Source organism: Lynx canadensis, chromosome C1, assembly GCF_007474595.2.
Source record: "Lynx canadensis isolate LIC74 chromosome C1, mLynCan4.pri.v2, whole genome shotgun sequence".
NCBI classification, from domain to species: domain Eukaryota; kingdom Metazoa; phylum Chordata; class Mammalia; order Carnivora; family Felidae; genus Lynx; species Lynx canadensis.
Genome location: NC_044310.1, coordinates 52,985,779 through 53,274,136, shown reverse-complemented (window position 1 = coordinate 53,274,136; position 288,358 = coordinate 52,985,779). Strand labels below are relative to the sequence as shown.

The window sequence follows — 288,358 nt, the reverse complement described above, 5'->3', positions numbered from 1 at the left end:
ATAAAAGTTTCTGCACAGCGAAGGAAATAATCAGCAAAACTAAAAGGCAACCAACAGAATGGGAGAAGATATTTGCAAACGACATATAGATAAGGGGTTAGTACCCCAAATCTATAGAGAACTTATCAAAGTCAACACCCAAAAAACAAATAATCCAGTGAAGAAGTGGGCAAGAGACAGGAATAGACACTTCTCCAAAGAAGACATCCAGATGGCCAATTGACACATGAAAAAATGCTCAACATCACTCATCATCAGGGAAATACACATCAAAACCACAATGAGATTCTGACTCACACCTGTCTGAGTCTCACACCTGTCAGAATGGCTAACATTGACAACTCAGGCAACAGCAGATGTGGTGAGGATGTGGAGAAAGAGGATCTCTCTTGCACTGCCAGTGGGAATGCAAAGTGGTGGAGCCACTCTGGAAAACAGTATGGAGGTTCCTCAAAATATTAAAAATAGAACTACCCTGCAACCCAGCAATTACACTACTAGCTATTTATCCAAGGGATACAGGTATGCTGTTTCAAAGGGGCACATGCACCCCCATGTTTATAGCAGCACTATCAACAATAGCCAAAGTATGGAAAGAGCCCAAATATCCATTGATGGATGAATGGATAAAGGAGATGTGGTATATATATATATACAATGGAGTATTACTCGGCAATCAAAAAGAATGAAATCTTGCCATTTGCAACCACGTGGATGGAACTGGAGGGTATTATGCTAAGCGAAATTAGTCAGCCAGAGAAAGACAAAATCATATGACTTCACTCATACGAGGACTTTAAGAGACAAAACTGGTGAACATAAGAGAAGGGAAGCAAAAATAATATAAAAACAGGGAGGGGACAAAAGCATAAGAGACTCTTAAATATGGAGAACAAACAGAGGGTTATGGGAGGGGTTGTGGGAGGGGGGATGGGCTAAATGGGTAAGGGGCATTAAGGAATCTAGTTCTGAAATCATTGCTGGACTATATGCTAACTAACTTGGATGTAAATTTAAAAATAAATAAAAGTTAAAAAAGATTTCAATTGTGTTTTGATACTTTTATATAAGTGTATTTAAAATAATTTTAATACTTAAATAATATTTTATATTATTTTATATATAATATATATCTTATATATATATTTATATGTTATCTTTATATTCAATCCAGCATTTTTAGTTGTCAGTTTCTGTAGTCGAGCGTCTGGAGTAAGCTGGTCCCAAGACTGGCCTGTGGACTGGCGTCCACTGAGGTCTCACAGGGGTATCTCTGGTTTTCTGGTGTTATCTGTTACTCAAATCAAAGTGGAGTATTTCATAGGATGGTCATTTTTCTCCACTTGGTCAGGAGTTGGTGGTATACCTCAGCTACCACTGGCCCACCATGGTTCTCATCAGCACCAGCACCAGCACCACAGACTTCTTTGAATCTCTCCAAGTCCTTTACTCATTGTCTTCATTTCTACTTCTGCAATGGGTCACCTTGACCACCCTCATGGCTGAACTAGTGTCTCTCCACTCAGCCATGTTCTATGTCCTCTATAGGAGTTGCAGGAAGCCGCGGTCCCTTCCCCACCACACAGGAACTAATGGAGCTCAAACTGGGCCCTCTTTGTACCCTCTGTTCTGCTCTTTCCTCCTCTGGGCCCACCCCTTGTGCTGCTGGCTCAATGTCATATCCTAGTTCTGTCCGAGAACAGCAAGCTCAATGGTCTAGTCATCATAGGTGCACAGTAGTCTTAACTGTGCTAAAGAAGAAACTCCATGATCTGGTCTGCCAGGTTTAATCCTTGATATATCAATGCTAGGAAAAGGAATGTGGACAATTTCTTCTCTTTCACCTTTTTGTCTGGCTTCCTAATTAACTATTTTGATCAAAAATCCTATTTTGGATGCCAGAAGCTGATTTTTAGCCCTCTTTTATTAATTCCAGCTTTAACAATCCTAATCCCACTCTACACACAGCACTCTCAGGCAAATAGAGTCCTCAGGCCAAGTAAGGAAAACGTCATATGCATGAAAATGTAAAAGAAAAAGGCATATTAGTACATTCCATAAATATCCAAGTTACAGATATATACATATATTATTTTCTAATCAAAAGCATTTGTATTATTTGTATTAATAATTTATTATTATTTAAATTTATTGTTGTGTAATAAGTTATGCCAATATTTAGCGGCTTAAGATAATGAACACTTACTATTTCACCATTTCTATAGGTCATAAATTTTGCAAGTGGCTTATCTTGTGATTCTGCTCAGGGTCTCCTAGGAGGTTAAAGACCATATGAAAGAGGGGGTACAATCACCTGAAGGCTTGACTGAGGCTGAACTTCAAAGTTTACTCCCATATTAGCAGGATGCCTCAGTTCCTCATGACATTGTAACTTGGCTTCCCTCAGACCAAGTAAGCGGGGAGATAAGAGAGTGAGCAGGAAGCCACCATGCCTATTATGTCCTAGTCTCTGAAGTCACACACTGCCACTTTTGATTCATTCTATTCATTAGAAATGAGCCACTAAGTCCAGCTCATAACCAAGGAGAAGAGAATTAGGCTCACCCTCTTAAAGGTAGTGTCAAAGAATTTGTGGACATTTTAAACCACCACAGAATTCAAAATCCTTCATTTCCCCCTTCCTGTGTGCCAATGTGCAAAAACCAACCACAAAACAGATTCCTGCATAATAGAGCTCAGGGTCTGGTGTGGACGTGAACATGAAAATAAGCAATTACACACCAAGATATGGGTCCTAGTTTTCTCCCATGTGACATGGCGGACAATAGATGCTTGGGGGACACAAGTCAATGTATGTGAAAATGCTTTTGTATAAGTGTAGTTTAGCAAAAGTGATCAAGAGCTGAGATTCAGCAGGCAAAATGCCTGCATTCAAATTTCAGTTCTGCCACTTACTATCTCTGTGAGCCTGGACCACTAAATCATCTTCTCTGTGCCCCAGTTTCCTCATCAGTAAGATGAGAGAATAACAGTACCTAACTCACAGGGTCTTTGTGAGGATTAAATGAGTTAGCATATGGAAAGGTTTAAAAGATACCTGGAATTGGGGCACCTGGGTGGCTCAGTCGGTTAAGTGTCTGACTTTGGCTCAGGTCATGATCTCACGGACTGTGAGTTCGAGCCCCACGTCATGTTCTGTGCCGACAGCTCAGAGTCTGAAGCCTGTTTCAGATTCTGTGTTTCCCTCTAGCTCTGCTCCTCCTGTGCTCGCATTCTATCAAAAACAAACAAAAAGTTAAAAAAGAAAAAAAAAGGTACCTGAAACATAGCAAGGGCTGGTTATCACAGTTGTAAACTGTGAGCTGCTTCAGGAATGAAAGGTAATGTTAGGGGTGTCTGGGTGGCTCAGTTGGTTAAGTGTCCCACTTCGGCTCAGGTCACGATCTCATGGTGCATAGGTTTGAGCCCCACATCAGGCTCTGTGCTGACAGGTCAGAGCCTGGAGCCTGCTTCGGATTTTGAGTCTCCCTCCCTCTCTGCCCCTCCCCTGCTCATGCTCTGTCTCTGTCTCTCAAAAATAAATAAACGTTAACAAATTTTTTAAAAAAGGAATTAAAGGTAATATTATTCTACTTTCTGAGTCTAAGTACATATCCTTATGCCTGTCTTATTGCAGATGAAATTAACTTTAAAAAATGTTTAAGGATGTATTTGTACTTTTATCTTTTTAAGCATATGACACGTAGTAAGATGACTGTCACTCTTCATCTCTACCCCACCCACTCATTAATCCCACTTCCTTCCCCAGGGGAAACCACATTAACAGTTTCATGAATGTTCTTTCAGAAATGTTTCTACCTGTTTAAAAGCTGGTTTTTTAAAAATACTTTACTATAAATGGAATTGTATTATACGTATCTGCTACTTGCTTTTTTTCCGTGAATAATTTTACTGTTAATAGTTAATAGGCCTTTTCATGTTAATGACCACAGCTTGACATCATTCCTTTTAGTGACCACAGGAAATTTTGTAGGATAGATACTGTCAGTTCTTTAAACATTCTTCTACTGATGACTATCCATGTTGATTCCAACTTTTTATTATTATAAACAATTTTATAATAAACATGAACATTTAAACGGGCTTTCAAAGACTTCATGAATATACATTTTTAAAAAATTAATTTGTTTATTTTAAGAGAGAGAGAGAGAGAGAGAGTGAAAACAGAGGAGGGGCAGAGAGAGGGGGAGAGAAAGAGAATGCCAAGCAGGCTCCATGCTGTCAGCTTTGAGCTCAATGTGGGGCTCGAACCCATGAAACATGAGATCATGACCTGAGCCAAAATTGAGAGTTGGATGCTTACCAGACTGAGCCACCCAGGTGCCCCAAATATACATGTTTTTTATTAAGACCTGTTATACTCATTGGACCTATAAAGTTCTAATGAAAAAGTCTATAGAAATTTAAACCTTTTAGCTTGACATCCAGGAATTTCTCCAGTGTGATCCCAAATTACTTCTTCGTTTTTGTCACTTGGCACTGCTTTTGCACAAACACCACACCTAGACAAATTGTCTTACATGGTATTACTAGAACACACCATACACATTTTTGCCTTCAGGCCTTTGACTAGGAAAGGTCTCCCTACTCCCCTTGGCTTTTCTGTCCTATTCTTCTGTAGTAGGTGACAACGGGGTGGTCTGTCCATCTCACAGAAGTGGATTCCTGGTTTCCTACTTGATTACAATTATTTGGACCAGGAATTGATACCACACCAAAGCTGTGCCAATCACAGTCTCCCTGAAGAACTTGGAATTGGGACCAAAAGTGAGCATCTGTCCACGTAGCCAGAGTTGGGTCACCATGGGAGCTATGGGATGGTTTTTCTGATCCTTGGGGGCAAGAAATGCAGCCAAAGCAGGCTGGTAGAGGCAGAAGAATGAGATGGACTTACAGAGAGGAGATGAAACACAGTCTGGGTATTTTCCCAAATAGCACATGGATCTTCTTCCATCAAAGTACCCAGTTACACTCCTGCCTTGCATTCTGTCAAAACTGAGTTTACTAAAGCTGGTTTTTCCTATTTACAGTCATAAAAGTGGATCCCATTGTAGATTCCTTGAAGGTTGAGCCCTAGTTACTCTGATCTGTGAGGGCCTGAACCTGCATGCCTTGGCCCACTCACTTAAACCATTCATTTTGGCCACTTTGTTTCAAACTCATGAGTATCCAATATTACTATGCAAAGAGGAATTCTAGATGAGGAAGATAAAGATCAGGACTTTTCTTACTTTTTAAATTTTTAACCATTTTGGATGGATCTTTCTAAGGCAGCTGACAAAATTACCTAGCTTATTAAATTGAGTGTATTATTATTTAGTCATTTCTGGATGATTCAAACTAAACATGAAGATCAAATATCTTATTTTATTTTTATTTTGTTTTAATGTTTATTTATTTTGAGACAGAGCATGAGTGGGGGAGGGGCAGAGAGAGAGGAAGAGAAAGAATCCCAAGCAGGCTCCACACTGCCAGCACAGAGCCCGACACAGGGCTTGAACTCACAAACTATGAGATCATGACCTGAGTGAAAATCAAGAGCCAGACACTTAAACTACTGAACCACCCAGATGCCCTGAAGATCAAACATTTTATATGAAGGCATAATTCAGAGAATCTATAGGTTCATCTCAACTAATGAGCACCAGTTACTAAAACAGAATAAAATAAGCCTCCTCTTTGAAGGGAAAAATGAGATGTCAGATATGAGTCCTCCTTTAAGAATGGAAACTTTTTTTTAAGCTTATTTATTTTGAGGGAGACAGCATGCGAGCAGGGGAGGGGCAGAGAGAGAGGGAGAATCTCAAACAGCTCAGCACTGCCAGCACAGAGCCTGATGTGGGGCCTGACCCATGAAACCATGAGATCATGACCTGAGCCGAAATCAAGAGTTGGACGCTCGACTGACTGAGCCACCCAAGTGCCCCAAGAATGGAAACTGTTTTAATTCAAGAAAAACTATGAAGCAAACCACCTAGACCTAAAGATATTTTCAAATTCAGATGCTAGACTGTAAAAATATTTCAGTCTTTGCAGAAGGGAAAGCTAAGTTTATGATTTAGTGAGCTACTCATGGGGCTTAATGATTTATCAGTTAGGTTACCAAATAAGATTTCAGTTTACCGAGTTCAGTTCTCTCCATGTTAAGGAACACTTTTCTCTGTTGCTTTCTCACACTTGTGTGCAGAGATAAAATCTCTCCTGCCATAAATCCCACACTCATTCTTTACCTCTATGTTGGTATGGACATCAAGGTTGGTGCAACAAATTCAATTGTGGTATGCTCTGAAATGGATGTGGCTGGTGTCAGATCAAAAGAGTTTGTGAATTATACTTACTACTAAACTTGGGATGATCTTATTTTGGTTTAGAACTAAGCCCCTTGTTTCCACGTATAAAACCTCCAGTGTAATTTTTGTTTTGTTTTTGGTTGAATAGTTTTTGTTGAAATTAATCATGCTCACATAAGAATGTAGAAGACATAAGTGTATCATCGGAAGGAAGAATAAAAATAATCTAAGAATTCTCTCTAGCACCCCCCTCAGGTTAAGAAAAGAACATTTTCCTCATCGGAGAAACTTGGGTGGGCCTCCTCAATTGCTCTCCCCTCCCTACACCACTGAAGTAATCAATGTTCTGAATTTTAGGGTAATTATCCTCTTAGTTTTCTTTTCTTTAGTTTTGTGACCTATGTGAATCCCTAAACAAGAGTGTTTAGTTTTGCCTGTTTTAAACTTAGTATAAACAGAGTCATATTGTATATTTTCTTCAGGGTCTTGCTTCTTTCAACACTGTGTTTGCAATATCTATGTTGGTGTGTGCAGCTGTTCATTATATTCATTGCTGTATAATAGTACCTGCATGAATATACTACAGTTGTATATTCAACCTTTGGTGGACATTTGGATGCTTCCAGTTTGTTACTATTATTACGAACAATGCTGCTATAAACATCCATGTATATATTTCCTACTGCCAGAGTTCCTAGTTGAAAGTATACAACTGGGAGAAGAATCATAGGATCTTTACACACTCAGTCTTACTAAGTAATGCCAAACTTTTTTTTTAAGTGCTATTGCAAATTTACGCTCTTATCTGCAATGTGTAAGAGTTCCCATTGTTCCACAGCATTTTCTACATTTGGAATGGCCAGACTTCCTTTCATCAATCTGGTGGAGATGTAAAAATATTTCAGTGTGGTTTTACTTTGCATTTTACTCCTTATTCCTAAGGATGAACATCTTTTCATATGTTTTAATGGCTATTTGAGTTTCTCCTTTTGTGAGATATCTGTTTTTGTCTTTTGTCCATTTTCCTATTTTGTGTTTGTCTCTTATTCATAATTCCCAAGTCTTCTTTGTATATTTTTGATACTACTCTTTTATCACTTAAATCTGTCGCAAATATGCATCTCCTTCTAGTGGATGGTAGGTTATTTTATTACGTTTTTTGATGAATAAATATTCTCAATTTTAATGTAGTCTAATTTACCAACCTTTTGTCTTATGTTTATACATTTTATGTCTTAAGAAAACTTTCCCTGCCCCAGGGTCATGAATATTTTCTCCTATATTATTTTCTAAAATTTTTATGGTTTGCCTTTTACATTAGATTTTAATTCACCTGGAGATTATTTATATGTATAGTATGAAGTAAGGATCCAATTTTATTTTTATAACTAAATACCAGTCATCCCAGCACTATTACTGCAGGCTCCATGATTTCTCCTTTATTCCGCAGTGCCCCTTTTTCTATTATTTGTGGATCTAGTTCTGCCTCTCCAAGTTCATTGATTTATTCTTCTATGCTTGGACCGATACTATACTGTCTTAATTATAATGACTGTATAAATTTTAATATCTTGATGGCAAGTCCCTATCTTCTTCTTCAAGAATGTCTTGGCTCTTTTTGGCCTTTTGACTTTCATATATATTGTAGATCAAGTTGTCAAGTTCCACCAAAAAAGTCTTCTGGGATTTTAACTGTAATTGGAATTAAATCTATAGATCAGTTTGGGGAAGAATTCACATCTTTAAAATGTTAAGTCTTCTAGTACATGAACATAGTGTATCTCCATTTATCTAGGTCCTCTTTAACAACATTCACTAACATTTTTATAATTTTCTTGCATATACTTTGTTAGACTTATTCCTGGGTAATTTTTTAACATATAAATTTGGATGCTACCACAAATGAACTGTTATTTAGAAATCAGTTGCTTTGTAATTGTATTATTCTAAGGCTACTGTAACAAGTTGCTACAAACTTAGTGGTATAAAACAACAGAAATTTATTATCTCACAGTTCTGTAGTTCTGAAGTCCAAAATCAGTTCCACTAGGCCCAAATCAAGATGTTGGAAAGGCTATGTTGCTCTCTAGAGGCTCTAGGGGAGAATCTGTTTCCTTGTCCTTTCCAGTTTCTAGAGCTATCCACATGCCCTGGTTTGTAGCCCCCTTTCTCCATCTTCAAAACCAGTCACAGGTTGGCTGACTTTTATGACACACATTTCAGTTTTAAGGACTCTTGTGATTACATTTGGCTCTCCCAGATAATCCAGGATAATCTTACCATTTTAAATTAATTTAATCATGTCTACAAAGTCATTTTTGACATTTAAGACAAACATGTTCACAGATTTCAGGGATTAAGATCTGGACATCTCTATAGATAAGATGGGCATCATTCTGCCTACCATGGTAATACTGATTTTGTATCCTATAGTCTTGCTAACCTCTTATGAATTATTATCATTTATCTATAGGTTCTTTTAGGTTTCTACATATATAATCAAATCATTTGCAAATAATGACAGTTTTGTTTTGTCCTTTCCAATGAGTGTGTGTGTGTGTGTGTGTGTGTGTGTGTGTGTGTCTTTCTTTCCTACATTTAATGCCAAGGTAAAACACAAAGAATGGCTGGGGAAAACAAACAAACAAATAAAAACCAAAATACTGCTAGGACTTCCAATATAGTGTTAAATAGGAGTGATTATGTAAGGCAATCCTGTTTTGTTTCTAATCTCTAATGGAATACTTTCAGCGTCTCATCATTAAGCATAATATTTGATGCAGGCTTTTTTTCTCCTGAAATTGAGATGATCATATGATTTTTCTCCTCTAATCTGTTTTTTTTTATATATATGAAATTTATTGACAAATTGGTTTCCATACAACACCCAGTGCTCATCCCAAAAGGTGCCCTCCTCAATACCCATCACCCACCCTCCCCTCCCTCCCACCCCCCATCAACCCTCAGTTTGTTCTCAGTTTTTAACAGTCTCTTATGCTTTGGCTCTCTCCCACTCTGACCTCTTTTTTTTTTTTTTCTTCCCCTCCCCCATGGGTTCCTGTTAAGTTTCTCAGGATCCACATAAGAGTGAAACCATATGGTATCTGTCTTTCTCTGTATGGCTTATTTCACTTAGCATTACACTCTCCAGTTCCATCCACGTTGCTACAAAAGGCCATATTTCATTTTTTCTCATTGCCACGTAGTATTCCATTGTGTATATATACCACAATTTCTTTATCCATTCATCAGTTGATGGACATTTAGGCTCTTTCCATCATTTGGCTATTGTTGAGAGTGCTGCTATGAACATTGGGCTACAAGTGCCCCTATGCATCAGTACTCCTGTATCCCTTGGATAAATTCCTAGCAGTGCTATTGCTGGGTCATAGGGTAGGTCTATTTTTAATTTTCTGAGGAACCTCCACACTGCTTTCCAGAGCGGCTGCACCAATTTGCATTCCCACCAACAGTGCAAGAGGGTTCCCGTTTCTCCACATCCTCTCCAGCATCTATAGTCTCCTGATTTGTTCATTTTGGCCACTCTGACTGGCGTGAGGTGATACCTGAGTGTGGTTTTGATTTGTATTTCCCTGATAAGGAGCGACGCTGAACATCTTTTCATGTGCCTGTTGGCCATCTGGATGTCTTCTTTAGAGAAGTGTCTATTCATGTTTTCTGCCCATTTCTTCACTGGGTTATTTGTTTTTCGGGTGTGGAGTTTGGTGAGCTCTTTATAGATTTTAGATACTAGCCCTTTGTCCGATATGTCATTTGCAAATATCTTTTCCCATTCCGTTGGTTGCCTTTTAGTTTTGTTGGTTGTTTCCTTTGCTGTGCAGAAGCTTTTTTATCTTCATAAGGTCCCAGTAATTCACTTTTGCTTTTAATTCCCTTGCCTTTGGGGATGTGTCGAGTAAGAGATTGCTACGGCTGAGGTCAGAGAGGTCTTTTCCTGCTTTCTCCTCTAAGGTTCTGATGGTTTCCTGTCTCACATTTAGGTCCTTTATCCATTTGAGTTTATTTTTGTAAATGGTGTGAGAAAGTGGTCTAGTTTCAACCTTCTGCATGTTGCTGTCCAGTTCTCCCAGCACCATTTGTTAAAGAGGCTGTCTTTTTTCCATTGGATGTTCTTTCCTGCTTTGTCAAAGATGAGTTGGCCATACGTTTGTGGGTCTAGTTCTGGGGTTTCTATTCTATTCCATTGGTCTGTGTGTCTGTTTTTGTGCCATCTCCTCTAATCTGTTAATCACATTAATTACATTAATTGATTTTCTAATGTTAAACCAACCTTCCTTTCTGAGAAAAATCAAACTTGGTCATGCATTTTAGTAGTCATGCTAATGAGTGATTCTGGGCCTTTTATTTTCCTTTGCTTGTATACATTATCATAATCAGGTTATCGCAGCTAGGTTATAACAGCCTCACAAAATTAGTCACAGAGGGTACCTACTTTTTCTATTCTCTGGAATAGTTTGTGTAAGGTTGGAATTCTTTGTTACAGCATTGGTTTTAATAAAATTGCTGAGTTTCTAAACGTAAACTACATTGTGGAGCTTTGTACATTCTTCAACATGTCTGTGTGAAGTGCTTTAAATTTTTTTAATGTCTATTTATTCTTGAGAGAGAGAGGGGGGGGGCAGAGAAAGAGAGAGGGAGACACAGAATCTGAGGCAGGCTCCAGGCTCTGAACTGTCAGCACAGAGCCTGGTGCAGGGCTTGAACCCATGAACTGGGATATCATGACCCTAGCAGAAGTCAGATGGGAATCACCATGAAGTGCCTCATGAAGTGCTTTTACATTTAATTATTCAACCCAGGGAGATTGGAGGTACTATATCTCTCTCTCTCTCTTTTTTTTTCCTGATAGGGAAATTGAAGCTAAACAGATTACATATATGCCTAAAGATCACATAATTCCTAAATGGCCCACCAGGACTTGAATTAAGATTTCTAGGGGTGCCTGGATGGTTCAATCAGTTAAGCATCCGACTTCGGCTCAGGTCATGATCTCAAGGTTTGTGAGTTCAAGCCCAGCATGGAGCTCTCTGTTATTAGCGCAGAGCCTACTTGAGATTCCCTATCTCCCCCTCCCCCTGCCCCTCCTCCACTCTTTTGCTCTCAAAAATAAATAAACATTAAAAAAAAAGACTTCTTGGCTCCAAATCTGTTATACAATACTACATTTTCATTGATACTCTCCAGAAGTATTGATATCTTGGCTGCCATGAGTTCACATTTTTCTAAAAAAAAAAAAAATTTTATGGTGTCTCTGTCTCTTCCTTGGATTTTATTTCTTGCCATCACTTTTCTCCTTGCCCCACTATTGCTTTATTTCTAATATGCTGTGTTCCCACAGACAGAAATAGGTTCCTGTAGTATGCTCTGAGTGTCTGAGGGACATTCCTCAAAGTAAAGAGCATCAGCTTTGGAACACCCATTTCAGATGGGCTAAGAAGATTTTATTATTCTCTTTGTTTCTCTTATATTGCTAGACTGTTAATTCTCTTTATGTTTGTATGTTCTATACTTTGCTACTCAAAGCGTAATCTGTGCAAGTGGCATCTCCTTGGAGCATGTTCGTAGCAAAGCAGTCCCATCCCAGAACCAATAAATCAGAAACTGCATTTTAGTAAGATTTCTAGGTGATTCTTGTGGACATTAAGGTTTGAGAAACATTGGCCTACATCACCAATTAGACTATAAAATCTTTGGGAACTCCTTATACCTTCTTATACTGCCGGTTCCAAACACCATGCCTTATGCAAAACCACACACTCATGAGATGAAGGCTATGATGATAATTTTGTAAAACACATGGCAAATCAGAATCCTCAGTTCTGATTTTGACTGTGTCAGGAACTCCATATATTGTTTAATTTCAATGACCTTTAGTTTCTCCTCTATAAAATGAAGGTGTGTAATTTTTTCTAATGATCTCCTAAATTCCAAAACGCGACACCATGACTGATAAATATCTTATAGTTAAACTAATTAATGTCGATAACAATTGAAATTGTCCTGAGAGGGGCGCCTGGGTGGCGCAGTCGGTTAAGCGTCCGACTTCAGCCAGGTCACGATCTCGCTGTCCGTGAGTTCCAGCCCCGCGTCAGGCTCTGGGCTGATGGCTCGGAGCCTGGAGCCTGTTTCCGATTCTGTGTCTCCCTCTCTCTCTGCCCCTCCCCCGTTCATGCTCTCTCTCTGTCCCAAAAATAAATAAACGTTGAAAAAAAAAATTAAAAAAAAAAAAAAAGAAATTGTCCTGAGGTATTTTCTTTGCAAGAATTCAACATGAATTACACAATGGTGTTGAATGAAATATGTAATATATTTTTAAAATATCACTTGCATCCAAATAGGTTGTTATTCTTAAGATCTCACTTGGAAAAGATGACTTTTGTTTGATCAGATGCCCTTTCTCAAGCGGCAAAGCAGTGTAATAATAAGGGTCAACACTTTGTGTTTCTTTTTTTTTTTTTTAACGTTTATTTATTTTTGGGACAGAGAGAGACAGAGCATGAACCGGGGAGGGACAGAGAGAGAGGGAGACACAGAATCGGAAGCAGGCTCCAGGCTCTGAGCCATCAGCCCAGAGCCTGACACGGGGCTCAAACTCACGGACCGCGAGATTGTGACCTGGCTGAAGTCGGACGCTTAACCGACTGCGCCACCCAGGCGCCCCAACACTTTGTGTTTCTAAAGTTCAGGTTCAGTAGCCTAGTATAATGGCAAACTGGAAACTGCAGTATGGGAGAATATAGGAAGTGATGCTTTGATTTCATGAACATTGTGTAGGACTATCAAACCAGAATTAATATATTCTACCTCAGCTGCCTAGAATTTCAAATTTTTCTAGCAATTTTGTATTTGTTCTCACCTTCAAGATATCAGAGGTAGAGAAGGGGGAGAGACAGCAGTGTTAAAAAAAGATTGCCCCAGGGGCACCTGGAGACTCAGGTGGTTGAACTGAGCATCCAACCCTTGATTTTGGCTCAGCTCCTGATCTCACAGGTTGTGAAATCGAGCCCTGCATCAGGCTGTGCATTGATACCACAGAGCCTGCTTGGGATTCTCTCCCCCCCCCCCCCCCCGCCCCTCCCCCGCTTATTCTCTCTCTCTCTCTCTCTCTCTCTCTCAAATAAATAAACTTAAAAAATAAAGTTTTAGTTCGGAGTGTATCTGGCTAGTTCAGAGTGTATCTGGCTGGCCTAAAAAATGAGACATTTCATAATTGTCTCTTCTGTTCTATCACTGGAAAAAACCTTATCTTCTTGGAGAAGAATTTGTACTTGGGTTGTATTGTTATAACTGTACCATAATCACCATTGTGGAACCATTGTTGACAACCCACAAAAAAATGAAGTTTTTCATGATTGCCACTTATAGTTTTGATTCCTTTGATCTTAACATCTACTTGTTTGGTAATTCTGTTCCCTAAATTAGACATTTGGTATATATAGTTGGTCAGCCTTGAAACTTCAAAGACAACAAGCTGTCCAGCCATCTGCATGACTGCCATTGAAGTCCCTTGTGTTCTCACAGATTGCAGCTTGTCTATTCTGGAAGATGAGCTACACATTTATTCTGAGCCTGAGCAAAACATCTGACCAGTCTCAGAGCAACCCTGCCAGTTATTTATGAGTCTAGCGGTTCCCATGCAAAATACCAAACACTGTACTTAAAACAGCATGGTTAGTGGCAAATGGTATCTTCCATACCACTGTTTTAATGTTTTTTTTTGTTTTTTTGTTTTTTTGGTTTCTTTTTGTGTTTTGTTTTGTTTTGCTTTTTGAGAGAGACACCACAAGCAGGGGAGGGATGGGGGAGGGGGGCAGAGGATCCCATGCCGGCTCTGCCTGACAGCGGGTGAGCCCAATGCCGGCCTGGAACTAATGAACCGGACATCATGATCTGAATTGAAGTTGGATACTCAGTAGACTAAGCCACCCAGTCGCCCCTTCCGTACCATTTTGGAGAAGCACTGTTTTTTTCTTTCCCTTCCTTCCTTCCTTTTTTTCTCCTCCCCCCCCCCCTCCTCCTTGCCTATTTTGCGATTAACTTCTGGGGATAAGAAAAAAAATGCCTTGCAAACATCTTGCTTTGGCATTGTCAAATTTAGCCTATTACGTGCATGTATTGTGTTTGGGAGTTGCTTGGTTTTGTTTCGTTTTATTTATTTATTTTTTTAATTTTTTTAACGTTTATTTATTTTTGAGACAGAGACAGAGCATGAACGGGGGAGGGTCAGAGAGAGAGAGAGAGAGAGAGGGAGACACAGAATCTGAAACAGGCTCCAGGTTCTGAGCTGTCAGAACAGAGCCCGACGTGGGGCTCGAACTCACGAACTGCGAGATCATGACCTGAGCTGAAGTCCGATGCTTAACCGACTGAGCCACCCAGGCGCCCCGGTTTTGTTTTGTTTTAGATGGGTAGGAAGAGAGCATGGAGTAAGGATTTGAAGAGGTTACTGCAGAAGGCGTTTTATTTTCATACAGAGGGAAAAAATACACCCACCTCATAATTACGACGTCTTTCGAGTTGAAACGAGAGGCAAATTCTATTCCTGACGTCCAAATTAATTAGCTGGGTGACCCTGGGGAAGTCACTTAACCTCTAAATTTCCTCATCTGCAAAATGAAAGCATTGGTCTACACACAGCCATTTAAATCCCTCCTTCAATTGTTCATTCATTCAATCTCTATTCAGTACCTGGTATGCGCCATTCATGCTAACAACACCGATTCTTGGAGAGCTTAAAATTGCGTCTTTAAACATCACTTTAACATCAGCTTTAAACATCACTCCTCATCCTCCTTTAAAACCAGTTCCTGATCTCTCTCCCCCGCAATAGATCCAAACACTTTTTCTGTCTGAAAACACACACGGGGACAAGAAACATGTCAGTTGCATTCAACCTGGAGCGGATGTACCAGCGGGCTAGCGAGCTTTTCTTCCCTTGGAAAGGGCGGGCTCTGCATCGTAAAGGGCTGCAAGGCACCCGGGCGCAGAGTGTGTTCCCCAGTCGCTCCTTTCCCGGCGGGGGGAAACCTGGGAAACATTTTTGGGCGCCGTCCGAGTCACGCGGCAATTCCACGGCAGGAATTGTGCAATGAGGCGAGTGGGGCGGCCGGCCGGGGTTGGAAAGACGGCGGGGGAGGCCGCCACAGTGCCAACCCTTCTTCCCTGGGGAACCGTGAGGCGCGACGGCGCGGCCAGGACGCCGGGGATCCGGACGGCCCCGAATCCCAGCCAAGAAAGCTGCAGGGGCGCGGAGGAGAGGAGCGCGTGGGGCCCGTCCCCTCTCCGCGGCAGGGACCGCCCCCGCGCGCTCCCCGGGACTCCACTTGGGGCCGCGAGCCGAGGGGGGGGGGGGGGGAGAGCGGGAACGGCGGCCCCGGCCCCCCACCCCCCACCCCCCTGCGGCCGCGAGGACGCGGCGGGGTGGGAGGGACCGCAGACTCGCCCGGGCGACCGCGGCCGGGAAGTCCGGGCTCGCACTTTCGGTTAGAGCACCGGGGCTTCCAGCGGCGCCGCGCCCCCACCCCCGCCGGCCTGCTCGCGCTTTCTGGCTGTGACGCAGCCGTCCGGGTACGCAGAAGTCTGCGCGGAAGCCCGGAACCTCCCGGGCCGCCGGCGCCGCCCGGCCGCCCCCGCGCCGCCCAGCGTGCCCGCCCAGGCCTCCGCCGGGGTAACCCAGGGAGCCCGGGCGGGACGCGCTCCCCGGGCGCGGGCTCGCAGATCAACCTTTGGTCCCGTTCGCCACTCAGGTCACCGGCCGGTGACGTGCGTACTATTATTAGCGTTAGAGGTGAGGAAGCCGACTCAAAAAATATCCAGTTACGTGCTTGAAGTCAAACAGAAGGAAGAGCTGCGAAGCAATTCCAGCTTTGTCTGGACACAGCTAGGTCATACTTCTCTTGGGTCGGCCTCTTCCAGGCTTTCATCCCAGCGAGCAGCAGACGGGTAACAAGCGGGGCAGGTAAACTGAGAGACGGAGCCCCTCTGTACGGGGCAGCGGGGGCAGTTGGCTTCTGGTTGTTGCACACTCATTTGCCCCAGTGTGCCGTGAAAACCTGTTTTGTCCCTCTGTATCTCGGAGTGGACGAGGTTGGAAAGCATTTCACAGACCTTCTACCTCGAGTTTCAAACCGCATCTTGGGATCAGGGACACCTAACATAAGGGATTTGTTGGAGAATTAAATAAGACGGTGTTTATGTGGTTGCTAGCACCTCGGGGATCTTCAATACGTGTTAATGTTTTTGTTTTTGTTTTTTTGTTTGTTTGTTTTTTTGCAGCGCTCCCGGGGTCATCTGGGCACTCACCCTAACACTGGCGGGGGGACCTAGCCATTTTAGGTCAACACCCTCTCTGACAGATGAAAGATACAATGCACCCCCAATGGGAAAATCACCCCCCCCCCTCCCGCCCCAATCTCCATCTAATTAGTGACAGAAGGCGAGCTAGGGGCCCTGTTTCTTGGGACGGTGCAAGGGCTCTGACCACCTCACCCTCCTTTTCCTCCCAGAAGCTTCAGAAGGGCTCTAAGGCCAGAACGTGACTTCCTCGGGGACCTGATGACGGTGATGTGGGCGGGGACCTCCGGGAAGGAGGAGGAAGTCAAGTCACCGGGTTCGCAGCTGCTCCCCCCACCTCCTAGAGAGGGACCCAGAGTCTCAGACGTGGGGCCAGCCCTGCAGGCTTCGGGCTCTTTGCTGGCTGGGGCTGGGCCCCTAAGATAAAGTGTGTGTGTGTGTGTGTGTGTGTGTGTGTGTGTGTGTGTGGTGTGTCCGGAAGTGCAGTGGGCGGGGGAGCGTCGGGCTGTGGTATATACAAGTAAATGTAGATCAAGGTAGGAAGGAACAGGCTGGCGTTGGGATTTTCTCCTGGATGGGGCACGCTCCTTCCATGGCAAATCATTTCAGGGTCAGCACAGAATTTTGAGAGGAGTTTATTTTGGAAAGTGAAATAGGCTGATGAAAGTTTTATAACATGGCCGCATCTTGGGAACTGTTTGGGTTTTAAAATCACTGCTCACTGGAGTAGCTGGTTTTGCCTTCCAAGCCTCGATTTTATGAAATGAGGCTAAGCTACCTGGGCAGCCCTTACCCTTGGGCATCCTGGAATGACTGGAACAGGAATAGCCTCCAGGTAGAGTTGCAGCTCCGAAGGGAAGCCAGACCGTGAAAGGAAAGGACACTTCTTTGAAAACTAAATCCTTTTTTTTTTTTATCACAAAAATAATTAGTACTCATTGTACACAAGTTAGATTTTTTTCAGAATCAGAAAGAAGATAAAAAATTGAAATCCAACACCTTGGAAACCACTGTTGATAATTTGGTATATAGCGTTAAACGTAAGCAGACTGAACACACTGCCTTTTTCCTTGAACAGCCTTTTTTCCTTGAATAAAATGTCATAACATGCCACTAAATATTTTCCATATATGTTTTGTTCCATGTATGTTTTAAAGTGGTATTTAGTATTCCATTGTGCATTTATTTAACTAAGGTCCAGTTGAAGGATTAAAATTGTGTCAGGATTTTGCTATTGAAATAGCAATGAAGCGTGAGCTTTGTAGCTAAATCTTTGCACACATTCTCAATTATTTATATAGGTTAATTTTCTAGATATGGTATTTCTGGATCCAGAGATAAAGACTGCCCTACATGACCTTTCAAGCTTGATACAGTGACCCCCACACCAGCATTTCCCCAGACTTCCTGTACCCTTTATTCACCGAGAATTTATGGAACATCCATCCCATGCCAGACATGCCTGGATACAGGCAGAGATGAATACTTTGTAGCACAACGTGCCATAAATGTTGTCAGAGCTTTGGGTAGTGAGATGCCCAGTTTGAGGAGGGTCATAAAAGACAAGTTGACTTTTTTGAGACCAAGGGATTTTATGTGAGAGGAAGTTAGTGAGGAGCACTGAAAAAAAAAAGGGAGGAACAACAAAAGGGCCAAGGGGAGTTTTCTGTGCAAAAGCATGGTGGCCTAAAAGCCTGGTATGTGTTCATATATTTGGCAAAACGGTGAGTTGTCTTGTGTGCTTGTAGTAAGCATAGACTTGGGAAGGAGAGTAGTAAGAGAATGCAAAAAAAAAAAACAAAAACAAAATACACTATTATGTCATGCTAAGAAAGTTCTGACCTTATTCACATAGTAAACAGAGAAAGTTATTTATGGAGCCGCCAAGAAACTTCATGTATGATGAAATTGGATCTCACCACTTAACCTACTGAAGGGCACTGTCTTCAGTAGACCCTTGAAATCATTCCTGGGAATAAAGAAACAAAAGATGCAAAAAATTGCAAAGAAAGTATCCCCAAAGAATGTTGAAATGGAAACTGCAGAGAATCGACCAAATTCAGCAGTAGTACCTACCAAGTCTGTCACACTGAAGAATGTGCTATAGTAATCATTAGTAAATTTGGTCATGAGTAACATTCTCTTCTCTAAAGAGAATGGCCTGGATATTGATGCATTTCCATTTCCTATCAGGAAAACAAATCCAGAGTAATAAACCTTAAAACATGTAGCCTAGATTTTAGTATGTGAAAAGCCCTTTGTAAACTGTAAGTAGTGTTCAATGAAAGATATATTTCTGGAAGGTGGTTTAATAAAAACTTTTGCTTATACACAAGGGGTCACAATGTTCAAATGCCTGCTGTGACCAGGTAGATCATAACTTTCAGCAATTCTGGAAAATTCTCAACTATTATCTCTTCGAATGTTTCTTTTCCCTCATTTTTGCTATCTCCTTAAAGAATTCTGATTACATGTGTATTAGACCTTCTAATTCTGTCATCCAAGTCTTGTAATCTCTCATATTTTGTATTTGTACTTGGTTGTTTTTTTAGGATCTGACTTCTAGTGTACTAATTCATTCTTGAATTGTGTCCAATCTCCTTTTGCTCTTGAGTTCTTAATGTCTATCATTTCTTTCTTTCTTAGCAGTTTTGTTGGACAATTCTGTATAGTCTCTTGTCTCTTGCTCATACCTACCAGCTTTCATTTCATGAAAAAAGGTTCAAAAGGAAGCCAGTCTGTCCCCTGGCCTCTAGGCCTTCATCAGCAGGAAAAGAGAGGGATCCTTGGTGTGACTTGACCTTTAGATAAGATCTTTCCTTCCCTACCCCTCCCATAGGAATTGCCAGGAGAGAAGAGGGAAGCATAGGACTCTCTATGCTCTTGAGAAAGGACTCCACCCTCCACAAGGGTCTTACCACCACTATCTGCCACAAGGCCATTGCAATTCCATTTTGCCTACATTCCCGTTTATGTCAAGAAGCCTAGGGGTGCCTGGATGGCTCAGTAGGTTAAGCATTTGACTTCAGCTCAGGTCATGGTCTCCTGGTTCCTGAGTTCGAGCACTGCATCAGGCTTTTTGCTGTCAGCTCAGAGCCCACTTAGGATCCTCTGTCTCCCCCTCTCTGTCTCTCTGCTCCTCCCCCACTCACGCTCTCTCTCTCAAAATAAGCAAAAGAAGCCCAGAACTCTCAGATCATCCTTCATACACAAAGCTAATCCCATGTGGCTCTAAGGACAGAGAGATACCTTCTGCTATAGTATTCTATATCTCTCTCCTAGCTTTTTTCCCCCACCACCTGCCATACTATATATTTTATTAGTCTCCCTCTTCTAAAACCACAACCTCCTTAAGAGTGGGGATATTTGTTTTGTTAACTGCTTTGTCTTCAAAGCTTAGAATATTACCTGAAAAATAAAAGGTATTCAAAAAATATATTTGTCAAGTGAATTAATATTAAACATTCTTATTTTATATTCGGTATCTTGCCATTCCATTTCCAAAGATTTTGCAAGTCTGATTTTTGTTCAGCTGTTGCTGTTAGCTTTTATTTATTTTGCTCTTTTTACTTGTGTGGTTTGTGGATTTTAACTCTCATATTCCTTGGGGGTTTATCTGTAGAAATTCTTTGAGGCATAGATTAAAGTTCATTCATTCACAGATCATTTGTATTTACTTTTACTAGTTGGCTGGGGTAACTCTTTACCCAGGACCAAATTAATATCTCTGCTTGTTTTTGTTTCTGTTTTTTTTTTTTTTTTCAACGTTTATTTATTTTTGGGACAGAGAGAGACAGAGCATGAACGGGGGAGGGGCAGAGAGAGAGGGAGACACAGAATCGGAAACAGGCTCCAGGCTCTGAGCCATCAGCCCAGAGCCTGACGCGGGGCTCGAACTCACGGACCGTGAGATCGTGACCTGGCTGAAGTCGGACGCTTAACCGACTGCGCCACCCAGGCGCCCCTCTGTTGTTTTTTTTTAACTACAAAAGTAGGGTGAGTGGGGTTGCAAACCCATGTGTGTGGATATAAATTATCAAATGACAAATATTTTCTTCAGACAAAACAGAACAATGATATGAGAGTAAGAGGTTCTTACTTGTAAATAGGCTTTACCTGCTAAAAACAGGTCCCTGCTATACAGATTTTTTATAGATAATTTATTTAGCTCTTGCAGTGTGGGGAATAAGCTTAGGAATTCCCTGAGACTGCACTGATGGGTTAACAAGGCATAAAGAATTACAAAGCCATAGGATGCTCACACCCAACTCTTGGCAAACAAGATTATGTGAATAAGGATAGAGAAGAGGGGCAGAGGCCCCCAGCATGAGGGGGCAAAGGCCCCAATACAAAGGTATATGAGGTGAGCAAGATTAGGTATTCAGGGTGAAAACGCCCCCCAATTTAGTACTATAGTAGAAAGCTGCTTTCACAGGAAGGAAGGACCAAATTAGGTAAACAGGTAAATAGGGCTATATACTGCTGCAGGTGAAGTTGCCCAGAGGGGAGCTAATCAACAAAAGAAAGGTGCCTTGTTGACCCTGAGGTTACTTGCTCTGTCTTTCTTGTCCCCTAGACCAGTTTAGGTAAACAGAGGTGGTGCCTCTTGTCTGCTATAAACAACCTCCGGCCCTGCTGCCCCTGTGCCAGGATTTTGTTTTGCATTAACCGAGGCCCCTAACCCTGAATATCTTCAAGACCCCCTTTTCCTCACATCCATGATTTAAAGTTCACAGTTTCATTGTCCCTTTGTGCATGTCCATCACCATGTTTGTAAGCCTTCTGATCCTAATAAAAACGGAGCAACAACCTTCATTTGGGGCTCTTGTCTTTTCCTGGACATTAGCCATCTCTTGCATTTTAATCCTGCATCCGCTCTCTTGTTGGACAAGAAAGAACTTTAGACTCAGAGTCTATGACATTGCAGTCCATCCAAAAAATTTCAATATTTTTTGAATGTCAGGTGCAGACTTTTTGGTTAAGACCTTGCTTTTTAAAAGGCATTAAATATAAATACAGTAATCTTGGAGTGTCTTTAGTTAGTCATTTGGGCCACCATAGAGGAAAAAGAAATTAGATTCGTTTCCTCAGCCTTTCTCCACGCTGTAATATTTTCAGCTTACTATTTGCCTGGTCTCAATAAAAGGTTTCTAATGTCAGATAGGTACTGTTGTGTACGTTGAGTGTTGCATTGGTCTCCCTTTCCGAGGCACGTTTAAGTACATTTCAAGGGATACCGAGCTGTGGTCAGTCTCTCTGCAGGTCATTGCATTTAAAAATAGTCTGGTGACTTTTGCCTCAGATTTCCTAGATAATACTGCAGTAGATGAGAAAATTATTCTCTGTTTCTTTAAATTAGAGTAAAAGATAATTTTCTACTGACTCAGAATTAGAAGGTAGCTTCTAAAATCATTTCCCTTGCTCACCTTCTGAATTCAACCTCATTTTTTTAAAATGAAACTTTTCCTAAAGATGCCCCAGATCTTTGGAGATTAGTTACGAAAACCTTGAAGTTTAATGATTAAATTGCACTGGCCTAGTGCTCTCGGAGTCAATCCCAGCACATTCAGTGTTTGACAGGAAGTGTCTGATGCAAATTCGAAAATTTGCTCCTGAAACTGCTCCTTTTTTCTTTTTGCATTTTTGAACTGGGTGGCTTCTCATGTGTCTAGCTCCAGAGAGGCAAATAAAATTCAGAATGGCATAGCCACGAGGGACCACAGCTTTACGGCATGATTTGTGATGGTGCTTGGGAGTCTCATCCTTCCCCTCGACCTTCCTGTCTCACTTAGAGACCAAGAGGCCAAAGTCCCGTCCGTGCTTTGACTTCTATTCTATTGTGGCTTTGCTCTGCTCTTGACTGAGGTTTATATGAGAGACAGAAAAATATCTGACTTAGAAAGGTGCATTCTTAACTCTGTTTTATTTCTTTAATTCCATAGTATCTTATTTCTATCTGATTCTTTTTATTATTTATAAATCTTGTCTTGAGGATATTGTAAGTTTAGAGATCAGATCCTCACAGACTGAATGCTGCCAGCGATGATGGAGTGACCTTGCAGGGTTATTTTTACCTTGAAGAGGTCATCAGGGTGTGAGCCTCTGCTCCTCAGTCTCAAATTTTTGTCAATACTGAGAACGAACCCATTTCAGAGATGAACTCACATTGTCCAAGCTTATAATATGCATAAGGTGATAGATAAACCGAGAATGCTGATATATTATGTGTGTGATCTTGGAAAATTCCACTAGAAAATAAGTTCCACAAAAGGCAGAGAGTCTGTTCTCTGCCATGTCTCCAGTTCTAGTTCAGTGCACAGTGTGATAGGTGCTCAGCAAATATGTGAATGCATGATTTAATCCCTAATTGCCAGTTTTCTCTGTGTAAATCAAGTACCATGTATCTCATTGATTATTTGAGAACTTTGAGAACTAATTTATAAGCACTTAGCATGGTATTTGCCACAAAGTAAGCATTCAGTAAATTTCTCATCAAAGATTGACACCTATTAAGTTTTTATTTTACTTTTTGCTTATTTTACTTGAAATGAAACATCAATTCTATTTGCTATATATATTTGTTTTACCCCTCACTCATTTTGGGGGAAGTTAGTTTGAAATATGAAAATATATATTGAATGTTCACTGTGTGGGTTACAAATACAATGCTTGTGCCATGTAGGAACCTAATCCAATGAAGGAAATAGACTTACAAAATGACTGTATATAATACAAGACTACATATGGAGCTATAGAAAAAGGCATGGAATAGGGCTGGGGGCATTCTGAGTAAGGGCAGGAGGGTTAAAGGTCTATTTGCTAATAAAACTGTTGCTTATGCTGAATTAGAAAGCAGTAGGAAATATATTCTTGACTCATAAAAGACAAGTGATGGTTTAAAGATCGTACTATTCTTAAAAGGTTATGGTTAATATAAATTTTTTTCATTGTCTCATATTCTAATTCTTTGAAAATTTATAATCTATATAGAGTGTTGCATGGCAATGCAGAATTAATCAGAGTGTTTAATCAGTTGGAATATTCTGTTTTTCAAACTATTTTAGACAAACACATTTGAAACTGTTCTACCAAGAATAATACACTTCTTTTTTTTTAAGTTTATTTATTTTGAGAGAGAGAAAGAGAGAGAGAGAGAGAGAGAGAGAGAGAGAGAGAGAGAGAGAGAGAACAAGCAGGGGAAGGGCAGGGAGAGGGAGAGAGAGTGAATCCCAAGCAGACTCTGCACAGTGTGGAGTCTGACATGGGGCTTGAACTCATGAACCACGAGATCATGACCTGAGCTGAAACCAAGAGTCAGACGCTTAACTTACTGAGCCACCCAGGCACCCAAGAATAATACAGTTCTACCAAGTGACATCCTTTTGTTGTATAAAAACAAAACTAAAAATTAAAAAAGTATACACGTACATATTTATTTTTTGGTAATTTATAATCACAGTATCCTTGGCACTTGGAGGAGGAGATAGAGACAGAGATTGATGTAGATATCTCCCCCATGGTCCAGACAGTCATGTTTCCTTGTTGTCCCTTCCTGTACAGCAGCTGTCTATCCTGTTCATCATTATACTGGCCTCCCTTGAGTTTCCAGTTTTATTAGATTTCCCCATTTGGGGTGGACTTTAGTTCAAGCTGATTTCTAACAACCAGTCTTCTGAGATCATCAGATTTCTCAGGAGTAGCTTGATTTTTTATATGAAATCAGCACTTTTTAAATGTTGCCAATCAATTCCAACTTATTTGTTTTTAAAGTGCTAAACAAAAAAAATTTACCAAGGGCCATACATGGGCCTCAGTGTATTAGCTTATAATCTCTGTTCTAAACAGGCTAAGCCATCAACCCATGTGTGTTTTATATATACAATGTAGAATACGTTTTGCTAGCATGCATCTGTTAGATACAATATCCACAAATTTGGAAAGTAAAGTCCAATTTCAGATTTCTTTTTATTTTTCTTTATAAATGTACATGTGTCTAGATTTTTTTTTGGTTCCGTGAATATGGTCACTATACCTACAATATAAGGAAATGTAGGGCACAGTCCCTGCCCTCAAAGTATTTTTACATCCTGTGCGGTATAGAATGTGAGATGGATTGAAGCATCAAGAGATTTAAAGAAAGAAGAACACCCAGGAATTTACTAGCTCAGTCTGGGTCTGTTTTAAAGGAGCCAGAGGGAGAATGGGTGTGATGGCACTAGAATGAAAGGGGCAGATATCTGATGTTTGCAGGAAGTTGTGACAGGAATTGATAACTGAATAGACGTAGTGTAAGAATAAATGAGAAATTGTATTTGTTCTTCTGTAATTGGAAAATCCCAACCAAGCATCGTGTTGCATGACTATCCAAAGGGGTCCCTTCAGTGAATTTGGAAGGAAATAAAAAAGCTCAATGTCACTTTCTTTTCGGTTTGTTCATTTCTTATAAACCAAAAGCAATGTGGAAGATTTTCTAATTTATAAAAGGCTCAACAGATATAATAATTTACATAATTAAAAGGCAGGAAAAACCCAAGTATTAGGGGAAATGTTTTAGCTGATATATTCATGTATATTATCCTCTTTTATTACCTTCTCATTTTACAGGATTGCCTTTCTTATTTTGAGAGAGAAAGAGAGAGAGAGAGAGAGAGAGAGAGAGAGAGAGAGAGAGAAAATCCTGATGCAGGGCTCCATACCATGACCCTGGGATCCTGACCTGAGCCAAAATCATGAGTCGGACGCTGAACCGACTGAGCCAACCAGGCGCCCTTTCATTTTTAATCAACAAAAAATACATGTCCACAGTTACATCAAGATTTTAAAATATCTGTAGGCTTCTCATGTTGAAAAGCTTCATTGAAATAGACCATCAGTATTCTCCCAAATCAATGCGATTAGTTCCACTAAGGGCATTTCACTGGCATCTGATTGTTTGAAGGGGCTATAGGGAAACTGATGACATTAAGTAAGATAGATTATGGATAACATTCAATTCACATCTCTCCATGGACCTAGCAGGCATAGCTTGCATTATTGCTAATGGGAGTTTTGAGTTTACCATTAAAAGTCTATCAATCTCCTAATCCTTGCAGAACACAAATGGGCTTTAACTTTCGGTATAACTTGTTAATTGGTTGACAACAGCCTCATTGTAAATGATTGACACCCGACAAGTTTTTTTTGTTTTTTTTTAAGGTTTATTTATTTTTGAGAGAGACAGAGACAGAATGCGAGTGGGTTAGGGGCAGAGAGAGAGAGGAGGACACAGAATCCAAAGCAGGCTCCAGGCTGCAAGCTGTCAGTACAGAGCCCGATGCAGGCTCGAACTCACGAGCTGTGAGATCATGACCTGAGCTGAAGTCAGGCGCTCAACCGACTGAGCCACCCAGGTGCCTCCCAACAAGTTTGTTTGTTTGTTTGTTTGTTTTGCCCCTTCTCCTGCCCCTTTCTAGTTCCAGAACCAAAGGACATTTGTCAGCAGCCTAGAATAAAGACAACAGTAGGAGACTGCGGTTGCAGATTCAGGCCAACAGGGAAGACATCAGATAGGGTTATGTTTGCTGCACTTCAGGAATGTCCGGTGTCACATTTGAATGTCAGTGCAATTCTGTCTTGAGAGTAGGTTGTCGTCTTAGACTGGGCAGCTATAACAAAGTACCGTAGCTTGGGTGACTTATACGCAGTAGAAAATTTTATTTCTCACAGTTCTGGAGGCTGAAAATCTGAGATCATGGTGCCAGCCCGGTCAGGTTCCAATGAGCACCCTCTTCTGAGTAGCAGACTGCCAGCTTCTCATTGTGTACTCACATGGCAGAAACAGGGATCCACCCTTGTGACCTAATCACCTCCCTAAAGTCTTCTCTTTTAATACTTTCATGCTGGGGGTTAAGATGTCAACATATGAATTTGGCGGAGGGTGGGGGAGACACAAATGTTCCACTCATTGCAGTTGAACCTACCTAAGACACCCATGTAGAGACTAATTATCCAAGTTGCCTTCAAGTTTCTTGTCCACGGTCACCACACTTGCACATATGGAAATTGGGACTAGAACCTAAATCTTATGGCAACAAGTGCAGTGCTTTTTGCAGGGCCCCAAACTGCTTCTCAGTCCTTCAGTTTAACAAGTGTTTCTTCAGGGCCCGTTTCATCGGGCTCTAAGGATGGCAAGAGAGCTTGCATTGCTGCCTTCTCTCAAAGGACTTAGAGTTTATTTGATCAAAATTTGTGTACATGTGAAATGGCTGCAAGCATCAATTGTATTTTCGTGAAGTGTTTTAGGAATGTAGAGAAAGGAGAAATTGTGGGCTGTTCATTGGGGAAGTTTTCATGGAGGAGGCCTGTGGGCGTTCATGGATGCTCTACAACAAATAAAATAACTAAGAAGCTAACCCTTTTGAGCACCTAGTCTGTGTTGGGCACTGTGTGAGGTACCTCTCATACTTTCCTTCATTTAGGCCCCATTATCCTCTGAGGTTGGTGTTATTACTGTCCATGTTGTTGATGAGAAGATCAGTGTTCAGAGGAGTGGCAGGCACACTTGTCCAAGGCACACGGTAGGAGCAAAGACAATGTTGAACATAGGAGGACACCAGTGTCTCAACTCTTAACCACTATTGTACAGATTTTATAGTAAGTAGATTTAAAAATCTAACTTAACATTTTTTAATTTTATTTATTACAAAATTTTTAAAAAATGTTTCTCATCTTTGAGAGAAGATAGAGTGCAAGCAGGGTAGGGGCAGAGAGAGAGAGGGAGACACAGAATCCGAGGCAGGCTCCAGGCTCTGAGCTGTCAGCACAGAGCCCGATGCCGGGCTCAAACCCACAGACTTTGGGATCATGACCTGTGCCAAAGTTGGATGCTAAGGGGCGCCTGGGTGGCTCAGTCGGTTAGGCATCCGACTTCAGCTCAGGTCATGATCTCATAGTCTGTGGGTTTGAGCCCTGCGTCGGGCTCTGTGCTGACAGCTCGGAGCCTGGGGTCTGCTTCAGATTCTGTGTCTCCCTCTCTCTCTGCCCCTCCCCTGCTCATGCTCTGTCTCTCTCTGGCTCAAAAATAAATAAAAACATTAAAAAAAAAAGTTGGATGCTTAACTGACTGAGCCACACAGGTGCCCCTAATTTTTTTTAATTTTAAAGAGAGAGGTAGATCGGTAGAGAGAGAGAGCACGTGCACACATGATATGGGGAGAGGGGCAGAGGAAGAGAGAGAATCTTAAGCAGTCTCCACACTCAGTGTGGAGCCTGACACAGGGCTTGATCCCACGACCCCAAGAGCATGACCCAAGCTGAAATCAAAAGTTGAACGCTCAACAGACTAAGCCACCCAGATGCCCCCAAAATCTGACTTCTTACAAATATATGTAAAAATGTGTCTAGGTCTCTAAAACAAAAAAGCAATTAGAGTTCCCCTTTCCCTTAACATGTTGGCAGACCTGTGGGATAGAACAGAGAAAGGGGATCTATTATGTTCTAAGCTCTCACTTAATAAAACAAAATTCTGGGGGCACCTGGGTGGCTCAGTTGGTTAAGTGTCTAAAGCTTTTAAAGAGACCCAGGCTTTGTGGCCTAATATTTTGGGGACAATCTGCTTCAGGAAGTTGAGATGACACAGCTTTGTTCTCTAAGCCATTGAGGGAGGTGATCCAGGAGGAGAGCTCATCTCCCTGCATAAGTTTGTAGAGCTATCAAATATGGTTTACCATATTTACTTTCTAGAACTTTTATTCAGTGTACTTTTTATACATACATATTTACAGTACAAAAATGTTTCTGTGCTCATTTTAAAGTGTTTTTTCCCCAATGCCCTATGTCCTATGTCAGCAGTTTCTGTCAGCACGTGGTACTTGGCCAGCATAGTGCTGGTTGGTGCCTCCTTCCCCACTGGAGTTGCCAAGTGTACAACATGGAGGAAAAAGGCTTCAAGCAATTGGTAGAGAAATCGGCAACATTAGGTCACTGGGCTCAAAGGAGGGGATAAGAAGAAGCTGGAAAATTAAGTGGAGGGTCTACAAGAACCGTTTAATTAGTTACTTTTTTTATTGTAATGAAATATGTATAACACAAAATATGCCATTTTAACTATCTTTAAGTGTACAGTTTAGTGACAATAATTATCGAAAAAGTTGTGTAGGGGTGCCTGGGTGGCTCAGTTGGTTACATGTCTGGTTCTTGATTTTGATTTGTGAGATCAAGCCCCATGTCTAGCTCTTCTCTTTCTCTCTTTCAAAAATAAATAAATAAACATAAAAAAAAGAAAGAAAATGTTGTGTAACTACTACCATGATCTATTTCCAAAACTTTTCCATCTCCCCAAACAGAAACTCCATACCTATCAAGCAAAAATTTTCTTATTATGCCTTCCTCCAGCCCCTGATAAACACTAATATACTTTCTGTCTTTATGAATTTGCCTATTCCAGATAGACAATATTCTAGATAGAAATATTCCAGATATTTCATATGCTCATACATTTCATAAAATATTTTTCCTTTTGGGTCTGCCTTATTTCAAAGTTCATCCATATTGTAGCATGTATCAGAACTTCATTCCTTTTTATGGCTGGATTTTCTATTGTACATATATATCACGTTTTGTTTATCCATTTATTTGTGGATGGACACTTGGATTGTTTCTACGTTCCGGCCATCGTGAATAATGTTGCAATGAACACTGGCATACGAATGCCTGTTTGAGTCCCTCTTTTCAATTCTTTTGAGTACATACCAGGAGTGGAATTGCTGGGTCATAGGATAATTCTATGTTTAACTTTTTGAGAAACTGCCGAACTATTTTCCACAGGGACTACACCATTTTACATTCCCAGGGCCCAGCCAACAGAAGGTGAAGCAATGCTCTTTGGAATAGCCCATGGGGTCCAGGTTGGACAGGCAGGCCTACTGGCTCATGGGCAGGAGCAGCAGGGGCTCCACTGCTGGGGGTGGTAGGTGGTCCCATATTTCTCTTATTTGCAAAGTCCTAGCTATAATCCAAGACTTCAGGGGTCTGTCCACCATGTACTAGAGCTTGAGGTAAGTGGAGTGTTCATTCCTTAGTTCCTCCAGCTTTGGCTGCAGCAGGATATCCTTCTTGGTCCAATTGGCAAAGAGCATTTGGCATATGGTGTAGTCATCCAGGTCCTTCATGATGTCACAGATCACCTGCAGCATCCCTCAGATGCTTTGGGATGCCCGTTTCTCCCATAGTCACACCAACAGACTTCACCATCTTGATGACAGGGTTAGATTTATTGTCTGGACAGATGGCCTTTGCCTGGGTAGACTAGCAGCCCATTTGAGCCCTGGAACGTACTCAATGATGTCTTCCATCTTCATGGTTTCCTGGTACTAGGACATCTTTCCTTCTGGGGGAAACTTGGGATTGATGCCTTTACAGAAAATCTTGATGACCAAATGCACTAAGCCCTTGTCATCATGGCCAGAGATGAGTATATAGGGCGAATGACCAGGTTTTGGTGGATTTGAGTCAATAGGTAGATATGCTGGCCAAAGGGGAGACCTAGAATGTGATGGGGTTATAGCAGGATGAAGTAGAACCACTGGGTATCATGGCCAATATTCTCCTTGTTGATGAGCCACAGTGGGTACTTGATATCCAGGCTTTTAAGGTGATATCCAGTAGTGGATAGCTGAGCAGGCTATAGAGGAACCAGTATTCTCAGCTGGGCCTTGTGGTGGTGTCTGCTGTCCAGGCCAAGACAGTTGGACTGCCTCTTTTCACTTCCTTAATAATATCCTTTGATGCACAAAAGTTCTTAGTTTTGATGAAGTTCAATTTATCTATTTTTTTCTTCTGTTTCTCATTTGATGTCTTATCTGAGAACCCATTGCCACAGCCAGAGTCACCAAATTTATCCCTATATGTTCTTCTAAGAGTTCTATGGTTCCATTTCGAGTTAATTTTTGTATATGATGTGAACTAGGGGTTCAACTTCATTCTTTTGCATGTGGAAATCCAGTTGTGCCAGCATTATCTGTGGAAAAGACTAATTTTCCCCTGTTGAATGGACTTGGCGTCTCTGTGGAAAATCAATTGGACATAAATATAGGGGTTTATATCTGGGCTCTCAATTCTTTCCATTGGTCTATATGTCTATCCTTATGCCAATATCACATGGTTTTAATTACTTTAGCTTTGTAGTAAGTTTTGAAACCAGGAGGTGTGAGTCCTCCAACTCTGATCTTTTTTAAGACTATTTTATGTATTCTGGGCCCCCAGCAACCATATGAATTTGAGAATAGGTTTTTCCATAAATCCGATAGACTCCACCAAAAGTCTGCTAGAACTGATACGTGAATTCAGCAAAGTTGCAGGATACAAAATCAATGTACAGAAATCAGTTGCATTCTTATACACTAACAATGAAGCCACAGAAAGACAAATAAAGAAACTGATCCCATTCACAATTGCACCAAGAAGCATAAAATACCTAGGAATAAATCTAACCAAAGATGTAAAGGATCTGTATGCTGAAAACTATAGAAAGCTTATGAAGGTAATTGAAGAAGATTTAAAGAAATGGAAAGACATTCCCTGCTCATGGATTGGAAGAATAAATATTGTCAAAATGTCAATACTACCCAAAGCTATCTACACATTCACTGCAATCCCAATCAAAATTGCACCAGCATTCTTCTCGAAACTAGAACAAGCAATCCTAAAATTCATATGAAACCACAAAAGGCCCCGAATAGCCAAAGTAATTTTGAAGAAGAAGACCAAAGCAGGAGGCATCACAATCCCAGACTTTAGCCTCTACTACAAAGCTGTCATCATCAAGACAGCATGGTATTGGCACAAAAACAGACACACAGACCAATGGAATAGAATAGAAACCCCAGAACTAGACCCACAAACGTATGGCCAACTCATCTTTGACAAAGCAGGAAAGAACATCCAATGGAAAAAAGACAGCCTCTTTAACAAATGGTGCTGGGAGAACTGGACAGCAACATGCAGAAGGTTGAAACTAGACCACTTTCTCACACCATTCACAAAAATAAACTCAAAATGGATAAAGGACCTAAATGTGAGACAGGAAACCATCAAAACATTAGAGGAGAAAGCAGGAAAAGACCTCTCTGACCTCAGCCGTAGCAATCTCTTACTCGACACATCCCCAAAGGCAAGGGAATTAAAAGCAAAAGTGAATTACTGGGACCTTATGAAGATAAAAAGCTTCTGCACAGCAAAGGAAACAACCAACAAAACTAAAAGGCAACCAACGGAATGGGAAAAGATATTTGCAAATGACATATCGGACAAAGGGCTAGTATCTAAAATCTATAAAGAGCTCACCAAACTCCACACCCGAAAAACAAATAACCCAGTGGAGAAATGGGCAGAAAACATGAATAGACACTTCTCTAAAGAAGACATCCAGATGGCCAACAGGCACATGAAAAGATGTTCAGCGTCGCTCCTTATCAGGGAAATACAAATCAAAACCACACTCAGGTATCACCTCACGCCAGTCAGAGTGGCCAAAATGAACAAATCAGGAGACTATAGATGCTGGAGAGGATGTGGAGAAACGGGAACCCTCTTGCACTGTTGGTGGGAATGCAAATTGGTGCAGCCGCTCTGGAAAGCAGTGTGGAGGTTCCTCAGAAAATTAAAAATAGACCTACCCTATGACCCAGCAATAGCACTGCTAGGAATTTATCCAAGGGATACAGGAGTACTGATGCATAGGGGCACTTGTAGCCCAATGTTCATAGCAGCACTCTCAACAATAGCCAAATGATGGAAAGAGCCTAAATGTCCATCAACTGATGAATGGATAAAGAAATTGTGGTATATATACACAATGGAATACTACGTGGCAATGAGAAAAAATGAAATATGGCCTTTTGTAGCAACGTGGATGGAACTGGAGAGTGTAATGCTAAGTGAAATAAGCCATACAGAGAAAGACAGATACCATATGGTTTCACTCTTATGTGGATCCTGAGAAACTTAACAGGAACCCATGGGGGAGGGGAAGGAAAAAAAAAAAAAAGAGGTTAGAGTGGGAGAGAGCCAAAGCATAAGAGACTGTTAAAAACTGAGAACAAACTGAGGGTTGATGGGGGGTGGGAGGGAGGGGAGGGTGGGTGATGGGTATTGAGGAGGGCACCTTTTGAGATGAGCACTGGGTGTTGTATGGAAACCAATTTGTCAATAAATTTCATATATATATAAAATAAATAAATAAATAAATAAATACACGTTAAAAAAAAAAGGAAAAAAGAAAGGCACACACACAAAAAAGAGAATAGGTTTTTCCATTTCTGCAAAAAAGGCTGTTAGAATTTTGGTAAAGATTGTGTTGAATCTCTAAACCACCTTGGGGAATATTGCCATCTTAACAATATTAAGTCTTCCAATCCATGAACATGGATGTCTTTCCATTCATAGCCATATCTTGGAAATATTGTGGTTTTGGTTCCAGACCACCACAATAAAGCAAATATCACAATAAAGCAAGTCAAATGAATTTTTTGGTTTTGCAGTGCATATAAAAGTTATGTTTACACTAGACTGTAGTCTATTAAGTGTGCAATAACATTATGCCTAAAAAACCCAATGTATATACCTTAATTAAAATATACTGTATTGCTATAACTGACTAAGCCACCCAGGCGCCTCTGATTTTCTTTTTTTTAAAGGCTTTACATGTTTTTATTTACTTTTGAGAGAGAGAGAGAGAGAGAGAGAGAAAGATCAAGCTACCACAATCATGGCAAGGGCAGAAAGAGAGGGAGACACAGAATCTGAAGTAGGCTCTGAGCTGTCAGCACAGAGCTTGATGCGGGGGTCGAACTCATGAACCGTGAGATCATGACCTGAGCCGAAGTCTGATGCTTAAATACACCGAGCCCCCCCCAGGTGCCTACATTGATTGATTTTCTTAATGTTAAACTACTCTTGCATTCCTGAGAAAAATCCCACCTGGTCATGGGGTATAATCCTTTTAATATGCTGTTAGATTTGGTTTCCAAGTATTTTGTTGAGGCTTTTTGCATTCATGAGGGATATTGGCCTATAATTTTCTTTTCTTGTGATGTCTTTATCTGCCTTTGGTATCGGAGTAATGCTGGTCTTATAGAATGAATTAGGAAGTGTTCTCTCCATCATGATTAAGTGCATCAACTTTGGAGGCAGGTGGTGTAAATTTTAATTCTTCCTCTGCTACCAAAAAGTTTGTAGCAAGTTATTTTGTCATTTACCTTCTCTAAACTTAATTTTCCCTTCTGTAAAATGGGAGTATTAGGAGAATTCATTGGGATCATTCATTGTAAAGCCAGTGGTGTGCTGGTAAATGTTTAACAACCAGCTCTCAGAGGATGTGGAGGTGGAAAACCCTGATTTGGAATGTTTGCCAATTTCCATGTGGTAACTACTCCTGCCATTACTGGTTTTAAGGTGCAAATAGAGTTAAAGAGACATGCACACAGTCTGTTCTCACATGCCAGTGGGAGCTGACTCCAGCACATTGGTTTTGTTTTTTAAGTGTGAAGTACACAATAGGTTATCAATCGATAAATATCATTTTCAGTTGCCTTTAACAAAAATAAAATAAATGAAAATAGGATGATTCCTGCAAAGCAAGATATATAAGCTCCCTCTCTATTGCCTTCTGTTCTAAAATATGCTATATTTAATGTTATCCTCGGATAGTCTGTCCTCTGTGGAAATCACATTTTATACCCATTTTCTAATTTTAGATCTTGTTATCATTGTTTATACTGAACATAATCACAGGGAGGATGGTCCTTGCCCATAAGTCTGTTTGCCCTGCTGGCAACTGGCCGCACCTGGAGGGACTTGTTGCTCCTAACTGCTTAACATACTAACCTTGATGGCTGCAGGGAAACTTAGAAGCATCATTCTGCCTTGGCTCCCTGGTTGCTAAGGTCTTCTGCTTGATATTGGCCCTGGCAGGAATCACCAGCCAGTCCTGCTTTCCCTGGAAGGCACACATAGATTGCCCAACCGCCACCATTGGGCAAATGATTCAGCAAATGTCATGCCCTCTACACTTTTTCTCAGACCTGGTCTTAAGAAAATTTATGAAGGAAACAAAGACTATCTTACCCTGTCTCCTGGGCACCTAGTCTTAAACCCTTGACTAACTAAGTCACTGTGTTGTCCCATGTTCTTTATCCATCCATCCATCTATCCATCCATCCATCCATCCATGACTTACAGAATGCTTGTGGCTGCATATATGAAGATGCTAGATGGGCGTAGTGTCCATAAACTCACAGCTTGGGATGGGGCCAGGTGGTGTGGAGATAGAGATGCAAATGAATAGTGAGAATAAGGTATGATAAGAAAAAGCACGAACGTATATGCAAAGTATTATGGGAAACTAAAGGATGAATTCTGTTTGCCTGGAGGAGCTATGGAGGTTTTTGCAGGGTGTGTGCAGGTAACCAAAGGGTGAAGCAGAGGTTTGGGCCAGATTATGACAGACTTTCTATGCTCAACGTGCCATTAAACTTGATCCTCCAGCAACAGGGAGTCTTTCTTTCCTTTCCTCTTCCATTGCCCTGTATCTTAGGACTTCAAGGCCCTGGTCCCTGCTAATAAAATAGTAACCAACTTTTTTAGGGCTTACAGTGTGCCAGATACTGTACTAGGTGCTTTAAATTCATTATTTAACTATCTTCACAACAACCTTAGAAGACAGAAAATATCATCATCCTCGTTTTACAGAAATGTTTTACATAAAACATTTTACAGTTTTATGAGAAAACTGAGATTTAAAACTCCAGGTCACACAACTGGGAATAGGCAGAGCTATAACCCACTTCTGATTCACAGCCAAGCCTGTGCTCCTAGAAACATGAGCCAGTAGGACTTGGTATCGTTGAGGCATCGGGAAGAGTGGTTCCATCTCCCCAAACCCGCCTCCAAAACTTCCCGACGTTTTATGATGCTCATACCTCAAACCCTCTTACCTCCTACCTGGGCTGATAACAACCATCTGAAAGCACCTTGTTTAGGAGACATTCATAGTAATTGGGGAGAAGGGCTTCGGAGGATGTTGATGGCAGTGTCAACTTACCCTCAAGGACTGTGGTTGCTTCTGGGTGATGTTGAATTAACGATTCATCTGCTCATGCATAAGTCACCTAATGCCCCTCCCAAATAATGTAATGTGTTAGCCCAGTTAAAAACACCCACCCAGCTAAACGGACCGTCAGTTCTGTCAACTCCCATTGTACACTCTCTGCAAAAGGAAGCAGGAATTCTCTTTAACCTTGCCAGGCAGAGTTAAATTTATATATGAAATTAACTTTATATTAAATATGCATATATTTATAGGCATACTTTAACTCTAAAATTGTGTGTACAAATGAGTAACCTGAAGTTCAGAAAGATGAAACCACTTGTTCAAGGTCATAGAATCGGTTTTCTTCCTACTATTGAAGGACTCTAACATTGGGGTGGTCTTTAGTCTGTATCCTAGCGAATAACTGCCCTTCTTTTTAATAATGAGACTTGGAATGTCCCTGAAGGAGTGTTATTTTAGAGATGTGGTGTAGTGAAAAGAGCAAGGGCTCTGAAACCAGGTATTCCTGCATTAAGATTCTAGCGCCTACTCTGTAGTGGTGTGACCTTTGGCAAATCACCTCACATCACCTGAAAGGCTGACTGTGGGAATTGCAGCAGATGACTGGCCCCTGGGGTACCTCAGTACAGGTTAGTCCTTTCCAGCTCTCCTCAGTGTAACACGAATGGACATCTCCAGCCATCTCAAGCAAATTGGTTACATACACAATACATTCTTAGAGGTATGTTAACTCATTTTAATCAAAATAAATTCCTGACATGTGGTATTTTGAAGGGCAATTTGGGGAAGGTATTGTGAAACTAGGCAAGTTATACAGCTCCCGCAAGGTGGGACTCAGCAGACCAATCAGGGAGACCCGTGACCCGTGAGACTTTTGGGGAGGAAAGAGAAACGCTGCTGTATTGGGGACACAAAATATCTGGTCACATAACACAGGGATAGATGGAAGGAGAAATCGTAATAGAAGGCATCAGAGGACAGATTTCCAGAGAATGATGCCCATAGTACATGCTGTGTGAATGTGGGGAGAGAGACCAGTAGCAAGGGGCCAAGGAACCCACCATGATGCCCCTCCTGCATTCTCTCCTGCTTTTGTCCCCTCATAGCACTTTGGGTTTCTCTTAGAGTCACCAGTGCACTTACCTCTTTGTAACAAGGTGGAGAAAATGTCACTATCTTTTTTTTTTTTTTAAGTTTATTTATTTTATTGAGAGAGAGAAAGAGAGAGCGAGCAAGGAAGGGGCAGAGAGAGAGAGGGAGAGAGAGAATCCCAAGCTGGCTCCGTGCTGTCAGTGCAGAGCCTGGTGTGGGGCTTGAACCCACGAACTGTGAGATCGTGACCTGGGCCAAAATCAAGAGTTGGACACTCAACTGACTGAGCCACACAGGCACCCCCAGAAAATATCACTATCTCTTAATAACTGGTGCCAAAATTCCTCTTGGAGCTAGAAGCATCTAGGTTTGGAAAGCTGGGTAGAACAGAATCATTTGGAGAGCTTGAGGCAGAGCGTTGAGACTCGAGGACTTGGGTGTTAGAGGAGGGGCCACTTGTTGTGCGTACTACAGGGAGAATGTGCAATCCTTGGGGGCAATCTGGGATGGAGAGCATGAGGAAAAGAGAGGAGGGAGGGCAGGGGGAAAAGGGAGAGAGCGGCTAGCAGTGCACCCGAGCTGTGATTCCTCCCTACCCTTCCCTACGTCTCCAGTGATGACCACCAAACCCAGGCACCTTCATCAAAGGTGAGTGCCTTTGATGAAAAAACTGGAAAGGGGCAGAGTTTCATTGCAACATTGTGCAGGACAGATTAGATGTGAGGAAGTGGAAGTGTCCCTTCGGATGTTATTCATCTCTTGGAAGGGCTGTATACTTGCAGAGGCCAATGAGGGGTTGGGGTCTCAAACGAAGTTTACCCAGATCTTTGAGAGGCAAAGGGGCCTCAGCTGACTTCTGAGTTATATCTCTAATTTCTTTCTCTTTCCTTCTTTACCTTTCCCTCCCCTCCAAAGCTTACCCAGTACAGCACCTGACATATAGTAGGCACTCTGTAAATATTTGTTGTGCTGAATCATGTAAATATTATGTATGGTTTCTGCTGTCGTGGTACCTAAAATTGAGTAAAGACAACACACATGTATTTCACACATAAAAATAAACCGAATTCTAAAAATTCTGGGAAGGAAATAAATACTATCTAAACAGGTTTAATACTTTCCCACCTCTTTGTTTTTTTAGTATCCTTCAAGTTCAACTCATATCTCACCCTCCAGGAAGTCTATCTGGACTTTCAGTGATGTTTCCTGTCTCTGAGATCTTATGCCATTTCCTGTCTGTGTCAGCCATTTGACACTTGATCATTTATTTTTCAAATGGATGTTTTGCCTTTTCCTCTAGATACTGCAGTCTCTGAGGACCACCCTTGCTAAGGGCCTAGTATAGTATCCTGTACACATAGTTGTTCAATTGATTGTTACTGATCGTATGTATCTTGCATCAGACTCTCAGAAACTGAAGAATTTATTATGTACTTAGCACATCCTGGTACTGAATAAATATTGTTGAATTGAGTTGAATTGTTGGCTGCCACAGACCTCTGAGAATCTCTGATTCCTAGATCTCACCCTCCTGCCAGAATAAGAGAAGATTAGAACTTGGGAAGAGATCAAATCTAATTCTCGTTAAGCTATAATTTATTTTCCTATTGCTTTGGGGCATGTAATTTAGGCTTTGTACTCCAAATGAAAATATGATTTATTGGCCAATCACTTTCACATGGATGCTATGAGGTTAAAAAAATAAAGATGCACAGAATTTTGATGCTGACAGATGTTATCAACTCAGAAGTATGAGCTCAGAGAGGTCAAACAGACTGCCTTATGTTTCCTCGGTTTGTTGCAGAGCTCACTGAGCATTTGGGTCCCAGGCTTTCTGGTTCGTTGGCTTTCCAGGCTCTATTCTTGGTTGTCAGAATAGCATTTCTTCATAATGTTTTCATTATTAATGCAGCATACTAAGTCCTTGGGGTGGAATAAACCTCATTATTAGAGCTAGTAAGTCAGGCCAAGGCAATCTGATATTCTTATAAAATCGAATAGATTTTGAATTAAAGAATCCTTGAGCTCACTACCTTCCAAGGGGGCCATCATCTCATTTATCCTACCTATATATAACATCATATATATACACCCTGTAAGTGGACACTTCTGCGTGGACATTCATTATAACAGTTTTATTGATTCTGTTGTACTGCTGTTAATTACATGAACCACAAAAACCTTCAGTTAAATTAAGCCATAATAAATAAGATTAATAACTCTGCTCTGTATATTGAGTGTTTTTACAAGAAACAATGTTCATCTTTTCAGAAATTACTACATTGACGCCTCGTAAAATAATTATATCAGATATGTGGACTTTTTTTTTAGTAAAAAAGCTTTTGCGTGTCTTCTAATAACTAATGGTGTGAACTACGATTAATTATCCTCATGATAACCCTATGAAGTGGACATTTTGATCTTCCTCACTTACAGGCGAAGAAAATCAAAGCTTATGGAAATTTGGTATCTTGCCCAAGATTCCACAGTAGGGGAGGCCGAGACTGAATGCGATAAGATATATGTACTTAGCACAGTGCTGGGCAGATAGTGTGTTGAATAAACGCAATTGGAAAAGTCAGCATGAAGTGAAAATCAGTGAAAAGGAAGACAAAAGCTGTTTTGAAGGTGGTACATAAAGTATATACTAAAAGTTCCTGTATATAAGAATGCCTGGATGGCTCAGTCGGTTAAGCGTCCGATTTTGGCTCTGGTCACGATCTCACAGTTCGTGAATTTGAGCCCCGTGTTGGGCTCTGTGCTGACAGCTCAGAGCCTGGAGCCTGTTTCAAATTTTGTCTCCCTGTCTCTCTGCCCTTCACCTGCTTGTGCTCTGTCTCTCTCTCTCAAAAATAAATAAATATTTAAAAATAAAAAAAAAAGAAGTTCCTGTATATAAAACATGTATGACTAAAATTTGATTCTGAGCTTCCTAACAATCAGCAGGACAAATACAATCAGTTATATGAGTGGTAAGTAACCTTGCCCAAGAGAAGTATAGATATCTGGAGCTCAGACCTAAAGGCCTTTTTTTTTTTTCAATATATGAAGTTTATTGTCAAATTGGTTTCCATACAACACCCAGTGCTCATCCCAAAAGGTGCCCTCCTCAATACCCATCACCCACCCTCCCCTCCCTCTCACCCCCCATCAACCCTCAGTTTGTTCTCAGTTTTTTGTTTTTTGTTTTTTTTAATATATGAAATTTATTGTCAAATTGGTTTCCATACAACACCCAGTGCTCATCCCAAAAGGTGCCCTCCTCAATACCCATCACCCACCCTCCCCTCCCTCCCACCCCCCATCAACCCTCAGTTTGTTCTCAGTTTTTAAGAGTCTCTGATGCTTTGGCTCTCTCCCACTCTAACCTCTTTTTTTTTTTCCTTCCCCTCCCCCATGGGTTTCTGTTAAGTTTCTCAGGATCCATATAAGAGTGAAACCATATGGTATCTGTCTTTCTCTGTATGGCTTATTTCACTTAGCATAACACTCTCCAGTTCCATCCATGTTGCTACAAAGGGTAAGGGCCTTTTTTTCAAGACACAGCATTTAACCTCCTAGCGAGAACCTTGGAGGATGAGGCAAACTCACCGTGGAATAGATGGGATGGCTGTTAGAAGCCTGGAAAAAGTACCAGCCAAACCTGAGTGAGGTGGAGATGCCTGAGTTGCCCTGGCAGAAGGCAGAAGAAGGATTAAGAGCTTGAGGGAAAGGGCATGCTAGAGTGGAAAGGCCAGAGGCCCACGAGAGGATTGTTTCATGGGAGACCCAAAGGATACACCATTCACCAAGACGGTTAAGAATGTACTGCAGAGAGGTACCGGTGTTACTAAGAAGTCACTTCTGAAGACCTGGGCTTAAGGTAGGAGAATAGTCCCAGAGCTGGGCTCCTTAATGGCCATGGGCATAATGGGGCTCCCTCTAAGAAATAGAGACCAATTGGAAGCATTTACCTATCAGAAGCCATGAGGCCACAGTACCATAATAACCAGTAGAGTCAGAGGGCCAGCCAAGGGTGTGGTCTGCAGGAATTACAGAGAGGGTAAACAGCTCATAGTGTCCCAAGGGACAAATGTGTAGAGAACAAAAGTACTACATAAAATCTAAAAAAGAGAGGGCCTATGATCACGTGGTCCTGTGGTCATATATACCACATATGGCACCACATAAAGCAGCAGACCTTGTAGAGTGCTGGCAGGCCTTGCAAAGGCACATCTGAAGTGACAGATCAGAAACAACCCTCTGAGAGACTGGGTTGTCTTCCTGTAGGATATGCTTTAAATCAGAGACCTCTGTATGACAGTGTGTCCACACCTAGAAGAATGAATGGATCCAGGAACCAAGGAATCAGAGTAGGAGTGGTACCATTTACCATCACTCCTAATGACTCACTGGGGAACTTTGTCCACATTCTGGTCTCTTCAAGTGTTAGGGGTCTTGGACCCTAAACATGGTGTACTCTTGTCAGGGGATGTAACAAGAGTCCCATGGAATTATGAATCATAGCTGTCACCAGGGCCCTTTGGATTCCTCGTCTCCAGGGACCAGCAGGGGAAAAGAGTCACCATCATGGCAGGGAGAATCCATCCTCATCAGTAGGAGGAAGTAGAGTTCCTTTTACACATGTAGCTAGGGAAGAACGTGTGTGGTGCCTAGGAGAACACAAGGTCCTGGCACTCTGTTTCTCCACTGGAACTGTGATTGGAAGTGGATAGCACTCCTGGCCTGAGGAGGGTGTGACTGCAAAGGGCTCAGCCCTCTCGAGGGTGAGATTTGGGTCATGTCACCAGGTAAGCCACCAGGACCTGCCAAAGTAATAGTTAAGAATGAGGGGGAATTTAGAATAGAACAGAAAACAAACAAACAAACAAACAGAATGGACAGAAGAGGGAGAGGATGTGAATCAGCTGTGGCTCTGAGACCAACGGCAGTGACCTGGCCATAGTTTGCCTCATTAACCCCCCTTTTCTAAATTTCCCTGCAGACAGACAGAGCCACAGACCTGTGGAGGTCCTGCTCCCTGAACCTGCTATAGAAGTTGGCCTGAGCAGTGCAGTGGGTAGAATGTAGCCTTTATGAAAGTGCACTGCCCAGATCTCCTCCTATGGGCGGCATGACTGACCGAGAGTTCCAGCTTTTCCCCTATGCATCCATTGCTATGTTTGTGTAGGGACTAGGCTTCCCATGCCAATGACTGAGCATGGCACGCATACTAAGGCAGGCTAGTTCCAGTGAACAACGGCCACTTTGGCTTGAAGACTCCCAAGTGGCTTACCCAAGGTTTTCTTGGAAATGCGTTCTTTCTATCCCAACTTCCCTTTCCTCCTCTTTTCTTCCACAGATATCGGAGCTGCATCATGGTCTGGAGTTGAATCTTCCCTCGCCTTCTTTTGCTTCCTCCCCAGTAAATCTCTTGCTTATCTAATCCTGTCTTACTTGCTTCTTTCTTCTTTTAAATGTTTACTGTGGGGAGAGAGAGAGAGAGAGAGAGAGAGAGAGAGAGAGAGAGAGAGAACATGAGCAGGGGAGGGGCAGAGAGAGAGAGAGAGGGACGGAGAGAGAATCCCAACCGGGCTCCATGCTGTTAGTGCATAGCCTGACATGGAGCTTGACCTCACAAACTGTGAGATCATGACCTGAGCTGAAATCAAGAGTTGGACACTTAATCCACTGAGCCACCCAGGTGCCCCCTTACTTGCTTCTTGAAGGACCTAAACTAATGTGTGCTCTCCAGTTAATGACTGGCTAATTTAGTACAGTCCGTACACCTTAATGGAGTTAAACCATGAGTTTGTATATACCCGCTTACTTAGTCTTCATAAACATTTACTGAGGTAAATGGGCTGGGTAGTATTATTCAGATTTTACATTTGAGGAAACTGAGTATTAATTTAGGAACTTTCCTGGGGTACCCAGCTAGTAAGTGGCAGGGCTGAGCTGAAATTCAAACTTAGATCTATCTCACTCCAAAGTCACCTTTGCTACTCAGCCATTGGACAGTTGGGCTAAGGGCAGAGTTGATAGCTTAAGAGAATCGAAGTTTCTAAGGAAGATGAACCTCATGTTTTAACAGGAGCAAGCTGAGGTAGTTCTCCAAATCAGGACCAAGGTATATCTCCAGAAATAATTTTAGGGTAGTACTAATGCTGTTATCAAATACATGATAGAAGCATCAATGTTCTGGAAAGTAATCCCTCAAAAATTTTAGCCTGGAAAGGTTTTAAGGTGGGTGCTCACAATCATACATATATGATTCACTGGCTTTTATCTTTTTTCTTTCTCTGAATTATACTTTTATAACAAATATCTACTGAACTTTTATGGCATGCATGATTCCTCCCAGGCAAAAATTACATACATTCCTTTTCCTTCCCCATTACATTTAATCAGGCTCTTTTTTCTTACTTTCAGTGTGTCATTATCAGTATTATTTTTTTTTTAGTGTTTATCTTATTATTTATTTTGAGAGAGACAGAGAGAGCATGTGCAGGGGAGGGGCAGAGAAAGAAGGAAAGAATCCCAAGTGCCTGAGTATTATTGATGGCCTACTGTTTTCATGGTACTAAGAAATGAGAAAGGATCTCTTTCCTGTAAGTGTAATAATTTCCCCACCTTAGAAGGAGACTAATTCAATGGATTAGAGACCATATAGGAAAAGAATTGTCCAGTTACCATCTTAGTTTAGAGGGAAAAGACCTAACATTTTATTTTAGTTTTTCTTTCTTTTTTTTTTTTTTTTTGGAGGGTGGGATGAAGGAAAGGGAGAGATTATTAAATAAAAGCCATTTATTGAATAATATAGTTTCAATATAAATAACAAAAAGTTTCAGACACTTTGGAGCATCCATTGAAAATTCAGGTGGATTAAATATTGGATATTTAAAGCACTGAGCTGTATAAAACCTAGAGTAATATGGAAAAAACATTTGAGTCATCCTCCCTCATTCTGTCTCTTAAATCTTTTTTCCTCCTTAGCATCTATCACTATCTGACATTATTCTAATTAATTACTCATTTACTTGTTTTCAACTATCCTCACCAACTAGGAGGATATTCTGCTGTATTCACAGTGCAGAATAGTGACAACTATCCTCACCAACCAGGAGGATATTCTGCTATATTCACAGTGCAGAATAGTGACAGGCACATAATTTGGTATTCAAGAAATATTTGTTGTATTCGTTTGTCTAACCTAGGGAAAGAGGATGGTTTCCTAGAGAATCACGGATGACAGCATAATGCAAACAAACAACCCACAGTAATCAATATACTTCACTATAAGAAAATGGAAAATTTTTACAAGCATATTTTTTTAGAGTAAATAGTATGCTGGAAAAATATATATCAAAAGTAGGACAGAAACGTATTGCTATCTTTATTAGAGATATCATTATTACAAACTGCTAGAAGATACTATGATCCCTGTAGATATCAGGTAAAGAATGAAAACAGAATTTCTCCTGCCTACTCTATAGAATTTCTCCTGCCTACTCCATAGACACACATTGATAAACTAAAAGAAAAATGAAAAATAGAAACTAGTGAGAAAGCGCATGGAAAATTATTAATCTCTTTAATGATCATGGAGATTCATGGGTACCTGGGTGGCTCAGTCAGTTAAGTGTCTGACTTTGGCTCAGGTCATGATCTCGTGGTCTCTGAGTTCGAGCCCCATGTGGGGCTCTGTGTTGACAGCTCAGCCTGGAGCCTGCTTTGGATTCTGTGTCTCCCTCTCTCTCTGCCCCTCACCCGCTCATGCTCTGTTTCCTTCTCTTTCAAAAAATGAATGAACATTAAGAAAAAAAAAAGCTGGGGCGCCTGGGTGGCGCAGTCGGTTAAGCGTCCGACTTCAGCCAGGTCACGATCTCGCGGTCCGTGGGTTCGAGCCCCGCGTCGGGCTCTGGGCTGATGGCTCGGAGCCTGGAGCCTGTTTCCGATTCTGTGTCTCCCTCTCTCTCTGCCCCTCGCCCATTCATGCTCTGTCTCTCTCTGTCCCAAGAATGGATAAACGTTGAAAAAAAAAAATTTAAAAAAAAAAAAAAAAAAAAAAAGAAAAAAAAAAAAAAAAAAAAAAAAAAAAAAAAAAAAAAAAAAAGGAAATTAAAAATTAAAATTGAAAAAAATTAAACATTAAAGATGTAAATATTTATTTACTTATTTTATTTTATTTTAAAGTAAGCTCTGCACGCAATATGGGGCTCAAATTCACAACCCTGAGATTAAGAGTTGTATGCTTTACTGACTGAGCCAGCCAGGCACCCCAAAGATGTAAATCATTTTAAAATGATAATGTTCATTCTTGCAGAACTTGACATTGTGTTATGTTTTTTAGGACAGTGTAAATTTGTGGAAACTTCCTGGAAAGTGACTTGCCAATATGAATCTATGATCAGGAATCTAAAAATATGCAGTCCATTTAACTCAATAATTCCATTTCTGTGAATCTCTCCTAATGGCCTAAATAGTATATATTTAATTATTATTTAAGTTATTTGCATGAGGAAATCTATTAGTTATGAAGACTTCAGTAGTAACAGAAAAATGCTCATATATTGAAATAAATTTAAGGAACAATTTATAAAATTACATGCACACCGTGATTATACTTACATTAAAAATATGGCTAGTGAAAAAAATAACTGGAAGAAAATATATAATATGGTAAGCATATTTATATTAGGGCTGCAAAATTACAGAGATTTTATCTGTCTTCTCTAATTTCCAAGTTTTTGTAATTGAATTTCATCATCTGTACAATGGCATTTTAGTTTTGTTTAGTACAACCTTTTAAAGGCAAACCTTATTGTTTGAATCTATTTTCCCATTGTAATCTAATCTTTTCCAGAGACATAGACTGGTGAGCAAACACTCTTAATGAAGATTTACGTGTGAAACCCATGTGTATGATTGCTGATTGGATGGAGTGGTTTTTTTTGAGAATTTCCCAATAAGAGGGTTAGTTCAATTTAGATGAATGTTTGTAGCGGCCTTGCAGATTTCATGCCACATGTTACCTATTAGAAGCGGATGTGTGTAGTCCTCCTTCTATACTGTTCTCTGCTTCATACGTTCCTTATAGGGTAACTGTACAATTTTTTTTTCTATTTTCAAACATAAGATTGAATTCCTCATCCAATTTAGTTGGTGTTCTTGGTCAACCTGTCAACTAATTTGGAAAATTTAGGAGTCACGTGCCGTTCTTCCTTTTGCCTCAGCACCCACATCTAATCAGTCACCGCACAGTCTATTATATCTCCTCAGGCTTTTGACACTTTCATGCTTATCCATCCTTAGTCTACTGCTTTAATATTGTTCTTATCACTGGTAGTTTGCGGCTCTACAATGCTGTGGAGATTAATCTTGTCCTCCAATCCATCATCCACCTTATCTTCACATTAGTGGTTCTCAATAGGGGTGGTTTTTGTCCCCCAGGGAACATTTGGAAATGTCTGAAGACATTTTTGGTTGTCATAACTGGACGAGGAGATGGGTGGGTGGGGGGTGGAGGGCATGGAGGAGAAGCGAGGGGGATTGCTACTGGCATCTAGTGGTTAGAGGACAGAGATGCTGATGAACATCCTGCAATACACAGGACAGCACCACATAACAAAGAATATTCTAGCCCGAAATGTCAATAGTGCTGAGGCTGAGAAACCCTGCCCTAGGGTAATTCTTGTAAAATGTAAACCTGCTTAAATACCTAAAGAACACACTATGTTTTTCAGGCAAGATTTTTGCATGACTCTTATCTTATTCCCCAGCCACACAAGCATATATGTATTACTGTCTGAATATGCCACGATCCCTCTGGGGCTCCTGTGATTTATCTACTGCTTATAGCATCTTCTTCCTGACTTCTTCAGGCTAGGTTGGGTAATTCTCCTCTATGACCAGTTTTAGAAGAGCATGAATCACACTGAACGGTCACCCGTCAGTTATCCACTCCAGTGTGAGAACCAGAGGTCAGGAGCTGGGTGTTTTCCCCCAGAATCCTCAGCACTTAGTGCAATGCCCAGTATGGGGAAATACACTCAGCCAAGGCCCTCTCTCCTTATTCCATGTCATGAGTCTTTCATAGCAGTCAGATTCATTCTTGAGTACAATGGGGTCATTGCTGCTGTCCTGACTGGCCTTTATCTTTACTTTTCGCCTTCCCTGAAATGTGGCTCTTTCATGTTTCTGTTTCCATTCATTCACTCCCACCTGTTCTTTAAGGCCCAGCTCAATAAAAATGACTTACCGAGCCCACCACTGTGCCAGACCTGCATTATCTTCTTTATAAAATGTTTATATATTTTTTGGGGGGGGGGGCTCAGTGAGAGAGGGAGACACAGAATCCAAAGCAGGCTCCAAGATCTGAGTTGTCAGCACAGAGCCTGACCTGGGGCTTGAACCTGCAAACTGTGAGATCATAACCTGAACCGAAGTCAGATGCTTAACCTACTGAGGAACCTGAGGAACCCAGGCACCCTGGGGCTGCATTATCTTAGTTCACCTTCAGCATAATCCCTGTAAGGAAGGTATATCCCAATTTAACAGGTGAGGAATGTGATGTGAACAGCCCTGAGTTGCAGGTGAGGCAATACATGCACACAAACACCCACAAATGGAGACAGCTGGGGCCACGACCCTCCCTGCTTGATTCTCCTGTCCTCTCTGTTAACTCTTCTATCTCCTTCCAGAAGGCAGTTTGGAGATCTTTTAGTCTGCCCCTCAACTTTTATGAGTAACCTGTAACTTGTTTAGGGTATCACAGGTGGCTAATGGTGGGAGCCAGACCTAAAATCTAGAACTCTAGAATCAAGTGCTCTTTTCACTCACCAGGAACCACACTGGCACTTCTTGCTCAGTATGAGGTACGTCTTAGTAGTCCCCCAAGTTATCAGGAACCCTCCAGCAGGATTAGCTGGGCAGGTGGGGCAGTCTTAGTCCACAGTGACTGAGCTGCAGAAGCCTGACCTCATGCCTAGGAGGATTTTCCTGGGGAAGGCACTGGATTGTTTCAAGCTTGGGAGTGGAACAGACTTGAAATTTTAAAAGCTCACTGTAGAAAATTAAATAGAGACTGTAGTCTCTTCTATTCTCTAACTGTTGGAACAGTTAGAGAAGTGAAAGGACTAGAGATTCCTTGGAAGTAAAATTGTCAGGATCTGACTGTAGACTGCCTACGGGATATGAATCCTGGCTGTAGTGTGACTTTAAGATACATAAACCTCAATTTGTTTTCTCATAGCTAAAACGAGGATAATACCTACTTTGAGAGATTATTAGTAAAAAATGAAAAGTGCTGAATACATGAATACATTAGGTATCAACAAATGTTCTTTTTTTTTTTAATTTAAAAGAGCTCTTTAAATAGGGCATGGGTTGGATCTGAAGTACCTTGTCTATGTCAAATAAAATTTGTTCTTAAGTTCCTGCTTAAGAACATCTCTTATTCTGTCGCGACGAGGGGCAGAGGACTGTGATCAAAGCATCGCGGTGCAGGAGCACATCAAACTTGGGAGGTGTCAACCTATGGCCAAAACCTCACAACAATTTTACTTTTTGCCCTCTCAGACCTCTCCTCCCTAGACTGGTGTTTCTAGAAGACGCGGTGTAAAGAAGCGAGTGAGGGGGAGGGAAGTATGAACGACGCCGAGTGGGAACCGGACGGGAACACTACTAGCGCTGGTTCTTGCGCTGTAGCTGAGCCCACCACTGGTCTGCAGCCTCCGCCCCCTGTTTCTTAGGCTGTAGTTCGTGACGTCACGAGGAGGCGGGACCGACTTCGGCCTGGGAGGCGGAGCCAGCGGCGGGGCGGGGCGGGGCGGGAGCGTCGCGAGGGCAGGCCGCGGCGGCCGCGGAGTAGCTAGCAGCCGCTTCCAGAGCTGGCCTGCGCCCCAGCCCTGATTTCCCCTCCCGCGCCCCCTCCTCAGCCCCGGGCGCGCGCTCGCCGGGGCCCTGCGGGGCTGGCCGCTGAGCTAGCAGGCCGCCGGACCTGCGCAGCGACCCGGAGCACCCTCCGGCCCAGGCGCACACGGAAGTGGTGAGTGTCACGGAGGGGAGGTGGAGAAGCCTGTGGTGGCCGCCGACGGCCGGGCGAGGGGCGCGGAGCCGGGCGCCGGCGGCCGACGCGGCCGCTGCTCTCTGTTCCCGGGAGTCGCGCACCCCCGGCCGCCCAGCAAGCGAGGCGGTGGACCCGGGGCCCGGGCGGGCTGGGGGCGTGTGGGTGCGGGCGAGGAAGCGGGGGATTTCCAGCCAAGCGGAGTCTGCTGGCGGCGGGGAGGTTGGGGGGCGGGAGCCCCACGCCAGGATGGGGGGGATGGTTAAGGCTCGCCGCCCCCTCCCCCAGAGCACACACCAAATTTTCATAAACAAGTCTGGAACGCGCTGACATCCTGTTTATACCACCCTGAGATACAGGCGCGGGCTTGAGGTCTGACGTTCCTCGCCCTTGCACCGAGAACTTGACCGCCAGCACTCTGGCATAATTGCTGTTGGGGTAGGGGCGGGAGGAGGTTTTCTCTGGCCTCAGGACGGAGGCCGAGGGTCTTCGCCGTTGTCCTCCTTTGCCATCTCAGCGAGGGAAAGTTTGTGAGATTTGGGGGCATGTCTGGGGCAAGGAGGGGGCATCTGTGGACTCAGGAAACGCCCCCTCCCCCTTTAGGGTCTTTTGGGACCGTGGCCTAGCAGCCAGCGAGGAGGGGGAAAGACACATCTTGGGCGAGAGGGCCTGGGAAGAGGAACAGTGAGAGAGAGCCACTGGGGGAAGTGCGAATCCTTCTGTAATGGGACTGAATAACTGAAACTAGGGCTGGTCTCTGGCCTCCTGTCTTACTCCTCAGACCCCATCCGCGCGTGGTCGCTAAGCATCAAAGGGAGATGTCGCTTTAGCAGGACTGGTAAACACCCCTTTCAAGTCACATCCCAAGGTTCTAGGGATGTGGGCTCCTTGGATGTGTGTTCATCACGGAACTTCTTTAGGGAGAATAGATAAAAGGTGTGATTATTGGCAGGTGTTCACATTTTTAAAACATTGTGTATCCTCTGAATTCCTGTGTGTCCGTTGGGGAAAGGAGCGAGCCACTTCTCTGATACGTGGCTGTGAGCCGTCCGTCTTTAAGCCCAGGGTAAATACATGCTATTAACCTTTCTTTTCTTTCTTCCTTTTCTTTCTTTCAGAGTCAGAGTTTTTCTTTCAGTGGCAGGAGTTCACAGCGGTATAAAATTGTCATTGCTTCTTTCAGGGAGGAATGCATTAAAAACCTTGGACAGTTAAGTGAGGAGTAGAATGCAGAAACAATTAGATTTGACTGTGGAGTCTTTGTTGGCAATTTTTAAAGGAAAGGATCATGGGCATATACACGGTGCAAAAAAATTTTTCGGATGAGCATTTTATATTGATTAAATCCTTGTTCTTCCTTTTCCAAAACCCCATTTTGTGCTGTTTCTCGCTTTTGCTTTTGGTGGCTCTGTTTTCTAAGACCAGGGAGTCGTTCTCACTGAAGGATCAATGTGTTCTTTTTTGTACTTTGTGGTGAAGGTTAATGGAGACCATAAGGGTACCAGACACTTGGGGTACAATATGCTGTGTATTATGGAGAAAATGTCTCCTGTATATATAGATCCAGATCACGTTTAAAGTACATCATACCTGAGTGATTGTGGACATTATGAATAGGAATAATCACCACCTTAATAATTCTACTTATCATATTAACTGAGCACTTTCACTGTATCTTGATTTCTCTAAATAGCTACAAAAATGCATTTTTAAATCCAGAGATTGCAGTGTGATATTCTGCATTGAATAAAAGCCAGTTTAGTTTCCCCATTCCATGATATACTAATTACAGTTATTAGGAAATGATGATGGAGGGTAAATAAATTGTACATATATAGATAAAATAATTCACTTTCCAAAATATAACATATAACTACTTGCAAATTGCTATAATTTAAGCAGTCTTAGTGTCTGTTTAATACTGTACTTGTGACTATCTTTCTGGTCATTTGGTATCCACCCTTAGTACAGATTAAGATGAATTATGTTGCAAAATTTTTTCAATTCAGGAATTTGCTAAGAAGCTGCTAAAAATAAGGAATTTTGAGGGTGGAGTTGCTTTTGCAGGAATAGGGATTTGGATGAAATGGCATGAAGAAACTTAAATTGAGTGCTTTTAAATCAGATTGTTAGGTCTACCAGTTTAGATTCTGGGTTCACAAACACTAGTGGTTTCAACTGCAGACCACAAATTCTAGTAATGTTTTAAGGTTATCAGTCAATTTCTTCTGAAAAGCTTTAGGTCATACATATATTTGGACAGAAACCCAACTGAAGCAAGTATTGAGAGCGTGTGTAGGTTTATATTCACTTTTCTAGAGGGAACACTAGTGTATAACTGCGTTAATAAGGTTCATTAGCAAAGACCAAGATCTGTGTTTTCTAACTCTTCTGATAAGTGTTTTCCCCCCTAAACCCATGTGTATCATTTTATATTTTTTATTACGTGTGTCCTTGTTGTGTTCTATGAGGTAATTTATGCTTTTCAGAAAATTTATCATCTGAGATGTAACTATTCGTACAAGGACATTTTTCTTGTTCATTTCCACATTTAAAGTTTTTTTTAAGTGAATGGGGAATTGGTTAATTAACTCAATGTCCCCAAACAAGCAGCATCTGATGCTTTGTGATTTCTTGTGGCTTAGTGGTATATGGAGCCTTGTCATAAAGTAGAGATGCCAAAAAGAACCTCTCAGATACTTTTAGACCAGTATTTCTCAGCTGGGTATGATTTTGTGCCCGAAGGGATGTTTGCATTTTCCAGAGACATTTTTGGTTATTACAACTTCGGGGGTGGTATGGGAGGGGGCAGTGTTGTTGGCATCTAATGGAAAGAGGTCAAGGATGTTCCTAAACATCCTATAATGCATGAGGCAGCCCCACAGAACAAAGAATTATCTGGCTCAAAATGTCAGTAGCGCTGGGGTTGAGAAATTCTCTTTCGAAATGCCAGGTAGGAAACAAGAAGATGTGGGCTTCTGTCTTGGCAAATAGCTTCCCTTCAGTTCCCAATTTTCCTCATCTGTAGAATGGAAGTAAAAGTGTTCACCATTTCAAAAAGTTGTTGGGGGAAAATCAGTTAAATAATGCATGGAAACTATGAAGTGCCACACAAATATAATTGTTAGGAAGACATGATTTTTAAATTTTTTTTTTTTAACGTTTATTTTATTTTGGGACAGAGAGAGACAGAGCATAAATGGGGGAGGGGCAGAGAGAGAGGGAGACACAGAATCGGAAACAGGCTCCAGGCTCCAAGCCATCAGCCCAGAGCCTGACGCGGGGCTCGAACTCACGGACTGCGAGATCGTGACCTGGCTGAAGTCGGACGCTTAACCGACTGCGCCACCCAGGCGCCCCAGGAAGACATGATTTTTAAAAAAAATTTTTTTTAACATTTATTTATTTTTGAGACAGCATGAACAGGGGAGGCTCAGAGGGAGACACAGAATCTGAAACAGGCTCCAGGAGCTGAGCTGTCAGCACAGAGCCCGACGTGGGGCCCGAACCCACGAACCGTGAGATCATGACCTGAGCCGAAGTCGGACGCTTAACCGACTGAGCCACCCAGGAGCCCCAAGACATGATTTTTTAAATTGTTAGATATATTAGTAGTTGACGAGCAAAGAGGTTAAGGTTATGGAGTGAAAAGATTGGATGGTTTGGTATTATTGAATTGTTACTAATTTTGGGGGGAAAAGGATTTATTTAATGTAGTTTTCTTATAACATAAACTTCAAAGCTCTATAATTTCTTTAAACCTGAGGATTATTTTTTCATCATAGCAAGAGGGAACACTCATTGTAGAATAATTAGAAAATTGAGGAAAGTGGAGGAGAATAGTCATCCATGGTCTACTCCTTTTCCCGTTTAAAGACCATTGAGTTCTTATCAATTTCTGGAAGAGTCCTTAAAATTGGAAGAAGAGCTAACGATGAGAAAAGGGGGAGCAGTGAAGGTGCTATTGACCATAGAAGGTACTATTTGTTTCTAAGCCCTTCATTTTCTCTTTTTTGGTAATTACCACATACAGGTAAAATGCATTATAGGAGACATTAGAAAAATTGGTTCATTGTTTTCATACTTTGTGGGCTAACCTCCAAGCCATGTTCTCACTCGGCATGTTGTTTCCTCTCTGCTTCTTGCTCTCCCCTGTACTCAGCTAGGTGTGCCACCATTGCTTCCTGTCTCGAAAACCCAGCGGTAACGTGGGGTTTTAAGCAGCTGCCATGTTGAAATGACTGGGTTTCAGGGGCAGGAAGCTACTTCCTATGAGTATTCTTCCCTCTGAAGTGCACCAGGTTTTTTGGTATTTTGGGGCAACAAGCAAGCATAAAACATGAAGTTCATTTCCATGATATATTTACTTCTAAGATTTTATGATCTGTGATTCTTAGCAGCTGGCAGCGGGTACACATTTTTCCTTGGTGCTCTGTGAATAAATTGCCCAGTCTGGAGGCGAGACTTGCATTAGAAGAAAAACGAAAATTTCTTTAAGTCTGCTCTAGCCAGAAGACAGAGCTGGTCTTTGTTGGGATATTTTTAATCTGTGGTAACTGAATTTATTTAACAGTAATATTCACACAACACTTTGTTCATTCCTTTATTCATTCAGTAAATACTTGTTGAGCCTGTGCTATGAATCTCAGGGAGTGAATAAACAGAAAAAAGCATGCAAAAATCCTTGCCTTACAGACTTTACAGTCTCGTGGAAGAAACTTGGAGTTGTTCATTCAGGGTTTCTCAGTTGTAGATTTTACACATGCAAAAAAGTAAATCCTTTTTTGTAAATGTAGCCGGGCTGCTTGTTTTGATCCGAGCTGTGACAATGTGGGCAACTTCAGCTTGTCTCCTTATCAGTAAAAAGAAATAAAGATGGTACCTACCTCTAAGCTTGTTGGGAGAATTGAATGACTATGCCTGAAGAGTTTGGAATGGTGCCAGGCACAAGGTATAAGCTAAACATCTGTGTTTTTATTTTTTTATTGGTGAGTGCTTTGGGTTAAAAACAAAGTGAAGAGCTTAAATCGTGTCCAGAATGCTTTAAGATGGTAGGGAGGGGCGCTTGGGTAGCTCAGTCATTTAAGCTTCCGACTCTTGGTTTCAGCTCAGGTCATGATCTCATGGTTCATGGGTGCAAGCCCTGTATTGGGCTTGGTGCTGACATTACAGAGCCTGCTTGGGATTCTCGCTCTCGCTCCCTCCCTCTCCCCGCCCCCCCCTTCTCTCTGCCCCTCTCTACTTTCTCTCAAAATAAATAAACTTAAAAAAAAAAGATGGCAGGGAAGTGTGACCCATTAAATACAAAACAGAGTGGCTAATACATTCTATATTAGAAAGGCTTCGATTAGAAACGGATAAACCAAAAAGTTTAGGCACTTAAAGTATGCAGTTTCTGAAATCTAGAGGAATTTGTTATGTAGACAGCACCAAAGATGATAACACATTAGGTGTTGTATTTTTAAGGAAAATGAGAAACAAAGGTGCCTTTAATTTAACTTTAAAGGTCATGCAAAGTATATAATTTGGTAGGAATGTATTAGACTTTCTGGGCAAGTCAATATAAAGGTACGGTGTTGCTCTCACTGATTCAGTTTACTTAGGAAGTGGCAGAAACATAGGCATACCCTTTTGTAAAATGGTGTTTTCAGAGTTGTGTGCAAGTTAAAAATCTTACAAGTCAGATGATGTGTTAGGGAATTTCACTCTTTAAGCAATTATAAGAGTTTAAAGGAACTCTGAAGTATATATTCAGTTTCTCCTGAATTTTGTCTTACCAGTTTCTATTTCAGATATGTGCTTTCCAGAAGCAAGGTTTACCCAAAATACAAATTGCACAAGAAAGTTAGCCCTTCCTCCTAATCATATTTTAAATATACCTTTAGTTTCTTCTCAGTATTCTTTATATTGCATTTATATTCTCAAGAATAACAGTTGCCACGTGGTTGGAGAAGAGCTCTTGACATTTTCATCCCATGTTCTTTGATAACAAAGGTGTTAGTTGTATCTTTTCCTTGTCTTCTGGTAAAATTCTCTGATTTAACTTTGTGGAGGGGCAGCTCAAATGGTGAACAGGTTGGCCTGTAGGTAGTTAAAAAATAAATTTAGGTTGATTATTTTCAGGTGCATTGGGTAACTCAGGCAAGTTTGCATATTTAAAGAAGAAATAGGTAAGAACATTTTGTAATTAACACAGCTCTTGTTTTTAATGGTGATTTGAAGGGCTTACGGCTATTAGAACTGACAACAGTTCATTCAATGAAGCACAATTATATCTGCAGACTTATTTGCAGTTAATTTGCTCAAGCTGTAGCAAGGCTGTAATTTTAGCAGTTTTTTTCAATAAGTAGAATTTAAAATCTTTATTGTAAGAGAAAAGACAAAAAAAAAATGAGAAAACAATCTGCCAAATGTATATTTTCCCAGTAAAAAATTTTGTTATTGAACAAGATTGTACACAGGGAGGCAGACACTGCCCCCCCCCAGCCCCGTTAAAGCCATTGTGTAAAACTAGGTAAGTGTGCTAATCACCGTATATGAGTTTTCTAATTGGAAAAATCATTTCATGTATTGTGGCATCTCCAAAGAATCCCATCTTTATACCTGTTTAGAATGACCATTCATGCATGTTGGTTAGAGACTGCTGGATGAGCCTGAATATAAATTATAAGCCCACTTGATGTGGATTTAGGAAGTGGGCTACTAGAGATGTACAAACTGGCTGATATAGAAATGCTTTCAGGTTTTCATGTTTATTCCTTTATTTAACTATTATCTGTAAATGTGTTATTATGTGAGAGCAAGATAGGCCTGATTTCTGCCCTCAGGAAGCTTCCTTGCTAACGGAAAACACAATAATTCAACAATTCTACAACCTGTGTTACAACTATGCGAAGTACCAGTACTAGTTTGCTGTAGAGGTTGAAGGCAGTAAGAACAGGGGGTCTCTATGGTATATTTTTAAATTTTTAAATATTTAAATTTGAAGGGTGAAAGAGTTAGCCAGGCTAAGAGGATGAGGAGGTTTTTCCAGCTAAAGGAGACAGCATGTGCAAAGGACCTGAGGTGGAACCAACACTGCAGCTGGAGCAGAGGGGACAAAGATGCAGGCTGATAAGGTTGGCAGGAACCTGATCAAGCAGGGTGCTTCTGGGCCATATTACCTTGGCCTTGTAACATAGCAGGGGAAATTGAAGGCTTTAAAACAGGGCATCAAGTGACATGATGGGACTTGAATCCTGTGTGAAAAAAAGAAAGAAGGATTCCCCGATTGCTACCACCCCTGGGAACATCTCTCTTCTCTCTCTGCCCTCTCTGCCAAATGCCTTGAAAGCCTTCATTTCCTTTCACTCAATCATGCTTTAATTCTTTGCAATCTGACTGCCACCTCCACACTCTTGAGACTTCTTCTTTGAGGTCACTGGTGACCTTCTTGCTGTCACATTTTGACACCTTTCTTCTGCTCTTGTTATCTAAAACATTTGATGCTGTTAACCCCTTCCTGAAAGCTGTCCCACAGCTCCACTGCTGTCTGGCTTCTGAAGCACAGTACCTCTCTCCTTCCTTTCTTTGTCTTTGCTCTCTTCTCTTTGGTGTCTTCTCCTCTTCTCATCTCTCCCTTTCCCCCAGTGAAGACTTTTCCCCAAGCTTCTGTGAATGGCAAGTCTCTTTTGTTACTGCAACTGTGTGGATGGCTTGCTTTCACCTGAGTTCCAGTTGTTGAGCACCCCTAAGTGCTATTCAAGGCACTGGGGATGCTCTAGGCAACAAGAGGAAAGGCCTCTCCTTAAAGAGCCACACTCCAAGATGTTAAATGTATCCATAAATAAACAAGATAATGTCAGGTGGTGATAAATGCAATAAAGAAAATAAGATAATGAGTAGAGAATGCTTAAGTGGGTGGGAGAGGGACTTCCCCCTGGGAAGTGACATTTGAGTTCAGGCCTGAGTAATAAGTGGGACCTGGGCCATGCCAGGATCTAGAGGAACATCCAGGCAGGGGGAACAGCAGAGGCCTAGGCCCCATTAGGAATGGTCTTTCCATTTCATGATGTGCTCTCTTATCTGGATGTCTTACTGACACCTCTTATTTGACTGCTTCAAACTTGGTATCTCTCTTTCTGGTCCCGCCTTACCAATGGATGATTTCTCTGTTCCTCGTAATACCGTCTCTGTCTGCTACCCTCAAAACCTTAGACCAGCGGTCAGAAAACTTTTTCTGTGAAGGAAAAGGCAGTAGATATTTTTAGCTTTGAGGACCATGCTGCTTTTGTCACAGCTACACAATTCTGTTGTAGAACTGAAGCAAATATAGACAGTATATAAACCAATGAGTGTGGCTATGTTCCAATAAAATTTTATGTATGGACCCTGAAATTTGAATTTTCACTTGTCACAAAATGTTTTTTCCCAACCACTTAAAAATGTAAAATTTATACAGTTTCTTAGCTGTCCAGAACAAGTGGCAGGCGGGATTTGGTGCGTGGGCCAAAGTTTGCTGCCCTTAGTGCTCCCTTCCAGTATTTGCACCTTTCACTGCTCAGTGGTCCCTGCCTTGAGCTAACTTTCTTCTGCCTGGTGATCCCAGCAATCTCTAATGTAGCCTCCCTGCCTGCAGCCCTTTCCCTCCAGTTTGTCCTCCACACAGATATTGAATAATCTTCTTGCAGCTGGATTCAGGTCATAGAATTTCCCTGACCACAAGCCTTTGGAAGCCCCTACTGCGTACAGAAAATAGTCTAAACTCCACCTTGCTGTGGCATTCAAGGCTTCTTATGATAAGACCTCAACTTTTCAGCTTCTCCAATTTCTCTTCCTCTGCACTGTGCCAAAATAGATTATTTACTGTATTGCATTCAGCCTTAAACATTTCTTCTGTTTTTCTGCAGTCTTCTTTTTTTAAAATTGTTTTATTTATTTGTTTATTTACTTATTCATAGTGTGCATGCGTGGATTGGGGGAAGGAGCAGAGAGAGAGAGAGAGGAGAGAGACAATCCCAAGCAGGCTCCACACTGTCAGTGCAGAGCCCAACACGGGGCTCAATCTCACAAACCCATGAGACCATGACCTGAGCTGAAATGAAGAGTTGGGGACAATCAACCGACTGAGCTACCCAGGTGCCCCTGCAGTCTTCTTTTTTAATGTACTTTGCCTATGCCTTCTGCTCTCTCTGTCTGCCACATTTCTTTCACAGCCTTTCACGGCCCCTTCAAATGTCCCTACTCCCTCCCCCTCATCCCAGACAAGAAGTTTGTATACATGTAGCACTTCAGTGGTGTGCAATCCTTTTTTCGAGGGCATCGTGTTCTGCCTTGTGCCTCAGTTCTTTTGTAGACTGGCTTCTACTGTACAGTCTCAAGGTCTTGGAGGCCAGGAACAGTCTCATTCACTGTAATATGGCCTTTCACAGTAGGCACGTGGGTGTTTATTGAATAAATGCTAAGTCCTGTGTAGATATATACAATATGTAGATGTTGTAAATGAGAATGTTTTGCTGATGGGAATTTGGTCAGATTAAATCCTTGAGTCTTATATAAAGAGGTACAGTTTTGTGAAAGATTAGGTGTTTTGGAAGACATTAGTTGTATTCTTGGTCCTGTCAATATTGTGCTTAGATAAATACATTCAGGCAAATTACTGATGTTCCTCTTTAGGAATTGTTGTTTCCTTTTATAAAGAAAAGAGTGCTCTTTAATTCATAATGTTTCCTTGCCTGAAAGCTCAGGGCCGAGTTATTTGCTTGTTTTAGCTTGCTGTTTTTTCTGACAATAATCTCCTTGCCTCAGTCTCCCATCAGATCACTTGTCACATATGTTAAGTCCTTCCTTTAATGAGTGGTTCTGTCGTATGTGGCTTTTATATTCATGTAGGTAGCCTCAACGTCTTTTTTTGGTGATAGGATTATAAATAATAAATAGTAGCTCCTTAGTGTAACCATCCTGAAGTGACACCAAGATGGTAGAAGAGAAGTAACTGAGAAGAAACAGACAAAAAGGCTCTGGGGCAACATGGGAAACATGATGTGGGTTTGGTGGAAAATGAGAAAACGACTTTATAAGTGTCTTGTAATCTTTTGATTAACATGTGCTTGGGGCAGGTTGTCTCCCAGGTTTGTGGGTGTGTAGCACATCTTTATCGATAGGAAGGGAGAGGGAGCAAGAGGATGAAACTCAAGATTAGTGAACTTTTATGCCTGCTGTTGTATGTGCTTTGTATTTGGTATTTAATCTTTTCATAGAGAGTTGGATCTTAACAGCAGCATTTTCCAGATGGAGCAAACAAAGCTAATAAATAGCAGACCCAAAATTCAGATTTGAAGCCCTCTGGCATTAAAACAGATAAACACCCTTTCTACTCTTTCTACTCTATCCCCAGCTTTACTGAGATATAATTGGAAAACGCTTCTCTTAGAAGAACCCTTTGTACTGTCTGGTCATTTGTCTCTTTGTTTTGTGTGTATGTTTTGTTTTGTTTTTTTGTTTTTGCTGTTTTGGCATTTAAACCAATCGAACTTGCTTCTGTCCCATTTTATAGCTTACTGCTTCTGAAGCAGTTTTTGCCTCTCCAAAAAGTGCCTCTCCGCACCTGTATTGTGTTTGGTATTGTTAGATGCTAAGTAATAAAGAGGATCTGAGAGGATTTTACCGTGAGGGGATGGGGGTGAAATAGGCAACTGGGTTCATTTAGCTGTCCTAAACAGAGTTTTCAGTACTTTCGTGTGAAATCTTTTTGACAGTGTAAATCAAACTTGATTTACTGTTATTTTTTATTACCTGATTATTATATAGTATGTTCCATGTTTACAGGTTTGGGTCTAGATGTGTTGTGAAAACCAGGCTGGACTTGGAACCAGCAAGAACTGGGTCTGAGGCTGTCCTCTGCCACAGCTAGGTCTGTGACTTTGGGTTCATAATTGACCCTCAGTTTTTCTCAGCTGTAAAATGGATTTACTAGTGCCTATCACAAAGGTAGTTTTGTGAAGGTTAAATGAGGTAGAACACATGAAATAACTTCAGACGGCACCTGGGATTCAGCAGCATTTAATAAATGTTAGTTTCCCACTCCAACTGAAAATTGCCAGGGAATGTGTAAATGATTGTAATGTTTGCATGTTTATAAATGGGAACTTGATCGATAGATCATACTCAAGTTATGAACTTGTGACGCAGGAAACCTCCTAATGTAAATGGCTGGGTTCCCACTGCTACAAAAACATCAGTATAACATAGTGGCTCAGACTTCCAAATCTGGAACTAGAATCTGTGGGTTTGAATTCTGCTTTATTTTACTAGCTTTTCGATCCTGGGCAAGTTACTCAAACTCTTTGTGTCTTGGTTTCCTCCTGTGTAAAATGGGGATAATGATAGCACCTAGTTTTTAGGTTGTAAGGATTACATGAGCATATGCATGAGCATGTGTGTGTACGTGTACCAATACTCCATAAGGGTTTGTCACTACTATTTACTATCACTCCTGTCTTTTCCTCATTGTGTAGACAGACCATAAATCACTGGAAAATCCTTGTAATTCCCTGCCATGTCTTCTCTTATCAGGGGAATCCTCTGTGCATTATAGATCTATCTTTTCCCTCTATCTTCAGTCCCTTTTTAGCTACTTCATTTTAACTGAGGCTGTCGTTTTCTCATATGCTCTTCCTTGTACATTTCTTGTCTAGACGCTTAAAAAAAATGGCTTTGTTTTATGTGGAAACTGAAAATTTTCTAATAATGATAAACCCAGCTATGTGTTAAGGATACTTTTATGCCAGGGAAGATGAAAGCCATAAAGTCTCAAGCAGATTTAAAAAAAGTGTATAAACTACTTTATTGTGTATTGAATGCTTACTCTGTGCCAGACATTAAGTTCAGTACACTGAGGCTAAGAATGACCAAATATGTTTAAAGACACCCAGGTTTTTTTTTTTTTTTAATGTTTATATTTGAGAGAGGTGGAGGAGCAGAGAGAGAGGAGAGGGGAACAGGATCTGAAGCGCGCTCTGTGCTGACAGCAGAGAGACCAACGCGGGGCTGGAACTCACAAAGTGCGAGGTCATGGCCTGAGCTGAAGTGGGACGCTCAACGGACTGAGTCATCCAGGTGCCCCTAAAGGCACCCAGTTGTTTTTTTTTTAATTTTTTTTTTAACGTTTATTTATTTTTGAGACAGAGAGAGGCAGAACATGAACGGGGGAGGGGCAGAGAGAGAGGGAGACACAGAATCGGAAGCAGGCTCCAGGCTCCGAGCCATCAGCCCAGAGCCCGACGCGGGGCCGAACTGACGGACCGCGAGATCGTGACCTGAGCTGAAGTCGGACGCTTAACCGACTGAGCCACCCAGGCGCCCCTAAAGGCACCCAGTTTTTAAGTGGGTGAACCTAGATTTGATTGAAGTGAGGCCTCCCTGACCCTTGGTTTCAAAATTCCTGAGGTGAGTTGCCTTAAAGCCGACAGCCACCTCCTCCCCACTCCGTCTGCACCCTTTATTAACCTACTCTCTGCTTGCCCTTAAGCTCCAGCTTTCAAGGTGATAAGATCACTCACAGTTCTCTGGCTGCAGTAATGTTTCCTGCTCCTTTTGCAAGGCAGATGTATAGTATTTCAGTTGCTGTATGTGTTAAATTGGTCTTTTGTGTGTTGGCTTGGAAACCTAGCCACATTTATAGCAGTGCGTGTTGGGGGAAAATGTGCTTTAAATTTCAGACAGCCAACTGGGAGCAAATTTTCAAAAAGGCAAAACCATTTATAAACTAGAGGGACCAATATATTTGAGTATACATTACCTGCATTGATACACTTGAAAGGCTTATATGTCATGCCTGAACTAGGCACGTTCTGGAATTTATACACATTATTACACTTCTGCTTAGCTGTCTGTTCTCATCTGTGCCTGACCTTTGTATCCCCAACCACCACCATTGTGTTTGGCACATACTAGGACCCTATGAAGAGACCTATTTAGTCCTCTTTAAAAATCGATGGCTTTTTATACTTTTTTGTATGTTCGATATAGTTCAATAAAAAAAAAAATCAATGCAATAAGGGTCAGGCAACATAGAAGGAGGGATGTTGCCATGCAGTTACTGATTAGATGAAAATACTGCTTATGCTAGACCGAGTTGAAGCATTGAAAGGTATTTGGGAGCCAGACACTTAGACAATATTGCTTTGATTATTGGAAGGCAAGGAAAGCAGTCAAACGAGTTCTTTCTTGGCTTGGAGTCTTGTTTACTTTTCTCAGGTTGAAGTGATAGCTCTAATGGTTTTAAGGAATCAGGGAGACAGGTCTGCCATGAACCCAGCATATTGGGTTCTAAGTTTATAAACATTTTCTAGTTGGTGTTGTTTAAAGGTTTGTAGTACACAGTGATCATAAAATCTTATAATAATTTTAAGAGTTGGAAGAAATTGAAGTCACCCAGAGATACTTCCCCAGTTTTATAAGAGAAAACTAGGAATAAGAGCATTTGTGTGGCTTGCTCAAGACCTCGGTGGGCCACCACTTCTTTGTTTTATTTATTTACTTATTCATTCGTTCAACTGTTTATTTTTGAAGTAGAGAGAGCGCGAGTGGGGAAGGGGGAGAGAGAGAGAGAGAGAGGGAGGGAGGGAGGGAGGGAGGGAGGGAAGATCCGAAGTGGGCTCTGCACTGACAGCAAAGAGCCCGATGTGGGGCTCAAACTCATAGAACCACGCGGTCATGACCTGAGCTGAAGTCAGATGCTTAACTGACTGAGCCACCCAGGCGCCCCTTTGTGTTACTTTTAAAATACGACCTCATGCAGAATTTGTGACTGAGTGGTAAAATGATATAGAAAGTACTGACATGTAGAACTTAAGAAACTAAATGCCCATTTGTTGAAATAGTTCTGAGAAGTTTAAGATGTATTTGTGGGTGAAAGATTTAGAGATTATTTAAGAGCAGTGGGGGTTATGTAGGGTCCAGCCATTGGACAGTGGACATTGTGAAGTGCAGTGTCTTGTGGGAGAAGAGCGATCATGCTGCTCTCTTTGGTTCTTGCCATATTGGAAGTTACAGAGGTTAGGGACCAAGTCTCTCTTGATTATCCATTAGTCCCAGTCAAGACCTATCCCTGCTGCCAAGCAGACAGTCAGTAAGTATTACTGAACACGTGAATGCCAATTATAAGATGCTAAGTATGGGTTTGTGTTCTGTAAGTTTGATTGTTTTGGCTGGCATTTCTTTTTTATGTTCCTTTTATCAGGAGAAAAGCCACTTTACCAAGCATTTCCAGCCTGTTAGACCTTAATGGAGGTAACAGTTAATATTAAGAGCAGCAAAAACAAAGTATTGTGAGGTCAGGGAGATAAAAAGGTGTTCGGTATAACTTTCATTTGAGACTTAAGGCAGCTGAGATTCAGAGGAGTGAAGCAGTTATGAGCTAGCCTGGAGCCCTGTACTCTCCCATTGTGCCCCAGGGCTGCACTTGACTGCTCGTGACTGGTTTGGGGGGACAGCACAAACTGTGATGCCTTCTTCTGTTGCAATCCGCTCAAGCTCATCTGCTCACCCACTGGCTCCTCTGTCCACCTGGCTCCACAGAGCCTCCCAGAGGCTTAGAATTTATGCCTGCTGTCTTCTGGTCACACTCAAGGCCCTAATCACATAGCTGAGTCAGAATGACCTGTCCTTGACATCTTGCAATGAGGCCTGCTCTTACCATATTCTCACTGTGGGAATGAAGCCTCAGGAAGTAATTCAGTCCAGGTATTTATGGCTGAAATAGGTGCCTTAAAGCAAGATAGTCTGCTCACCTTGACTTGGGACTCTGAGGAGAGAGGTTTTTACTTCCTCTTTTGACCTTTACCTTAAGTCATTTAAAAGCTATAGCCTACAAATGCAAAATAATCGTAACTGTTCGATTTTCTAGAAGTAAGATACATATGCTGTAGAGTCTTTTGTATTATGTTTAATTTCTTTTTCACAGTATAATGCCATTTATTTTACAAACTAGTTACCCAAACTATATATTCTTTATGTACACGTATATGTAACAGATACATAGAAAACTAATGATGGCAACTGAAACTATTATTTTATTTGAATATTTTGAAGGTACATGAGAATACATTTATTTAATGTTTCTATAATTACAATATTTACTTTTAAAGAGATTATAATGATTATAAATATAGGAATTTAAAAATGGTATATTAATATGAAGCTGTCAGGGCCGTCTTAAAAATGCCATAAAATGAAATGAAATAATGAAATAAAACTATTTCTACTCAAAGATGGCTTTTATTGTATCAATAATTAGAATTCTTTTTACTATTAACACTATTTAGATGATATGTCAACTGCTAACACCTCTTATTTTCCATTTAAGCTTTATTTTTACAATACTTCTCACACTATGAAATTAAATACTCTATGGAAGTCTATACTGGCTCATCACTGTCACCATTAAAGTAAAGATCTTCTGCACACACTATATAAAAAAGTATATGTTTTTTTTTTTAATTTTCTTTTTTTTTGAACGTTTATTTATTTTTGGGACAGAGAGAGACAGAGCATGAATGGGGGAGGGGCAGAGAGAGAGGGAGACACAGAATCGGAAACAGGCTCCAGGCTCTGAGCCATCAGCCCAGAGCCTGACGCGGGGCTCGAACTCACAGACCGCGAGATCGTGACCTGGCTGAAGTCGGACGCTTAACCAACTGCGCCACCCAGGCGCCCCAAAAAGTATATGCTTTTATATACTCTTCAAGGCATCCACTAATTTTATTTTATTTTATTTTTAAAATTTACATCCACATTAGCATATAGTGCAACTATGCTTTCAGGAGTTGATTCCTACCCCTTACCCATTTAGCCCATCCCCCCTCCCACAACTCCTCCAGTAACCCTCAGTTTTTTCTCCATCTTTAAGAGTCTCTTATATTTTGTCCCTCTCCCTGTTTTTATATTATTTTTGCTTCCCTTCCCTTGTGTGCATCTGTTCTGTGTCTTCAAGTCCTCATATGAGTGAAGTCATATGATATTTGTCTTTCTCTGGCTAATTTCACTTAGCATAATACCCTCTAGTTCCATCCATGTAGTTGCAAAGGGCAAGATTTCATTCTAATTGCTGTGTAATACTCCATTGCATATATGTGTGTGTGTGTGTGTGTGTGTGTGTGTGTATGGGTGAGGGGCACATCGTTATTCATCCATCAATGGACATTTGGGCTGTTTCCATACTTTGGCTATTGTTGATAGTGCTGTTATAAACATGGGGGTGCATGTGTCCCTTTGAAACAGCACACCTGTATCCTGTGGATAAATGCCTAGTAGGGCAATTGCTGGGTCGTAGGGTAGTTCTATTTTTAATTTTTTGAGGAACCTTCACACTGTTTTCCAGAGTGGCTGCACCAGTTTGCATTCCCACCAGCAGCGCAAAAGAGATCCTCTTTCTCCGCATCCTCGCCAACATCTGTTGTTGCCCGGATTGTTAATGTTAGCAGTTCTGAGAGGTGTGAGGTGGTATCTCATTGTGGTTTGGATTTGTATTTCCCTGATGATGAGTGATGTGGAGCATTTTTTCATGTGTCAGTGGCCATCTGGATGTCTTCTTTGGAGAAGTGTCTATTCCTGTCTTTTGCCCATTTTTTCACTGGATTATTTGTGATAAATTCTCTATAGATTTTGAATACTAACCCTTTTTCTATGTCATTCGCAAATATCTTCTCCCATTCTGTTGGTTGCCTTTTAGTTTTGCTGATTGTTTCCTTTGCTTTGCAGAAGCTTTTTATTTTGATGAGGTCCCAGTAGTTCATTTTTGTTTTTGTTTCCCTGGCCTCTGGAGATGTGTTGAGTAAGAAGTTCCTGCAGCAAAGATCAAAGAGGTTTTTGCCTGCTTTTGCCTCGAGGATTTTGATGGCTTCCTGTCTTACATTTAGGTCTTTCATCCATTTTGAGTTTATTTTTGTGTATGGAGTAAGAAAGGGTTCAGGTTGATTCTTCTGCATGTCGCTGTCCAGTTTTCCCAGGACCACTTGCTGAAGGGAGTGTCTTTATTCCATTGGTTATTCTTTCCTGCTTTGTCCAAGATTAGTTGGCCCTACGTTTGTGGGTCCATTTCTGAGTTCTCGATTCTGTTTCATTGATCTGAATGACTGTTTTTGTGCCATATGTTTAGTTTCTATAGACACTAGGTAGGCACTTGCATTTTTAGTTGTTTATCTAAAGAGTTTTTTTTTTTTTTTAAATTTTAGATACTTTGTTTAGCCGGTCTATTATGTTCAACAAGTAGTTACAGTTTCATCTGGAATACTGTTAGCCATTCTTTTATTTACTTGCAGAGAAGTCAGGATGTCAGCCTAAATTGGTGCTTCCTAGGCAATCACTTGAAACTTGCTATAGTACCTGAATTCTTCTTTTAAAATTTTATTTAGCATTTTAAAGAAATTAAGACAAATACTATACATGAATTTTAGAAAAATTAAATGAAAATTATTTTTACCTGACCTATCACTCAGATAAACATTTTTGTTATTATTTTAGTGTTTATTATGTCAGACTTTGTTTCATGCATAATGGACCTATAAATTTAAAAAAAAAAATCAAGGAGATCGTAGAACATAATGCTGTTTTGTAATCTGGTTTTTTTCACCAAGTGGTTCCTCACAATTTTATCCCCATATGGTAATAATTTTGGTTAGGGTGACCTAATGTTTTATGGTACATAGTTTTCCTTCTAAAGTGCAACATGCATTGTTTGTTTTTCCTACTGTAAATAATCCTATTGAAAACATCTTTGTGCCTCCATTTTTGTGTACTTTTCTGATTGTTTCCTTAGGAGGCTGTGAATGGTATTGCTTTGTGAAATTTTTTCACATTTTAAGATTTTGGATACTTATTTATGTCATGGTTTAAAAAGCATCTGCTGTGCTCTAATGGAAACGTCATAAATCTGCCCAGTTGGTGTTGTATAATAGGTTGCATAGGTTCTTTGGTGAATGTATGGTTGTGGGGATTTTGGATTCCTGAGCAGTGTTTCTAATGGTTAGATTTCCTCGGAGTACCATAAACATTCTGGGCTGCCAGATTCCAAGATTTACTTTGAAGCTGTGAGGTGGAAGCCACCTTAAATACTTAAATAGTGGGAAGATAATCTGTGGAAGAGACAGGCTTTATCATTGTGTGTTTACCAGGTGTGTTGTAGTGAACCTTGGAAAGTCTTCCAAGTAAAATAGGGACTTCTTTTTCCCCCTTATGATTAAAATACTTTCTGCTAATCTTTCATGACAAAGAGAGACACCCAAAAGCAATTTCAGAAGACAGATCTTTTACTGATCAGTGGTTATCAAGATTTCACATGGATAGTATTCTCAGTGTTCTCAAGTTACCAGTCAGGTCTGTTTCAGTGAAATAAGCAAGGCTAGTTTATCTTTGCAAAGGCTTGCTACAACAAGCTCATAACTGTATTCCCTGGGGAGCAAAAAATACTTTTAAGATTTTGCTTTAGGCATCTCTGTGCAGCCTTATGCTATGAGCCTTTCAGATTCTATATGTGAAACTGGTGTGACATTAATTCTAGCATGACAGCTTTTCAGATAGTCTTTTTGCTTAAGTCAAAGTCTGCAGCGCTAACACCATGCTGGGTACATTAATTTCTTTTCTCTTTATTTGCTCCTTTCTCCTTGCCTCCTGATTTATACAAGAGAGTCATTATACCTAATTGGTCCTACAATTTTTTGATTAGATTTATATTTGATAAAATTAAACTGTGTCAATAATTAATGAAAACCAAACCAAGGGAACCTATGTTAATGGAGCATTGAGTTGAAGACCTGGTAGAGGGCAAAGGTCTTAGAGCACAGATGAGAGATCCTATCTGTGTATTATCTTCCTGTTCTTTGACTTCAGTGTTCACGTGTTCCTTCCAAAGCCTCCGTTTCAGGGTAATAAAATAGGCACTCTTTTCTATGTTATACTTCAGGTAATTTAGAAACATTGATACTTCTAATTCAGTCTATTTCGGTATGAGCCTTTAATGCTTTGTAAGTCTCTCCTTCTATATATAATCTAGTGTAGTTATAGTTCAGCAGTATTAAGTACATTCACATTGTTGTGCAGCCTGGCTCCAGAACTCTCTTCATCTTGCAAAACTAAAACTATATTCCCAGTTAAATGTACTGCCCAGCCTCCATTCTCCCCCTCTTCCATCCCCTGGCAACCACCATTCTACTTTCTATGATTTTAACTACTCTAGCTACCTCATATGAGTGAAATCACACTGTAGAGGTGGAAAATTTTTCCTTTCTTCTAGGTTCATTGGCTGGTCTAATAATTAAATTGGCATCAGATAGATCAACAGGAGAAAAACATTTAATTTTATACATATGAAAGCTCATAAAAATATGAGACACGAAGTGACAAAGCAGGCAACTTTTTATACCTTAAACAATAAATTTGTGAAGAATTGGCAAGACAGAGAAGTTTGGGCTTGGGATAGCAAATTAACGAAGAAGTAACATGTTTATATAGCCTTTTCCACCCTGGATTTGCTGTTTCTAGCAGTAAGGGTGCTTTCTACCCTGTAGGTGCAAGGAGGGTACCTTTCACATGGGGGAATTTATGCCCTGCTTTCAGGGGTACAGGGGAGGGTCAGAGTATCCTTCTTGTACTGGCTATTTTTAAAGTAACTTTAATTCAAAATAACCAGTATGTCAGAGTGGCACATTTTAGGGCAGTCTGCCTGGAACTCCCTCAATACGGTATTTGTCCTTTTGTGATTGGCTTACTTCACTTAGCATAATGTCCTCAAGATTCATCCATGTTGTAGGATATTTCAGAATTTTTCTCCTTTTTAAAACTAAATATTCTGTTGAATGTGTATACCACATTTTGTTTATCCATTCATCTGTCAGTGGACACTTGGGTTGCCTTATACCTTTAGGTGATTGTATATAATGCTATGAACGTGGATGTACAGATATCTCTTTGAGACCCTGGTTTCACGAAACTGGCAGTTTTTAGACAATTCTAACTCAAACAGGACCAAAATGAAGTTCATCTTTTCCCTTAAAAACTTTCCTATATCTTAACCTCCCTTTCCTGTCACCTCCACTGGTCACCTAAGCCCAATCCTGGGGCTTTTTTATCTCCTTTCTCGTGGACTATTAGTCACCAAGTTGGATGATTTTTAATGTTTAAACATCCTTTTAATCCAGTGCATCTCTGAGTATGTTTGTTCTGAAGGTGTTCTTTGAATAAAAAATTTCATGATCTGGTAAGTTTGGGAATTAGATGTTGTTTATCCTTTTCTTGGAGAACCAAAATGTATGTTAACATTCTAAAGTCTCAAGAAGTCTTGCAGTAAAGTAACTCTTGAATGTTACTGAGTTAACTGTTTTCCAGGTACACTTGATTATGGAATCAGTGTTTCACTTAACACTTTACTCATATGGATTTGAGTAAGAAACACAGCTCTCATCTCTCCTTTGTATCTCCACTCCTACTGCCTGCCTTCCTTTAGTTTTTATCTCTTGCTTGGACTATAGCCTAAACCTCTGAAATCAGGAGTTTTAAATCTTTTTTTAAATCTCATCGATCCATTTGGCAGTCAGTTGAAGCCTCCTTCTCTTGGAATAAGAGAGCATATACAATTAAATACATAGGATTACAGATCATTCACTGATTTGCTAGAGAAGCTATCATCTGGTTCATCATCAGTTACTGCAGACTGGAAATGCTTTGTGGGGAGAGTATTGTATGGTGGGGAATAGTGTAGGCAGTACAGTTAGGACAGTCTCTGTGGGCAAGTTATTGAATTTCTCTGTCTCAGTTTACTCATCTATAAAACTAAGATAGTAATAGTACCTACTTCATAGGATTGTTCTGAGAATTAAGTGAGTCCTTATATTTAAAGCACTTATAATGGTGACTGATATATAAAAGTGCCCAGTAGCTGTTAGTTGCTATTTCTTTCCTCCCTTCCTCTGTGGTAGCATTATTTTGATCACATTGCAAAAGATGATTTATGGTTCCTGTGAGGTTCATTACTTGCAGATTTTGCATGCGTTTCCATAGTTCATCCCCAATGAAGGAAAAATGCATCTGATAACATTACCTGTAACTAACTTTTTTGGTGCTCAGTAAGTGGAAAATAAAGAACATCCTTTAGTGTAGAACGTTTGCTTTATTTATTTATTCATTTATTTATTTTAAGATAAATTCGTAAGAAATCTTTCCACCCAGTGTGGAACCCCAAGATCAGGAGTCATACACTCCACTGACTGAGCCAGCCAGGCACCCCGAATATCTGCTTTATTTAACAAACACTTATTCTCAAAACCTAGAAAACAGAATATTAGAGGAAACACGTGGAAGGAAGTATGGTTACGGGTGAATGGCTGACAGTTATTTTTACTGAGACCTAAATTTTCCCTTTGAAAGTTTCAGCAGGTAAAAGCATGAATTCCAGTCATAGCCCTGTGACTTTGGGCAAGTTACCTAATGCCTTGCCATTTACTTATTTACCACCATTTGCTTATTTGCAGGAATGGGGCTGGTTATTCCTCTGAGGGTTAATTTGAATATTAAATGAGATGACTTACACAGAAAACACAGCCCCTGGTAGATGGTCTGTAAATGGTTTCCTCTCTCCTTGGAGGGAAGTGGAAGAGTATCCCTGTGTGATTGATTGCTCAGCTCCAGTGTTCTTCGCTGTGGGTGGCAAATGTCCCTCTTAGGCTCTCTTGGCAAGCGTTTTAAACAACAACAACATCATCATCATTGGTGGTAGTGTTGATGTTTTGTTTGGCATGGGTGCTATATGGTTCAGAAACCCAAGCACTATATAACAAGGTACACATTGAGAAAGCTCCTTTCCATCCTTGTGTCTGGCAACTTCCTTCCCTGCCTACATAAGTATCCTCCTTTATTAATTTCTTGTGTTCAGATACAGTTAATACAAGTATATATTTTGCCTCTCTATATACTGTTCTGCACTTTGCTTTTTTCTTCTTACAGTATATCCTTCTCACTTTTTTTATTAGGACATAGAGTATTTCCTTATTTACATGCATGCATGCAAGTATGTATGTGCATGTGTGTATATTTGTATATGTATTAGAGCTCCAGAGTTTTCCAGTGTGTGAATGTACCATGGTTTACTTAACTAGTTCCCGTATTCATGTATATTTGGTTTCTTTCTACATTTTTGCTGTTGCAAACAGTGCTTCTTCATATAACCTCATATGTACATGGTTGGACAAATTCCCAGATGGTACTGTTGGATTAAAAGATAAGCATGTTATCATTTTTATTAATATCGAAAATTGCTTTCCATGAGGTTTGCGCTATTTTGCATACATTGGTATGCATTTATTTTTATTTTGCATTGCAGATAGTTCTTACCTCTCTTCCCTCCTGGCCCCCCATACCTTTTTTGAGCTGCCATCTTGTTACTGTAGAAGGTATTGTACAAATGGAGGTGATCCCTTCCGGTGTTTCCTAAGTGGTACTGGGCTGTTCAAATCCAGTGTTTTCCAAGCCAGATACTAGGGCACAGGGTTATAGTGTGGTGTGAGACAAGGCTTTCTGCCCATTCTTATCTACTCTTGTCCCTGTCTTGGGATCTGAGGATGGAATGGGTGGGTGTATTGTGTGCCTGAGGCACCAGGTAGGTATGGGGAGATAGTCAATTGCCCTGCACATAAAATATTATTGGCTACAGTCTCCCATCCTTGGAAGTTGTTTATATTTTAAGGAATTATGTTCACTGCTTTTTGCAAAAGTTATTTCTGTTTATTGAAGGTTTAGAATAAGAGAAAAGAATAAAAAACACTTGGAATCTCATAACCATTGTTAATATTTTAACAAATATCCTCTCAATCTTATGGATGTATCTTGATCATAAATGGTAATCATGTACTGCATGATGTTTTATAACCTTTCATTTATTAGTGCATTAGGAATATCATTCTATCTTTCAGTAATCATACACATGCGAACATGTATGTATATATATATGTGTGTGTTTGTGTAGAATTCTGCTGGGTGGCTTCACTACAATTCTGTGTTCCTGGATGGATGAACATTTTAAGATTGTTTTGTTAGTCATTTTAAACAGCCTTATGATGAAGATCCTTGTAGCATAATCTTATGTATCATTGTTATTTTCTTAGAAGAAATTCCTAGAAGTAGAACTGCTGGGTCAAAGCACATGTGCAGTTGCTCAGTTCTACTGAGTGCTCAGGCATTCCTGAGACACTATAACCATAGTTAAAACTAGTAACCCAACATAATAAAAGGTTACATTTTGGGTTTTGAAGGAATTAGGAAAAAAAAACCAACAAAACAGCTTCTCTGGCTTTAATTTCTCATTAGCCAAATAGAACCCAATCACTAAACCAAAAATAAGCATGTTATAATTATTTTAAAAATCTTTACCGGAATTAAATGTAGTAATTAATGATTAATAAATATAGGAAAATATAACAATTTAATGATTAAAAATAGAAAACAAATGTAATGCTGCATTTAGCTTTTCATATGATGTTATTTTTCATTTGGTCTTTTTCTTTCTTTTTAAAAAATTAAGACAGTTCCTTTATTTTGAACAAGAAAGTTGTGTAAGCAATTGAAAATATGCCCCATTATAAGAGAGGTTCTTCCCCCATTCTACAGCATACCCCAACATATAATTTTGGAAGGAAAAATACCAGATTTAGTTAATTATGTTACTTACTTTTATTCCTTCTTCTAGGGCAGGTGTGGCATTGACTGATATCTGGCTTAAAGTCTAAAAATGATGCCCAGGTAGAGCATGCTAAATTGTTACATTTGGGGAGATTAACCTTTCATTTGGGTTAAAGTTGAATGCATGTACTAACACAGCGCAACTGAGCCACTATTCTTGATTTAATTAAAGAAAATAAATGTGCTTTATCCACATTTTTGCAGTTTGTTTCATTACAAATCCATTGTTTCTTTCACTTAAAAATATTCTAATGAAATAATCTTGCAAAGGAAAGCTATCCTAGCTGCGAGTCCACAATAAAAAAGCAAAGAGTAAATGTTTAATTTTCTGTTCAGTTGTGTTTAGGACCTTTACAAATAAAGGAGCACCACTGTGCTGCCTCTGCCAAAAATTTCACATTCTCTCCTTGAGCCTCAAAGTGGTAACATTGGTTCTGCAGCAAACAGCCAGAACAACAATACTCTTTTCATCCACTGTGAAGTCGTGATAAATTCCTGCAGGAAATAGCAGGTCTTCTTTCTCCATGAAGCTCTGGAGCCACTGTCGTCTTTATCTCTGATATCAAAATCTCCACTCTCATCTGAGATAGATCAAATTCCATCATTAAATATTCCTCCTAAAACATCTTATTTTTTCCTTCTAATTTGGAAGTTTATCTTTGCATATTTTTTCTTCTAACTTGGAACTTTATCTTCACATACGGTTGTTAGGTTCATCCAGGAGTAGTTTTTCTCCTTTTGGATTTTATCTAATTCTAGATTGTTCTCAAGGTCGTCAGCAACCTGTTCCCAGTGACAGATACCAAGCTGATGCGATTGCTGCAGGCTGACTGGACTTCAGTAGAGGTTCCTCTGGCCTGTATCCCACGCTTCCAGCATCTCCTCTCCCTCGCCTGAGTATCGCCTGCAAATCCTGGGGGGCACTGATGGGACACAGCCGACCTCAGGCTCTTCATTTGGTCTTTAGATTCAGACATTTCCTCTGAACTTACACAGTCAGGTGGCTCGAGTTGTGTGGGGATCTGATAATAACTGACTTTCAGACCATAGTTAAGTCATTTCATGCTACTGAGCTTTGGTGTATTCATCTGTAACACGAAGCTCCTTTGTAGGCATTTGAATGTAATGTCCCAGCTCTGAGGTCCCCTTTGCAGCCCCAGTTTCACTGATAGGAGGGACAGTTTTTTTGCATTCTAACCGTGGGAAATTTGAAATGTTGACTTCACTTCATTTTTATGTCCCTAAAATAGAAGAAAACGATCATTTTACCTTTGATTCCTGATTATTATCAGGGTAATGAGCAGGTAAGCTTCAATGAAAGCCCCAAATGAAGGAATTTCCAGTATTGTTATTGTAGTCTATATTTAAAAGTGTTTCCATAGAGGGGTGCCTAGGTGGCTCAGTTGGTTAAGCGTCCAACTTTGGCTCAGGTCATGATCTCGCAGTTTGTCAGTTCGAGCCCTGCCTCGGGCTCTGTGCTGACAGCTCAGAGCCTGGAGCCTGCTTCGGGGTTCTGTGTCTCCCTCACCCTCTGCCCCTCCTCTGCTCACTCCCCCACTTCCAAAAATAAACACATATTAAACAAAAAGTATTTCCATAGAGTTAAGGAATGAATTTTTTTTTTCACATGTAGATGCAAAGTTACAGTGCAAGTTACTTGCAGTGTGCATGCAAGTTAAATTCTTGACTCTTTTCAGACCCTTAGGGATGAATCTTTTTGGGATAGCCAAGTTTTCTAGATGGATGAGAGTTTATTCTTATGACCATATTTTAAAAACTTTAATCACTTTGATGAAAAAGTTCAAAAATATATTTATTATGTCTTTGCACTGAGGTAACTAGAGCCAATTTATTTGTCTCTATTAATCAGGTTCAGTTATGAATGTAAGTTGTTATGCTGAGCCTTGTGCTTATAGGGGCATAGCATGGCCTGGAGTAAAAAGACCTGGGCTTAAATTTACATTTTACTACTATTTGTTTGCTCAGCAAACCCCTCCTAACTTCACTTTCCTCATCTTTTAAGAAATTGAGATTGAAAATCTTTGTATATGATAGATCTTCCGTAAGTGATAGCTGTTATGATTGGGATGATAAATGGAGGGATGTCCTCCATTGTCTATTGAATTGTGTGTATACACACTCTTTCTGTCTCACACACACAACATATATACACACAGTGTATTTGTTTCATACTGACTAGCTTTGGACTAGAATTCTTGTGCTTTCTATAGTTTTTCTATCAACCTCTCTGTTTTCACTTCCTGAAGTGATCAGTGTGCCTATGTATAGAGCCTTATCCCATAGGATTTACAGGCTTTTTGGCATCTAGTCACTTTTATGCACAACTCTACATGAGAAGGCCTGGCAGCATATAATGTTCATGAATATTTGTGTGAAATTTCTGTAGCATTTCCTTTGGTGAACTCCTATTTCATGTGTGTTCGAAAACAATGAAGCTTAGCATTATTCAAACATAAGAGTGTATTTGCACACTGGTCTTTATTTACAGAGGAATAGTATTGAGCCACCCACTGGGGAGACACATAGTCTAAGTGGTTCTTTTATTTCCTCTCCCCTTTTTATTGACAGTGTGGCACACATACACCAATAGTGGTATAATACATCTGAGTTTCAAAACACAGATTGAAACCATGTGGTTTTGTTTTTTTAAGCCTTGTATAGGGATTATGTCTAGGACCTTGACCTTAAAAGTTACACATCTATCGTATGCCCAACCTTTGTGCACTGGATGATATCCCCACTTAAAGATGAGGGAGCCAAGATTTGCAGAAATTAAGTACCTCGTTTTGTAAATGAGTAACTCCTGTCTGACTTCAAAGTTCTTGCTTTTTACCACAAACCATGCTATATGTTAGCTCCAAACTGAAGCTCTTGTGAACTTGGGTGGATGTATTGGAGTGATGAGCAATAAGCTGCCATCTGCTATCTCAACTACATGGTCACTTTCAGAGGCGTGTGTTGTGCTCATATGTATACATTTATGCAAAGATAAACTGCTCACAGAACCATCCCACATCTTCCTGCCTCCAGAAAAGATGGCTGGTGGCAGCCAGAACAGTGTGCCACGGCAAAGACATCTTTAGGGGAAAACATGTTATCAGCTCTCAGATAGCAGGGCTCTAAGCACACATGAGCCAACAGAGTCTCCATGAAAAGAATGCTAGATGGATCTTCAGTTTTGTTCTGTTAATTTAATTATTAAATATTAAGTTAATTATAACCTTATAAAGACTGCCAGGGGAAGGCAGATGACATCATGATTCTGTTCTGGGGCACTACTGAGATCGTGTGATGCTACTGTCTGCCCCTGCCTCCATCACATCCTTGTGTAAACATAAAATGTGTATTAAGATGAGAGACTCCACGAGGAAACAGTAGTTTTTCAGTTTCTTTTGCAATAAACTCTTAATTTTAGATGAGATACATGGAACCAGCGGGTCTTGTATTGATAAAAGTGTTTACTTGGGTAGTTTCATTTAGAGCTAATATTGTTTTGGGTTTTATAAATGGTTATATTGAGGGAAGGAGAGAAGATAAATAGTGCTGGCATTGATGGAAATGGAACAATAACATCAAGATAAAACGTCACTAAGCCCAAATTAATCAGATCATCTGTGAGTCTTCAAATAAGGCTGAATCAAGGATTCAGACAGGTACAAGTGCTTCTGGATTTTTTTTTTTCTAACCAGGCTTAGTTTATGGACGAAAGAAAGGTTCTGCTGCCATTCCATTATTACTGGGCCAATAGTTGAAAAAAGTCTGTCTGTCATTAATGGAAAAAAAGGCAAAATCATACAGTGCATCCAAAATTTGTGATTAAAGTTGTTCTTTATTAAAGGGCCATTTCTTATGTCTTTATATAATTGAATTTAAAACACTTTTTATTTTGGAGTAATTACAGGTAGTTACAAAGATAGTACAGAGAGGGCCTGTATTGTTTAATTGACCTTTAGCACAAGCAATAATGCTTTTCTTTCTAGTTTTTAAAGATTTTAAAGGTAAAAGATGCCCAGTGTTGGGTCTTTGAAACTTGTTTTGAACTAGTTTTCTGAATGACTCTAGGTACACCTGGAATAATGGCTGAAATCCACATGGCGCTGGTCAGGAGTGTGACTGTGTCACAAAAGGGAAGTGGTTTCCCTGGAAGCCAGAAGCACCATTAGAAGGCGAAGAGTTCTCTGGTCACTATAGCTTGGGCCTCTTGAGCCTTTGAGCTGCCTGTAGATGCCGGGGTTTTGTAACAGGTCCTAGTAGCCCTAAAGCTGCAGTTGTCAAAGCAACAGGTGGTAGCTGGAAGCCAGCTTGGCAGCCAGTCAGCTCTGCAAATAGCCAAGGTTGCTCAACCTTCACAAGGTCCTGCAGACCAAACTGGGGGTGTAAGGATCAGCCGATCAGCCCCACACAGATATTTGATTCTTTTTTTTTTTTTTTTTAACAATCATTTGAAGTCAATCGCTTTGTGTTTTCTTTCATACCTATTTGATTTAACCATATGAAATGGCCACTTTTGTGAGTTAAAAAAAAATGGTCAAATGTTGGAAGTTTAATATGGTTCAGCCTAATGCTTTCTCCTGTCACATTGAAAACTCTTATGAGTGTGGAATAGCATATTTTCAAGGAGACCTTGGCTCTGCCTCTTTCTTTATGGAGGAAATTTAGCATTCCCCATTTTAAGTAGATTAACTTAATCCTCTTAAAAATCGTGAGGTAGGTCCTGATATTTTCCCTCTGTTTAAGATCACAGGTAGTGAGTGGTAGAGCTGGGTTCACACCCAGGCAGTCTAGTCATGGAGCTGACTGCTTCTCAGCACTTCTCTTTGGCCCCACCTCTCCAGTCATGTTTGTGAAAGTCCTGGGTGTCTGGCCACCTGATGGGCAATGATGTAGGTGTTTATTTTGACTTCATGGGAAGAAGAACTTAATTTCCCCCTAAAAATGAATTCTGCAATACAAGAGTTTTGCAGACTTAACACTCTTGCAGTCTTTGGGCCTCTAGAATTGAGGGTAAGAATAGAGACTTGTTGGCCCTAATAATGAAAGTATAGATGGTTGCTGCCTTAGAAGAGGAGGGTGAATGTTTATCTGTCCATTCCAACCATGAAATCCTGTGGTTCTCTAATAAATCTCTGCCTCTCATCTGTGTTGCTTAATCTCTTTGATCTTGAGCATGAGCATGGAAGGAAAGGAAGCAACACAGCCCACGAGGGAGCTTTATTTGGAAATTGCTCATGGTCTCTTGCTTGCTGAGTCCCATATTGATATTGGTGGAGTGAGGCAGAGGGCTAGGAGCCTATGCTCCCTGGGAGCTTTGTGAAGTGGGGAGAAGAGGGGTGTGTCCTTGGGTCATGTGTTTCTGGGGCAGCTGTCCTAGGTATTGAGACACACACAGATCTATTCTAGAACAGTCCTACTGGAGCCTGTCACCTCACACTCTAGCCTTTCCTGATTTATTTATACATCAGTTATGGCTCTGATGTCCATTGAACAAAATTGTAAAGGCTCACATAGTGCCTTTCCAGGGACTTTCCCTCTTTCTCTCCCTTAGCATCAGAGATGAGCCATCATGGTTGTAGGCAGTTTTGTCATCAGCATCTTAGGTATTCTGTCACAGCAGGAAAGGGTGGACAAACAGTGAGTGACTGCCAGAGACCCAGATGACTTCCCACTCAGGCTGAGTAGGAGGAAAGGACAGGTTGTTAGAGACTTGGTTTAAAGTGAAGTACGATCATTCTTTCTGGTTGTATCCTCTTATAGGCAGAGGAGGGAAAAGGTCAGAAAACTGTTTTGAAAGTATTTTTCAGTACCCTCCAAGTCTGATGCGTTAGTTTGGTCACAGTGGATGTGAGGTTGAAAGCCGGTTTGATTTGTTTGGCAGTGACAGGGATGTCAGCTGCAATTTGCGTTATCATTTCTAGAGGGCAATCAAGGAAAAGCTCCCTCATTCCTATGTTAGAGAAAGTAAGGAGGGGAGTGATGCATATCTGTATGGCTAGGATTCAGTTGGTCTTCAAGTGAGTTGGTTTCATAAGTTGAACGTGAATCTTCCTGCAGAATGCCATGACCTTTGGAACTCTGGATGGTCATGAGTTTATCCATTCATTCATCCATTCAGTACCTACTATGTTAGAAGCCCTGACTCTGAGAAATAAGAATGAGTAAAGCACAGCCTCAGGCGCTCCTGTGGCCTGGTGGGTTATATTTACAGAGCAAAGCAAGCTTAGGTTATAATTCCTGTGTTTAATAAAGTGCTTTTGAGGCATAGACAAGAGAATGACTGCATTTGTCTGGGGAAGCCAGGAAGACTTAACAGGGTGGGGGAAGCATTTGAGCTGGACTTTTAGAGAATAAGATAGAATTCCTCAGGTCCAATAGATGGGAAAACTTTCAGAAAAATCTCAGGAGGACAGAGCCTTGGGAATAGTCAGGGTTGAGGGACCACTCATACAGGTCTGTGACCTGAGGTCCTTACCCATCTCATTTTGTAAGTAGAATGCCAGGCTCTCCCTTTAATGTGTTTTTCTTCATTTTCCTGTGGATTCATCATGATGAGTCACTGCAGTTTCTGTTTGCAGTGATACCAGGTACAGCTGCTGAGAAAAGGACACAGCTCTTCACTACCTGGGTCCCCTGGTTGTGGCTTCCCCCACCCTTCACTCTCCCCTTCTCAGAAACAGCCTCACATGTTGTGCCCTCATGTCGTTTATTGAGCATATTTCTCAGGACCGGTCTGGAGGACATTTGCATGATGCCTCTTGGGATTTCCCTGAAACCTTTCCTCACTGATCTCAGTTGGTGACCAGGGACACAGGCTGCTTTTGGTCCTTTGCCATGTCTCCATGTGTTTTCTGACATCTTGAGATACTTCTGTCCTTCCTGGGTGTGGGCCAGCATTTCTCTTTCCTCCTGTGGACTCCTGGTAGTGTCTGCGTCACTGTGTGCCAACTCCCTAGTTCCAGAGGTGGACCTGAGGTAGGCCCTTGGCCGTATGTCTCGTTAGTGTGTTTGCATTACTTGAGGGTCTCCGTGTTTATATAATAATTTTGTACTCTGTAGTGCCTGAAAATCCTGAAGGCCAAGGCTGGTTTGAATGATTCAAAGTTAGTCACTTTGGTATGAAGCAAAGTGAGTCTAAGGCAAACGAAGAATTCTTTGAAAGCAAAAACTTTTGTTTAGAGCAGCGTGTTTGATGAAGCAAATAGATTGATTTTGTGGTGCCAGAAATATGCTGTTCTTTTTTTTATACTGTTCCTCCTGCCGGTGGTCAGAGACATGAGGATCCTTTGGAGTGAATTCTAGCCGCACAGTTCTGGGGAGAGCATCAGGGCGATAGTGCAGCACGGAATGAAGGCCGTCCAGTCTGTTGAAGAGTGAGCGTCACTCAGCCCGTTGTCCGTGTGGATCGTGAGGGGAGGACGCAGGTGGGAGGTGGGTAATGTGCGGGGACACTGTGAAGACACGTGTGAAAAGCCCTTTGGAATCTGCTTCTAGGCAGTGTTGTGCAAGTCCCCCCGAAGTTTCCTCACTTCCCCAGAAACATGTACAGAGAGCGATATATCACTGGTATGTGAAGATTACTCAGGGTCTGAAAAATGCTGCACTCGCAAACAGTTTTGCTGAGCTGAACATTGGTCAGTTCTGATGTTTGGATGGTGGCCACGGTTATTAAAAATAACTTCCTGAGTCCGGGAATCTAGGAATTTACAAGTTCAAAGCAGAGGGGTGGGAGCCCTGTGTTCTCCCTCTTCCCAGGCAAGGGAAGTGTTTTACTAGCTGTAGAACTTTCAGTAAAGCTTAACTTCTTTGCTCTTGGGTTTACTCATCTGTAAAGTGGGGGTAATAGGGATACCCACCTTATGGTATGGTTCAGGATTAAATGAGTAAGTATAGGTAAAAGTCTTGGCTGATGCCTGATACATATAGCTAACACTGATGTAGTGCTTATTTCTATTTATTTTCCTCCTTCTTTCTTATTTGAGATTTCCCTGAGATTCTATACCCATTTAAAAAACATAACTCTTTCTATGGTTTTAGGCTCCATCAGCAGTGGCTTAAGAATGCTTCCTAGGAGGGACTTTTGGTTTGTGGTAGGCTTCTTTATTCCCTTCCTTTGCCCTTGGGGTGGTGCAGGGGAGGGGTGGTGCAGGTTCAGAAGCCAGTGGGGAACAGAGGTGTGTGGTCGCAGGCAGAGGCACCAGCCGGAGCTACTCCCTGCCTCATAGTTGGGCCCTTGTATTTGTTTGAAGGTGGAATGAATGGTTATTCCATTTTGCCAAAAAAGCCATAGCTTCAGTGGCAGGAGAAGCTGAACAAAGGCATGTAGGACTCTCTCAGTTATCTTTGCAGATCTTCTGTAAATCTAAAATTAATCCAAAATAAGAAGTTTTTGAAAATCAAGGGGAATGAACAGTTGCTCATGGTTATAGAGTTTGAGTCATGCAAGATGAAAACAGCTGTGTGCATATAGTTAACAATACCATGATGTACACTTAAAAATTGTTAGGAGGTAAATTTATATTACGTGTTTTTACCACAGTAAGAAAAAGAAAAAAGTAAAAAAAAAGTTGAAAAGCTCCAATGACAAAACTGGCAAGTAGTACCATGCCCGGCACATTAGTAAATACTTAAGAAATGCTTCTGTTGGCTATGGGAGTGAGTGAGCTAGGTTTGAACCTGACCTTGGCGCTTACTAGACAGGCAACCTTGGGCTGAATTGTTTCTTCTGTGAATCTGCTTATTTATAAAGCGCAGTCATATCTACCTCATAGAGTTGGTGTGAGCATTAAATGAGGTTAAAGAACTTTATCAGAGGATCCAGTGTTAGTAAGCACTCTAAAATGTGGGGATTGTTACTATTAATTATAGAATTGATATACTCTTGTTTGGATATCCCATTTTTAAAATCTATCCTTTTTTTGGTACATTGAGGTTGCTTTCAGATTTTTGCTATTGTGAACAGTGCTGTGATTAATAGCCTTACAGTTAAATCTGTGTGCATACATTGTTTTCTTAGTATATATTTCAGAGAGTTGCATGGTTCCTAATTTTTAGGTCTTCTTATTCCAGTATCACACTGTTTCCAGATAGTTTGTAACAATTTGCTATTCTCCACAGCAGTGTGGAGAACAGACTTTTGATAGGCAGAGATGGGGGCCGGAGGGGGAATGGACCCTATACAAGTGAGGTGCTCTCTTCACAGTAACGTTAAATGTTGAGGGCCCCTCTGAATGTCGACCTGAGCACGAGAAGTCAGCCTCGTGCCAAATACCTGAGCACCCACCACATGGCTAGGGTGAGCTAAATGGCTTTCAGCCTGTGGCTGTGGGGACTGTGTGGCTGGCATATGCAGGGTGGGCAGCTGCCCCAGGTGTACAGAACCCTACTGCTGACAGATCAGGGAGCAGAAAGGGAGAATTTTTGCTTAGGCCTTCCTTCCCCATGGCAGCTGTAGTGTGGGTAAGCAGGGTGGGCAGGTAATACAGACCTAATTAGAACTCGCCTTCCCCTCTGAATATTAGAGCCTGAAGAGGACTTTGATGGTATCTGGTATAGTGCTTTTTGACTCTTTGGAAGCCAGGGATCTCTATTTCAGATTTAATCCCACATGGAACCTCAGCATACTGAAGAGACTAATTTTATAAATTCAGACACAATACCATGACTTACAAGTATTATAATAATTATGATAAAGTGAACAGAACAGTGAATCTGATTATGGGCACTGAATTTTGAGTTGGGTTCAGAGTGGAGTGGCAGTCCCAATCATTTGCCAGTTCTATTACCCAATTTACTTCTGAATTTAGTTTTGGTTGCAGTATGGAAAAATCTGATTCACATAAATAATAATTACAGATAGTTTACTAATAACTTACCTTGCAGTTTCAGGATACTCTTCACTTGGCCCAGAAGCCTGAAAGAATAGGGGGAACTTTTATCACAGAGTAGATAAAACTATCACCACTATCTAACGAATGCTTTATTTTCTACACATAGCGCAAGACTGATGCTAGGTGCTTACTCTTTATTCCAGTGCAGGCTGCTATGAATTTATTTGTTATCGCATAACTGACGATGCCCCTGTGAGTCTGAACCCAGCGGATGTGCTGGAGATTTGCCCGGCATTCAGTTGAACATGCTGCAAGTATGCTCTAGTAGTTTGTATATTTGTTTGAGCAGTTTTCAGGGAGCACGTCAGTAGAAGTCTGAGTTTAAAAAATAGAGTTCCAGCTTCCTTTATAAGATGTTGAAATATAAGCTCAGAATTGACAAGAGAAGCTTTATTCTGATGTCTTCGGAAAGAGAATGTGAACACATTGGTCATCTTCAGTGGGTTAAAAGTTACTATAAAATTGAGTTTGTGGGGCGCCTGGGTGGCGCAGTTGGTTAAGCGTCCGACTTCAGCCAGGTCACGATCTCGCGGTCCGTGAGTTCGAGCCCCGCGTCAGGCTCTGGGCTGATGGCTCAGAGCCTGGAGCCTGTTTCTGATTCTGTGTCTCCCTCTCTCTCTGCCCCTCCCCCCGTTCATGCTCTGTCTCTCTCTGTCTCAAAAATAAATAAACGTTAAAAAAATTTAAAAAAAAATAAAATTGAGTTTGTGAGGGTTCATTATAATTTCAAAAATTGTTAAAATAAGGCTGAAAAGTGAAATTTGAATGTATTTTCCCCCCAGAATTTTGGAGCACTCCAAACATTTGGTTACTTAGAACATAGCTTGAAAATCCTTATCTCGAATATAGTACAGCTTCACTTATTTTGTAACATGATAAAATTGAGGTCTCAGGAGGGGAGGTGACTTTCCAAGGGTCACTCTGAAAGTTACTGGGAAAGCTGAGAAGAGGGATCCTTGGGTCTCTAGATGCTTCTGTCTCTCTTTTTAAAGTTTATTTTATTTATTTTGAGAGAGAGAGAGAGAGAGCAAGGGGTGGGGTGGGGAGAGAGAATCCCAGCCAGGCTTTGCACCGTCAGCACAGAACCTGATGCACGGCTCGATCCCACGAACTGCAAGATGATGACCTGAGTCAAAATAGAGTTGGATGCTTAACTAACTGAGCCACCCAGGTGCCCCTCCCGATATTTTTTTATGTGTTTTTTTTTTCTGCTGAATCGTGAGGACTTCCCAACGGGGCGGGAAGCTGGGAAACATGTGTAGGCACGTGCATGGACTCCCATATACTCACCCACATGCTATATACCCTGACAGCTAGCTTCAGGTAAGGGGGGGAAGTGTGTGAAGTTTGGAGTCCCCAGACTGAGCTGCCCTTCCTGGCAGTATTGCTTGTTGTGAATCTCTCCTGAGAGACCTTTTGCTGCATGAAAACTTAATCTTCTCAGGACTCTACTTTCTGGCTGCTTTGCTCGGACAAGTAAAAGTAGCTAATCTGATAAACTTGTCTAATTTAAAAGGTGGGAGTGAACTGACTGGCTGCCCCTCCCTGTTTTTGTATTATCATAAGCATCTCCTGGAATACAATGCTTTCACCCTGACTGGCTGTTTCAGGGGCACTGTGCGGGTGTGTGTGTGTGTGGGGGGGTGTTCTTAATAGTGTCTCATTTGCTCTTAAAATAAGACTGACCCTCCTCAGGGCTGCTGCCAATCTGCTGCCTTTGCGGGAGTTAGAAAACAGCTCTGCACTGGGAGTGCAGCCTGGCCAGTAGAAAGAAGGCAGCCATCGCGATTTTTTCACCTCAGTTGGGCACTCTTGACAGGACTGTAGTCCTGATCCTGCTTGTTGTCTGTCTTCCAACCAAATACAATGACTTATTGTTTTGCATTATACAGAGAACATACAGATTTGCTCCTTGTGGGTGCTTAATAGATGTTCCGGTTCACTGATAATTCAGAGTTGACCAAATACAGAAAATGGCACCTCGCAGGATGACACCTGCTCTCATAGCAGCAGTGACCATTCAGCATTACCTTTAGGATTCCATAGTTTATATATTTATTTATTTATTTATTTATTTATTTATTTATTTATTTTTAATGTTTATTTTTGAGAGAGAAAGAGAGAGTGAGAGTGTGCAGGGGAGGGGCAGAGAGAGAGAGAGGGAGGGAGACATAGACTCTGAAGCAGGCTCCAGGCTCTGAGCAGTCAGCACAGAGCCTGATGCGGGGCTTGAACCCACAAACTGTGAGATCATGACCCGAGCCCAAGTCGGACGCTTAACTGACCGAGCCACCCAGGTGTCCCTTAATTTTTTAAAAATCATACATTTATTAATTCAGTAGACACTTCTTGAGCACTTACTGTGTAGAACCAGGCTCCGGGTAGACGTAGTTTGTTCTCTCATCTCTAGTCAGGACGATGGACCCCAAACAAATACACAGACCAAGTTATCATAAATAACAGATTTCTAGGTTGTGATAAGTGCTCTAAGGACAATAAACAAGGGTGTGGTAAGGGGTGGATAGGAGTGGCGGAGGGAAGAAGAGGGCACTGGAGGCAGGGCCGAGATGACCAGGATCTTCTTGATCTGGGTTGTCAGGGAACATCCCTCTCTGAGAGAAGCACATAATCAGACCCAAAGAATGGAAAGGAGCTGGTGTGCAAAGAGCAGTCAAGGAAGCTTGGATAGAGGTGAGTAATAGTTTGGTATACTTGAGGCCCTCAGAGTATGGACTTGGAGCATAATATGAGACAAGGTTGGAGGCAGCACGGATAGTAACAGTCGCGAACACTGAGTCTATATAGTATGTGCCGGCGCTGAGTGCTTCCCGTATATTAACTCTTCAAAGGCTGAGAATGATCCTATGAGGTATGTAATAATACATACTTATTATTTTACAGATGAGGAGCCGAGGCACAGAAGCTAAATAACTTACCTGAGATTTCACAGCTGGTAATTGGTAGAGCAGGGATTCAAACACAGGCAGCCCGACTCCACACTGTGCTGGTATCTACTATGGTGTAATGCCAGTGGAAGCTGAATAATGCCAGGTCTCAGTTTCCTCATCAGCAGAATGGAACTGGTCTATAGATTAAAGGAGATAATATCTGCAAAGTGACTGGCACATGGGTAGGCACTCATTAAGTGGACTTTCTGTCTAATGGTGGTGGTGGGGGTAGTGTTGGTGTTGTGGGAGGGGGGGGGGGCGGAGAGGAAACAAGGAACTAAAGCTCTAGGGAAGGGACGTGTATACCGACTGCTGTGATGCAGGAGAGTGCTGTGAAGGCTCTGAAGTAGGTTGGTTCCTTCCAGCTGGAGAATGCAGACAGTCTTAGTGGTAGGGGAGGGTAACCTTACTGTAGACCTTGAAAGATGGGCAGAAATCAGATATGCAGAGCAGGTAGGAGGGGAGAGCTAGTATTTGCTCAGAGGCTGGGAAGTAGGGCCTGGGGGCAACAGTACTGGCCCTCCCGAGGGGAGAAGCAGGATCCAGATATAGGCCAAGTGATGATAGGTTGGAGCCAAAACCCAGCAGGGCTTGATGCCATCCTGAAGCTTTGAGTCTTCACGTATCAGGGAACGTGGTGTCCTGGTGTCCAAAGCTTGGTTTAAAGATCCAATTTGGGCTCCTCCCAAGTCTCAGATTGGGCCTCTGGCTGAGTCAGTGAGAGAGAGGAATTTTTTTATTTTGTCTTTTGACATGGCATCTGGCTGTCCAGTAGAGGTGTCTGCCCACCTTCTGGGTCCACGCAGAGAAGCACTGCTCTCTAGTAGAAAGCTCTATTACCCTGCCCCTTCAGACAAGTTTTATAGGTAGTTGCAGACAAATAACTAGCACAGGCTTTGGAGCCAGATAGCTGGGCAGGAATCTGGGCTTTGATTCTAGCTTTTGATCTTTGGGACTTGTGTTTGGGCCTCATTTAGTTTCTGTGAAGTAGAGATTTCTACCACCTCATGTTGTTGTAGGAGGGTCAAGTAAGCATTTAGCACTAGGTACCTAAAGCACATAGTAAGTGCTCAGATGACAGTGGTTGAAGTTACTAGATTGCATGGTGTGGAAAGCTCTAAATACCCAGGGGAAGTTTTTTGAGCCTACTAATTGCCTTCTCCCGTATTTCTGAGGTTAGGAAGCCTAAACAGTTGGCGGGACTCACTGGAGCCATGTTGAGATGGATTTTAAAGCCATTCCCAGGCTCAGTGGGACATCATGCCGCAATGTGTATTTGCTGTCCTAGTCTTAGGCTGTCATTTTAGAATAGGAACAGTAGCATCTTTTGAAGTGTTTCTGATTGTGAGTGAAGTGTCAGCAGTTTTACATTCCAGTCCGGTAGACCAGTAGATGTCATTTTCATATTGACTGAAAATATTGCCTCTGCTTTTCTGCTACCTAAGAATGAATTTTTATTTTTTTTAAAGTTTATGTATTTATCTTGAGAGAGAGAGCACGCATGTGCACATGCATGGGGGAGGGACAGAGAGAGGGAAAGAGAGAATCCCAAGCAGGCTCTGGGCTGATGTGGAGCCCAACACGGGACTTGATCCCACGAACATGACGTCATGACCTGAGCCTAAATCAAGAGTTGGACGCTTAACTGACTGAGCCACCCAGGTGCCCCTGAGGCACCTAATAAAGAATTTTGGAAGAAATATCACCCAATTCCGCAGACCCTTTGAACATCTGCTTAGGAGCCAAGTATAGCTCTAAGGTCAGTACTGGAAAACACAAAGACAGTAAGACTCCACTTGCGCTCAAAGCTGCATTCTTCATCTCAGCTGGTTCAGTGACTTGCGGTGAGATGTTGTTGTTTGATGGCGTGTGGGTATCTTTGGCATTTCGAGGGAATGGCCGGGAATAATAATTATCCTGTAATGTGCTTAGGGATAGTCCTGTGCAAAAAAATATTTTTCAATAATCTGCATGACTTCCGAATGTCTCTCCAGACATTCTTGTGGGGGAAAAAAACGTGTTTGTAATTTTATGAGCCTAGAACCTAATTTTATTTTACATAATTTTTGCATCATTTTGATATAACCTGAATTTCCCAGGAATGCAACTACTGTATAAATTGATATATTGTACTATAGAAACCTAATAGTATTTTATTTTGGTTGGAACTTTACCAGAAGCTGTTCACCATTTTTATAAATTGTGCTACCAATGTTAGGGTGCTTGTATTTGTGTCCCCAAGAAGAACCTGCCGGTATCTGTCTCTATTTGTAGTTACTGCATTCATGGCTGCTCTGCTGTTGGTGCAAGACGTAGACTATTTCATTATGTCTTCTAATGTACTTTTGACAGGAATTACATGTTGAAATACAGATTCTTATAAACTTCTTTGAGTGACCCTTTATTTATACTTTGGACGTCATTTGATTATTTTGAAATTTTGCATATGAATAGTTTTTATTTTTGATTTTCATTTCAGGGTAGTAAGGGGAGCGTTACAAAATATGTGTTTAAGAAAGGGGGGAGGAGAATGTTTAGAACTACTGGTCTGGTGCACGGGTTCCATATCAATTATACCTGCTGATGTGCGGAGAAGACTGTAGGGAGAGTTACACCTCCAGTTTGTTTTAAGTTCTGGTATGTGTAGCCTTGATTCTAAACTCATTTGCATCAAGAGTTGTTTTTAGCTGATGGTTTTGCAGTTCTAGAAAACGGGTATATCTGAGTGGATGTGAAGTGGTTACAGTGGTTTTGTCCACAGCACCCTGCGCCTGAGAATCTTAGCTGGAGGGATTCTAACTTGTGTTCTAGTCACCACAGCCAGCAAATGGGAGTGTCCCCATGTGAGCTGAACCAAAGTGGTTTTAGAGAAGGTCAGAACGCTCATTGCAAATGTTAACGTTATCTCTTAGTGTTCAAGAGTGATTTTGAAGTTTTCGTAATTCTCACTAAATGGCATTGTGTAATCGCTTGTGGTCTCAGTGTAGTTTATAATCATCAAGAGTAATGAAAGGGTAATGAGACTGGAAGTTAGAGAAACACAGAGAACTCTTTCCCTGAAGGTCTTCAATGGATAGGTGTCGGGGCTGGCCTAGGCATAATCCTGGAAAAATAATAAAATGTTAAGGGCTGATTGTGTTATATGTCAGTCATTGTAGGCCAGAGTTCATGGAGACAGGTAGTGGAAGAGGAGGTTGGATCAGGGTGGACCCCAAAGGGAGGAGCGTAGAGTATAAAAAAAGCTATATTTGTTTCCTACCCTGAATTTCCATGCTATTATTACCCCAGCAATCACGCTGGCTTGTACTCTGAATTTACAGTCATAGGAATTAGTGGATATCTTTTATTTAGTACCTAATGTATGATTTCCTTTGTGCTTGGTTTTTGGCAACAGTTAGATGAGAGGGACTTGGAATTGAGCTCAGAGACATAAGTGCCCAGGGCCACATAGCTCATAAGTGGTAGGGTCAGAATTTGAACTCAGGTTCGAGTGATGCCGGAACCTCTCCTTAAGCATTTCCATATCTTCACTGTGGAGGAGGTGATCAGGATTAGCTTTTTTGCTCACTGTTTTGTACCCAGATTGTAAAGCAGATTTCATTTGGCCTAATTATGGCGATTTAAGTTTTCGACATATAATCTCTGATTGTATTTAAATTAGGGATGGTTAGAAAGTTCCAGCCCAGTTAGTAATTTAGCAACTTAAAGCATTTGACTATCATGGTTAACCAAAAACCTAAATCATACTAACTGTTTGAAGTGGCAAAGAGTAAGGGAGCTTTTTATATGGTTACTAGTCTGCTTTTTAAAATGTGTTTGTAAACGGAGAATCCTAGGTGATCAGTATTTGTATAGTGATGTTAGATGGGCTTTGGAAATTCCCTCACTGTGACTTCTTGAAAACTTGGCTGAATAAACTGACAAAGGATTCCAGTCCTTGTTGTGTAATTGAAGGTAAGGATATAGAGTGAGTTTCTGTGCCCCCAGCTATCATCAAGTTAGTTGCAGCTGCCAATGAAACTGTCAGGTTAACAAAAAAAAAAAAATCTTACTATTTTTTTTAATGTTTATTTATTTTTGAGAGTGAGAGAGACAGAGTGTGAGTGCGGGAGGGGCAGAGAGAGGGGGAGACATAGAATCGGAAGCAGGCTCCAGGCTCTGAGCTGTCAGCACAGACCCCGACTAAGGGGCTCGAACCCACAGACCACGAGATCATGACCTGAGCCAAAGTCGGACGCTTAACCAACTGAGCCACCCAGGCACCCCTAAAAAAAATCTTATTTTTTAATGGTGCTGGTATGGCTAGCTCTCCTCCACTAGGGAGTATGTTTAATAGTGGATTTGGTTTTTGTTTTTTTGTTTGTTTTCTGAAAGACAATCTAGTGAGGAACCTAAGGGCACCTTTGGCTGCTGACACTGAACGGACTATTGAAAACTGTGATTTTTGGGAAGGATTGCCACATGTCTTAATGTCTGTGTGGAGAGAGAGGGTTGAAGGCCCAGTGTTGCTCTGTGATTTGAGGCCCGTTACTTAATCCCTTTCTGCCTCCATTGACTCAAGCCATGCTGTAACTAGCAGCTTCTGTTCTGAGGGTAGATCTCAGGAGTTGTCTTCTCAGTTGGGAATGGAAGACGGGGCACATCTCGGGTCCAGCCCAACTAGGTAGGCTGCCTCAGTTCCCGTCCTGACTGGCCCCTCTCCCCTGGCCCTTCTGGAATTTCTACCTTGGCCTCCCCGTCCTCTGCCCTCCTCTTCTGAGACTGTTCTGACCCACTTTGTGAGGGACAAGAAACAAAAGTGATGGGGACAAACTGGGGTGCACTTAGCCATGGAACTGTCACTAGGCCTGGTTCTAATTTTGGCCCTGTCACTTCTTTGTTCTTTTTGGAAATAGATGGAATTCACTCACTGGTGATGTTGGGCATTGGGACAAGTGAGCGGTACTAGCTTTTTATGTACTGACTTTTTCTAGCTGGCCCTTTCTCAGTGCAAGGGGACTAAAGAAAGGGAGAAGGAAGGTTAAGAATCTTTTTGTTGTTGTTGTTGTTGTTTACAGTGTTCACAAAATATTGAACTCTCATAAGTAAAGTTTACAAAAGAATGAACTAGTAAGTAAAATCACAAGAGTTTCCAACAGGCTTCAATTCCGTCACTTGTTTTCTTATCCTAGATCACAAAGCACTTTGGTGAGAAGAGGCCAGGTTTTGGTTTTGGATAACCTGGGTACAAGTCCCAGCTCCACCACTTGCTAGCCGGATACCCTTAGGCAAGTCACTTAAATTTTCTGAACCCCTGTTTCTTCACCTGTTAAAATGGGCACAGAAACGTTTGCCATAAGCACTCTACTGGGTCCCTGGAAATCAGCTAAGTTCATAGATGTGGAAGTGCTTTGTAAACTGAAAAGGGCCATATAAGCCTGAAGGACAATTGTTGCTATGGTTTCAGGTATCAAAAATGGCCGTGCATTGAGAGGTGAGGGAAGTCATATTGTGGGCGTCTGACTGGAGGTCCTATATTCCAAAGCCCAGAAATCCTCCCTGGAGTTTTGTCCTAATGCAGTAGTCCTGTGGTGGTAGTTTTTGGAGTGTGGCCAGAAGCACATGCTACACTTATTAAAGGGTTTTGGCACTCTGTAATGTGGGATTACTAGCACCGGAAGATGAAATGATAAAGGAACATCGCATTATATTCAGATGTGTGAGTCATGCACATTTATGAGTTACTTTAAAAAATGGAATCATAATAGAAATGGGCATGGGTTCAACTTACGTTCCTTGGCTTTAGAAGTTTTCAGGTTAAAAGTCACTGCATTTAACTGTCTTAAAGTACAGCTTTTATAAAAAGCTTTTAGAACTTAAACTCTGTGTAAATGAACCTGAATTCAAAACTGTCTTTTAATTTTCCTGCCCGTAAGATATTAGAGACATTTTGCATTGTGCATGTGTGTGTGTCCTGCTCTGACTCTTACTGAATCAGAAGCAGGAATATATGATTCCTACAACCCTGGTGGCCTTCAGAGAGCTTCATGGTCTTATATTCTGCCCACTCGTTCTGCGGTGAGGAACCCCTGCGGACCTGAGGGGTTGCCGGATTTGTCAAGGCCCAGAGCTGGATTATGGCAGAGGCAGGATTAGAACTCAGTCCACATGGCACTGCCAACAGGGAGATAGACTCCGGGAAAATTTAGTCACGGTGTTAGGTGAGAAGTCCCCCTCCACTCCCACCCCCCGCCCCAGTTCACTCTATCTAAAGATCATGGTTTGTTTAGTTTAACCTACTTGCTCCTGGTTTAATTCTTTTCAGAATTGGAAATAATTTTCAAGGATTATCCTTTATGTCATACTACCTCTTTATGCTTAAGATTTTTGCTTGATTCATTTAACCAGGAACAATTACAGAGACTTTTCCTTTTCTATAAGGGGCGACTTTTCCATTAATCAGCTTAGTCATATTTGTCACTCTACTTAGAACTTTTTTCTTCAGATTTCATTTATTATATATCAACAGACATTTGAGTTCTTACTCTGTGCCAGTTCCCTGTGCTAGGTAGATGCTGTGAGTAGGAAGGCATTGAGTAACAGAACGAAGGACCTCATCTAAGATCTTGACTTTCTCCTGAGAGGATCTAGTGTGCCTGTCAGCCCCCCCCCCCCCATCATTGTGTTTTATGGTAGAGAATGGAAGGCAGAAAGAGAAAATCATTAGCCAAAGTAATGATTTTTCTAAAAATGTCTGTTCTCAACCTAGCTAAGTAGACATATTACCAGTCAATAATGACATAAACTGGCAATAAAAGTCAAGGGGATTCTTGCATAGCCAGGGTTTCAGAAGATTGCTGCCACTTGAGATAGTCTTTAAAGCAGCTCAGGATTTGGATACCTGCAGGGAATAAGGTAGGTAATTGATAATGAATATCTGATAAAGATCTCTTGCTGTGTTTGGAGCTTTAAATATTTTTTAATGTTTATTTATCTTTGAGAGAGAGATAGTGACAGAGTGTGAGTGGGGGAGAGGCCGAGAGAGACAGAGACAGAGACAGAATCTGAGGCAGGCTCCAGGCTCTGAGCTGTCAGAACAGAGCCTGACATGGGGCTCGAACTCACGAACCACGAGATCATGACCCGAGCCGAAGTCAGATGCCTAATCAACTGAGCCACCCAGGCACCCCATGAGCTTTAAATATATTAGCTCATCTAACCATTTGGGGAGGGATTTTTTTTCAATTGAAAAAATGTATTAAACAGATGAAAGAGGAGGTGCCTAGGTGGCTCAGTTGGTTAAATGTCTGACTCTTGATTTCAGTTCAGGTCTTGATCTCAGGGTTGTGGGATTGAGCCCCATATCGGGCTCCCAGCTGAGCATGTTCAAGATTCTCTCTCCCTCTCCTTCTCCCCTGCTCACGTGTGTGCACATGTGTTCTTTCTCTCTCTCTCAAATTAAAAAAAAAAAACACATTCAGGTAGGGATCTGGCATTCTGTCCCTTGATGTGGTCTGAGGATCTTGATGATGACAGCCCTAAGCATATCCATTTCTTGGGTCTCACTGCCCAAGTGTGGACAGGTTGTCCTCAAAGTCTGGCTATATCTTTCATCCTGAGATCTCTGTTCTGTCCTCCTAGAAATTCCCTTTGCCTCCTCTGTGTTTAATCTTTATTTCTCGTTTTGGAGCTTCTCTTTTAGTCACCCTTTAAGGAAAGGTAGCAGGTAAATTATTTAAGATCTTGAATATCTAAGTATGCCTTTATTACTCCTTCAGACTTTACTGATACTTGGCAGGTTATAGATTTTTAGGTTGCTACTGTTTCCCTTCAAAATTTTGAAGGCATTTGTCAGTTGTCACGTTGCTTCATGCAGCTGTTAAAAAGCTACCCAATTACTTTTTTTTTTTTAAGCATTTATTGATTTTTGAGAGACAGAGACAGAGCATGAGTCAGGAAGGAACACAGAGGGAGAACAGAATCTGAAGGAGGCTCCAGGCTCTGAGCTGTCAGCACAGAGCCGGATGCAGGACTTGAACTCATGAACAGCGAGATGATGACCCGAGCCCAAGTTGGACCCTTAACTAAGCCACCCAGGAGCCCCAAAAGCTACCCAATTATGGAAAAAAAAAAAACACCTGTTTTTTGATCTTTTGGATGTGGTTGGTTATATTCTCTTTTGGGCATGTATGGATTCTTCTGCTGTTGTTTCTAGTGTTCCCAGTAATACTTACAGTGAGTTTTTTCATCCATTGTATTTTTAGGCCTTTTCAATTTGGCAACTGGTGACCATCACTTCTGCAAAATCTTTCTTCAATGATCTTGCTGATGATGGTTTTCTTCTTCCATTTTCTTCTGTTTCCCTTAGGAACTCCTTTTACTCAGATGTGTGATTTTCTGCATTGGTCCTCTTAATGTTCTCATGTTTTCTCTCTTATTTTCAAACTATTATTTGCTAAGCAATTTCCCCAACTTTATCCTCAAACCTTGCTATTGAGCTTTAAAAAATAAATACATATTGTATGTAAGTTTACATACAGTAAAGTGCACCATTCTAAGTGTTTATTTCACTTAGTTTTGACAGTCGTATCCACATATGCAACCACTACCCAAAACAGAGTATATAGAACATGTCCGTCAACCTAGAAATTTCTGGAGGGCCCTTTTCCAGTTGTGTTTTTTTCATTTCTGTGGCCGTCTTTTTAATAATCAAGAGCCCTATTTTTTTTTTTAACATTTATTTATTTTTGAAAGAGACAGAGTATGAGTAGGGGAAGGGCAGAGAGAGAGGGAGACACAGAATCTGAAGCAGGCTCCGGGCTCTGAGCTGTCAGCACAGAGACCGAAGCAGGGTTAGAGCCCACGAACCGCAAGATCATGACCTGAGCCGAAGTCGGACGCTTAACTGACTGAGCCACTCAGGCGCCCCTTTTTTCATTGAAATGTTACTTAAAAAAAATCTTATTCTTGCTTTGTAGATAAAATATATTTGTTTATCAACCTGAAGACATTATTTACTTTTTAAGGTTTTTTCATCTCTATAAATAATCTTTGTTTATTCTGAGTTGCTTTTTTTTCCTGTCTGCATTAAGGGCTTTCCTCAGACATTGGTTTATCTTGGATGTCTGTTCATTATTAAAAATGAGAAGGAGCATGAGCATGGGACTTAATAGACTTTGAACTTCACTAAAGAGTGACTTGAATGGGCCATCAATTAGGGAACCCCCAGTATTAGTATCTTTAGGTGTGTTCTCGTGGGATGGTAACATTCCTCAGAAAAGATTATTTCACTTTCTTGCCGGGAGGGTCAAGGAGTGTCTGCCAGCATTTCTGGAGCCATGTGGGGAAGAGGGTGGAAGTTGCAGCATCCCAGGCCTCAGCATTCAGTGTGTGTGCAGACACAGCCCCCCTGTGTGCTGTAAGCGCCCTGTGCTTTGCCTGGCATCTCCAGTCCTAGGATCCTCCGGCTTATCCTCTCCAGAAAATAAACCTCTAGACCCATGCTACCCTAAAATGCAATAGCCACTAGCCACGTTGAGCCATTTAAATTTAAATTAATAGGGGCGCCTGGGTGGCGCAGTCGGTTAAGCGTCCGACTTCAGCCAGGTCACGATCTCGCGGTCCGTGAGTTCGAGCCCCGTGTCAGGCTCTGGGCTGATGGCTCAGAGCCTGGAGCCTGTTTCCGATTCTGTGTCTCCCTCTCTCTCTGCCCCTCCCCCGTTCATGCTCTGTCTCTCTCTGTCTCAAAAATAAATAAACGTTGAAAAAAAAATTTAAAAAAAATTTAAATTAATAAACAAATAAAAATTTAAACATTAAATAAAAACTTAAAACTTGCCCTAATCACATTTTAAGCTCTCCATAGCCTCATGTGACTAGTGGCTGCCATACTGGGTAGAACAGATAGAGAACATTTCCATTGTTGCAGAGAATTCCGGTGGACAGTGCTAGTCTAGACTTTGGCTGGGTGGAGGAGTGGGCAAGGGAATTCGATTTCTCAGATGTCTCTCCCCAGCCTTCCTTGTTTACCCCAGGTGCTGGTGCTTCCAATTCCTGTGACTTTTTGAGGCTTCTGTGGTATACATTTATTTGGTTCTCAGCTTTTGCCACTGTCCATGTGGGATTCAGTTTTCATGGATCATCTGTCATTTTGCTATACATCTGTCTAATTACCAGCTTCCAAAATTATTTGCAGTTTTCTCCTCTCCTATTCCCCTGCCATAGTTGTGATTGTGGTCTTAAAACAAAAAGGCCTTACTGTATCTGTGTTATACACACACACACACACACACACACACACACACATACACACACACATTTTAGTTGGGTTTCAGTAGGGAATGAAGTTGGACAGTTGTGTTCACTCAGCCGTTTTGACCAGGAATCCTAATTCATTCTCATTTTACAGTGAAGAGAGGCAGGTAAAATAATTGGCTGAAGGTCATATAGCCACTTAGTGGGTTTTAAACTTGGGTCAGATTTAGAAATCTGGTATCTTTCTCATTGAACAGTATTATGCCTCATCTTGTTGTGCTCAGGAGGGATTCTCTCCTCACACATACCCCAAGTTTTAATATTTTATAGTTGTGTTTTAAATCTATTATTCCAGATATTTCTCAGTTATCCTTAAACCTATTTAAAAAAAGAGGTCAACTTTGAGTACTTCTGCCTCAGAAATGTTTTCTCCCCCTGCTCTTCATTTCTACTTTTTTTTGAGGACTTCATGACTTCTAAACTTTGTGTTAGCATTCTCTTCAGCAATTCTTGAAGAGTTTAGAAAAAAGTATTTAGAAAAACATTCTGTTGTTTAATTTAAACATTGTATTCAAACTATCTATATATCATTCTCATATAAAATTGTCCCTGTATCTGTCTTCAGTTGGACCCCACTTTCCATAAGACAGTAATTCTGTTTGTCTTCGAATCCCTTGTCTGAGGTACAGGATTCATGAATGTTTATCACTCTTTGGCTCGACTTTTCTTTTCTTTTCTTTTCTTTTCTTTTCTTTTCTTTTCTTTTCTTTTCTTTTCTTTTCTTTTCTTTTCTTTTCTTTTAGATTTTATTTGTTTATTTTAAGTAACCTCTATACCCAGTGTGGGACTTGAACTTGCAACCCTGAGATCAAGAGTCACATGTTGTTCCAACTGAGCCAGCCAGGCGCTCCTCGACATCATTTCTTATTTGGGCCATTGCATTGCCTCCTAACTGCAGGTGTCTCTGCCTTCTGTCTTCATGGTTGCCCAAGATGACCTATACAGATTGGTCCTTCTCAAATGCAACATGCATTGGCCTCCTCTAACCTTCACTATAAATTCCTGGCTCCTCAGCATTGCATTGAGGGTCGACCACGGTCTGCCTTTCCTACCACTTTAGCCCCACTTTTGGGCACCCACTGTAACATGTACTGTCCCCACCCTGCCTTTCAAGGAAGGAAAGACCTGTATGGTCTTGAATCTGTGCCCTTTATATGTGCATTTATCTCTGAGATGTGCTCTGTTCCCATCTGTTTCTTCTCCTTTTTAATATCTACTATTTTTCTGCAAATCTCAGCTCCAGGATACTCTCCCTGTGAAACCATGCCTGAATGAACCACCCTTACATAGACTTAGAGGATTCTGCTTTTTGCTCCCACAGCACCACATTTCAGTATACTTCATCTGTCCATCCATCCAGATGGAATCCTGTCGTACACACTATTCTGCAGCTGGCTTTTTTATGTTGTAACTGTCACATGACTAGTCAGTTCTCCCTCTGGTTGCAATTTTATTTTCATATACCAGTTTCTAGCATAGAGGCTGGCATGTAGTAGGCACACAGATTATTTTGTATTGAGCCAAACTGAGACCTAGTGTTCAATGAGTTTATGGCAAGTGATTTCTCCTTTGTTGTCTTTGAATTCTGCCATCAGTGTGACCATAAATTACACTTACATCTATTTTCCCAGGATAATTATGAATAGCACCCCACTTTAACTCTTAAAATCTTCCAGTTTGGACAGTAAACTGTATGTCCACCTGCCAATCAAACACATCCAGGTTGAAACCCATTTTTTATTTATTTTTCTTTAGTGGAGCAACTAAAGAGAAAGAAATACTTGGGGTGTGAGATTGCATTTGGAATATTGAATTCTATATCTCTCCAAGCAGCCAGAAAGGAAATCCTCAAATTACACAATGGAAGCGTCACCTTTGAGGTACCTTTCAAAGTCTAAACATTTCATTTTCCAGAAGGACTGCTGATTCCTTCCAGAAGTACTTTTATAAAGAGCAGTTTATATTTCAGAAATACACCTTTGTCTCCCTTTCCTGACACTAATATTTAGATTTCAGTTTGTCTACTAGAAAATCCAAGAGCTTTTTGGATTCTTTTTCCATTGAGACCCCGGGGGGTCCTGGGTTGTGATGCACAGCCTGCGTGGAAGCTAGCTGTCCTGAAGGCAAGGGAGACTCAGAATAGCTTTAGGTTAATTGGTGGGTATGTTGAGAAGAGCTTGGGATTTAGGTTTGAGTCCTTGCTCTGCCACTTCCTAGCAGTATCACTTTGGGAAAGCTATTTTAACCTCTTTAGTAATGTGAAGTGGGGATGGGAATAATCCCACTTTGCAGGGTTAATGTGGAGATTAAGATCATGCATGCAGAGCAGTTAGCACAGCTAGTGGCATAGCAGGTGCTTAGCAAATATAATTTTTTGTATTGTTATGATTAGGACAGTTATCTTTTGCATAGGCTAAAACATTTGAAGATGTTCATGATGATGTTGGGAGAAGAATGAATAGGATCTACCCCACAGCTTTATGCCTGCACTGTGCTTGTCCTCTCCGGCTCATCAGTGCTGCATTGCAGAGTGGAAGAAAGAAAATCAATAGAAAGAAATCATGTGGATTGTGGAGGAGAGAGTAGAATGACATATCTGTGGTTGTGGGCAGGTGGAGTATTACTTGTGTCTACCTTCGAAGTCTTGTGTTGTTGGATTGGGATTAGAAGGGCTGGATCTCAGAATCACCTGAACAGTTTAAAATTTTTTCTTCTCTGGATTCCTGATCTAGAGAAGTTCGGGAATATACTATTTCATACTATACCTTGGATAGTATGGTGCAGTATATTTTTAAAAAGCTGTCGGGTGATTCTGATGTACAGCCGGGTTTGAGAATAACTAGATTAGGTGACTATTTCTTACCCAATAATACCATAAAACATTTTCTAACCATTTGTTACTTAATGTAGGTCAGGTGATGGCACAGTAATACTCATTTTTGGGGTCAGAGAACAGAGATTGTTGTGGTTTTTTTTTAATGTTTATTTATTTTTGAGACAGAGACAGAGCATGAATGGGGGAGGGTCAGAGAGAGAAGGAGACACAGAATCTGAAGGAGGCTCCAGGCTCTGAGCTGTCAGCATAGAGCCTGACGTGGGGCTCGAACTCAACAGACCGTAAGATCATGACCTGAGCCGAAGTCGGAAGCTCAACCGACTGAGCCACCCAGGCGCCCCAGAGATTATTGTTAATGTAGTAAAATGGAGAGCCCGACTTAACTGAGTTCAACTGAATTAAATTTTATAACAGTTTTGAATTTAAGCTTGTCATGCATCTGTGTTGTATTTATCCAGGATATTTGCCTGTATTTAGATTATTTGAAATGAAGTAACAAGGAAATTGTGATATCAGGAACCATAAAAAAAATTCTATTAGCAATATAAAATACTCAAAATCCAGGTAGGTGTGCATTTCAAGCAAAAAGGAAAATATTTCTCCCTGTATTTGGAAATGTCTTCAACTTTTATTACTGATACTGGAAAAGAGAACTTGAATAGGTCCACATCCTTGATATCCGGCTGTTCTGGGTCATTATGTAGTGGAAGGGTATTGGGGTAGGAGTCAGTAGACCTGGTTGAGTCTCTGCTCTGACATTCCTCTCTGTAAACTTGAATTAGTTACTTGTCTAATCACTTGGGCATGTGCTTTCTTTATCTGTAAAATGAAGGTAATATTATTGGCCTTCTCTGTCCTATATGGTGTCGTTGGGGGTATCATGAGGAAATACATTCAGTAGGAATGTAAGGCTGTGATGAGCTCACAGTGTGACCATATATATGGTCCTGTTTAGCTGGGATGGCCCTGGTTTATGACTATTGTTGGGTGTGATTATTAATAGCACCCTATTTAACTCTCAGGTGTTCCAGTCTGGATGATAAATTATTTGGTCACCCTGTTCTCCTAACACCCATCCATTGTTGACTCCTAGTCTGCACAGTAGGAGGGTTTTCTGACCCTATTCCTATAGCCCTAAAAATCTCTCACCAGATAATCTAGCATTTCTTTGATGCTTACTGGTAATTTTCTTCACTTTTAGGTCAGTCTCATCTCTCTGGCTAGATTGATCAGTGGATAAACATGGTTTGTTTTTCTACTCCTGAATAATTTTCTAGATTTATCATAGATTTAGCATTTTAGACACTCTAATTGCCTACTTTGATTGATGTGTCCTAAGGAAGTAATATCTAAGTGTGAGGAGAAGACAGAGAAATCATACACAGAGCAGGAAATGGCTTTGTGGAAAAATACTGAAAAACAAAGAGAAATACAGTTTTTAGGTTGGTGTCCTGATTTGATTTTTTTGAAATATAAATGCCCTGTGTTGATATTTCCAAGTGCAGCATAAATCTCTAAGTAATTGGAAGAACAACAGAAGCTTCGTGAGATCAAATTTCAAATGCTCCCTACCCCCTCAGGAGAATTTGGTTTTAGAACTAAGACTAGAAAAAATTTTTTTCATTTCTCAAATAACGGGTGCATTTTCTTTGCCCCTTTTGACAATGAATATAATGTATTTGGTTGTTTCCCTTTTCTTTTTGACCTCTAGGAAACTAGGAGCCAAATCCATGGCTCATCTGTTTGGAAGGCTGTGGCTTACAGATAAGTTTCCCTTAATCTTGAATTGTTGGCCCTTTGTTATAATTTCCCTGGATCTGGGTTTTTTATTTTTGACATATTTCTGTTCTATTAAATATATTCTTATAAACTCGTTTGGAATCTTGTGGGTTAAATCAGAGGTTAAATAAATAACCAATGTAAAGACAGCATATAGTTTCAACATTCTTTTCATGGAACTGTTTGGAGTTTAGAAGGCCAGAGCTTTTGAGACCTGTATTACCTCAGAATAATAACGAGTATGATTGATGTGCCATCCTGCTGAAGAAGTCACCTCCCTCCCGCAAGAATAAGGGCTGAGTAGAGTAAGTCACCTTGCATATGTTAGCTCTTGGACAAAGAATCAGTAAAACTAGTGTAGCGCAGCATTAACTGAGGATAAGGACTGAATTTTCAGCAATTCAGTCTGGATTAGAATATGCATTTTCTTTTGTCTCAGTGCTTCTCATGATCGTGTCTCTCCTCACCTCCCCCTCCATCTCTTTTGGTTTCTCTTTTAGTTTTCTCAGCCTCACTCTTCCCTATCCACTGTTCCTTCCTGGTCTGTCTTCTCCCTGCCTTCCAGTTCTAAAACCTTGAGGTGTTTTGTTTTTGATCATTAGCCAGTTTCTCTTCCACTTCATCTGTTCCACTCTGTGAAGCACACTGTACCCCCCACCTGCTTTCAACCCTTCTGCCTCCAGGACCCTTTCTTCCTCATGTCACCTCAGACCAAGTGGTATGCATGTGCCAGCTTGCCTGTCAGGCAGCTCCTCTGTGGAGCAACCCCCTACTAACCAGCTACCCTCAAACTAGGAAGAGAAATACACCAAGATGTGATTCAGGAAAAATAAAAGAAAACATTTAATTTGATGGGAATACTTACACTGCACTTCAATAGGTTAGTAATAGGAAGGAGAACTAAAAACGTGGCATAATGCTAGACAGCAGTGAAGCAGTTCTTGTGTCTTTTGTTCATTTATTCACTGGTACATTCATTCACTGGTTCACTGAGCAGCCACTTGTTCTGTGTCTGTTGCATTGCCAGTTATGTTTCAGTGGTCTGAGCTTTTGATGACTGGAGCTTGGTGAAGCCTGTTAACCTCATCAGGGAGTTTAGTACTTGATGGATTTTTGTTCTGGAGAAAGGCCACCTCTACTTACACACTTCACCTAAACATAGAGGTTTGCGTTAGTCTGTTGGACTGCTGTAACAAAATACCAGAGACTTAAGGGGCTTATAAACAATGGAGATTTATTTCTCATAGTTCTACAGACTGGATGTCCAAGATCAGAGTGCCAGCACGGTCATGTGAGGGCCCTCTTCAGGGCCGCAGATTTCTCATTGTGTCCTCATGTTGCAGAAAGGGCTAGAGAGCTTTGAGGTATCTCTTTTATGAGAGCAGTAATACTGTTCATAAGGGCTCCACCCTCATGGCCTAATCCCCTCCCAGAAGCTCCACCTCCTGACACATCACCTTGGGTGTCAGCATTCCAACATGAGTTTTGGTGGGGGACACAAACATTCAGACCTGACAAAGTTATGTACACTGAATGCTTGCTCTATTTAAACAAGGTGTGTGTGTATGTATGCCATATATTATATTCTGAAGACTGTTGGCATATGCTTCCATTTTAGCAAGCTTGGAATGAAGTGTAGCAATTTGAATGTCTGATGAAGATTGTTTAAATGTGGGGTGCCTGGGTGGCTCCGTTGGTTGGCTGACTCTTGACTTCAGCTCAGGTCATGATCCCAGGGTACGATTGAGCCCCATATCCGGCTCCACACTGAGCGTGGAGCCAACTTAAGATTCTCTCTCTTCTCTCCCTCTGCCCCTCTTCCCTGCTCACACACTCTTTCTAAAAAAACAAAAACAAAAAAATCCATGAGTAGTTAAGTGAGTTCAAAAAGCATCATTAAACACAAAGATTATTTAAATGGGGTTTTGCTACTAAAAATAGTGAAAACATTAATACTGGGAAAGATAGGAGTCTTAACTACCTGCTTCTACAATGAGGTCTTTGGGACCTTCTCCTTAATGCACTAATTTAAGCAAAACATAATTAATATTTTAATTTTTAATCTGCATAGTAAAACTTTTACTAATTGGAACAAGTGGGAAGAATACTTGCTTGAATATGTTGAAAGCTTGAATAGGGGAATATAGAGTACCTGCAAATGGTAGCTGAGGAGAAAGACCCTGATCGTGTTAAAAATTAATAAGGATATGGGGCACCTGGGTGGATCAGTAGGTTAAGCATCCAACTTCGGCTCAGGTTATGATCTCGTAGTCTGTGAGTTCGAGCCCCGTGTCGGGCTCTGTGCTGACAGCTCAGAGCCTGGAGCCTGCTTTGGATTCTGTGTCTCCCTCTCTGCCCCTCCCCCACTTGTGCTCGCACTCTCTCTCTGTCTCTCTGTCTCTCAAAAATAAACATTAAAAACTTTTTTGGGGTGCCTGGGTGGCTCAGTCAGTTGAGCGTCCGACTTCAGCTCAGGTCACGATCTCACGGTCCGTGAGTTTGAGCCCTGCGTCGGGCTCTGGGCTGATGGCTCAGATCCTGGAGCCTGCTTCAGGTTCTATGTCTTCCTCTCTCTCTGCCCCTCCCCCACTCATGCTCTGTCTCTTCTGTCTCTCAAAAATAAGTAAAAACATTAAAAACATTTTTTAAAGTTTTTTAAAAATTAATAAGATATAGCTCAATATGCATGTCATTTTGAGAGGATCACCACCATAAGAGTAAGGACTGAAAAACTAGCCTTCTGTGTGACTTTATGTTTAAGGATTTGATAAAAACTTTGTGATCACAGTGTATAATGTTTTAACCTGAGCAGTGCTGACTTGACTCCAATTTACATTAGCAATACTTTTTGGAGATGAATGGACCTTTTTAGAGTAGCTGAAATGTTCTGATAAAGAGGTCAGTGGTCTCCTTTATCAGTATTCTTTTTCTTTAGTTTCATTTTGGACAGCTAGTATGGTGCTAAATGCTTTTATTTTTATTTTTTAAGAGAGAGCGTACATGCATGGGCATGCAGGGGAGGGGCAAAGGGAGCGGGAGAGAAGCTCAGGCAGGCTCCATGTCCAACACGGAGCCCGACGTGGGGGCTTGATCTCACAACCCTCACAACCATGAGATCATGACCTGAGCCAAAATCTAGAGTTGGACTGAGCCAACCAGGTGCCCCAGTGCTAAATACTTTTGAAAATGTCTCAAGACCCAAACTGGGAAAATCTGATTTAGAACGATGTAGGCTAATGGGAATAGCAGAGTAAGGATCATAATTATATTTCAGTCAGCAGATAGAATTTTGGTGTGAGCTGAGTCTCCCTAACTTTTTTGTAGTCTTTACGGTCTGGTAATAAAGGAGCGTGTGCATTTCACTAGTATGTTGTATTGCACATGGCGGTAGCTCCTGTGTTTTCTCAGGGGCCCAGTTTCATAAGATTAGGGGAATCCTGCAAGCACCTTCCTAACGTATCTTATTTGTATGTCCTTGTACCTGAAGAACCTGAGTCTCCTAGAGGTAAAGAGATACATTATAGCAGAACCTGTGTGGGTCTGGCCTCTTTATAAATTCCACTCTGCTGCAGGTCTGACAGTGGCCCAGAGAGGTTTGTTATGCTAGAAGAGTTATTTTTCCTTTCAGAGCCCAACCTTTTTGTTTTCTAATAGCTATTCTTTAAGGGCACCAATCAGAATATGTAAGTGCATTTAGATAAAATGTATGCATTATATCAGTTTACATCATAGAAGTACCCCCATGCCCAACCTATGTCCTGGTATTTTCAGTTCAGACTGGGGTTAGGCTACAGTGGCACCTGAACTGGTTCCATCCTCCATCATCATTATTACTCTTTAAAACTGGTTACATTGTTTTACCAAACAGACTTCATTTTATTTTACTATTTTTTTGAGAGAGAAAGGGAGTGAGTGTGCCTCCGGACTCCATTTTAAAGATGTTACTGAAAAGTTTACTGTACTTTGGATCCTCGAACATTTCTCTCCTTTGTGTGCATTTCCTCACTGCTTAGACTAGAGGTTTGTTGGAAAAGAAGTTTTGAGTATGTGCATTTGAGAAAGAAGAGTGAAAGGAAAAAGAAAAACAAGCACAAGGATGAGAGACATCCTACAGATGTGGAGCCTGGGTTTTGTTGTTACTCTGTGAGTCCTGTCACTTCTCAGAGCCAGTATTCATTTACTCGTTAACTATTGAGCATTTTTTGCGTGTCGAAACATTGCAGATACAATGCAGATTGTATAGAGAAAACTAACACAGCCTCTGCCTTCTTGGTTGTTTATGTTAAGAAGAAGGTGCTGACTGAGCAGCAGAGGTGGTGAGAAATGGTTGGATGTGTGACATACTTTGAAGCTAAAGCTGATAGAATTGGTGATGGTTTGGATGCGGGGTGTGAGAGATATGTCAAGGCCAACCTCTGGGGTTTCTACTCAGACGACGTGTTGAATAGTGGTGGCATTTACTGAGATGTTGAACACTGGGGAGGAGGGTGATGGTGTGTGGTGTCACAGGAATCCAGTGTTGCTCTTTCTATGAGCTTTAAATGCTTATTAGACTAAACAGAGATGTTGAAGAAGTAATTAAGATGGGAGTCAAAGAGAGAAGTTTGGAAATTGTCAGCATGTAAACCACACAGCTGGTTGTGATTGCTTTGGCTGTGAGTGTGGAAAGAGAAAAGGTCAAGATCTGAGACCTGGGGCCCACCAACAATTTGGAAATAGGGAAATGGAGGCGGCTCCAACGTCTGAAAATGAGGACGCTAGAACCTGACCTCTCTCTCTCTCTCTCAAAATTGTTACAGAAATTGTGTAAGATAATACGAATGAACACGCACTGAAAATTATTTGCTCCTTAACCACATAAATAAATATAGGAGTTGGGGGAGTTAGGTAGGAAAATCATTTTCCCACTTGACTTTTCTTCTGAAAATCTGTTTGTATGGGATTGGGTGAGGTGTGTGTGAATCTGTATACAGCAGAGGATTGCAGTGTGTAGGTTATGTAACTGAGGGAATGGGGATGGGGGTGTGGAGGCTGTTTGGGAAAGTTTACAAGAGGCTTACCACAAGATGCATACTTGGAATATAGTCATTTCTGTTTTTTGTCAGTTCAAAAAAAAAATAAATACACAGCCAAAGGATCATGAACTATTTACTGTTAACGGGGTTCTAATAGTAAAAAAAATTAATGCTGATATTGACATATGTAGAGATACATGCATACAAACAATGCATGTGCGCTAAATATGAATTGGATACAGTTGGAGTTGTCTATTTTGTGAACTGATTCTGCTTGAGTTCCGGTCTTAGTAGGCTGTTTGAACTTGGCATCATCTCACTCTCTGCCCCTCCCTTCTCTTCATTTTCCCTTCAGTGGGAATGAGGCAGAGTTTCCTGAAAAGTGGGCTCTCTTCTGGGAAGACTCTGTGGCCATTTGCCAGTGTGTCATAGAACTTATCCAGTCACATGGTGAAAGAGAAGACTTGCAAAAAGATGGGGGATAAAAACAGGAAAAACCAAGTGGGTCAGAGGAGAAAGAAGCAAGACCGAAGCAAATACAGGCAGAGGTTCATTTGGAACGGAGTTGGGGATAGGCACCTTCACTGTTCACTCAGTGACCGTTTTTCTCCTCTCTCCTTGGGTTATTTTCTTTGTGCCCACCTGCTGTTATCAGAATTGCAAGGGCTTTCCCCAGGTGTTTGGGTTATTGAGTAATAGAGAAGTGTAATTTTACCCAGGCATTACCTTCCAGAATGCCTGCTTGAGATGACATTGCAAAATTGCCCCTGGCTCCGTAGGTTAAGTATCCAGCTTTGGCTCAGGTCATGATCTTGCAGTTCATGAGTTCAAGCCCCGCATCAGGCTCTGCGCTGGTGGTGGGGAGTCTAGTTGGGATTCTCTCTCCCTCTCTGTCTCTCTGCCCCTTCCCCATTTGTGCTCTCTGTCTTTCTAAATAAATAAATAAACTTAAAATAATTTTTAAAAATGCCACATTCTTCCCCATTTTTATGAGTACCTCTTTCATCTGATGTGATTAAACTGTAATCTTGGATTTTATTCCTATACTTGTGCCTATCTGATTTTAGGATGTGAGAGAGGACATATGTGAGAGACAGGGGTAGAGAATGTAAGTGATTGAATGATGGATGGATGGATGGATGAATGAATGCCTTTCTGAAGAATTTTGTGTATTAAATTATCTGCCCAGGAAAGAAGGCTTTCTGAGATGGATACTCTTAGATATATTTATAGAATTTGATAAGTGAAAGAACATGGAGATCATCTGATTTAGACTTTTCCATATATATATAAAAGCCCCTAGATGGAATAATTTTGCAAAAGTTGGAGACTTATTACACTTATTAACACATTGAAGGCCAAGTATTCTTATTATTAAAGATCCTGTTTAACTTTGCTTAAGTAGTATTTCCCCAATTTATTTCACTATGCGCCTCCACTTTTCTTCTTCCCACTTTCTGAGCAATAACTGTATATAGAACTTTTCTTCTTCCCACTTTCTGAGCAATAACTGTATATAGAACAGTTATTATCATTGCACAGAAATACAAGGTTTCAGAAAGCAGTTTGGGAATGCTGATTTAGTCTAATCCTTACATTTATTTTGAGCTTGCCACTTCTCTGGTCTTTGCCCACGTGTATAATACAAGAGTGGGTTGAATGAATTAGTTAGTGATGTGATGCTGTTCCTGGCTGTGACACTTCCTGGTTCAGGTAGATTCATTAACAAAATCAACATTTAAAAAATTATATCTGCTTCTGTATTAAGAAGGTTGTCGGGGCACCTGAGTGGCTCAGTTGGTTAAGCGTCCAGCTCTTGATTTCGGCTTAGGTTATGATCTCACGGTTTGTGAGATTGAGCCCTGAGTCAGGCTCTGTGCTGACAGTGGAGACTGCTTGAGATTCTCTCTCTCCCTCTCCCTCTGCCCCTCTCCACTTTCTCTCTTTCTTAAAATAAATAAACATTTAAAAAAAAGTTGTCTTCCTTGTTCTTCACTATAGCCTTGGTATCTACTACAGTGCCTGATACATAGCAGCATTTCAGTAAGTATTATTGAACAGACATATATCTTTCAGTTTCAGAGCACTGTGTCAGCTATGCCTTGAGGCTTAGAGAAGAGAAGATCTTGTTTTTGCCCTCAAGGAACTTGTAGTCAAGTTGATGACTTTTCTAAGAGTGTGGGATCTGCCAAGGAGAGAACCCAAGTTAGATTTTGATTGTGATCATCTGTAGGTTGTGGATATATTGGACACGATTTCTGAACCTGAGTCAGATGTGTGGACTAGAACATAAGTGGGTGTGTTATCATAACTTTCATGAGAAAAAGTGTCTTTTAGAGTTGTGGTCATGGTAGCAACCACAGAGTTCTTTTATCCCTGACAAGGATTTCATGATACTACCAGCACTAGGAGATAAGAGCTAGTATTGTTCCCATTTTATTTTTGAATTCTTGCAAATTTGTATTCTCTTTTTCACATTTTTTTCTTTTAATGTATTTCTAATATGGTGCTTATACTTCTAGTCTCCATCAGGTCAACAGACGTTATTCATTCATCTATTTATTCCTTTATCTGTTCCTTTATTTAGGTATAATTGGCAAATAACATTGCATTCATTTTAGGTGTACAGCATAATGATTTGAGATAGATAGGTAGATAGTTAAGTGATCACCCACACTAAGTTTAGTTTTAATATCCATCACCACACATAGTTATAAACTTTTTTCTTAAAATGAGAACTTTTAAGATTTATTTTCTTAACTTTTAAATATATAATACAGTATTGTTAACTATAGTCACAACACTGTATATTACATCCCCAGGAGTTACTTACCTTATAACTGGAAGTTTGTACCTTTTGGCCACCTTCAGTCCTTTTGCCTACCCCTCCTGCTTCTGACAGCCACCAAAAGCATCAATCTGTTGTTCTCTGAGTCTATGAGTTCAGTTTCTGTTTTCGTTATTGTTTTTAGATTCCACATATAAGTGAGATCACATAGTATTTGTCTTTCTCTGTCTGACATATTTCACTTAACATGATTTGCTCAGGGAACATTCACGTTGTCACAAGTGACAGAATTCCCTTCTTTCGTATGACTGAATAATGTCTCGCTGTATGTATGTGTATAAATATGTATATATCACATTTTTTTATCCATTAATTGATGGACACTTAGGTGGTTTCCATATCTTGGCTGTGGCAAATAATGCTGCAGCGAACATGTGGGGTTCATGTATCTTTTTGAGTTAATGTTTTTGTTTCCATCTGATAAGAATCCAGAAGTGGACAGGGCACCTGGGTGGCTCAGCTGGTTAAGTGGCTGACTCTTGATTTCGGCTCAGGTCATGATCTCACAGTCTGTGAGATTGAGCCCTGTGTTGGGCTCTGTGTTGACGATGTGGAGTCTGCTTGGGATTCTCTCTCTCCCCGCCTCTGTCTCTATCCCTCTCCCACTTGCTCTCTCTGTCTCAAAATAAATAAATAAACATTTAAAAATTTTTAATAAAAGAACCCAGAAGCAGAATTGCTGGATCGTATGGTAGTTTTATTTTTAATTTTTCAAGGAACCTTCATACTGTCTTCCATAGTGGCTGCACCACTTTACATTCCCATCAACAGTGTACAAGGATTCCTTTTTTTCCACATCCTCATCAACACAGATTTCTCATCTCTTTGATAATTGCCATCCTCACAGGTGTGAAGTGATATCCCATTGTGGTTTTGATTTGCATTTCTCTGATTAGTGATATTTAGTACCTTTTCATACCGTTTGACCATCTGTATGTCTTGTTTGGGAAAATGTCTATTCAGATCCTCCGCCCACTTTGTAATTAGATTGTTTGGATTTTGGGTTTTTTGTTGTTTTGTTTTGTTTTGTTTTGCTTTGCTTTTCGCTATTGAGTTGTATGAGTTCTTTGTATATTTTGGATATTAATCTCTTATTAGATACACAATTTGCAAATATTTTCTTCTATTCAGTAAATTGCCTTTTCATTTTGTTGGTTTCCATTGCTGTCCAAGCCATTTAGTTTGATGTAGTCCCAGTTGTTTATTTTTGCTTTTGTTGCCTTTGCTTTTGGTGTCAGATTTTAAAAAATCATCTCCAAGACTGATGTCACAGAGCTTACTGCCTTTGTTTCTTTCTAGGAGTTTTATGGTTTCAGGTCTTCTGTTCAAGTATTTAATCCACTTTGAGTTGTTTTTTGTGTGTGGTGTAAGTGTGGTCCAGTTTCATTCTTTTTACATGTGGCTGTCTGGTTTTCCCAGCACCATTTATTGGGCCTATTTTATAAATAAAGGAATTGGGGCTCAGAGATTTAGGAACATGTGTAAATTGACATATCCTGAGTGAAGAGCCAGAATTAGGACCAGGTGTGTGATTTTAAATTTTGTATCCTTAACCACTTCCTATCTTCCCATTCAGTCTTGGTCTCTTTCATTATCCCATTCATATTAGAAGCTCTGAACCTTATTTAGGTTCAGAAGATGTGCACGTTTCCAGAAAGGGTTAAGAAAAAGGTGCAAAATTCATATGCTCGCCTTTTGGGAAGAAGCTTCTACACAGCACTTTGTTCATACCCCGTTGGCCAGAACTTACACGGTTTCATCCTGCGGTAAAGAGAGGTCATCAGGTTTAGTCTTCGTTTTGAGTACCCATGTGCACAGCTGAGAATTATTGAAGAAAGGGAGAAAGGATAGGGGCATACAAGTAGCAGTTTCTGCCACCCCCTCTTCCCTGGGGGATCTGTTGCCCATCTCCTCCCATCTTTGACCGTTGGTCAGTAGATCATCCTTTTCCCCTCTCACACCTTAACCTTCATCCTTTTAATCCTTTTCTCCTCATTATCATTTCAATGTTCTGAAGTCTCTCTTAACATGATATGACACAAAACAGCAACCAGTCTGTGAATAAAGGCACTTTGTCCCCCACCCCCAGTGTTCATGTTTTATCCCTAGATCCTCGTACAGGGCATAGTGCATAGGAGTTTTTCCAATAGTTGAGAAACTAAATGAATGAGTGAGGAGCTGAAACTTTGTTCTTAGCCTTTATCAGCCAGTGAACAGGGAAATGCTGGTCAGTTTTTCTGTGGCAAAAATAGTAGGACTGATTTTACTGATGAAAGTGCCAAGACGGTAAAACATATTGGCTCTTCTGATTTTGCCATTTACTGGCTACACTGACATTTGGCAAATCATGTAGTCTCTATGAGCCTCAGTTTCCTCACTCACCTGAAGAAATGAAGGCTCCCTGACCTCCCTCACAAGGTTGTTGCTATGATTAAATGAGAAAACTGCAGTAGAGAATGTATCTTAATACTATTTTCACTTTCTGTGTTGATTTTTAAGATCAAGGAACATCTTTACTTTTTTTTTTTATTTCTCTAGAGTGATTTGTAATTTTTAAATGCCTTCACATAGTGGAATATTATTCAGCCATAAAAATGAATGAAGTATTAGTACATGATACAACATGGATGAACCTTGAAAACATGTTAGGTGTGGGGCACCTGGGTGGCTCAGTCGGTTAAGCGCCTGACTTCGGCTCAGGTCATGATCTTGCAGCTCGTGGGTTTGAGCCTTGTGTTGGGCTCTGTGCTGACAGCTCGGAGCCTGGAGCCTACTTCTGATTCTGTCTCCTTTTCTCTCTGCTCCTCCCCCTCCCCTACTCATGCGCGTGCTCTCTCTCTCTCTCTCTCTCTCGCTCTCGCTGTCGCTCTCTCTCTCTCTCTCAAATAAATAAACATTAAAAATTAAAAAAAAGAAAAGAAAATATGTTAGGTGAAGTAAGACAGTATTAAATCACGTATTGTGTGATTTCATTTATATGAAATGTTCAGAATAGACAGATTAATGATTCCCAGAGGACGTGATAGGGAGAGTGGAGAGTAGCCACTAATGGGAATGGGGTTGTTTTGGGGGGTGATGAAAACGGTCTAGAATTAGGTATTAGGGATGGTTGTAAAACTTCATGAATATACTAAAAACCTTTGAATTGTACACTTTAAAACAATAAATAAAAATATTTAAATGCTTTCACAAGGCAATATAAGTAAGAGAATATTTTAAAACTTTGTAGTTTCGTTTCACAGTTTATCACTAATTCTTCTATAACAGAAATCAACATTTGGTTCATACCTACTATGAACTTGTGTTTTTTCACTTGCTGGCCTAATTGAATTGATTTGATATACTACATTTGATTATATTATTTCCATCTTAAGCAACTTCCAGCACACTGAGAAATCTCAGAGTATGTTTTTCCTTATGAGAAAGAAGAATTAGCTGTGGGCTCCTTCATGGGTACCGTGGTGGGGGGAAGATATAAGAATACAAAGCTTAATTATTTTTCACAATTCAGTTAGGCATATAACTTCGCATTTAATGTTATAAACATTTTATTTTATTTTATTTTATTTTATTTTATTTTATTTTATTTTATTTTATTTTATTTTATAAACATTTTTTAAATGCAAAGTGGTAGGGATGGCTAGCTGGCTTAGTTGGAATAGCCTGTGACTCTTGACGTTGGGGTCATGGGTTTCGAGCATCATGTTGGGTGTAAAGGTTACTTAAATAAATAAAACAAAGTTTAAATGCAAACTGGTATACTGTGTTCACATAGACTGGGTGAGTACTTCTGGAGGGAAGTGCGGATGGTCAGGGAAGGCATCCTGAAAAAGGAAGTGTTTAAGCATTCCTTCCACAAGCAATGATTGACTGCTGTACCCTAAGCATTGTTGTTTGGTGCTACATATAGCTTGATAGCAGCTACAGTCCCTGCTCTCAGGGAGCTCAAGGACAGTGGAGAAGACACAGTTCTGTAGATAATTTCAAAGCAGGATCATAAAGCCTGCTGTAAAAGTAAGCACAGGATGCTGTGATGCCTAGACTTGGCAGATGGATCATGTCAGGGAAGCTGCCTGCATCTGCATAACTCAGCACATTTGGAGTCCAGGTACAAACGGTGTTAAGCCACGAAAGGTTAGATCACAAGTAGCCTTGAAGTCCGTCTTTCCTAAGAGAGTAGGAAGAAGAAAGCATTTTAGATTTGTAGTTTAGAAATCTGACTGGCTGCATTGTGGAGACAAGAATAGAGGAAATGAGAAGGAAGATGAGAACTTTTCAGGAGACTGTTGCCCTAATTTGAGAAAGAAATCAGAATGATGGGGAGAAGTGGAGGAAGACAAAGCAGTTACAGTGATTGGGGCTTACCAGTTGGACATGTGAGCCGTCTGTGACTCCCAGTGTCCTCTGTACACCACACTGTTGTCCCATCCATCTCGGTCTAAACCCCGCCTACCTCCATGGTCTTGTCTCCTGCCTCTCTGCATGAATATGTGCAAGTCTCCTGCTGCCTGTCCCTGAAGCAGGCCTGCTGATACTCTGCCTGCTGCCTGTGATCACACTTTTATCTTCACCTTGAATGGAGTTCCCCTCTCTTTACCTGTCCAGATCTCTGGCTTAGAAAGCCTGTGAAATCATTCTGTGTTAGGATGGTCTCTTCCTCCTCTGAAGTCATAATACTTAGTATCTCTATCACTCATAGCAAATAATTGCATTTTGCCTTGTCACATCTCTTAATTGCTTTTAGTCGTTAGTAACTCCTGAAGCGTTTTAAAATTACAGCAGGCAAAAAGAAACAAATAAATAAGATTACAGCAGGCAGAATGACATATTGACATGAAGACTTAAATAGTGGAATAGGAATCAGCTCTCCTGAATCCCAGTCTGAACCTCAACTCCCTGTGTAACCTGGGGGAATTACTCCCCCCCCCATTAGAGTAGTAACACATAGTTATCAGAGAACACTTGGAAAATCTGAAAAGGCTTGCAGGACGAACTAATCCCTAATCCACAAGCACCTAAAATAATCACTGTTAACACAGGTAATTTTTCTTACTGTGTCCTTCCCATTCTGCATTTTTTTTCTTTTTCTAGGATTATATGCATGTGTCTGTGCAACATAGCTGGGGCATCCTCTACGTGCTACTTTGTAACCTGCTTTTTTTTATTACTGTATTGCAGGGTTGCTGAATCCAAACACAAGGATTTTTAAATACAAGTTGACACGTGGGGCCAAATTGTCCTCAAGGAAGGTTGCACCAAAAGCAGAATAGTGGTTATCTCTGAGGAGTAGGGAGAAGAACTCTTGCTTTTCAGTATATCGGTCTGTATACTGAATATGTATTTTTATTAACATGAGTCTAAATAACTTTTATAGTTTGAACATGACAGTAATTTATACCTCTACTTAATTCAGGCTTGAATCTACATTTAAAAACTACATAACCTTTACTGATCAGATGGATTAAAAAATGGCATCCTGTTATTTTATTTTGAGTATTGGTGAAATGTGACCTTTTCACCATGATCATTTGTCATTTTTTCTTTAGACCTTTCATGAGTCACTTAGTATCTTTAGGCCTTAGTTTGCTTATGAGTAAAAATAAGAGGAACGATATTTAAAATTATTATGAGGATTAATGGAAACCATGTATTGAAGATGCTTTGTAAGCTATAAAAAGTATATAATTGTATTTATCGTTTGTGTGTGTGTATTGATTTTGTATTGACTTTGATTACTTAATGATTATGAACAGTTAGGCCGGCTTTGCTTTTTTGCATTCATTTGGAGAAAGTGTAATATTTATTTTCATGCAATGTACAATTCATGACATGTGGCATCTGAGGACTTGGTCTGTGCTATAGCTCTGCTATTTATTAGCTATGTGTACAGATGTCATAGTGCATGGACACACACAGTTCTTTTGGCCAAGATCAGCAATGTTCAGGGAACACCTAGCTGGACACACATCAGAGAGTTCTGTGAGCTGATAAAACATTCATGCAAGCTCTTGAAGATTATCTGTTTAAATGGATGATAGTACAAGGGACCTTGTTTGTGCAAATTCCACTAACTGGATTATCTCCCGCCCTATTCCACCCTGCATGGTTTTGTGAAATGAAAATTGGTCAAAATCATAATCCTAAGGCCTGGGAAGTATCAAAGGCAGATAAATTTCCATACGACATGATTTTTGTGAATTCTATATATAGCTCTCTGGAAACATGGGTACCTTATGTCTTTCATTTATCCAAAACACTGAATTCTGGATAATAGGGAAACAGGGCTGTGTAAACAACTCCACTGAGTAATAGATGACCTCCCCACCTCCTATTTCTGACTGTTTCCTTTTATCCAAGGACAAGATGTTACAAAAATAATTCAGAGTGACTCCCGAGGGTAGCCCTGCGAACTCCTCCCTCGGACTGTACTCGCAGAGGAGGGTGAATCACCACAGCAGAATGTTGATTCCCCCAGTGCTGTTAGTAAATGTCCCAGCCAGTCTCTTAAACTGTGAGGACAGAAGCAATGGGAAAGTTTTTTCTGACTCATTCACAGTGTAATTCGCAGAAGAAACCCTCTAGCTTCTCATTTTATTTTTTAAAGTGTGTGTGTGTGTGTGTGTGTGTGTGTGTGTGTGCGCGCGCGTTTAGTAAGGTGAGGTTAAAGTATGGATCTCCCAAATGAATATTCAAACTAGCTCTTACCAGCAGCAATATTTGGGGCTATTTTGTCAGTTTTTGTGGTCCTGGATGTTCACACTGGGGGAAGACGGATGGAGAACCTCAGTGTCCAGAGCCTGTCTATCCATGAAAGACCAGTTGATTCATTCAAAGTATTTTAGGGGCTCCTGGGTGGCTCAGTGGGGTAAGTGTCCGACTCTTGATTTCAACTCGGGTCATGATCTTATGGTTTGTGGGTTCGAGCCCCATATTGGGCTCTGTGTTGACAGCATGGAGCCTGCTTTGGATATTCTCTCTCTCTCTCTCTCTCTCTCTCTGCCCCTCTCCCCTGCTTGTGTGCACTTTCTATCTAAAAAATAAATAATAATAATAAAAGTATTTTAAAACAATATTTTCCACAGTGACCTTCAGGTGTCCCCATGCCTTTTTTCATCACTCCTTCTGTCTGAGACCCCACTCCCGATAGAACAACACATTCATGTACCAGGGGACTTTCTTGCTTCAGAGGAATTCATCTGAGTCTGGGGATTCATGGGCAGTGTCTCCTCAGAGGAAAGTCCAGATTTTAGTTGGCATTTGTGGTCCACTGTAAATTGACCTCAGCTTTCTCTCTTTCCTCATTTCTTTTTGATTTACACAGACCTTCTCTTTACCCTCCAAAGGGGGACTCCCCCTTTCCTTCTGTTGCTGTTTCTTCTTGTTTCTGTTATTTGGAGTGTTCCCTTTAGTCAGCTTCCATTCTCTTCCTGTTTGCAGCTTCCCCATCCCTAAAGGCCCAGTTCAAATCCCACCTCTGCCATAATGGTCATACTATTACATGACTACTGTGGGCCAGCTGTTCTACTAGGCCTATATATATTATTTTTCACAGAGTTTAAAACAATCCTGAGAAATAATTACTATTATCCTTATTTACAAATGAGGAAACAATCACAGAAAGGTAAAAAGTGACCTGAACCAAGCTACTAAGTGGCAGGGCCAATGTTCTGACTCAGGTCTTCTTCTTCTTTCTTCTTTCTTCTTTCTTCTTTCTTCTTCCTTCTTCCTTCTTCCTTCTTCCTTCTTCCTTCTTCCTTCTTCCTTCTTCCTTCTTCCTTCTTCCTTCTTCCTTTTTTCTTCTTCTTCTTCCTTCTTCTTCTTCCTTCTTCTTCTTCCTTCTTCCTTCTTTCCTTCTTCCTTCTGCCGCTCTTCCTTCATTCCTTCTTCCTTCTGCCGCTCTTCCTTCATTCCTTCTTCCTTCTTCCTTCTTCCTTCTTCCTTCTTCCTTCTTCCTTCTTCCTTCTTCCTTCTTCCTTCTTCCTTCTTCTTCCTCCCCCCTCCTCCTCCCCCCTCCTCCTCCCCCCTCCTCCTCCGGATTGGACTAACTACACCAGCTCCCACCTCACACCTTCTCTGAACATGCTCTTTTGCCTTGGTTGGGTGTGTCTTGTGTTTGGCAATCAATCATGTGTTATTTCCTTGTCACAGTCTTGGGTTGCTAGCTCTTCTTTAATGATGCATCTTTTCTTGCATTCTTTGCGTCCCACAGAGCTGTGGTTCATAGGCTTTTCGTGATGAATTTTGCTTGTTTATAATAACTTAATGAATGATGTCTAGGAGTGAGTTACTCCTCCTAGTTGCTAACGTTTACATTTTTCTAGTTTAATTAGTCGTCAGCATCCTACCATAATATTTACAGTAGTCTTAGTGTATTATCTTACCCTCCTGTCTTTCTACATGTTTATTCTCTTGAAAGGAGGGACAGAAGAAGCTCCATAGCTGGAGTATGTACTACTCCTCCACCTTTCCTGCAGGAAAATTAAATGTAATGAATGAAGACCAGGCATTCCATTGAATTTGCAGTGAGATGGATAACAGTTTGGTTAAATTCAATTGTTGTCTGTTAGGCAAGGGCTTTTTGATAAAAGAATTATGGGTCTAGAATCATGCTGTGGATGTATTTGGGACAAGAGTGCAAAAAAGTGCTTCACCGAGGTTCTGCCTTCTTAGGTGCCAAGTATGAAGTGAGCATTTATCTTGAGGAAAGAGAGCTGTATCTGTTTACCTTTTTCGGTTCGTTGGTAGAAAACTATAATTAAAGTTGATACAAAGGAGTCCTAACCTAATCCATGGAATATACCATCTGTCATCTAAACCTGCAAAACCTGCCTGGCTCCCCCTCCCCAGAAATTCTCATTGGTGGCTATACACTGAATTCTTCTGTCCATCCACAATGGTTATCAACATGAAATACATTGAAAAATTTTGCACAGATGAGAAGTAAACAATGGATTTTGAATTCCTTAGGCTCCTGCAAGGCATCACTTTACTGTGATTGTGAAGTTAGAAACTGGGGACTGTGGGAATAAGTTATGAGTTTATGAATAAATCATGGGTTTTAAGAAGAGTGGTTATTGGCAGAATTGAAAGCATGGATCTTCTGTGCTCTGTGGGTTTAGTTTCTGTGTTTTCTCAATCTCCGGCATCATTGTGGAGATTTAGAAGGTAACCTGACTGAAGAGCTTCCTGGGAGAAGAAACTATTGTGAAAGGAAGACTCTGAGTGGATTGCACAGTGGATCTCAGTGTAGCTGTCTGGGTTGAAACTTCATAGGCTGAACACTGTGGGAAAAGAGGAGCGATCTTCTGGTAGTCAGAGGAATTTCAGAGAAGTACATTTCAGTGTTTTAATGTCAACTAGGGAAGGAAGGTATACACATTGAATATAAGCAGTGAATATAAAATACATTTTATGGAGCACCTGGGTGGCTCAGTTGGTGAAGCGTCTGACTTCAGCTCAGGTCATGATCTCACAGCTTATTATTATTATTAATTATTGTTAATTTTATTATTTAATTTTCTTATTGGTAATCTTGTTGAGTCCTTTAAACAAGTGTTTTTCAGACTGGTTTGTTATTCATTAGTGGACTGTGAAATTTATTTTGAGGGTCTTGTTTAGCATTTAAAAAATGTATTAAATGAAGAAAATAGCATAGAATAGAAAATAGGACGAATTGCATACAGTAAGGTATCCTTCTGTGAAACTAATTTTTTGTCACACACACACATACACACACATATACTGTAAAATATATTTTTTACTATGCATCATGGTCAAAAAGGTTTGGAAAGATGTTGGAAAGCATGGCTGTTGGCACAGGTTCCTAGGATATCAGATAGTGAGGTATAACCCTTCTGTATACTCAACTGGGGCAGACCAGGGAGTTGAATGAGAGGTGGCTTAGTGCTCTGCAGTGTTGACCTAGTGATCAAGTCTGCTGCCTTGATGAGGACAAAGTACACTACTCATTGTACAAATATGGTCCACTGAGGAGCTCTGCCTGTCATTTCAGACTTGGTCGCAGACTGTTTCAAAACTAAACATAAAAATTGGTTCTAGTTTCTTGGTTGGGGAGAGGTGTATGGGACCATTTTTCTTGAGATTTCTTTTTATTTTTCTCCCCTGACTTCCCCTAGCTGAGTTCACTGGGAGTATAGACCGGAGTGGACACTTGCTGTTTGGGGGATTGTCTAGCATCTGAACTCTCTTTGTTTCTAGAGTGATCATCTGTTGTTGCTGTCGAAGTTGAAGGAAATGCAGACACATGACTGGATGAACTTGGTTCACCTCTTGGATCCCTGTGTCCCAGGATATTGAATCTGGAGGGGACAGTACGGACACATAGGGGTGGCTTGAGTTCACCTCTTGGATCCCTGTGTTCCAGGACGTTGAATGTGGAGGGGATGGTACAGACACATAGGGGCAGCTTAAGATCATTCAAGAGAGCAGCAGAGCTAGGAGTCCAGTTGTGCTAATGTCTGATGAACAGTGGTAGCTGTCCTAGAATGGTGTCCTTATCAGACTTCTCTGTGCTCTTAATTCATTTTTATCTTTCTCATAATTCATTTTTATCCTAAGGTAAGCATAACTGGTTTCTGTTGTTTGCATCCAAGAATGCTGAGTGGTTAAAGAATTACAGGAGAAAATGTTAGATGGTTTTTTGCCCTGAAAGAGCTTAGTACATAACAGGGGTGGGGGGTGGGGAGGGTAGGTTAACACGCAGTGACACACAAATAAATTAGTAAAAATTAGCGAGGGGTGGGGGGATTCACTCTTGTTTCCTGTGTACTCCATTAAATTATGGTTTCCTGCAAGCTTTGTCAGATGCCATCATCAACAAAAGGTTGTTGAAGCATGTCATCTTGGAAATACAAATCAATGAAAAATTAGCTGTGTTAGGGTGTGGCGTAATATGCTTTCAAACATTCTGTTCTTTAAGGAACCGTAGAGGTCATCTAATATTTTTTTTTATTACACACTATTTGAGCTCAGAAAGCTTTAGAGGCTTAAGACCAGGCAGGTTCTGGCAGAACTAGGCTGGAACTAGGGCCTCCTTCTCTGGGGGGTTTCTCTTGTTGCCCGAGTGAGGAAGCTGGCACACAGACTGTCCTCAAACGGACCCTCCTCCACCTTTCCACGCTGTCTACCTCCTTCCTATCTGCCCCTCCCGGTCTGCATATTCCTTCTTACACACCCGCCCTCATGATTTGCCTTGCTCCTGGTCCTTTTCCAGAAGAACTGCATACTTCCTTTCTATCTTTGAAAATCTCCTGTCTTCCTCAAGGCTGGGAACAGATTCCACTCTCCCTGATTACGTCACAGCCCTCTCTTCTTGACTCCTGTTGTTCCTACTGTCTGTATCTCAGCATCCCCTCCACGTCTGCTTTCTTGAGGTCCCCGGGTGTCTTTTTCTCTTGCCAGCTATTAACAGACCAAGGTTTTGGTGAGCTTAGATTTTAATCCTAGTACTTCTTTAGATTCCACCAAAGCCCCATGCCTTGACCAAGGAAATGTGGCACAGTGAGAAAGGGCAGTGAAGCTGGAGGCCGAGAAATGAGTGTGAGCCCCGTCTGGCCATGCACTGGCTTCTCGAACGTGGGAACGTCTGAAGCTGAATCTTCTCATTTGCGAAAGGGGCTGTGAGCCTCAAATGTGGTTATAGATGTGAAAGCCATTTTAAAATATAAAGTACCGTATAAATGCAAGGTTTTATTGCGATGGTACAAGTGCTTAATATGTATTTTAGGCATGAGTGGTTGAACAGCACGTAAGGTGAAGACAGGCCATTCTTCCCACCATGTTTGGAGTGTCCACTTCTGCCACCATAGTCCTGACCCTGAGATTCTGTGTTCTCTAATAACATTATAGATGTATTAGTGGAAAAAGAAGAAAGAGTAGCAAAGCATCTTGATACTGTGTGGCTTTTAGGAAAATACTTATTGACGTTAATTAGGCCAAGTACTGTATTTACTTTGATCAGAAATTGTCTCTCAGGGAAAGCAGGCTTGTTGGGAGCAGTGCAGAGAGCCCTGACCCATTGAGTTGGCATTGATTGTTTGATCATCCCTGGAAGTTTATTGTAAATGAAGCAGCACTTACGGTTCTGGGGTATTCCTGGAAATGCTATAGTTAGAAGTGAGTTATTCTGTGTGGCAGGAATGGCATATAGAAAAGCCATCATTCTGACTTGCTGACAGGAAAAAATAGCAGGTTTTGTATTTATATTGTGTCGTCCTTTTGGCTGGAATCCATCAGCTCTGCACAGTATCTTGTGATGCTTTCATCAGACAGTTGTTCTGGGTCTCGGCAAGGCAGGGGGTACCGGGTGCACCCGATACAAGTCCCTTCCAAAGTTCTTGTGTGTGTGTGTGCAGAGTTCCTAGTGGGGAACTCTGGAAGGGAAGCAGAGATGCTCTCCCTGCCTCTGTGTGTGTCTTAGGCCTCAAGGAGGTTCTGTGCATGTGTGAGCTGGGCCCTAGTTAGCAGCCACCAGAACTTTCCTCTCCACACCTGAGGTAGTGGTGCTGGAGCAGTGTTTAGCTGTGGGCTTCGGTGCAGCAAGGCCTGAGCACTTGGCTGGTTTTTTCAGTGACCATTTCTTCAGTCTCTGGAGGGAAAGCCCTAGAATGAGTTCAGTCTCCCAGGTGGATGTTAAGCTGTGAGAAATACTGAAAAGCCAGAGAAGACCATGGTGTTGGTGATAGGGGGCATTTTAAAGCAGGCTCCGTCATTCCCCCTGCCGCCCTGTGGAAAGAGCAGGGTTCTTGGAATCAGGAGTCCTGTGTTTGACTTCCGGCACTCCCACTGACTGGCCTCAAACCTCTCCTGCTTTTTATGAGAATTAAGTGCAAGTGCCATTGATGCAGGAGTTGTTGCAGAGGCTCAGTGTATATTGGAGTTCCCTCTCCTCGACTAGAACTGTGTTCCATCAATATGTAATCAGTTTAGCAGGAATTATGGCCAAAATATGAATGCTTGCTGCCTGCTAAACTCTGCCTGAGGCAGAGTTTATATGCATTAACTTATATAACCCTTAACAGCTCTATGAGACACATGCCATTCCCTGCCTCCCGCCATAACTGAGAACATTGAGGTTTAGGGATGTTAAGTAGCTTGCCTAAGGTTACAATAGCTAGTAGGTGGGGAAGGCAGGATTTGGACTCAGGTAGGGATGATCCAGCTCACTCTCCTAACTGCTCTGCTAGATTTGTGAAATGGAACTTGATTAATGATAAGGCTTTTGTTCAGAATGCCTATTTATTCTGTTGTCCTTCTCGCAAGCTCACAACTCACTTGAGTCCTTTGCCATAAAGCCTACATTGCATTGTTTTACCACTTAACACCTTTCTGAGCACTTTCACATCAACAACTGCACTTGAAAAAGGTGTTATAGGAGCTTGATGAAGACTTTTTCTTTGTTTTTTAATTTTTTTTTTAACGTTTATTTATTTTTTTGGGGACAGAGAGAGACAAGACAGAGCGTGAACGGGGGAGGGGCAGAGAGAGAGGGAGACACAGAATCAGAAGCAGTCTCCAGGCTCCGAGCCATCAGCCCAGAGCCCGACGCGGGGCTCGAACTCACGGACCGCGAGATCGTGACCTGAGCTGAAGTCGGACGCTCAACCGACTGAGCCACCCAGGCGCCCCTGATGAAGACTTTTTCAAAAATTTTTCTGATTCTTTAGGCGGGATGTTTCCTCTAAGGTTAGCGGATGAGGAAACTAGGCTCAGAGTTAGTTAAAATGGTTTGTTCAGGATCACACTTGCTAGTTGTGTATGGATTCAGTAATGTTGTTACTTTGTTACCCTCATTTCATGTAACAACTGCAGTTGACCCTTGAACGACAGGAGCTTGAATTGCATGGATCCACTTATACACTTCCTTTTTTTAATAAAAAGTCCAGTGCTGTAAATGTATTTGCTCTCCCTTACGATTTTCTTTCTTTTTTTTTTTTTTTTAATTTTTTTTTTCAACGTTTATTTATTTTTTTTGGGACAGAGAGAGACAGAGCATGAACGGGGGAGGGGCAGAGAGAGAGGGAGACACAGAATCGGAAACAGGCTCCAGGCTCTGAGCCATCAGCCCAGAGCCCGACGCGGGGCTCGAACTCACGGACCACGAGATCGTGACCTGGCTGAAGTCGGACGCTTAACCGACTGCGCCACCCAGGCGCCCCTCCCTTACGATTTTCTTGATAACATTTTCTTTTCTTTAGTTTACTTTGTTATAGAAATACAGTATGTAATATGTATAATGTGGAAAATATGTGTTAACTATTTGTGTTATTGGTAATTTGGATGGAGTCAAAAGTTATGCACTAATTTTTGATGGCACGGGAGTTTAGACCCCTGACCCTTATGCTGTTCAAGATTCAACTGTATTTAACTAATAGCACCTAATATGTGCTGGTGATCAGCGCTTACGGGACAATGATCCTTGCCCTCCTGGAGCTTGTATTTTGATGTTAGGTTTCATTGCCGAACTTAAGGCAGGTGCCTGCTGAAATAGTTTAAGGTCTAGAAACTTTAGTCTTAAAGTTTCTTAAGCAGCTGATTTCAGGAAATACTTCTAAATTACGTATTTTTCTTCTCAGTTTTTCTAGGTTCATACTTTAACTTATCAACATTTTTTATTTTCTACTTCAGAAATCAAAAGCTTTGATTCCTTTAAGATGGACATAAAGTAACCCTGTGTGTGTGTGTGTGTGTGTGTGTGTGTGTGTGTGTGTGTGTGATGGTTTCTTTAATAAAAATAACCAGCTACCTACCCAAAGTGTTGTATTCTGACTCTTGTCATTGATTTTAACTATCATCCAGTCTATTTTTATCATGTAAATCTGGCAGTGGCCTTTGGCCAGAAGCAGTCATATTCTGATCATACTTGTGAATTTTAACATGGTCTATTTTTATGTCTCTTCACTATTCAAAGTTTAATTGTATATTCTTCCCTTATACAGATACTTGTACTTTAAAGGGTGTCCTTGACAATTTAAGAGGATTTCAGCATCTTCAGACATAGATTTCTAGGAGTTTGCATCTTGGAAAATAGTTATGATATGCCTCTATTGCAGCTAGGCCCTGTTCAGACTCGCAAGTTGTCTCTTGTTTTGTTATATTTTCCTCGTTCAGGAAGCATCAGCTATACTTGGATCAGACTTTTATAAACTAAAGAACTGTGAGATTCTACAAAATGTCCCCCCTCCCTTTTTTTAATGCAAAGTAGCATCTAACAAGATCGAGCCACAGAAGCAATCCTCTAACCATAGAAAGAGAGGCAGGTTTTTTTTTTTTTATTCAAAAACTTGAAATTTTGTAAGTAAATTAGTATGGAAGAATTCAGTGCTGTCCTCAAAGAGCTTTTGATTATTCACTTTTATTCTTCCCATTTTCTGAGCTTCTTTGTGTTCATTTGCATTGGGAATGGAACCCAGTGAATCATATTCTTTTGAAAGGGTGTTGCGCGATTCTTACCGGTCAGGTTTCGAGCATTTAAGATTTTCTTTTTGTATTTGTAATGAAAACTTGAATTGATTGCCTGGAATTATCTGTAGTATTTATAAACTTGATCTTGGTCTTTTCCTATCTGTTCTTAAAATAAATAGAGAACAAACTGAGGGATGCTGAAAGGGGGGGTAAGGGTGGGGAGTGGTGTTGGCTAGATGGATGATGGGCATTAAGGAAGGCACTTTTCGGGATGAGCATATGTAAGAGATGAATCACTGGGCTCTATTCCTGAAGCCAAGACTACACTGTAAACTAACTTGAATTAAATAAATAAATAGCATTTTGTTTGGTTTATATGGAAAGAAATGCTACCTGAATGAAGCCTTTACACAGACTCTGTACCAACAAAAGACTCTTCTCATCCTGAATGAGAACAGATGTCATTTCATACAAAGTCGATCAGCAATCCTAGATTTAAGTGCTTAGGACGGTGCCTATCCTGTCTTTTAAGTGCTTTATGGGTGTTTTTACATTTTTATCATTAGGATGTCAGTTTTTTGAGATTCTGTTGTTATTGAATCAGCATATAAAAATATCATAGTAAATACATATGGTCTAGCAGTTCTGTTGCTGATTCTGTCTTCCCTGTGAGTTTGATCTCTATGCTAAGCATCACAATACCATTTTATTGTCCTATCCAATAATATGGGAGGTCAGTTTGAAAATTAGGTGTACTATGACTTCAGTATAGTGTGGCTTGCAATAGGGAAGGAACACTGGAAAAACCAAACTCTGTTTTATTATAGGTTTTCATAGAATCCAATCCTAGAAAAATGTTAGTAATTTTAGGCTGACCCTCGAATCTTACATGAGGCTCCGAGCAACCCTGTGACTCCTGAATGCAAGTAGTAGGTGATCTGATGGTACACTTAAAAATCCTTTGTGAATTCTGAAAGGTTTTATGCTGTAGTCTTTGTTAAATTGGGTCTGTTGGAACCTACAGGTCTCTTCCTGATCTGAAAGGCTCAAAGTATGTTCCTTTTGGGGCAGGCTTCTTAATTCTCCAGACATAGGGCTCATTTGGGCCCATCGGTTTTCATTCATCCTTGGCAGCAGCATATAATGGCATGCTTCCAGGAAACCTCAGGTAGGCCCCAGACATGCTATTAGCAAATACTGCTGATGAACCAACTAGGGCTGTTCTTTGCCCAGGTATAAAGGAATATTGGAGGGATTTCCCCATTTATGAAGCTGGAGAGATGAGACTAGCTCCTTCCCTCTACCAGGCCTTTGCATATGCCAGTCCTTTACCCAGCCTGCCTTCTCTCCACCTCCCTAGATATCCGTTATATCTCAGCTCAATATTAATTCCCTCTTGAGTCCCATGCTAGATGATATTCCTTTTATTTTACCTCTCTCTTTTTCCTCCATGGCATTTTAAGCTCTTTATAATTACCTCTTTATGTGCATCTTTGTTTGATTGCACTACAGACTGTAAGCTCCATGTGAACAGGGGCCATATTGCTCCAGTTCTTTATTGTGGCCTCCTGATGTAGGTCAGTTTCAGGCACGAAGAACTGCTCAAAAATAATGAATCTCCTAAATGTGACATTTGAAACTCTGCTCCTGAGCCAAAGCAAGGCATTATAGCATGTAGCTAATTTCAGATTGCTGTTTTGATGTGGGGTGGGGTATCTATTCTCATAATTAAAACAATGGATTACATTAGATTTTTAAAAGCTGAAAGTATAATGGTTTGTTCTTTGAATCTTGATAAAGTTGTCCATGTCAGAATAGCCAAGTCAAGGGGCGCCTGGGTGGCTCAGTCGGTTAAGCGTCCGACTTCAGCTCAGGTCACGATCTCACGGTCCGTGAGTTTGAGCCCTGCGTCGGGCTCTGGGCTGATGGCTCAGATCCTGGAGCCTGTTTCTGATTCTGTGTCTCCCTCTCTCTCTGCCCCTCCCCCGTTCATGCTCTGTCTCTCTCTGTCTCAAAAATAAATAAACATAAAAAAAAATTAAAAAAAGAATAGCCAAGTCAAAGTTGTCATATCAAAATTCATACTTATATCCTCTGCCTGGCTTCCCGAAGGTGACATTGTGACACACTCTTCTGGTTTAAGAATTTTTTTTAATGTTTGTTTATTTTTGAGAGAGAGAGAGACAGAGACGGACAGAGAGTGGAGGGGGGTGGGGGCAGAGAGAGAAGGAGACGCAGAATCTGAAGGAGGCTCCAGGCTCTGAGCTGTCAGCACAGAGCCTGATGTGGGGCTTGACCTCACAGACTGCGAGATCATGACCTGAGCCGAAGTCAGATGCTCAACCGACTGAGCCACCCAGGCGCCCCACACTCTTTTGGTTTTAGATTGCGTGTATGTTTTCATTTGTGCCATCCCCCCCTTCGATTGTAAGATCCTGTGGGAATGCTAGCCTGTAGCCTCATTTCCATCACCCCACTCCCTTTCTACTTCTGCTGTGTAATGCTTGGGAAAGTAGAATTCTGATAAAGTGTATTAAATGACCAACAGAAAACAGACAGTGATCCATATTAACTTGGAAACCACTTTCACACCACTAAGGGTGGTTGCTCCTGATTTGCAAAAATAATTAGATTCTACTATTAAAAAGAATTTGTGAGAGGCACCCAGAAAGTTGTTAAAACAATGCAGAACACTGTGTGTGTTGGGCGGTTGGTGGTGGTTGGTGATGAAGATGATAGGATCAGTGCTTTAATTCTAGAGAATCAAACTGGCTTTCTTATGTAGTAGAAGTTTGAAGTGAGGTCAGGGAGTTGGAAGGAGGCTTTTTTGCTACCTAAGTTTTCAAATATGAATGGCTCAAAAAACATTTGGTGAACTAAAAGCATTTTTCACTGGATTTATTTCTCGGCGCTCCCCCTTTCACCATATCATATGATGTATCACCATTAAATGAGGCCAAGGGCAGACCGGGTTGGGAGGAGGGTAATTCTAAAGGAAATGGAAATGGGAAATAAAAGTGCATAAGTTTGGGGGTCCTGAACTATTGTTCATGGCCTCAGGGGAGAGGTTGTTGACGGAAAAGGCGCATGGTCTTCATTTGCATTGGACCGGGCACTCTATGCCAGGAAGCAAAAGTCCCTGGCTTCCTCTGTTGAAGTGGTAAAAATAATATCTTCTTTGATATTCATACCCTACGATGCCTCTCTGTCCTCTCAGTGTCCTCATCAATTTTTTTCCCTTCTTCCTCCCAAATGCTTTTTCCTGTCCACTTATGGTTTGGGCTGCTTCCTTAATAAGAATGTCCTCTTATTCTCTGATGCAATTACATCTGCAGCTGATTTATTTATTTATCCTTGTCTCTATCCCAGCTCTGAACGGACTTTGGAAAGTAGAGAAGAAAATCCAGTCTGCTTTTGGAGGACATTGGACAGCCGAATAAATGCAGGTATGTACCTTTGCATATCTTTAAAAAAGGACCAAAAGGAAAATAACTTTTAAAAAGAATAATGAAACTGATCTTGAACTTGTAAGGATAACCTGTACTTCTATCCTTTCATTTTTCAGTATTGGTATTTTAATTTTTTTTTTCATTTCCAAATGTTGAATGTGCTGGTTTAAAAATAAATCTCAAGAGTATAAAAGTATAGGAAGTCCAGAGTAAAAGATAAAGCTCCCTTATAGTCCTTCCTGGATATTCACCACTTTAGCAGTTTATCACATGTTTTTCCAGATTGTGCATATAGGCATGATCAAAAGGGTCATGATATACATATTATGCCTTTTTTCACATTGTAATATGTCATATATATTTTTCAGTGTTGATTCACATAGCTTTGTGTCATCTTTTTAACAGCTGTATAGTATTCTTTTGTGTTGATATTTCTTATTTTGTTAGCCTTCTATTGTCACTTGTATTTTTTTCCTATTATAAATGGTGCCACACTGTATACGTATATAATCACGTATACTTGCCTGATTATTTCCTTAGAGTGAAAGCGTGTAACACCATCTCTCAATTCTTCCCATGCCATGCCTGTATAGGGCCTCAAGGACAAAGGTGTATCTTACATTATAAAGCAGACTGCAGCTTGTTTGTTTTCCGTTTCTGTTTCTCGTTGTAGGGTGGAGTTGGATGCTCAGTGTTGGGTTTTAAACCTTTCTTGCTCAGGGAGCCTGGGTGGTTCAGTCAGTTAAGCGTTCAACTCTTAATTTCAGCTCAGATTATGATCTTGTGGTTTGTGAGTTCGAGCCCCACATCAGGCTCTGCACTGATAGCACAAAGAGATTTTCTCTCCTTCTCCCCCTCCCCTACTCACTCTCTCTCTCAAAATATAGAAACAAACTTAAAACTTTCTTGCTTGACAGTTGATCTGAACCCTTAAGGTAAGTTATGAACTTAGTCTTTCAGCCTGATTTCTGAAAGCTTCTGGTTTTCAGATTTATTTTGGAGATGAAACAAGTAAAATTGAGTGCCTCTTAGTTTGTAGCATTGAGGCGTATCTGGTTCATGTCTCTCCTGTAAGTATCTCACCTTTACCAGGGCGGCTAATAAACGAGCTCATGAGTCTGGTGAAGAGAACTATGTGACTTGTTTTGAGGAGCTTCCTTGGGCCATTCTGCAAGCACCCTTTAAATGTAAGGCTCTGTGCTAGGTACTGGGGAAAAAGTTGAATGACACAGTCCTTACCCTTAAGGAACTCCCAGCATAAACCATTGAGAGAGAGAAAGACAGACACATGAATAAGATGGTCATAATCCAGTGTGGTTAGTGCAGCGAGGTGAGTTTGGGAGAGGGCATCTAACTTAGGGGATGGGATGGAAGTTCAGAGGCATTTCCTGGAGGAGGTGATGTCCAAGCCGAGTTCTAAAGAAAATTACAGTTTTTCATGGAAAAGATGAGGTGGGAAGATATTCCTGATAGAGAAATGAGTATGACCAAAGGCAGGAAGGTGAGAAAAGCAGAATGGCGTGGGGCGGGGGGGGGGGGGGGGGCAGTAGGAGTAACCAGAACAATGGCAACTTTGTAGGTTTCCGGCATGAAGTAAGAGGCTAGGAGTGATGGAAGATGGGGCTGAGAGGCTAGCTGGCAGCTGATGGAGGACCTCTGTGAGGAGTTTGAGACTGCTCTTATAGACTAATGGGGGCTTTTGGAGGACCTGATAGGTGTTACAGAGATACTACTTTGAGGGCTAAGCAAAGGTTGGCTTGGCAGGCAGTAGGAAATTAGGAACCTGGGGTCAGGGAAATTAGTTTGTAGGCCACTGGTGTTGGAGTGAGGGGAAGAAAGGTGTTCCTTTTCCTTCCTGGCCTTGTCTAAGCTAAGTTGCTGGGGCTGGCTCTTTGATCCTAGTTGCCCTGCCTTTAGAGGCTCAGGTGAAGGACTTTTGCAAGTTTCTCACCAGCAGGTTCTGGCCTCTTCAGAGCAAGGCTTCCAGCCCTCATTCTGCTGCCACACAGTGCTGCCCATCTGCCTGCCTGCCAGTGGAGTGATGAGGACTTGGCCCCATTCAGTAATTTTCGAGACCCTTCCATATGGCTCATGAACATGAATTGGTGGTCACTTGGTGTGTACTATCTGAGAGCCAGCCCTGGGCTAGGCTCTGGAGGCAGGAAGATAGATAAGACGCGGTTCATGCCCTCCCTGAGCTTGCAGTTTAGTGGGAGATAGACAAAGTTAAAAGACAATGTGATTCGTGCCCTAGGTGGGCTCAGAAGTGAGATGATTCCAGTAGAGGTGGCAGCATGAGTAACATTAACGTGAGCGCTTCCATAACGAGCCACGTTTTTCAACTACAACTTATGTGCAAATAGAGAAAATAAATCTAGGCCATGTCCAGAATTATTCTGATTTTTGAGAATATGGTCTGGTCATAATGAATTAGAGTGTATAATTGATTATCCTCATAACTATAATGGATAGTTTGACCTCTCGTAAGTTCGGATGCATTTGATTTTCAGAGAGGGAAGGGTCAGTAGGAAATTACCTGCTTTAGAGGTATTTATGCTTACTTACCTTCCCAGCATTCTCTTTTACCACTTGACCTTCTAGCACATAGAATGACCACGTGGTCTCGCTTTCCTTCCACTACAGTATCTAAATATAAAAGAGGACTGCAATGCCATGGCTTTCTGTGCTAAAATGAGGAGCTCCAAGAAGACGGAGGTGAATCTGGAGGCCCCCGAACCAGGGGTGGAAGTGCTCTTCTATCTGTCCGATAGGGAGCCGCTCCGGCTGGGCAGCGGGGAGTACACGGCAGAGGAGCTGTGCATCAGGGCGGCGCAGGAATGCTGTGAGTATGGGCTGCTGCCCGCTGGCCCGGTCGTGTGTGGTGTCCCTGAGCCTCGCAGCTCTGCTCCGTGTGGGCACGCGTGGGCTCTGGCCTGCCTCTGCCGCTCACGTGCGTTTCACCTTGGGCCAGTGGTTTGAATTCTGAGGGTGTCACTTTTCACTGTCTTCATGGTAAAGTGACTTATTCCTGCTCTGTCACTAATGAGCTTGGGGTCCCAAGGAATGAGGCTTGCCTTCTGTGGAGGCACAGTTTTTATTTCCCCTACAATCTGGAAAATTGGAATACTATCAGCACTAAATGAGTAAAAACATCTGGCACAAAGTTGCAAGCTATTCAATAAGGGGCATCTCTCAAGATCTGAAAGGCTGTTCAAAACTTCTTTGGAAGGGTGGAATCCATCCTTTGGCCGCTGTAACCTGCTTCCCCTTTGTGATGCTGACTTGAAGTGAGAACTCGAGTGTCACTTTGTGGCTTGGTCAGACTGCCAGGTTGTAAAAAGGGCAGTGAGGCTGTGAACAACATGGTCTTTTTCTTTTTCTTTTTTTTTTTCAAGTGAGCCTGTCTTTCTTGAGTTAGCCTGTTGCCAAATAGAAGGTGAGAAACCAAACTGAGTAACAAAATGAAGCTCCTTTAAACCTTGGGGTCAGTGACAGTTTTTGTCTACCTACTTTTAAATGACAAGTAAAGTTAAATTATAGAAACTTAAAGATCTAATCCACTGGAGTTGTGGCAGCAATTGTATCAATGTAAATATACTAAAATTCATTAATTGTACACTTAAAATGGGTAGACTTTGATATGTAAATTACATCTCAATAACGCTGTGTTGTTTTTTTTTTTTTTAAATCAACTTATGATGATTAACTATGATGGCAGACCATGTGATCCATGCTTAATTTATATCATCTTTAGCCCTCAGGACAACTCTGTTGGGATACTATGGACATTTCAAGAGTTACCTACCTAGTTTGTGATAACAGCTTGTCTAGAAACCCCTTTTTCTTTCTGATATATATCTTTCTGTTTCCAATGCTTTAAACACCAGAGTTCCAATAAAAGGGGAGAGGTTGGTGCTACAGGGAATAAAATTGGCTGAGCTGTATAGATTATGAGGTTCATGCCCTTATATTAATATTTTAAAGTTATTTTGACTAGATAGCAAAGTATAAAAGGAAGCATCTTTAGACATGAGCTTTAAAAGTATTTGTAATTAGCAAAACAGCTAGATGTAAATTGATGCTTCTAAAGTATTTTTTTAAGGTGTTGTGTTTTTTCTCCTTTCCCTTAAGGTTTGGTTTTTATAGTGTTTCTTCTGTTGACCCAGTTTCTTACCATCATATTTGTACAGAATTGTTGGGCTGCAGTTAATGAGAGATCAAGGGGCTGCTGCTAAAGGAGACGAGGAGAGAGCCTGAGCCCGCAGGCAGACGCAGCCACGGAGTCTGCTGTAGCTCTGGGCTCAGGGCCAGGCAGTGTGGGGCAGCAGTTTCTAAGCCCAGTCTGTAGAGAATGAGGGAGCTCTTTTATAACTGACTCAGGGGAATGTTGCAAACATTTATTAATTTTAAAAGTACATGAATACAGAATGCCACATATTATTAGAACTCTCATTATTATTATAGTAAGTGATATTGGGAGGCAGTATGGTTTTCTTCCCTGTTGTCCAAAAGTGTATGGTCCATTTTTGTTCTTTCAGCTCTCATTCTTTCACCTCCTCAGTAGCTCTATCTTGGTTTGAATCTCAACTCTGCCTTTTACTGAGTAGCCCTGAATCAGACTAAATCTCGGGAGGCCACAGTTTCTTCACCTGTAAAATGGCAAAAATATTAATTACGTCATTAAGTGTTAGGATGAAAAGATAATAAATGTAGAGCGTGCCAGCCTGATGCCTGACACTTAACCCTCAGCAAATGTTAGTGTTGTTGTTACCATTATTCTGTACTTTTGTATAAAAAGCTTTGATCTTTTATCTTTGATCTTCCTGTTTTAAGTACTAAAATTTTAGAATCAGACCTGTGATAGAATACACACAGATTCATGATCACAAATAAGTTATGCTTCACTATGTATGTGTCAGTGCCCATTCAAGTATGAGTATGTATAAAGAAAGTCTTGGCTTCCAGGCCAGCCCACAAAGGCCAATTCACGGATGGAAAACTATAGTATACCCAAAACATAGTCCTAACAGTACTGGATCTAAAACTCATTTGCTCTTGTTCCCAAGAGATGATGCCCTTTGAAGTTTACTCCCTCTTCTCTGTTACAAGGAGGAATAACCTCTGGAGGGGTTACCCCAGATATCTTGAGAGGCAGGAATCAAGGAGTTCAACGAGATGTCAGCATGCCGAGGCATCTGTCTCTTTTTCACTCGGTGTGTGCATTGGAGAGAGTTTGTGCCTGGACGGGCCGAGCCTGGGAAGATCCCTGTCAGTGTCAGTTGTGCTCCAGATATCTGATTTGGGAAACTCCTATTACCTCATATTTTCATATATTTTTTGGTTAGGTTGCCTGTATCTTAGTTTGAGGCCTGGTCACAGATGAAAGTATCAGTAGTAATTATTTGCAATCACCTTCTCTGCTTCCCCCATGCTTTTAGATTACAGGTCTGTGTAATTTTAATTATGGGCTCAGAAGTGAGTGGAAAGGTGCTTTCCTGGCTTTATAACCTCCTTTATCTCTCTAGTTCTTCTTGTGTCAAAGGAGGCAGTTGGTGGGGCAGGGAGGCAAGGGAGCACTATTGAACTACTTATGTTAAGCATATATCTTCTTGTGAGTTGGCTACTAATAAAAAATATGATAACTATACAGAGTACTTACAAGGTGTATCTATTAATGGTAACGGATTTTTATCACTGACAAAAATCACTTTGGTTATTTATTCCAACACATGATTTTGTGTGCCACTGCCAGAAACGCCTTTGCATGTAATACATAATCACAGTGTTAGAATTGTTTAAACATTTTCTGTAGGAGACGGATTGGGGGTTTCCCGAACTCCAAGGATGTTTCTGACTGTGATTAGCAAGGTGTGCTTCAGGTGGGATCTGGGAACCTCTCAGCTCGCGTATTTTTTCTTTTAAGTAGGATTTGTTAAGACTGTCATAGACACCGTGATGAGAAACATTGTTAGACTTTTGTTGTAAAATGTTTTTAATCTAGTTTGTCAGGAGCTATAGTATATATTCCTGGGGAGCCATAGTTGTTAATTATCATGATTAAAACTGCCTGACTGAATATGGTTGGAAGTCATATTTACCCTAAGAGGATACAAAATGTGACCTAAATTCTTTGGATAAGAGAATTTCTTGTCTTTGTGTATATCATGCTTTGGAAGCAGATGGCCTAATGTATCTATCTTTAATTTTCTGATACGTGTTTTACTTTTTCCCCAGGTATCTCTCCTCTGTGTCACAACCTTTTTGCCCTGTATGATGAGAACACCAAGCTTTGGTACGCTCCGAATCGCACGATCACAGTTGACGACAAGACATCACTCCGGCTCCACTACCGGATGAGGTATGGGCGCCTGCTTGGCTTCCTCTTGCAGGGGGAGGATGACAGTTAGCTTGGAGGCCTGAGTCACTTACTAAGAAGATTTGTAGTCATTTTGTAATTGATAAGTTTTATATTTGCTTGGTATGAGAAAGGACTTCTTCAGTATTTGGAATGCAATTCAAGATGAATTTGACCATTTGCCACATTGTAGAAAAGAAATCGTTATGATGCAGAGGGTATTTTGAAAAGAATTAGTGTACTATGGCAGAGTTTTTCAAGTGATGAGTCATGGTTATGAGTTTAATTTCATGAGTTGTGACCAGAATGTTTTTGGAAAAAGAAACAGGCAAGAATAAGTAATATCAGCATATATACATATCCCAAGAATATTGTTTTAAAACTTCTGTTTGAGATATGCAAGTGTATATACCAGCTCATGATACAATAAAATATTTCTTCTTAAGAGTTGCAGCTAAAGAGTTTGAGAAGCACCGCCTGAAGTGGTTCCCTATAAATTCCAGGTTGCTGTTGCTCTCAAGGGGTAGATGTTTTGATTGACTCCCTGAGAATTTTTGCCTAGTGGGTGGGACTCTCATTTTACTTCTGATGGGTATTGCCTTTTCTCTTGTATTGTAGACTTCCTTAAATGTCACATAGTCTCCCAAGGTGTCATAGGCAGTCACTACTTCACTGTAGTGTCTTGAGTTTATAAACATTTTTGCTCTGTTACCTAGAATTGAAAATGTTTGTTAGATACTAGTTAAGCACAACTGAGTGTGCTTTTAGCAAAGGAGCTTATAAACAGGGTGAATACTTTTTGAAAAGGATCTTGACTTACATAGATGTGATGAAACCGGCAGATTGGCTCAGTTGCTGATGGAAGGTAGGGAGTTGCTGGAAACACCCTCGGGGATCTCAGAGCCTCTCCATGGTAGCTTAGATGCTGCTTCTTCGGGAAGTTGGTGGAGTTGCTAACATTCCAGAATGGTCTGGATGTTTTTCTCAGCAGCAGTTGAACCAGATCTGCTTTCTTTGATAATCATTCTAGGGCTGACTATTTTTTTCTTTTTGTACTCACCCAAGGTCTCACCTTAAGAGGAGAGGTGTGTACCATGTGAGATTTCTCGCCCCAGATTTAGGGAAACATTCACCCCACCCAACTGAGCCTTCTGACTATATTTGGATTGTTTTTCAAAGTGTAATCTTGCTTTCTGTGGCCTGGGGGTTGTCTGTGTGAACCAGCATTGAAACGTGTTATTTGTAGCTGACAGTCTAGGAAGGGGGCATGTCACCGAATTCTAGTTCTTTCCCTCTAGGTTTGTCTACTTGGCTCAGAGTTTGGAATGGTAGAACTTGGGACTTGGATAAGACCTGAATTTACCTAGTTCAACTATTGTTCATTGTTTAGGGGCGAACTGATGTCCACAGTGGAGAAGTGAGTTACACAAAGTCACACACCTAGTGAATCCTCTTGTCCGCCCCAGAACCCTCCTTGAGGCACTTGTCTTTGTGGATTGTGCGAATACCTCACTATTAGGGGCTGTCTTTGCCTCCTCCCTGTTCTGTTAGCTGCCAGGAAGTGCACAACTACTTCATTTTTGGCACCTTGACTTTGTACCTGACATCGAGCTTCAACAGGATATTGCTTTGTTACCACAGGCTCTTTGAACTTGGAAAAAAAGATCCCACCCTAAGCTAAAACATTTGCATTACAACAAACTACAAAAACTTTGAAACCTCCTAATCTCACCACTGTAGAAGGTGTCATATGAAAACAAATGTTAGGGACTATTTCAGTGGAATCCCAGCTCTATTTTGGGAAACACTCTGTGCTTCAATTATAAGATTCTGTTTTTAGATCATGATTTTTAATGGTTATTATTTTATAATGTGTCTTAGTATAAAATAAGCATATTCTTTTTTATGAAAAAGAATATTTCCTTTTTCATTCAAATGAATTTCACTATCTGTTAGTAGAGTTCTGTAGAAACCTAAGGAGAATTCCTTGTGTATAATATCTAAACATAAACTTAGAATATGCAGTCATCTGTAGTATAATTTTCTCAAAGACTTGCAAGGAAGTCGTATCTCCTTGATAGGTCTGTCTACCTCTCTCCCCCTCCCTCTTGCTTCCTCTGTCATTCCTCCATGCCATTCTGAAAAGGAATCTACACAGCTATCATACTATATTTATTTATGCTATTCTTTATTTTTTCCCATTAGCATGTTCCAATCCTAGGAATTTGTGTGTGGCCCCAGTTTGATGAACATCTTGGTGATTAATTTTAAAAAGGAACGTAGAGCATCTTTCCATGTGTCTGTCGGCCATCTGTATTTCTTCTTGGAAAAATGTCTTTTCATGTCTTCTGCCCAGTTTTTAATTGAGTTATTTGTTTTTTGGTTATTTGTGTAAATTCTTTATTTTGGATCTTAATCCCTTATTGGATATATAATTTGCAATTATCTTCTCCCATTTGGTAGGTTGTCTTTTTGTTCTGTTGAGGGTTTTCCTTCCCTGTGCAAAAGCCTTTTATTTTGGTGTAGTCTCAATAGTTAAATTTGTTTTTGTTTGCCTTGCTAACGGAGAAAAAGGTTTCTGTGGCCGATGTCAAAGAGGTTACTGCCTGTATTTTCTTCCAGGAATGTTACAGAATTGTTGAATCATTGTACACCTGAAACTAACAGAACACTGTATGTTAATTATACTTGAATTTTAAAAACGTAGAGTGTCTGTCTTCAGTGTACCTTCTAGTTTTGTCTTATTAGGGTAAAATTAGGAAGGTGTTGATTTTGGTAGTCACTGATTTAAAGGCTTTTGTTTTTTGTTTTGTCATCTTATTAAATAGAAAGCTGTCAGCCTTTGACTATGGGCAATTTCTAGAGATCCAGCCTTGTCTTAGGCTCCTTTCAACCTTTACGGAAGTGATGGAGCCACAAGGTAGTTTGATCTCCTCAGCCTTATCTTGTCTGAACATCTTGCCAAAAGATTTCCAAACTGAAGCTGGTCTCACAGGGCTCAGATAACAGCCTGGAAGAATGTTTTTGTTCAGACCCGACTGGAGATTGTGTTTTGCCCAAAGGGAGTATGTTGGGCCCTTGATTTGCCAGATCCAAGGACTCTTTCTCATACTCAGTGGGATGTGGCAGAAGAGGACCATGCCTTGGACCGGTTCAGGGAAAATCTGTCTTCATGGCTTCTCTTTCAAACAACCTCCTGCATCCTAGAGACTCTTTTACTTTTCCCAGGTACCCTTCCATGTTGCACATAATTCTCATCTTCTCTCTGCCTTCCTCCACTACCAAAAGGAATGTACCTGTCGGCCTGCCCTTCCGGGAGAGCCCTGCTTTGTTTGTTTGTATAAAGAGTACCTGGCACAGGGTAAGTGTTCGCAAGCCCTTAGTTACTGTCTTCATTGTCCTGTTCGTTGCCTTTTCACCTGTCTCCTTCTAGACAGATCCCGAAAACTTCTAATAGATATCTGGTTATTGTGTGAATGATGAGAACTCTCCATTTTGGACTTGACTCAGTAGCCAGAGGAATTGGCTGTGTCCTCGTCAATTTTTTTTCTGCCCCAATGTCAGATTTTCCTGTATTTGCTCAGTGGGTAGAGCCAGTTCACCCTTACTTCCTGCCTATCTTGGATCGCTGATCCTGGCTGAGTCCTCCCATCCTGTGCTCCATCTGTCCTTGAAAAGTAGATTCTTCAGTCTAGGGATAGAAGTGCCAGCCTCTTCATCAGCAGATAGCTGTGGGCACCCGATCCCCTCTCACATAGGAGAGTGAGAGGACAATCCCACAGCTGTGGTTTATGCTGCACGTGGGCTCCTGGATATGTGTTCTTTCTGTGTGTGAGTGAGAGCTACCAAAACCCACAGTCAAATTCTCAGTCACTTTCATAAGTCATAGGGAAGATGAGGTGTATAGAATCCCTGAAAGTTCTAAAATACTGATTTTACTTTTATACTAACTTCTGTATCCATCCTTCCCTCGCCATGTTAATTGCTACTCCCTGAATTTGTTCATTCATTTCTTGTTTATTCATCTGACAATGATGTGTTAAGCAACTGTTATATGCCCGGAGATTCAGTGCTGAGCAAGACCACTGAGGCATCTGCCTCCACAGAGCTCATAGCATTGTCCAGACTATTTCCATAGGCATCTGATTTGGTCTCTGTCATTTCAGTCCATCTTCCATGGGGCTTTCTTCCGGGGCATCCTGCCTGACGTGATCTTGCCTTGCCGTCTCCTCTGCCTGCTGTGTCTGGTCCAGGCTCTAAAGCCTGGCATTTATTTATTCTGGCCCCAACTTCCCTTCCCAACCCTTTCTCCCTTCCCCTGGCAGTAGAGGATGGTTTTTCCCTTGTTTGGCACCTCATCAAAGACTCCCTTATGTCCAGGGACATCTTATCTATTGGGCACAGTGCCTAGGGCTCATAATATTTTTAAAGACTCAGAAAAGTGTTTTAATTTCATTAAAACCAGAAAAAAAATCCAAGCTGGATTATATTTATCTTTATATCAACGTGGTTGCAAAATACAACTTTTAATATTTTTTTATGAAGGAAGGAAAAACTGGGCTCCATGAAAGTCACATTCTAGTCCCGCTTATGAGACATGCCCCTTGTATGTTTCTTTATTGTTATTGTTGGATTTGACTGGTTGCCATGTAGACATATAGACAAGGAACTCACAAGAGTATGGAGACCAGGCCCTTTGAATCCCAGCCTGGTAAAAGGGCCTGCCACGTGTAGGCGTTGCAAATACAGCTCAGTGACAGATGTCTGAGTTTAGTGGCAGCACTTCTTTGGGAGGAAATTTTATTTGTTGCTTCTTTATGCCACGGTGGTTTTGCCAGCACACGGGCACGTCAAGGGAGAAAGACCCAGGTACCAGTTGAATCTGTAACCTATAGATGGCCTGCGCCAGCTTGGCTCAGTCACTTTCACACACTCAAGAACTCACTGCATTTCCCCTACAGGTGGCAGAGGCTTGTAGTAGTTAAGAGAAGCGGCTTGGGGTCAGTTCACCTCACCTTTTGGAACCTCTGTTTTCCTTGGCTGTAAAATAGGAACAGTGAAACCTACCTTGAGCAGTTGCTGTAAGGATTAAATGGCATAAAGTGCTTATTAATTTTATTCACAGCACTGCAAGCTGCCGCTTGTAAGTAGTGCTCATGTATTTCTTCTATTTGTAACTCTATTCATTGTAAGATAAGCCATCAATTAAATAACAGCAGTCTGGGAAATAGGAAGCACTGCCACATTAATTGTGCATCTTGATTAGACAACGAAACTACATTTTCTTGAATAGAAATGTTAAAATGTCAATTAAATAGGTCTTGGATTCAAGGCAGGATAGCATTATTAAAGGTAAAGGGAGTTGCTGGGCCAGCTCTTGCATCTAGTCCGCATGTTTTCCTATTTAGGAAGACGTAGTGGAAAGTCACTTTATCTCCTTGAGTCACAGACAGGTTCTGGCAGGATGCTGTTCACAGAGTGCTTGTAAGAGCGAAAAGAAAAAGGACCTTCTAACCAGTGACGTGCTATACAGCGGAAAAGCAAGCAAACGCTTGCTTTCCAGGGAAATTTAGCTTCCGGCATTGAGCACTCTGGGTACAACAAGGACACCTCTCCCATGCATTCGAATGTCCCCTTCCCCAAATTGACACTTATCTTCCTGCCTTCTAGGTTCTATTTCACCAACTGGCATGGGACCAATGATAATGAGCAGTCTGTATGGCGACATTCTCCGAAGAAGCAGAAAAATGGCTATGAGAAAAAAAAAGTTCCAGATGCAACCCCTCTCCTTGACGCCAGCTCCCTGGAGTATCTGTTTGCTCAGGTGAGAAGTCTGGGCCCGGGAGAAGCTGGAGGGCCTGGGATGGCTGAGGCATCACAGGTTCAGACTGCCTGGTGTGGCTGGACTCATTGGTGGCTAGGATGTTTTATGGCCTCCTCTCCTGCTCTGCTCTGTCTTATGGCTGTCCTTGCTGCCCTAGGACTTGCCCAGAACGAGGAGGGGAGAGGCAGCAGTTCGGCGTCACAAGGGGCTGGTTGTCCCACTTGGGGATTTTCGAGGCATCGCTTCTTCCCTGGTTCCTTTCTTTTTCCCTTACCTCCTATCATTTCACTTCTCATCTGCACTGCCTCCCGTGGAGAGAGCAGAGGGAAGCTGCAGGTGAGGGAGGGTGTAGTTCAGTGGGGTGAATGGGGACATCTCAGCAGTCAGAGTAACGTTTGGGAAGGCAGGAGGTGTCCGCTCTGAGTCACAGCGGTAGTGGGGTGGGAAGATTAGACACTAGATAAAAGCCAGAAGAGAAGTTAGAGTCCCTGAATTGCATTCCCCAGAGATAACCAGCGTTTTTGGTGATCTGCTTCCTGATGTTACCATGCAGGTGTATATTGTGTACCGTGTAGTTTTTTGAAAATACCCTATCATTTTTGTAAACTGCTTTTTGTCCATTCTATTGATGATCTTTCAGATGTCAGTTAAAAATATAAATCTATGCTGTTTTAATGGCTTCATAATCATTCATTCATTCAACAAATATTTACTCCTGTGTACTGTTTGCTGAGGCACTGCAGATACTATGGTGAACAAGACAGATGTGGTCTCTGCAAGCAGCAGATACAAAATCAAGCTGGGCAAACAGAAAACAAGTAAAATGATACATATGGAACACATAAGAATGGTCAGAAGTGCTATGAAGGAGAAAGCTTTTGTGAAAGAGAATATAGGGAGGGGGTTTGATTGGGAAAGTCTGATTTAAATCGTGTGATGGGAGAAGGTCTCTAAGGAGGTGACACTTCTATGAATCTGGAAGAAGGAGGAGTCTGCAGTTCTAAGGAAGGAGAGGGGAAAATATTTCTTCTCCGTTAGAGCAGTTTCTCAACAGCACTGCTGACATTGTGGGCTGGATGGTTTTTTGCTCTGAGGGACTGCCCTGTGTGTTGTATGACATTTACCCACATTCCTGGCCTCCGCTCATTAGATGCCATCCCACCAATTGTGACAATCAAAACTGTCTCCAGACATTGCCAGATCTCCCCTATGGGGCAAAATCTCCCTGGTTGAAAGCATCTGATAGAGAGGGAACAGAATGTGGGAAGACTGTGAGGCAGGTGGGAGCTGAGAAGAGAGTCAGTGTGGCTGGAGGAGAGGAGGGTGATGGGAAGGAGTGTTACTGGTGGGGCCAGCGAGGAGCAGATCATGTGCCACGTTGGTCCACGTGAGACAAGATGCTGGTTTGGCTTAGTGGTGGTGGCAGTAGAGTTTGGAGAAAAATGGGGGACCTACAATTAATTCTGGAGGGAGAATTGATAGGATTTGCTGATCAGTTGGCTGTGCAAGGGGAGAGAATCCAAAGTATCAAAGGTGATTTTGAGGTTTCCATTTTGGGCCTTGTTTGATAAATAATGGAGTCGTTCCCTAAGTAGAGAAGGCAGGGAGGAGCAGGTTGGAGAAGGGTTGGGAATGAGGCATTCTCATTTGGAGATGCCTATGGAGAGATTTCAGGTAGGAAGTGAGTTTATAGAAGTGTTTATAGATGTGTTCTATTTCTTTAAGATATACTTTCACGTGTGATTTTTATGTCCCAGTTATATTCCATTGCACAGCTTTAGTTTCTGGCCAGAAAACTGGCCATTTTCAGATCGATCGTTTTTTATTCAACCTCCCAGCTTTATATATTCAAAGGAATAGCGTACCATACTTCAAGAGTAAGTATTGCATTAGAATCTGACCTCTCAGAGGTTCAGGAATGAGTTACTTGAGGTGGTTGTACAGTGATATTTACAGAAAATCACAGCCAATCAAAATAGTTTCAGATTTTGTTCTGCTTCTTCACACGTTGCCGGCAGAAATGATTCTTGTTGGTCCTTAGTAGTTTGTGGAGGTTGACGGTGTCCTGTTCTTACCGGAGAGAAATAAATCCTATCTGGGAAAGAAAAACAGCCGCAGTGAGAACCCTCCATCCAGAAACCACTAAACTAAAGTCCCTTCAGAGAAAGTGAGTGTCTCACTTATGTGGAACAGCACCCCTAGATTTCACACTACCTCTGTTCCACCGAGAGAAAGGCTAAAGATTTCAGTGTGCTTGACATTAGTAAAGTTGAGTGGCTGCAGCACAGTGTTGATGAACCATAGCCCTGGAGTCACATCTAGGTTTGACTTTCCCCCACCACTTCCTGGGTCCCAGCTCCCACGGCATTCTGTCCTTGACTTTGTTCTTTATAACTATATTATATTATATAGTTCTATATTAAAGAACTATATTAAATAACTATATATTAAAGTTCTATCTATATTAAAGAACTATTCTCATAACTATAACTATATTGATGTTCTATATTCCTGTTTGTTTATTCTTTCTTCTCAACATGGAATCTCCCTGAGGTCAGGAACACAGTTTGGCTTACTGCTATGTATACCCCTGGCCCCTAGAATAACATCTGGCCCATAATTGGTTCCCAGTAATCAATAATTACCACATGGGTGAGTGCAGTGATGTAACTTTTGGGTGCCTTAAATTCCTCATCTGTTAGGTAGAGGTGATGGATGATGTCAGCACCTACGTCATAGGGTTGTTGGGAGGATTGAATGAAACAGTAAATAAAGGGAACCTAGCCCACAGTCTGGCACTGGGGCTAGGGTTTCACAAAGGGGAGGTAGCACTGGCATCATCATTACTCTGTACAAGACAGGTGGTGTACTTGTACTCTGTAGAAGACAGGGACTGCTCTTTAGCTTTTTTGTTTTTGAAGCCCTCACTGGGTCTTGGAATGCTGTGCACCTCCAATGGGAGGGGGTATATTTTGGTGATATGTTTCACTACTAGAAACTTAACCAGCAGGTGTCGAAAAACTCCTGTGTGGCAATGATTCACTTGCCCTTTCTCTAACTCACCATCAGAATGAGATGTGATGTGCTGTCAGTTATACAGCCAGTGCCTACGCTAGGATATCTCAGTATATGTTTGTGGAATTAATGAGCCAACCCCAGCCAGGTGTCACCCTCCCTTGCCCTGGTGCTGTCCAAGCCCAGAACATGCTGCCGGCCACGGTCATTTATAGGATAAGTCCTGCGAAAGGGCTCCACGTGTTTGTGCTATTCATCAGCAGCTCGCATGGTGCTCGGTAAACATTTGTTAAATAAATGAAATTTATTCCTGGGGAGAACATTTCCTGAGCCCCCTCGTGCCCAACTTTTGAGAAGGAGCTTTGGTGCCAGAGAATCTATAAACCTCGTTCGTGTCATCGCTACTTTTCTGGGTGGCACCTCCCTGTGTGGGGAACCTTTCTATTAAGACTAGAGACACAGAAAATCTGGTGGTTCATTTCTTTTCACCTCTGCTCCTAAGGGACAATATGATTTGGTCAAATGCCTGGCTCCCATTCGAGACCCCAAGACCGAGCAGGATGGACACGATATTGAGAACGAGTGTCTGGGAATGGCTGTTCTGGCCATCTCCCACTACGCCATGATGAAGAAGATGCAATTGCCAGAACTGCCCAAGGACATCAGGTAAATCTTCCTGCTGGCTGAAGAGTTGATCGTGGGGACAGTGTTATTTTTATACGTTCCCTGACATCTCAGTTTAACCCCTGCCAGTTTTTGGCTGACCACTGCTCTCTGCAGCGCCTAGATCTTTTTTAGAACATTTATAAAAGGTAGCACAATTACAGTCGTGTCTTGATTTTGAACATGGACTCATGACCTCAGAAATTTGCACTCTGGTGAAAGTTCTGGATGAGCGATACCAATCAACTTGGTGGCCCACATGCCTGCCCTTTGCCTGTCTTCCCGTGGTGGGCATTGCTATCTGTCACGGCGTTTTTTCCTTTTGTGCCGGAGCTGTCCTGAAATCCTGAGTGTTGTTCTACAGGCAGCTACTGTCATCCACAGCCTGAACTGGAGTTCACTAGAGAGCTGTTTATCTGATGTGAAGGATAGTACCTCAAGAAAATGGCATTTATTTAAAATAGCATTCACGATCAAGTCTTTGTGAAGGTGTCGTCAAACTGCATAATTTCTATCCATCTGTATAATATTTGTATGTATGTATTTACCAAGGAGTTGCTGTGAATGTCGTAAAAGAAGACAGATTCATTTTGAAGAACAAGTTAATATAGCTCTTTTATTTGAGATAGGCAGCATGCACCTTCCCATAAGCTTCCTTCTTGTATCTTGCCCTTGAGCAGAGTCTGGAGCAGGTGCCGGGCTGCCCCTCAGTGATGCAGGGCTGGTTAGATAGATGCTGTACTGCTGCTTTCTCTTTTTTCCATGACTTTTGCTCCGGGTACCTCCTCTTTACTTTTTCATGAGACAAAGGTAAAAAATGACAGCTCTCCTCTGATCTTCCTCTCTATTGCATTAATCTGAAATGTCACAATATCTGTTGGGGATAAATTCTAAACTTGACAATTTTCCACTGTCATGAAACCATTCGTGCAGCAGGGATTACCCAGGGCCAGATGCTGTCTCAGGTCTGAGAGTATTAGGCAGACTGGTCTCTCCACTGGTTTGGTTTCCAGTTTGTTCTTTCTTTCATGGGTGTTCATACTGTTCTTAAAACCGGCTCCTTCCAGCAGTCTGTCAGTTTGTCAAGACTCTTGTTAGTCATAGATACTTTCCTATTAGCACCTGCATAAGTAATTGATCGTTCAGTTTCCTTGCCAATCCATTTAATTCTTCTGGGACACTTCCACATGGCAGACACGAGGTCTTTTATATTTAATTGGATTTTATGTGTTTTTCCCATTTCTTGTAAAAGCAATATGTGATCTTTATAGAAAAATTATAAAACCTAAAAGTAGAGCCTACAGAGCCTCTATAATCACTCTTGCCTCCTCTCACACCACCTTCTAACTGATGCTGAATCTTAATAACTGTTCATGTGAGTACTTAATGTGCACAGGAACAGTGACGCTGGCAAGCAAAAACACAGATAAGTCCATTTTGCTGCCTCCCTTTGCAACCCAGAAAATTGGATGATACTTGTAGGAATTCCCATCTCAGTACAGTCTGTGAACATGTGCTTTTCTTTCTCTTTCAGTCCCTGTTCACCTCCATCTCCTTATGATTTTCAGCCTAGTGCTTACTCCATCTAAGACCCTCTGGGAGCAGGTCCTCCTTTCCTATGGGGCAGTACATGGAAGGAAGATTTCTAGACTAGGTTGGTTTCTGTACTATTCTATGCTGGCCTGTGCATGACATACAGACATATTTTCCTACTTTGTTTTAGCTACAAGCGATATATCCCAGAAACATTGAATAAGTCCATCAGGCAGAGGAATCTTCTCACCAGGATGCGGATAAATAACGTTTTCAAGGATTTTCTAAAGGAATTTAACAACAAGACCATCTGTGACAGCAGTGTATCTACTCATGACCTGAAGGTGAAATACCTGGCGACCTTGGAGACTTTGACAAAACATTATGGTGCTGAAATATTTGAGACTTCCATGTTACTGATTTCGTCAGAAAATGAGATGAATTGGTTTCATCCAGATGACAGTGGAAACATTCTCTATGAAGTGATGGTAACTGGAAATCTTGGAATCCAGTGGAGACAGAAACCAAATGTAAGTGGTGGTAGGTGGCTGGTGGAAGAGACCATCCTGTGTCACATACCTATTCTGTTTATCCTGTTGGGATTACCCATTTGCATGTCCATCACCCCTGTCAGACAAGTGTCTTCAGGTTAGAGACCATGTATCATTCATCTTTTATTGTCTTCACGAATATTTATTTATCCTAAATAAATATTTATTGAGTTCTGTAGGGAAATAGAGAAATGTAACAATAGCATATATAATATTAATAATAATGGCAGATATTTATTGAGCACTTACCATGTACTAAGTACTTTTCTAAGCATTTTACATGTATTACTCATTTATTCCTTAAAAAAAAAAAAAAAACGAAAAAAAAACAGAAGAAGAAGAAAGCCTTGAGGGGAGTCCTATCGTTGTCTCTATTCTATAGATGAACACAAAGAGGCCCAGAGAAGTTAAGAAACTTGCCCAAGGTCATAACTAACTAATAAACGATAGTGCCAAGAGTTGAATTTAGACTTCTGGCTCCGTGAGATAGGGTAATTGATTTTGCGATTTAAAGCTGCTTTTTTAAGTGTTTGTTGGATGAGGCAAGGGGGCAGAGTGGTTTAAAAGCATGGGTTTTAAACCTAAATAGTCCTGGTTCAGGTCCTAGCTCCACTATTTGTAGTTCTGTAGCTTTGGGCATTCCTTCCCCTATATCAGCTACATATTACTCATCTGTAAAATGGAGGTACTTAATGTATCTGCCTCATGGAGTTGTTGAGAGAACTGAATGTCAGTCAGCACAAAGCCCAGCATGTAATAAATGTTTGAAAACTATTATAGCTGCCATCATCATCGTTATAATTATCAATCATAATGTTAAAGCCAAGGCTATTTTTATTTTCTCCTGGTTTATTCATGCTAAAATAACAATGCCTAAAACTTAACCAAGTGCTTTTTATATAGTAGATACACTGTTAATGAGAACTAATCCTCAAAGAACCTGGTGAAATATAAGATCTGTTCTATGGACGGGGAATTGGAGGCTCAAATTGACCTAACTAGTTAATAACTGGCAAATTATTCAAGCATGGGATTCATATCTTCTTTTGAAAGTTTCATCTTGGATATTGTTAGAATGTTAAAAATAATCTGTGTTAGATTCTAAAAGGAGAAAGCTCATGTTCTGTGCAGCCACATTTGGGAAGAACATGTTCTCTGCCTGTGTTGAAATATCCATCAGTCCGGAAGTGAGAGGACCTGAGGGTGGATGCCTGTCTAGTGGGCAGTTATTTCCCTTTCTGACTTGACTGGTACAATAGAGATGATTTAAAGAGTTTAGTCAGAGTGCTCATTAAGGTCCCTGCCAGGTATAAAATCCCAAGATTCCCTGATGGGACACTAAACTGCCATCCTAAGCCCACATGTGCCACCTGTTCTAATTCCTGTGTAGATCCAGGCAGGCTGGCTTTCTTCTCCTTGAATGTAGCCTCTGTTTTAGTTTTCCAGAAGCGTTGACCTTTTTTGCCAATAGGAAATGAGAAAGCAACTTAACTCTGGCACTTTAATGCATCTTATCAGGTTGTACCTGTTGAAAAGGAAAAAAACAAACTGAAATGGAAAAAGCTGGAAAATAAACACAAGAAGGATGAGGAGAAAAACAAAATCCGGGAAGAGTGGAACAATTTTTCTTACTTCCCTGAAATCACTCACATTGTAATAAAGGAGTGTGTGGTCAGCATCAATAAGCAGGACAATAAAAAAATGGTAAGTTTGCTCTGGAGGCAATTCTGTTTGGATCCAGTGATAAGAGGCAGACTTTGCTGAGGACAGTTAGGCAGCACATGCTTGCAGAGCTCCTGTCCCAAGGAGAAAATCTGATGATTTTCTTTCTTACTTCAGCCAGAAATCCCTCTTGCTGACATTGGCATTATCCATGTTGGTTTTTGAGTTATACTGGTACGTTCTGGAGCCTTTCTTTGGTCTTGCCAATGTGTATCTACTTTTCAGGATTTGCTGCTCTCCCAAAGACATTTTAGCATAAATACTTAGTTCACAAAAGTTAGTGGATTTGAAGGAAAACAAGATGGGTGAATGTTAGCATTTCCTCCCAAGGGCCCTGTGCAGCCTCTCCGCTGAGTTGGGGGAGCCTTCTGGGAAGAAGTCTCCAGGAAACCCCGCTTTGCACTTCAGGAGCCTGTCAGGCTGGTGGCTGTGCCCACAGTGGCAGTCCCCGTTACGGTGTCAGGCACACCCAAGTGACTCCGGACAGAGGAAGGGGTGTTCAATCTCACTTCCTCTTTTTTGGTATCACTTGAGGACATGATCTAGACAAGCAGGCCGCTTTTGGCAGGGGAAGTAGGAGCGCTGCCAAAATAAACATGTTTGTGTTGGGGAAGTCATGGCCAACAGCACGTGGAGAGCACAGGCAGTTGAGGTGGGCACTCGTGGGGCGAAGGTAGTCAGCACTAGGGAAATACCACGCTTTGCCTTAAATGTGGCAAATACTCTGTCAAGAGGGTGACATAACACTCAGTGTTGGGAACGAATCTGGTGATAGGGTTGAGAACAGATGGTCACTGTTTTATAGCTGGGGTAACTTGCCTTCTTGTTACACCTTTTAGATAGCAGTTTGGCAACATGTGCTAAAAGCCTTGAAAATATTTATATATACCTCTATTTGGGAACTTAGTGCTGTTTTCCAGAAACAGAGATGAAGCCAGTGGTCTGTGCATGAGAATGTACCCGAACAGAATTTACAGAGTAAAATCACTGAAAATTACCCCAATCTACAATAATAGGAGAAGAGGAAAAATTCATCACAATTCACCTGAGTAGTAAAATACTATATAAACAAATTGTTATTTTTTTTAGTAATATGGAAAAATGCTTTGTAAATGGAAAAAAGGAGAATATTAAACTATCTACAGAATGGTACCAATTTTGTTCAAAACATTTTTAAAAGAAATGCATATATGTATATACACACACATGCTCTTAGAAAAATAAAGTATTAACAGCTATTAGGGTCCCTGGATGGTTAAGCACCTGACTCTTGATGTCAACTCAGGTCATGATCCTATGGGCTCATGAGATTGAGCCCCGAGTGGGGCTCCAAGCACAGTGTGGAGTGGAGTTTCTCTCTCTCTCTCTCTCTCTTTCTGTCCCTCTCCCCACTCATGCTTGCACTCTCTCTCTTAAATAAATATTTTAAAATATATTAACAGCTGTTATTTATGGTGGGATTATGAATAATTTAAATATTTTTATTCTCATCTCCCCCCCTTTTAAACAATAAACATAAGTTAATTTCATCAGGAAACTAGTGAAAAATAAAGTGAAGGGAGAAGCAGTAGAGTCCAGATAGATGTTAGTGGGAAGATGGAGAATGTAGGGAGGAAGAAGATAAAAATGAGTGCCATTTATTCAGCATATCATAGCTATAAGCCTGGATTCTGTGCTGTGTCTATACTATTTTATTTAGTCCTTACAAGGATCTTAGATGTAGGAATTTTGGCTCTGTTTCTGGGCGGGGGGGAGGGGAGGTCTAGACTGTGGAGAGGTGTGGAAACTCGTGCAGGGTCACGGAGTAAGAATGTGCAGCTCCAGCTCCAAAGCGTTCTTTTCCCCAGAGACTGCAGGGAGGAAGAGCTTGGCACAGCCGTGGTCGGGCTCTTCACCTCGGTCAGACCCTGAAGATGCATGTAGCAGAGGGGAGAAGCCACCGCCAGCTGGTACCGTGTCTGTGAGCCCGCCCCATCCTATCCTGGCTGACAGAGTCACGTCGGGCACTGCAGTCAGCGCCCGCTCGGACCACAGGGGCTGGCGAGTCTGTGGCAGCTGCAGGAGGAAGGCGGGGAGAAATAAATACTTCATCTCCTCGTTACTGCATTTTCCTCTACAAATACTAGCTCTTACTACATGCCAGACACTTCCTGTTGTAAATGCTTTGTGAATGTGAATTCTTTCCATTTTCACCGACCTTATAGGTAGGTGTATTATTGTCCCTATTTTACAGAGGAGGAAACTGAGGCACAAAAAGCTTAGGTACCTTGCCCAAGGTCACAGAGGTCTAAGATTAAACCATTTGAAATTGCCAATATTTGACAGTTTTTGACCTGTAAAAATGACGATTGCATGTGCTTAACCATAATAGCAAGTTGGAGATACTAAGATGTGAACCCACGTAAACGGACTCCAGAACCTGTGGGTTAACACTGTGTGATGCTTTCTCTTCTTTATCTCCTTCCCCTGTCCCTTGCCAGCCATGGGATTTCCAAGCCCTTTGACCAGGCAGTACTTTGGCTGCTGGTCTTTCAGGAAAGCATGATGCTAGCATGTTATCAAACTATATCTTGATTTATCTCTTCTCTCTGCCTCTTCTTGACGTCTCCCATTTCCTCAGACTTCTCTCAGGGAAGTGCTTATGTGGTCTCGGTCTTTTAGGTGATTGGGGGAAGGGCTGCCCGATTCAGACCATTTGCTCTGAATTTGCTCTTTGGGGATCTGCAGGTCAATGCCAGGTAACGTGAAAGGAAGCACACTTAGCACAGAGTCTCCTTACTGAATAACCATCTCTGTGGTGGCCTTAGCCTCCTTGGCTCACAAGTCTAGAGCTGACCCTTCCTTTGGCAAGGTAGCTGTCATTAGCCCCACTTGCCTCCATCCTTTCTAGTTGCTTCTGTCCACCCCTTTCTCTTTCACTGATTTGTCTCCTTTGTCTGTTTTTCTTTGCCACCAGCCTGTCCTTTCTCCAGTACTATGGACAGAGTCTTATACTCACATGCCATTCTGCCCTCAGAAGACTCAGGTGCTTTTTAATATTCTTGTGAGTCAAAGCTCTAAATGGCTTTCCATTCCCCCCTCCGTCAGGAGATGTTCCTGGTTGAGCCCATGGCTTCTCTCAGATAGTCAGTTTTTGTTCAGGGCTATATGACCAAGACAGAAAAAAAATTCACCTGTCTTTATCTCCAGGCATTTTTTTTTTTTTTGAAAACCTTCTTTCTGTGGATATCCCCTCTCTCATCTCCATTTTTGCCTTTGTTCTCCCACTTTGAGTAAGACTCTCTGCCGCCTCCAAACCCTCAGAGGTCTCTGGACTTAGTCTAGCAACCTCATCATTGTCTGGGACCATTCCTGGATTAAGACTTCGGAGTTTCACCTTCTAGACCAACTCCATATGAGATGAAGCATCTGTGCCTATGTTTCCTTTTCTGTAAAATGGGTGCTGAGTCAGTCATTGCTTAGTGCCAAGACCAGAGTACCACTTCCACATGCTCTGCTGCTCCTCCCTCCACTTCTTTTTTTTGTTTGTTTGTTTTTTTTGTTTTTGTTTTTTAAGCTCTCTGTACTTTTATACCTGAGGCAGGCTTGTTCCTCCATCTAGACCCCTGTGGCAGCCTCTCCATAGGTCTTCTGCCTGCCATAGCTGCCCGTTTTGCCCTTCCTCCCATGCAAACACACCATACCTCATCTGGTAGTTTGAAGACACTAGATGAGAAAGTATGGAGAGTCAAAATCCTGTATAAATGCAAGGGGTACAGTTATTATCGGCAAAAAGTGCTTCCTTTTGAGGTCATGCCTCATCCATTGTGTTTTAAATATCTTTTCACTCTGTACCTCCCCATAAAGTCAGCTGCTTGAGGTAGTAGGCACATGATGTAACCACGGGCATGTCTTCTCTCTCATCAGGAACTGAAGCTTTCGTCCCACGAGGAGGCCTTGTCCTTTGTGTCCCTGGTAGACGGCTACTTCCGGCTCACAGCAGATGCCCATCATTACCTCTGCACTGATGTGGCTCCCCCACTGATTGTCCACAACATACAGAATGGTTGTCACGGTCCCATCTGGTTGGTTCTGGAAACTTTTCAGTTCCCTTTGGTGTGAACGGAACCATATTTTAGTGATGGGATGTGTGGTGTCATCAGTTGATTAGGTTGGGGCCAGTTGAGCATGTTGTTTAGGACTTTTTTGGTGCCCTCTTTTCCATCCCTCCCTGCTGTCTACTGGTCAGGCCTTCCTGCATCACCTTTGTGGGGGGAATAGCTTCTGTCAAGCTGGAGACCACATGTGTAGGGAAGTCAGGGTCAAGCTGGGCTCAGTGCCTTAGATGGCAGACGAGTCCTCTTTCTAGACCTTGGAGACTTGATACATGTTGAGGCTCCTTGGCATCTCAGCTTGCCTCATGTGTCCTCTCAGACAGGACTTCAGGCCCCAGGTTGGGTAATGGGATGGGCGCATAGGACTTGAGCCAGTTTGGGAAAGTGGCTACTCCAAGGGATTTAGAGTGCTGTCATCGGTATGAGCTCTTTCTCCCTTTCCCTTTCTCTCCCTCTAGCACAGAATATGCCATCAATAAGTTGCGGCAAGAAGGAAGTGAGGAGGGAATGTATGTGCTGAGGTGGAGCTGTACCGACTTTGACAATATCCTCATGACTGTCACCTGCTTTGAAAAATCTGAGGTCAGTCAGGCCGAGTCATATTGGCCGCATGTGTTCAGTGCAGCCAGCCTAGGAGCTGCTGCAGAGAGGACCACCTGGGGGGAGGGCTGGGGTAGGGGTAAAAAAGCCCGGGGAGATAGACACTCAGAGAAATGCAGAGCAGGATGTTGAGCATTATAATTTTCTGAGAAAATCCCTGGCAGTTCTGACTGGAACAACCCCAGTCTTCAAAAGGAGACTTCCTGAGCAGCCAAACCCCGAAACTTTCCTCCTTGTGGCCCTTTCTTTCTTCCCTCAAGAGACCCATGTCAGGGATCCACGGCGGCTCTGGAAGGTAGAACGTGGCCAGAAAACCAGTTCAGACCAAACATTTGTCATTTAGTGCATTTGTTCGGTGACAGAATCTCAGACACAGAGCCACGTCTGTCTGTGGCACTCACAGGTACCAACCAGTGCCAGGAAGGCCAGCTTGGCAGCCTGGCCTAACACAGCTTTCCCTGGATGGTAGCTTCAGACATTTTAACGGACGACTTGCCGTGCCGTGGTTTGACAAGTGGAGATGACTCTACTTAGTGACTCTGCAGTAGCTGGAAGCTAGCAACGATGTGAGAGATACCCAGAAAGCAAAGATAGAAACCAGAATTGTTGACCATATCCCACTAGACTATAATACTCCCTTTGTCATTCATGCAATCTTAAATAGAGGAAATGGAATATTTTAAAAGACCATGAGTTTTACAGAATTAGTCCAGACAGATACACTAGTGTTGACTGGGTTAGCACGAACTGGGAGAACTGGGATGGCAGGGGGTGGGGCTGCAAGGTGGAAGTGAGCACATTAGTGCACCATAGCCCTCAGACACTGGAAGGAAAAGTACTGGGGAAGCCCTGGGGACTAGACTCTGTTCAGAGGGGGAAGAGGAAATGGCAGAAGGAACCCAGGGCTGTCAAGTGTCTGGGTACCACTGCCTACCTGGGAGCCTTCCTATACAGCAAGGCCTCGTGGCTGATATGGCCACAGTGGGTCAGAACTTGTCAGCTTTGTTGTTTGGGCAGCATGCCTGTCTTCTACATTCATCAGTCTGTGAAGGGAGTATAATGTTGTTAATATGGATGGGCGCACGAGACAGCCTAACTGCCTTCTGAGGTGGAATCGGCTTGTGCTGGACCAGGAATGTCGATGACTCAGGAGTGTGGTCCGCCTGGTGTCAGATTACCTGGGGAAAACAGGATCATAGATACGATTACTGGCGCAGTTCATTTTAGCTCACCAGACTCTGTGCTGACCACTTTACATGTCCTCATTTAAACCTTATACTGACCCTGTGAGATTGACCCTGGCATTATCCCCATTGTACAGATGAATAAAACCCAAGGCTTTGCGATCTTAAACATCTTATCCTAGTATATACCATAAGTAGATCTTTCCGACCTTCATCCTTAATGACTAAAATATTTATCTTTGTACAAAAAGTGCCCGTGAAGGAAAGCTGCTTATACTTCCTCTCTGTGGTACTACAGGATCTGGAAACGGACCAGACCATTGACCACCACCTCCCAGAGGGGTTCTCCTCAAATAGATGCATGGCCTGGAAGGGCTCAGTTTGAGAGACTTCCTGGATAAATGTAGTTATAGTAATGATTATTTCATGCATAATAATATTTGCAAACCTTTACGAAGCACCTTCTAAGTTTTTTACTTTGTCATGCAGTCACAGCAACGTTCCTGTGAGGTTGGTTTTTCATTGAACTCCATCTTACAGGTTTAAAACGGGGTGATGCTATTGTAGAAGTCCTGCTCTGTTAGGCTTTCTCTCTAGTGTTAACTCTCTTTGATCATTGTCTTCTTCTGGACTTATTTATTGTTTACTTGTTTGTAATAAATATTTATTTTTGAATAATTATAGATCTACAGAAATGTTACAGAGATAGTACATAGTTCCATATATCCTTATTCAGCTTCTCCTGTTGTTGATACATTTGCCTGAGCCTTTTCTTGAATGGCAGGTGGTGGGTAGCCTGAAACAGTTCAAGAACTTTCAGATCGAGGTGCAGAAGGGCCGTTACAGCCTGCATGGCTCGGACCGCAGCTTCCCCAGCCTGGGGGACCTCATGAACCACCTCAAGAAACAGATCCTGCGGACGGACAACATCAGCTTCGTGCTGAAACGCTGCTGCCAGCCCAAGCCCCGAGGTCGGTCTCCCCTGGCCAGAGCTGGGCCCTGTCCCTTCGCTGATCCCCTTTGCCCCTTGCTGATGCTCTAAGACACGGATCAAGCAGAAGCTGCTGGTTGGTTTGAAGAAAGTGGCCCCTCCCCACAGTTTCTAGGTGTCCTTCATTTAGTTTTGTTACAAGTCTGTCCTGAACTTCAATCCTGGGCCTCAGGTGTCAGCATTGTCTATAGATAAAAACATACACCTTTTCTTAGCATCTCAGGCTTCGGAAAGAGCACGTTTAGGATTAGTAAACAGAAGCTTGCCACTTTCCTCTTTAAGGTAAAATGTTCCCCTGTGAGTGGTTTATTTTCTGAGAAATGTTCCTAGTATATCCTCTGTGGGTCAAGAACTGTGGTAAATGCAGAGAATCAAATGCCTGACACTCAAGCCCCTCTCTCCAAGGGTTTCCAGTCTAACATAGAAAATGTTTCAGGTAAACAAGGCCACCGCACTACGTGATGGCTGTTTTCATCAACACCTACATATCAGACCTCAGCCTCGCAAAGAAGCGCATGGTCAGAATCCCTGAGTCGTGGACTGGAAAGCTGCACAGAGGTGGATCTTGAGCCTCGTGTTGGACAGTTAGCCTGGCCACTAGATAAGGGCTTTTCCAACAAAGCATGTGTAGGGGCAGTGTGGTAGGCCAAAGCAGGAGCTGCAGAAGAACAGGGGCTGAAGGGCTAATGCATTCAGTGAAGTTAGAAAGAAGAGGTAGGATGGTATGCCTGGGCAGCTCAACTGGTTGAACATTCAGCTCTTGATTTGGGCTCAGGTCATGATCCCGGGGTCATGGGATCGAGCCCTGCGTTGGGCTCGATGCTGAGCATGGAGCCTGCTTAAGATTCTCTCTCTCTCCCCAACCTGTGCTCTCTTTCTCTAAAATAAAATAGAGTAGGGTAGAATAGAATAAAATAAAAAGAAGGGGCTGATGAGACTGGGAGAGGGCAGATTTGGGTCCTAGGAGGCCTTGGATGCCATGCCAGGGAGCTGAGCGGGGAACCATAGGAGAGTCAGGGAATAAAGTGGATGGGGGGATGACGGACTCAGCTATTCTTTTTGAAGCCCCATGGTTAGTGTCACTGATATCCTGCAGGTGAATTCATCACCTCTTAGAATGTGAGAACTGGAAGGACAGTTAGGCATCACCTAGTCAAGTGCCCCATTTTAGAGGTGAGAAAATTGAGTCCTGTAGAAATGAAGTGAGTCTCACTGAAGGTCAGGTCAAAGAGGGGTTTGAGTGCCAGGCTACTCCAGATAGTTTTTTTGACATTCCCATAGTGTGAGGTGCTGCCCTACATGTGTCACATCCTTCCCTCAGAAGGGGTCAGGCCTCAAAGGGCAGGCAGCACATTTGGGACGGGCAGGCCCCAGTAAGTGCGGTCGAAGATACTCTGAGGAGTCTCTGTATCTGACACATCTTGTTCTTTTAAGGGAATTTGCCCGTGAGCCTTTATGTCAGGGGTGGGCAGAGGATGCAACACCGGGACAGAAAGGGTCCTGGGTTCTTGATGTTTGAATCACTGTTTGGTCTCCCAGCCGCGGGGCTGCCACTGCACTCAGGGAAAGAGGAAGGTCTTGTGTTCTTGTTGATCAGATAGGGTTTCCTGCCAGCTTCGGGGGTAACTGCAGCCTTTGTTTTCATGCTTGAAGATGTTCCGCGAGGGTAAAAACACATCTGCCACTTGGCCCTGAGACCTTGGCCTCAGAGGGAGGTAAAATCTTAAAGCCCAACTACCCTATTTACTTACATAATCTCTCTTCCAGGTAGTACAGGCAGATTGGTGGTCTCCGGGTAAGGTTAGGGGGATGGAGGGCAGCAGCCACACATAGTGAGAAGTGGCAGATGGGAGGCTGGGACAGGATTTCTTCCCTGGAATGAGCTGGGTAGGTCTCTGGTGTAGATTCCTGCTCCTCCCAGTCCAGACCAGGGAGCCAGTAGCCATGGCAGGAAAAGCACAGGAATGCATTGAATCCCTCTCTCATGGCTTCCCTTGGGGCCCCTGGAACTCCACACTGAATGTCCCTCCCACTTGAATATGAACTATTCAGACAGGCTCTGGGTCTATCTTACCACGCTGTGACTCGTAGGGTGGGTACACAGCACCTGGCACAGAATCCACGTTCGCTGATGTCTGATAATTACGGCAGTAGCTACCATACTGCTGGGTACTTAACTAATTTCAAATGCTTTACGTGCATATTTGCATTTATTCCATCTGTACAATAGCTCTTTGTAGCTGTTACAGAGATGCGGAAATTGAAGCCCAGAGAAGCTCAGTGCCTTGCTAGTGGTGTCAGTACTAGTTATGATAAAAGTAGCAGCAAGTTATGATGACGATGGTGATGGTGATGGGTATTGTCATGTGCCAGGCCCTGTCATTTAATCTTCCAAACAACCCGGAGTATGTTGTAATCGCCATTGTGCTTGCCCAGGTAGTTCGAGCAGGAGTGGGGAATTGAACTCAAGTCCTCTGACCCACCTCAGATGGTCTTTTCCCTACATCACACTCTGCAAATGCACAGGGGCAGCCATTAACCCATGGCTGTGGGGCAGGGGCCAGTTCTCCTGACCTGGGGGAGAGGAGGGACTGACGGGGGGGCTTAGGGAGAAAGGAAGAACAAGCTCTGAGGATGAGGCTGGCTTCTGTGTGCCCTCAGAAGCCCTCTGTCTTCCCTCTACCACCTGCAAATTAGAGAAGTGAGGAAATCATGACTATTAAAGAAGGTCGTTTTGGGTTCCTGAATGCCTCTGCCCTCGTAACTCTAAGGCTCTGATAGCCAGACTCTGACCTGGGTTTCTTACTTGAAAATGCAGCTGAGAAGCTCCTCATGGAATCAGTGAAAAGCAGGCAGCCCTCAGAGTGGATGTGACAGCAAAGCAAATCCACATCTCTGTGTCTGGTCCAGCCCCACCACCCCTCTCTAGGCCTGAGGGCGGCCATGTCAAGAAGGGGATAGGGACCCAGCAGGACTCACTGGCCTAGTCATCACTGACCCACATCCTCATCTGTGGAGTCACGCTGGGTGTTTGATTTCTGCAGCCTTTCGCTCTGACGCTGAAAGCTTCTGCAGGCCGTTGCCAACCAGCTGGTACAAGGATGGTGACGCTGACCAGGATGTAATGTTGGTCTTAACCACAATAGCTACCAGTTTTAGAGTGCTCCCTAGATGCCAGGCGCTGAAGTGAGCCCCCCCCCCCCGTGTGCATTCTCATTTATCCCTCACAGCAACCTCACAAGGGGCACAACTGTGTCTCCCATTTTTCCAGTGAGAAACCAGGCTTGTGGGGGTTTAGCGGCTTTCCCCACTCACATGGTTGACTTCAGTGCCACATTCCCCGTAGCAGCCATGCAGATCATCATCCCGTAAATGGTTCCTCTTTTCCTTCTCCTCTCTCAGTCCCAAAGCAGCTCTATTGCCCTGACTCTTCCCTGGGGACACTTTTCAAGTGGCCCTTTTTGATGTCTTTTCTCCACCAGGGCAGTCCTGAGTTGGCCTGTTTGAATCTGATTTTATCCAGGTGATTGCATGGAGTCAGGGTAACAGAATGGGGGAGAATAGACTCTGGAGAAAGGGTACCCAGAATGTGATCACAAGGGGAACCTGTGTCTGAACCTAGTTTCTGGCTCCCAGAACCTCCTCTGAGGTTGGTGTTATTACCATCCATGTTGCTGATGAGAAGATCAGTGTTCAGAGGAGTGGAAGGCACACTTGTCCAAGGCACACGGTAGGAGCAAAGACAATTTGAACATAGGAGGACACCAGTTCTCAACTCTTAACCACTATTGTACAGATTTTATAGTAAGTAGATTTAAAAATCTAACTTAGATTTTTTTTATTACAAAATTAAAAAAAAATTTTTTTAACGTTTATTTATTTTTGAGACAGAGAGAGACAGAGCATGAATGGGGGAGAGTCAGAGAGAGAGGGAGACACAGAATCTGAAACAGGCTCCAGGCTCTGAGCAGTCAGCACAGAGCCTGACGCGGGGCTTGAACTCACGGACCGCGAGATCGTGACCTGAGCCAAAGTCGGATGTTTAAGCGACTGAGCCACCCAGGCGCCCCTATTACAAAATTTTTTAAGAATTTTTTTCGTCTTTGAGAGAGACAGTGCAAGCGGGGTAGGGGCAGAGAGAGAGAGAGAGGGAGACATAGATTCCGAAGCAGGCTCCAGGCTCTGAGCTGTCAGCACAGAGCCCAATGCCAGGCTCAAACCCACAGACTTTGGGATCGTGACCTGAGCCAAAGTTGGATGCTTAGGGGCGCCTGGGTGGCTCAGTCGGTTAAGTGTCCAACTTCAGCTCAGGTCATGATCTGATGGTTTGCGAGTTTGAGCCCTGTGTCGGGCTCTGTGCTGACAGCTCGGAGCCTGGAGCCTGCTTCGGATTCTGTGTCTCCCTCTCTCTCTGCCCCTCCTCTGCTCATGCTCTGTCTCTCACTCTCTCAAAAATAAGTGAACATTAAAAAAAATTAAAAACAAAACAAAAAACAAAAAAAAGGAAAACAAACGTGCCCTGCAAGGAAGTGAGGACTTGAGAGACCATGTTTGAGTTACTTGGCCTAATGTAGGGACCTAGTACTTAGTGCTCATGGGTGGAGTTCTTCCAGGGTTCCAGAACCCTCTCACTGCCAGTCTGAATCTGGAAGGTGCTCTCTTTCCCCACAGTGACATAGCTCAAAGTGGCTCCATGGTGGGAAGTCTCCTTCTGTGGGTTATAAATTCCATCAGCCTCCTGTGCTCACCCTTGCCCAGCAGATTTTGTGAAGTGTTCAGTTTGCTGTTTGAATTAGTGGTATTTGGGGATGGTCTGCTCATAATCTGTACATTTAGATAGCACCTCCTTGGAGTCAGGCACTGCTGGGAGCCCAGAAAGGTTCAGGCACAACCTTCTCTCTGGATTACTTGTCCTGTTTTTTTACACAAAACCAGTGTTTTTTTACCTTCCTAACTCAGTTCCCGTCACTCCCTAGGCCCAACGTACTGCTTCTTCCTCCCTCTTCAGCTCTCATCCTTCATCCTGATTATTCATTCACACATTTAACAGATACTTACTGAGTACCTACTATATGTACCAGGCTGTGGAGGTAGAGCAGGAAATAAGATAGACAGTGGCCCCTGCCTTCGGGGAGTTTCTGTTCTCAGATTTTAAAATTTCACTTCCTTAGGCAAACCTTCCCTGAGTTCTTCTGCCAGAACAGACCCTGCTCTCGCAACCTTGAGAGCAGCTGCACAAGTGGGAGCTTTCCTTTCGATTGGTTGATTACTCGATTAGCTTAGGCTCTGTTATTTGCCTTAGCAGCTCCTGGAGGGCAGGAATCAGGTACTTAATAAATATTTGTTGAATGACTGAAGCAACAAATGTACAAATGTTGTGTTCAGCAAGCTCCATGGTTCGGCAGACGTTGGCCAACTGGGATCTTGGACCTTCGCTGCCCTGCTCAGTCTTCTTCGTTCTCTCCCGCAGAGATCTCCAATTTGCTGGTGGCTACTAAGAAAGCCCAGGAGTGGCAGCCTGTCTACTCTATGAGCCAGCTGAGTTTTGACCGGATCCTCAAGAAAGATATCGTGCAAGTGAGTCATTGCTAAGGTTCCTGGGTCCACCTTGGTCCTGCCTCCCCATGGCAAGCAGTCTGAGGATTTGGGGGACTGAAGTCTGGGTTTGGGGAAATCCTATTGGAAAAAACAAAAACAAAAAAACCGAGACTTTTCTTCTGTAGTTAAAGCTGTTCAGCCAGCACCCTGCCATTCTACCCAGCTTTGCTCATGTTCCCAAGAGACACTTTGTCTTTGAAGGAAATGGATTAGTCAGGCTTTGTGGGGTTATCTAGGGTTACAGGACCTTCCGGGGAGTGGTCTTCTGCAGATAGAAGGAGTTGGAGAACTTGGTGGGAATGCTGACAAGGCAAGAGTAGGGTGTCCATGGGGGGAGTCTGGGCTGATGACCCTCGTTAACCCACCACATGCTGTGACAGAGCACTTCTAAAGTTCAACCCTGGGCTTTCAGATGATGATTCCAAAGGGAGCAAAGCTGGCGGAATACAGAATACAGTAAGGAGGCAGGAGAACTGCCTTGAGAGATAGGTCCCTTGGACCATTGTCCCAGCTTGGGAGGCCTCTTGCCCAGAGTCTGCAGCTGTAGGCAGGCCCAGTTTCCCTTGTAGCTACCCTCGGGCTAAGGGTGTGAGGCCCAGGGCAAACCCCATGTTCTCTTTCATGCCCCTGCCCCAGTGGAGCATGGTGTGGAGCCACACACCAGGGAGGCCAAGGAGACAGCCTGCCAGCAGCCTTGGAGGGAAGGAACGTTTACTGCCTGGGAGAAACTGTGACACTTTGGAGGTGTTGGAGAATGAATTGTGGGCTCACGTCTACTAGGGAGCCTAGTGGAAGGTGGCAGGCTTGGGGTTGGTTTGCTAGTATACTTTCTTAGGTTAATCCCTGAAACTGTTGGGCAGGGTTTCAGGGCATAGAGGTCCGCAGCTGCAGCTGCCTCTCACTTCCCTTGATAAATCCTTCACTGAGGGCCAGATTGTGTTGTGTTCTGTCCTTCTGGTGGAGTTGGAGCTGTGGCCAGAGATTGAAATCACCAGAATGGCAGTACCCTGGGTTTTTTTTCCTGCCTAAATTTGGTCCTGTACTTGGGCCCTTCCTTCTTTCCTTGCCTTTGAACCTCTGCACAGATCATAGCCACCCTCCGTGCCCCCGGCACTCATCTAGCCAACAGTGAGCACTTTCACGTGTCACGCATGATGGCGACCCTTGGCGGGTGCACGGTGCGCTGGAAGAGCCAACTCGAATCTTAAGTAGATAATCTCGTTACCAAGACACAAGTCCTAAGTAGGGAAATACAGCAGGATGTGGGACTGTCAGATGGGACCATGCCGCTTAGCCTCGGGAGGACAGAAATGGCTTCCTGGGAAAGCGGCATCCAAGCGGAGTCCCAGAGGATACACAGCAAGCACCAGACAAAGGCAGAGGGAGCAGCACGGAAGGAAGCCAATGTGTAACACGCAGGACCCTCCGTGGGGCGCTGTGGAGGCCTGTTGCCATGGCTTGGCTGCTGGGATAAGCAACCCTTCTGGGGAAGAGTAATTATTCTGCAAGCATATGGCTTTTACGGGATGTTCTGGGAACACAACTTCCCATAATCTTGATGAACCGCTTCATGACAGATGCAGCTTTAATGAATAGTCACAGGACCTCGCCAGGATATGGGAGACAGGGCAGATGCATCGCCACTGTGCTATGACAGATGACAAATGGTGGCATTTGTGCAAATTAATATACCCGATTAACGATTGTATACATTCCTGTAGGGGCAGGCTGATTCCAAGGGAATCCATTTTCTGCATTTACAGAACGTGCTGGCATAGTAGAATAATAGCACCATAACTTAACAGACTTTGTGAGGTTAATGTCAGTAGCTTGAGAGTGCCTGAGTTTTATGAATCGCATTTTGGTTTCCCAATATTAAGAATGTTTAACTCAGAATTATTAAAGCTTGAACTGGGAGACTCCTTAGAGACAGATGATTATGTGCTAAGGGCTTTTTGCTTTTTGGGTATGAGGCTTTGAGTCCTCATACCGGTTATTTCCCCCGCTGTGGGATTGTGAGGGCAAGTCCACATGTAAATGCATCACAAATTTTAAAGCTTAGCACGCATGTGCATATACAGACACACACACTGGGTAGATAGCTGAAAAACGAACAAGTGCCTGGTCTAGAGGGCAATCAAACAGAACATATCAGCCAGCAGATCGTTTCTGCCATGATGTGCCAGACTCTGTACCTGGAGCCTTTATACCTGCCTCTTCACTTGATTCTAACACAGCCCTGGGAGGCAGGTACGATTGTTATCCCTGTTCACAGAAAGGGGTTAAGGAAAGAATGTCTCAAGTTAAATGGCCAGTGAGCAGTAGCATGATCACTAATAAGCCCCTTTTCTTTGTACCCTAGCCTGTAGTAGAGGAGCCCCCGTGGGGTCCTCTCTGAGTCCACTTTGGAGGTGAGGGTGGGGCTGCTGTCACTGGAGACTATTGGTGGCGCTACTAGAAGTTTTATGATTGGTCAGGATTATGTTTTAGCCACAGGTTGTTTCCTGGAAGTAGAAGGGAAGGAACCGTTTGGGACTGTAACTGTCTCCTGGGGCCCAGGAAGTGCCACATCTGTGTTTGGTTAAATAGCTTTGTATTTCTTTTGGAGGCCTGACGGGGACAAGACATGGGGAGACTGTGATCTTTGGAGGCTCTTTTGCCTTTGCCCCACCCCTGCTGGTATTCTGTGTTCCCATTAAGTCCTCAGTGCAGCCCCAGAGAGGGGTCATCACCCCAACCTCCTGCTTCCTTCTTCAGGGCGAGCACCTTGGGAGAGGCACGCGGACGCATATCTACTCTGGAACCCTTCTGGATTACAAAGATGACGAAGGAACTTCCGAAGAAAAGAGAATAAAAGTGATCCTCAAAGTCTTAGACCCCAGCCACAGGGACATTTCTCTGGTAAGTGTCTCCTTCATAACCCCGTCCCCTCTTCTCCCCCAGTTCTGGAGCCAGTGGAGCACAGTGAGCTTGGAAGAACCTTTGTCTTTAGTTTGGTCTTGTGGTTTCCAGACTCCTCATCTAGTCTGGATGCCTTTCTTCGAGTACAATCTGAGATAAAGCCGGCGTGGAAAATAAGTGAAGGAGGATTGAAGATGAAGTGGGTTGAGCAGCCTGTCCCTTCCTGGCCCTCCCACTGTCCTCCTGTTTCCTATCTAGAGGTCCTTGTGGTGGAGCCCAGGACTCTACATAGTCCCTGGTGTATCACTTCACAGTCTACAGAATTAAAGCCCAGACGAGTAAAAGGACTTACCCAAGATCCCACAAACTGTTAGAGTGATAAAGCCAAGTCTTGACTGAGATCTGCCTGGTTTTTTGTTTATTCTAACACAGTGCCAAACATTGTTATTTCTCAAAGTTTAATGGAGAGAAAGTGGTAGATGTGCGTATCTAATGGGGAAATTGTCAGCTAGCCTCTCCTTCCAGCCTGGCTCTGTATCCTATTAGGTTGTCTAAATATATCCCGTATGCCAGCCGGCTTAGCAATGCCTCTGGACAGGCAAGGCCAGGGGAGCAGTTTCAGGGCCTGGGATGACAGTGATGAGTTTTCCTGGGACCCGTTGACTTTCCTCTCAGCAGAGCCCCTTTGGCATCAGAGCAGTGGAGTCTGACCCTTAGCATTCCTTGTCCTCTTCTCCCACAGGCCTTCTTTGAGGCAGCCAGCATGATGAGGCAGGTCTCCCACAAACACATCGTGTACCTCTATGGCGTCTGTGTCCGAGATGTGGAAAGTAAGTGTATTCGCTGTGGAAGCGGAGGTTGCCCTGGCTGGGAGCGTTGGCGCTGTGGGGATGACTCGGGGCTGATGCCACCTTTACCTTGCCTGGGCTTCTTGCCTCTTGCAGCAGTTCTTGTGCTTAATAGTGGATGTGGAATTAAGCCCCATTTGTTTTTTTCACTCATTTCTCGAACGTTTACTGTTGCCAGCCCTGACTGCACACTGTGCTAGACCCGGGAGGGTGGGGTGAGCACGCTGAGAGAGAAGAAGGCGTCTGGGCGGGGGCAGAGGTGTAAGCGCTCATTCTGCTGTTTGCACCTCACAAGGATGGTTGTGTCCTCCCAAGCCGAGGACCAGTCAGTAAAGTGGGCTCCCCTCAGGGGGTGAGGGAAGATACTGTCCCTACTGTGGCTACTTTTGTGCCTGTAGATATCATGGTGGAGGAGTTTGTGGAGGGGGGGCCCCTGGATCTCTTCATGCACCGGAAAAGCGATGTCCTCACCACACCGTGGAAGTTTAAAGTTGCCAAACAACTGGCTAGTGCCTTGAGTTACTTGGTAAGTATGTTTTGGAGTCTGTGGTGGCCCCCATCAGGAACCAGAATGCCCGAGTGGGTGGTGGCAGGAAGGGACTCTGGCGAGGTGGGCTGGAGGGGCCTGGTCTCTGTGGTTAAACACAGGTGTGCCTGGTGCTTAGTGGCCTCGACCTTGGTCATTTGGGGCTGTTCGTGTGCTTGTGTACGAATCCTGTTTTGATGGAAATTGTATCATGTCAGAGGACTGACTTCTGTACTGCACTGTAGGTAAGAGTGGAAATAGTGCGATTCTTGTCACACGAATGAGTGAAACCGCCAGCGTCAGTAGTGCTTACCGTGGGTCAGCCGTTCAGGGGTCCTACACGTTCTCCTTGGTGTCATTCTCAGAGAAGCCCTATGAGGCCCACTCTGCCATTATCCCCGTTTTACTGGTGAGGGGACCAGGGCGCAGGGCCATGGTGTAATACACCCAAGTCACACAGATGACTGGGGAGAGAGCTAGGCTGCCCGGGCATGGCTGTCGCTGGGGAATATGGAGAGATGATGTGAGGAGCCAGGCTTGGAAACGGAGTGAAGGAAGGAGGGAAGACGGGCAGCCCCATGGGCAGCTTGACTGAGTTCACCCTTCTCACTCTGCAGGAGGATAAAGACCTGGTCCACGGAAATGTGTGCACTAAAAACCTCCTCTTGGCCCGTGAGGGCATCGACAGTGAGTTCGGCCCGTTCATCAAGCTCAGTGACCCCGGCATCCCCATCACCGTGCTGTCCAGGCAAGGTGGGTCTCCCCTTTCCTCCCACCCCAGTTCCCATCTGTGCCCTTCACCCTTCCGCCCTCCCTGTCCCCACCTGAATTAAGGTCAGGCCAGCAGGGAGAAGGGGGCTAGGGCTCTGGTGTGTTTCCTTTTAAGAAGGACACTTTAGCAGACAGGCATCTGGTGCTGCTGCTGTGCCCCGGGGGCCGAGGGAGATGTGGAGGGTAAGGAGGGCCAGTCCCTGCCCTCTGGGAGCTGTGTGGTAGGAGAAACTCACCCAAGGCACGTGTGGTCCTGACGATAAAAGAGCTGTGTTTGAGGTGCTGGGGTAGCACAGAGGGAGGCTGCTGGGCCCAGGGATGGTCACAGAGGTGTCGAGAGGAGCTGGGTCTCCTGGCCCTCCACTGTAGTTGGTGAGCTGTTGGGGGAGGCCCCCAAGTGATAGCTGTGCTCTTGTGGCCTTTGAATGAGGTCATCGTGAACTATAGGGCTGTGAAGGAAAAGACAGGCCCAGGAGCCAAGACACTGCAACCAGCACTGCCCAAGTAGTACTCTGCCTCTTAGCCTTCGAGGCCGTGTGTGGGATCTCATCGTGGCCCTGGCCTGTGACGGCCAGCCGCCAAGCACAGTGCTGGGCTCTTAGAGTTTTGTTCAGTGGGTCAAAGAATGGGCTAAGTTTGGAAGGGAACCAGGATGAAAACAGGCCTTACAAATACAACTGAAATCATTCACTCCTTAGCAGGGAAATGGGAAGCATTCTTTAGTGCCTATGTAGTGCCCCTCACCCGCCCATCTCCCACCAGTCAGCAAAGATTCAGCCCTGAATCTGTCCCGGGACCTGTCCTCAGAAAGCACCTGGGGCGCAGACACTGGTGACTCCAGAACTAGTAGAGGAGCCTGGGTATCCCCAAGAGGTGCCGGTAAAATGCTATGGGCATTCAGAGACAGCGATATCACCTAGCTGGGGACAGGTGATTCAGGGATGCAGTGGGATTTCATCTGGGCCTTGTGGGTCAGTGAGGTGGGCCTGACTATGACTGCCTCTGTTTCCAGCAGGAGCCAGGAGGCTGTTGCTGGAGGCCACAGTGCTTGTTGAGGGACACAGCAGGGGTGTCTACTCAGATCACTAGCCTTGGCAGGAAGCCAGAACAGGGCTGCAGAAGTAGCCAGGTGCAAGAGATGTATGACAGCCTCACCTCAGGCTTTCATTCCCTTGTTCTTTCCCACACGAAGCAAACACACAATTGCAGGGTGATTGTGCAGAATGCATGAGTGAGGTGAGCCCATGCCTGCTCTGCATGTATGGGCCTCTTGTCTTTCCCTGCCTTTTCTTCTTTTTTTTTTAATGTTTATTTATTTATTTTGAGAAAGAGAGCACACACACAGGCAAGTGGGGAAGGGGCAGACAGAGAGGAAGAGAGAGAATCCCAAGCAGGCTTTGCCTGTCAGTGCAGAGTCCGATGTGGGTCTTGATCTCACAAACTGTGACCTGAGCCGAAATCAGGAGTGGGATGCTTAACCGACTGAGCCACCTAGGTGCCCCTCTGCCTTTTCTTTCTTAAGCCTTTGTTCTCCTTCCCCGGGGTGTTGGCCTTCCCCAGGGTGCTTTGCTGTCATCTGAGGCCAGAGCTTTGGAAGCCTGGCCCTATGTGACCCTCCTGGGGGCTTGTGATAAATGGACACATCTGCTGGCCCTAAGACTGCTGCATGGTGGAGGACGTGCCCGGGCGGAGAGGCCTGGAAAGTGGCACCCTTCACAAACTCCCCCCGGTCCCATGTTTGGAAAGCACTGCTTAAAATAGTTTCTTTGTTAGCTCACAGTTTCTGCTGCAATGACAGTGATTTACAACCCTGGCATTTCCAGAAACTGATCTGGAAATCTCTCTGGTCTTTTTCCAGAGTGCATAGAACGAATCCCGTGGATTGCTCCCGAGTGTGTTGAAGACTCCAAGAACCTGAGTGTGGCCGCTGACAAATGGAGCTTTGGAACCACACTCTGGGAAATCTGCTACAATGGCGAGATCCCTCTGAAAGACAAGACACTGATTGAGGTGGGCAGTTGCTTTCGGGGTGAGAGCTGAGTGAGGACTCCTTGAGCCCTCGTGAACGTCTCAGCAGTTGTCAGGGAGCCTCATGTTGTGGGAAGAGATGGAGGCGGCTTTGACTGTCCTCCACAGGCTTCCTGGCTGTGTGACCTCGAAAGTGTCACTTAACTTCCCTGTCAGTTTCATCATCTGTAAAATGGGGATAAATACTACCTATTTTGCAGGGCTGTTGTGAAGATTAAGTAAATAATGAAATAATGCATGCACAATGCCAGGCACACGATATGTGCTCAGTAGTACATTATGGTAGTGTTTATCTCAGATTTGAAGTACCTGTTAGCAACATTAACACAGATACTTGTTGAGTTTCTACTGCGAGGCATTGTTCGAAGTAAAAGCTGGAGGCTCACTATAAAATAGACACAGGCCTTGGCTTTCCTTGAGGACCTTAGGGTGTGGTTAGGAGAGTTCGCCTATAATAGCAAGAACGAGGATTCTTCACATAATATGTGAAACCAGCGGCCTAAGAATCCTGCAACTTAGATACAGCAGTGCCATCACCTTCATTTCACAGTTCAGGTAACGGAGACTCGGGGAGCCTCAGCACATGCCTGGGTCCTTCAGCTACAGTGCAAAACCAGAAAGGTCTGACCCACTCTTAAATTTACTGGTAGAAAGTGTGAAGACTGTAACTCTAAAGGGATAAAGTAGTAAAATGACAATCAAGGACCACTGATCCTGACTTAGTGGTTCAATTATTGGAATGTGTCTCGTGTATTTATGGGGGCAGCAGCATCACTTTGAGCTGGGAGGGATTGATCAAAATCCAGGGGAAGGTGGCATTTCAGTTGTCCGTGGGAAGCAATGAGTGGTTTCGTTTGCCTCAAGCATGGAGAGGAATGACAGGTGGTAAGGTGGGAAAGGTTATTTGGGTCAGATTATTGGAAGCCCTAAATTCCAGGCTACAGAATTGTACTTAGGGGTGATGTGGGACACTGATGAGTTTGCGTGGAGAAGTGAGGAGCTTAGAGGTCAGCATGGGGACGGGTCTTCTAGACACCGTGGTTGGGATGGACAGGCTAAGGAGTGACCACACGCTCTGAGGCTCTCAGTGGTGAGGACAGAGACAGGAAGTGGCAATGGAAATCCAGAGTGGAGGGTGCACCTGTAGGAGATCCTGAAGAGGTAGAATGTTTAACCAGTTAACTTTGGCCAGGTAAACATAGTACAGGGCTTGGGAAAGCGGAGTTAAGTCAAAACCAGCAGGGAAGCCCTCAGATCTATAACTCTGCTATTTGGGATTTTCATTCTAGGGTTTTTGGAGAAAAGTCAGTATCTATTCAGCACCTGCTGTGTACTCAGGGCTAAGCAGCATGCAGGAATGGTGTAAGGAAGGGCCTGTACCTTTGATAAAAGAGGGCTCCTTCTCTCCTCCCAAGTACCCTTGATGGGTTTGGATGGCCTTTCCACCTGGCTGCACCAGAGCGGGGAAGTGAGCGTGACACTGAGAGGCGAGAGCAGCTCCCAGCTCAGTTCCAGCTCCTCCTCTTCCTCATCCTCTGAGGTCTCCCCACTTCCACCAAGGATCCCCAGGGACAGAGGAGAAACCAGTACTCATGAGATTCACTAGAAACTGGAGGGTAGGGGTGCCAGGGTGGCTCAGTCGATTAAGTGTCCGACTTCGGCTCAGGGAATGATCTCTTAGTTTGTGGGTTCAAGCCCTGCATTGGGCTCTGTGCTGACAGCTCAGAGCCTGGAGCCCGCTTTGGATTCTCTCCCTCTCTCTCGGCCTGTCTCCCACTTGTGCTGTCTCTGTGTCTCTCAAAAATAAATAAACTTTTTTTTTTTTTTTTTTAACTGGAGGGTCATGGTTTCACTTAATTTTTATTTTTATTTATTTATTTATTTATTTTTTTTTTCGGAATTTTTTTTAATGTTTATTTATTTTTGACAGAGAGAGAGACAGAGCATGAGCGGGGGAGGGGCAGAGAGAGAGGGAGACACAGAATCTGAAATAGGCTCCAGGCTCTGAGCTGTCTGCACAGAGCCCGACGCGGGGCTCGAACTCACGGACCGCAAGATCATGACCTGAGCTGAAGTCGGACGCTTAACCGACTGAGCCACCCAGGTGCCCCTTAATTTTTAAAAGTAGTATCAATTATTTGTTTTAGAATTTTGAAGTAATAAACAGTTGAAAATTGGAAAATATAGAAAACTATGAAAAAGAAAAAACAGCAGTCATCATATTCCAGTCGCTCCTCACCACTAGTTAGCCCTTTGGTATTTTGTCTTTCAGTCTGTTTCTGTCTGTCTTGTTTAAACACAACTGAGACCATGCTAGATATAGTTATATAGGCTCTACTTCTTAATTTAATTTTGGGAGTACTTTCCTGCATAAATATGTCTTACAATTTTACAAATTTAATGTAAGAGTTGTTTCATTAAACTCAAATTTACTTAACTAATTTTATATTTGGCATTTAGGTTGTTTTTAAATTTGTAATGTGCTAATTCTGCAGGGAGTATCTTTGAACATAAATCTTTGTTTATATCTGACTTCTGAGTCATTTTATAGTTGGAATTAATGAGTCAAAGGATTTGAAGAGTCTGCCAAGTTGTATTCCAGGAAGGCTGCGTGACTGCACTAGAATGCAGCAGGTTCAGGCCTGGGTCTACCGCCCATCTGACTTGAATTTGGATTTTAGTATGGGGACTAACATTTCCCCAGGCCGGAATAAGGCAATAGTAACACAGGTTTGTGAAACCTGCCTTTATGCAGAGCTATCGGGGAAATAAATTAGGGATGGTAACTGGTGCTGAAGGGTTAGTGAGTGGTACCTTTGGTTTCTCCCATGTGGTTTTCTTCTTTACAGAAAGAGCGATTCTATGAAAGCCGGTGCCGGCCAGTGACACCATCTTGTAAGGAGCTGGCTGACCTCATGACCCGCTGCATGAACTATGACCCCAACCAGAGACCCTTCTTCCGAGCCATCATGAGAGACATCAATAAACTGGAGGAGCAGAGTAAGACCCTGCCGTGCAGTGTTTGCATGAGACCAGCCAGTTCCCCGGGGAAGCAGCAGAGTAACTAGGAGCCTGTGGACAGCAGTCACTCCTTTTTAACATGGTTTCTTTCCTCCTCTCCTAGATCCAGACATTGTTTCGGAACGAAAGCCGGCAACCGAAGTGGATCCCACACATTTTGAAAAGCGGTTCTTGAAGAGAATCCGTGACTTGGGAGAGGCAAGTTAGGCTGGAGTCCCCTGCTGACCGTCTGACCTCTTCTGCATCTAAAACCACTCTCCATTCTCTCTGTTTCTGGGCCAAGATTTATGAAGAGAAGGCATCTCACTGGGTTTTCCCTGGGCCACTGGAATTACAGGGGAGTCTCCGCTTGGCACACAGCAGCAGTGTGCATATACCTGCCTGCCCAGGTGGCTGGATATGCACACAGGATGTTGGTCTGCTCCCTCCAGACTCGATTTTTCTCCAAGGGGTGGAAGAGAATGGAAAGAGAGAGATACGGGGGAGTAGGTTTAGATGTGGTAGAAACAGAAAAGTCCCTATCTTGGACTTTGCTGTGTGGCTGCTTAAATAAGGGATATTTACTACACAGAAGGCCACATAGAATGTCAGTTTTCCCTTGGACCTCGAATGGGAGTTTCCTAACGGTTAAGGTGACCAGAAAAGCTACTGGGATTTGTGTCTAAATACAGATTTTCAATAGTTGAGTTAAGCGAACACAGACTGTGTCCTGTGTGGAGTGTCTTCTGTGTGCCCAGGCCGTGTGCTGGACACATAACAGTGTCCTTAGTGCCTCACAACACCCTGAGGGTCTGTGCACATCAAGTGCCTCTGGAGCCAGCTCAGAAGACTAGGTCACTGGGCCTTCCCTGTCCAGTGGCTCAGGAGAAGTCTGACCCCACGTCTCCTGAACACCCATCGCGCAGTGCCCTTTTCAGCCACGTCGTGGTGCCTGCCCCGCTGCTTGGGCCCGTGGCTGTCAGAGAATGCCATAGTCATCCTGCAGGTCCAGAAATAACCTTCCTTGTGGGCTATGTTTTCACGGAAACTGGGATCGATGTGTTGGTTCAATAGTCCCCTGATACTTCCGTGTCTTAGCTCAGTAATAGAGGGAATGGCATGTGGGACCAAGAGAGGAGGGGCTGTGGTGGGTGGGGAAGGGTGGCGGGGGGACAGTTCGCCGCCTGTAAGGTCGGACTGTGCTGTGTACCCCTGGCCTTCGTGGGAACAGCACGAGGAGCAAGCGTCATCTTCTGAATGTTCCTGCTGGCCCGGGGTGGGGGCTTTTCTCATCAGGCACGTGCATCTTTCCTTCCAGGGCCACTTTGGGAAGGTTGAGCTCTGCAGATACGACCCTGAGGGTGACAATACCGGGGAGCAGGTGGCTGTCAAATCCCTGAAGCCTGAGAGTGGAGGTAACCACATAGCTGATCTGAAGAAGGAAATTGAAATCTTAAGGAACCTCTATCATGAGAACATTGTGAAGTACAAAGGCATCTGTACAGAAGACGGTATGTTGTGCAAAGTGGGGTTGGTGTGAAAACTAAGGGAGCTTCTGGGGTTATACAGCCAGTGCCACCAATCAAGGTGGCAAGTGGTATTTACTAATATCTTTTTTTACAAGCCAATATAACACCCACATATTATACTCTAAAACTGGTAATGAAATGATGTGGCTCATAAGTTTTAAAAATCAGTCATCTGTGGTTGTTCGCAGAGCACTGTTAGCTCAGGGGGTGCTGATGACTGGGTTCTGTACACACGTGTCACTATCTCTGTTCACTGCTGAGGATCCTGAGGTTCAGGGGCTTAAAGAGGTTAAGTAGCTTGCCTGGGATTCGGGGTGGGGAGTGACACTGAAATCAGTTCGGGGCCTGTGTCTCCTGATCCTGCACCCTCTACTCCCCCACAGTTCCTTCATCTGGCAGCCTTGTCCTGATGGGTGTTCTTTTCTTGACAGGAGGAAATGGTATTAAGCTCATCATGGAGTTTCTACCTTCAGGAAGCCTTAAGGAATATCTTCCAAAGAATAAGAACAAAATTAACCTCAAACAACAGTTAAAATATGCTGTTCAGATTTGTAAGGTAAAAAAAAAAAAAAAGCATGTTAAAGATTAAAAAATCAGGCACTCTGTCCTGGGTAATTGGTTTGTAATTAGACTGCAGGGGGAAGCTTTCCAGTAATTGTACCTGAGTTCATATTGCTCTGCATGATTGGATGAAAATTAGCCAGTACTGACAAAATGAGCTGAGTTGTTAATATGGGTGATTTAATATGTATTTCTTTGAATTGGGTTGGTTTTACTTTCATTAAAGTAAAAACAACAACAACAGAAATGCATGACAGGTAAATGAAACGGCATTTGTGCTTTCCTGAGATGCAGTGATGGATACAAAACACGGCCTGAACTGACCATTAGCAAATGACTCTACATTGACTTCTCTCCCTCAGGGGATGGACTACTTGGGGTCTCGGCAGTACGTTCACCGGGACTTAGCAGCAAGAAATGTCCTCGTTGAGAGTGAGCACCAAGTGAAAATTGGAGACTTCGGTTTAACCAAAGCCATTGAAACCGACAAAGAGTACTACACAGTCAAGGATGATCGGGACAGCCCTGTGTTTTGGTAACTGAATCTAATGTTATGTTAATGTCTTTTATTCCTCCTGCCTAAGTCAAGGTTAGAAAGAACTTAGAACATTTGGGATTGATTGAGCTTTGCCTTCAAGAATCCTCTTTTAGACTGTTTCCCTAAAAGCAACCCGCACAGAAATGCCTGAGGTTTATACGATACCATCTTCCAAGGAGTGGAGGACATGAGCCACCCAGTCAGCATCTCCAGCTTCCCAGGAGAGAGCATTCACTGACACAGTCCTTGCCCCCGTCAGTCGTTGCAGGGGTCACGTGCTCACACAGAATGGGAAGGAGGTGATGAAGTAGGCTCTGACCAGTGCAGGGAGGTCCCAGACAGAGCAGAGCACAGCACGCCCAGTACACAACTTGGCTGTCTGCTTACAGATCACCGGGGTATCTTGGTCAGGAGGCTGCAGCCTGACTGACCCCTTGCAGCCTGGAGCACCATCCAGGGGAGAGGCTGTTGAAGCCCCTACTCCATGGCTCCTACGGAACAGAGCGGTTCCTCTGAGGTGCATCCTGCATAGACACAAACCTAGATCTCTCCCACCTGTGGAGCCTAAGCCTTATTCAGAATTCATCAGTGTGTATCAGGGTCCTGCTTTGTGTTGGGTACTAGAGATATGTGGTGAACAAGCAGACTGGGTTGAGAATTTAATGGATGGGACAGCCAATATCATAGTATCATTAGCATAGAAGGGTTCAGGCTTGGTTTTCTGGAAGTCTTGTAAATGTAAGATTTTAAAAAGATCCATGGGGGTTAGAAGGATGGTTCGAAGGCGGCATGTGTGACTAGCAAGAATGAGATGAGAGCAGTGACTGTCCCAGGACCTGAATCAGCTCGGTGTGGCTGGATCACGAAGTGGGAGGTCTCAAGGACTTGCTAAGGCAGAGCACTGGAAGCCGAGTCACAGAGCTAGCACTCCCTCTACCCCAAGAGTTTTGGGATACCATGAGAGGGTTTAAGAATGGCAGCTTTTGTTTAAAAAAAAAAAAAATCACTGTGGGGGCACCGGGGTGGCTCAGTCGGTTAAGCGTCTGATTCTTGACTTAGGCTCAGGTCATGATCTCACAGTTGTGAGATCGAGCCGTGTCTGGCTCTGCACTGAGTATGGAGCCTGCTCGGGATTCTGTGTCTCTCTGCTCCTCCCCGGCAGGGGGGGTAGGGGTGGGGGTGGGGGTGGAGAATCTAAAAAGATCACTGTGGATGGGAGGGGAACAAGACTAGAGCCAGGGAGTCTGATGCCGCCAGAACTCATAAGGGTGTGAACTGGGACAGTGACATTGGGGCTTAAGAGGAGTAGGTTTGAAAAGTATTTAGAAAACTAGATATGGGCGGGGTGGGGGGCTCCATTTCTGTCTTGGGCAGTTGGGTATCATCTACTGGAACGGTTGACCTTGGAAGAGGGCTGGGCAGCGAGGTCATTGCTAATTTTGAACTTGAAAGAAAACCTGGGGCCTTCTGTCCTCTGCCACCTCCTCCTCGTGGACAACACGTGCTCCGTGAAATGAGCGCAAACTAATATTTTAAAGTAACTCTGTGCTACAGAGAGCCTGTAACAGTATTGTTGGACATGTCAGGTGTGTACTTAAGCATATGTGTGGTTAATGTATTAAACACCAAGAAAAACCAGAGAGGTGATTTTTCAGAATTACTCTATAATGTTTATTGAAATATCCTTCCCCGAAAAATGAAGTTTCATGTTCTGCATTCTTTCAGGTATGCTCCAGAATGTTTAATTCAGTGTAAATTTTATATCGCCTCTGACGTCTGGTCGTTTGGAGTGACTCTGCATGAGCTGCTCACTTACTGTGACTCCGATTCTAGCCCCATGGCAGTAAGTCTTCCTTGTCCCTTCATCTGAACCTCACACCCAGTTAAAATGTGTAAATTTTGTTCTTGCATAGACTCTAGTCAGTGTGTTATAATGGAAAGTGTCACTTTTCCATTTGACGTGGTTGCCACTTGACACTTATTTGTGGCTCTCTCAAGTCCTGTTTCACTACGAGCCGAAGTTCTAGAAAACAACACCAGTTTTCAAGGATCTTACCTGTGTGAGGAGTCCAGGGACAGTTTCCTGGGAAAATGGGGGAGCAGCGCGTAGGACCTTGGTTGAGCCTCATGTGTTCGTAAATGAGATCATTGTCACTGGGGCAGGCCCTTCAACCAGGGGAGGGAATGGTTGGTAGAGTCTGAGAGCTAGATTATAGACTAACCATTGAGAGTGAATCAAGATTTTGAACTCTCATTTACAGTTGGTAAGGAGAAGAGTCTGTTTATTAATTTCCAGTTAATTCTAGGAATTTTACCTTAACCTGGTGTTACATAAATATGTGCTAAAATATTTTCTTTGGTTTTACTTTACATAGTTGTTCCTGAAAATGATAGGCCCAACGCATGGCCAGATGACAGTCACAAGACTTGTGAACACGTTAAAAGAAGGAAAACGTTTGCCCTGTCCACCTAACTGCCCAGATGAGGTATTTGTGGGCCATTTTACAGTACTAAACTCAATTTGTATTATGTTTTCAGGGCTTGAACTCCTTGAGCAAGGGTTTGGGGGTAGAGGTGGAGGAGTGGAAAGTAGTAGAAAAGTAGTTTTTAAAGTAATTTTCTAAAGCTGGATCTCAGACGTCTGAAAAATCATCTTTGGGGCAGATGACAGCTATGCTGAAAGTAAGGATTCCCTCCAGAAGTAGGCTCACCTCAGCGAGCACCCTAAAGGAGCATATTCTGGTGTAGCTGGATTGTGACAAGTATGGGTACAGTTAACCCCTTGACCTTCGTGGCATTGGGGGCGCTGACCTCCTACAGCTGAAAATCTGAATGTAACTTTAGTGTTGACTGGAAGCCTTCCTGATAACAAGTAGCACGGTTCTGCAAATGTTTTTTATAGCGCTGTATTATATTTAGTCGAACAGCTCCGGGGATAACTGGACCCGCACAGCTCAAATCCGTGTTGTTCACAGGGCAACTGTAACTGTCCTGGAGTCCGTAGCATTTATGACACTTACTCGGTTTTCTGTATTCTCAAGTGAATTGAGCTTTTAAGACTTTCACTCGTACGTATTCTTCAGTGCATCTCAAAGGTCTAAGAACAACCAGTGAGGAAATGGGAGTCTATACTGAGATATAATGACGTGGATTTTTTGGAAGGTCAATTCATGAGCTTCTCAAATGTTAAGATGTAGGAAATGTGACAACTATAGTTCATAAATAATACTTTCAGTTAACAAGAGTAATGGAGTAATAAGGAAAGTCATCTACCTTTTTTTTCCCTTCTTACAGGTTTATCAACTCATGAGAAAGTGCTGGGAATTCCAACCAACTAATAGGACAACTTTTCAGAACCTAATTAAAGGATTTGAAGCACTTTTAGAAGCACTTTTAAAATAAGAAGCATGAATAGCCTTTAAACTCCTGTGTATCAAGTCCTCCTTCCCCTACCAATACCGAGCCATTTTAAAAAGAAATTTTAATGGAAAAAATTTGTATTTGGGCGTGTACAAGGCACACTGCGGTGCTCCTTATGTGTAAGTACTTCCCTCTTTAAATTTGGCACCAGTAACAAATGATGGCAACCACAACAACAGAAAGCACTTAAGCACTTCTCCTTTTGGAAAGAATACGTACCACCATTTTGTTTGGCTAGTTTACCATCACAGTTGCACAAGAGAAAACAAGAGGAGCTGACCCCAGCACTTGTTCCCAGCTGCCAGTTGATCTGAAACGCTTTTCCGGCAGATAAATTGAAGATAAAGATTGATGGACTTAGTACTCTAACCTGCCCTCGAATTTCAGTATCTATACAGTGATAGGCCAAGCATTCTTGAAATATTAGATACCAGTTAGTAGATCATTGTTTCTATACAAAGATGAGTGTATTCCTGTCACCACTAGGACTTAAAGTTTGAGTTGTTTCTTCAGTGGCTTAGCTCCTGCCCCCTCGGGTGACCAAGTACTGATTTTTGAGAGAATGGCTCATACCCAGGGGGACGGCTGTGGAATAGATACTTTGCTGCATGTTCATTCTTGAGAACCAAGCCTGTGCCAGTGCTTTCCTAAACAGTGTATCTTTAATCAGAACTGACTCCAAGACCCTGGATACTGTCCTACATGCTTTTCAGAGATGCCCACGTAGATCCTTTTAGAACTCAACCTCTTTGGGGTAAGCTGTTCCAGCACTGGTTTTGGATGCAACCAGTCAATGTTTTAGTACCTAACTGTCTACGAGAGTTCAGGATCTACTAGACCGTTTTCAGTTTGCTTGGATGTAGCTGGGTAATCAAAAATGTCTCATCTGATTCAGTGTGAACTGTAAGACCTTTATGACCAAGAATGAAAAACTCTGTCAATGCTGTCTATCTGATGTCATTACTTTTCACCTTTTGAGCCTGAAAGAGTTCTGGATTGATGCAATGGCAACAATAAACTTGCCATTTAAATTTGTTCAATAACCCTACATCACCAAGGTCTCTGTCTGTATCAAACCTGTGGCCATTCTATATGCACTTTTGTTTACTCTTTATACAAATAAATATACTAGAGACTTCACATGCATATGCCTTTTAATATTAAGATTTCACTTTCAAAGCATTCAGACAGTTTGTTTACATAGAAAAATAACAGTATAGACTTTGCAGGGGGTGGGGGAGTTTGGTAATGGTCCTCATTGCAAACACCTACCACTTGATTTATCTGTTACGTCCAATGATGACAGGGCACAGGCCAGTACAGATGGCAGATCCTCATGTGCTCTAATCCAGAATCTCTTTCCGTTCCTTCAACCTCTTTGTGCTTTCATTTTGCAGCTCTGATTTACGTTTACTGTGGGAGAGGTGTGACTAAGCACTGAAAATGCTTAATGCAGTGGGACATGGGAAGGTGAAGTACAGAATGTGGAGAAACCATTATTCATCTGCTGAGTTAAAAACTGGTTACTTAGAGGCAGTTTACTTCTCAGACATTAGCTTTGTAGCTGTCATTTTCGAATAGAAGTTAATACGTGAAATGAATTAGACCGAGTAAATTTTTTTTTACAAGTCCTACAATATGTGTACCAATTTTAAACTTCATAATTAAAATAGGGTACCTTATAGTCAAAACTTGTCTCCCAACCGAATTACTATTTAATCTGATTTCAGAAAGACTAGGATCATTGAGACGCCTAAACTCCATATCCTCAATTACAGTCTCATAACAAGGAACAAACGTGGAAATTCCTAGACAGCAAAGGGTTTTTCAACACCAAAGTCTTCAGGAAATGGTGAAAGTTATATGCAATAAACACAATTCTTACAGAAGTAAATTGAATTAACTTTTCAGCCTAACACTACAAAAGGGTAAGAGACAAAGCAGAAAGTGAGGTACAACTCGCTAACTCAAAATCGTTACACTCTTACTCCATAGTACTCCTTCAGAAAGAGCAGTACTGAGTGTGGAAACAGGGCATTTGAGGATCAAAATAGACCTTGTTGTAGCAATTAGATCATTACTAGTTTATGCCATGAAATCAGATGCAGAAACTATATTGCTTGCTGCTTACAAGCCTGTTGCAAAAGTTAAAGGATTAGGGAATTCGTGCTATTAGATCAAGGGTTAGCACACTTTCCCCACAAAAGGTCCAGACAATATTTTAGGTTTTGCAGACCATATGATGTCTGTCACAGCTACTCAGCACTGCCACGAGAGCACAAAAGTAGCCACAGACAGTATGTAAATGAACAGATTTGTGTTCCAATAAAATTTTATATAGACACTGAAATTTGAACTTCAAGAATTCAAATCTTTTCTACTTCACTTAAAAATATAAACATCACTCTCAGCTTGCAGACGATATAAAAACCGGGATGACTGAACTTGACCCCAGGGTGTAGGCTGCCAACCCCTGAAATAACTTCACCAAAGCTACTTTTTTAAAAAATACCTTGTTTTTCACAAAAGGTATAAATGGTACATAACATTAAAAGTAAAGCATCCGTAGTTGTGTATAACTTGGATATCACTATCACTCTGGGTTTTATACTGCAGGGCTGGCGTGGGGTGGGGATAATTAGCTTGCATTACCACCACTGCATTTTTGTACTTGCAATCTTATAGTTCTAGGAAAAAGTCCTAAAAATCTATAAATGAGTTATTTCTAGGGAAAGTCAACTGAAATGCACACTGGCATATAAGAAACTCATTCTTCTAAGGCTCAGGAAACAAGACTGTTTCCCATTTATTGCTTCACACTTTTATATCTGGTGTCAAAATTATTCCCGGTCCTAGACAAGGGATTCCTAGACAAGGAATACCGGAACATTGTTAAATTCTTCAATGGACTGTAAGTTAATACCACATTAAGATGCATCTAATTCTAATGGAAAATGTCCTCAATTGTCTTGTCTTATTGCTACTTATTTTTTATTTGGCAATTCTGCTTGCTGCACTATACAGTTCCTTCTGGGAAATTAGAAACCCGTATTTAAAGGATATGGCTAGTCTGAATGTAGTTAAGGCAGCGATGAACAGCAGAGATACTGCAAAAAACCTTAGGAGGCTCTAAGGAGAAAACTTAACTCAGTATACACGCTTCTTTTTTAAGTAGGTTTCCATGTAATATGCTCCTGTGCCCTGAAGATGCTGGCCAACAAATTCCATGGAACCGCCTTCTGGGGCAGAGAGGAGAGATGATGAACTTCGTTTTTCATTTCTTAAAGAGGACACCTAGGAGAAAAAAGCACAATTGATGTAAATACCTAAATTAAAAATTGGTTTATTCCTTAAGGATGTTTGTAAGAAAGGCAATTCTTCTGATTTGGTGTAAAAACAAAATAGGATAAATAACAAAGCTATCAAAAAATTACACAAACTCCTTTAGGAAAACAAATTAGGATTTCTAATTCAAAATCACTTGAGGGACTGTTTGAAAAATATGAACCAGCCTCTGAGTGTTCTCTCAACACTTTGGGGAAAGAAAAAAAGCCACTGCCGTTGCCTCTGCTCCCCCCACCTGGCTAAAGCACACTGAATCAGAATGGCAATGCTAGATGCCAGTATTCCTCTGAGAAAGGCGACTGGCTAAGAAACTGAACTGCATATCAGATTAGAGGATGGGTCTGTCTGGATATTTAAAAAGTGGTAACAAACTAGTAGGTGGAAAAGCACAATGGTTCCAGACCCCAGCGGAACAGAGGTGTGCACAGGGGATTCGGAACAGCTTCCAGGGCTTGGAGGGAGATGGCGCAACAGGAAGATCCCGGGCCCACCTCGTCCCACAGAGGCAACAACTACATCTATGCAACTGCCTCTGAGGACGGCCTGAAGACTGACACAACGGAGTCTCCACAGCTAATCGTACAGAGAAGGCTACGTTGCAAAGGGTAGGAGAAGCAGAAATGCAGTCTGGAACCAAAGCCCTGGCACAACTGCCCACAAACGGGAGGGACGTCATCAGCATAGAGGAGCAAGGGGATCAGCGCACACACCGAGCACCCTCAGGACCTGCACCGGGAAGGGGAGTTTCCATACGTGTGGCTTTCAAAATCAGCAAGGTTTAACTCCAGGAGAGATGGAAGGCTGTAAGAAACGGAGTCCCCACCCTTGAAGAGCTAGTAAGCTAAAAACGGCCCAAGATACAGCATAAAAGACACCGTCTGAAAAGCACCTGGGCCTATACGTGGAGATTTACTGACTAGTTTTAGGATATGTGCCAGTGGGGCAGGCATCTGCAGGGGCTTTCTCTGGAAATCAAAGTGCTGACAGGTGCCATTTTTGTTGCCCCTCCTCAGCCTAGATAGCCAGAGGCTTTCAGGACTCGGTTCTAGCACTCTTTACCCTGCTAGCACCACCTGCCCCCGGTGTCATTCCTCTGTGGACCTGCCCTGGGCAGGGGAGGGAAGCAGACCCACCCAACCAGCACACCTGCAGCAGTCACGGCGGCTCACTACCTCGCAGATAGCCGAGCCGAGCACCCACCCTGCCCACCAGCGAGCCCCCGGTCAGGCCCCCAAGCCAGCAGCACAGGAGGCAGACCCTGCCCACCGGCACACCCATGGTAGCTGCAACCAGGCCTCACCGGGAACGAGCCCTGCGTACCAGTGCACCTGCAGTGGTCACAGCTCAGCCACAACAGGAAGGCACATGTAGCCACACAGAGGACGTTCCTGGAGTCCTCGGTTCTAGTGACTAGGGATTCCTCTACAGTTTACAACAGGACCCCACCACTTTCAAGATCAGGAGACATAGCTGACCTACTTAACACATAGACACAAGCACAGAGTTGGACAAAGTGACAGAGGAATATGTCCCAAATGAAAGAAGACAAAAATAAAACAGAGGTAAGCAATATGCCTGATGAAGAGTTCAAAGTAATGGTCATATACTCACCAGACTTCAGAGAAGAGTGGATGAACTCAGAACTTCAACAGAGAGAGAGAAAATATAAAAACCAATCAGAGGTGAAGAATACAATAGCTGAAATGAGAAATACACTAGTGGGAATCAACAGATTACAGGATGCAAAAGAATGCATCAGGGATCTAGAAGACAGGGCAAGGAAGCAACCAAGCTGAAGAGCAAAAAGAATAAATAATGGCAGGTTAAGAGACCTCTGCAACATCATCAGTATAATAAAATTCACATTATAGGGATCCTAGAAGGAGAAGACAGAAGGAGGCACAACTTATTTGAAGAAATAACACCTGAAAACTTCCCTAATTTGGGAAAGGAAATAGACATTCAGGTCCAGGAAGCACAGAGAACCCCAAATAAGATGAACCCAAGGATGTCCACACCAAGACTCATAATAATTAAACTGCAAGAATTAAAGATGAAGAGAGAATCTTAAAAACAAGAGATAAACAGTCACAAGGGAAACCCCATAATTATGGCTATCATCTGATTTTTCAGCAGAAACTTTACAGTCCAGAGGAAAGGGCAGGATATATGCGAAGTGCTGAGGGGATAAAACCTACAACCAAGAACACTATATTTGGCCTTATAAGAAATATTAAGGGGAATTCTTTAACTACAAGAAAAGTATGAAAGGAAAACTCTTACTGGTAAAAATAAACAGAGCGGGTCACCTGGGTGGCTCAGTCACTTAAGCATCTGACTTCAGCTCCGGTCATGATCTCACGGTTCATGAATTTGAGCCCCGCATTGGGCTGACAGCTCAGAGCCTAGAGCCTGCTTCAGATTCTGTATCTCTTTCTCTCTCCACCCCTCCCCTGCTCATGCTCTCTCTGTCTCAAAAATAAACATATAGTAAACATAGTAGATCAATCACAAAACTAGTAAGGAGATTACAATGCAGAAGTAGTAAAATCAATTATATGCATAAAAATTAGTCAAGGGATACACAAAATAAAAAGATACAGAATATCAAATATATAAAATGTGGAGGAAGGAGTAAAAATGTCATGCTTTTATAATATGTTTGAATGTAAGTGACCATCAACTCAATATAGACTGCTACATACACATAGGATGTTACATATGAACCCAATGGTAACTAAAAACCTGCAACAGACAAAAAGAGAAAAGAATCTAAGCATAACACTAGAGAAAGCCATCAAACCATAAGGGAAGAGAGCAAGAGAAAAAAGAAACAGAACTACAAAAAATAAGTAAAATGACAATGAATACATACCAATCAATAACTTTTACGTTTATTTTGTGGGGTGCCTGTGTGGCTCAGTCAGTTGGGCATCAGACTTTGGCTCAGGTCATGATTTCACAGTTCATGGGTTTGAGACCCATGTTGGGCTCTGTGCTGACAGCTCAAAGCCTGGAGCCTGCTTCGGATTCTGTGTCTCCCTCTCTCTCTGACCTTTCCCACTCGCACTGTGTGTCTTTCTCCCTTTTTTTCTGTCTCTCAAAAATAGACGTTAAAAAAAAAAAGTTTATTTATCTTGAAAGAGAGAGCAAGCAGGGGAGGGGTAAAGAGTAAGAATCCCAAGCAGGCTTTGCACTATCTGTGCAGAGCCCGACTGGAGGGTTCGATTCCATGAACCATGAGATCATGACCTGAGCTGAAATCAAGAGTCAGACGCTTAACTGAGCCACCCAGGTGCTCCTCCATCATTCTTTAAATGTAAGTGGACTAAATGTGCCAATCAAAAGACATAGAATGGATGAAAAGAACAAGACCCATCTATATGCTGCCTACAGAAGACTCACTTTAGATCTAAAGACATATACAGACTAAAATGAAGAGACAGAAAAAAGCTAGTCCATGTAAATGGAAGCTAACAAACAAAAACCAAACACACAGCTGGGGTATCAATACTCAGATAAAATAGACTTTATGTATCTTTTTTGAGGAGTGGGGGAGGGCATGGTGAGCGACGGACAGAGAGAGAGAGAATCCCACGAGGGAAAGAGAAGTGGGCCTCAACCAAAGTGGGGATCATGCTCACCTCAAGCAGGGCACAAGCTCACCCAATAAGGAACTTGAACTTACAAACCATGAGATTATGACCTGAGCTGAAATCAGATGGTTAATCAACTAAGCCACCAGGCATCCTCAGATAAAATAGACTTTAAAACAAAGACTTTCACAAGAGAAAAAAAAGGTCATTACATATTGATAAAGGAATCAATCCGAGAAGACATAACAATTGTAAATATTTATGTGCCCAACTTAGGAATACCTAAATATATAAAGCAAATATTAACAGGCATATAGGGAAAAACTGGCAGTAATACAATAAGAGTGGGGGATGTTAAAACACTACTAAAAAAATAAAAACAAAAAAACATTACTTACATCAATGGATAGGTCATTCAGACAGAAAAATGAATAAGTAGCTTTGAATAAAACTTTAGACCAGATAGACCTAACAGATGTATACAAAACATTCCACTCCAAAAGAGCAGAATACACATTCTTTTCAAGGGTACATGGAACATTCTCCAAGACAGATTTTATGATAGGCCACAAAACAAGTCTCAATAAATTTAAGAAGACCAATATAAGGAGCATCTAGCTGGCTCAGTCGGAAGAGCATGCAACTCTTGATCTGGGGGTCGTGAGTTCAAGCCCCAAGTGGGGTGTAGAGATTACTTAAATAAACAAAATTTAAAAAAAAATAGAAGATATTATATCAAGTATCTTTCCTGATCAGTACAGTATAAAACTAGAAATCAATTAGAAGAAAAAAAAACGGGAAAAAACACAAACACATGTAGACTAAATAACATGTTACTAAACATCCAGTAAGTCAATGAAGAAATCAAAGAAGATACCAAAAAAAAATATCTAGACACAAATGAAAATGGAGACACTACAGTTCAAAATCTTTAGGATACAGCTAAAGCAGTGCTAAGAAGGAAGTTTACAGTAATACGGGGAAAATGGGTGATGGGCATTAAGGAGGGCATTTGTTGGGATGAGCACTAGCTGTTATGTATAAATGATGAATCAGGGGCGCCTGGGTGGCGCAGTCGGTTAAGCGTCCGACTTCAGCCAGGTCACGATCTCGCGGTCCGTGAGTTCGAGCCCCGCGTCGGGCTCTGGGCTGACGGCTCAGAGCCTGGAGCCTGTTTCCGATTCTGTGTCTCCCTCTCTCTCTGCCCCTCCCCCGTTCATGCTCTGTCTCTCTCTGTCCCAAAAAAATAAATAAACATTGAAAAAAAAAATGATGGATCATTGGAATCTACTCCTGCAGTCAAGACTACACTGTATATGAGCTAACTTGAGAATAAAAACAAAGAGAAAAAAAAACAAGAAAAACCTCAAATCGACAATCTAACATTATGCTTAAAGGAACTAGAATAAGAAGAACAAAGCCCAAAGTTAGAAGGAAAGAAATAATAAAGATCAGGATGGAAAGAAATGAAATACGTACTCGAAAAACAACAGGAAAGATCACTGAGACTAAGAACTTGTTCTCTAAAAAGATAAAATTGATACACCGTTAGTCAACTAATCAATTAAAACTCAAAATTGAAAACAAAAGAGAAGTTATAACTGATATCACAGAAATACAAAAAAATTATAATTACTACAGAAAATTATGTCAACAAATTGGATAAACTAAATAAATTCCTTGAAACATATAATCTTCCAAGACTGAATCAGAAAGAAATAGAAAATCTGAGCAGACCAATTATTGGTAACAAAATTGAATTAATAATCAAAAGATTCCCAATAAAAAAGTCTAAGAGCAAATGCCTTACAGGTGAATTCTACCCAACAGTTAAAGTGGTGTTAACACCTATTCTCAAACTATGCCAAAAAATAGGAAGGAATTAGGAAGGAATGCTTCCAAATTTCATTCTATGTGGCCAGCATTAACATGATAGCAAAAAAGCATACAAAGATACTACCAAAAAACAAAATTACAGGTCAATATCCTTCATGAACATAGTTGCAAAAATCCTCAGCAACATATTAGCAAACCAAATGTAAAAATACATTAAAAGAACAGTACACCACGATCAAGTGAGATTTATTCCAGGAATGCAAGGATGGTTCAATACGTAAAATCAATCAGAATGATATACCACATTTACAAAGGGAAGGATTAAAATCATATGATTATCTCAACAGATGCAGAAAAAGCATTTGACAAAATTCAAGATGAATTCATGATAAAACTCAACAGAGTGGGTGTAGAGGGAACATAGCTTAAAAAAGGCCATATATGACAAACCCACAGCTAACATCATACTAAATGGTGAAAAACATAACTTTTCTTCTAAGATCAGGAACAAGACAAGGATGTCCACTCTTGCCACTTTTATTCAACGTACTATTGGAAGTCCTAGCCATAGCAATCAGACAAGATAAAGAAATTAAAGACATCCAAAACAATAAGAAAGAAATTAAAATGTCACTATTTGCAGATAATAGGCTACTATACGTAGAAAACCCTAGAGACTCCACAAAAAACTATCAAAATTAATACATGAATTCAGGAAGGCTGTGTAATACAAAATCAATATGCAGAGATATGTTGCATTTCTATACACTAATAATGAAAGAGGAAGAAAGGGAAATGAAGAAAATTCCCATTTACAATTGCATCAAAAAGAATCAAATATCTAGGAATAAATCTAATCAAGGAGGTAAAGACCTATCTTCTGAAAACCATAAGACACTGATGACAGAACTCAAAGGTGACAGAAGTACATGGAAAGAGATATAATTTTCATGGGTTGGAAGAATACTGTTAAAATGTCCACACTACCCAGATCAATCTATCAAAATACCAACAGTATTTTTCACAGAGCTATAGCAAAATAAACAAATCCAAAAATTTTTACAGAACCACGAAAGATTCCAGATAACCACAACAACCTTGAGAAAGAAGAACAAAGCTGGAGGGATCACAATCCCAGATTTCAAATTATATTAAAAAGCTGTAATAATCAAAACAGCATGATATTAGCATAAAAATAGATACATAGATCAATGGAATAGAATTGAGAGCCCAGAAATAAACCCATGTTGATATGGTCAATTGATCTAGAACAAAGAAGGCAAAAATGTACAATCAAGCAAAGATAGTCTCTTCAATAAATGATGCTGAGAAAACTGTGCAACTACATGCAAAGCAATGAAACTGGATCACCTTCTTACACAATACACAAAATAAATTCAAAATAGATTAAAGGGGCACCTGAATGGCTCAGTCGGTTGGGTGTCCAACTCTTGATTCTGGCTCGGGTCATGATCTCATGGGTTCATAAGTTTGAGCCCTGCATCAGTTTCCTTGTGCTGACAGTGTGGAACCTGCTTGGGATTCTCTCACTCTCCCTCTCTCTCTGCCCCTCCTGTGCACACTCTCTCGCTCTCTTTCAAAATACATAAATAGGGGCGCCTGGGTGGCGCAGTCGGTTAAGCGTCCGACTTCAGCCAGGTCACGATCTCGCGGTCCGTGAGTTCGAGCCCCGCGTCGGGCTCTGGGCTGATGGCTCAGAGCCTGGAGCCTGTTTCCGATTCTGTGTCTCCCTCTCTCTCTGCCCCTCGCCCGTTCATGCTCTGTCTCTCTCTGTCCCAAAAATAAATAAATGTTGAAAAAAAAAAATTAAAAAAAAAAATACATAAATAAACTTAAAACAAAATGGATTAAAGACCTAAATGTGAGACCTGAAACCACAAAACTCCTAAAAGGAAGCATAGGCAGTAATCTCTTCGATATCAAACTTGGCAATATTTTTCTGGATATGTCTCTGCCAAGGAAAATAAAAGCAAAAAACCCCAACACAAACAAACAAAAAGCACAATTGGGATTATATCAAACTAAAGAGCTTTTTGCACAGTGAAGGAAACCATCAACAAACAAAAACCAAACCCACCTTCTCTTCCAGCCCACTCCAAGTCACTAGTATCTCCCTAGAAGAAGTTTTTACACATGTCTGTGCCCCAGCTTTTCTAGCTGCTATTCAAGGTATGGTCCCTGGATTGCCTGATTCTGATAGCCAACAAGACACAATATTCATGAGTCCCACAGCACTGTAGCAAACAGAAAACAATTTCTTAATGGATGCAGGGATATCCTCTCTACTCCCCACCTATGACTATACACCTGGGCCCAGCACAGAGGAAAGAGGCAAAAACTTCCATTTATATTTCTCCCTGGAAGAAGTTTAACTACATACTTTCTCAGCTGCTGCCTGAATGTCCAGAATCTAATCAGCCTGCATCTAGGTGCTAACTGAAATTCATCCTTTTGGGATACTGACAAGTCTTAGCACAATCTCAACTACAGGGAGTCATAAGAACAAGGAAGAAAACTTGGTCAATCACAAACGTTTGAGGGACAACTAAGAGCTCAGGCCAGGCTCATCCCCTATACGAGACCATTCTAGCAAGACTGGGAGAGGTGGCTGTTTTATCTAATGTGCAAAAACAGAGAGAGACGGAGAGTCAAGGAAAATGAAGAAACAGAAAAATGTGTTGCAGACAAAAGATCAAGATAAAGATCCAGAAACAGATTGTAATTAAAAAGAGGTAAGTGGTTTACCTGAAAGGAGTTCAAAATAACAGTCAAAAATAATGCATGAACAAAGTGAGAATTTCAACAGAGACAGAAAAAATTTTAAAAGTACAAACAGAAAATTCAGAGCTGAAGAATACAACTCAACTGAAAAAAAATTCAATAGAAACTTTCAACAGCAGATTCGATCACCCAGAAAAAAAGCATTAATGATCCTGAAGACAGATCAGTGGAATTAATCCAATCAGAGATGGAAAAAAAAAGAACGAAGAGAGCTTAAGAGACATATGAATCACCATCAAGTAGATCAATATAAGAAGGGAAGGAGAGAACAAAAGGGGCAGAAGACTTTTTCAAAGAATTAATGGATGAAAATTTCCCTGCCCTGAGGAAAGAGACATCAAGATCTATAACACCCAAAGAGTACCATACAAGATGAATTAAAAGAGACATACACTGAGACATATTATAATTAAATTATGAGACATTAAAGACAAGGAGAGACTCTTAAAAACAGCAAGGGAAAAGCATGTTTTTAATGAAAGGAACCCCATAAGCAGATTTTTCAGCAAACCTGAAACAGTAAAACTCCTACAAGAAAACAGGTGGTGAGCTCCTTGGCATCAGTCTTGGTGATGATTTTGGGGTTTAACACCAAAAGGAAAGGAAACAAAAGTAAAAACAGAGAAATGGGAGCTCAAGAAACCAAAAAGCTTCTGCCCAGCACAGGAAAACTATCAACAAAATGAACAACCTACTAAAGGAGAAAATATGTGCAAATCATATATCTAATAATGGGTTAATGTCCAAAATATATAAAGTACTCACACAACTCAACAGCAAAAAACAAAACAAAACAAAAAAAACCCAACTCTACTATAAAATGGACAGAAGATATGAATAGACAACTGTCCAAAGAAGACATAAGATGGCCACTAGGTACATGAAAAGATGTTCAATGGCAGGAACACAGGAGCATGTGATGGGACATATCAGCTGGTCCAGGGAAGACAGCAGCAAACAAAGTTAGAAAGACATGCTGGCCTCAACCATGGAAGGAGTGAAAATGAGATATCACCTCACACTTATTAGAATGGCTATTATCAAAAACACAGAAGATATTAATTATATTGGAATTAAAAAGCTTAACAAAAAAAAAGACAAGATAACAAGCATTGGTGAAGATGTGCAGAAAAGGGAGCATTTAGGCACTACTGGGAATATAAATTGGTGCAGCCACTATGAACAAAACTATGGAGGTTCCTCAAAAAATTAATCTACCATTTGATCCAGTAATTCTACTTTTGAGTATTTATCTGAAGGAAATGAAAACATTAACTCACAAGTGATATCTGGGCCCCCATGTTCATTGCAGCATTATTTACAATAACCAAGACATGAGTTGGGGCACGTGGGTGGCTCAACCAGTTAAGCATCCGACTTCAGCTCAGGTCATGATCTCAAGGTTTTTGAGTTCAAGCTCTGCATCGCACTCTGTGCTAACAGCTTGGAGCCTGGATCCTGCTTGGGATTCTGCGTCTCCCTCTCTGCTCCTCCCCCACTCATGCTCTGCCTCTCTCTCAAAAATGAACAAACATTAAAAAAAAAAAGACATGAAAGCAACCTAAGTGTCCATCAATGGATGAACGGGTACAGAGAATCTCTCTCTCTCTCTCTCTCTGTCTCTCTCTCTCTCTCATACACACACACACACACACACACACAAGAAGGGAGGGGGAGAAAAAGAGAAAGGGAGAAAAAGAAATATCAGCCATAAAAAAGGAGAAAATCTTGTCATTCGTGACAACATAGGTGGACCTTGAGGGCATTATGATAAATAAGTCAGACACAGAAGGGCAAATACTGTATGACCTCACTTATATGTGGAATCTAAAAAACAAGCAGAACAAAGCTAATTAAACTATAGATACAGAACACAGATAGGTGGTTGCCAGAGATGGTGGGGGATGGGGAGTGGGGATGAGTGAAATGGGTAAAGGTGGTTAAAAGGTACAAACTTCCAGTTAACAGATAAATAAGTCCTGGAGACGTCATGTACAACATGGCGACTAATACCGTATTGCATATTTAAAGGTTGCAAGAGTAGACTGTAAATGTTCTCATCACAAGAAAAAAAGAAATTTGTAACTATGTGTGGTGATGGATGTTAAACTAGACTTACTGTAGTGAACATTTCACAATATATGCAAGTATCATGTTGTAAACCCAAAATCAATATAATGTTATATATCAACTGTATCTCAATTAAAAAAAAAAGAGAGATTCCACCCTAGATAAAGATTGCCTGCAACAAAATTGCGTACTGAGACTGGGATTCCTCCAATATCAAGCCTCTAATTATTCTCTTCATCTGCCTTTTGCTGGAGTCCCTCTGTTGGTGACCTTCCTGCGTGTCAGACTGTGCACAGTATCACTGTCAGACCCTTAGCTTCAGGTATAAAGAACTCTTTTTCTTATTAGTGTTCTTCCTCTAATAAATGGTTAGTCCATTAAATTAAATTTTGAAAAGCTACTTATTTGACAGCCCAATTCATTTTTCAAAGATGACAGGGAGAGAAATAATACCTCACTCCGGGGTCTAGAAATCATACACTTTGAATTCCTTTCCCTTGAATCTTCCTGCTATGAAGTAATCCATGTTTCATGTCTTAGTATAAAGCAAATCAATACTTTGAATTTTTCTCTCTTTCTTTATACTATCTTTATTCTCAGAAGCCAGGTAGGAAATTATGTGCTTCCACCGAAAGGACTTCCCAGTTGTGTACCGTGTATGTGTGTGTGTGTGTGTGTGTGTGTGTATACATATATATATATATATATATATATATATATATATATATAGTATACTTCAGTGGTATATATATATATATATAGTATACTTCAGTGGTATATATATATATCTCAATGGTATATATATTCTTACTTCAATGGTGTGTATGTATATATATACACACACCATTGATTCTTACTTCAATGGTGTGTATGTATATATATACACACACTATTGAAGTAAGAATCAAGTGAGATGTAGATCAGCAAAACACTCCACTGAGCAGCACAAGAATTAGCAGTAAGAAGAGGAAATGAAAATGGACATCATTATCACCCATATGATACTGGGAGCAAACGAAATTTTTCTGATACATTCTATCAAAGATATCTAATTTTTAGTGAAAGGATTGTTGGGTACAATGGGAGGTGATGATAATTAAGATTTTTGAAACAAAGCTCAGTGTTCTAGGAGAAGTAATCTGGATCAGAAAGGGGGGGGGGACCACAAAAGAGGGGAAGAGTATATGTAAAACAGGCAAATACTCTTCCCTCTATTTCATATTCGTAGGTCACAGACACCCATTTCTTTGTGGACAACTATTGAGGTCACTGGGCTGTGTGCTATACAGTTACCTAGAAAAATGAAGTTTGGACTGTGCCCTCTAACAGCTCATATCATAGGGGAAGTAAGAAAAGTACAAAACATATTTCTAAAAGGAGAACACCACCATGCCAAAAGAGAAATAGAGGCAAAGTGCTCAAGCGTTTTCATAGAAGGGAAAATGGGAGAGGAAGGTTTGAGAGGTGAAGTTTCACGGATGAGAAGGCATCAGAATTTGGATTTGGAGATGATACTGGGTATGGACATGAGGAGACCGGGAATGACTGTTCTAGCAGAGAGGAAATGCCTGAGCAAGGCAGGTAGTAAGAACTCACGGGCCTGTGATGGGGCAGAGCGGCTGGTCCGTGGAAGAGCGTAGCAGCAAATGAGGTTGGAAAGGCAAGCTGGCCTCAGTCATGGAGGGGCTGGAATGCCAGGCTAAGATTATAAGCAGAATAATCTATTTGATCTTGGAATCTAGCAAAATTAATAAGCAGCTCTATTACAAATATGGTAATCAGAGATAGGCACTAGATATATGCATGTGGGCAAACACACGGATTATATGTGACTTAAAACCTTGATTAAAATTTTACAAGAAAGAAAGTGATATAGTCTGAAAATCTGAAAAAACAATTTGATGGGCATTTATGCACTGGAGACACTAAAGAAAGGTCCTGAGTAGAAGAGAATGTCTACTATTCAGGTGGGGATCAAATTAGCAAAATATCCAAACCATAATACACCTGAAAGACAAACTGACAAAATTTAATTATGATGATAGTCTACACTGTATCACCGACATCGGCCCTGTGCAGTAAGCAAAAAAGGAACGATCTCCAGTGAATAGGTGTGAAAACAGAAGCTTGGATAACTTACGGGACTTGCCTGAAATCACAAGGTTATTAAATGTTAGAGCCATGAATCCAACTCATTTTTTCTCATGTTGGTGTCCTTTACATTATTCCAATCTTCCTTATTTTTAAAAATGCATTTTTTTTCTTTGCACACAATTACTGTGAGGCCCATTCTGTACTTATGCAATTGCTATTTTATTTTTGCGTTTGAAGAAATATTTTCTTCCTTTAATTAAAGTATTTTTATCTTCACGTAAATGGAGACTAATTTTATTTCCATGTGAATTTGGAATATCACGGTTTCTTTTTGACAGGCAAAGTTGTATATTTAAGATGTGTCTTAAGCTCAATATTTAGGTTCACTTCAGGAACAGAACTTAAGGCTAGTTTTTAAAAGCTCACAGAAGGGGCGCCTGGGTGGCGCAGTCGGTTAAGCGTCCGACTTCAGCCAGGTCACGATCTCGCGGTCCGTGAGTTTGAGCCCCGCGTCAGACTCTGGGCTGATGGCTCAGAGCCTGGAGCCTGCTTCCGATTCTGTGTCTCCCTCTCTCTCTGCCCCTCCCCCGTTCATGCTCTGTCTCTCTCTGTCCCAAAAATAAATAAACGTTGAAAAAAAAAAATTAAAAAAAAAAAAAATAAATAAAAGCTCACGGAAGAATTCATGAAAACAGCATCTTGAATATCCCTCAGTGAGATTCCTTTGGGCTCTTTTTTTTTTTTTTAAGTCTATTTATTTATTTATTTAGAGAGAGAGCACATGCACAAGTGGGGAAGGAGCAGAGAGAGGGGAGGAGAGACAGAAGCCCAAGCAGGCTCTGCACCACCATGCAGAGCCCAATGCGGGGCTCCATCTCGTGAACCACAAGGCCATGACCTGAGGTGAAGTCGGACACTTAATTGACTAACTGAGCCACCCGGGCGTCCCACTTTGGGGCACTTTATAGTGAATCTGATTCAGCTCCTCGGCTACTGGTCCAAATTCACAACGTTTATCACTCGGGCTCTTCCGAAAGGAATGCAACGACTTCGTGTCCTCTAAATATACAAATTGTTTTTTGGAAAATTCTGCCTCCACTTAGGGCTCCTCAGCCTCACCTTAACCTTTAGCCCCACTTTACTTCTCCAAGTCTTGTCTTATTAGAGAAGTCAGAGGAGATGGAAAGCCGAAAATGAACAACTGCACAGGTTCTTCTAGAATCTGAATCAAACCCTTAATATTCCTTTCTTATGGTTTCAAGTCCAGCTTTTTGGACTTTATACCTAAACAAACATGAATTCATTCCTCTTTTCTGCATTAAGCATAAAATTTTATTTAAGTACAGTTTTTCTCTTTTCCGCAGTTAAAAATGTTTTAAAACCCACTTTCCTTTATTTTCTGACATTCAGGATACAACGTCTCTTCCTTACATATATGCATAGATGTTTTCAATTTTCACATTAATTTTTGCTTCTCAGCTACTTGCGTTTCTTCATGAGTAACATTACGTCTTAACTTTGAATTGAAGGACTGATCCTCCAAAAGTATTGTAGCACGTTCCAAAAAATAAAAGTAAAATTTCAGTGCCCCACTAGTTTCAGCGTACCAAGGTATACAAATTCTATACCTTAGGTTTAAGTATGTTTTTTTAAAAAAAAAATTTAGTGAGAGTGTGCACGCACGTGTGCGAGAGAAAAGTGAGCGAGCGTGACAGAAAATTGTAAGCAGGCTCCACACTCATCGCAGAGCCTGACATGGGCCTTGATCTCACCACTGTGAGATCACGACCTGAACTGAAATCAAGAGTTGGACAAGTAACCAAGTGAACCACCCAGGCGCCCCTAAGAATGCTTAATAAGCACTCTCAAAATATCAAAATACACACATTAAAATCCTTTGAAAAATTAGACTAACAAGTCAGAGTAGCAATTCAAAACTAGCTTTAAATTGCACACTCATTTTATTGATTTTTTTAACGTTTAAAAAACTGATTTGGTTTATAAACAAAAGATTTTAAAGCAGTGAGGGTAACTAAATCAATTCCAAATTATTGTTTTCCTTTAATTACAGTTTTTAGCAAAAATCATTTTTAAAGTATTTTCTAAATTATTGGCTAGAGTTAATATAATCTGTGATTTCATAATTATTGTTTCAAGTAGACTTAGGTTTTTAAGAACATTCTATATGTTCGTGTTTGTCACGAGATTCCTTTTGTCACAAAAATCTTTTTGGCAGGTCTCCCTGTACTATTTTCCCACTAGGTGGCAGCATTGGGCTCCATGTTAAAGGACTGAACGCCAAGCGGACCTTTTTGTTCATTTTTTAGTTTTATTTCCTATTTCCTCATCACACAGTCTTAGCACACATTCTGTGGTGGATTCCCTGAAACAGGCAATCGGCTTCCTTGCAGGAAACACCCCGGTAACCAAGGGCAACACAAGAGTATAACAGGCAGGTAAATCGTGTTCTCTTAACCTGAGACATACCAGACGGCAAGTGTCCCGTGAAAATCCCAAATCACAATTTTAACAGTCCTATGACACAGCAGAAATAATTCTTATTATTCTTTACATAATTAAAACTAATTACTAAGTCAAACTGAAAAGATACTTAAGTGAAATTTTGATCTATTTTACCTACTTTAAAAGTGGGGAGGAAGGAATGTCTTGTTTTTGACAGATTTTAATTAGATGTTAGGTATAGGCATTTAATAAAAACTTAATAAATTGGCTCAAAGCCTTTTCCCTTAAGGTAGGCTTCTCCCAACCATCTGACATAGATGTACCTCCCTCAGAACCTGACATTTCAAAATCCATCCATCCATTCAAATTAATAGGATTATATAGCTGACTATCATGATACTATCATTGCCAGTTATCATAGATTTTTAAATAACTACATCTATTTTTTATTTAAATTTTCTCAATAAAAGAATTTTTAAGGGCAGCCTGGGTGGTGTAGCCAGTTAAGCATCTGACTCTTGATTTCAGCTCAGGTCATGATCTCAGTTCAAGGGTTGTTGAAGCCCTGCATCAGGCTCTGCAATGGCAGGGCAGAGCCTGCTTGGGATTCTCTCTCCCTCCCTCTCTCTCTGCCCCTCCCGGGCTCACATTCATTCTCTCTCTCTCTCTCTCTCTCCCCCTCCCTCCCTCAAAATAAATAAATAAAAACTTTAAAAAATTTATTTAAAAACGTTTAAAAAGAATATTTAAGAAGTACACTTTTTGAGAAAATAACTTCGGCTCAATAGCAGTACTCAAATATTATAATCGACTAGAGAAATAGGATGTATAGCCCATTTTAAATTGTTTTCTAATTAGAACTAGATGTGTAATTAACTTGTTTTCTTATCATTACTTTCAGGATCTCTAAAACACTGTGTGAAAATGCCACCCTCTGTTTAGTACAGTTAGGCTTTTTTTTTTTTTGAGTACATTTGTTGATGTTCACAAGGCTGTGTAGCCATGACCACAATCTAATTCCAGACCATTTTCATCACTCCAAAAGGACACCCTGTACCTGACCTATTTCCCTGACCCCTAGTAACTGTTTACTTTCTCTAAGAGTTTGCCTATTCTGGGTATTTCATATAAACAGAATCATGTAATATGTGACCTTTCATATCTGGCTCAGCATAATGATTTCAAGGTTCAGCCGTGTAGTGACAAGGATCAGTATTCCATCTCTTTTATAGCTACATAATATTTCATTGTATGGATATGCCACATTTTGTTTATTCACTCATCAACTGACGGACATGTGCATCATTTCCATTTTGGTTATGATGAATAATGCTGCTATGAAAATTAGTGTCCAGGACACCTGGATGGCTCAGTCGGTTAAGCATCCGACTTCAGCTTAGGTCACGATCTGGCAGTTCTCTTGAGTTGGAGCCCCCATGTCAGGTTCTGTGCTGACAGCTCAGAGCCTGGAGCCTGCTTCAGATTCTGTGTCTCCCTCTCTCTCTGCCCCTCCCCTGCTTGCACTCTGTCTCTCAAAATTAAACATTAAATAAAGTTAATGTCCAATTTTGTATGTGGACATTGTATTTTCAATTCTCTTGGGTATGTGATTCCTAGGTCATATGGTAAGCGTGTTTAACATTTTGAAGAACTGCTAAATTTTTCTAAAACAGCTGCGCCATTTTATACTCCCTCCCGGCAATGTCCGAGAGTACCAATTTCTCCACATCATTGCCAACCCTTTTTACGGTTCATTTTTCTTCATTGTCTTTCTATCGTTTAGGCTGGATACTCTCAATTGACTTATCTTCCTAACATGTTGGGTTTTTTGCCTGTTCAAATCTGCTATGCATGGTACATTTTTCATTTCAGTTATTGTACTTGAATCTAGAACTTCTGTTTGGTCCTTTCCTAATAATTATTTCCAGTTTTATTGATGTTGTTTTTTTTTTTTTTTCAGGAGAGAACACTTAGAGCTTTTTATTGTGCCCTTTTTTTTGTTGATATCCATTTGGCCTGGATATTCCATTTAGGCCTATAATACACTGCAGATTAATTTTAGAGTACGGTTTGAGGCAAGGGTCAGGGTTCACGATTTCAAATATGGATAATCAGTTGTTCTAACATTTCTATTCTTCACCTATTGAATTGTTTTGGCATCTCTTTCAAAAAGCAGTTTGCCATTTAAGCATGGGCATATTCTGTTCTAGTGATCTATTTGCCCGTCATTATGCCAAAACCCCAATGCTCGATAGGACTTTATAGTAAATCTTGAAGTCATATAGAGGAAGTCCTCCAAATTTGTTCTTTCGTAAGACTGTTTGGGTATTTCAGCTCCTTTGCATTTTAATACAAACTTTTAAAATTGGCTTGTCAATTTCTATTTAAGAAAAACGCTGCTGAAAAACTAGTTGGGGTAACACTGAATCTATAGATAGTCTGGGGAGAACTGATATATTACCAATATTAAGTCTTCCAATTCACTGACATGATATAACTTTCCATTCACAGGCATCTCGTTTAATTTCTCTCAGCAGTGTCTTGTAGTTTTCATTGTTCTTACAAATCTTGTTAATTTATTGCTATGTATTCCATGTCTGATGCTGTTGTAAATGGAAATTAAAAAAAAAAACCTTTATTTTCCAATTGTTTGCTGCTTGTACACAGAAATACAACTAATTTTTGCATTCTGCCCTTCTATCATGTGACTTTGCAAAGTTTGTTAGTTTTATCGGTTGCTTTTCAGACTCTTAAGGGTTTTTCATGCAAAGTCATCATATGCAAAGAGAGACATTTTTACTTTTCCTTCCCATTTCACATTCCCTTTAAAAAACATTGCTGCAGTGATTGAAACTTCCAGCAAAATGTTGAATAGAAGCGGTGAAAGTATATAGTCAAAGCTTGCTCTGGAAACCTTTTTTTTTTTTCAACGTTTATTTATTTTGGGGACAGAGAGAGACAGAGCATGAACGGGGGAGGGGCAGAGAGAGAGGGAGACACAGAATCGGAAACGGGCTCCAGGCTCTGAGCCATCAGCCCAGAGCCCGACGCGGGGCTCGAACTCACGGACAGCGAGATCGTGACCTGGCTGAAGTCGGACGCTTAACCGACTGCGCCACCCAGGCGCCCCTGGAAACCTCTTTAATTGGAGCTTGTACTCTATTTTAACTATTCTTATCATTCAGTTTAGGTTTCCTGCCTAGCTATTTGTTTTCTATTCATCCTGGGTTTTTTCCCCCCTTTCCTGATATTTTTTGGCTTAATCAAATGTTCTTAGAATTCCATTAAATTATTGACACTTTATGTGTACTGTTTTGTATTTTTTTTTTAATGGTTGCTCTATGGGTTATAATGCGTTCCATAACTTATCACAGTCTACTCAGTGTTACTGTTCTACTTCATATAAAATGCAATAATCCCACAACTATACTTTCATTCACCCCATACTATACTGTCCTTTGTACAATTACCAAATATGTTGTATCTATGCACATTACAAACCCCACACCACAATGTTATAGTTTTGCTTTTAAATAGAGAAAATATATAGTATTTTATTTACCCACATATTACAGTTGTTTTAACACGGTCGTTCTCAATGAGGAGCAATCTAAGGGGTAGAAGAAAGATACTGCTAAATATCTTCCAATGCACAGGATAGTCTCCCCACCCTCTACCCAGCCCAGAATGTCAACAATACCAAGGCTGAGAAACTGTGCCTTAGGAATAATGTGCGTTGTTTTTATCTAGTTGCTTTCAAGATGCTCTCTTTATAACTTTGGTTTTCATCATATTAACTAATATGTCTAGGTAAGTTGTTCTTTTTATTTATCCTGCTTTGCAGGGGAGATGTCTGAGCCTGTTAGGTCTGTAGGGTTTTTACACCCAATTTAGAATATTTTTACTAACACTTTTTCAAATATTTCATGTGGCGTTACCTGTCTTCTTCTGGAACACCAATTACACTTATTTTAGACTACTTGATATTGTCCCTCCGGTCTTGAGGATCTGTTCACTGATTTTCATTCTCATTTCTGTTTTTCAGATTATTTTTTTGTCTTTATGTTAATCATAACTTTTTTCCAGTTTTCTCCAATATTTTGCTAAGCCCATCCACTGTATTTTTGTTTCCAGATACTATACTTTTCGATTGTAGAGTTGCTATACTTCTTTTTTAGTGTATATTTCTTGCTGAAAATCCCCACCTATTCACTATGACTTTATTTTCCTTAAGTTCTTGAACATATAATCGCTGCTTTAAATAAGACCTTATCTACTAAGACCAACATCTGGGTCATCTTGGGGTCAGTTTCTATTAGTTTTCTTCTTTTTAAAAACATTTTTTAATGTTTATTTTTGAGAGAGAGGGACAGACAGAGCGGGAGTAGGGGAGGGACAGAGAGAGGGGAAGACATAGAATCCCAGGCAGGCTACAGGCCCTGAGGTATCAGCACAGAGCCCGACGCGGGGCTATAACTCATGAAATGTGAGATCGTGACCTGAGCCAAAGTCAGACACGCAACTGACTGAGCCACCCAGGTGCCCCGAATTACTTTTCTTCTTAATTGTGGGTCACATTTCTTGTTTCTTCAGTTATCTAGTAATGTTTATTTACTGAACATTATACATGGTACATCATAATGACTATACATGTGTAATCTTCCTCTGGTGATTACTGATTTTTTTTTTTATAAGAAGGAGATAACTTTGCTGAACTCAAACTCCAAAACTCTGTCTCTTCTGTGCAGGGGAGGAATCGAATCTGTTCTCAGTTCTTATCTTCTAGCTATTATTTTCCACCAGGACCCGGAATCTCCCTTACAAACATATTTCAGAGGGTCAATTAAGTGTATTTCACCTGAGTTTACACAGAGATTTTGAGGCTCCTGCCTAAGCAACCCCTTTTTCAGCGACTTCATGCTTACTTTTCAGCCTTGCTAATGGTTCTGAACTCGGTGCTCGGACCCCACCAGCCAGTAAATGTATGGACTACAGGTGGTGTTAGGCAAACAGCCACACAAAGACAGATCTCATCCAGTGCTGTTTCTATCTTTCAAGGACTAATTCCCCTTCGGGTTCTGCTTGCTTTTGATCATGTCCCAAGCCTTTGGATAGTTGTTTTTCTTTCATACTTAGTCCAGTTTTAATAATGGTTATCTGCAGGAGAAATAATGTGATACAGGCAACTTCACCAATATTGGAATACGAGTTAAGGATTATTATATCCATCTGGACCTCGACACATCCATCTCTTCTAATTCTTATGCATAGCAGCTAACACAAAAGAAACAAACAAACAAACAAAAAAACGTTTTTATGAGACCCTACTTCCATGCCCGAAGAAACTTGTCCATGGTATAATGAAAATAATGTGGACTCTGTTATCACAGAAATTGTCTGCTAACTGCATGAACTTACAACGATTAACTTCTTTTCCACTTGTATTAGGGAGGCAGTCTCACAGTGTTATCAGAAAAGGTTAAATGCTCACATCACAAAGCATACAGCGAGTGTTAAAAACAAAACAAAAACTGGGCGCCTGGGTGGCGCAGTCGGTTAAGCGTCCGACTTCAGCCAGGTCACGATCTCGCGGTCCGTGAGTTCGAGCCCCGCGTCAGGCTCTGGGCTGATGGCTCAGAGCCTGGAGCCTGTTTCCGATTCTGTGTCTCCCTCTGTCTCTGCCCCTCCCCCGTTCATGCTCTCTCTCTGTCCCAAAAATAAAATAAATAAACGTTGAAAAAAAACAAAAACAAAAACAATGTTGTTTTCCTTAGACCTCTCCCTCCATTCCAGCAATAGAAATAAAAGGAATTCCTAAAACACAACCACTTTTTTTTCTAGTTACTTCATTCCATAAGTAACATCTAATCGAGTTCACTTCACAAAGATGAAAACACAAGACTGAGAACAAAACTCACTTGATGAACAAACACAAGGCAGAAACAGAGACTGTTGAAGGGGACGATGAATCTTAATCCAGGGAAGATTCCCACATCCACAGTGTCTCTGCGTAAGCAAGTATGGAGGCAGGAGGAAGACTGGTGATGTAAAAGGCTTCTTTATCACAGAATTTCTCCACGAGTGAATAGAGAAGTGTCTTTCTGAGGCTATGAGAAGTATACAATGAACCACAGTAATCTAATAAGCAAAACTGCTATTGAAAAAAAAAAGAACAAATTTCAAAAGTGAAATGAATGCAAAGGTAAGGAAAAAAATTAACTTGAAAAAATTAAATCATATATGTCAGCTGGGCAGAAGGTGGAGTAGGTCAACCCTACAATTGCCTTGTTCTATGGATACAAGTACCTAACACTCCTCTCAGTGTAAGTAACCTAGAAAATGACCCAAAGACCAGCAGAACAAACTCCACAACTAAAGGCAGGCAAGAGGCTATAATAAAGAAGGTAGGAAGGGTGATGACATGGTATGAGAGTGAAACAGACCATGGTGTCCATGGTGGGGAGGGAGCCAGTGGTACAGAAAAGAGTGGAAAACAGATTTTCACACTGGGGAGCTCATGAATGGGGAGGACAAATCTCCACAATATTTGCTTTTGAACGTGAGAGGGGCCAAATTTTGTGAGTTCTTAAAACCAGCAGGACTTAAAGGCTGGAATTTTAAAAAACAGCAGGCTGAGCTCTGGGAGAGCCTGAATGGCAGTAGGAAGCAGAGCCCCCAACCTTAAAGAAACAGCACAATAAACAGCTTGTGCAGATACAGTGTAGACCAGCAGTTTGAAAACGCGGGGGTAGATAGGAAGGAGTGGGATTTGCTCATCTCAGAGCATGGCCTGGAGACACAGGGATCACAGGGAGACTCCTCCAGGAACAATGGAGCTGCCAGGCACCACTGCCCTCCCTACCGCACAGCATAAACAACGGCCATCTGTGGGAACCGGCATGGCACCAACTCTCCTTACCTAACTTGCTTACTCCAAGCCCCCAGCCCCAGTCTTCAGCAGATCTGCCCTTCCCAGTCATACATGCCCTAGGCTTGGCACTGTGAACCCGTCCCCGAGAAGACCAGATCACATCTCCTGTACCTTTTGTGAGACCTCAGTTCTGGCAGTAACAGGGGCAGGTCTCATTTAGCAAGCAGACCGTTGCACACCTTGCTAGAGAGCCTCTGCAGACAACTGGACTGAAGGAAAATCAGGCCAAGACTCAACAGAACGGTACATGCAACACACACAGGAGACACTGAAGTTCCAGGCCCTGGGTGACAGGGGATACTGCCCTGTGGGATACTAGAGGATCTATTCTTCATAAGGCTATTATCATTAAGAGCATGAAAAGTAGCTGACTTTCCTAACACACAGAAACAGACAAAGGAAGTCAGAGAAAATGAGGAGACAGAAACACATTCCAAAAGATGGGCCAAACCACAGCAAGAGACAAAAGTGAAAGGAGAGAAGTAATATGCCAACCATAAATATACTCCCTGAACTGGAGAAAAGTATAGACGACATCAGTGAGACACAACACAGAGATTTAAAAAAAAAAAAAAAATCAGAGATCAAGAACACAATAAAATTTACTTAAAAATACACTTGATGGAATGAGCTTGATGAAACAGAGGAACAAATTAATAACTTGGAACACAGAGAAATGGAAAGTAACCAAACTGAGCAAAGGAAAGAAATTATGCAAATTGAGAATAGTCTTAGGGAACTCACTGATTTCATCAAGCATAATAACATTCATATTATAGGGATCTCAGAAGAAGAAAGAAATAAGAGGGCAAAAAATTATTTAAGGAAATAATCTGGGAAAGTAAGTAGACATCCAGATCAGGAGGCACAGAGACCCCTCTAAAACTCAACTCAAGGAGGTCCATACCAAGACACATAGTAATTAAAATGGCAAAAAGTAGCAAAAAAGAAAAAGTTTTAAAAGCAGCAAGAGAAGACAATTATACACGAGAGAAACCCCATAAGGTTATCAGGATTTTTCAGTAGAAACTTTGCAGGCCAGAAGGGAATGGCATGATATATTCAAAGTGCTGAAAGAAAAAAACATGCAACCAAGAACACTCTATCCAGCAAGGTTATCATTCTGAATAGAAGGAGCGTAAAGAGTTTCTCAGACAACAAAAACTAAAGGAGTTCATGACCCCTAAACCAGTCCTACAAGAAATATTAAAGAGGACTCTTTGAGTGGAAAGGAAGACCATAAGTGAGAGTATGAAAAGTAAACACAAAAGCAGTAAAAATAAAAATATTTCTGTAAAAATCAGTCAATGGACGCATAAAGTAAAATGATGTAAAATATGACATCATATACCTAAAATATTGGGGGAGAGGAGTAAAGAATGGGTTTAAACTTAAACAACCTATATGCCAACAAACTGGACAACTTAGAAGAAACAGATAAATTCCTAGAAACAAATAACCTATCAAAACTAGGGCAGAGGAAAAACAGAAAATTTGAACTGACCAATCACCAGCAATGAAACTGAATCAGAAATCAAAAAAATTTCCCCAAACCAAAACTCCAGGACAAGATGGTTTCACAGGCAAATTCTACCAAACATTTAAAAAAGAGTTAATACCCACTCTTCTCAAACTGTTCCAAAAAAATAGAAGAGGAAGGAAAATTTCAAAATTCTATGAGGCCAGTATCACCCTGATACCAAAACCAGATACAGACACACACCCCTGTCTCCACCACACACAAAGAGAAGTACAGGCCAAGATCTCTCGTGAATATAGATGCAAAAATCCTCAATACTCTACAATTAAGTGGAATTTTTTCCCCCAGGACACAAGAATGGTTCAATATTCACAAAACAATCAACATGATACATCACATCAGTAAGAGAAAGGATAAAAATTGTGTGATCATTTCAAAAGGTGCAGAAAAAGCATTTGACAAAGTATGATGTCCACTCATGATAAAACCTCTCTGCAAAGTACGTCTAGAGGAAACATATATCAACATAATAAAGGCCTTATTTGAAAAACTCACAGTGAACATTATACTCTGTGGGGAAAAACTGAGAGTTTTCCCCTTAAGGTCAGGAACAAGACAAGGATGTCCACTCTCACCACTTTTATTCAACACAGTACTGCAAGTCCTAGGCACAGCATTTAGACAACCTAAAGAAATAAAAGACATCTAAATTGGTAAAGAAGAAATAAAATTCAGTATTTCTGGATGACACAATACCATCCATAGAAAACCCTAAAGACTCCACCAAAAAACCACTAGAAGTGATAAATGAATTCAGTAAAGCCACAAGATCTAGAATCAATGTACAAAAGTCTGTTGCATTCCTATACACTAATAATAAAAATACAATCTTGAGGCGCCTGTGTGGCTCAGTTGGTTGAGCATCTGACTCTTGATTTCAGCTCAGGTCATGTTCTCAGGGTTCATGAGATGGAGCCTCATGAAGGGCTCTGTGCTGACAATGTGGAGCCTGACTGGGATTCTTTCTCCTTCTCTCTGCCCCTTGCCCATTTGTGCTGTCTCTCTCAAAATAAAGCATAAAAAAAATAAAAATACAATCCCATTTATAATTTTACCAAATACATTAAATATGTAGGAATAAACTTAACCAAAGGGATAAAAGACCTATACTCTGAAAACTACAAAACATTGATGAAAGAAATTCAAGATGATGCAAAGAAATGACAAGACATTGATGCTCATGAATTGGAAAAACCAACATTATTAAAATGTCTACCCTACCCAAAGCAATCTACAGATTTAATGCGATCCCTATTAAAGTACCAACAGCATTTTTTACAGAACTAGAAAAAACAATCCTAAAATTTGTATGGAACCACAAAGGATCTCAAGTAGCCAAAGCAATCTTGAAAAAAGAAAAAATAAAACTGGAGGTGTCACAATTCCAGATTTCAAGTTACATTACAAAGTGGTAGTAATTAAAACAGAATACTACTGGCATAAAAACAGACACATAGATCAGTGGAATAGAACAGAAAGCCCAGAAATAAATCCACAATCACATGGTCAATTAATCTTCAACAAAGGAAGAATCAATATCCAATGTGAAAAAGACTGTCTCTTCAACCAGTGGTGCTGGAGTAACTGGAGAGCAACATACAGAAGAATAAAAGTGAACCACTTTCTTTCACCATACACAAAAATAAACCAAAAATGGATTAAAGACCTAAATGTGAGGACTGAAACCATAAAAATCCTTGAAGAGAGCAGAGGCAGCAATCTCTCGGACACTGGCCATAGCAACACTTTTCTAGAGGTCTCCTGAGGCAAGGGAAATAAAAGCAAAAATAAACTACTGGGACTACATCAAAATAAAAAGCTTCTGCACAGCAAAGGGAACCATCAACGAGAATAAAAGGCAATCTACTGAATGGGAGAAGATACTTGGCAAATGACATATCTGATAAAGGGTTAGTATCCAAAATATACAACTCAACACCCAAAAAAATGAACAATCCATTTAAAAAATGGGCAGAAGACACAAATAGATATTTCTCCAAAGAAGACACATAGATGGCCAAAAGACACATGAAAAGATGCTCAACATCACTCATCATCAGGGAAATGCAAATCAAAACTATAATGAGATATTCCCTCATACCTGTCAGAATGGCTAAAATAAAAAATTTTAAAAACAAGTGTTGGCAAGGATGGGGAGAAAAAGGAACCTTCTTGCACTGTTGATGAGAATGCAAACTGGTGCAGCCACTTTGGAAGACAGGATCAAAATTCTTCAAAATATTAAAAATAGAACTACTATGGGGTGCCTGGGTGGCTCAGTTGGTTAAGCATCCGACTTCGGCTCAGTTCATGATCTCGCAGTTTGTGAGTTTGAGCCCCGCATCAGGCTGTGCGCTGACAGCTCGGAGCTTAGAGCCTGCTTCAGATTCTGTGTCTCCTTCTCTCTCCGCCCCTGCTCTGCTCATGCTCTATCTCTCAATAATAAATAAAGGTTAAAAAAATTTTTTTTTAAAATAGAACTACTGTATGATCCAGGAATAGTAGCGTTGGGCATTTACCCAAAACATACAAAAACATTAATTCAAAAGGATACCTGCACCCCTATGTTTATTGCAGAATTACTTACAATAGCCAGTATATGGAAGCAGCCCAAGTGTCCGCTGACGAATGGACAAAGATGTGGTATATATTTGTAATGCAATGTTACTCAGCCATAAAAAAAAAAAGAAAAAAAAAGAAATCTTGCCATTTGCAACAACATAGGTGGAGCTAGAGAGTATTATGCTGAGCAACAGAAATCAGAGAAAGACAAATACCATATGATCTCACTCATATTTGGAATTTAAGAAACAAAACAAACAAGCAAAGGGAAAATAGAGACAAACCAAGAAACAGACTCAAAGTGATGGTTACAGAGAGGAGGTGGTAGGGGGAATGGGGGAAGGGATTAAAGAGCACATGTATCATGATAAAATTAAGTGATAAAAAAAAAAGTTACATAAAAATTAAATCATACATGTTTAAATAAATTTTTAAAAGTTTATTGTGCTTCCTCCTGTTTATAAAGTGAATTTTGTTCCTTGTAAAGAAGATAAAATTGTATAGGACTATATAAATTTTAAAAATTAACAAGAGATGATGAAACATTTACCATGAATTTACATGGTGTTTTACATGATTTTTAATATTTGCATTGTATATCTGGGATAAATATGACATGATTTGTTTACGTAGTCTTATAAATTGTTGGAAATTTAGGCTGTTTCTAATTTACAGAACTATAAACTATTTATAAATGATTTCACACATCTCTGATAATTTCCTTGGCTTTTGTCACCTGTAAATATAATTGGCATACAATTAATGTCCCTATCTCAATTACTACTTAAAATATTAATAAAGGAACAAAAATGGAATCTTAAGAAACATATAAGAGAATGCTTTCCAAGTTGTATCTGTATTAATTCATGATTACTATTCCTTAGATATAGGTCTGTTGCCACCTACTTACATCATCTTTCAATCTGTTTTCTCCATCTTTTCCACGGGTAGGTAAGAGACTTTATTATACAGTATTCGAATATTCAACTGCACCATTTTTACAGAAACTATTACACTTGTGTTTCTAGTATCCTATCATTAAAGCATAATGAGGCATCAGTTGTTCCAAGTGAATTCACACAGGTTTTCTTTTCTAAGGTTTTAGAGACAGATGAGACAAACACAGTTGCTCCAAGGAAATCAAAGTGGAAGCATTGCTCACACAGCTAGGACAGAGCTGAGAAGCTGATAGGCTGAGAAATTAGAAAGAATCAGAATGGTTAATTATAAGACTCTCACGATTATATAATCCTATACTGCTAACATATACACTCTCTGCTTAAGCCACTGAAAATAACCTGAAGGAGAAAAGGCCAAAGTAAAATTGACTTATTTAAATAATAGCACAATATACCTTTTGAATATAATACTTTTTATGTTATTGATTGATTGGTTTAAATGTCAGAATAATGCCTGCAATAATGATCATGTTTCTGTATCAGTAAGCAGGGGTGAAGAACAGAGGCATTTCCTTGGGTTCCTTAGTCAGATGTACATTGATAAAAACCAGAAGTCAGCAGAGTTTTTCTGTAAAGAGCCAGAGAGTAAATATTTAATCTTGTGGGTCCTATAGTCTTTGTTTAACTCTACCATTGTGGCACAACACAACCACAGACGATATGTAAATGAATGAATGTGGTGGTATTCCAATACAACTTCATTTACAAAACAGGTGGGGGGGGGTGGCACCTGGGTGGCTCAGTCGGTTGGGCTCAGATCATGATATCACAGTCCGTGGGTTTGAGACGGAGCTCAGAGCCCGGAGCCTGCTTTGGATTCTGTGTCTCCCTCTGTCTCTGCCCCTCCCCCATTCATGCTCTGTCTCTCTCTGTCTCAAAAATAAATAAACATTAAAAAAAATTAATAAAAAAAAAAACAGGTAGTGGGCTGGATTTGGTCTATAGTTTGTTGGCCACTAGTCAACAAACACTGAGTAAACACTGAGAGGGAAATATCTAGTAAAATGCTAGTTAATTTCTTGAACATGGCCTAAAACTCCAAATGAACAAGGAATATTGTATAGATGAATGCAATTTTACTTTCCTATGATATTTCCTATAATATTACAGGAATCACAATTTCAATTATAGGAGTCACAATCACAATTATAGGAATATGAGCTCAATATATAGTTGAACCAATTTTTCTAGATATCAATACCTGAGAATCATTTACCTGTGCATAATCACCAAAAGGTTGAGAATAAGAAATGCACTTTTCCAATGTGTGTTGTGATTCATTTCCCTGAGAGATTGCATCCAGAATGTTGCTTGCAATTCCAGTCTTCTGTAGAGTGGTTTTACTTGCAGGGGCTAAAGGCAAAATCAATCATATTTTCAGCTAAAAGTTGTTTTATTGTAAGTTATAAGCAAAATACAAAACTTGTATTCCCAAAAAGAACACAAATTTTCATTAGCCAGTATATGTCTATATTTATTATGCCCAGGGGAAAAATATGTAGTATATGATGTTGTCTTGTTCATTTAAAGCAACTGAAAGTGGAAGTTTGCCCTATAGATAAATAATTTTGATGGAAACATTTTTTAGATTTATATCTAATCTCTAAAAGAAGGCAAACAAGGGGCGCCTGGGTGGCTGAGTCGGTTAAGTGCCAGACTTCGGCTCAGGTCATGATCTCACGGTTCTTGAGTTTGAACCCCACTCAGGTCATGATCTCACGTTTCATGAGTTTGGGCCTCGTGTAGGGCTCTGTGCTGACAGCACGGCGCCTGGAGCCTGGAGCCTGCTTGGAGTTCTGTGTCTCTCCCTCTCACTCTGACCCTCCCCCACCCCTGCTCATACTCTGTCTCTCCCTCTCACTTTCTCTCTCTCTAAAATATAAATAAGTTAAAAAAATGTTTTTAAAGAAGGCAAACCAAATGTAAACTAACTGTTCTTCTTAATGCAATAGTTGTAACCATCCATTTTTAGACGAGGTAAAAATGTGACATGGGAGAAGCACATTAAATTTTTTTCTGGCTCTTTAAAAAAATTACAAATCAATGTCTACATTTAAGAGGATACTTTATAAAATACAAAGAATGTATATTAAAACCTTTAATCTCCTTCATTCAGTCCTATTCTTTTTCCCAGAGGTAACAGTTTAGAATTTATTTTCCAAAATTTACTGTATGCATTTATACATTAAATATGCACACATAAGAATATACAGCTTTAAACAAACATGAATGGAATCTCTTTGTTCCTACATTGACTTTTTTCACTTAATTTGCTTTAGAGATAATTTCATATTAGTACGTGTACCTCTTCCTCAATTACCAAAAAAATTATACTGTATTCTATTTTATGATGAACTAATTTTTATTTAACCACTCCACTACTGAAGAACATTAAGGTACTTTTCAGTTATACCAATTGACAGCCAACATTGTAGTGATTATCCCAGTACCCAGAGCATATACCACATTTGTGATTTTCCTTTAAATTATAACTTATTCTAACTGAAGACCTGAGAAGGCCTTTCAAGAGAGTAAACAAGAGTTCAACCTCTGCCAATTATCATTAGCTCAGATATTTTGGGGTAGTTTGCAAATATTCTGGATAGTAGATTACTTACATAGGCTCTTTTTTAAAAATACGGTTCTGTATGTATTGCAAAGCATTATAGTATTGTCAATAATTCCTTTGCTCAATTATTTTCTATTATGATTCAATAATTCAATAAATTAATTATATTCTTAATAAAATATTACAAAAGATATTTTCCTTAAATAATCAGAATGCATTTTAAGTGTCTTAATTTTAGTTACTCTTTCAATTTAAAGGCTGGTCATAACTTAAGCTTTAATTAGTCAATAAGCATTATTTGCTTTCATTAAATTAAAAATTAAAGTAAAACTGATTATAGAAAATATTCAATACAACTCCAAAATATTAATACTGAGCTCTCACTTACATGATAAGCACACACTGGGCAACACACTTGCCAAGTTCAAGTATGGATTTTTACTGAGCCGTATTTCTTTTGGTGGTTCTCCCAATAGTGAAGTCTGATTCTTAGAAGCAGCCTATTTATCAAAAACAAAAGAGTAGGTGCTTACTAGGAGGTACAAGAAAATAAAGATACATAAAGAGTAATGCCAATTCTTCAATAAATCCAGTCCAGTGTAATAAAAATCTGTGGAACCTAATATTTGAACATATTAAGTTATGGGATATTTCTGGATATTGATTAAAATTATCACATTCCACTTGCTATTTTTGTCAATTAGTTGTTGTTTTTTTTTTTAACTATTCTAGAACCATAAAACTTCAGAACTGAAAGAAAATTAAAGGCCTTCATATAAATCCTTCTCATTTGAATTAGGAGAGAATTCATCTTCATAAGAAAAGACAAATCCCATACCTTTTTTCCAGAAGTATTGTTATCCACATTTTCTTATTAAGATTTCTATTTTATATTGTACAGCTACAGCCAAATGATAAAGGAAAGCTTATTTATCTTTGGTTCTAAGAATAATACCAAACAAAATCAGTGGACTTAACAAGATCCAAATACACATTTAGATGATAACCCTAGAAACATTTCTTGAAAAGATATGCTATCAATATAATTTTATATAACAAGGTATAAGGGTATTTCTTTATTTCTAATATTTCTTTAATACTATTTCTAGTATTTGTAGTATTTCTTTAAACGGAAAGGGCTGATTCTTCAGATCATTTCAATTTCTTCCAACAAAATTTTGTGCTTTTCGTTCCCTGTTGGTAAAAATTTTTAAAGACAACAATTCAGATTACTATAATAAAGTTAAAGCTAGCAGCTAAGTTTTCATTTCCAAATTAATTTTTATTTTGTTCTCCGAACAGAATGAAGAAAGTATAATCTCAAGTGCTTATTTCTATATTTGAGAGCCAGAGCTCCTTTTATTTGTTCCTTATCTGGCCAACATTACTGTATTTGGATTGAGAAATCTATCTTGCATCTCTTCATAAGCCCCAAAGTAGGGCTTGTGATATGTAAATCACAGATGTAAATGTATTCATCCATTCACATATATTTACTGAATGTTCACTATGCTTCAGGCACTGTGGTATTGATAACCCCAAAATGAGTAAGACAGGAATACTACCCTTAAGAAATTCACAGTCAAGCAGATACAATAGCTCAAAAGAAGTCTGAGGTGGAACCCTAAGATTCTAGGTGGGAGCTAAAACCATTAGATGTTTGCCAAAAGAAAGCATATAGCACCAGAAAAGACAATGCCTTAGAATTCAGTAACTGAGTAAAGGTAGCCAGCAAAGTACTCTCAGATTTTGTTTCTAAAGTACTTACATGGCCAAGGAAATCAGATTCTATCCTATCAGGGGTTCTCTAGCTATGAAAGAGAATCAATCATAAAATTTTAAAACGTACAGAGTCTGCCGACAAAGAAAAGCCCTGGACCAAATGGCTTCAATGGATAATTCAATAAGACATTTAAAGAGGAATTAAAACCAATTCTTCTTAAACTCTTCCACAAAACTGACGAAGTGAAAATACTTCTTAACGTATTCTATGAGACCAGCATCGCCCTAGTACCAAGGCCAGACAGACACTACAAAAAAGAAACTACAGACCGATATCGAATATCACTATCTGTGCTAAAATCACCAACAAAACACAAGCAAGTCAAATTCAGTGGATTATTAAAAGGGTTATATGCCATAACCAACTGGGATTTATTCACAGAACACAAGGACAATTCAACATACAAAAATCATTCAATGTAATACACTACATTAACAGAATGGAGAAAAAACCCCACATGATGCAGAAAAAACCTCAAATGATGCAGAAAAAGCATCTAACAAAATTCAGCACACTTTCATGATTAAAATTCAACAGGCTAAACATATTAGGAATAGAGGGAAACTACCTTAATACAACAAAAGTTATATATGAAACATTACACTCAATGGTGAAACACTGAAATATTTCCCTCTAACATCAAGAACAAGACAAAGTTGTCTGCTTTCACCACTTCTGTTCAACATAATATTAGAAGTTCTAGCCAGAGCAATTAGGCAGGAAAAAGAAATAAAAGGCATCCAAACTAGAGTGGAAGAAGTAAAATGGTCTCTGCTTGCAGATGACATGAAAACCCTAAGTAGCACACACACACAGACACAAACTGTTGGAGTAAATGAATTCAGCAAAGTTGCAGGATATAAAATCAACATGCAGAAATCAGTTACATTTCTACACACTGATAATGAACAATCCAAAAAGAAAGTTAAGAAAACAGTTCCACTTACAACATAATCAAAAAGCATAAAATATAAGATTAACCAAACCAAGAAAGAAAAATACCTGTCTACTAAAAACTACACAACATGGCTAAAAGTGATACTTGAGCAGAAATCTCAATAAAGTGAGAGATTAAGCCATGAAAACATCTAAGACTGCACTGTCTGACATGGTAGCCACTATCTACACATGAATACTCAGCATACAAAATGTGAACAGTTTAAACTGAGCTGTTTGTGAAATGTAAGATATATACTAAATCGCAAAGAATTAGTACCAAAGAAAGAATGCAAAGTATCTTAGTAGTTCAGTATATATTACATTTGGTAATAGTATTTTGAATATGCTGAGTTAAATATTAAAATATCAAAAAACATTGCTGAAATAAAAGACATAAATAAATGGAAAGATATCCTTTGTTCATGGGTTAGACGACATAATGTTGTTAAAATGTCAATATTAACCAGAGTGACCTCCAGATTCAATACAATCCCTATCAAAATTCTAACTTTTCTTTGCAGAAGAAGAAAAATCTATCCTAAAATTCATATGGAATTTCAAGGGACCCCCAAAATAGTAAAAACCATGTTGAAAAGGTGAAAAATAAGAACAAGAATAGAGGGCTCATACTTTGTGATTTCAAACTTACTACAAAGCAACAGTAATCATAACACTATAGTATTGGCATAAAGACACACAGACAAATGGAATAGAATAGAAAGCCCAGAAATAAGTCCCTGCATATATAGTTAAATGATTTTTGACAATAGTCAATGGGGACAGGACAGTTTTTTCAACAAAAGTGCTGGGAAATCTGGGTATCACATGTAAAAGAATAAAGTGGATCCTTACCCTACACCACATACAAAAATAAACTCAAAAATCAAAGACCAAAATTAAGAACTAAAATTACAGAATTCTTAAAAGCTTAGGTGGAAGGCTTCATGATATTCAATTTGCCCATGAATTTTTGGGTCTGACACCAAAAGCAGAAGCAAAAAAAAAAACACAGGAAAGAAAGAAAAGAAAGAAAAGAAAGAAAAGAAAGAAAAGAAAGAAAGAAAGAAAGAAAGAAAGGGAAAAGGAAGGAAGGAGGGAAGGAAGAAGAAAAGAGAAGGAAAGGAAAGAAAGAAAAGGAGGGAGTGGGGGAGAGAAAGGAAGGAAGGATGGAGGATCACGTGTTGGGTCACAAAATAAGTCTGAACAAACTTAAGAATACTGAAATCATATTGAGTACTGTTCTGACCACAGTGGTATGAAACCAGAAATCAAAAACAGGAGAGAAACTGGAAAATTTATATACGAATAAATTAAACAACACATACCTGAACAACCAATAGGTCAAAGAAGAAATCAAAAGAGAAGTCAAAAAGGATCTTGACACCAATGAAAATGGAAATATAACATACCAAAACTTATGGATGCAGCAAAAGCAGTTCCAAGAAAGAAGTTTATAGTAATGCGTACATGAAGAAAAAAGATCTCAAACAACCTAACATTATACATCAAGGAACCAGAAAAAGAAACAAACTAAGCCCAAAATTAGCAGAAAGAAGAACACAGTAATGATTAAAGCATAAATAAATGAAATACAGACTAGAAAGATCCATGAAACTAAGTGTTGGCATCTTGAAGAGATAAACACAACGGATAGACCCTGACTAGACTAACCAAGAGAACAAGAGAGGACTCCAATAGTTACAAATGAAAGAGGAGACATTAAAACTGATACCACAGAAATACAAGGGATTGTAAGAAACTATTACCAAGAAATATTTGCCAACAAATTGGATAACCTACAAAGAAATGGATAAATTCCTGGAAACCTATACCCTATCAAGACCAAATCATTACAAAAATAGAAAATCTTATCAGACCAATAATGAAGTAAGGAGTAGTCAAAAACCTCCCAACAATGAAAATAACAGGACTAGATGGCTTCACTGGTAAACTGTACCAGACATTTAACGAAAAATTAATGCCATTTCTTCTGAAACTCTTCCAAAATGTTCAAGAGGAGAGAATACTTTCCTAATTTATTTAATGAGGCCAGCATTACCTTCATACCAAAGCAAGAACACTGCAAGAAAATAAAATTACAGACCAATATCCCTGATAAACACAGATGCAAAACTCAACAAAATACTAGCAACCCAAATTCAGCAATACATTAAAAAGATTGTACATCATTATCAAGTAAGATAGACAACTCAGAAATAAACCCACACATATGTGGTCAATCTTTGACAAGGGAGCCAAGAATTCACAATGGAAAAAAGGACATCTCTTTAATAAATGGTGCTGGGGAAATTGGACATCCACATGCTAAAGAATGAGAATGGACCCTGATCTTACACCACACACAAAAATCCACTCAAACTGGATTAAAGACTTAAATATAGGATCAGAAGGCATAAAACCCCTAGGAGAAAATATAGGAAAAAAACTCCTTGACATTAGTCTTGGCAGGGACTTTTTGGATATGACACCAAAAGCAAAGGCAACAAAAGTAAAAATAAACAAGTGGAACTACATCAAACTAAAAAGTTTCTGTACAGCAAATGAAAACACAATCTACTGAATGGGAGAAAAGCAATATGACCATAATGAGAAACAGTATAGAAGTTCCTAAAAAAAATAAACAATTACCGTATGATCCAGCAGTCCCATTTCTGGGTATATATTCACAGGACATGAAATCCCTGTCTCAAGTGTCATCTGCACTCCCATGTTCACTGAAGCACTATCCCCAACAGACAAGATATGAAAACAACAGAACTGCTCTTTGATGGGTGAATAAAAAAGTGTGTATATATTCAGTCTTAAATAGGAAAGAAATCTTGCTATTTGTGATAATGAGGATGGACCTTGAGGGCATTATGCTAAATGAAAAAAGTCAGAGAAAAAAGAATACTGTATGATCTTACTTACACGCAGAATAAAAAAAAAAAAAAAGAAAAGAAAAAACAAGCTTATAGATACAGAAACCAGATGGGTGCTTATCAGAGACAGAGGTGAGCAAAACAGGTGAAAAAAGTCAAAAGGTACAAACTTCCAGTTATGAAATAAATAAGTGATGGGGATGTGATGTACAGGATGGTGACTATAGTTAATAAAACCATGTTGCATATTTGAAAGTTGCTAAGAGAACAAATCTTAAAAGTTCCCATTATACACAAAAAAATTATAATATATGTATGTATGGTAATGAATATTAACTAGACTTACTGGGGTGGTCATTTTGTAATATGTGTGATATGTATCAAATCCTCATATTGTATATCAGAAACTAATATAATGCTGTATGTCAATTATACCTTAACAAAAAAATTTCTTAAAAACGTAAGTCTAAAAATCTAAAGTTGAATGAAACCAATTATGTTTAACAAAATCAAATTTCTTGCTTCATTCTTGGAAAACACACTTTGAAATTACCTGGCCCAAACCCCTACTGTCAAAAGAGGAATCACTTTACAGCAATCTGTACCAATGCTCATTTCATGTCTACTTAATTGTTTTCTTTTTTTTTTTAATTTTTTTTTTCAACGTTTATTTATTTTTGGGACAGAGAGAGACAGAGCATGAACGGGCGAGGGGCAGAGAGAGAGGGAGACACAGAATCGGAAACAGGCTCCAGGCTCTGAGCCATCAGCCCAGAGCCTGACGCGGGGCTCGAACTCACGGACCACGAGATCGTGACCTGGCTGAAGTCGGACGCTTAACCGACTGCGCCACCCAGGCGCCCCTCTACTTAATTTTCAGTGACAGGACAGTCACATCTTAGTGAAAGAATCAAGCTTTTTGTTTGTGTGAAAGCTTCAACTGCTCTTTGTTGTATTAAGCCTAATACAGTATTTTGTTGTATAAAGCCTAATGCTTTACTGTAGCTCATAGTTACTGGACTAGTTCTGCCTACTGGTGAAACACAAAATACCCTGTGACTAGTCTGAGAATATATTTTTTTAATAGATATCCAGCTTGTCTTCTCTTTCAGGGTTACATGTCTCCATTTCCCTCAATTTTTTTCACAGAACCTGTTTTCCTGGCCCTGCACCACTTTGGCTGTTTTCCTCCTGATAGACTCTGCCCATTATGTGAATCACCTCAAATCAAGCTTTTCTAAAGAGCTGGCGCTTTCTGTGCAAAAAGATATAGCATATTCATATATGAGTTCCAATTGTTTAATTTCCCTCAAAAACCCCCAAAATTAATACTGCAGATAAATTTTTAAAATTCATTCTACAAGATCTGCCTTAGCTTTCTCAATGAACAATTGTAGGGCATCCCATCCATATCTGCTGCTATGACTAGTTGACAATAAAACCACCTCCAGATTAATCTAATTATTTTGACATTTCAGTACAGCCAACTACATGAATTTTTTCCCCTCACATGCTGCTTATAACCTGAGTTTTATACTACTTACAAACCAAAGGGTACTTCAGGGTATGAATATAAATAAAATGTACTTTATTCTACCTACCAAGTTTAACATTTACAAATGTCGCTGGTCTAAGAACAAATAAAATAATTGGGTAAAACTTCCAGAATTAAAACAGAGATTAGATTCTTTTGAGCAGACCAGAGTTTAATAACTGACTTCGACATCTTTCAGATAAAATAAAATTGGTTTTGCCTTTACATATTAAACTAATACCTAGTTACAGAGTATAAATTTAAAGTAGAAAAAATTAACATTTTGAAAAGCGTTGGGGCGCCTGGGTGGCTCAGTCGGTTAAGCGTCCGACTTCGGCTCAGGTCATGATCTCGCAGTTCGTGAGTTCGAGCCCTGCATCAGGCTCTGTGCTGACAGCTCAGAGTCTGGAGCCTATTTCAGATTCTGTGTCTCTCTCTCTCTCTCTCTGACCCTCCCCCGTTCATGCTCTGTCTCTCTCTGTCTCAAAAATAAATAAACATTAAAAAAAATTTTTTTTTAAAAAGCGTTATTATTTCATTAGCCTCATAAATAACATCATATCATTAGATAAGTATTAATGATACTCTTAAGCTTTTCCAAACTACAAATTTTGAACTTGGTTTATATTTCATTTCTAAAATATCAAGCATTTGTGAATATTAGAATTCTGGATTCTAATTGAAATACTGAATTTTAGAAAAGTATCTATAAGAATAAAGAATCCATATTTAAGTTATTTTACAGACTTAAAAAACTCATTTTCTTGAAATTGAAATTATTTTATTTACAAACTGGTAAGTAATTAAGCATAGTCACAAACATCAGCTGGCATAACTTATCAAAAGATGGGCTGTTTGCTTATAATAACAGTTTTATGAGTGCAATATTTTCTTCTATTTTGAGAAGTAAATGCACACTATGAAAAAGTCATCATGTCATTGATATATCAATCACCTAGTTTGTAATCCACATTTCTATACTTTAAGTATATTATTAACTTTCTTTGGAATTTAAAAATACTGAAGATACTTTATGACACTTCATAAATTACATTACCTGTAAAATAAGCCCCAAATTAGAATCCTGTAGAATTAGAATTTAAAAAATTTTAAAAGAATAGACATATATATTCCTGCGTATTATCTACATACATGTAGTATACACATGTATATGTGTGTACTTGTGTGTTTGTGTGTGTGTATGTATGCATAAACATAATTTTCTTACCCCTGAACTTATCTCCGAACCTCTTGGCTGACTCTGCTGTTGCTTATGGTGTCCTGTCAGCAAGCCTCCTGCAGTAAGGTTTGGAAAGCTCTGAAGATAAGCTTGTGACCCTGAGAAATTTCCTTCTGCCTTCCCCACCGAGGCTGGCTGTTTCTCCTGAGTATTCCCGTGCCCTGGCCCAGCTTGTCCAGCAATGTGCTGATTTGGAAAGAATGGTAACATGCCCATTCCAGCTGTTATAGTTGTTTGAGTTGGAATCAGATTAGATGCTGTAGTAAACCACAAATGCAAAAAGGTTTGATTAGACAAGAGTTCTTCACAACAGTCCTTTGGATTTTTGTTAAGTTATGGGCAAAATGTGGAAAAAACTATTTTGTGCCCGTTAGAGAAGAGTTATATTTAAAACGTGAAGTTAGTGGTTGTAAAGTAGCAGGTTTCCATATGGGGGTAATAAAAACAAACCCTATAACAGTAATCATGCTTTCCTTATTTTCAACAACTTCCAGGACAATCTCAAGGATATTTTTTAACTCCAAGTTTTAGCTGTCTATTGTAAAATATGAGAGCAAAATGTGTATACTTTTTGGCACTTAAGTTACATCAGGTGCCTTTGTTTTAATGCCCAATCACTGTAATTTGCCTGCTTCCATAAATAATTAAGTCTTCAGCTGAAAAATTCTCTGACACCTAAAAATAAAGTTAAATCAAATCCAACAATGGTTTTGGTCAGCCAACTTGTACCAGTTCGTAACAGCTGACTATGGGTATCTTTTCCCAGCTCCTGAATTCAATGTCTTCATGTGGGTAGTGTGCAATTGGCCATGACTTGTAGTGCTTACACGTAGACCTCTACAAATGCTATGAAAATCAAGACTTTTTTTTAGACCTAGAGAGCTGGTTTTTAAACATCAGCATAACCCTGGTTTAAAAAACAGTAATATTTGTGAATAGATAGGCACCAATTTAACACATGAAAGCTTTACATTTTTATTTACAGGAACTACCAAGAAATTCTGGAAGAGATGACAATTTTAATAGGAAAATTTTGAACCATTCCACTTTTTAAAAAATCTATGGCTCACAATTAGAAGAAAAGAGCTAATTTTGATAAGTACGTTAAGTCAAATTTATATTTTACAAATTCACTGAACAAATTTCTTAAGTTATTTCTAGTACTAAATAGAGGTGGATACTTCCTCTAGCAATGTATTTATTTGGACATTTTGAATTTTAAATGTTCTTAAAGCAGTTTATGCAAAAGCAAATAGCTTATTATTTAACCCAACACAAATAATAAACATCTGCATGAAGGGTGGGTGGCTCTCGGTTAAGCATTCAACTTCGGCTCAGGTCGTGATCTCACGGATAGTGGGTTTGAGCCCCACATGGAGCTCTGTGCTGAAAGGTCAGAGCCTAGAGCCTGCTTTGGATTCTGTGTCTCCCTCTCTCTCTCTCTGCCCCTCCCCTGTTCGTTCTCTGTTGCTCTCTTTTAAAAATAAATAAACGTTAAAAAAATTTTTTAAACATCTGCATGAGCTTTTAGTGATATAAAATTTAATTTTTGGAAAAGGCTCCATCATACCATAAAAATTTCTACACCTGTCTGTATACTAGTTTAACTTTCACCCAGTCAATTTAAACAATCAGAATTGATGGATTTATTTGATCATTTGACTTGCTGGCTTCCTGCAAAGGCAAAATATACTACCCTATATTTAATTGACTTCTTTTTTTAAATTACTTGTGGCCCTTCTCTTTTCCCAGCATAATTACTTAAGACAAATTTCAATTACACTTCAAACTGAAAGTTCCTTTCAAATCGCATTCCAATAAGAAATCTTGGTATACCAGATGCTTTTGTTTTTCTAAAAAATAATTGTTTTGTTTAAATTTGTCATCTTTTCAGGGGCACCTGGGTGGCTCGGTTGGTTAAGTGTCCGACTTCGGCTCAGGTCATGATCTCACAATTGTGGATTTGAGCCCCGCATCGGGCTCTGTGCTAACAGCTCAGAGCCTGGAGCCTGTTTCAGATTCTGTGTCTCCCCTCTGTCTGCCCCTCCCCCACTCGCGCTGTCTCCCTCTGTCTCAAAAATAAATAAACATTTAAAAAAATGTTTAAATTTGTCATCTTTTCAGAAACACAGAGTACACATGTTGTTATTTTTCTTCGACTACTAGTTTGGAGATCACATTTAAAAAATAATACAAATAAATCATCAAAGTTTACCAAAATACCACGTATTTCTTTAAAAGCTAAGGGTTTCTTATTCAGGCAAAAATTAAATGGATATCTATGTAATATGTTGTCAGCCCAGTGGGCAGCACGTCACTCTCAAAGGGATCTATGTCTTTGCCTCATGCTGCTGTGAACATTCATCAAATATTAAAGCATATCCAACAGGGAAAATGTGATCTTGGCATGGAAGCAAGTCCATCAATAACTTATCAATAGTTTTCTTATATGAAAAATAGAAAAGCCAAGAGGGCTCTTAAAATTTTAAATGACTGAATAAAACTCAAATTTAACCTTTCTGTAAATAAAAGCAGAATATAGGTAAACCATCTTTAAATCTCAAATCTGACTGCTTCCAGACTTCTCAGTAAATGCATGTCATTTACTTTTATGTGCTTCTCCATGATGACCCAACTCTGTTTTCAAAGGAAGTGCTGACCCCATCCCTACTGTGGTTTGAAGTATCATGGCTGGGGGATCTCCAAGTAAGCCCGGTTTCTGCAAAAGAAGAAAAGAAAATAAGACTTCTGCTCATGGCAGCAGGATATCACCAAATGAAAAGGCTACACATGTGAATGTTCATAAACAATCTGACAGCCTGAATACAGAAAAGGAATGAACTCAATTCCAAAGAAAAAAACAATGCCATACTTACATTATTAGGAATATTCTCAAACTTCATTAATTGTTGCTGTGCCAATGGTACATGAGAAAGATTCTGAAGGAATAAATTAGAAGTATTACCCATAACTGTGCTCTGTGAAAATGATAAAGCATCGAGTTAGTTTAATTTTGAAAAGCTACTTTTCACAGAACCCAATTCATTTTAAAGTTCAATTCTCCAGTTGATCTGAGCAAAAGCCAATAGCTTCTTAATATCCTACTTTCCTACTTCAGGCAATGCTAATTAATTCTTTTAATAATATACAAGATGTGATTATGTGGTCATAGAACTAACTCCAGATCTTCTTTTTTTCTTTCATCCTTCTTCCTCCCCCCACCCCCTTTTGGCTTTATGTCACTGTCATTCAATCATTTATTTATTCATTTAATCATCCAACACATATTTACTGAGCACTTACTGTGTGCCAGGTACAGTGCTACATAATGAGAAATACAAAATACAATCTGCCCTCACAGATCTTAGAGGTTCCTGAGGGAGGGAGACATTAATATTAAAAACATATAATTACAAATGGTGATGAGTATGTGAAAGAAAAATACAGGAGCTATGAGAATAGTTGGGGATTTGATTTAGGTTGGTGAATTCAAGGAAATTTTCCCTGAGGAACCAACTCTTGCACAGAGATCTGAAGGCTGTGGAGAAAGAACTAGGTGAAGTCTGGGGGACTTAGGTGGTATTGAGGTGGGGAGCATTCCAGGTAGAAGCAGCAGCAGGACCAAAGAATGAAGAAGAGAGCAAAGTCCTTCGAGGACCAAAAGCAGGCCATTATTGCTGGGACAGTGATACCCAATGAACAGGAGAGGCAGCAGAGGCCAGCTGGGCAAAATTAAGCATTCTTGTCTTAATTCTAAAATAAAGAGAATATCATCAGTACTCTGAACTCCCCTCTCATGTCACTCTTCACAACTTATTAGAATTAACATTTGTTTTCTATATTTGTTGAAATTCTTCAAGAACAAAGGACTATGAATGTTTTTGTTCAATGCTATAGCCTCAATGACCAGCACAGTGTCCAGTACATGTTAGATTCTCAATATGTTGACTAAATGAATGAATAAAGACCCTCTAATGTACAAGGTCCTACGTTAGATTCCAAAAATGAAAAATAAAAGATAAACTTTTTCTTCAAAACCTCAGTTTAGGACTACTCCTTCATTAAGCTACATTAATCATCTATCATACATTAGGTTGGATTTGTAATTAGGCTTTTATATAGACACAGCAGTACCAGAAATTAATGAGTAGTATTTATCTCCAATATTATGTTTACATACAAATACGTTTTAAAATACTTATCTGAAGGTAATAAACACATTTTTATTCTTGTATGAATTATTTTCATATAGACTAAAATTTAAAAATTAAGAGTTCACATTCATTTTTTTCTTTCTGTGAATACTTTGAGTTAAGACCACATAAGACTTGTTTTTACTACTTATTTCTAGAAAAACATGCCACAAAATACACCTCTCTTCCCTTAATGCCCTATAAACAGAACTATACTGCTTTGATCAGCTTAATTTGATCTGATGTCCTGTGTTTTCATATAGCCATAGTTATTACTAAGAATTTTTTTTTAGAGATGAAATACTCATTTAACTTCTCAAGAATTTTAAATGTTAAGAGCAAACAAATGAGTCACTCCAAATGTTTGATACTTCAGTACTCAATGCCATTTATATACCTGATGTGCTTTATTCAGATGTAAAAATGCAGGGGAGATGGATGGATTCATCAGATGTGGCAAGCTGTGAGGTGTTCCAAGAACTGCTTTTAAGAAAATAAAATATTTAACTTCATGACATACATGGGATTCAAAAACAAATAAACTCCAAAAAGGGTAAATAAATATAGTTTTTAAAACTTTTAACAAGTTTATTGAAAGGTCAATTATATACTGACCTTGTCACACAAGAAGTAACAAGCTCCCTTCCCCGTGATTCAAAATCAGAATTTGATTTCAAATCCCAACACCTTCTTGTCAAGATAATAAAACACCAACCCTAGGCTTTCTCTTCTCTAGTTCTTAGAGCAACAAAACTAACTCCATGTATTAGAGTAAGTATAATACTAATTGAACCCCTGTCATTTGCTCCATATTTGTGTTAGATTTTTGGGGTATGTTGGCAGGGAGTAGGGTGGGTGGGAAAGCCAAGAACATACAGCCTTTTCCTTTGAAGAGCTTACAACCCATTTAAGAAGACAATATATGTACATAAAAATATTTATATAATAAAAACAAAAGAAACAATACATAGTTGATAAATGGAATAAATAGCCACACTTTTTACCAAGTTTGCCTGACGACAAATACCAGAGTATATATTAAAAGAGATGTTTTCAAAATAAATAATAGACAGAAACATGAGATAGAAAATATGTGAAGTAATTTCATCTAATTATTACAAAGCAACTAGGAATGGTCAGGCATAGAAAGTGCTTCAAAAAGCATTTCATCTTAGGGAGCCTGGCTGGCTTGGTTGGTAGAACGTGTGACTCATGTGGCTCTTGATCTGTGCGTCATGAGTTTAAGCCTGACATTGGATGGAGAGCTTACTTTAAAAAAATAAAGAATTGTGTTGTCTTATTTATAAAAAAAAGAAAGGGAAAAAAATAAGTGCCTTAAAAAAAAAGCATTTAATCTAACGATCAAAAATATTTGAAATTCACATATAACATGTCTACAAGTTTATCCCATGTTTTAAAAAGCACAAGTTTTTATTACTTGCTAAACTAGTCCATCTTTGGAAAACTGTTCAAAAGTGTTTTCTTTGGGGGCACCTGGGTAGCTCAGTTGGTTGATCTTCCAACTTCGGCTCAGGTCATGATCTCATCATCCATGAGTTCGAGCCCTGCTGACAGCTCAGAGCCTGAAGCCTGCTTCAGATTCTGTGCCTCTTTCTGTCCCTCCCCAACTCATGCGCGCGCACACTTGCTCTCTCTCTCTCTCTCTCTCTCTTGCTCCCTCTCTCTCTCAAAAATAAAATAAGAGCAAATTGTTTTCTTTAGAAGGATCCTGTTTCACAACAGGTGGTAGGAAGATTAGGTCATTAGCTAAGTTGTTTATAAAGACAGATTGTTTATTAGGAAAGAGGGATAAAACGGTCATTTCATAACAATAAAGGGGTCATCAGGAGGATACAACAATCTTAAATGTGCCTCAAATAACAAAGCTTCAAAATACAGAAGGCAAATATTTCTAGAACTAAAAAAGTAGACAAATCCACAATTATGGTTAGAGATTTCAACACCAAGTCCTCTCTTTTTTTCAGTTAGTCACTGTATTTTGTTATAAAACATTAAAAAATATTTTTTCACAGCTTTTAATGAATACAGTATTTCCCAGTTTAAAACAACCACCACCAGAATCAAAACACTCTGGAAATGTCTACAGTCTCACATATAACTGCCTTTATCCTTAACTTCTTCCATTGTGCCCCATCCTCCCCTCAAGAAGTCTTGAACAACACTGTCAATCAACAATATGTACAAAGGACTATAATACATCATGACCAAATGAGGTTTACCCTTGTAATAAAAGGTTGGTTTAACATTCAAAAATTAATGTAATTCATCATGCTAGCAGACCAAACAAAAACAAAAAACACATATGATGATCTCAATTAATGCATAAAAGCACTGGATAAATTCTAGCAATTATCACAAAATTTCTCTGCAATATAGAAATAGAAGGCAAATTTCTCAGCTTGAAAAAGCAAATCTGTGAAAAAGCTATAGCTAATATGACAGTAAAAGAATGAATGTTCTCTCCTCAAGATCAGAAACAAGGCAAAGATGTGCATTCTTACCAGTTCAATGCACAAATTATGCTGAATTTCTGTATATTGCAATAAAGCAAGAAAAAGAAGTAAAAGTCACACATATTGGAAAGGAAGAAGTGAAAATGTGTTTATTAGTGGATTACATGATTGTGTATATAGAAAATCCTAAGAACAAAACCTACAGGAAATAATAAGCTAGGTTGCAAGATACAATATATACAAAATCAAGTGTACTTTCATATGCTAGAAATAAGAAATTCGAAATTTAAATTTAAAGGCAATTCTATTTAAAACAGTATCAAGAAATGTAAAATACTATGAATAACTGACAAAATATGTGAATATTTGTACCTTGAAATTTACAAATTATTTCTGAGAAAAATTAATAAGACCTTAATTGAGAAATATACCATATGTATGGCTCAACCTCAACACTGTTGTCAATTCTATCCAAATTAGTATAGATTTAACACAATCCCAATTAAATTACTGACATTTTTTCATGGAGATTGACAGTCTAGTTCCAAAATTTATATATTAATACAAAGGACAGAGAATAGGCCAAACAAAACGAAGGATTTACACTCACTGATTTCAGGGCTTGTTATAAAGCTACATTTATCAAGACAATGCAGTACTGGGAAAAAGACAAATGTTTAGATCAATGGAATGGAATGGAGAATCCAGAGATAGAGACATACATACATACAGAGTGAACTGATCTTTGAAAAAAGGCGTCAAGCAATTCAATGGAAAAGGATAATCTTTTTTAACAAACGATGGTGGAACAACGGTAAAAAATTAACCTGCACCTTTACTTAGCTTCACACCATAAACAAAAATTAACATAAACCAGAAATCTAAATATAAAAAATTATAAAACTTCTCAAAGAAAATATATGAGAGCATCTTAATGACCTAAAATTTGGCAAAGATTTTTTTTAAGATTTCTTAAATATGACAAAAGATGTACAAATTTTAACAAAAAACAAATTGGACTTTGCCAAAATAATAAATTTTGCTCTTCAAAGGACACTGTTAAGAAAATAAAGGAAAACTTGCAGAGTGAAAGAAAATATGTGCAAACCCATACATACAACAGTGGACTTGTACCTCTAATAAAGAACACTTACTACTTAATAAGAAAAAGATAACTTAATAAAAAAAGATAATACTTAATAAGAAAAAGGCATAAAATATTTAAAATGATATAACAAAAAAGATATAAAGAGTACTAATTAGCATTTTAAAAGATGTTCAAAATCATTGAAAGGAATAGTCAAAATCACTGTGAGAAACCCAATAGAAAGGCTAAAATTAAAGGAGGAACATAACAAGTGTTGGTGAGAATATGAAGCAAACTGGAGCCCTAGATATTGATGACTGAGAATGCAAAGTGGTTTAACCACAATGGAAAACAGATGGGAGAGTTTCTTATAACTCAAACCTACACCTACCACATGCCCTGGCCATTCCACAACTAGATATTTAGCAGGGAGAAATAAAAGCATAAGTCTGCAGAAAGACTAACACACAAATGTTCGCAGAAATTTTATTTGTAACGATCCCAAACTAGAGATAACCTAAATGTTCATCAACAATTCAATAGATATGCAAACCGTGGAATGCAATACGGCTCCATTAAAAAAAAAAAAAAAAAAAAACTACTGATACATGAAACATGAATGAGTCTCAAAATAGTAATTTTATTTTATTCCATTTATATAAATTTCAGGATGATTCCATTTATATAAATTTTAGAGAAGACAAACTATAGTGACAGAAGTCAAATCAGTAGTTTCCTAGGGATGGAGGAGAGGGAGATTATAAGAAGACAAAATGAAACTTCTGAGAGTTATAAATATGTTCATTATTTTGATTATGGCAATATACATATGGGTATATACTTATATATAAAAATTATGTACACAATGGTTTTATACATATGTCAACTTATAAATTTTTACAGTCTAAATGTGTAGATTAATATGCAAATATAACTCAATAAAGCTGTTAAAAATATAACTTAGACTATAAGTAATTGCATACTAGTTAAAATTTAAAAGGGACACACACACATACATATAAAGAAACAAGTCTAGAATATTTACATTGTATTTTGAAGTTGGTTAAAAGGTCTGGATTGAAGAGAAAAGATCAGTATGGTCAGAGTAACATAACCAAACTGGGTCTGAGAGGAAAATCAAGCTGATGGAAGTGTACAGATTAGACAGAAAAGGCAGAGTAGCTGAGAATTTGTAGAACAGACCATATGTGAGTAACAAGGTATGTATAAGCTGTGGAACAGAGATACAGAGGAAGAAGATTGATCTGTAAATAACTAAGTTCCTTTCATTATAATTAACAGTTGCTTTAGGTGCAGGAGATGAACAAGACATAATCTTTGTAGTTATGGAACTTACATTCTAGTGGGAGAGGCAAACTAAAAACAGGTAAATAAGTGTGAGTTATTTGAGAAATGAAACGAGAAGGCAGAAGAGCGAGGGTATAAATATAAATATCTATACTACTTAATATAAACATAATTATAATGAATTATAATTCTTAGGTTGCTCAGAGCCCTCTGTGAGGAGCTCAAAATACAGTAAGGGATAGAGTTAGATACAGTAAAGGACAGAGGCGCCTGGTGGCTCAGTCGGTTGAGCGTCTGACTTTGGCTCAGGTCATGATCCTGCAGTCCGTGAGTTCGAGCCCCACGTCAGGCTCTGTGCTGACAGCTCAGAGCCTGGAGCCTGCCTCAGATTCTGTGTCTCCCTCACTCTCTGCCCCTCCGCGACTCATGCTCTGTCTCTCTCTCAAAAATGAATAAACATTAAAAAATTTTTTTAAAAAGATAAAGGAAATACAGGTGGCATTTACTGATTAACAAGACTCTTAGTCTTTCCTAACCACCAAGAAACTGTCATTACATCCTCCAGAAGCTTTGCATGTGTTCACGTTAAGGAGATTTAATCTTCCTCCCTTGCCACTCCACACAAAGGAAGAAAGCAAGCTTGGTGAAATAATTTCTCCATCAGTGTAATATTGAGACATCCTATTTAAAATTGTGAAACTATCCCTAAAATAAGCATAACTTATTTCTTGGCCATACATCAATCTGAGTAGAAAAGCAGAGTAGAGAATATATATTCTCAGATGAAAAGACAAAAACTAATATTGGACAGGAGTTACTAAAGAGAGCCCAGAGTCCAAAGATGTGGACAATACTTTCTAAAAGACCCAAGAGCATGAAATACTTCCCTCAAACACTAATACAATCTTGGACTGCATGAACAGCAACAGAATGATCACAGGAGGGAAATCCCACCACATTCTATGCTGATCAAAACCCATTTACAGGATATGTTCATGTCTGTGTATACCCTATTTCTGGACAAATCAGAAAACCTAGGCTGTTATCTACAAGAGGACAACCAGTTGGGGAGGCCTGAGAGCGTATCTTGGGACATATTATGGAAAGCCAAATACAAAACGGTAGTCTTCAAAGAAGTTAACGAGATGTAGAAAAAAAATACTAGAATTCTTGTTCATATTAACTTTCATCCTTAAATAAAAAATATTAAGTTTTATTATTTCTTAATATACAGGTCGACAAGGGTGCATTTATATAACTGACATATAATTGATACATATACTGTATACACTGGGGCTCTGCTCAAAATTTATTTTACTGATATGGCTGCATATTCAAAAAATAAATAAATTTTAAGAAGATCACTGACCTGGAGAATATAAGACAGGGAAAACCAAAAATGACTAAGGTCTCATGGTAGCTGTCTTTTCAAATATTATTAGAAGTCTTTTCTTATGGAAGAAGGAATAGATTTATTCTGTGTTTCTTCAGAGGAAGAACTAGAATAAATAGCTAAAATTATAGGGATTACCATCTAATATTTAAAAAAAACTCTAGTAAATAAATTTGTCTAATTAGGGAATAGGTTGCCTTGGGAAATAATGAGCTTCTCATGCTTTAAGTAATCAAGACGTAAAAAACTATCTCTATACCATTAAAATTGTAGAAGAGATATCTGATTATGTAACAGGCTGAACCAGAAAACTTCTAAAGCTGCTTCTTACACACAAATAATTGATGATTATGGGACATATTTATTACTATGACTATTGTTGTATAATACAAAATTTAACTGGTCTTTGTCCCTGGTTCCTAGAAGGAATACTAGATCCTTACAATTTTCTGAGTGCTACAAGTATCTTTGTTATGCTAATGAGGTGACTCAAGGTGGGCCTTTATTGGGGGTACTGCTCTTGCCAGAAACACCAGCTATGTGATTAGGGGGCTGGAGCTTTGGGCCACGTGGTATCAGCAGGACCTCCTGATCTCCAGAGAGAAGAGTGAAACTGGAGATTGAGTTCAATAACAGGTCGTCATTGCTTACATAACAAAACTTCAATAAAAACTCTGAATGCCAAATTTAATTCAGTAGACATCTCTAGCTGGCGAACACAGAGATGTGCTCTGACTCCATGGGAAAAGATCACCAAAGCTCTGCATTCAGGGCCCTCCTAGACCTAGCTCTAAGAGTATTTTCTTTTGGTTGTTTCTGAGTTGTAGCCTTTATAATCAAACGGTAATCATAAGTATAGGGCTTTCCTAAGCCCTATGAACTGTTCTAGTAAATCATCAAACCTGGGGTGGTCATTGGAATACCTGAATTTGTAGCCAGGGGTCAGAAGTACAGGTGGCTTGGGGCCCCCCTGAATTGACAACTGGTGCGTAAAGAGAGGCAGACCTGTTGGTGACTAAGCCCTTAACTTCTGGGGTCTGGGCTAACCCTGGGTAGTTAGTGCTAGAACTGAATTGCAGTCCACTAGCTGGTGTTAGACCAGTCAGCGTTGAAACAAACATAAAATGTATTTAAACATTTTTATTCTAAACTTTAATGTTGAATATAAAAATTCACTTCATAATGCTAAAGTATACATTTTATGTACATATAGTTGTACATTTCAAAAGGTAGGCTCTTATCAGAGAAGGAATACTAAATAGATATTTAATATATACCAATATTATAAAGATTTCCATAATGCTTTTGTCATTTTCTACAAAGTAAAACTATTTTTCAACAAAAAAGAGCAAAAAGGAAACATAACTTTAGCATTTTTGAACAAAGTAATTCTGCTAAAAATATTACTTAGAAAAGTATCATGTTGTCTGTTGATACAGTCCATAACAATGTAGTGTATTAATTATCTGGTCTTTAAATTCCTGTCATTTAATTATGAGCTAAACTGGTGTTAAAAAGGTAAAAGAAATCAGGAAACATATAAGAAGATTGTATCTACCAAAAACAGGCAAAACATATTATCACCTCAGACCATTAATTAAAATTCATGACAAGTCCTAGAAAAATATTTTTGGACTAATTTAAATGTGTTTTTCATATAAAACAGCACAAACTGACTTCATGCCAACCTTCTATATTTAATCAGTGCCATGGTGCTTACCTGGTTTAACAGCTCGTCCACAAAGCTGGGGTTGTAGAAGGACTTGTAACAGGGCAGGGTTGTTCAAACTTTTCATAATTTGTACAGGATTTGGCTCTGGAAGTAAGCCTTTTTGATTACTGTGCATCTTTAATAAATACAGAAATAGGAAACACTATAACAAGGATAAGTACAAAAGATGAAATTTTAAAGGTTTTCTTTCAGAAATTCTCATTCATCTGATCTTTTAATGATACAAGCAAATTGCTTTCTATGATACATTTTTTTATATATTCTACAATTTCTAATTATGTTAAGATATATACTATAAATACTGTATAGCATATACTGAAATCATCATAAAATGTCTCAGTGAAATACAAATTGCCTCTAAGAGGACTAACGATTTAGTAAGATAAAAACAAAAACAATTTAGGTAGCTAAATCTCTTCATACAAGTAGAAAGATGCCAAGGGTATCTGAATATATTAACAGGGAGATAATCTGTCGACGCAGTATGAATATCTTATACTACAGAAGAGCCTTACTATATAATGTGGGTTGCCTTACGAATAAATTTTCTTTTAATAAAGGTCTTTATTAAGTTAATCTTCTGATACAAAGCTGAACTGGACTCACACACATGTAATTAGGAGCTTCCTAAAATTCTGAAATTGTGTTCAGTTTTAAAAACCAACCTGATAGATGAGAATACTAACGTACGGTTATAAAAAAACTATAAACTTCTAGCCATGAAAAAATGGAGAACTGACAATGCACCTGGAATCCCACTCTAAACCCAGATACTATGAAGATAGAGGGACAGGGTGACAAATCTGAGAATGGGACACAAAACCTGTGAGAAATCCCTGGAGAGATAGAAGGCAGCAGGTCCCAGTGCAGAGGCAGACATCAAGGAGCATGAGAGAGCCTGGACCTACAGCCAGTTTGGGGAAGGGCTTTTTACTTGTGCAACTATGTTGCTGCCTCCACACTGCCCTCTAGAGATGAGGACTTTCCTGGCCAGCACAAGAAGGGAAAACAGCAGCATCAATCTAGTGACAGCCACAGGACCAATGAATTAAGGGTTTCTCAAAGGTGCGGGATTGCCTGGTTGAGGTGGGAAAAGGGTTGCAGCCAAGGACAAACAGTAAAGGCAGAGGTACTCTGCTTCGCTCCTCACCCGCCTTCCCTAAACCCCAGCTAAGATGAGTAGGCTTTAGCTCTCCCCTGTCCAGCCTCTACTCCCTCAACCTCTAAACATTCACACACAGGGAAGCTGATATCCTCCCAGGGAAATATGTATTCACAGAACACAACAACTAGACATGTGGAGAGAATGGAGCCCCTTAACTGTAAGAGATACCTGTAAGAGGCAAACCAGAATTAATGGACAGGAAATAAGAATGCTGCATAGTAACAGACATAATAAATATCCTTTAAAAAAAACATTTTTATCAGTAATGTGAATCAAGGAGTAGAAGTTACAAAGAATAACTAATTTGAAATAGTGGGCATGAAAAACATAAATGTTAAAAAAAGAGAAAAACAGCCCTCATTTACCACATACTTGGCATTGTTCTAAGCACTTTACGTGGATTGTATCACTTAGTTTTCCAAAACAACTCAACAGGGTTGATACTATTATCACCACTCTGTCCACTAGGAAACTGAAGAAATTCATACAGAGCAATACACTATCCTCTATCCTGTGCTTGAACAGATAGGTTAAACAGAATATGTGTTGCTGAAAAACAGAACAGTGACTGGAAATATCAGTTCAAAGAAAGTTCCCAGAAGATATCAGAAAAGGATAAATGGAAAATGCAAATAAACAAAACAAAACATGGAAATAAGAAATGCAAACAAAACAAAAGAGAATAAGCAAGGCAATGAAGAGGTTAGAAGTGTCAACCTGTACAAAACAAGAGTCCCTGAAGGAGAAGAAAAAAAGAACAGGGTCTTTGAAGAAATAACAGCTGAGAATTGCTCATCATTAAAGAAAACTTAAAAAGCACAGAATGAAAGGGATTCACAGTGTTCCAGATATGATGTATAAGGACAAAAACACACCTAGTCACATTTTTGGGTATGAAATTTAAGAATATCAAAGACAAATATGCTAACAGCTTCCAGTGAGAAAGAATGTATTTCCAAAGGGAACAGGAAATGATTATCATCTCCCTCCAAGCATCAACAATGGATTTAAGAAGGCAACAAATTAATATTTTCAAAGGGCCAAAGGAAGAACTTTGAATATAGATTTTTATAATTTTATATTCATCTAAGCTATTACCTAAATATGTGAAAAGAAATTAAAATACTTCCAACTATACAAATTCTCAAAAGTTTTTATTTACCACATTAATACCATCTCTGAAAATCACATGAGATGCAGTAAATACAAGACATGTTACATGATACGTGCAAATAAACACATGTAAGATCAGAGTTAATTTCAATCTTGCATACAAAACCTAGTACCATGGGGGGAAATATTTAAGGCAACTGTAAAATAAAAATGTAGATACCAACATGGTGGTAGGTGGGATAGGAAGAAGGAAGTAAGATGGAGATAAGAATGAGTTAAGTGGCTCTCCACTGTTATTCAACATAGTATTGGAAGACTTAGCCTTGGCAACCAGACAACACAAAGAAATAAAAGGCATCCAAATCGGCCAGGAGGAGGTCAAACTTTCACTCTTCACAGATGACATACTGTATATAGAAAACCCAAAAGATTCCACCAAAAAACTGCTAGAACTGATCCATGAATACGACAAAGTCACACAATATAAAATCAATGCACAGAAATCAGTTGCATTTGTATACACCAATAATGAAACAACAAAAAGAGAAATCAAGGAATAGATCCCATTTATAATTACACCAAAAACCATAAAATACCTAGGAATAAATCTAACCAAAGAGGTGAAAAATCTATACACTGAAAACTATAGAAAGCTTATGAAAAAAATTGAAGGAGATGCACCAAAAAAAAAAAAAAAAAGGAAAAATATTCCATGCTCCTGGATAGGAAGAACAAATATTGTTAAAATGTCGATACTACCCAAAGCGATCTACATATTCAATGCAATCCCTATCAAAATAACACCAGCATTCTTCACAGAGCTAGAATAAACAATCCTAAAATTTGTATGGAACCACAAAAGACCCCGAATAGGCAAAGCAATCTTGAAAAAGAAAAGCAAAACTGGAGGCATCACAACCCAGACTTTAAGCTGTATTACAAAGCTGTAATCAAGACAGCATGGTAATGGCACAAGAACAGAAACTCAGATCAATGGAACAGAATAGAGAACCCTGAAATGGACCCGCAAACATATGGCCAACTAATCTTTGACAAAGCAGGAAAGAATGTCCAATGGAATAAAGACAGTCTCTTCAGCAAGTGGTGCTGGGAAAACTGGACAGCGACATGCAGAACAATGAACCTGGACCACTTTCTTACAGCACACAAAAATAAACTTAAAACGGATGAAAGACCTAGATGTAAGATAAGAAGCCATCAAAATCCTCAAGGAGAAAACAGGCAGCAACCTCTTTGACCTTGGCCACAGCAACTTCTTACTCAACACATCTCCAGACGCAAGGGAAACAAAAGCAAAAATGAACTATTGGGGCCTCATCAAAATAAAAAGTTTCTGCACAGTGAAGGAAACGATCAGCAAAACTAAAAGGCAACAGACAGAATGGGAGAAGATATTTGCAAACGACATATCAGATAGAGGGTTAGTATCCAAAACCTATAGAGAACTTATCAAACTCAACACCCAAAAACAATCCAGTGAAGAAATGGGGAAAAGACATGAATAGACACTTCTCCAAAGAAGACATCCAGATGGCCAACTGACACATGAAAAAATGCTCAACATCACTCATCATCAGGGAAATACAAATCAAACCACAATGAGATACCACCTCACACCTGTCAGAATGGCTAACATTAATTAACAACTTAGGCAACAACAGATGTTGGCAAGGATGCAGATAAAGAGGATCTCTTTTGCACTTTTAGTGGGAATGCAAACTGGTGCAGCCACTCTGGAAAACAGTATGGAGATTCCTCAAAAAATTAAAAGTAGAACTACCCTACAACCCAGCAATTATACCACTAGGTATATATCCAAGGAATACAGGTGTGCTGTTTCAAAGGGGCACATGCACCCCAATGTTTACAGCAGCACTATCAACAATAGCTAAAGTATGGAAAGAGCCCAAATGTCCATCGACTGATGAATGGATAAAGAAGATGTGGTATATATATAAATGGAGTATTACTCGGCAATCAAAAGGAATGAAATCTTGCCATTTGCAACTATGTGGATGGAACTGGAGGGTATTATGCTAAGCGAAATTAGTCACAAAAAGACAAGTATCATATGACTTCTCTCATATGAGGAATTTAAGATACAAAACAGATGAACATAAGGGAAGGGAAGCAAAAATAATAGAAAAACCAGGAGGGGGACAAAACACAAGAGACTCTTAAATATAAAGAACAAACAGAGGGTTGCTGGAGGGGTTGTGGGAGAGGGGATGGACTAAATGGGTAAGGGGCATTAAGGAATCTACTCCTGAAATTATTGTTGCACCATATGCTAATTTGGATGTAAATTAAAAAACAAATTTTTTTAAAATGCAAAAAAAAAAAAAGTGGGAAGAAAGAGATACTAATAAATCTAGGGATGTAAATAAGTTAGGGACAATCACCAAGAGGATGAAGATAGAGAATATTACTCTCAAACAAGAGGAAGAAAATTCTTATTCATCCAACAGTAGATGGGAAATGAAAATAAAGGGAAAAAGTATAGGGTGCCTGGGCGGCTCAGTCAGTTAAGCATCCAACTTCGGCTCAGGTTATGACCTCAAGGTTCAGGGTTTCAAGCCCCACATCAGGCTCTGTGCTGACACCTCAGAGCCTGGAGCCTGTTTCAGATTCTGTCTCCCTCTCTCTCTGCCTCTCCCCTGCTCATGCTCTGTCTCTCTCTCTCAAAAAAAAACTAAACTAAAAACATTAAAAAACGGGGGGTGGAAACGTGATATAAAAGAATAATCATTACTACATATTCAAGCAGTTTAAATATACCAACTAAAGACATACTTTTTTAATTTGATTTTTAAACACATGTTTTTAGAGCAACATGTTAGCTATAAGACACATACCTAAAACAAAATGTAAAGAAAGGTTAGTAATAAAGGGACGGCAAATATAAACTAAAAGAAAGCTGAAGTAGCAATTCTAACATCAGAAGAACATATATACTGGTAAAATGATCAATATGACTACAAACAAATGTGTACCTAATTAATAATACCTATACCTATCTATGTATCTATGGAGAAACAACTAACAGACTAAGGAGAAAAAAGAAAACCCAACAATTACACAGATAAATTCTAATACATTTCTCTCAATGACAGATCAAACAGACAAAAAAATAAGATATTGAAGATCTGAGTCATAATTAATAAACTCAAGCTAATATTTATACATACATATATGCACATATAACTTTATAACCCACAAACATAGAGTCTGGATTGTTTCCGAGCACACATGGCTCATTCACAGAAAGTAACCATGTACCATAAATTACAAATCTATGTCAGAAGAACAGTTTTTGAAAATTTGTAAGTGGACATAAAACAAAAACAAAAGCTTTGAGTATAAAAGGAAATAAAATAATTTTAAACATTTATAACCTGAAATTTATGACATTGTTTAGAATTGTGGAATCACTATATTGTATACCTGAAACTAAAATAACACTCCGTGTTATAAAATTATTAAAAACACTGTAAATTATAAAAACTTAAAGCCAAAATAAAATTTATGACACATAGGTATAGCATTAGTTAAAAAGAAACTTGCTTTAAATATATTCATCAGAAAACAACCTAGACTGAAAATAAAGGTGCTAAGTACTAATATCAATAAAGACAGAGGAGAAAGAGTAAACCTGAAAAAGAAAAAAAACAAGGATATCATAAAGATAAGGCCAGACACTGTGGAAAACAGTACAGAGTCTCCTCAAAAAAATTAAAAATAGTATTACCATATGATCCAGAAATTTCTCAATTGGATATTTACTCAAAGAATATAAAAACACTAATTTAAAAAGATACAGGCACCCCTATGTTTACTGCAGCATGATTTACAACGGCCAAGATGTGGAAGCAGTCCAAGTGTCCACTGATAGATGAATGGATACAGCAGAGGTGATACAAACACACACACACACACACACAGAAAATGGAATAGTTCTCAGCCAAAAAAAGACTGAAATCTTGCCATTTGCAACAACATGGATGGATCTAAGTGAAATAAATCAGAGAAAGGCAAATACCTTATAATTTCATTCACATGTAGAATTTAAGACACAAAACAAAGAGAAAGACAAACTGAGAAACAGACTCTTAACTGTAGAGAACAGATGGTTCCCAGAGGGGAAGTGGGTGGAGGGAGGGGCGAAATAGGTGAAGGGGATTAAGAGTACATTTATCATGATGAGCACTGAGTAATGTACAAAATGACTGAATCACTATACTGTACACCTGACACTAATATAACACTATGTTACCTATACTGGAATTAAAATTTAAAAAGAAGGGCAGAAATATGCAAAAGGTAGAAATAAACACAAGAAAACTGTTTCTCTGAAAAGATAAAATGGGGAAATCTTTTGCAACACTGATCAAAGAGAAAAAAATAAAATAAAATACACAATGAAAATGAGAACAGTAGGAGCACCTAAGTGGCTCATTCGGTTAAGTATCTGACTCTTGATTTTTGTCCAGGTTATGATCTCACTGTTCCTGAGATCAAGCCCTGCACTGGGCCCTGTGGTGACAGTGTGGAGCCTGCTTGGGATTTATTTTCTTTCTTTCTTTCTTTCTTTCTTTCTTCTTTCTTTCTTTCTTTCTTTCTTTCCTTTCTTTCTTTCTTTCTTTCTTTCTTTTCTTTCTTTCTTTCTTTCTTTCTTTTCTTTTCTTTCTTTTCTTTCTTTTCTTTCTGTTCTCTCTCTCTTCTCTTTCACTCTCCTTCCCTCTTTGTCCCTCCCTAGCTCATGTGCTCTTCTGTCTCTCAAAATACATAAATAAAATTTTAAAAAATGAGAACAGACAAAATAAATTTTAAAAATATTATAAATGACTATGTGCCAATAAATTTGAAAAATTAACCAAAATGGATGATGAATCTGTGGAATATAATCAAATGCCAAATATGGCATAGAGACAAAAACAAAAGTAAAATGTCTAAACATCTATAGGAGAAACTTAAATGGTAACCAGTGATTTTCCTCTGTATGAGTTTCCAGGACTAGGTCTACATGATTTCATGGACAAGATTTCTCTAATTTTCAAAGAATGGGCAAGCCCTATTTTATATGAATTGATCCATGAAGTAGCAAGAAAAGGGGAGCAGGAGAAAAAACAGTTAAATCAGTTAATGAGGTATTTCCCTTGATTCCAAAATAAATGATGGTACAAAAAATTTTAAGCATTTTTCACTTATGAGGACACGTACACATATGCACAATAAAATATCTAATCAAATCACACAATGCATTGGAAAAAATATTATCAATTACAGTTTATAATGCAAGGATGGTTTAACATGAGAAAATCAGTGTGATTCAGCACATTAAAGAATTTAGGGAGAAATCACAGGATTATCTCAAGTTGCAGAAATGCTCTGATAAATTTTAGTACCTATTTATGACTTTTTAAAATTTTTACTAAAAAATTTTTTTAATGTTTATTTATTTTTGGGGGGGTGGGGAAGGGCAGGGAGAGGGAGACACAGAATCTGAAACAGGCTCCAGGCTCTGAGCTGTCAGCACAGAGCCTGACTTAGAGCTCAAACTCATGGACTGTGAGATCATGACCTGAGCTAAAGTCGGATGCTTAACTGACTGTACCCAGGCGCCCCATGATTTTCTTTTTTTTTTTTTTTTAAATTTTTTTTTCAACGTTTATTTATTTTTGGGACAGAGAGAGACAGAGCATGAACGGGGGAGGGGCAGAGAGAGGGAGACACAGAATCGGAAACAGGCTCAAGGCTCTGAGCCGTCAGCCCAGAGCCAGAGCTTGACGCAGGGCTCGAACTCACGGACCACGAGATCGTGACCTGGCTGAAGTCGGACGCTTAACCGACTGCGCCACCCAGGCGCCCCATGATTTTCTTTTTTAATCTCAGAAAATTTGATAAAGTATATGTACCAGGAACCTGTAGAAAGCATCAATGCAAATGCATTACTTTTAAGATCAAGAAACATTTAAGATTTCTCATTATCACTGATATATGATCATGAAGGGCTCTGCATGGCATGCAAAGGAATCTGAATTTATTCAGACATTAAAGAATATTAAGTAAGTAAATGACATAATCCGATTTGAAGATGGAAAAGATCACTCCTGAGGTCCTGTGGAAGATGGATTACAGTGGTGACCACACAGAGGGTTATTCTCAACACCAAGGTGAGAAAAGATGAGATCCTGAGCAAAGTAACAAAGATGTTGACAAGTCTCAAGGATTTAAGAAATGTTGGGACATACAACTGAAAGGATTTACTAATATTTTTGACATCTGGATTTGGGCAGCAGGTGAGGGAAACCAATCATGATTAACTGAGTTTTTGGTTCAGATAATTTTAGTTTGGGTGAACTTGTGCCACATACCTAACACAGAATCATACATGTATGTCACATATTTATAGTGGCATCAAGCCACCTAGGTGTTTGTTTTTCTCTAAGGGAACACAGTGTGCTGGTGCAAGTAGGTGACTGGATGGATTCAGAGTTGTAACCTCAGCAAATCCAATATTACATTATAGAACACAGAAAAACAAATTCCAGAGAAAAGATACTTTTCTTTTGAAAATGTTGAAATTTAACTACTTATATGAAGGAAGAATGTTTAATAATCATTTGGAAATCCATATTTAGTGCTGAGGGCAAACTGGTTCAAAAATATAAGCTTGTAAGTCATTACTGATAGGCAATAACTGGGGCTATTGGAATATACAAGAAGTAAGTGAAAAAGCCAAAGGCAGAAGTCTGATACCAGCCCTTAGGGAAAAAGAAGAAAGGGCATGAATAGTTAGGCAGAAAAAGAATAGTGGGTAGAATTCAAGATGGTGGAGACTTTTTTAAAGACACCAAGCAATAAAATGCTGAATAGTGCCTACTCAACTTCAATACTAAGAAATCTCTATTAATCTAAATGGGAACAGATTCACTTGAATAGCTGAGGTAGAAACCACAGTGTATCAGGCTGAGGCGGAATGGGAAATGAAGAAACGGGAATGAAGCAAGTGGGGGCTAATTGTTCAAGAGGCTCCAGTTGTGAAGGAAGAGCAATATAAAAGCCAATTTCTATTTTTTTAAATATGAAATTTATTGTTGGGGCGCCTGGGTGGCTCAGGTCACAATCTCACAGTTTGTGAGTTCGAGCCCCGCATCAGGCTCTGTGCTGACAGTTCAGAGCCTGGAGCCTGCTTCGGATTCTGTGTCTCCCTCTTTCTCTGCCCCTCCCCCACTCGTGTTCTGTCTCTGTCTCAGAAATAAACATAAAAAAAATTTTTTTTAAATACGAAATTTATTGTCCAATTGGTTTCCATACAACACCCAGTGCTCATCCCAACAGGTGCCCTCCTCATTGCCCATCACCCACCTCCCCCACCCCCCATTGACCCTCAGTTTATTCTCAGTTTTTAAGAGTCTCTTATGGTTTGGCTCTCTCCCTCTCAAACTTTTTTTTTCCTTCCCCTCCCCCCATGGTCTTCTGTTAAGTTTCTCAGGACCCACATTAAGAGTGAAAACATATGGTATCTGTCTTTCTCTGTATGATTTATCTCACTTAGCATAGCACTCTCCAGTTCCATCCATGTTGCTACAAAAGGCCTTATTTCATTCTTTCTCATTCCCAAGTAGTATTCCATTGTGTGTATAAACTACAATTTCTTTCTCCATTCATCAGTTGATGGACATTTAGGCTCTTTCCATAATTTGGCTATTGTTGAGAGTGCTGCTATAAACATTGGGGTACAAGTGCCCCTGTGCATCAGCACTCCTGTATCCCTTGGGTCAATTCCTAGCAGTGCTATTGCTGGGTCATAGGGTAGATCTATTTTTAATTTTTTGAGGAACCTCCACACTGTTTTCCAGAGCAGCTGCACCAGTTTGCATTCCCACCAGCAGTGCAAGAGGGTTCCCGTTTCTCCACATCCTCTCCAGCATCTATAGTCTCCTGATTTGTTCATTTTAGCCACTCTGACTTAAAAGCCAATTTCTAGAAAGAATTTTTAAAGGAAAGGATCTGAACATGTTTATGAGAAGATGGGATGGAGCTAGCAGAGCAACCAATGAAAAAACGTTGAAAGGTAAGGATCACGATCCTTGAAGATGGGAGACACAGTCATGAGCCGCTGTGTTGGCTGGACGAGGTACAACTCTTCCTCCAAGAGAGCAGGGATCTTTGTCCATGGATGAAGCATGACCATCTGATACAAAGGACGAAGGCAGAAGAGAGATTAAGGCTTAAGGTAATTGCTGTAGAAAATGGAGAAGAGCGGCTGATGAGAGATGTGAAGCTAAAGTTTTTCAGGGGACCAGCCATAAATGCAGGACACACACATGTAGTAGCATCAAGTCACACAAGTGTTCGTTTTTCTTCAAGAGGACACAGTGCCCTGGCTGCAGAAGTAGGTGACTGGATGAATTCAGAATTGTAAACTCAGCAACTCTGATCCAACAGAGGCATGACATTGACAGTCAAAGAATAGCTGAGGCTGTGACTTAGAACAGGAGAATGACAGGAGAGCTTAAGAAGGAAAAGGCAAACAAAAGAAGGGAGAAGGGATCAAGGACCAGACATGAAGTGCAAGAACAGGAAGAGGAGGGCAAGTGATGTGAGACCAAGAGCAATCTCCTATCCTTTTCTCCCTCCCCTGTTCATCCATGAGCCACTTTCAGACTAATCTCTTGATGGCTTCACTCTGATCCCATCACTACCTTGTTTATATACCTCATAAGCTCCCCTCTGCTTATCAAATTCAGTCTAAATCCTTCCAGTGCTTGATGGTCCTCTGATTTGGCATCAACCTACCATCTCATCCCTTTCTATACTCCTCCACCTCCACCACTCACCACTCTGGAAGCATGCAAATTTCACCTCATCCTACTGCTTGAAAAGTTTTATTCAATTCCTTCTACCTCATTATGGTTGCCAGATTTAATTGGTAATACCCAGATGGGTTTCAGATAATCAATGAATAATTTTTTCAATGTAAGTATGTCCCATGCAAAATTTGTATTTATCTAGCAATTCTATCCTCCATTCCCAACAATACATTTCAAAATCATACTTTAACGTCACATTCAAATGTCATACTATGCTAACATGCCTCGAGTAAAAACTGAACAAGAAATAGTGTCTATCTGCATGGAACTTCCATACTACAGAGGTACAGAGAAAAATAAGCAGGCAGTCAACAATAAAGAAGTAGTTACAATGAACCATGTGGGCAAAAAGGAAGCACACACCTTCCTGTATTTGCACTATGCATACTTATGAACACCTTGTAAAAAGAGACATTACACTCAAAGTTTAGAACAGAACATTCCTTCAAAAAACTTCTTCAGATGGATACACTTTACTTAATGCAATTTTTTTCTTTTGTAATGACTCCTGGCTTGATTTGACAGAGATACCATTTAGCCAATTTTTACAAAGGAAGAATGTCTTTGTGTAATGGAAATGTAATGAAGGTCCAATGAATGGTCAACTGGTTTGGATAGATTAAGATAGCATTAGCATTCTTCTATATCCTCATAAAGAACAATAAACTTACCACACGTTGAGCTGCTATCAATGCTGCTAATGTACTTCGCCCAGGTGCTCCTGGGGCACAGAAGGAAACGTGGACTTTGCTTCCCTTGATCGTCATACCATCAGCGGCTTGCTGAACCTCTTCAGCATGCTCTGCAGTGTTATATTCCACCACTGCAAAGCCGCCAACATAACTACCTTCATCCTGTGCAAGCTGATTTAACACAGTTTGTTAAAAGGAGAATCCTAATATCTGGTTAGAAATATTTATTTTCAGTATGTAATTTTCATTTTCAAAAACAAATGTATCAGAGCATATACTGGTGAAAATAATGTATTCTCTCTCTCGAAAATTAAAAGTTTCCTAGTTGTGGGATGCCTGGCTGGCTCAGTTGGAAGAGCATGCGATCCCTGATCTTGGGGTCATGAGTTCGAGCCCCACACTGGACATATAGGTACATTAATAAATAAACAAATATATAAATAACGAATGTTCACTAGTTGCTTAGATGCAGTCCTGAAGATAGGATGATAAACAAGACTCTGTCCAATTTCTTTTCAATTCTTTGATTTTCTAATTTACTTTAAAACTCAAAGCTCAAATGACAATATTCCCTCTATATTAAGAAAGATGTGTAACTGATAATTTATAGAAAAATGTAGAAACACAATAAATAACACTTTCTTTAAAATATATTTACCAGATACACGGACAAAGAAAGATACTGAACAATTATCTGACCACATATCTATGTAAATTAAAGTTTATATTATCAAGAGAAGAAAGGTAGGAGGAACCATATTCAACTTTTAATTCAGTATTTCAGGAAGATCTCAGGAATTTGGTCAAGTATTCCAAAGCAAACCTTATGTGGGAAAATTGTGCCCTGGGTTTGTTAAAATACCATATGCAACACACAAGCTTTATTTCTGAATGTGCCCTAAACAAACTCCTGCAATGCAGAACTAGATTTATTTCCAGTCACCCACCTGTAAGAGTGTAAAGGAAGATACTAAAGTCCTGGATCTGTAAAGACTGGTACAAAGAGCAAAAATAAGAACAAAATAAGACACTAAAAAGTTTCTAAGTTTTGAACATGTCTGAATTATCTTAAACACATTCACTCTATAAAGTGGTAAATGTGATAAAATTCAGCATGGTATGTCTTTAAGAAGACACATCTATGATACTTGTTTGGATTTGGCATCTCATAGGTTAATATTACAATTAAATCATTTCTTAGTCCTTTTTAGTTTCTTTTCTCTTATTTTTGAAGTTTTACTTTCTAACTATACAGTGAGACCAAATTTCTATCTTTCCTTCACATTCTTCCTTCCTTTTAAAAATTTTTTTTTTCAACGTTTATTTATTTTTGGGACAGAGAGAGACAGAGCATGAACGGGGGAGGGGCAGAGAGAGAGGGAGACACAGAATCGGAAACAGGCTCCAGGCTCTGAGCAGTCAGCACAGAGCCCGACGCGGGGCTCGAACTCACGGACCGCGAGATCGTGACCTGGCTGAAGTCGGACGCTTAACCAACTGCGCCACCCAGGCGCCCCTCTTCCTTCCTTTTAAAACTTTCCTCATGAAACTTCTTCCATGAAACTTTTTCCAATTACATGGGAGAAAGGGAAAACATATACCTCTTCTAAACATCTCTCCTACAACCCCGTTCCTCTTGTAATCCAAACCAGATATTAAAATCAAGATTTGTAAAAGCCGTCACTGTCTTTGGTGTCCCTTGATTACAAAGTAAGAGACTATGTTCAACGTAGTCCATGTCTACCTACCAAGCAAGAATCTGAACATCACAGATCCACTGCTAAAGGCATCATAAAGTTATTTTATCAATCTTTTGAAAACGTTTCAAATACTTATTATTCCTGGTTCATTATGGTAACTTTCATGCCTATATAAATTATAATACCATTTTAATTCTTCCAAAAGACAAAATCGTCTAAGTCCACAGCATCAGTAGTTTTAAAGAGTTTTTTTTAGTTCAATAGGAGAGCCACTCAAACATGTATTAGTCTGACTCCCCATCTAGTTAATTTTCCATTATTTTGAAGTATTTTAACAGAAGCTAAATGGCCACTTGCAAATAGTGTAACAAACGCTTTTCTACCAATGGCAAGCTGGATTAAAGAACCTCTCAGGTACCTTCCAATTCTGGGATTCATAATTCAAATACAATTTGTGATAAACAGCTTTCCCCCTCACATTTGCCTCAAAGGCCTCAACGACAGCTACAAAGAATTATATATGACCTTAGAATATCACTATACAATTTTTAGTATTCAAAAATAGTATATGGATTAGAGAAATCACTTTTCAATAACTGAGCAAAGACTGACAAAAGCTTTGTCACAAAACTTTCTAATTTTATGAAGCTCTTGGATGGTTTCTTTGATGTTTATATTGGGATTGGAGGGGTAGAAATGAAAAAATAAGGTAGGCATTTATATATATATAATATATAATACATATATATATTATATACATATATATTATATATAATATATATAATATATACACAGATATATAATTATAATTATAGATATATATAGTTATGTAGTTAGCTATATATATTATTTAAATATACTATGGTTATGTATATGTATGTGTGTGTGTGTGTGAGTGACCATAACTCCTAGTCTCCCACTGTAACAGTAGAGACTCAACAAATATATGATTAAAGAAAACCAGTGGGGTGGTGGGGGTGGAGAACAGGGGTTAAGAAGAAAAGAAGCATGAGAGAGAAGGAGAGAAGAGAGAGAAGGAAGAAATTAAGAAAAGCAAGAGAGAAAAAGAGTTCATTAGTTGCTATCAAACACCTATAAGGGAAGGATCTTATAGTTCATATCTATGTTTAGTAGAATATATTTAATCTTACTGATATATTACATGAAAATTCATACCAGTGTTGTCAGTTTTCAAGATCTTCTCTAAATGTCTCACCATGATCCCATTAGGACAGAATTATACATTCTTTTTAAACCTCATAATACTTTTCTATCTTCCAATAATTACATCACTCTTTATACAGGATTTATCATTATTTGCTTGTCAGTACCTTCTGCAAAATTGTAAGGTATTGAGAGAGTACGTTTCTATTCTATTTCTAACTTTTAGCAATATAGTGTCTGGTGCGGAGAAGATAATAAGTAAAACTTGGATAGATGAATGGATCAATGAATGAAAGGCTAGACACATGGATGGAATGAGGTGAATGAGCAAGTGATGGGTTTGTTAAGACATACTTAACTATATAATACTATAGGTTGACCCACACACAATGGGAATTGATTTAAAATTTACCATGAACTTAAAGTCTTCATTATAGACTAAAGAAGAATTAGATTATCCACTGTGATATTCACATATGCATAATAAATTTGTGAGTGCATATACAATAGATACAGAGGCAGATATTTTCAAATATTTCAAATGATACCTGAAAAATACATACCTGGCAAAACACAGGTTTATGTATACTGGAAAAAAATTGCAACAGCTCCTCTGAATCCCTGTAGTCACTAGGGAGTTTATCTATACAAAGGCACTTAGAATGAATTAGCTCTGCAGCCAATAGATTAACATCCATCCATTGTGCAAACAGAGCTGATGCTCCCAATTGTTTACCCAATAACTCCAATCTAGCCTTTGCAGCAAAGTCCTTTTTCATGTATTCCACAAATCCATAGCCTTTGGAATGGCCAGTAACCTCACTGTAGACTAGAAAACATCTCTCGATATTTCCATAAGCACGAACAAGTTCTTCAAACTCTTCTAATGTAAAAGAAGTGGGTAAGTTGGTAATACACAGCAAAGCATCTGTTGGCTGGAGCTGAACAATTAAGTCCTTTCCTCGAAAAGAATATTGATGGAACATCTGAATTGCATTCTGGGCTTGTTCCCCATTCAGTAAGGTAACAAAAGCTAGAAGATAACAAAATGAATTAAAGTTTTGTCTAAGCCAGTGTTTGCAAACTTTTTTGACTATGACCCACAGTAAGGAATATATTTTTGGTCTGTGACTCAATAAATACACACACACACTTCAAATATTTCTGAAACAAAAGTATTAGTAACTGAAACTCCTGCCCTATGCAAGGCACTCTGATATTTTCTATTCTATTTCATTGTGTTTTTTTAGGCTGATACCAACCACTAACCTAATTTCATGACCAGTGACTCAAATCAAAGTACAGGAATTATATCAGGAGTTCCACTGTAAGATACTACAATGTTCTGTTTTGTTTTTGATTTTCATACAGACTTTATTTTTTCCAACTATGTCTAATGCAAAATTTTATAAAGTCTTAAAAATTTTCTTTCATATTGAAGCACCTAAATACATAAAGCAAATATTGACAGAAAGCAAGAAATTGACAGTAATACAATAATAGTAGGGGACTTTAACACCCCATTTACATCAATGAATAGATCATTCAGGCAGAAAATCAATCATGAAACAGTGTCTTTGAACGACATATTAGGGCAGATGGACTTAACAGATATATACAGAATATTCCACTCCAAATCAATAGAACACACATTCTTTTCAAGTTCACAAGGAACATTCTCCAGGATAATCATATGACAGGATACGGACAAGTTTCAATAAATTTAATAAAATTTAAATCCTGTATCTTTTCTGATCACAATGGTATAAAACTAGAAATCAATCACAAGAAAAAAAAGTGGAAAAAAACACAAAGGTGGAAGCTAAACCACATGCTACTAAACAGCCACTGGATTTCTTCAATGAAGAAATTAAAGATGAAATGAAAAATACTTGAAGACAAATGAAAATAAAAACACAATGTTCCAAAATCTCTGGGACACAGCAAAAGCAGTTCTAAGAGGGAAATTTATAGGGATACAGGCCTACCTCAAGAAACAAGAAAAATCTCCAACAGTCTAACCTAACACCTAAAGGAATTAGAAAAGGAAGAAGAAACAAAGCCCAAAGCCAGGAAAGGAAGAAGATATTAAGATCAGAGCCAAAATAAATTAGAGAGTAAAAAAAAAACAACAGAAAAGATCAATGAAACCAAGAGATAAAAGATCAACAAAATTGATAAACCTTTAGCCAGACTCATCAAGAAAAAAAGAGAGGATACAAATAAATATCAGAGATAAAAGCGGAATTAACAACTGACACCACAGAAATACAAAAGATTGTAAGAGAATACCACAAAAAATTTTGTCAATAGACAGAACAACCTAGAAAAAATGGGTAAATTTCTAGAAACATACCATCTTCCAAAACTGAATCAGGAAGAGATAGAAAATCTGAACAGACCAATTACTAGTAACAAAGTTGAACTGATAATGAAAAACTTCACACAAACAGAAGTCCAGGACCAGATTGCCTCACAAGTGAATTCTACCTTTCATTTAAGCAAAAATACTGATTCTCCTGAAACTATTCCAAAAATAGAAGAGGAAGGAAAGCTTCCAAATACATTCTATGAGGCCAGTATTACCCTGATTAAAAAAAAAAACAAAAAACAACAACAACAAAAAAAAAAAAACAGAGACACTACAAAAAAAAGAAAATCACAGACAAATATTCCTGGTGAACAGATGCAAAAATCCTCAACAAAATATTAGCAAGCTGCATTCGGCAATACATTGAAAGGATCATTCACTTGGATCAAGTGGGATTTATTCCAAAGAGACAAGCAGGTTCACATATTCACAAATCAATCAACAAGGATAAACCACATTAACAAAACAAAGAAGTCATACAATCATCTCAATAGATGCAGAAAAAGCATTTGACAAAATTCAACATGAATTGATGATAAGCTCTCTCAACAAAGTGTGTTTAGGGGATACATACCTTAACCTAAATAAAGATCATTCATGAAAAACACACAGCTAACATCATACTCAATGGTAAAAAACTGAAAGCTTTTTATCTAAGACCAGAAACAAGACAAGGATGTCCACTCTTATTTAACATAGTATAGAAGACCTAGCCACAGAAATTAAATAAGAAGTAAACATCATCCAAATTGGTAAGGAAGAAGTTAAACTGTCACTATTTGTAGATGGTATGATACTATACGTAGAAAACCTGAAAGATTTGACCAAAAACTATTAGAATAAATGAACGCAGCAAAGCTGCAGGATACAAAATTAATACACAGAAAATAGTTGCCTTTCTGGACACTAATAATTAAATAGCAGAAAGAGAAAGTAAGAAAACAATCTCATTTATAATTGTACTAAAAAGAATAAAATGCCTAGGAATAAATTTAACCAAGGAGGTAAAAGACCTGTACTCTGAAAGCTATGACATTGATGAAATAAATTGAAGATAACACAAACAAATGGAAAGATATTCCATGCTCCTGTATTGGAAGAGCCAATACTGTCAAAATGTCTACACTACTCAAAGCAATCTACAGATTTAATGCAATCTCTAACAAAATACCAACAACATTTTTCACAGAACCTGAACAAATAATCCTAAAATTTATATGGAACCACAAAGAACCTCAAGAAGCCAAAGCAATCTTGAGAAAGAAGAATCAAGCTCAAAGTGTTACAATCCTAGCTTTCAAGATCTACTACAAAGCTGTAGTAATCAAAACAGGATGGTACTGGCAGAAAAACAGACACATAGATCAATGAAACAGAGGGCCCACAAATAAGCCCATACCTATATGGTCAATTAATCTATAACAAAGTAGGCAAGAATATACAATGGGGAAGACAGTCTTTTCAATAAATGGTGCTGGGAAAATTGTACAGCCACATTCAAAAGAATGAAACTGCACCTTCTTACACCATACACAAAATAAACTTACAATGAACTAAAGACTTAAATGTGAGACCTGAAACTGTAAAACTCCTAATGGTTGCAAAAAAAAGGCAGTGATCTCTTGGTCATCACCCTTAACAACATATTTATGGGTATGTTTCCTTAGGCAAAGGAAACAAAAACAAAAATAAACTATTGAGACTACACTAATTTGCTTGGCCAAGGAAATCATCAACAGAACAAAAAGACAACCTAATGATTGTAAGAAGATATTTGCAAATGATGTATCTGACAAAGGACTGATACCCAAAACATATAAACATATACAAATCAACACCAAAAAATAATGTGATTAAAAAATGGGCAGTAATGGGCAGTGCCTGGGTGGTTCAGTTGGTTAAGCATTTGATTCTTGATTTCAGCTCAGGTCATGACCTCACAGTTTGTGAGATCAAGCCCTGTGGCAGGCTCTGTGCTGATAGCATGGAGTCTGCTTGGCATTCTCTCTCTCTGCCTACCTGGCATTCTCTCTCTCCTACTCTCACTCTCAAAATAAATAAACAAACATTTCTTAAAAATGGGCGAAGGGCCTGAATAGACATTTTTCCAAAGAAGACATACAGATGGCCAACAGATACATGAAAAGATGCTCAACATCACTCATCAGCAGAGAAATGCAAATCAAAATCATGAGATATTACCTCACACCAGTCGCCATGGTTAGTATCAAAACGACAAGAACTAAAAGTGTTGATGAGCATGAGGAGAAAAGGGAACCCTTGTGCACTGTTAATAGGAATGTAAATTAGTGCAGCCACTGTGGATAGTAGTATGGGGGTTCCTCAAAACATTGAAAATAGAAATACCATATGATTCAGTAATTCCACCACTGGGTATTTACCCAAAAAAAATGAAAACATTAATTTGAAAAGATACATGTTTGCTGCAACATTATTTACAACAAAGATATGGAAGCAATCCAAATGTCCATTAATAGATGAATGCATAGAGAAGATACGGTGTGTGTATATATATACATATATATGCACACACACATGTATATATACACACATATAACAGAATATTACTCAGCCATAAAAAAGAATGAGATCTTGTCATTTGCAACCACATGAACAGACCTAGAGGGTATATTGCTAAGTGAAACAAATCAGAGACAGAAAGATAAATACCAAATGATTTCACTAATATGTGGAATCTAAAAAAACAAATGAATAAACAAAAACAAATGGGGGGGCACCTGAATGGCTCAGGTGATGGAGCATGCAACTTGGTATCAGGGTCATGAGTTTGAGCCCCATGTTGTGCACTGAATGTGCTTTAATAAAAAAAAAAACAAACTCTTAAATACAGGGAACAAACTGGTGGTTGCCTGAGGGGACGTGGGGGAGTGGTGAGTGAAATATATAAAGGGAATTAAGAGGTACAAACTTCTAGCTATGAAATAAGTGACGGAGATGAAAAGTACAGCATAGGGAACACGGTCCATAATACTGTAATCATGTATGGTTACAGATGGTGACTACACTTACTGTGGTAATCACTGAGTAATGTATAGAATTGTGGAATCAATATGTCGTACACCTAAAAAAAAAATATGTTGTACATCTGAAACTAATATAACATTGCATGTTAATTATACTGCAATTAAAAAATAAACAATACAAAGCCTACAAAAATTTACTATAACATCACAACGTATTAGGACATTCTTTATAAAAATGAATGTTTCTAGTAAGATACATAGATACATTAATAATGCCCACATTTAGAATCAAAGTGAAACCAGATGCTTAAAAGTGAAATCTTACCTGTTCTCTTATTTCTGTCCACATAACAATACTTTAACTCATAGTCTTGTAATAAATCATGAACTTCCTGAAAGAGACAAAACACGAGTTCAAATAAACACATGAATGCAGTTAGTGGATAATCCAGCTGTATTAGCCAATCATTACTACCACCACCATCTGCCATGTACAACACCTTCCACGGATCTCCATTATTTAAATTAAAGGCATTCCAGGCCCACCAAATATAACATCAACCTACCTCTCCAACTGTATCTCCCAGTACAGGATCTGCACACAGATCCTGTTTCTGCTCTATGAGCACGATCTCATGAGGATGCCATGCACAGCCCTCATTCTGAATCTCTGCTCATGTGGATACCTTGACCTTGCATGGGACAAAGATATCAATACTTGTAAACTTCATCTGAAACCACATGCATCCTTTGAAATCCCAGTTCAAATATTCTTTCATGAAGTTTTCTCCAATTCTTTCCCACAGGACATGACTTCTCTCACCTCTACACTAACAATGATCATACTTTTTTAATGCCTGTCTTATAGAAATAATATTAAACATTTCTCTTTGTATATCACATACTGAGTTTTTAACAAGTAATACACTTATAGATGCTGTAGTACCAGCCTAGAGAATAAATACAGTTAGACTGCAAACCTAGCGATCCCTGGGTATGAAACAATAACCACCACAAGGTACACGTGTGGTTCAATTTATTTCCACTTGGCTCCCCAAGATGTTGAAACTGGCTTTCCAGTTCATTCTGTTTCCATTATCAATCCAGTCTGAACTTGCTTCTTCTGGTATGACTTTCACCCAGCTGGGGTCCTGAAAAAGCAAATTTATATTCCCAATCCTCCTGTTAAATTGATAATACTTGAGTATGGGAACTGTATTTCATAGATTTGTATAGCACCTGTACTGCTTTGCATACGCTAGGCAGTCAAACATACACTAAACTGAAAATAATTATTTTGTCATTGAATTGATATTTGGCCTTGAAAGTTTACTAATAATATACAACAGATGCAATTATTATTTTTTAAAGGAACTGGACTATCATGTAGGTGGACATTCTGATCCTGGATGGAGGGTTACAGCCAACCTGCTCTATATTGCACATAAATAAATTAAACATACACAAGTGCTGGTATGTTGAGTTCACAATAGAAGCAAATTTACTCAATGATAATAATTCTTATTATTGCCATTATTATAGCTAATATTCATTTAGCTTTTACTTAGGTACCAGAGCAAGGGTACCTCACTCCTTTTATTAAAAACCAGGAGGGGTGCCTGTGCCTGGGTGGCTCAGTCGGTTGGGCGTCCGACTTCGGCTCAGGTCATGATCTCGCGGTCCGTGAGTTCGAGCCCCGCATCGGGCTCTGTGCTGACAGCTCAGAGCCTGGTGCCTGTTTCAGATTCCTTGTCTCCCTCTCTCTCAGACCTTCCCCCATTCATGCTCTGTCTCTCTCTATCTCAAAAATGAATAAACGTTAAAAAAAAAAAAAAAAAAACAACCAGGAAACCAGAGCAGAGAAAAATCAAGTAACTTGCCAAAGTCATACTTAGTAACTTGCTGAGTGGAGATTCACCCATCAGTCTGGTTCCAGGGACCACAACCTTAACCTCTACACAATACCACCATATTCCTTCTAAAATTAATTAAAAATAGCATACTACCACTAAGAATTACAAAAGCAATATCATTAGTGCCCTAGTAAGAGATCATATGGAAACAGAAAATAAATATGTGGGCAGTTACAAATTGAGACATGTTTTCCCCTTTAACACAATGTAAGGGGGGGGGCGGGGGAAGAGTGACATAACAGGCAAAATATAAAAACATAATGTTAGGTGAAGAAAAGATAATCACCTATGGTAAGAAAGAAAAGAAAGTAAAGTTGATAATTTAGTATTCTTTATTAGTAAGTCAAAATTAGATATATTTTAAAGTACATATACTACCAATTTTGTGAAATATGGTTTGATGAGTTATGTAGTAGTATGATCAATATACGTATCTTACTATGGTAATTTTTTATCTTGTAAACTGTAATGTTTTCTTGGACTTAAAAAAAACATATAGTGTATTCATTAAGAAAGTGTAATTCTCTCAATAGCATAGCACACACATCTTGCCAATCAACTAATACTTAATATAGAAGGTGGTACGCTTTTAGTCACACAGACTTTCATCTCTCCTTTCAGTAGTTAACAGCTGTCGAGCGCCAGATTAAGAAAACATGACACTGCTCTTCACATTATCAACTATCTGTAAACAAATGACACACGTTATGTTCCTCATTCAGCTGAATTACCTGAGAGAGATCTTAAATATTCAAAGATGCATTTTGCAACTTAAAGTTTTTATTTTTAAAATACCTCTATTTAAAATTGTAACTTTTCTATGTATCAGATGTGGCATACAGATTTTGCCAGCTGGGAAACCTTAAAAGGCTTCTTGTAAAGAAAAAAAAAAAACGATTATTTTTCTCCATGCCCTGGTTGTTTTGACCCAGGCAAAAGTGGGTCACCCCTCAATTTAAGCCTTGGTAAGTTGGCCAAATTAAAAACTTAAAACCTGAAAGAGAGCCCTAACAACCATTTGCCTAAATTCCACTATGCTCTACAGAAGCACAGAACCCAAGCAACTGAAATTGTATCTCCCTATTCTAATAGCTTTATGACATTTCTATTAACTTATAAGTTAATTTTAAGGAATGAAGTAGCACCTTTGATGAAAACATTTTGTCTTCTGACCAGGAATATCAGTTACAAATTACTTACAGTAAGATAAGTTCATCAAAATTGATAGCATTAAACAGCTTTAGAAACCTATCTCCAGGCCACGTTCATTATCAGTCTCTGGAATTAAATGAAAGTTTTGCACATATGAAATATTTCCTGGGGAGAGAATTGATAGCCTTAAGGAAACCCAGCCTTAGGTTTTTTTTTTTTTTAATGTTTATTTTTGAGAAAGAGAGAATATGAGTGGGGAAGGGGTAGAGAGAGGGGGTTCAGGGGATCCAAAGTGGGCTCTGTGCTGACAGCAGAGAGCCCATTGTGGGGCTCGAACTCATCAACCACGAGATCATGACCTGGGCCGAAGTTGGGCATTTAACTCACTGAGCCACCCAGGCGCCCCAACCCAGGCTTAGTATTAAACATGAATCACATCACCTTCTAAACCCTTCTCAGACTTACTTTCATTAATTTTTTTTTTTTTTCCTAAGAAAGGCCTTCACAGATTTCAAATTCTACTTTTTTGGAACAAAAAAGGAAACATTTTTGCTAATTTGCCTTTAAAATTTTAAGTGATTTGATATTATAAAGAGATTATCTGTAACACATATTAAGTTATGAGGCATAATAATGAAATAAGCATCTAGGAACTCACCACCAAACCTAAGAGAACATTAGCAACACTGTTCCACTGACTTTTGCATTCATTTGCTAGGCTCATCCCACCCTTCCCCTATGGCTGGAGTTGCTCACTTAGGTATGCATCTCCAAACAATATGTTGTTTTACATGTTTCTGAGCTTTAGAGAAATGGTATTGTGATGCTTTTAGTTTTCTGTGCCTTGCTTTTGTATGTGTGTGCTTTGCTTTTTTTTTTTTTTTTAAGTAAGCTCCATGCCCAACTTGAGGTCCAAACTTACAACCCTGAGATCAAGAGTCAGACGCTCTACTGACTGAGCCAGCCAGGTGCCCTGTGTGCCTTGCTTTTTATACTCAATAATATGTTCCAAAAATTCACTCATGTTCCACCTGGCCATTCATCTATTCACTACTGTTTGATATTCCATTCTAGGACTATTTTTCTATCAATGAATATTTGCTTTCTAGGTTGTTGTTTTGCTACTTACATATTTTTAAAAAATTACTACCACGGCACCTGGGTGGCTCAGTCGGTTAAGCATCCAACTTTGGCTCAGGACATGATCTCATGGTTCTTGAGTTCGAGCTTTGCATCAGGCTCTGTGCTGACAGCTCAGAGCCTGGAGCCTGCTTCAGATTCTGTGTCTCCCTCTCTCTTCCCCACTCATGCTCCCTCTCATAAATAAACAGTAAAAAAAATTTAAATAATAAGAAAAAAACAGCAGATGTTGGTGAGGACGTGCAGAAAGATGATCTCTTTTGCACTGCTGGTGGGAGTGCAAACTGGTGCAGCCACTCTGGAAAACAGTATGGAGGTTTCTCAAAAGTTAAAAATAGAACTACCCTATGACCTAGCAGTTGCATTACTAGGTATATATCCAAGGGATACAGGTGTGCTGTTTTGAAGGGGCACATGTACCCAAGTGTTTATAGCAGCACTATCGACAATGGCCAAAGTATGGAAAGAGCCCAAAATGTCCATCAACAGATGAATGGATAAAGATGTGGTATATATATATACAATGGAGTATTATTTGGCAATCTAAAAGAATGAAATCTTGCCATTTGCAACAACATGGATGGATCTAGAGTGTATCATGCTAAGCGAAATACATCATTCGTATGACTTCACTCATATGTGGAATTTAAGATACAAAACAGATGAACATAAGGGAAGGGAAACAAAAATAAAATAAAAACAGGGAGGGGGACAAATCATAAGAGACTCTTAAATACAGAGAACAGAGGGTTGCTGGAGGTGCTGTGGGTGGGAGGGGGGATGCGCTAAATGTGTCAGGGGCATTAAGGAGGACACTTGTTGGGATGAACACTGGGTGTTATACATAGGGGAAGAATCACTGGAATCTACTCCTGAAATCATTATTGCACTATATGCTAACTTGGATGTAATTAAAAATAAAATAAATTAAAATAAAAGTAAATTACTACCACATTCTTATAAATTTTATATATTTCCTAGTGCTCGTGTACAAGTTTCTGAAGAAATGAAATTCCTGGGCTGCACATATGCAAATGATCATCTTTGTATGAAAGTGCCAATTTGTTTGCTGGAATGGCTGTACCAGTCTATATTCCATCAGGAGGATGTGAAAGTCCTGCTAATACATATCCCTACAATGCTTGGTGTTACCAGATACTTGTCAATTTCGTGGATATAATTGTACCTCACTGTGATCTTAACTTGTATTCCCTTGATTACTAAAGGCAGAGCTTGTGATAGTTACTTTTAGGTTGACTTGGCTATAGTATCCAGCTATCTAAACATTAATCTAAGTGCTGCTGTGAAGGATTTTATAGATGTGGTTAGTATCTACCATCAGTTTAAGTAAAGGAGACAACCTTACATAATGTGGGTGGGCCTCATCTAATCAGATGAAGGCCTTAACACCAAAAACTGAGGTTTCCTGGAGAAGCAATCCTGCCTCAAGACCGTAGCATCAAAACATGCCTGACTTTCTAGCCTGTTGGTGTGCGTGACAGATTCTAGACTTGCCAGCTCCCTCAATCAATCAATCAAGCTCTCTCTCTCTATATATATATCTGCATATAGTATAAATACATTTTAACATGAATATTATATATGTATCTCTGAAGAACTTTAACTGACGTAGGCATCTTTTCATGTTTATTTGCCATTTATTTCTCTTTCTGGAAAACACTCATCTTGGGGCGCCTGGGTGGCGCAGTCGGTTAAGCGTCCGACTTCAGCCAGGTCACGATCTTGCGGTCTGTGAGTTCGAGCCCCGCGTCGGGCTCTGGGCTGATGGCTCAGAGCCTGGAGCCTGTTTCCGATTCTGTGTCTCCCTCTCTCTCTGCCCCTCGCCCGTTCATGCTCTGTCTCTCTCTGTCCCAAAAATAAATAAACGTTGAAAAAAAAAAATTAAAAAAAAGAAAACACTCATCTTGATTGCCATTTTTCTATTGTATTTGTCTTTTAACGACTTGTAGGAGTTTTTTTTTTTTTTTTAAACATATTCTGCATACTAATCCTTTGTTGGGAACTGTATTATAAATGTATTCCCCTGCTATGTGGTCTGTTATTTTATTTGTGAATTTTTCTGGTGAAGAGAAATGTATCATTTTAATCAAGCCAAATTTATTAATTCTTTCCTTTACCATTTGTATTTTTTGTACATTAAGAAGTCCTTTCCTGAGGCAGGTGGGTGGCTTGCACAGATAAGCCTCTGACTCTTGGCTTCAGCTCGGGTCATAATCTCACAGTTGGTGAGCTCAAGCCCCACTTCGGGCGAGCATGAGCCCCTGCATGGGGTGAGCATGAGCCCTGCTTTGGGTGAGCCCCACTTCTCTCCCTCTCTCTGCCCCTTGCTCACCTTCACCCCCCACACTCAAAAAAAAAAAAAAAAAAAAGAAATCCTTTCCTACCCAAGTCCTAAAGACATTTTGTGTTCCAACGATTTTTAAATTTCCCTGTTGCTTATCAGTTTTCAGTCTGTTAGCCATATTATGCTAGCTACAATTTCCAGTACAATCTGGAATGGAAGTGATGCTGACACTGCTCCTAATCTCAGAGGGAAAGTTCTCAGTAGTTCACCATTGAATATGATGGCTTTGGGTTTTCTAGATAATCTTCAAGTTTGAGTTCTCTTCTATTCCTGATTCCTATGAATTTTTATTAGGAATGAGTGTTAAATTTTATCAAATGCTTTTTTTGCATCACTCGTGATGCCTTAAGTTCCATCTTCGTGCCAATGATCTCTAAATTCTTATTTCCACTTTCAAACCTCTCTCTTAGGCTCCAAACCTAGATATGCTATTGCTTGCTTAGAACTGCATTTGCATGTTCCACATCAGGTAATAATTTTTTTTGGCCCAATGGAGGGTCTATCATATATTATCTTTCATGATACTGCCTGAGTAAATGTGGTATTAATTTTAACTTTGGTAAAATTTTAGCAACTGTAAATGGAGCTATTATGTTGGGAAGTTCATTTGAATACAAACTTTTTGCCAGGGGAACATTCTAACTTTGTCTAAAAAAATTAATACACTTTTAGCTTTTCTTATTATCAAAATAGTAATAATAATGATAATTTACAGAGTGCTCACTGTATCCCAGGCAATTTATAGATATTATCTCATTTAATCCTATTTAACCCAGATTAGCTAGATTTTAAAGCTGGATTTTATTATCCAGATTTTAAATTTTTTTTTTTCAACGTTTATTTATTTTTGGGACAGAGAGAGACAGAGCATGAACGGGGGAGGGGCAGAGAGAGAGAGGGAGACACAGAATCGGAAGCAGGCTCCAGGCTCTGAGCCATCAGCCCAGAGCCCGATGCAGGGCTCGAACTCACGGACCGCGAGATCGTGACCTGGCTGAAGTCGGACGCTTAACCGACTGCGCCACCCAGGCACCCCAATTATTATCCAGATTTTAAAGATGAGGCCATTGAGGCCTAGAAAAGTATAGTGACTTACAGTATAGACAGTATGCGATTGATCTAGGATTCAAACCCAGAATAACAGACTCTAGAGCAAACACTGTGAACTACTAAACTATATTGTATCTTAAGTATCAGCACTACAAAAATAAAGTCTAAGAAATATACATTCCCATCACATTTCTAAAACTTACTGCATCACTGACCTCCTAACCTTAGAATGAGGATTAGGCCAAGAACAAAGTTTGAAAGATAAAAACAAAAACAACATAGTGTTACTTTTTGACAGCTAGAAATAAGACTGGGTTAATTATTTCAATGGATCCTCATTTCCCTTAAAGTAAAATCCAAACTCCCTAATATGGCTTATAAATGTTTCATCATCTGGTCCTCATATAGCCTTTCTCTAGTGCTTGTACACATTTAGGGGAGGGAAGTGGATGCACACAGCAGACAGCAAGCTCTCTGGGGTCTTTTCTTCTGAGGATCCTTCTCCTGCTGGATCAGGGCCCCACCCTTACAGCCTTGTTTAACCTTAATTACTTCCACAGAAGCCCCATCTCCAAATATAGCCACACGGTGAGGGGAGGGGGGCTAGGTCTTCAACATATGAATTTGGAGGAACACACACATTCAGTCCATAACAGGTGCCTTCATGAAATGGCTGGTTCCAGGGCTGAAGCACAGAAAGTGCAAAATAAGCTGCAACATCTTATGTTGAAAACAAAGGAAATGCTTGGCAAAGGATGGGGACATGTACAAGGACCTCAGACCCTTCCCATAAGTGTGTGCTGGAATTAGTGACTTGTGTCCAAGGAATCGTGAATGGGAAAGATTGTGTCTTTACAGGAATGACACAGAAGACATCAACATCACTGGTAGTAAGTCACATTCTCCCTGAAATGATATCAGAAGTACACCTCACCTCTACGGAATTCTTACCAAAATTCCATAACCCTAATCTCTCATGAGAAAAACATCATACAAACCAGCGTGGAGGGGCATTCTAAAAGATATCTAACCAAAGCTGTCAAGGTCATAAAAAGCAAGGAAGAGAAACTGATGCAGAATGGAGACCAATGGGACATAGTGACTGAGTGCAATGTGGGCCCCTGAATTGGATCTTGGAACAGAAAGACGACATAAGTGAAAAAACTAATGAAATCCAAAGACTGAAGTTCTGTTAATAATAATGTACCAATGTTAATGTCTTAGTCCTCACTAACGTACCTTGAGTATATAAGATGTAACATGAATGGAAACTGGGATACATGGGAACTCTATCTCATATCTTTGCAATTTTTTCTGTAAACCTAAAATTATTGCAAAATAAAAGACTGAAGAAGAGGACATAGGAGCCAGCTTGAAGAAGCTCCCACTGCTCAAATCTAAAACAATTTAAGCATGAAAATAAGTAATTAATGAAGTATAACCCATTGAGCAACATAGAACCCATGAGCCTATTTTTAATATAAATAAATAAATTGAACACTTGAAAGGGAATAGAATATTTACACAGTCTTAATTAAAGTATCCTCCTTTTGGGGCGCCTGGGTGGCGCAGTGGGTTAAGCGTCCGACTTCAGCCAGGTCACGATCTCGCGGTCCGTGAGTTCGAGCCCCGCGTCGGGCTCTGGGCTGATGGCTCGGAGCCTGGAGCCTGTTTCCGATTCTGTGTCTCCCTCTCTCTCTGCCCCTCCCCCGTTCATGCTCTGTCTCTCTCTGTCCCAAAAATAAATAAACGTTGAAAAAAAAAATTTTTTTTAAGTATCCTCCTTTAAAATCCTTATTGATTACAAAGGGAAATCTCTGCATGGAGAAGATACCACTTTAATAAAAGTCAAAATGATCAAAGTTAATTTTACCAACAATGAGCCAAAATCTAAAATGTGTACCACCCTGTCCTGCCAAGGATACCTCACTTGAATCTAATCATGAAGAAATATCAGACAACTTCAAGTTGAAGGACATCCTACAAAATAACTGACCCATCTCATCTTCAAAAGGGTCAAGGTCATAAAAGCCAAGCAAAGACTAAGGACTTATTCCAGGCTAAAAAAGACTAAAAAGACACAACTAAGTGCAATACATAATTCTGAACTGGATCCTTCCACGATGAAAGACATTAGTGGGATAACATTAGATCCAAAGCAGTTATCCTAGTGATTTGAGGATTAGGTGGCAGTTATTTTTACTTTCATAGTAGTGATGTAGTTATGTCAGAAAATGTCCAAATTTGTAGGAAATACACAATGAAGGACTCAGGGTGGTAAAACATCATGGCGGTACTCACTCTCAAACAGTTCAGGGAGAAAAGTTCTTTGTATTGTACTTTTCTGTATGTTTGAGATTTCAAAACTTTCCAGATTCACATGTTCTTGTTTCTTGCCATTACCTATACTCTAGATAAGGCTGTAAAAAGCCCACAGGATATAAAGTCAGGGAAATGGAGACGAATCTGCACTCAAAAGCAAGCAGTTAAACTTGTGGGTAACAGAAGATCCAAAGTCCAGAAAATAAAAGCTGGGAGCTAAGAGAAGAAAATTACAGTAGTGGGTTGAGGAAAGATATAAAGCCCAACTGGCTGGGGCAAAAGGGGTGGGATGAAGTAGGTCAAGGTGACAGGAAGAGAGGCAAAGTATACGCATACAAATACAGGCTTGAACAAATTCAATGAGTTGTAATGCTCTTTTGGCATTCCTGTGGTAACAAACAGTTAACAGAAAGCTTCAAACACAAGGAAAATGCATGAGTACAGGGGAGTGAGAAATAAGTTCACAAACCTAACGATAACGATAGTAAAAATAAGCACAGAATTAGGCACTAAATGCATGAAAAACAAGTTTAAGAGCCCACAATGAGCTAGGGACTCAGAAAACTAAAAAAAGAGAGAAACTTCTTTCTTATCAAATACTTATTGTGAAGAACACTGAACAGCACAATGGGCAACTGTCTTCCCATGTTTTAAAGAGAAATATTCTTGGGGCGCCTGGGTGGCTCAGTTAAGCATCCGACTTCAGCTCAAGTCATGATCTCACGGTTTGGGGGTTCGAGTCCCACATTGGGCTCTGTGCTGACAGCCCAGAGCCTGGAGCCTGCTTCGGACTATTCTATGTCTCCCTCTCTCTCTGCCCCACCCCTGCTCACGCTCTCTCTCTCAAAAATTAATAAACATTTAAAAAATGTTTTAAATTTTTAAAAATAATAAAGAGAGGGGCGCCTGGGTGGCGCAGTCGGTTAAGCGTCCGACTTCAGCCAGGTCACGATCTCGCGGTCCGTGAGTTCGAGCCCCGCGTCAGGCTCTGGGCTGATGGCTGGGAGCCTGGAGCCTGTTTCCGATTCTGTGTCTCCCTCTCTCTCTGCCCCTCCCCCGTTCATGCTCTGTCTCTCTCTGTCCCAAAAATAAATAAACGTTGAAAAAAAAATTTTTTTTAAAAATAATAAAGAGAAACATTCTTCGTATCAGTCTCTGACATTTAGTACATGTTAAGGAGAAAATAATACACTGCAATTCCTTGTAAACCTCCGTGCCAGGCATAGTGCCTCAAGTGTCCATTGGTACTGCTGGGGAGGCTGGAGAAGAATGAGCTTTTACAACAAACATGAAGTGACTCAGTTGACTTTTTTAAGAAAGAAAATTAAGGAGCTTGATTTATATTCTTGCCCAGATGGAGGATCTGGCATAAACATGGCCCACAACAGATTCGGATGAAAACTCTTTGAGCTCTGGATCTGCTCAAATGGTCCATACTCACGTGAAGTCCCAAAAATATGACCAAATTATATTAGCCTGGAAAGGCACTTCTCAACCTGGGTCTATAATTCCCCAGTGAGATCAGGCGTAAGTTACAAGAGATCCATAATCTCTTGAAATTACATGCAAATTTCTACGTGTCTAGGAATATTAAGCATTTTTCCTGGAGAGAGCGTTTATGGCTTTCAACCTACTCATAAGCCATAAACAGTTGACTGATTGAATTATAAGTAAATGGAGTAACATCACTGCCAAAAAAGCCAGCACAATCTTACAATGCAAAATTTCTTCATTGTGCAAATCAGTCATGAATACTTGAGTATGTCAAACATATTAAAAGAAGTCTAAAATTTTAGAACAAAGTAGGCGGGTAATCCTGTTTTAAATTTCCCTTGGAACAATGTGTCAGGCTCTAGGTGAAATATTTGTGACACAAAGGTAAATATTACATAATTCCTGTCCTTTGGAGGACACGCTACAGTGTGTGTGGAGAAGAATTGTAAGTATAATACAGTGTAGGATAAGAATATGAGCTTTGGAACCAAACAGACATTAGTCTTTTTACCTTACCACTAATTAGTGGAATGACCTTTGGCAAACTGCTTAACATCAATTTTGCATCTGTTTCCCTATCAATAAAATGGAAATGAGAAATTCTGATTTTTTAAAAAAATTTTTTTAATGTTTATTTATTTTTGAGACAGAGAGAGACACAGCATGAGCAGGGAAGGGGCAGAGAGAGAGGGAGACACAGAATGTGAAGCAGGCTCCAGGCTCTGAGCTGTCAGCACAGAGCCCGATGGCGGGGCTCAAACTCACGGACCGCGAGATTGTGACCTGAGCTGAAGTCGGGCACTCAACCAACTGAGCCACCCAGGCGCCCCGAGAAATTCTGATTTTACAGTCTTGAAATGAGGGGTAAGTATCGTGTAAACAAAATACAACATACAGTGTCTGGCAATAGTAAGCACCCAATGAACAAAATTTTTTATTGTTGCTACAGATATCTAAAGGAGAGAGAAATTTATTCTTGCAGAGGGATTACTGGAAGATCTCAATTAGACAACCATACTCAATTTTGGGTGCCACATTTTAAGATATACGATAACAAAGTAGTAGTGGTGTGCATTCAGGGAAAAAGAATTAAGTCTGTGAGGAAATTTGGACTCATATCCGAAAAACTAGTGGTTTGAAGGAATTGAAGTTGTAAGTTAAAAACAATATGACAAATTCTCTATTATGGGAGGGGAAAAGCTGGATCAAGAAATCAAAATTTCAGGGAAATTAATTTTACATATTCAGTATAAATAAGACACTAAAGCTGTCTGAAGGTAAAGTAGGATACTTTACTAAGCAGTGATGTCTTTGAAAGTAAAGGTGTTAAAAGTTCACGGGTTGAGAACTTTAAATTGGATTTATTTATGCAGTAAGCAAAAGAGTTAGATAAAATATCTTCTATCATCCCTTCCAATACTGAGATTTTACTTTGTTTTTTTTTTTTTTTACTTCTATATTAATTAGCATACTATTGGTTGGTAGTAACGTAAGACCCAACTTGAAATCCATGAAATAAAAGGAATTAGTGGCTTGCATATGTATGAAATCCAGAACTAAGTTTCAGATATAGCTTGACCAGGGCTCTAGCTCAGCTTTTCTCTCTCTCTCTTTTTCCTCCACCTCAGTCCAATCCCCCTTTGGATGTCTGCTCTGTCCTCAGATAGCCAGCAGCAATCAGGGCAATGTGCCTCTGCATTCGTATCCAGTAGGAAGAAAGAGAACTCCTTACCTTAACAAGCAAACAAAAGTCCTAAGCTTCTTGTTATATTGGGTTGAAGCAATCACTACAGTCAAGGAACGATGATACACTGACTGGCTTAGGGGGCCCATGCTTTAATTCTCATGCCAAAAGGGAAGAACACTGCTTATTGGTTTATGTCACCCAAGCCAATGGGGTGACTTCTATCAAATGGACTCAAGTCATATAATGGCTAAATAATGAGGGAGGGAAAGAGCCTCAAAGGAAAATCTCGGTTCTATGAGGAAAGACAAGAGAAAGAAAGGAAACTGGGTAGGCAACAGCATCAGGTTCTGAGCAAGAAATATCACATACTCAAAAACTAAATAATTGAATTTTTTTTAATGTTTTCACTTTTGAGAGAGAGAGTGCGAGCGAGCACGTGCAAGTGGGGGCGGGGGGGGGGTGGGCAGAGAGAGAGAGGGAGACACAGAATCCGAAGCAGGCTCCAAGCTCTGAGCTTGTCAGCACAGAGCCCCCCCGTGGGGCTCAAACCCACAACCTGTGATATCATGACCTGAGCTGAAGTTGAATGCTCAACCAATTGAGCCACCCAGTCACCTCAAAGAGAATTTTTTAAAGACACTATCTACAAAGGCTTAAAAATTAAAAAAAAACTATGGTTAACAACAGTCTCCCATAACCCCTGGCAGAGGGATTATGATTACAACAACCCAAAGAGCTTAGTTGGATGGTGTGCCACTGGAAAGGAACTGTGACCTTTGAAAGAGGAAACAGCCAACCCAAGGTATCCTGGTAGAAAGGGAGCTGGGTGAATAAATGCTCCAATCTAGCTCTCTTTCACCCTTTAATCTCCCACTGGTGGCTCTGGCCAAATGGAACCAGAAATTAGAGGATGAGAGAGCCTGGTTAGTGCAATCTACAGTAAGATAAGCTGCCCAGGACACAGGTGAGAAGGATGGAGACAGATATGGAAAAACAAATGAACGATATTCAGCACAGCGACCAAGGACAATCATCTGCAGATAATCATAAGCCAAAATATACAGACAAGCATTCCAGGTGGTCTGAATTTCCCACTTCTCATTTATTACCCCTCTCCATACACATCATCCTCTTAGACAAGGCAACTGCCTCCCCAGGCAAACAAAATACAGCGCCAAGGTTTCAGACAAGCAATCATAGAACATTTAAATTTAGAATTTTGTTTTCTCTATTTGCATTTTAACCTTCTTTTGTCTTGTTTCAGCTGGTCTAAGTAGAGCTAAGCATAAAACTTTCTGCCCACAGTTAAGAAATGGGTTCTGAAAGCTCCTAAGGACTGCTGGCTACAAAGCAGGGAAGATAAATCCAAACAGAAGTAGTAAGGGACAAAATTCAGGGGGCCAGAGGGACCCCTTTTCAGCAACAGCCTTCCATCAGAGATGATCTCATTTAATGCTTCCCTGATGTTCGTGATCTTGTTTGTTTAAAGAGCAATTGCCATAAGTACAGCTTTCTTGAGCGTGGCCATAAGGCACAAGTGTACCCGTCAATGACTTGAAGCTGGAAGAGGCTGTTGGTGCACAAAGCTGTTTAGATGTTATTGTACTATTTAGAACCAGCTTAAACTTCAGAAGCATCAGAAACCTCAAATAGCTGTTAAGGTGCTAACCGACAACACTAAACACCATCTGCCATGTTATTCTATGGGAAAACACGTTACAAGTCCAAAAAATAATTTATAAACATAAGCTGGTCATTAATTAGGAAATGGCCTATAAATCACCTGAGATTTCTTTAGACTGCTTGTTAACATCCAGCATCGTGACACTGACCACAAAGGACTCCTCTTCTTGAATATGTTTTCAGAGCAGAGAACAAGCATTGCTGAAACACTCTGCAAGAAATCCTGCCAAGACAGAAACTTACCGAGCCAGGGGCAACCCAGAAGTCTTGAAGATGTCCCTCTAGCAGCTTTCAGTGTCCTTGTTACATTGGGAATAATAAAGCATACAGAAAAGAACCCATCATGCAATTCTGATTAACTACACTAGGAAACAGATAACTTTTAACTTGTGTAAACTACGCTAAGTAACTACACTAAGAATAACAACTTATCAAGAATGCAAAATGGTATTCTCAATAAGAAAAAGAATATTTTCAAAATGTAAAAATATCCCAGTATTATTAGGAAAAAGTGAGTAATTGTGCTCTTGTGAAAAGAGACAGTAATTACTGATTATTAGAGAAAACAAATAATGTATATTTTTAAATCTCACAGTTAGGGGTGCCTGTGAGACTCACTTGGTTAAGTGTCCAACTTCAGCTCAGGTCAAGATCTCATGATTCGTGGGTTTGAGCCCCACGTCAGGCTTTGTGCTGACAGCTCAGAGCCTGGAGCCTGCTTCTGATTCTGTGTCTCCCTCTCTCTGCCCCTCCCCTGCTCTCTGCCTCTCTCAAAAATAAATAAACACTAAAAAAATTATTTTAAAAAATCTCACAATTGGGGCACCTGGGTGGCTCAGTCGGTTAAGCGTCCGACTTCGGCTCAGGTCATGATCTCACAGTTCGTGAGTTCGAGCCCCGCGTCGGGCTCTGTGCTGACAGCTCAGAGCCTGGAGCCTGCTTCACATTCTGTGTCTCCCTCTCTCTCTGCCCCTTCCCTGCTCATGCTGTGTCTCTCTCTGTCTCAAAAATAAACAAACATTAAAAAAAATTTTTTTTAAATCTCACAATTAATGAACACAAAATATGTGAGAAAATGCTATAGGTTTCTGACAAATACAAAAGAAACACAGGAATAAGTAGCTTTTAAGAAGAAAAAAAAAGAAGAAAATTAACTGGAACTTTCTACCTTTGGTGGTTTGTGATTCTAAAAAGTGCTTAGTTGATAATACTATGCTTTGAAATGGACCTCGGTGAATTAACCATCAAGGCTTCTCATTAACTATTATAATAGAGTACTTCAAAATGAAAGTTAATAACGCCCCGAGTGAGACAATACAACGTTTTGTTTCTATTACTAACCTTGGCTGTTAGCCCTAAGCCCTTCACATTTTCTCTTAATTACACAATAAAGTCTCTTCCAGATTCTAACTTCTAAACAAAAACAAAACACATGTACACATACATAACATTTAGGAGAAAACTGAGTGAATTCAAACAGCATAGAGAATAAATACCACTATCTTCTCCATTTTGAAACCCCAGTAACAATTCTTTTGAAACAGAACCAGGTTAACCAACAAATGTAAACAATCTATAGAAAGTGCAACAAAAACACATATTAGAACATTACCTTAAAATAAAATTCTAAGTTCATCGTTGCAAAAGACTATCCACAGACACACATTCACAACGGCTATTCTGAATAAGAACCAGCATTTAACACTGTTTATTATTCACTATAATTATTAGAAATGTTATTTGTTATAAAATAATCACTAAAGTTACATTCCAAAACACAAACATTCAAAGACATTTCTATAAATATTCAAATCACAATGTTCTGAAACACTTCGGCATGTAGGTAGGTTGATAAGGCTACAGCAGAATCCAAGGCATGACTAACAAGAAAGGAGACTGCAAATGTAGGCAGGGGCCAAGTTACAAAAACCCTAGAATCTTATATTTCTATCCTATTATGTCATGCCTTTCAACACAAGGTCTGAGTACTCCATGGTAATAAAGGAGCACAGAAAAACACAGGATGGGGCGCCTGGATGGCTCAGTTGGTTAAGCGTCCGACTTCAGCTCAGGTCAAGATCTCATGATTTGTGGGTGTGAGCCCCCCATCAAGCTCTGTGCTGACAGCTCAGAGCCTGGAGCCTGCTTCTGATTCTGTGTCTCCCTCTCTCTCTGCCTCTCCCTTGCTTCTCTCTCTCTCTCAAAAATGAATAAACATTAAAAAAAATTATAGGATAAATATGTGCATCTTCCATGTCAAGTTTACGAGAAAAAGTTGGAAGCCAGTGAAACAAGTTTAAGTCATTGTTTTTACATTAAATCCAAGTTTACTAGAACATAAAATTAACACGAATTTTTCAGTCAGAACATGAAGCTTCAAAGCAATTTCACTCTTGGAATAAGCTAATTGAGTTTCACTATTCCTTATGATTTGAGGAAAAGAGAGAAGTTGAGGGACATTTGAGGAAAATTTTGAGAATGTAGAGCTAAACTTTTCCTTCTCTTTTTTCCCCTTTTTCTCTTTTGAGAATGCAGAGCTAAACTTTTCCTTTCTTCTCTTTTTTCTCTTTTTCTTTTTGTAGTAGAGTGACATTCTTGGATTTGTGCTTTGAGGAGTTCTCTCAAGGGAAGCAATAAGCAGGATGGGCTAAAACATAAGACACAGGACAATAATGAGGGTAGATGACAAACAGAAAAGTTGTAATAAGTCTAGGCAAGAGATGACAAAGGGCATGAGCCAGAGCTGAGACTATGAAAACACAGAGGGCTAAGAGGATTCGAGAAAACATAGGAGACCAACCAGACAGCACCTGACTGCACTGTAACTATTCAATGAGACAGCTTCTGAGAACTGTTTTTACCTAAAATTAAAATTTGAGTAAGATTTATGAAAATCAAGTTTAATAAAGAAAACACCCTTGCTTTAAAAACGTTCAAAGAGTATTACTAGGCTCCTACTAATCAGTTAGCAATGTAACTTTTCTAGAGACATAACTATACAGCTTGAGAACTAGAGTGAGGAATGGCCTTGATCTTTAATGTAATATTCTAGAATAAATGAATGAATGAACCTAGAGAGTCTTCTAGAAAAGAACAAGAATTTGAGCATTTAAAATATCTTACTACTTAATAACTGAACAAAAAATAGTAACCTTTTCTTAAACCATATTAGTTGTTTCATAAGGAGTAAATTGGTAGTTTAGCCAAGCAAAATGCTAAAAGGCACAACAGAAAATTAAAGTTAAATCCTCATTTTTTAAGTTGACAGTAAGCTGCAGCCACTGAGAAAGACATTAGAATTAGACATTAGAATTTTTAAGGGAAATAAAAGATAAAATATAAAAAAATCCTTGCAGAATATATTCATAAAATTACAATTTAAGAGTAGATTAAGTGTATGTTAATTTTATTCAACCAATAAAAATAGCTATTCTCAATCTAATTAATCTAAAGACTTTCAACTGCTTTTAAAAATTAGCATTCTTTGGTCTACTGTACTTAATTAACACAGACCACTGACAGTTATGATTGTGATCAGAAAACCAGCAGAAATACAAGTATAGAAGATGACAGAAAAAAAAAACACTACTCAAATGTACACTGACATGTTTAGATTTTAAAACTACATATCAGAAATATTAAAAACATTTTATAATATAAATCAGAATAGAAAAAAAATGCTAGAACAAGTCTGGAAATTAATCTCTAGTTCCTAACAACTTTTGTTTTTAGATGAAACTCTTCAATTCTCAAAATATGTGGCATAAGTATTTAACGTAAAACTTTAAGATACTTGACAGCAAGTATCTTAACTCATCTAGATCTTACTCCAATTTTATTCAATAGTTTATACTTACTACTTTACAGAAAATTCCAAAATTTAGGCTAAAGATAAAGTCATAACAGAGAAAGAATACCTCAAAAATACAAATCAGTAGAATTCTCAAAAAACCTCCATTCATCACTAATACCAATTAAAACGGTTCCCATGTTTGGACCCTTTTATTTATTTATTTTCATTGCTCTTAATAAGGGAAATGAGAGATACCAAAAGAAAAACAAGAATAGAGCAAACTGTCCAGACTTTTGTGTCTAAATATTTTTAGAATGCAAGGGAATGTGGTAACAAAAGAAAATTAAGACACTTCTCCATCTCCCTTTTCCTAGATTACACACAGAGCTGCTTATGCCTTCAACTTTTTTTTAATGCCACCTGCTTCTTCCAGGCCTCCCTCTTACTGACCCCTTGCTGTCTTCTATTTGCATGGGTAGGGGAAATTTGCTTCTATGAAATCAGCCTATTGCAGGTGTTCTTACAGGTAGCATCACAAAATCTTACCTGACATATGGGAAGTGGACAATGATGGAAAGAGCTGAAGGAGGGATGAGCTATATCGTATTGACAGAGTCTTTTTACATTGCGTTTTGAAACAAAATGGCCCCTCATGCATATGGATTATAAGGTTATATGCTCTCATTTATTGTGAATGGCTATGTAAGGTCTATTTACAAAATAGTGAGGCACTGCTCTCATTATTTTACAGGTCTTACTGCAATCATCAATCACCAGCCCACTTACAATTCCCGGTATCCCCTTATAGAAGGAACTACATAAATCTACCCAAATCTGCCACCACCAGGACAGCCTACCCTCCTCCATCCACACGAAATATATAAATTCAAGCTATATATGAAATATACACAAACATCTAGACAATTAAGAAACACTGAAGAATCAGACATGGCTTTTTTTTTTTTTTTTGGTAAAACAAAAATACATATGTATACATAGACATAGGGAAAGGAAGAAGAATAGTACCTTATGTTAACAATGGCTGTCTTTAAATATCAGAAATACGTAAATTTTTCCTTGCCACTGGTGACAACATGGATGGACCTGCAGGGTATTATTATGCTAAGTCAAATAAGTCAGACTGAGAAAGACAAATGCCATGTGATTTCACTTATATGTGGTATCTAAAAAACAAAAGAACAAAACAGAAACAGACTCATAGACACACAGAACTTGGTGGTTGCCAGAAGGAACAAGGCGGGGGGAGGGGATGGGTGAAACAGGTGAAGGAGATTAAGAGGTACAAACTTCCAGTTAGAAGTACCTCACGGGCAGGAGAAGAGCTGTATCGGGAAACCAGTCCAGAACACTGTAATAACTTTGTATGGTGACAGATGGTAACACTGTAGTGAGCAATACCTATTGTACAGAAATGTCCAATCACTATGTTGTACACCTGAAACTAATATAACCATTGTGTTAACTATAGTTCAATTAAAGAGAAAAAGCACAGGTGATTTCTATTTCCCCTCTTTGCGCTTTTCTGTATTTTTTCCCTTTTCTACAACGAGGATGTAGACTTTGGCAATAAGGAGGGGGGGAGGGTAAAAAGATGCAGTTTCTGATCTTAAAGCAACAGTTAATCTGGATCAAAGACACAAAGTAGCCTATCTTTAAGCCTCCTCAGAGTCACTGAGTAACAAATCCTCCAGTACTTGGCATGACAGAAGGTGGCCACAAGGTTCCCCAAAGCGCAGCGATAACCTCTCCATTCCGGGGCCTTGGTAAACCGGGGGGGGGGGGGGGGGGGGGGCGGGGACGGGGGCAGAGTTCTTTCATACAAACTTGGGCAAGTGCTTCTGCAACAGCAAAACTCACTTTGAGCTCTCCCGTGACCCCGCCCCCCACGGCACACCCAAGGCCGGAGGACCCCAGGGGGGAGCCCTCTGCCCCTCCCAAGGTGGCCCCGAAAACTTAGCCCCCCACAACTGTGCTCCTCGGCTCACTTCCACTCTCCTTCACTTCCTTTCGCCTACTCTTTCCCCGACTTCTCTCCTCCCACACTCACCCAAGGGCCACAGGGGAAGGAAAGAGCGGGGCGGACTGAGGGCAGCCACCCCCGATTCCCGTGACCTTGGACCAGCCGATTCGCCTCTCGGAGCCTCAGTTTCCTAATGTGCCACCCGGCCTGGGGGCCGCAGCTCGGAAGCCTGGGGGCTTTGCAAAATCCACAGACGGTTCTAACTCTGCAGCGACGCCCTCCTTCCCTCCACCGTTCAGGCGCCGGGCACCAGCTCCGACACCCCCGCGCAGCTTCCCTCGGAAGCCCTGACCTGATGTCCCCGGGACGGGCCGCCTCAATGTCCTATCCTCGTACCTGGCAGCTGCTGTCCTGGGGCAGGTTTTTCACCAGGATTTTCCTGCGGTTGCTCAGCTCCCGGCGCATCCGCTGCAGCCGCGCGGCGACCTCCTCGGGGTGCAGCGCGCTGGGCGCGGGGCCCCGGGCAGGGTCCTCGCTGGCGCCGGCGGAGGGCCCCGGCCCCGACCCCGACCCCGACCCCGCCGCGCCGCCCAGGCCCGCGCCCCCCTCGCCGCTGCCGCCTCCCGCCGCCGCCATCTTCCCGGGCGCCCCGCGGCTGCGGGCTCCTCCGGAGGCTCGAGGGGAAGCGGAGAGAGAAAGCGGGAGGAGGCCCGGGCGGGGGCGAGGCGGGCAGAGGCCGCAGAGTGGGCCCGGCCGCGAGGGGGAGGGAGGCGGCGCCGCAGCCAGCAGCCGGCGGGCGGGAGAGGAAACCTGAGCGCCGAGGAGGAGCCCGAGAACCACCTCGCGGGAACCTCCCCCTCGGCCCCCAGCCCCCGCGCACGGGCGGCGCCCATCCCTCTCGCCCGCCCGCCCGCCCGCCCTGCGCGCGGGTGGGGGCCCGGGCGCCGCCACCCGGACACCTGTGCGGCCGCGAGTGGGCGGGCGGGCTCCCCTCCTCGCGAGGCCGTAGTGAACGCCGGGGCTTGGGCTCTGGGGATGCGGCCCCTTAGCGGCAGCTTCCCCGGGTGGCGGCTCGAACCCTGCGCGGCCCCTCCACGTGACACCCAGCTGCCCCGGGCTCTCCTCGAAACTCCCGCGCTGGGGCGGCTCGGGGGCTGTAGACGCCGGTTCGGGCTCCCCAAACCCGGGGAGGTGCCCTGCAGGCTCCCGGACCTTAACCTTTTGTGCTCAAGATGTGCATATGTGGCAAAGAAGTTTGAGTTTACGATGAAAAATAAAATTTGAGATTTTCTAGGTAGGACAAAGATATTCTGGAGGAAATGTTATGTATTTGGAAAAATCGGATAGCAAAGTATTTTGCTAGCTGTGCACGAGAAAGCCTGTGCTCCTCACCCGTCCCTGTCGGAAACTACTAAAATGTAAAAAGCCTGGATGGTTGCACATACAACATTATAAAGCGATCCTGAAACAAAGACTAACATGGAAGAGGAGTTACGGCAGGGGGTTGGAGAACACCCTAATTGAAACTGGGAGAGTGACATTGTAGAACTAGATTAGGCCAAAGTGATGTTATCAGATCAAACCATCAGCACCCTTTGGCGCCAGCCCAAATGAGTATCAGCAGAGAGGACTACGCATCTAAGTGTGTAGCATGCAAATTTATTTGTAAAACACATAAACCCTGTTTAACACCAGTATTATTCCGATAGGGGAAAATATTTTAGATGAAGGTAACCAAAAAGTAAAAACAAAGGATTAAAAAATACTATGCATTCAGTACTTACACTGCGCCTCCACATAGTTCTAAGTGCTTTACGTATATTTCGACTAAATTTTATGATAACGCAGTTGTGTTTAAGGTTCTATTTTCCCCACTTTACACATGAAGAAATGGGAGTCTGGTCTGCTTAATTCTAAAGCCCAATGCTCTTAATAATATAAAAAGACTCCCCTGTAATCCCAAAATAATGGCCCTTAATATTCCTGAATTTATTCTCTACCAATAGTAGTTAGATCATCGAAATGATTCTGCAGTAAACCCATGTTCATAGCAAAACTCTTCCCACAACCCAAATGTGCATCACCCACGAACAGAAAAACAAATTGTATGTACATGCAGTGGAATATTATTCAGCCATAAAAAGGAATAGTACTGCTACAAGACAGAACATTAAGCTAAGTGAAGCAACAAAGGGTCACATGTGTATGATCCATGTATATGAAATATCCAGAATAAAGAAATCAATAGAAGACAGAATGCAGATTAGTGATTACCAGAGATTGAGGAAGGGAGGATTGCTTAATGGGTACTGATTTCCTTTTGGGGTGATGAAAATGTTTTGGAACTAGACAGAGGTGGTTGTTGGCCAATAACGTGAAGGTACTAAACAGCCACTGAAATGTTCACTGTAAAACGTTTAATTATGATATGTGAACTTCACCTCATAAATGTTTAAAATGAGGGTGCCTGGGTGGCTTAGTCAGTTAAGCCTCTGACTTCCGCTCAGGTCACAATCTCCTGGTTCATGGGTTGGAGCCCCGCATCAGGCTGACAGGGCAGAGCCTGCTTGGTATTCTCTCTCTCTCCTTCTCTCTGCCCCTCCCCGAATTGTGCTCTCCCTCAAAATAAATAAATACACTTAAAAAAATAAATGTTTAAAATGATACTCTACAGTTTATAGCTTTGTTACCTGTTTTTTTCATAGTATATTTTTCTGAGCCTTCTTCTATGCCAATATAATTGAACATCATTATTTTCATGACTACATATTGTTCTATTATGAGAATCACCGTAATTTATGCCCCTAATCTCTTAATATTAGACATCTTTATCTATTGTCAAAAGCCTTGAGATTAACATCCTTGCATCTGTATTTGCAGATTCTTAATTTGCCGCAGAAAAAGAACTAGAAGCAAAATTTCTTCATCATAGAATAAGTATGTTTAAAGATTTTTGATATGTATTTCCCAGCTACCTTCTTCAGTTTTCCCTACCACACACATTGCCTGAGAGTGCTCATTTCCCTACTTGCGTTCAGGATAATTTGATATCAGAACAATATCTCATTTTGTTTTCAATTTTATTCCCTTGATTTAAAAAGTTATGAATTATATTGAAAAAAAATAAAAATAATAAAAAGCACAGTGCAAAAAAATAAATAAAAAGTTATGAATTTTAAGTTCCAATAAAGCCCTATTTTGTAGGTTGAGAGACTAGAAGTATACATATGTATATTTTAATTTTTAATGTTTATTTTATTTTTGAGAGAGAGGGGGGAGGAGCGTTAGAGAGACAGGGAGACACAAAATCCAAAGCAGGCTCCAGGCTCTGAGCTGTCAGCACAGAGCCCCATGCAGGGCTTGACCTCACGTACTGTGAGATCATTACCTGAGTCGAAGTCAGACACTTAACCGACTGAGCCACCCAGGTGCCCTGAGAAGTATTTAAAGTGGGCAATAAGCATGAATAGCCTTAGCATGTGCTCTGACCTTGAGTCACTCATTTAAGTTTCAGAACATGCATTTATCCAAATGAGTACTGTCTTCCTAACATGTATTAAATGTCTCTTATGTTCTAGAATACACACCTATACACAGGTACTAGGATACAGAAATAGTAAAATAAGTTTTCTGTGTGATAGGGACTCAGTCTCATTAGAAGAAAATTATACAATAATTATAATTAAATGCGATACACATGCAAACAGAAACTTTGGAAGTAGCCCTGGAAAATAGTGCTCCGAGTCTAATTTTAGTGATGTTGCTTTTGCTGAAAATATTTTTCAAACTGCTTCTTTGGTATTGCCTTCAGAATCTATGGCAAATTTTTTGGCATAGTTTCCGTGGTAGTAAACATAATTAAATGTTATTTGAAGCCAAGTCTGGTGAATGAATCAGGTATTGATTATGCTTTTGGAATTATGATTATGTAATTAGAATTTGGGCCCGAAGTGGGGCATGATTACAATGTTATCAAGTTTAAACCAATTTTATTAAGTGGGTACTTGGCTATGATCCCGTTCCTTGAACAATATTGCTGTGTCCTATAGGGTGGTAACTTTCAAACTACTTCCCAGTCCAGTGGGAAATAAATACCATAGTGGGAATTACATTTTACATCACAACCCAGTACACACACACACACACACACACACACGTATAACTGTAACAAAGATTTTACGTAATAACATACGTAATAACATAAATAACCTGATGCAGCACGCTATAGCATTTTCTATTTTGTTCATTTTTTTTTAATTGCTGGGGTGGCACACTAAATTGATTTCATGTGCCGCTAATGAGTCATTACTCACATTTTGATGAACACTGCTCTAGTTTTCAGATCAATGATTTTCCTCATTACTTTGGCTCAACTGTTTCCAAGGAATTCAGGGAAATAACAGAACTTACTGATTTTAAATTATTTAACTGAATTGATTATTATTGCCACATGAGAGAAGTGGATGGAAACTGCAAAGACTTGGAAATGCTACTACAATTCAAAGAGTTCCTCTCATTTCCAGGTTTTAGCTTCTTTAAATAGTAGCTTCTGTGGCAAATTAGAGGAACATTCTAATCTGAACCTGAAGTGGAGTATAATTATCAAGCTGCAATGTATTTACCAATAGCCATAGGTAATTATCATGATCTGTATAATTACTTTGTTCTTAAAACATGAGCAGTGCTCAGTTTTGCCTTTATTTTTAAACCTTTTGGAGGTTATTTTTGTGTGTATATTTTTTTTAATTTTTTTTAACATTTTATTTATTTTTGAGACAGAGAGAGACAGAGCATGAACAGGGGAGGGGCAGAGAGAGAGGGAGACACAGAAACGGAAACAGGCTCCAGGCTCTGAGCCATCAGTCCAGAGCCCGACGCGGGGCTCGAACTCACGGACCGCAAGATCGTGACCCGAGCCGAAGTTGGATGCTCAACCGACTGAGCCACCCAGGCGCCCCTGTATGTATATGTTTTTAAAGATTTGTTTTATTTTGAGAGAGAGAGAGAGAGCGCGCGCGCACGAGCAGGGGAGAGGGGCAGAGGAAGGCAGAGAGAGAATCTTAAGCCGGCTCCACACTCAGCAGGGAGCTGAATGCAGGGCTCCATCCCAGACCCTAGGATCATAACCTGAGCCAAAATCAAGAGCTGAAAGTTCAACTGACTGAGCCACCCAGGCGCCCCTATTTTTGTATATTTTTAAAGCGCTGCAATTGGGCAAAATGTTGGTGAAGTTTAATAAGTCACTATTGATAATATAGCCTCTTGTATCCAATCTTATGCTTATATATTATGCTAATGCGATGAAAAAAAGCATGAGAAAAGACCTTGTAAACTTAATAAGAAATTTTTGTCATTTATTCATTCAATGACATATAGTGATTGCCTACAATGTACCAGATACTGTACAAACACATCAAATTTGATGGATTTTTATCTGGAAATGGTCTTTTCTCTAGGGAAAGTAATTGCAATTCAGTAACTGCAAATTTGGCATGATAAATACTATGACTAAAGTACTCTTATTAGCACAGAGGGGTGTTTGATTTTGACTTAGGGGAAGGTATCATGAGGAACTGGGTCTTGAAGGACAAGAAAGAGTTTTCCAGATGACAAAAGGTAAGTACTGAAACAGGGAACAGAGAGAGACCCAAAAGCATCAAAGGGACTGGCATAAACATGAAACAATAAGTTTGGTGTTAATGAAGGCTGTGTTACTTTTGGGAGAGTAGCAGAAAATAAATGAGAATGATAGCAGGTGTCATTCCATTTTAAGAATTTGATTTCAATGCTTCAGTATGGCACAAAAGGCAAACTCGTAGAGAAAAGCAAAAAACTCGTAGAGGCTCCTTAGGGTAATGATATGATCAGATACAGCTTTAAGAAAAATAATTCTGATAGCAACTGAGAGAATGAATTTAGCAGGTCTTATGCTAGGGAGACCAGTTAGAAATCTTTTGAAACAAAGTAAAGACAGTTATGGGTTTATACCAGAGTAGAATAGTAACAGTAACAGATGAATTAAGCATCATGTAACTTATATGTATTAAATGTACAGAGCTTTACATAGGTTACCTATGCTGTATTCTTTATTTTTTCTTTGTATTATTTAATTTTAAACCCTAGAATCAACCTGTAATGTAGCTAGTACATACCTATTTACCAATGAGGAAGTCACAGAAGGTAACTTGTCCAAAGTCACACAGCAGGTAGGGGCCCCAGGATTCCAATGCAAATCCATCTGCTTTTGGAGCTCAGGTATGGGAAACTTGTGTAACTGTAGCTGAAGGAGGGGCTAGATTTGTGAGACTTTTTTGAGAGAAACACAAGAGAGCAAAGTACAAGCAGAATATAGTGATGGAGAAAGCAGGATCTGGAGTTAAAATACCTGGAATTCAATTCTGTGTAACTGGAGCAAGCTATTTAAAACGAGAGAATAATTCAAATACACCGAACGTCAGACTTTTCATCTCTAAAACAGAGATAATAACAGCACACACAGGCTATTATTAAAGGCTATTATGAGGATTAGATGAGGTAATGTATATAAAGGGCTTAGCAGAGTGCTTAGCTCAAGGGCAAGATAAAAAGGCAGGAGCAATAGCAGCAGGAGGAGTAGTAATAGAGTAGTCGTAGTAAATTCTCATTATTTTTAGAAGTCGTGCTAACTTACTAGATGTCAGCAAAGAGAAAGAACTTAAGGAAGACATCGTGGTTTCTAATAGGAGAGATTGGATGGGGGCGATGCTGCAAATGAAGAATGGAACAATTTAAGAAGATACCAAGCTCAATATAGGCATCTAAGCTTCAAATACTGTGGGACATCTAGATAAATATACCCATTAGAAGGTCTAAAACTTGTAAGAGAGCCAGGTAGTTAAAATGAGACTGGATGACATCCTCCAGGCTGAGTGTGTATTGAAAGAGAAGTCCAAGAAATAGTACTTGAGGGACAACATCGAAAAGCCCGAAAGGAAAGGAAGTGGAAGGTACTAGGCAGTCCTGTTAAGATGCTGCTTAGACTATTTATGTGCCCTGCCTGTTAAAATAGTGCCAGGTAAAAATGAAAAGGATGTCCGGCAAACATGGTTGTATCACATTAGGTATTTCTCCGGTTTTCTTATCTGCAGTTACCTTAGTGGCGATCTCTAGCTCCTGATTCTTGGCTCTAGGTCGGTTACAGCTTCTGGCACATCCCTTCCTTGGCTTCTGCGTCTCCACAGTATTGGCCTTGGTTTTTTTTCTTGGCTTCCTTCTCGACTCACAAGCTGAACCAACTCACCACTGCTTTCTGCTAGTGACCTTGCATTCCATGATATGCCAGCTATAGAAGAACCCCAAAATCAGAAAGAAAGAAAGAAAGAAAGAAAAAAGACTGGAAGTGAACTAGAAAGAGTGGCTTCAGAGACGGCAAGAAAGCGAAATGTTTCCAGAAGGAGAGTGGTCGACTTGCTAATGCAGCAGAGAGGGCAAACAGAATGAGGACTGAAATGGAGGTAATTGGATTTGGCAGCTGGGAAGCTCCTGGTGTCTTTGAATGGGAGCAACTTCAAGAAAGTGGTAAAGGGACAAGAAACAAATCTATGAAAAAGAACTGGTGAGATTCTAATTTTCTCCGTGAAGCAGAAAGAAGATCAGCCTCTAATACTAAGGAGATTTAGCAGAAAATTAAAAACTGTGGTCCACAGAGGTGATTTACATATACTGAATTCTCACAATCACCACCTGAAGTGGGTACTATTATCCCCATGTTACACGTTAGGCAACTAACACAATGAAGAGTAGTCATCCAACTAACGTGAGGCAGATTTAGAACTCAAACCCAGGTCTGTCATCAAATTCCCTGCTTTTCTTTATATTGTTTTAATTTTTTTTAATGTTTATTTACTTTTGGGAGAGTGCAGAAGGAGAGGGAGACAGAGGATTGAAGCAGGGCTCAAACCCACCAACCGTGAGATTATGACCTGAGCTGAAGTTGAATGCTTAACTGACCAAGCCACCCTGGTGCCCCCAGATTCCCTGTTTTTCTTATTGTAGTTAACCACGAAGGGGAATGTGAAAGTACTAATGTAGTAATAATAGGTGTAGTATTATAAATATTATTAATTCCATATAAATATATAATAGTGGTAAGAATGATGAGTAACATGAATCAGTTGATGCTGAATCAGATACCCTGGTGCCCATGGTAACAGTGAGATAAATGCTTTTGTTGCTTAAAATTTAATGGCAAGTAATAGCCTCACATCTAACTTTATGCTGTAAAGGACAGTGCTTGTGAGTACCTATGATTAAATGAAATTAATACAAATGATTTTTCTGAGTTTCATTTCAGCCACCATAACGTATCATTTACAGATTCTGCTTTTGTTATAATCTAACCATGTCTTTAAAATATTTATAAGCATTAACTTTATATTTATTTTTATTTCCAAGGTTATGAAAGATATTTTGAAAGTTGTAAATACGTAAACTATAAACATTTCCCTTGAACCTTGCATTGTGTTAAATAATACAAAAAGAATTTTACATTTTGCCATTGAAATTTGAATTCTTTTCACACCCTGAATTACAGAAGCCTTTCTATCACTTTCTAATGTGCTTTCTATCAAAAATGTGATTTTTAAAAATGGTAGCTATAAAGTTATTTAAAAATCCATAAAACAGGTGGCATGGATATTTGAAAGATAATAAAGTATAACCCAGCGATCTAGCAGGGAAATCAATCTTTTTAAGTCGTAAACTTTTTGTGTAGAATGGAGTTACCATTTAAGCAACTGACATTCAAAAAAATCATTTTGTTGAACATTTTTTGAAAGTGCCTATACAAAGGAGTACATATTTACTTCATAGGACAGATGATACCCAACTTGACTATCCTTCCTGTGATGCTTCCAATAATAAATAGAGTGATTGCTCTCTGGGTATAGTGAGGATTATAGGATGATTTTCACCTACATTAAATGGCTCCATGAAGTTATGCCTTCTTAATTCTTGTGTCCAAGTGTTATCAATTTTTTTTGCCTCCTTCCTTGTCAATTTTCATTTCTTACTGCCAGCCATTTATTCACAGGCCCATTTATGCCCTGTTGTAATAGTAAACCAGTCCATCCAATGCATATACATGTAAATAAAAATTTGCACGTGGCCATGCTCATCCACAAAGCTCCTTGGCTGGCTACCATTCCATTTTCCACCTGGCCTCCTGGTGGTGGCTTCTTTCCCTCCTGCTCACATCAGTTAGACTTGATTGTGGAGCTGTTCCACTCAGCTCTTCCTTCAAGAAGTGTATGAAGTGGGGAGTGCCTGGATGGCTCAGTCGGTTGGAGGTCCAACTCTTGATTTCAGCTCAGGTCATGATCTCACAGTTCGTGAGTTCAAGCCCCAAGTCAGGCTCTGCATTGACAGTGCAAAGCCTGCTTGGGATTCTCTCTCTCTCTCTCTCTCTCTCTCTCTGCTCCTCCCCCACTCTCTCTCCCTCAAATTAAATAAACTTAAATATAACAAAACAAAACAAAACAAAACAAAAAAGAAGTGGAATTGGCCAACAACGTCCAGTCAGTTGCTGTACCTCCAGGTCTGCAACATTCATACTGAGGGCATTCTCCCTGCAGGAAACTTCCAGCCAATAACTTAACACGGTGCAGTACTAGAGCTGGGCCATTTCTGCCTGACAGAAGATTGCTCTAGTGGGTAATCTTTGTTTGGGGACTCCTCAGTTGCCTGGCCAGACTTTCTCCAAAGTACACTGTGGCCCCGGCGCTTTTCCTACCTGAGCTTGTCTCCTTTCACAGGTGTCAGACCTGCTCTGTGGTTTGAAGGCCCTCCCCACCTACTCTCGCTCCCCTCCCCTTTATCCTTCACAGGTGTTTTCTCAATACATCTTTTGCACACCTAATTTTGGTTTGGTGTATACTACCCAGAGGACCCAAGTGACACAGTTGGTAAAAAACGGTCCAAGAAAGCAGGTGGTAAAATTAGGTTTTAGGGATTGTTCACTCATGCTTGGCCAGCCAGTAGGACTTCATTGTGAGTGCAGTGTGGGGAAGAGAGTTCCTGGCACAAGGAAGCCCCATGATTGCTGAACATTCCACTGCTGGTGACTTGAGAATGCATCCTGGTAGAAGGGGACAGCTTTGCTAGCGTGATGATTCAGGAATTTGAAAGATATGGGGAGAATAATGTCTACAAGTGTGGCGGTGTTGGCTGGTTATCTCGAAGTTCTGTTGATACCCTGCAGAGGGATAATGAGAAACCAAGAAAGCATGAAACAGGAAAAGGCAGTGTGAGAGACAGAGAGAGCCAGTTTGAGCACTTTCTTGGAAAGTGGGATTTAGCACCATCACAAGGACTACCCCCTACCTCATAGGATGGGGCAAACTCACTGTAGGGTGGCTCTTAGAAACCTAGAAAAGCTGATAACTCAGGCTGAAGTTGAACTGCCTGTGTTGCCATGGCAGATGGAAGAGGAAGGAATAAATGGGCTACAGGAAGGAGTCCGTTATAACAGCTGCATACTGTGAGATCAGAGGGTCCACCAGATTATGTTCCACAGCAGGGTCTGGAGAACACACACCCCACAGCTGTATACTGGTGACAGGGGCACCAGCACCAGTAAGAAGTCTTGTGGTGGCACTCCTTGTGGCCCAGAGATAAAGCTGTCACAGATTTGTTCTCCTTCATACCATCCTGGATGCTAGCACTACAATATAATAGAAGCCCCATAATAAAACTTAACTATCAGAAGCCAGGGTCAGGGAGGGGGGCACCATCACTATAACTACCAACAAGACTGGAATAGCTACTGTCAAAGGAGCAAGTCCCATCGAAAGCTGTGGAAATGGTTAATAGAATCTGGTGTCCCTAGGGGCAAAGTAAAAGGACAACCAATGAGAGTGCCATTTAACATCTATAATCAGAAACAGGCAAGAACAGAGAAGCAGGAAGATAAGGGTAGTAGCCCCAATAAAAATTCATTCTCAGCTCTTGGACCTGAGACAAAATTTCAAATAATTACTGTAATTTATTAATGGATATAATTTTGGATATAATGATGGATATAATTTTTTTAATCTCTTGAGGTGACCACCTTTTTTTAACTCTACATTTTCCCACTTTGAGAAAGAATTGACATACATCACCCTGTAAGTTTAAGGCATACAGCATGGTGGTTTGATTTACATACATGATGAAATGTCTACCACAACAGGTTCAGCTGACGTCCATCTTCTCATATGGATACAATAAAGAAGACAGAAAAAAAAGAAAGAAAAAAAGGGAACCATTTTTTTCCTTGTGATGAGAACTCTTAGGATTTATTCTCTGAGTAACTTTCCTATAAATCCTTTCCTATAAATCCTACAGCAATTTTAGCTATGATCATCATGCTGTATAACACATCCCCAGTGCTCATTATCTTGTAACTGGAAGTTTGTATCTTTTGATCAACTTCCTGCAATTGCCCCTCCCCTCCCCTCCACCTCTGATACCAACAAGTGTGATCTCTTTTTCTATGAGTTTGGTTGTTTGTTTTTCTTTTTACATTCCACATATAAGTGAGATCATACAGTATCATTTCACTTTGCATGATGTCTTCCAGGTCCATTGATGTCACAAATGGTAGGGCTTCCTCATTTTTTATGGCTGAATAATAGTCCGTTGTATATGTGTGTATAATACCACAACTTCTTCATCCACTTACCCATCGAAGGACATTTAGGTCACTGCCATGTCTTGGTTATCGTATTTAATGCTGCTATGAACATGGGGGTGCAGATATCTTTTCAAGTTAGTGTTTTCATTTCCTATGGATATATTCCCAGAGTGCAATTGCTGGATTCTATGGTAGCATTATTTTTAATTTTTTGAAGATCCTCCATACTGCTTTCATAGTGGCTGCACCAATTTTGAAATGATTTTCAGATGGAGAATTCAGTGACTGAGAGATGGTTGTGTCCCACGGTGAAGGACCCCTGCCTACAACACCAGGATAGGTATTAACTGTGATGATTTCCCCAGTGCTGCCCCAAAGGGCTCTTCAGCCATTAAGTCAGGTGACTATGCACTGGACAAAGGAGGATAATGGTACCTATTGAGCACTTCTGACATACTTCCAGAGCCGACATTGATAACTGAAAACCTCAAGTGTCATCATGGCCATCAAGGGCTTTGGGTCCCAGTTAATAAATGTAGCCTGAGTCCACTGGGGTCATGAACCTAACTAGTGGTCATTTCATTCCCCCTGGTGAAGAATTAGGATTAACATTCATGTCAGTTTGACTCCTACTCCTGGTTAGTAGGATAAGAACCGTCATATTGGGGAAGGCCAAGAGGAAGCCTCTGAAGCCACCACTTTCCCAAGCCATGGTAGTAAATGAAAAATAATAAGGATCCCAAAAATGATGGCAGAGATTAGTTCTGTTGTGATAGTTAACTTTATGTGTCAACTTGGCCAGGCCAGGGTACCTGGATATTCAGTTACACATTATTTTTGACAATTCTGTGGGGGTATTTTTGGACGAAATTTCCATTTAAACTGGTGAACTTAAGGGAAGCATATTGTTGTGAGCCTCACCCAATCAGCTGAGAGCCCAGATAGAACAAAAACCTTATCTCCCCTGAACAAGGGGTAATTATGTCTTCAGACTTCAGCTGTGACATCTGCTCTTCTTGGTTCACCAGCAGACTGCCTTTGGACTTGAGTTACAACTTGAGCCATCTGGTCTCCCTCATCAGATTTTTGGACTTGTCAAGCCTCCACAATCATATGAGCCAAATGAATATCTTTAAAAAAATGCTTTTATTTTTTAAAAATAAATTTATTTATTAAAACACACACACACACATCCTATTGGTTCTGTTACTTTGAAGAACCCACACTGATGCAACCACCATTGAAGATTTAAAGGATGCATGGGTGGTGGTGTTTATCTTATTTCCATTCACTTCACCAGTCTAACACCTATAGAAACCACAATGGACCCTGCACAATGATTAAAGATTTCTGCAAGCTCAACCAAGTAGTAGTCACCATTGCAGTTGCTATGCCAAACAGGATGTTGGTGGTAAAGCAGATCAGTAAGGCTTCAGCTCTGTAGTATGTAGACATTGATTTGATGATTCTATTCTATTCTATTCTATTCTATTCCAATCAGAAAAGAGGATCAGAAAAAAAAAGAACAGAAAATGAAAAGAGGATCAAAAACAGTTCACACTGACATGGAATGGATAACAAGATTCATTTACAGTTTCACCCCAGAGCTGTGTTAACTCTCCACACTCTGTCATAATATAGTTCAAAGAGTCTGAATCATCACATCAATCCAAAATGTTAATGATATAATGCTGATCAGGCAGGATAAGCAAGAGTTGGTCTGTATACTGGAGGCCTTGGCACATGAGCTCCAGAAGGTAGGAGATGAAACCTATGTAGCTTCAGGGACCTACCACTTCAAGAAAGTTTTTAGGAGTAAAAGACAAATTGATGCATCTTGTATTTCCTGCCAAAAACAAAAAAGCATAATACCTGGTGAATTTCTTTGGGTTCTGGAGGCAACCAAATCTACACCTAATAGGGGAACTATAGTCCAGCCTATTAACCTGGTGACATGGAAACCTACCAGCTCTGAATACAAACTGGAGCTGAAAAGAGCCTTGCAGGAGGTGTAAGCTGTAGCTCAATCATACCACTGGAAGATGAGAGATGAGAAAGTCTGCATGTGGATAAACATATGGACATGAAGTGTGAAGATTTTTGTATAACATGTTAATGCCCACAAAAAAGCATCTACGTTGGAAAAGGCAATTAGTCAAACAATTAGTCAAAATTAGTCAAAATTACTCAATGAGTCAATGTTAGCTAGTTTTCATCATTGGTCATCCCAGAATTGCCACAAGAGGCACATAAATGACATGGCCATGGTGTCAAAAATGGCATCTATATATGGGCCCCACTGCATGAATAACTACTTACAGAGACCAATCTAACTACTGATGCCTCAGAATATCCAGCTTACCAGCAATAGAGACCAACACTGAGACCTGATAGGTACTTTTCCTCATGGGGACTAATAACCACTTGGTGTCATTGGGCTCTTCTGTCCTGGAAGGACCAGCAGTTCATTCTCACAGTGACAGATACCTACTCTAGGTCTGAATTTTCCTTTTCTGCCTAGAGAGCCTCAGTTAGCATCACTATCCAGGAGTTTATACAATGGTTGATTCATGGACATGAAACATTGCATAGCATCTGACTAGAAATGCCATGTTACAGTGAAGGAGGTCCAAGATTGGGTCCTTGACCATGGAATCCAGTGATCCCTCACTATCCTAAGGTAGCCATCTAACAGAATGTTGGAACAGCTTACTATCCAGCTGAAATGCCATCTTGGAAGCAATACTCTGCAAGCACAGGATGACATCATTCAGGATACAGTATATACATTAACTCAAAGACCTCTATATAGCACCCAGTCTCCAAATGAAAGAATACCTGGGCACAAAAACCCAAGGGTAGAAGCAGTTATGGCCCACTTACCATCACTGCTAATGATCCAATGGAGGACATTTTCCTTCTCATCCCTACAACTCTGAGCTCAGAGTGGGTGAGGTTCTCATCCCCAAAAGGAACATACTCTTGCTAGGGGTCAGCAAAGCTTCCATTTAACTCAAACTAGGGCTGCTGCTTGAGCATTTTGGACTCCTCGTATCCATAACCAGCAGCAGGAAGAGAAGTCACCATCATTGTTAGGGTAACAGACCCAGAACAGCAGGAGGAGGCAAGGTTGCATTTCCACACGTGATCCATTGGGGTATCTCTTAGTACTCCCTCGACCAATTTAACCAAGAATGGACATGTAGCAATGTTAGCCTGAAAAAGGATGAGTACCAAGGAATCTGGTCTGTCAGGAATGAAGGTTTGGGTCGCACCACCCAGGTAAGCCAAGAGGTAAAACAGAGGTGATAGGTAAGGGTGAGGGGAATTTAGAAGGGACAGAGCAGGAGGGAAACAATGCATACCCACCATTTATAGTTCTGCGACCAACTCTAATCTGGAGATGTAGTTTCGTTTCCCATTAATCCCCCTCTTTGAGGTTTCCCAGGAACTGTGGAAGAGCTGCTCCCCAGATGTATGTGGAGAAGTATATCTGTGTGGCATTAAGAGTGCACTGTAGCAGCCATACAGGTATGCTACTCAGATTTCTCTTCTAAAGAACTTGCTGTGAGAAGTATAGTTGGCTGACCATCTCAAACTGCTGCTTTTTGTGACCCAACACATCATTCATCACTGAGGCCAGGCTGCCCCCAAACTGCTTCCAGTTAATGACTGAGCACAGCGGTACTCTCAGAGCTGGGCCATTTCTCCCCAGTGCATAAGTGGTCCGGAGTGGGGGTGGGGGAGGGGGGATCATTCCTAGGGCACTTACCACTGACCTTGCTGCCATACAGTTCTTTCTACAAGATTCCCCTTCCTTTCCTCTCTCTTTTCACAGAGGTCAGAGCTCTACTGCGGCCTGAGAGCCCACCTCACCCACTCCTGCCTCCTTCCCCCTTTATCCTTCATAGATATTTCCCTAAATGAATTTCTTGCCTATCTCATTCTATCTTGGTATCTTGCTTCTGAGAGGACCCAAGATGAGACAAATTGTTTTCTGAATTTTGATATTTAGAATTCCCCACAAGCTTTGACATATGCTCATTGTTCTCGTTTAGTCTTCTGCCATTTTGCATAATTCCGTCAGTCTCATCCCTTTAGTCTTCAGCCCCTGGCACATTTCCGTGTTATGTTTGTTAATCTTTACTAGAATCTGGCATTTGAGCACATTTTTAAGACCATATCTAATTAGCACAGTCCTGACAACAGTCTTATCACTAATTAGTAATGTATTGCAGTCCTTGGACAATTACTGCTTTTGAAGCCAAATTAACAGGTGCTTCACATCATCAATGCATAAATTATCTGATCTCACTTAGCAGACAGTTAAAAAAAAACATATTAAACTTTCCTTCACAGATTCTACATTCCTACCTCTCCTCTGAGCCAACCGAGGTATGGGTTTTCAAGCTAATTCCCTGGTTCCTTGGCAAATATATTGCTGGATCTAAATTCCTAGGATTCTCTAGTTAAAGGCTAAATTTCTTGTAGAATCATTAGCATTTGAGCGGCCTACTCAAAAGGAGCCTTCCTACAACTGCCTCTGTTTTCAGCTAATTTTACATCCCTCCATTTTGCTGTATTCCAATTCTCTTGCCAGGGCTTCCATTTCTTTTTCAGTTGCAATATTCCATTACCCCTTCTGCTTTTGCACTCAGTTGTCCATTTATGGGCAGCATTTTGCTTTTCTTCATCCAGTAACAGAAACCCAACCTTTGAAGTTGTACTATTCTAGAATAGTTTTCACATGAGCACAGATCTTTTTCCTAATGCACTTTGCAGCTGGTGAACTTATTCTTTACAAAGAAAAAGATCCCAAGATAAGGCATGCTAAAGAAAACCTTAGTAAAGTAGGTTAGTGCTAATTCCATACATACTGTTGAATGCTTCCCAGGTACCCATAATCACAGGAACCTATATGTTTGGTGCACATTTAATGCAATGATAAATATTTCACTTACAGAATGTCCATTCAGAAAGCTCATCAAGTGTCCGCTGAATTGTGTCTAACATAATACAGGTGTATCTATGCCAGCTTCACACTGACCACCTTACAGAGTCATATGCCTAAAGAAGTTTTACAAAGGGGCTCTGTTGTAGTCGGGCAGAATTGTTCATAAATAACCAAGATATGAATGACAAGCACCCAAGAAAGCGTTAATAACCAGTTAACTCTAGTTTAACAATGAGCAGTCAGGAATTGTTTCTTTGAATATTAAAAATCTGTTATAGCTTAAATCCATTTTTTAATTATATGCCTTATATAGAGTTTAAAAAACACACATGATTTCTTTTTAAAGAATGAGTAATATATGCCCCAAGTTGTAATTGTTTATTTCTTGTAGTAAACACTTTCATGTAAATGACCACTGTTTTTTTTTGAATAGTGGGTTTTTTTTAAGTTTATTTTTTATTTATTTTGAGAAAGAGGGAGAGATGGAACGAAAGAGAGTAAGAGCAAGGGAGGGGCAGAGAGAGAGATAACTCTAAGCAGGCTCCATGCTGTCAGCACAGAGCCCGACATGGGGCTTGAACACATGAACCGTTGAGATCACGACTTGAGTCAAAATCAAGAGTTGGATGCTTAAGCGACTGAGCCACCCAGGTGCCCAGTAAATGACCACTTTCTATTTTAATCAAAGTACAACTCATTCATTCATTCATTCATTCAATAAATAAATACTTCTGAATCTCAAATCATCCTTTTGGCAATATTTTAAATCCCTTATGCCCTTTGTAAATTACCACAGACTCAGGTCTCCTTTGACAGACTCATCTTCCAATTATTGTGATCATTTTTAATATCAAATTCGTCACCTTTGTCCAGTGACTACTCTCCCTTGCCAGGACTGTTTCTAACATTTATTTAGGCATTTGCAAAGACATCTTTAGTTTTTGGGGGGCATCTGGCTAGCTCAGTCAGAAGAGCACATGACTCGATCTTGGGATCATGAGTTTGAGCCCCACACTGGGTGTAGAGATCACTAAAAATAAATAAACTTAAAAAACACTTTAGTTTCTGACTAAAGATGTCTCAGACTCTTCTTGCTCTCCCCTCCCCTAAGATCTATTACCACATACTTTCCAAGGAGCCCTACTTCTTTACTGAAGAATTTTATAAGGAGAGAAACTATGGACACCAGGGGCTCACATTCTATTTTTCCTCATTACTAATGTAATCTGAGCTAAGACTGATAGGATAAGTAGGAGTTTGCCAGAGGAAGTAGAGAGGCAAGTATGCTTTAGGCAGCAAGGAAAGATCTAATAACAACAATTAAACAAGAAGTAAAATCATGTATACTAGTTGAAATGAAAAAAGGTTGTATAGGCACAATGGAAGCATATCAAACCAACAGCTTACCTAGAAGTGGCAAGTGTTGTTGAAGAAAGGCTTTCTGAACAAAGCGACTTTGATTTATGTAGTAGACATTACCAATATCCACTTCTCCTTTCCTTCCTCAGCATATGGAAAGCTTCACTTAAAAAAAAAAAGAAAGGAAAAGCTTCACTTCCTGGATCTCCTTTAAGTAATATAGGCCATCTGTGGGGTGGCTGGGTGGCTCAACTGGTTAAGTGTCCAACTTCGGCTTAGGTCATGATGTCACTGCTCATGGGTTCGAGCCCTGCGTCGGGCTCTGTGCTGACAGCTCAGAGCCTGGAGCCTGCTTCAGATTCTGTGTCTCCCTCTCTCTCTGCCCCTCCCCTGCTCACACTCTGTTTCTCTCTCTCAAAAATAAATAAACATTAAAAAAATTAAAAAAAATAAATAATATAGGCCATCTAGCTAATATAAGCTAATGTAATGTGAGCAGAAGTAATGTTTGTCACTTCCTGGCTGAGGCAGCTGAAAATTCTCCAATAGCTTTCTCTTCCCATGGCAAGCTGGCCAACAACATTCTAGATGGTGGAATCCCACTACCCAGGTCCGTGAATGACTATGTGGAACGGAACACCTCTTTCTCAGCCTACAACAGCATTGGTGTGAGTGACAAAAAATCTGTTAAGTATTGAGTCACCGATATTTGGAGAATGTTGGCTGTTGGTTGCTGTACAGTGGCTAACACAACCTCGTATCTTCCCTACTTCCCTTGGGGAAGTTTGACACATCTTGGGTTGCCAACAGCAGGCAGAGCAATCAGGCATCAAGATACAATTTACAAGTGAAGCTAATTCACAAAGCCATCAGGAATGTAAGGTTTTGTGTGACCTAATCCAAGGTTCCTTCTAGGAAGTGATGCCACTAGGCAAATCAGTAGATTTAAAAAACACCTAGTCTGTTTATACTAGTTATGATCAAATCTGCGGGAGACAAAATAGGTCTTCAATCCCCAGAAACTTCTAGAGATAACTCCACTCTAATTATATTCTAATTCATTTGAACGTGG

The 288,358-nt window shown here is 40.5% G+C and overlaps 2 protein-coding genes and 1 long non-coding RNA gene across 4 annotated transcripts in view; 1 reads left to right on the top strand and 2 right to left on the bottom strand.

Annotated features, from left to right (window-relative positions):
• The window catches only part of LOC115521768, an 18,305-nt gene extending 13,904 nt beyond the window's left edge, over nt 1-4,401 (bottom strand). Inside the window, exon 1 of the long non-coding RNA XR_003971165.1 lies at nt 4,392-4,401. This is a non-coding gene — a long non-coding RNA (uncharacterized LOC115521768). The remainder of the gene's footprint in view (nt 1-4,391) is intronic.
• A 44,235-nt stretch (nt 4,402-48,636) lies between these two features.
• Nucleotides 48,637-176,448, top strand: JAK1 (Janus kinase 1). 2 transcript variants are annotated; one of them, XM_030325974.1, is made up of 25 exons: nt 48,637-48,832; nt 126,973-127,049; nt 129,696-129,894; nt 133,287-133,410; nt 139,078-139,231; nt 142,749-142,912; nt 144,633-144,972; nt 146,512-146,697; nt 150,622-150,779; nt 151,268-151,391; nt 153,378-153,564; nt 159,055-159,161; nt 161,940-162,083; nt 162,826-162,913; nt 163,330-163,457; nt 164,075-164,210; nt 166,087-166,238; nt 169,106-169,256; nt 169,381-169,475; nt 170,575-170,767; nt 171,217-171,341; nt 171,709-171,881; nt 173,610-173,727; nt 174,260-174,370; nt 175,179-176,448. In XM_030325974.1, the coding sequence occupies exons 2-25, from the start codon at nt 127,044-127,046 to the stop codon at nt 175,284-175,286; spliced, it is 3,471 nt and encodes a 1,156-aa protein (XP_030181834.1). In that variant the 5' UTR covers nt 48,637-48,832; nt 126,973-127,043; the 3' UTR covers nt 175,287-176,448. The 2 variants fall into 2 exon arrangements, with proteins under 2 accessions (XP_030181834.1, XP_030181835.1); XM_030325975.1 differs by lacking the exon at nt 48,637-48,832 and adding an exon at nt 118,736-118,758.
• Nucleotides 176,449-177,332: 884 nt separating this feature from the next.
• On the bottom strand, nt 177,333-269,959 carry RAVER2 (ribonucleoprotein, PTB binding 2). Its single transcript, XM_030325980.1, has 12 exons — nt 269,720-269,959; nt 249,069-249,135; nt 243,931-244,400; nt 240,483-240,674; nt 228,625-228,751; nt 221,040-221,125; nt 219,326-219,427; nt 219,057-219,168; nt 216,438-216,706; nt 208,460-208,571; nt 206,719-206,855; nt 177,333-178,598 (listed from the first exon to the last, which is right to left on the bottom strand). The coding sequence occupies exons 1-12, from the start codon at nt 269,957-269,959 to the stop codon at nt 178,452-178,454; spliced, it is 2,061 nt and encodes a 686-aa protein (XP_030181840.1). The 3' UTR covers nt 177,333-178,451.
• Nucleotides 269,960-288,358: the final 18,399 nt, after the last annotated feature.

What these genes read in the sequence shown, in the direction of transcription:
- RAVER2 (XM_030325980.1), bottom strand. Translation starts at nt 269,959, where the DNA reads ATGGCGGCGGCGGGAGGCGGCAGCGGCGAGGGGGGCGCGGGCCTGGGC. An exon ending in ATAAACCTGTGTTTTGCCAG is followed by an intron (nt 240,675 to 243,930) that starts GTATGTATTTTT and finishes GTGTTAAATCAG; the next exon opens with CTTGCACAGGATGAAGGTAG. An exon ending in TTGAGAATATTCCTAATAAT is followed by an intron (nt 219,169 to 219,325) that starts GTAAGTATGGCA and finishes CTTCTTTTGCAG; the next exon opens with AAACCGGGCTTACTTGGAGA.
- JAK1 (XM_030325974.1), top strand. An exon ending in AAGACAAGACACTGATTGAG is followed by an intron (nt 166,239 to 169,105) that starts GTGGGCAGTTGC and finishes TCTTCTTTACAG; the next exon opens with AAAGAGCGATTCTATGAAAG. An exon ending in ATGCTGTTCAGATTTGTAAG is followed by an intron (nt 171,342 to 171,708) that starts GTAAAAAAAAAA and finishes TCTCTCCCTCAG; the next exon opens with GGGATGGACTACTTGGGGTC.